Source organism: Trichomycterus rosablanca, chromosome 13 (assembly GCF_030014385.1).
Source record: "Trichomycterus rosablanca isolate fTriRos1 chromosome 13, fTriRos1.hap1, whole genome shotgun sequence".
NCBI classification, from domain to species: Eukaryota; Metazoa; Chordata; class Actinopteri; order Siluriformes; family Trichomycteridae; genus Trichomycterus; species Trichomycterus rosablanca.
The window spans coordinates 12,517,659-12,806,016 of record NC_086000.1 but is presented as its reverse complement, the minus strand read 5'-3'; the positions used below and the strand labels follow the sequence as shown (position 1 = coordinate 12,806,016).

Genomic DNA, 288,358 nt, shown 5'->3' with positions numbered 1-288,358 from the left:
AGTATTCAGCATATCAATAGCATTTAATATATTCAGCATATTAAAACGTCAATAACTTTTACAATTTGCATCCAATTGCTCCAAAACAAGCTGTATTGTATCAAGTGTAACCCACATTACACACTACAACTCCTAAACTGACATTTTTACACTGTATTACATTATAAAAAACAGATTTCAATTCATAACTTCAATAGCATTTAAAGTATTCAGCATATCAATAGCATTTAATATATTCAGCATATTAAAACTTCAATAACTTTTACAATTTGCATCCAATTGCTCCAAAACAAGCTTTATTGTATCAAGTGTAACCCACAGTACACACTACAACTCCTAAACTGACACTTTTACACTGTATTACATTATAAAAAAAGAGATTTCAATTCATAACTTCAATAGCATTTAATATATTCAGCATATTAAAACGTATAAAATTGGCATCCAATTGCTCCAAAACAAGCTGTATTGTATCAAGTGTAACCCACATTACACACTACAACTCCTAAACTGACATTTTTACACTGTATTACATTATAAAAAACAGATTTCAATTCATAACTTCAATAGCATTTAAAGTATTCAGCATATCAATAGCATTTAATATATTCAGCATATTAAAACGTATAAAATTGGCATCCAATTGCTCCAAAACAAGCTGTATTGTATCAAGTGTAACCCACATTACACACTACAACTCCTAAACTGACACTTTTACACTGTATTACATGATAAAAAAAACAGATTTCAATTCATAACTTCAATAGCATTTAAAGTATTCAGCATATCAATAGCATTTAATATATTCAGCATATTAAAACGTCAATAACTTTTACAATTTGCATCCAATTGCTCCAAAACAAGCTGTATTGTATCAAGTGTAACCCACATTACACACTACAACTCCTAAACTGACATTTTTACACTGTATTACATTATAAAAAACAGATTTCAATTCATAACTTCAATAGCATTTAAAGTATTCAGCATATCAATAGCATTTAATATATTCAGCATATTAAAACGTCAATAACTTTTACAATTTGCATCCAATTGCTCCAAAACAAGCTGTATTGTATCAAGTGTAACCCACATTACACACTACAACTCCTAAACTGACATTTTTACACTGTATTACATTATAAAAAACAGATTTCAATTCATAACTTCAATAGCATTTAAAGTATTCAGCATATCAATAGCATTTAATATATTCAGCATATTAAAACTTCAATAACTTTTACAATATGCATCTTATTGCTCCAAAACAAGCTGTATTGTATCATGTGTAACCCACGTTACACACTACAACTCATAAACTGACACTTTTACACTGTATTACATAATGAAAAAACAGATTTCAATTCATTACTTCAATAGCATTTAAAGTATTCAGCATATCAATAGCATTTAATATATTCAGCATATTAAAACTTCAATAACTTTAAAACATGCATCTAATTGCTCCAAAACAAGCAGTATTGTATCAAGTGTAACCCACATTACACAGTACAACTCCTAAACTGACACTTTTACACTGTATTACATTTTAAAAAACAGATTTCAATTCATAACTTCAATAGCATTTAAAGTATTCAGCATATCAATAGCATTTAATATATTCAGCATATTAAAACGTCAATAACTTTTACAATTTGCATCCAATTGCTCCAAAACAAGCTGTATTGTATCAAGTGTAACCCACATTACACACTACAACTCCTAAACTGACATTTTTACACTGTATTACATTATAAAAAACAGATTTCAATTCATAACTTCAATAGCATTTAAAGTATTCAGCATATCAATAGCATTTAATATATTCAGCATATTAAAACTTCAATAACTTTTACAATATGCATCTTATTGCTCCAAAACAAGCTGTATTGTATCATGTGTAACCCACGTTACACACTACAACTCATAAACTGACACTTTTACACTGTATTACATAATGAAAAAACAGATTTCAATTCATTACTTCAATAGCATTTAAAGTATTCAGCATATCAATAGCATTTAATATATTCAGCATATTAAAACTTCAATAACTTTAAAACATGCATCTAATTGCTCCAAAACAAGCAGTATTGTATCAAGTGTAACCCACATTACACAGTACAACTCCTAAACTGACACTTTTACACTGTATTACATTTTAAAAAACAGATTTCAATTCATAACTTCAATAGCATTTAAAGTATTCAGCATACCAATAGCATTTAATATATCCATCATATTAAAACTTCAATAACTTTTACAATATACATCCAGTTGCTCCAAAACAAGCTGTATTGTATCAAGTGTAACCCACATTACACACTACAACTCCTAAACTGACACTTTTACACTGTATTACATTTTAAAAAACAGATTTCAATTCATAACTTCAATAGCATTTAAAGTATTCAGCATACCAATAGCATTTAATATATCCATCATATTAAAACTTCAATAACTTTTACAATATACATCCAGTTGCTCCAAAACAAGCTGTATTGTATCAAGTGTAACCCACATTACACACTACAACTCCTAAACTGACACTTTTACACTGTATTACATTTTAAAAAACAGATTTCAATTCATAACTTCAATAGCATTTAAAGTATTCAGCATACCAATAGCATTTAATATATCCAGCATATTAAAACTTCAATAACTTTAAAACATGCATCTAATTGCTCCAAAACAAGCAGTATTGTATCAAGTGTAACCCACATTACACAGTACAACTCCTACACTGACACTTTTACACTATTTTACATAATAAAAAAAAAATGTTTTAATCCATAACTTCAATAGCATTTAAAGTATTCAGCATATCAATAGCAATTAATATTTTCAGCATATTAAAACTTTAGTAATTTTTTAAATATGCTTTCAATTGCTCCAAAATAAGCTGTATTGTATCAAGTGTAACCCACATTACACACTACAACTCATAAACTGACACTTTTACACTGTATTACATAATGAAAAAACAGATTTCAATTCATTACTTCAATAGCATTTAAAGTATTCAGCATATCAATAGCATTTAATATATTCAGCATATTAAAACTTCAATAACTTTTACAATATACATCCAGTTGCTCCAAAACAAGCTGTATTGTATCAAGTGTAACCCACATTACACACTACAACTCCTAAACTGACACTTTTACACTGTATTACATTTTAAAAAACAGATTTCAATTCATAACTTCAATAGCATTTAAAGTATTCAGCATACCAATAGCATTTAATATATCCAGCATATTAAAACTTCAATAACTTTTAAAATATGCATCCAATTGCTCCAAAACAAGCTGTATTGTTTCAAGTGTAACCCACTTTACACACTACAACTCCTAAACTGACACTTTTACACTGTATTACATAATGAAAAAACAGATTTCAATTCATTACTTCAATAGCATTTAAAGTATTCAGCATATCAATAGCATTTAATATATCCAGCATATTAAAACTTCAATAACTTTTAAAATATGCATCCAATTGCTCCAAAACAAGCTGTATTGTTTCAAGTGTAACCCACATTACACACTACAACTCCTAAACTGACACTTTTACACTGTATTACATAATGAAAAAACAGATTTCAATTCATTACTTCAATAGCATTTAAAGTATTCAGCATATCAATAGCATTTAATATATTCAGCATATCAATAGCATTTAATATATCCAGCATATTAAAACTTCAATAACTTTTAAAATATGCATCCAATTGCTCCAAAACAAGCTGTATTGTTTCAAGTGTAACCCACATTACACACTACAACTCCTAAACTGACACTTTTACACTGTATTACATAATGAAAAAACAGATTTCAATTCATTACTTCAATAGCATTTAAAGTATTCAGCATATCAATAGCATTTAAAGTATTCAGCATATCAATAGCATTTAATATATCCAGCATATTAAAACTTCAATAACTTTTAAAATATGCATTCAATTGCTCCAAAACAAGCTGTATTGTTTTAAGTGTAACCCACATTACACACTACAACTCCTAAACTGACACTTTTACACTGTATTACATTTTAAAAAACAGATTTCAATTCATAACTTCAAAAGCATTTAAAGTATTCAGCATATCAATAGCATTTAAAATTTTCAGCATATTAAAACGTCAATAACTTTTACAATATGCTCCAAAACAAGCTATATTGTATCAAGTGTAACCCACATTACACAGTACATCTCCTAAACTGACACTTTTACACTGTATTACATGATAAAAAAAAACAGATTTCTATTCATAACTTCAATACCATTTAAAGTATTCAGCATATTAAAACTTCAATAACTTTAAAACATGCATCTAATTGCTCCAAAACAAGCAGTATTGTATCAAGTGTAACCCACATTACACAGTACAACTCCTACACTGACACTTTTACACTATTTTACATGATAAAAAAAAAAATTTTAATCCATAACTTCAATAGCATTTAAAGTATTCAGCATATCAATAGCATTTAATATTTTCAGCATATTAAAACTTTAGTAATTTTTTTAATATGCTTTCAATTGCTCCAAAATAAGCTGTATTGTATCAAGTGTAACCCACATTACACACTACAACTCATAAACTGACACTTTTACACTGTATTACATAATGAAAAAACAGATTTCAATTCATTACTTCCATAGCATTTAAAGTATTCAGCATATCAATAGCATTTAATATATTCAGCATATTAAAACTTCAATAACTTTTAAAATATGCATCTAATTGCTCCAAAACAAGCTGTATTGTATCAAGTGTAACCCACATTACACAGTACAACTCCTAAACTGACACTTTTACACTGTTTTACATCATAAAAAAAAAAAAATTTAATCCATAACTTCAATGGCATTTAATATATTCAGCATATTAAAACGTCAATAACTTTTACAATATGCTCCAAAACAAGCTATATTGTATCAAGTGTAACCCACATTACACAGTACATCTCCTAAACTGACACTTTTACACTGTATTACATGATAAAAAAAAACAGATTTCTATTCATAACTTCAATACCATTTAAAGTATTCAGCATATTAAAACTTCAATAACTTTAAAACATGCATCTAATTGCTCCAAAACAAGCAGTATTGTATCAAGTGTAACCCACATTACACAGTACAACTCCTACACTGACACTTTTACACTATTTTACATGATAAAAAAAAAAATTTTAATCCATAACTTCAATAGCATTTAAAGTATTCAGCATATCAATAGCATTTAATATTTTCAGCATATTAAAACTTTAGTAATTTTTTTAATATGCTTTCAATTGCTCCAAAATAAGCTGTATTGTATCAAGTGTAACCCACATTACACACTACAACTCATAAACTGACACTTTTACACTGTATTACATAATGAAAAAACAGATTTCAATTCATTACTTCCATAGCATTTAAAGTATTCAGCATATCAATAGCATTTAATATATTCAGCATATTAAAACTTCAATAACTTTTAAAATATGCATCTAATTGCTCCAAAACAAGCTGTATTGTATCAAGTGTAACCCACATTACACAGTACAACTCCTAAACTGACACTTTTACACTGTTTTACATCATAAAAAAAAAAAAATTTAATCCATAACTTCAATGGCATTTAATATATTCAGCATATTAAAACTTCAATAACTTTTAAAATATGCATCCAATTGCTCCAAAACAAGCTGTATTGTTTCAAGTGTAACCCACATTACACACTACAACTCCTAAACTGACACTTTTACACTGTATTACATAATGAAAAAACAGATTTCAATTCATTACTTCAATAGCATTTAAAGTATTCAGCATATCAATAGCATTTAATATATCCAGCATATTAAAACTTCAATAACTTTTACAATATGCATCCAATTGCTCCAAAACAAGCTGTATTGTTTCAAGTGTAACCCACATTACACACTACAACTCCTAAACTGACACTTTTACACTGTATTACATAATGAAAAAACAGATTTCAATTCATTACTTCAATAGCATTTAAAGTATTCAGCATATCAATAGCATTTAATATATCCAGCATATTAAAACTTCAATAACTTTTACAATATGCATCCAATTGCTCCAAAACAAGCTGTATTGTTTCAAGTGTAACCCACATTACACACTACAACTCCTAAACTGACACTTTTACACTGTATTACATAATGAAAAAACAGATTTAAATTCATAACTTCAAAAGCATTTAAAGTATTCAGCATATCAATAGCATTTAAAATTTTCAGCATATTAAAACGTCAATAACTTTTACAATATGCTCCAAAACAAGCTATATTGTATCAAGTGTAACCCACATTACACAGTACATCTCCTAAACTGACACTTTTACACTGTATTACATGATAAAAAAAAACAGATTTCTATTCATAACTTCAATACCATTTAAAGTATTCAGCATATTAAAACTTCAATAACTTTAAAACATGCATCTAATTGCTCCAAAACAAGCAGTATTGTATCAAGTGTAACCCACATTACACAGTACAACTCCTACACTGACACTTTTACACTATTTTACATGATAAAAAAAAAAATTTTAATCCATAACTTCAATAGCATTTAAAGTATTCAGCATATCAATAGCATTTAATATTTTCAGCATATTAAAACTTTAGTAATTTTTTTAATATGCTTTCAATTGCTCCAAAATAAGCTGTATTGTATCAAGTGTAACCCACATTACACACTACAACTCATAAACTGACACTTTTACACTGTATTACATAATGAAAAAACAGATTTCAATTCATTACTTCCATAGCATTTAAAGTATTCAGCATATCAATAGCATTTAATATATTCAGCATATTAAAACTTCAATAACTTTTAAAATATGCATCCAATTGCTCCAAAACAAGCTGTATTGTTTCAAGTGTAACCCACATTACACACTACAACTCCTAAACAGACACTTTTACACTGTATTACATAATGAAAAAACAGATTTCAATTCATTACTTCAATAGCATTTAAAGTATTCAGCATATCAATAGCATTTAATATATCCAGCATATTAAAACTTCAATAACTTTTACAATATGCATCCAATACAAGCTATATTGTATCAAGTGTAACCCACATTACACACTACAACTCCTAAACTGACACTTTTACACTGTATTACATTTTAAAAAACAGATTTCAATTCATAACTTCAAAAGCATTTAAAGTATTCAGCATATCAATAGCATTTAAAATTTTCAGCATATTAAAACGTCAATAACTTTTACAATATGCTCCAAAACAAGCTATATTGTATCAAGTGTAACCCACATTACACAGTACATCTCCTAAACTGACACTTTTACACTGTATTACATGATAAAAAAAAACAGATTTCTATTCATAACTTCAATACCATTTAAAGTATTCAGCATATTAAAACTTCAATAACTTTAAAACATGCATCTAATTGCTCCAAAACAAGCAGTATTGTATCAAGTGTAACCCACATTACACAGTACAACTCCTACACTGACACTTTTACACTATTTTACATGATAAAAAAAAAAATTTTAATCCATAACTTCAATAGCATTTAAAGTATTCAGCATATCAATAGCATTTAATATTTTCAGCATATTAAAACTTTAGTAATTTTTTTAATATGCTTTCAATTGCTCCAAAATAAGCTGTATTGTATCAAGTGTAACCCACATTACACACTACAACTCATAAACTGACACTTTTACACTGTATTACATAATGAAAAAACAGATTTCAATTCATTACTTCCATAGCATTTAAAGTATTCAGCATATCAATAGCATTTAATATATTCAGCATATTAAAACGTCAATAACTTTTACAATATGCTCCAAAACAAGCTATATTGTATCAAGTGTAACCCACATTACACAGTACATCTCCTAAACTGACACTTTTACACTGTATTACATGATAAAAAAAAACAGATTTCTATTCATAACTTCAATACCATTTAAAGTATTCAGCATATTAAAACTTCAATAACTTTAAAACATGCATCTAATTGCTCCAAAACAAGCAGTATTGTATCAAGTGTAACCCACATTACACAGTACAACTCCTACACTGACACTTTTACACTATTTTACATGAGAAAAAAAAAAATTTTAATCCATAACTTCAATAGCATTTAAAGTATTCAGCATATCAATAGCATTTAATATTTTCAGCATATTAAAACTTTAGTAATTTTTTTAATATGCTTTCAATTGCTCCAAAATAAGCTGTATTGTATCAAGTGTAACCCACATTACACACTACAACTCATAAACTGACACTTTTACACTGTATTACATAATGAAAAAACAGATTTCAATTCATTACTTCCATAGCATTTAAAGTATTCAGCATATCAATAGCATTTAATATATTCAGCATATTAAAACTTCAATAACTTTTAAAATATGCATCTAATTGCTCCAAAACAAGCTGTATTGTATCAAGTGTAACCCACATTACACAGTACAACTCCTAAACTGACACTTTTACACTGTTTTACATCATAAAAAAAAAAAAATTTAATCCATAACTTCAATGGCATTTAATATATTCAGCATATTAAAACTTCAATAACTTTTAAAATATGCATCCAATTGCTCCAAAACAAGCTGTATTGTTTCAAGTGTAACCCACATTACACACTACAACTCCTAAACAGACACTTTTACACTGTATTACATAATGAAAAAACAGATTTCAATTCATTACTTCAATAGCATTTAAAGTATTCAGCATATCAATAGCATTTAATATATCCAGCATATTAAAACTTCAATAACTTTTACAATATGCATCCAATTGCTCCAAAACAAGCTGTATTGTTTCAAGTGTAACCCACATTACACACTACAACTCCTAAACTGACACTTTTACACTGTATTACATAATGAAAAAACAGATTTCAATTCATTACTTCAATAGCATTTAAAGTATTCAGCATATCAATAGCATTTAATATATCCAGCATATTAAAACGTCAATAACTTTTACAATATGCTCCAAAACAAGCTATATTGTATCAAGTGTAACCCACATTACACACTACAACTCCTAAACTGACACTTTTACACTGTATTACATTTTAAAAAACAGATTTCAATTCATAACTTCAAAAGCATTTAAAGTATTCAGCATATCAATAGCATTTAAAATTTTCAGCATATTAAAACGTCAATAACTTTTACAATATGCTCCAAAACAAGCTATATTGTATCAAGTGTAACCCACATTACACAGTACATCTCCTAAACTGACACTTTTACACTGTATTACATGATAAAAAAAAACAGATTTCTATTCATAACTTCAATACCATTTAAAGTATTCAGCATATTAAAACTTCAATAACTTTAAAACATGCATCTAATTGCTCCAAAACAAGCAGTATTGTATCAAGTGTAACCCACATTACACAGTACAACTCCTACACTGACACTTTTACACTATTTTACATGATAAAAAAAAAAATTTTAATCCATAACTTCAATAGCATTTAAAGTATTCAGCATATCAATAGCATTTAATATTTTCAGCATATTAAAACTTTAGTAATTTTTTTAATATGCTTTCAATTGCTCCAAAATAAGCTGTATTGTATCAAGTGTAACCCACATTACACACTACAACTCATAAACTGACACTTTTACACTGTATTACATAATGAAAAAACAGATTTCAATTCATTACTTCCATAGCATTTAAAGTATTCAGCATATCAATAGCATTTAATATATTCAGCATATTAAAACGTCAATAACTTTTACAATATGCTCCAAAACAAGCTATATTGTATCAAGTGTAACCCACATTACACAGTACATCTCCTAAACTGACACTTTTACACTGTATTACATGATAAAAAAAAACAGATTTCTATTCATAACTTCAATACCATTTAAAGTATTCAGCATATTAAAACTTCAATAACTTTAAAACATGCATCTAATTGCTCCAAAACAAGCAGTATTGTATCAAGTGTAACCCACATTACACAGTACAACTCCTACACTGACACTTTTACACTATTTTACATGATAAAAAAAAAAATTTTAATCCATAACTTCAATAGCATTTAAAGTATTCAGCATATCAATAGCATTTAATATTTTCAGCATATTAAAACTTTAGTAATTTTTTTAATATGCTTTCAATTGCTCCAAAATAAGCTGTATTGTATCAAGTGTAACCCACATTACACACTACAACTCATAAACTGACACTTTTACACTGTATTACATAATGAAAAAACAGATTTCAATTCATTACTTCCATAGCATTTAAAGTATTCAGCATATCAATAGCATTTAATATATTCAGCATATTAAAACTTCAATAACTTTTAAAATATGCATCTAATTGCTCCAAAACAAGCTGTATTGTATCAAGTGTAACCCACATTACACAGTACAACTCCTAAACTGACACTTTTACACTGTTTTACATCATAAAAAAAAAAAAATTTAATCCATAACTTCAATGGCATTTAATATATTCAGCATATTAAAACTTCAATAACTTTTAAAATATGCATCCAATTGCTCCAAAACAAGCTGTATTGTTTCAAGTGTAACCCACATTACACACTACAACTCCTAAACAGACACTTTTACACTGTATTACATAATGAAAAAACAGATTTCAATTCATTACTTCAATAGCATTTAAAGTATTCAGCATATCAATAGCATTTAATATATCCAGCATATTAAAACTTCAATAACTTTTACAATATGCATCCAATTGCTCCAAAACAAGCTATATTGTATCAAGTGTAACCCACATTACACAGTACATCTCCTAAACTGACACTTTTACACTGTATTACATGATAAAAAAAAACAGATTTCTATTCATAACTTCAATACCATTTAAAGTATTCAGCATATTAAAACTTCAATAACTTTAAAACATGCATCTAATTGCTCCAAAACAAGCAGTATTGTATCAAGTGTAACCCACATTACACAGTACAACTCCTACACTGACACTTTTACACTATTTTACATGATAAAAAAAAAAATTTTAATCCATAACTTCAATAGCATTTAAAGTATTCAGCATATCAATAGCATTTAATATTTTCAGCATATTAAAACTTTAGTAATTTTTTTAATATGCTTTCAATTGCTCCAAAATAAGCTGTATTGTATCAAGTGTAACCCACATTACACACTACAACTCATAAACTGACACTTTTACACTGTATTACATAATGAAAAAACAGATTTCAATTCATTACTTCCATAGCATTTAAAGTATTCAGCATATCAATAGCATTTAATATATTCAGCATATTAAAACGTCAATAACTTTTACAATATGCTCCAAAACAAGCTATATTGTATCAAGTGTAACCCACATTACACAGTACATCTCCTAAACTGACACTTTTACACTGTATTACATGATAAAAAAAAACAGATTTCTATTCATAACTTCAATACCATTTAAAGTATTCAGCATATTAAAACTTCAATAACTTTAAAACATGCATCTAATTGCTCCAAAACAAGCAGTATTGTATCAAGTGTAACCCACATTACACAGTACAACTCCTACACTGACACTTTTACACTATTTTACATGATAAAAAAAAAAATTTTAATCCATAACTTCAATAGCATTTAAAGTATTCAGCATATCAATAGCATTTAATATTTTCAGCATATTAAAACTTTAGTAATTTTTTTAATATGCTTTCAATTGCTCCAAAATAAGCTGTATTGTATCAAGTGTAACCCACATTACACACTACAACTCATAAACTGACACTTTTACACTGTATTACATAATGAAAAAACAGATTTCAATTCATTACTTCCATAGCATTTAAAGTATTCAGCATATCAATAGCATTTAATATATTCAGCATATTAAAACTTCAATAACTTTTAAAATATGCATCTAATTGCTCCAAAACAAGCTGTATTGTATCAAGTGTAACCCACATTACACAGTACAACTCCTAAACTGACACTTTTACACTGTTTTACATCATAAAAAAAAAAAAATTTAATCCATAACTTCAATGGCATTTAATATATTCAGCATATTAAAACTTCAATAACTTTTAAAATATGCATCCAATTGCTCCAAAACAAGCTGTATTGTTTCAAGTGTAACCCACATTACACACTACAACTCCTAAACAGACACTTTTACACTGTATTACATAATGAAAAAACAGATTTCAATTCATTACTTCAATAGCATTTAAAGTATTCAGCATATCAATAGCATTTAATATATCCAGCATATTAAAACTTCAATAACTTTTACAATATGCATCCAATTGCTCCAAAACAAGCTGTATTGTTTCAAGTGTAACCCACATTACACACTACAACTCCTAAACTGACACTTTTACACTGTATTACATAATGAAAAAACAGATTTCAATTCATTACTTCAATAGCATTTAAAGTATTCAGCATATCAATAGCATTTAATATATCCAGCATATTAAAACGTCAATTACTTTTACAATATGCTCCAAAACAAGCTATATTGTATCAAGTGTAACCCACATTACACACTACAACTCCTTTTAAAAAACAGATTTCAATTCATAACTTCAAAAGCATTTAAAGTATTCAGCATATCAATAGCATTTAAAATTTTCAGCATATTAAAACGTCAATAACTTTTACAATATGCTCCAAAACAAGCTATATTGTATCAAGTGTAACCCACATTACACAGTACATCTCCTAAACTGACACTTTTACACTGTATTACATGATAAAAAAAAACAGATTTCTATTCATAACTTCAATACCATTTAAAGTATTCAGCATATTAAAACTTCAATAACTTTAAAACATGCATCTAATTGCTCCAAAACAAGCAGTATTGTATCAAGTGTAACCCACATTACACAGTACAACTCCTACACTGACACTTTTACACTATTTTACATGATAAAAAAAAAAATTTTAATCCATAACTTCAATAGCATTTAAAGTATTCAGCATATCAATAGCATTTAATATTTTCAGCATATTAAAACTTTAGTAATTTTTTTTTTTAATATGCTTTCAATTGCTCCAAAATAAGCTGTATTGTATCAAGTGTAACCCACATTACACACTACAACTCATAAACTGACACTTTTACACTGTATTACATAATGAAAAAACAGATTTCAATTCATTACTTCCATAGCATTTAAAGTATTCAGCATATCAATAGCATTTAATATATTCAGCATATTAAAACTTCAATAACTTTTAAAATATGCATCTAATTGCTCCAAAACAAGCTGTATTGTATCAAGTGTAACCCACATTACACAGTACAACTCCTAAACTGACACTTTTACACTGTTTTACATCATAAAAAAAAAAAAATTTAATCCATAACTTCAATGGCATTTAATATATTCAGCATATTAAAACTTCAATAACTTTTAAAATATGCATCCAATTGCTCCAAAACAAGCTGTATTGTTTCAAGTGTAACCCACATTACACACTACAACTCCTAAACTGACACTTTTACACTGTATTACATAATGAAAAAACAGATTTCAATTCATTACTTCAATAGCATTTAAAGTATTCAGCATATCAATAGCATTTAATATATCCAGCATATTAAAACTTCAATAACTTTTACAATATGCATCCAATTGCTCCAAAACAAGCTGTATTGTTTCAAGTGTAACCCACATTACACACTACAACTCCTAAACTGACACTTTTACACTGTATTACATAATGAAAAAACAGATTTCAATTCATTACTTCAATAGCATTTAAAGTATTCAGCATATCAATAGCATTTAATATATCCAGCATATTAAAACGTCAATAACTTTTACAATATGCTCCAAAACAAGCTATATTGTATCAAGTGTAACCCACATTACACACTACAACTCCTTTTAAAAAACAGATTTCAATTCATAACTTCAAAAGCATTTAAAGTATTCAGCATATCAATAGCATTTAAAATTTTCAGCATATTAAAACGTCAATAACTTTTACAATATGCTCCAAAACAAGCTATATTGTATCAAGTGTAACCCACATTACACAGTACATCTCCTAAACTGACACTTTTACACTGTATTACATGATAAAAAAAAACAGATTTCTATTCATAACTTCAATACCATTTAAAGTATTCAGCATATTAAAACTTCAATAACTTTAAAACATGCATCTAATTGCTCCAAAACAAGCAGTATTGTATCAAGTGTAACCCACATTACACAGTACAACTCCTACACTGACACTTTTACACTATTTTACATGATAAAAAAAAAAATTTTAATCCATAACTTCAATAGCATTTAAAGTATTCAGCATATCAATAGCATTTAATATTTTCAGCATATTAAAACTTTAGTAATTTTTTTTTTTAATATGCTTTCAATTGCTCCAAAATAAGCTGTATTGTATCAAGTGTAACCCACATTACACACTACAACTCATAAACTGACACTTTTACACTGTATTACATAATGAAAAAACAGATTTCAATTCATTACTTCCATAGCATTTAAAGTATTCAGCATATCAATAGCATTTAATATATTCAGCATATTAAAACTTCAATAACTTTTAAAATATGCATCTAATTGCTCCAAAACAAGCTGTATTGTATCAAGTGTAACCCACATTACACAGTACAACTCCTAAACTGACACTTTTACACTGTTTTACATCATAAAAAAAAAAAAATTTAATCCATAACTTCAATGGCATTTAATATATTCAGCATATTAAAACTTCAATAACTTTTAAAATATGCATCCAATTGCTCCAAAACAAGCTGTATTGTTTCAAGTGTAACCCACATTACACACTACAACTCCTAAACTGACACTTTTACACTGTATTACATAATGAAAAAACAGATTTCAATTCATTACTTCAATAGCATTTAAAGTATTCAGCATATCAATAGCATTTAATATATCCAGCATATTAAAACTTCAATAACTTTTACAATATGCATCCAATTGCTCCAAAACAAGCTGTATTGTTTCAAGTGTAACCCACATTACACACTACAACTCCTAAACTGACACTTTTACACTGTATTACATAATGAAAAAACAGATTTCAATTCATTACTTCAATAGCATTTAAAGTATTCAGCATATCAATAGCATTTAATATATCCAGCATATTAAAACGTCAATAACTTTTACAATATGCTCCAAAACAAGCTATATTGTATCAAGTGTAACCCACATTACACACTACAACTCCTTTTAAAAAACAGATTTCAATTCATAACTTCAAAAGCATTTAAAGTATTCAGCATATCAATAGCATTTAAAATTTTCAGCATATTAAAACGTCAATAACTTTTACAATATGCTCCAAAACAAGCTATATTGTATCAAGTGTAACCCACATTACACAGTACATCTCCTAAACTGACACTTTTACACTGTATTACATGATAAAAAAAAACAGATTTCTATTCATAACTTCAATACCATTTAAAGTATTCAGCATATTAAAACTTCAATAACTTTAAAACATGCATCTAATTGCTCCAAAACAAGCAGTATTGTATCAAGTGTAACCCACATTACACAGTACAACTCCTACACTGACACTTTTACACTATTTTACATGATAAAAAAAAAAATTTTAATCCATAACTTCAATAGCATTTAAAGTATTCAGCATATCAATAGCATTTAATATTTTCAGCATATTAAAACTTTAGTAATTTTTTTAATATGCTTTCAATTGCTCCAAAATAAGCTGTATTGTATCAAGTGTAACCCACATTACACACTACAACTCATAAACTGACACTTTTACACTGTATTACATAATGAAAAAACAGATTTCAATTCATTACTTCCATAGCATTTAAAGTATTCAGCATATCAATAGCATTTAATATATTCAGCATATTAAAACTTCAATAACTTTTAAAATATGCATCTAATTGCTCCAAAACAAGCTGTATTGTATCAAGTGTAACCCACATTACACAGTACAACTCCTAAACTGACACTTTTACACTGTTTTACATCATAAAAAAAAAAAATTTAATCCATAACTTCAATGGCATTTAATATATTCAGCATATTAAAACTTCAATAACTTTTAAAATATGCATCCAATTGCTCCAAAACAAGCTGTATTGTTTCAAGTGTAACCCACATTACACACTACAACTCCTAAACTGACACTTTTACACTGTATTACATAATGAAAAAACAGATTTCAATTCATTACTTCCATAGCATTTAAAGTATTCAGCATATCAATAGCATTTAATATATTCAGCATATTAAAACTTCAATAACTTTTAAAATATGCATCTAATTGCTCCAAAACAAGCTGTATTGTATCAAGTGTAACCCACATTACACAGTACAACTCCTAAACTGACACTTTTACACTGTTTTACATCATAAAAAAAAAAAAATTTAATCCATAACTTCAATGGCATTTAATATATTCAGCATATTAAAACTTCAATAACTTTTAAAATATGCATCCAATTGCTCCAAAACAAGCTGTATTGTTTCAAGTGTAACCCACATTACACACTACAACTCCTAAACAGACACTTTTACACTGTATTACATAATGAAAAAACAGATTTCAATTCATTACTTCAATAGCATTTAAAGTATTCAGCATATCAATAGCATTTAATATATCCAGCATATTAAAACTTCAATAACTTTTACAATATGCATCCAATTGCTCCAAAACAAGCTGTATTGTTTCAAGTGTAACCCACATTACACACTACAACTCCTAAACTGACACTTTTACACTGTATTACATAATGAAAAAACAGATTTCAATTCATTACTTCAATAGCATTTAAAGTATTCAGCATATCAATAGCATTTAATATATCCAGCATATTAAAACGTCAATAACTTTTACAATATGCTCCAAAACAAGCTATATTGTATCAAGTGTAACCCACATTACACACTACAACTCCTAAACTGACACTTTTACACTGTATTACATAATGAAAAAACAGATTTCAATTCATTACTTCCATAGCATTTAAAGTATTCAGCATATCAATAGCATTTAATATATTCAGCATATTAAAACGTCAATAACTTTTACAATATGCTCCAAAACAAGCTATATTGTATCAAGTGTAACCCACATTACACAGTACATCTCCTAAACTGACACTTTTACACTGTATTACATGATAAAAAAAAACAGATTTCTATTCATAACTTCAATACCATTTAAAGTATTCAGCATATTAAAACTTCAATAACTTTAAAACATGCATCTAATTGCTCCAAAACAAGCAGTATTGTATCAAGTGTAACCCACATTACACAGTACAACTCCTACACTGACACTTTTACACTATTTTACATGATAAAAAAAAAAATTTTAATCCATAACTTCAATAGCATTTAAAGTATTCAGCATATCAATAGCATTTAATATTTTCAGCATATTAAAACTTTAGTAATTTTTTTAATATGCTTTCAATTGCTCCAAAATAAGCTGTATTGTATCAAGTGTAACCCACATTACACACTACAACTCATAAACTGACACTTTTACACTGTATTACATAATGAAAAAACAGATTTCAATTCATTACTTCCATAGCATTTAAAGTATTCAGCATATCAATAGCATTTAATATATTCAGCATATTAAAACTTCAATAACTTTTAAAATATGCATCTAATTGCTCCAAAACAAGCTGTATTGTATCAAGTGTAACCCACATTACACAGTACAACTCCTAAACTGACACTTTTACACTGTTTTACATCATAAAAAAAAAAAAATTTAATCCATAACTTCAATGGCATTTAATATATTCAGCATATTAAAACTTCAATAACTTTTAAAATATGCATCCAATTGCTCCAAAACAAGCTGTATTGTTTCAAGTGTAACCCACATTACACACTACAACTCCTAAACTGACACTTTTACACTGTATTACATAATGAAAAAACAGATTTCAATTCATTACTTCAATAGCATTTAAAGTATTCAGCATATCAATAGCATTTAATATATCCAGCATATTAAAACTTCAATAACTTTTACAATATGCATCCAATTGCTCCAAAACAAGCTGTATTGTTTCAAGTGTAACCCACATTACACAGTACATCTCCTAAACTGACACTTTTACACTGTATTACATGATAAAAAAAAACAGATTTCTATTCATAACTTCAATACCATTTAAAGTATTCAGCATATTAAAACTTCAATAACTTTAAAACATGCATCTAATTGCTCCAAAACAAGCAGTATTGTATCAAGTGTAACCCACATTACACAGTACAACTCCTACACTGACACTTTTACACTATTTTACATGATAAAAAAAAAAATTTTAATCCATAACTTCAATAGCATTTAAAGTATTCAGCATATCAATAGCATTTAATATATTCAGCATATTAAAACTTCAATAACTTTTAAAATATGCATCTAATTGCTCCAAAACAAGCTGTATTGTATCAAGTGTAACCCACATTACACAGTACAACTCCTAAACTGACACTTTTACACTGTTTTACATCATAAAAAAAAAAAAATTTAATCCATAACTTCAATGGCATTTAATATATCCAGCATATTAAAACTTCAATAACTTTTACAATATGCATCCAATTGCTCCAAAACAAGCTGTATTGTTTCAAGTGTAACCCACATTACACACTACAACTCCTAAACTGACACTTTTACACTGTATTACATAATGAAAAAACAGATTTCAATTCATTACTTCAATAGCATTTAAAGTATTCAGCATATCAATAGCATTTAATATATCCAGCATATTAAAACTTCAATAACTTTTAAAATATGCATCCAATTGCTCCAAAACAAGCTGTATTGTTTCAAGTGTAACCCACATTACACACTACAACTCCTAAACTGACACTTTTACACTGTATTACATAATGAAAAAACAGATTTCAATTCATTACTTCAATAGCATTTAAAGTATTCAGCATATCAATAGCATTTAATATATCCAGCATATTAAAACGTCAATAACTTTTACAATATGCTCCAAAACAAGCTATATTGTATCAAGTGTAACCCACATTACACACTACAACTCCTAAACTGACACTTTTACACTGTATTACATTTTAAAAAACAGATTTCAATTCATAACTTCAAAAGCATTTAAAGTATTCAGCATATCAATAGCATTTAAAATTTTCAGCATATTAAAACGTCAATAACTTTTACAATATGCTCCAAAACAAGCTATATTGTATCAAGTGTAACCCACATTACACAGTACATCTCCTAAACTGACACTTTTACACTGTATTACATGATAAAAAAAAACAGATTTCTATTCATAACTTCAATACCATTTAAAGTATTCAGCATATTAAAACTTCAATAACTTTAAAACATGCATCTAATTGCTCCAAAACAAGCAGTATTGTATCAAGTGTAACCCACATTACACAGTACAACTCCTACACTGACACTTTTACACTATTTTACATGATAAAAAAAAAAATTTTAATCCATAACTTCAATAGCATTTAAAGTATTCAGCATATCAATAGCATTTAATATTTTCAGCATATTAAAACTTTAGTAATTTTTTTAATATGCTTTCAATTGCTCCAAAATAAGCTGTATTGTATCAAGTGTAACCCACATTACACACTACAACTCATAAACTGACACTTTTACACTGTATTACATAATGAAAAAACAGATTTCAATTCATTACTTCCATAGCATTTAAAGTATTCAGCATATCAATAGCATTTAATATATTCAGCATATTAAAACGTCAATAACTTTTACAATATGCTCCAAAACAAGCTATATTGTATCAAGTGTAACCCACATTACACAGTACATCTCCTAAACTGACACTTTTACACTGTATTACATGATAAAAAAAAACAGATTTCTATTCATAACTTCAATACCATTTAAAGTATTCAGCATATTAAAACTTCAATAACTTTAAAACATGCATCTAATTGCTCCAAAACAAGCAGTATTGTATCAAGTGTAACCCACATTACACAGTACAACTCCTACACTGACACTTTTACACTATTTTACATGATAAAAAAAAAAATTTTAATCCATAACTTCAATAGCATTTAAAGTATTCAGCATATCAATAGCATTTAATATTTTCAGCATATTAAAACTTTAGTAATTTTTTTAATATGCTTTCAATTGCTCCAAAATAAGCTGTATTGTATCAAGTGTAACCCACATTACACACTACAACTCATAAACTGACACTTTTACACTGTATTACATAATGAAAAAACAGATTTCAATTCATTACTTCCATAGCATTTAAAGTATTCAGCATATCAATAGCATTTAATATATTCAGCATATTAAAACGTCAATAACTTTTACAATATGCTCCAAAACAAGCTATATTGTATCAAGTGTAACCCACATTACACACTACAACTCCTAAACTGACACTTTTACACTGTATTACATTTTAAAAAACAGATTTCAATTCATAACTTCAAAAGCATTTAAAGTATTCAGCATATCAATAGCATTTAAAATTTTCAGCATATTAAAACGTCAATAACTTTTACAATATGCTCCAAAACAAGCTATATTGTATCAAGTGTAACCCACATTACACAGTACATCTCCTAAACTGACACTTTTACACTGTATTACATGATAAAAAAAAACAGATTTCTATTCATAACTTCAATACCATTTAAAGTATTCAGCATATTAAAACTTCAATAACTTTAAAACATGCATCTAATTGCTCCAAAACAAGCAGTATTGTATCAAGTGTAACCCACATTACACAGTACAACTCCTACACTGACACTTTTACACTATTTTACATGATAAAAAAAAAAATTTTAATCCATAACTTCAATAGCATTTAAAGTATTCAGCATATCAATAGCATTTAATATTTTCAGCATATTAAAACTTTAGTAATTTTTTTAATATGCTTTCAATTGCTCCAAAATAAGCTGTATTGTATCAAGTGTAACCCACATTACACACTACAACTCATAAACTGACACTTTTACACTGTATTACATAATGAAAAAACAGATTTCAATTCATTACTTCCATAGCATTTAAAGTATTCAGCATATCAATAGCATTTAATATATTCAGCATATTAAAACTTCAATAACTTTTAAAATATGCATCCAATTGCTCCAAAACAAGCTGTATTGTTTCAAGTGTAACCCACATTACACACTACAACTCCTAAACTGACACTTTTACACTGTATTACATAATGAAAAAATAGATTTCAATTCATTACTTCAATAGCATTTAAAGTATTCAGCATATCAATAGCATTTAATATATCCAGCATATTAAAACGTCAATAACTTTTACAATATGCTCCAAAACAAGCTATATTGTATCAAGTGTAACCCACATTACACACTACAACTCCTAAACTGACACTTTTACACTGTATTACATTTTAAAAAACAGATTTCAATTCATAACTTCAAAAGCATTTAAAGTATTCAGCATATCAATAGCATTTAAAATTTTCAGCATATTAAAACGTCAATAACTTTTACAATATGCTCCAAAACAAGCTATATTGTATCAAGTGTAACCCACATTACACAGTACATCTCCTAAACTGACACTTTTACACTGTATTACATGATAAAAAAAAACAGATTTCTATTCATAACTTCAATACCATTTAAAGTATTCAGCATATTAAAACTTCAATAACTTTAAAACATGCATCTAATTGCTCCAAAACAAGCAGTATTGTATCAAGTGTAACCCACATTACACAGTACAACTCCTACACTGACACTTTTACACTATTTTACATGATAAAAAAAAAAAATTTTAATCCATAACTTCAATAGCATTTAAAGTATTCAGCATATCAATAGCATTTAATATTTTCAGCATATTAAAACTTTAGTAATTTTTTTAATATGCTTTCAATTGCTCCAAAATAAGCTGTATTGTATCAAGTGTAACCCACATTACACACTACAACTCATAAACTGACACTTTTACACTGTATTACATAATGAAAAAACAGATTTCAATTCATTACTTCCATAGCATTTAAAGTATTCAGCATATCAATAGCATTTAATATATTCAGCATATTAAAACTTCAATAACTTTTAAAATATGCATCTAATTGCTCCAAAACAAGCTGTATTGTATCAAGTGTAACCCACATTACACAGTACAACTCCTAAACTGACACTTTTACACTGTTTTACATCATAAAAAAAAAAAAATTTAATCCATAACTTCAATGGCATTTAATATATTCAGCATATTAAAACTTCAATAACTTTTAAAATATGCATCCAATTGCTCCAAAACAAGCTGTATTGTTTCAAGTGTAACCCACATTACACACTACAACTCCTAAACTGACACTTTTACACTGTATTACATAATGAAAAAACAGATTTCAATTCATTACTTCAATAGCATTTAAAGTATTCAGCATATCAATAGCATTTAATATATCCAGCATATTAAAACGTCAATAACTTTTACAATATGCTCCAAAACAAGCTATATTGTATCAAGTGTAACCCACATTACACACTACAACTCCTAAACTGACACTTTTACACTGTATTACATTTTAAAAAACAGATTTCAATTCATAACTTCAAAAGCATTTAAAGTATTCAGCATATCAATAGCATTTAAAATTTTCAGCATATTAAAACGTCAATAACTTTTACAATATGCTCCAAAACAAGCTATATTGTATCAAGTGTAACCCACATTACACAGTACATCTCCTAAACTGACACTTTTACACTGTATTACATGATAAAAAAAAACAGATTTCTATTCATAACTTCAATACCATTTAAAGTATTCAGCATATTAAAACTTCAATAACTTTAAAACATGCATCTAATTGCTCCAAAACAAGCAGTATTGTATCAAGTGTAACCCACATTACACAGTACAACTCCTACACTGACACTTTTACACTATTTTACATGATAAAAAAAAAAAATTTTAATCCATAACTTCAATAGCATTTAAAGTATTCAGCATATCAATAGCATTTAATATTTTCAGCATATTAAAACTTTAGTAATTTTTTTAATATGCTTTCAATTGCTCCAAAATAAGCTGTATTGTATCAAGTGTAACCCACATTACACACTACAACTCATAAACTGACACTTTTACACTGTATTACATAATGAAAAAACTGATTTCAATTCATTACTTCCATAGCATTTAAAGTATTCAGCATATCAATAGCATTTAATATATTCAGCATATTAAAACTTCAATAACTTTTAAAATATGCATCTAATTGCTCCAAAACAAGCTGTATTGTATCAAGTGTAACCCACATTACACAGTACAACTCCTAAACTGACACTTTTACACTGTTTTACATCATAAAAAAAAAAAAATTTAATCCATAACTTCAATGGCATTTAATATATCCAGCATATTAAAACTTCAATAACTTTTACAATATGCATCCAATTGCTCCAAAACAAGCTGTATTGTTTCAAGTGTAACCCACATTACACACTACAACTCCTAAACTGACACTTTTACACTGTATTACATAATGAAAAAACAGATTTCAATTCATTACTTCAATAGCATTTAAAGTATTCAGCATATCAATAGCATTTAATATATCCAGCATATTAAAACTTCAATAACTTTTAAAATATGCATCCAATTGCTCCAAAACAAGCTGTATTGTTTCAAGTGTAACCCACATTACACACTACAACTCCTAAACTGACACTTTTACACTGTATTACATAATGAAAAAACAGATTTCAATTCATTACTTCAATAGCATTTAAAGTATTCAGCATATCAATAGCATTTAATATATCCAGCATATTAAAACGTCAATAACTTTTACAATATGCTCCAAAACAAGCTATATTGTATCAAGTGTAACCCACATTACACACTACAACTCCTAAACTGACACTTTTACACTGTATTACATTTTAAAAAACAGATTTCAATTCATAACTTCAAAAGCATTTAAAGTATTCAGCATATCAATAGCATTTAAAATTTTCAGCATATTAAAACGTCAATAACTTTTACAATATGCTCCAAAACAAGCTATATTGTATCAAGTGTAACCCACATTACACAGTACATCTCCTAAACTGACACTTTTACACTGTATTACATGATAAAAAAAAACAGATTTCTATTCATAACTTCAATACCATTTAAAGTATTCAGCATATTAAAACTTCAATAACTTTAAAACATGCATCTAATTGCTCCAAAACAAGCAGTATTGTATCAAGTGTAACCCACATTACACAGTACAACTCCTACACTGACACTTTTACACTATTTTACATGATAAAAAAAAAAATTTTAATCCATAACTTCAATAGCATTTAAAGTATTCAGCATATCAATAGCATTTAATATTTTCAGCATATTAAAACTTTAGTAATTTTTTTAATATGCTTTCAATTGCTCCAAAATAAGCTGTATTGTATCAAGTGTAACCCACATTACACACTACAACTCATAAACTGACACTTTTACACTGTATTACATAATGAAAAAACAGATTTCAATTCATTACTTCCATAGCATTTAAAGTATTCAGCATATCAATAGCATTTAATATATTCAGCATATTAAAACGTCAATAACTTTTACAATATGCTCCAAAACAAGCTATATTGTATCAAGTGTAACCCACATTACACAGTACATCTCCTAAACTGACACTTTTACACTGTATTACATGATAAAAAAAAACAGATTTCTATTCATAACTTCAATACCATTTAAAGTATTCAGCATATTAAAACTTCAATAACTTTAAAACATGCATCTAATTGCTCCAAAACAAGCAGTATTGTATCAAGTGTAACCCACATTACACAGTACAACTCCTACACTGACACTTTTACACTATTTTACATGATAAAAAAAAAAAATTTAATCCATAACTTCAATAGCATTTAAAGTATTCAGCATATCAATAGCATTTAATATTTTCAGCATATTAAAACTTTAGTAATTTTTTTAATATGCTTTCAATTGCTCCAAAATAAGCTGTATTGTATCAAGTGTAACCCACATTACACACTACAACTCATAAACTGACACTTTTACACTGTATTACATAATGAAAAAACAGATTTCAATTCATTACTTCCATAGCATTTAAAGTATTCAGCATATCAATAGCATTTAATATATTCAGCATATTAAAACTTCAATAACTTTTAAAATATGCATCTAATTGCTCCAAAACAAGCTGTATTGTATCAAGTGTAACCCACATTACACAGTACAACTCCTAAACTGACACTTTTACACTGTTTTACATCATAAAAAAAAAAAAATTTAATCCATAACTTCAATGGCATTTAATATATTCAGCATATTAAAACTTCAATAACTTTTAAAATATGCATCCAATTGCTCCAAAACAAGCTGTATTGTTTCAAGTGTAACCCACATTACACACTACAACTCCTAAACTGACACTTTTACACTGTATTACATAATGAAAAAACAGATTTCAATTCATTACTTCAATAGCATTTAAAGTATTCAGCATATCAATAGCATTTAATATATCCAGCATATTAAAACGTCAATAACTTTTACAATATGCTCCAAAACAAGCTATATTGTATCAAGTGTAACCCACATTACACACTACAACTCCTAAACTGACACTTTTACACTGTATTACATTTTAAAAAACAGATTTCAATTCATAACTTCAAAAGCATTTAAAGTATTCAGCATATCAATAGCATTTAAAATTTTCAGCATATTAAAACGTCAATAACTTTTACAATATGCTCCAAAACAAGCTATATTGTATCAAGTGTAACCCACATTACACAGTACATCTCCTAAACTGACACTTTTACACTGTATTACATGATAAAAAAAAACAGATTTCTATTCATAACTTCAATACCATTTAAAGTATTCAGCATATTAAAACTTCAATAACTTTAAAACATGCATCTAATTGCTCCAAAACAAGCAGTATTGTATCAAGTGTAACCCACATTACACAGTACAACTCCTACACTGACACTTTTACACTATTTTACATGATAAAAAAAAAAATTTTAATCCATAACTTCAATAGCATTTAAAGTATTCAGCATATCAATAGCATTTAATATTTTCAGCATATTAAAACTTTAGTAATTTTTTTAATATGCTTTCAATTGCTCCAAAATAAGCTGTATTGTATCAAGTGTAACCCACATTACACACTACAACTCATAAACTGACACTTTTACACTGTATTACATAATGAAAAAACAGATTTCAATTCATTACTTCCATAGCATTTAAAGTATTCAGCATATCAATAGCATTTAATATATTCAGCATATTAAAACTTTAGTAATTTTTTTAATATGCTTTCAATTGCTCCAAAATAAGCTGTATTGTATCAAGTGTAACCCACATTACACAGTACATCTCCTAAACTGACACTTTTACACTGTATTACATGATAAAAAAAAACAGATTTCTATTCATAACTTCAATACCATTTAAAGTATTCAGCATATTAAAACTTCAATAACTTTAAAACATGCATCTAATTGCTCCAAAACAAGCAGTATTGTATCAAGTGTAACCCACATTACACAGTACAACTCCTACACTGACACTTTTACACTATTTTACATGATAAAAAAAAAAATTTTAATCCATAACTTCAATAGCATTTAAAGTATTCAGCATATCAATAGCATTTAATATTTTCAGCATATTAAAACTTTAGTAATTTTTTTAATATGCTTTCAATTGCTCCAAAATAAGCTGTATTGTATCAAGTGTAACCCACATTACACACTACAACTCATAAACTGACACTTTTACACTGTATTACATAATGAAAAAACAGATTTCAATTCATTACTTCCATAGCATTTAAAGTATTCAGCATATCAATAGCATTTAATATATTCAGCATATTAAAACTTCAATAACTTTTAAAATATGCATCCAATTGCTCCAAAACAAGCTGTATTGTTTCAAGTGTAACCCACATTACACACTACAACTCCTAAACAGACACTTTTACACTGTATTACATAATGAAAAAACAGATTTCAATTCATTACTTCAATAGCATTTAAAGTATTCAGCATATCAATAGCATTTAATATATCCAGCATATTAAAACTTCAATAACTTTTACAATATGCATCCAATTGCTCCAAAACAAGCTGTATTGTTTCAAGTGTAACCCACATTACACACTACAACTCCTAAACTGACACTTTTACACTGTATTACATAATGAAAAAACAGATTTCAATTCATTCCTTCAATAGCATTTAAAGTATTCAGCATATCAATAGCATTTAATATATCCAGCATATTAAAACGTCAATAACTTTTACAATATGCTCCAAAACAAGCTATATTGTATCAAGTGTAACCCACATTACACACTACAACTCCTAAACTGACACTTTTACACTGTATTACATTTTAAAAAACAGATTTCAATTCATAACTTCAAAAGCATTTAAAGTATTCAGCATATCAATAGCATTTAAAATTTTCAGCATATTAAAACGTCAATAACTTTTACAATATGCTCCAAAACAAGCTATATTGTATCAAGTGTAACCCACATTACACAGTACATCTCCTAAACTGACACTTTTACACTGTATTACATGATAAAAAAAAACAGATTTCTATTCATAACTTCAATACCATTTAAAGTATTCAGCATATTAAAACTTCAATAACTTTAAAACATGCATCTAATTGCTCCAAAACAAGCAGTATTGTATCAAGTGTAACCCACATTACACAGTACAACTCCTACACTGACACTTTTACACTATTTTACATGATAAAAAAAAAAATTTTAATCCATAACTTCAATAGCATTTAAAGTATTCAGCATATCAATAGCATTTAATATTTTCAGCATATTAAAACTTTAGTAATTTTTTTAATATGCTTTCAATTGCTCCAAAATAAGCTGTATTGTATCAAGTGTAACCCACATTACACACTACAACTCATAAACTGACACTTTTACACTGTATTACATAATGAAAAAACAGATTTCAATTCATTACTTCCATAGCATTTAAAGTATTCAGCATATCAATAGCATTTAATATATTCAGCATATTAAAACTTCAATAACTTTTAAAATATGCATCTAATTGCTCCAAAACAAGCTGTATTGTATCAAGTGTAACCCACATTACACAGTACAACTCCTAAACTGACACTTTTACACTGTTTTACATCATAAAAAAAAAAAAATTTAATCCATAACTTCAATGGCATTTAATATATCCAGCATATTAAAACTTCAATAACTTTTACAATATGCATCCAATTGCTCCAAAACAAGCTGTATTGTTTCAAGTGTAACCCACATTACACACTACAACTCCTAAACTGACACTTTTACACTGTATTACATAATGAAAAAACAGATTTCAATTCATTACTTCAATAGCATTTAAAGTATTCAGCATATCAATAGCATTTAATATATCCAGCATATTAAAACTTCAATAACTTTTAAAATATGCATCCAATTGCTCCAAAACAAGCTGTATTGTTTCAAGTGTAACCCACATTACACACTACAACTCCTAAACTGACACTTTTACACTGTATTACATAATGAAAAAACAGATTTCAATTCATTACTTCAATAGCATTTAAAGTATTCAGCATATCAATAGCATTTAATATATCCAGCATATTAAAACGTCAATAACTTTTACAATATGCTCCAAAACAAGCTATATTGTATCAAGTGTAACCCACATTACACACTACAACTCCTAAACTGACACTTTTACACTGTATTACATAATGAAAAAACAGATTTCAATTCATTACTTCAATAGCATTTAAAGTATTCAGCATATCAATAGCATTTAATATATCCAGCATATTAAAACGTCAATAACTTTTACAATATGCTCCAAAACAAGCTATATTGTATCAAGTGTAACCCACATTACACACTACAACTCCTAAACTGACACTTTTACACTGTATTACATTTTAAAAAACAGATTTCAATTCATAACTTCAAAAGCATTTAAAGTATTCAGCATATCAATAGCATTTAAAATTTTCAGCATATTAAAACGTCAATAACTTTTACAATATGCTCCAAAACAAGCTATATTGTATCAAGTGTAACCCACATTACACAGTACATCTCCTAAACTGACACTTTTACACTGTATTACATGATAAAAAAAAACAGATTTCTATTCATAACTTCAATACCATTTAAAGTATTCAGCATATTAAAACTTCAATAACTTTAAAACATGCATCTAATTGCTCCAAAACAAGCAGTATTGTATCAAGTGTAACCCACATTACACAGTACAACTCCTACACTGACACTTTTACACTATTTTACATGATAAAAAAAAAAATTTTAATCCATAACTTCAATAGCATTTAAAGTATTCAGCATATCAATAGCATTTAATATTTTCAGCATATTAAAACTTTAGTAATTTTTTTAATATGCTTTCAATTGCTCCAAAATAAGCTGTATTGTATCAAGTGTAACCCACATTACACACTACAACTCATAAACTGACACTTTTACACTGTATTACATAATGAAAAAACAGATTTCAATTCATTACTTCCATAGCATTTAAAGTATTCAGCATATCAATAGCATTTAATATATTCAGCATATTAAAACTTTAGTAATTTTTTTAATATGCTTTCAATTGCTCCAAAATAAGCTGTATTGTATCAAGTGTAACCCACATTACACAGTACATCTCCTAAACTGACACTTTTACACTGTATTACATGATAAAAAAAAACAGATTTCTATTCATAACTTCAATACCATTTAAAGTATTCAGCATATTAAAACTTCAATAACTTTAAAACATGCATCTAATTGCTCCAAAACAAGCAGTATTGTATCAAGTGTAACCCACATTACACAGTACAACTCCTACACTGACACTTTTACACTATTTTACATGATAAAAAAAAAAATTTTAATCCATAACTTCAATAGCATTTAAAGTATTCAGCATATCAATAGCATTTAATATTTTCAGCATATTAAAACTTTAGTAATTTTTTTAATATGCTTTCAATTGCTCCAAAATAAGCTGTATTGTATCAAGTGTAACCCACATTACACACTACAACTCATAAACTGACACTTTTACACTGTATTACATAATGAAAAAACAGATTTCAATTCATTACTTCCATAGCATTTAAAGTATTCAGCATATCAATAGCATTTAATATATTCAGCATATTAAAACTTCAATAACTTTTAAAATATGCATCTAATTGCTCCAAAACAAGCTGTATTGTATCAAGTGTAACCCACATTACACAGTACAACTCCTAAACTGACACTTTTACACTGTTTTACATCATAAAAAAAAAAAAATTTAATCCATAACTTCAATGGCATTTAATATATTCAGCATATTAAAACTTCAATAACTTTTAAAATATGCATCCAATTGCTCCAAAACAAGCTGTATTGTTTCAAGTGTAACCCACATTACACACTACAACTCCTAAACAGACACTTTTACACTGTATTACATAATGAAAAAACAGATTTCAATTCATTACTTCAATAGCATTTAAAGTATTCAGCATATCAATAGCATTTAATATATCCAGCATATTAAAACTTCAATAACTTTTACAATATGCATCCAATTGCTCCAAAACAAGCTGTATTGTTTCAAGTGTAACCCACATTACACACTACAACTCCTAAACTGACACTTTTACACTGTATTACATAATGAAAAAACAGATTTCAATTCATTCCTTCAATAGCATTTAAAGTATTCAGCATATCAATAGCATTTAATATATCCAGCATATTAAAACGTCAATAACTTTTACAATATGCTCCAAAACAAGCTATATTGTATCAAGTGTAACCCACATTACACACTACAACTCCTAAACTGACACTTTTACACTGTATTACATTTTAAAAAACAGATTTCAATTCATAACTTCAAAAGCATTTAAAGTATTCAGCATATCAATAGCATTTAAAATTTTCAGCATATTAAAACGTCAATAACTTTTACAATATGCTCCAAAACAAGCTATATTGTATCAAGTGTAACCCACATTACACAGTACATCTCCTAAACTGACACTTTTACACTGTATTACATGATAAAAAAAAACAGATTTCTATTCATAACTTCAATACCATTTAAAGTATTCAGCATATTAAAACTTCAATAACTTTAAAACATGCATCTAATTGCTCCAAAACAAGCAGTATTGTATCAAGTGTAACCCACATTACACAGTACAACTCCTACACTGACACTTTTACACTATTTTACATGATAAAAAAAAAAATTTTAATCCATAACTTCAATAGCATTTAAAGTATTCAGCATATCAATAGCATTTAATATTTTCAGCATATTAAAACTTTAGTAATTTTTTTAATATGCTTTCAATTGCTCCAAAATAAGCTGTATTGTATCAAGTGTAACCCACATTACACACTACAACTCATAAACTGACACTTTTACACTGTATTACATAATGAAAAAACAGATTTCAATTCATTACTTCCATAGCATTTAAAGTATTCAGCATATCAATAGCATTTAATATATTCAGCATATTAAAACTTCAATAACTTTTAAAATATGCATCTAATTGCTCCAAAACAAGCTGTATTGTATCAAGTGTAACCCACATTACACAGTACAACTCCTAAACTGACACTTTTACACTGTTTTACATCATAAAAAAAAAAAAATTTAATCCATAACTTCAATGGCATTTAATATATCCAGCATATTAAAACTTCAATAACTTTTACAATATGCATCCAATTGCTCCAAAACAAGCTGTATTGTTTCAAGTGTAACCCACATTACACACTACAACTCCTAAACAGACACTTTTACACTGTATTACATAATGAAAAAACAGATTTCAATTCATTACTTCAATAGCATTTAAAGTATTCAGCATATCAATAGCATTTAATATATCCAGCATATTAAAACTTCAATAACTTTTACAATATGCATCCAATTGCTCCAAAACAAGCTGTATTGTTTCAAGTGTAACCCACATTACACACTACAACTCCTAAACTGACACTTTTACACTGTATTACATAATGAAAAAACAGATTTCAATTCATTCCTTCAATAGCATTTAAAGTATTCAGCATATCAATAGCATTTAATATATCCAGCATATTAAAACGTCAATAACTTTTACAATATGCTCCAAAACAAGCTATATTGTATCAAGTGTAACCCACATTACACACTACAACTCCTAAACTGACACTTTTACACTGTATTACATTTTAAAAAACAGATTTCAATTCATAACTTCAAAAGCATTTAAAGTATTCAGCATATCAATAGCATTTAAAATTTTCAGCATATTAAAACGTCAATAACTTTTACAATATGCTCCAAAACAAGCTATATTGTATCAAGTGTAACCCACATTACACAGTACATCTCCTAAACTGACACTTTTACACTGTATTACATGATAAAAAAAAACAGATTTCTATTCATAACTTCAATACCATTTAAAGTATTCAGCATATTAAAACTTCAATAACTTTAAAACATGCATCTAATTGCTCCAAAACAAGCAGTATTGTATCAAGTGTAACCCACATTACACAGTACAACTCCTACACTGACACTTTTACACTATTTTACATGATAAAAAAAAAAATTTTAATCCATAACTTCAATAGCATTTAAAGTATTCAGCATATCAATAGCATTTAATATTTTCAGCATATTAAAACTTTAGTAATTTTTTTAATATGCTTTCAATTGCTCCAAAATAAGCTGTATTGTATCAAGTGTAACCCACATTACACACTACAACTCATAAACTGACACTTTTACACTGTATTACATAATGAAAAAACAGATTTCAATTCATTACTTCCATAGCATTTAAAGTATTCAGCATATCAATAGCATTTAATATATTCAGCATATTAAAACTTCAATAACTTTTAAAATATGCATCTAATTGCTCCAAAACAAGCTGTATTGTATCAAGTGTAACCCACATTACACAGTACAACTCCTAAACTGACACTTTTACACTGTTTTACATCATAAAAAAAAAAAAATTTAATCCATAACTTCAATGGCATTTAATATATCCAGCATATTAAAACTTCAATAACTTTTACAATATGCATCCAATTGCTCCAAAACAAGCTGTATTGTTTCAAGTGTAACCCACATTACACACTACAACTCCTAAACTGACACTTTTACACTGTATTACATAATGAAAAAACAGATTTCAATTCATTACTTCAATAGCATTTAAAGTATTCAGCATATCAATAGCATTTAATATATCCAGCATATTAAAACTTCAATAACTTTTAAAATATGCATCCAATTGCTCCAAAACAAGCTGTATTGTTTCAAGTGTAACCCACATTACACACTACAACTCCTAAACTGACACTTTTACACTGTATTACATAATGAAAAAACAGATTTCAATTCATTACTTCAATAGCATTTAAAGTATTCAGCATATCAATAGCATTTAATATATCCAGCATATTAAAACGTCAATAACTTTTACAATATGCTCCAAAACAAGCTATATTGTATCAAGTGTAACCCACATTACACACTACAACTCCTAAACTGACACTTTTACACTGTATTACATTTTAAAAAACAGATTTCAATTCATAACTTCAAAAGCATTTAAAGTATTCAGCATATCAATAGCATTTAAAATTTTCAGCATATTAAAACGTCAATAACTTTTACAATATGCTCCAAAACAAGCTATATTGTATCAAGTGTAACCCACATTACACAGTACATCTCCTAAACTGACACTTTTACACTGTATTACATGATAAAAAAAAACAGATTTCTATTCATAACTTCAATACCATTTAAAGTATTCAGCATATTAAAACTTCAATAACTTTAAAACATGCATCTAATTGCTCCAAAACAAGCAGTATTGTATCAAGTGTAACCCACATTACACAGTACAACTCCTACACTGACACTTTTACACTATTTTACATGATAAAAAAAAAAATTTTAATCCATAACTTCAATAGCATTTAAAGTATTCAGCATATCAATAGCATTTAATATTTTCAGCATATTAAAACTTTAGTAATTTTTTTAATATGCTTTCAATTGCTCCAAAATAAGCTGTATTGTATCAAGTGTAACCCACATTACACACTACAACTCATAAACTGACACTTTTACACTGTATTACATAATGAAAAAACAGATTTCAATTCATTACTTCCATAGCATTTAAAGTATTCAGCATATCAATAGCATTTAATATATTCAGCATATTAAAACTTCAATAACTTTTAAAATATGCATCTAATTGCTCCAAAACAAGCTGTATTGTATCAAGTGTAACCCACATTACACAGTACAACTCCTAAACTGACACTTTTACACTGTTTTACGTCATAAAAAAAAAAAAATTTAATCCATAACTTCAATGGCATTTAATATATTCAGCATATTAAAACTTCAATAACTTTTAAAATATGCATCCAATTGCTCCAAAACAAGCTGTATTGTTTCAAGTGTAACCCACATTACACACTACAACTCCTAAACTGACACTTTTACACTGTATTACATAATGAAAAAACAGATTTCAATTCATTACTTCAATAGCATTTAAAGTATTCAGCATATCAATAGCATTTAATATATCCAGCATATTAAAACTTCAATAACTTTTAAAATATGCATCCAATTGCTCCAAAACAAGCTGTATTGTTTCAAGTGTAACCCACATTACACACTACAACTCCTAAACTGACACTTTTACACTGTATTACATTTTAAAAAACAGATTTCAATTCATAACTTCAAAAGCATTTAAAGTATTCAGCATATCAATAGCATTTAAAATTTTCAGCATATTAAAACGTCAATAACTTTTACAATATGCTCCAAAACAAGCTATATTGTATCAAGTGTAACCCACATTACACAGTACATCTCCTAAACTGACACTTTTACACTGTATTACATGATAAAAAAAAACAGATTTCTATTCATAACTTCAATACCATTTAAAGTATTCAGCATATTAAAACTTCAATAACTTTAAAACATGCATCTAATTGCTCCAAAACAAGCTGTATTGTATCAAGTGTAACCCACATTACACAGTACAACTCCTACACTGACACTTTTACACTATTTTACATGATAAAAAAAAAAAATTTAATCCATAACTTCAATAGCATTTAAAGTATTCAGCATATCAATAGCATTTAATATTTTCAGCATATTAAAACTTTAGTAATTTTTTTAATATGCTTTCAATTGCTCCAAAATAAGCTGTATTGTATCAAGTGTAACCCACATTACACACTACAACTCATAAACTGACACTTTTACACTGTATTACATAATGAAAAAACAGATTTCAATTCATTACTTCCATAGCATTTAAAGTATTCAGCATATCAATAGCATTTAATATATTCAGCATATTAAAACTTCAATAACTTTTAAAATATGCATCTAATTGCTCCAAAACAAGCTGTATTGTATCAAGTGTAACCCACATTACACAGTACAACTCCTAAACTGACACTTTTACACTGTTTTACATCATAAAAAAAAAAAAATTTAATCCATAACTTCAATGGCATTTAATATATTCAGCATATTAAAACTTCAATAACTTTTACAATATGCATCCAATTGCTCCAAAACAAGCTGTATTGTTTCAAGTGTAACCCACATTACACACTACAACTCCTAAACTGACACTTTTACACTGTATTACATAATGAAAAAACAGATTTCAATTCATTACTTCAATAGCATTTAAAGTATTCAGCATATCAATAGCATTTAATATATCCAGCATATTAAAACTTCAATAACTTTTAAAATATGCATCCAATTGCTCCAAAACAAGCTGTATTGTTTCAAGTGTAACCCACATTACACACTACAACTCCTAAACTGACACTTTTACACTGTATTACATAATGAAAAAACAGATTTCAATTCATTACTTCAATAGCATTTAAAGTATTCAGCATATCAATAGCATTTAATATATCCAGCATATTAAAACGTCAATAACTTTTACAATATGCTCCAAAACAAGCTATATTGTATCAAGTGTAACCCACATTACACACTACAACTCCTAAACTGACACTTTTACACTGTATTACATTTTAAAAAACAGATTTCAATTCATAACTTCAAAAGCATTTAAAGTATTCAGCATATCAATAGCATTTAAAATTTTCAGCATATTAAAACGTCAATAACTTTTACAATATGCTCCAAAACAAGCTATATTGTATCAAGTGTAACCCACATTACACAGTACATCTCCTAAACTGACACTTTTACACTGTATTACATGATAAAAAAAAACAGATTTCTATTCATAACTTCAATACCATTTAAAGTATTCAGCATATTAAAACTTCAATAACTTTAAAACATGCATCTAATTGCTCCAAAACAAGCAGTATTGTATCAAGTGTAACCCACATTACACAGTACAACTCCTACACTGACACTTTTACACTATTTTACATGATAAAAAAAAAAATTTTAATCCATAACTTCAATAGCATTTAAAGTATTCAGCATATCAATAGCATTTAATATTTTCAGCATATTAAAACTTTAGTAATTTTTTTAATATGCTTTCAATTGCTCCAAAATAAGCTGTATTGTATCAAGTGTAACCCACATTACACACTACAACTCATAAACTGACACTTTTACACTGTATTACATAATGAAAAAACAGATTTCAATTCATTACTTCCATAGCATTTAAAGTATTCAGCATATCAATAGCATTTAATATATTCAGCATATTAAAACTTCAATAACTTTTAAAATATGCATCTAATTGCTCCAAAACAAGCTGTATTGTATCAAGTGTAACCCACATTACACAGTACAACTCCTAAACTGACACTTTTACACTGTTTTACGTCATAAAAAAAAAAAAATTTAATCCATAACTTCAATGGCATTTAATATATTCAGCATATTAAAACTTCAATAACTTTTAAAATATGCATCCAATTGCTCCAAAACAAGCTGTATTGTTTCAAGTGTAACCCACATTACACACTACAACTCCTAAACTGACACTTTTACACTGTATTACATAATGAAAAAACAGATTTCAATTCATTACTTCAATAGCATTTAAAGTATTCAGCATATCAATAGCATTTAATATATCCAGCATATTAAAACTTCAATAACTTTTAAAATATGCATCCAATTGCTCCAAAACAAGCTGTATTGTTTCAAGTGTAACCCACATTACACACTACAACTCCTAAACTGACACTTTTACACTGTATTACATTTTAAAAAACAGATTTCAATTCATAACTTCAAAAGCATTTAAAGTATTCAGCATATCAATAGCATTTAAAATTTTCAGCATATTAAAACGTCAATAACTTTTACAATATGCTCCAAAACAAGCTATATTGTATCAAGTGTAACCCACATTACACAGTACATCTCCTAAACTGACACTTTTACACTGTATTACATGATAAAAAAAAACAGATTTCTATTCATAACTTCAATACCATTTAAAGTATTCAGCATATTAAAACTTCAATAACTTTAAAACATGCATCTAATTGCTCCAAAACAAGCTGTATTGTATCAAGTGTAACCCACATTACACAGTACAACTCCTAAACTGACACTTTTACACTGTTTTACATCATAAAAAAAAAAAAATTTAATCCATAACTTCAATGGCATTTAATATATCCAGCATATTAAAACTTCAATAACTTTTACAATATGCATCCAATTGCTCCAAAACAAGCTGTATTGTTTCAAGTGTAACCCACATTACACACTACAACTCCTAAACTGACACTTTTACACTGTATTACATAATGAAAAAACAGATTTCAATTCATTACTTCAATAGCATTTAAAGTATTCAGCATATCAATAGCATTTAATATATCCAGCATATTAAAACTTCAATAACTTTTAAAATATGCATCCAATTGCTCCAAAACAAGCTGTATTGTTTCAAGTGTAACCCACATTACACACTACAACTCCTAAACTGACACTTTTACACTGTATTACATAATGAAAAAACAGATTTCAATTCATTACTTCAATAGCATTTAAAGTATTCAGCATATCAATAGCATTTAATATATCCAGCATATTAAAACGTCAATAACTTTTACAATATGCTCCAAAACAAGCTATATTGTATCAAGTGTAACCCACATTACACACTACAACTCCTAAACTGACACTTTTACACTGTATTACATTTTAAAAAACAGATTTCAATTCATAACTTCAAAAGCATTTAAAGTATTCAGCATATCAATAGCATTTAAAATTTTCAGCATATTAAAACGTCAATAACTTTTACAATATGCTCCAAAACAAGCTATATTGTATCAAGTGTAACCCACATTACACAGTACATCTCCTAAACTGACACTTTTACACTGTATTACATGATAAAAAAAAACAGATTTCTATTCATAACTTCAATACCATTTAAAGTATTCAGCATATTAAAACTTCAATAACTTTAAAACATGCATCTAATTGCTCCAAAACAAGCTGTATTGTATCAAGTGTAACCCACATTACACAGTACAACTCCTAAACTGACACTTTTACACTGTTTTACATCATAAAAAAAAAAAAATTTAATCCATAACTTCAATGGCATTTAATATATCCAGCATATTAAAACTTCAATAACTTTTAAAATATGCATCCAATTGCTCCAAAACAAGCTGTATTGTTTCAAGTGTAACCCACATTACACACTACAACTCCTAAACTGACACTTTTACACTGTATTACATAATGAAAAAACAGATTTCAATTCATTACTTCAATAGCATTTAAAGTATTCAGCATATCAATAGCATTTAATATATCCAGCATATTAAAACTTCAATAACTTTTACAATATGCTCCAAAACAAGCTATATTGTATCAAGTGTAACCCACATTACACACTACAACTCCTAAACTGACACTTTTACACTGTATTACATTTTAAAAAACAGATTTCAATTCATAACTTCAATACCATTTAAAGTATTCAGCATATTAAAACTTCAATAACTTTAAAACATGCATCTAATTGCTCCAAAACAAGCTGTATTGTATCAAGTGTAACCCACATTACACAGTACAACTCCTAAACTGACACTTTTACACTGTTTTACATCATAAAAAAAAAAAAATTTAATCCATAACTTCAATGGCATTTAATATATCCAGCATATTAAAACTTCAATAACTTTTAAAATATGCATCCAATTGCTCCAAAACAAGCTGTATTGTTTCAAGTGTAACCCACATTACACACTACAACTCCTAAACTGACACTTTTACACTGTATTACATAATGAAAAAACAGATTTCAATTCATTACTTCAATAGCATTTAAAGTATTCAGCATATCAATAGCATTTAATATATCCAGCATATTAAAACTTCAATAACTTTTAAAATATGCATCCAATTGCTCCAAAACAAGCTGTATTGTTTCAAGTGTAACCCACATTACACACTACAACTCCTAAACTGACACTTTTACACTGTATTACATTTTAAAAAACAGATTTCAATTCATAACTTCAAAAGCATTTAAAGTATTCAGCATATCAATAGCATTTAAAATTTTCAGCATATTAAAACGTCAATAACTTTTACAATATGCTCCAAAACAAGCTATATTGTATCAAGTGTAACCCACATTACACAGTACATCTCCTAAACTGACACTTTTACACTGTATTACATGATAAAAAAAAACAGATTTCTATTCATAACTTCAATACCATTTAAAGTATTCAGCATATTAAAACTTCAATAACTTTAAAACATGCATCTAATTGCTCCAAAACAAGCTGTATTGTATCAAGTGTAACCCACATTACACAGTACAACTCCTAAACTGACACTTTTACACTGTTTTACATCATAAAAAAAAAAAAATTTAATCCATAACTTCAATGGCATTTAATATATCCAGCATATTAAAACTTCAATAACTTTTACAATATGCATCCAATTGCTCCAAAACAAGCTGTATTGTTTCAAGTGTAACCCACATTACACACTACAACTCCTAAACTGACACTTTTACACTGTATTACATAATGAAAAAACAGATTTCAATTCATTACTTCAATAGCATTTAAAGTATTCAGCATATCAATAGCATTTAATATATCCAGCATATTAAAACTTCAATAACTTTTAAAATATGCATCCAATTGCTCCAAAACAAGCTGTATTGTTTCAAGTGTAACCCACATTACACACTACAACTCCTAAACTGACACTTTTACACTGTATTACATAATGAAAAAACAGATTTCAATTCATTACTTCAATAGCATTTAAAGTATTCAGCATATCAATAGCATTTAATATATCCAGCATATTAAAACGTCAATAACTTTTACAATATGCTCCAAAACAAGCTATATTGTATCAAGTGTAACCCACATTACACACTACAACTCCTAAACTGACACTTTTACACTGTATTACATTTTAAAAAACAGATTTCAATTCATAACTTCAAAAGCATTTAAAGTATTCAGCATATCAATAGCATTTAAAATTTTCAGCATATTAAAACGTCAATAACTTTTACAATATGCTCCAAAACAAGCTATATTGTATCAAGTGTAACCCACATTACACAGTACATCTCCTAAACTGACACTTTTACACTGTATTACATGATAAAAAAAAACAGATTTCTATTCATAACTTCAATACCATTTAAAGTATTCAGCATATTAAAACTTCAATAACTTTAAAACATGCATCTAATTGCTCCAAAACAAGCTGTATTGTATCAAGTGTAACCCACATTACACAGTACAACTCCTAAACTGACACTTTTACACTGTTTTACATCATAAAAAAAAAAAAATTTAATCCATAACTTCAATGGCATTTAATATATCCAGCATATTAAAACTTCAATAACTTTTAAAATATGCATCCAATTGCTCCAAAACAAGCTGTATTGTTTCAAGTGTAACCCACATTACACACTACAACTCCTAAACTGACACTTTTACACTGTATTACATAATGAAAAAACAGATTTCAATTCATTACTTCAATAGCATTTAAAGTATTCAGCATATCAATAGCATTTAATATATCCAGCATATTAAAACGTCAATAACTTTTACAATATGCTCCAAAACAAGCTATATTGTATCAAGTGTAACCCACATTACACACTACAACTCCTAAACTGACACTTTTACACTGTATTACATTTTAAAAAACAGATTTCAATTCATAACTTCAAAAGCATTTAAAGTATTCAGCATATCAATAGCATTTAATATATCCAGCATATTAAAACTTCAATAACTTTTAAAATATGCATCCAATTGCTCCAAAACAAGCTGTATTGTTTCAAGTGTAACCCACATTACACACTACAACTCCTAAACTGACACTTTTACACTGTATTACATAATGAAAAAACAGATTTCAATTCATTACTTCAATAGCATTTAAAGTATTCAGCATATCAATAGCATTTAATATATTCAGCATATTAAAACTTCAATAACTTTTAAAATATGCATTCAATTGCTCCAAAACAAGCTGTATTGTTTTAAGTGTAACCCACATTACACACTACAACTCCTAAACTGACACTTTTACACTGTATTACATTTTAAAAAACAGATTTCAATTCATAACTTCAAAAGCATTTAAAGTATTCAGCATATCAATAGCATTTAATATATCCAGCATATTAAAACTTCAATAACTTTTAAAATATGCATCCAATTGCTCCAAAACAAGCTGTATTGTTTCAAGTGTAACCCACATTACACACTACAACTCCTAAACTGACACTTTTACACTGTATTACATAATGAAAAAACAGATTTCAATTCATTACTTCAATAGCATTTAAAGTATTCAGCATATCAATAGCATTTAATATATCCAGCATATTAAAACTTCAATAACTTCAATGTATTACACACTACAACTCATAAACTGACACTTTTACACTGTATTAATAATTAAAAAAAACAGATTTCTATTCATAACTTCAATAGCATTTAAAGTATTCAGCATATCAATAGCATTTAATATATTCAGCATTGTAAAACTTCAGTAATTTTTAAAATATGCTTTCAATTGCTCCAAAATAAGCTGTTTTGTATTACACACTACAACTCCTAAACTGACACTTTTACACTGTTTAAAAACTATTTGTTCATCCATAACTTCAATAGCATTTAAAGTGATCAGCATATCAATAGCATTTAATATTTTTAGCATCTTAAAACTAAAAATAAGCTGTATTGTATCAAGTGTAACCCACATCAGTCTGAAGAAGTCATTTGGATTGAGTGACGAAATGTATCTCTACAACAAACTTGTGTCCAGATTAACTGATTCAACTTTGTGGATTTGTGTACCTGGATTATTGAGCATGCATCAACAGAAGCATTTAATATATTCAGCATATTAAAACTTCAATAACTTTTAAAATATCTAATTGCTCCAAAACAAGCTTTATTGTATCAAGTGTAACCCACATTACACAGTACAACTCCTAAACTGACACTTTTATCCTGTATTACATGATAAAAAAACAGATTTCCATTCATAACTTCAATAGCATTTAAAGTATTCAGCATATCAATAGCTTTTAATATATTTAACTTATTAAAACTTCAATAACTTGGGCAGTCTCTTTCTGAACGTAGATTCATGAACCTTGACAGCGACCTGTAGGTCCTGTGATGACATTGTAGGATTATTGTAGCTTCTTTACGCACCTTGCACACTGCTCTTGTGTTGAACTTATTAGGACGGCCTGACCTGACCTGACCTGGTAGTTGTTTTAAATGTTCTTCACTTGTAAATGAGGTTTTGAGATCGTTTTAAATCCCTTCCCAGACTCATATGCATCTACAACCTTCTTTCTGGAGGCCATAGACAGATCTTTAGATCTCATCATGGTGAATACACTCACTTCAACAATCAAGAGCAAACCAAACTAATGTCTGAGGTTTAAATAATACTCCAATGTCCTCTAACGATGGTCTAATCATTACAGCGGATGTGGTGCATCGGATTTAAATTTTAGGTGGCAAGTGTTCTAACTTTTTCCTCACAATAAATTTCCATTTTTGTTTATTACATTTTGCAACTTGTGTTTAAAAGTCTTTTTTTTCAGTTTTTTGTTTAATTATATATTCATATATATGCTCCATCTCGCAGTACTGTTCAAAAAAGTCAGTCAATGTATTTTATTTGCATTTTCCATGCTGTCCCAACTTTTTCTGATTTGGGGTTGTAGGTCACATTAAATGAGAGAGTTCTGAAATGATGGTCTAATATTTTTACATCCCAAAAACTTGCCATTATATGTATGTTTGTAGATGCTTTCCACTGTATGTCCCATAAATTGCTTGGTTGGCCCAATAAGCCACCATGTCAAAGGCAAATTATTTTGCCATTTTTTCACTAGTGGATTTAAAATATGAAATATTTTGAAGTTCATATCTTCATGTATTGCATTTGGGTTTTTTTTTATCTGGGACTCAACAGGTGCCAGATGAAATCTTTGCTGGTGACCAGTATGATATGCATGAATCACAAGTGGAAATGAGCACTTTTCAGGTTAGATCAATTGTCATTTTTCTGAATATAAATTTACTGTAGTGATCCTTTACATTCAAGTGTTTACATTTAAAATATTTTGTCTTTTATAGCTTGATAAGGTACGCAGCCTTGATGTCTGCTCCATCAGTAGTGTGGAATGCAGTGAAGACGAGAATGTTCCTGAGTCTTCATGTAGTATGAGGGTATCCAAAGGCAATCGGATCTCCTTAGGTGTGATAGTGCTGCAGGACGTGCAAACATGTAAATGTTTTCAGATGGAATTGTACACGCTTCTCTTCTTTGAGTTTTCCAAAAGGTTCAACAGAGAAAAATCTTGCTAGAGCACCTTAGGAATAAAACGGAGTAAAGGACATCCTTTCACCATTGTCTAGGCTGTTCCTTTAACAAAAATGCCTTAAGCATCATTTACCAACGGAAACTCAGATGACTTGCATGAAGATGTTGCTCTTGCACTTTCAAAGCTTGAAAAGAAACTGCCATTATTTTACTCGACTGGAAATACGTGGGAAAAAAAAGTTCTTTTAACACCCACGATGCAGAAAAATATGGATCTTCTTGTGGAAAAAAGAGAAGCGTGTACAATTCCATCTGAAAACATTTACATGTTTGCACGTCCTGCAGCACTATCACACTAGGGAGATCCGATTGCCTTCGTGAATTTGCAACAGAATGTGAAGCATAGAATCCAAAGGCACTTTCATCGACAAAACTTCACAAACACATAGCAACATTGTTCAAGTTCTGAACCTCAATTATACAGAATTGGATCAGCTGGCTGACTTTTTAGGGTATGATGTTCGGGTACATAGAGAATATTACCGACTTCCTGAGGGCACTCTCCAGCTGGCTAAGATGAGAGATAAGATAAGACTTTATTGATCCCCTTAGGGAAATTAACTTGTTACAGCAGAATGAAGACAAGAATACAAGAAATACAACTAAGTAAAAAATATTGCACACATAGTGTGTAGTTATTTACTCTATAAAATATCTAAAAAATAATATATACATTAAAAATATGCAAAATATATTAAGTTATTGCACTTATTGTGAATAGGTTACATATTGCACTTGTTATTACACCCAACATGAAAGATAAGGAATGAGTGATATTATTATATATTATTATTGTTGTAAGCTCTGATGGCTGCAGGAATAAAGGACCTGCGGTAGTGCTCCTTCTTACACAGGGGGTGGAGGAGTCTGGTACTGAAGGAGCTTGTTAGGTCTCCTACAGACTCATGTAGTGGATGTGTGGTGATGTCCAGGATGGATGACAGCTTGGCTATCATCCTCCTTTCTCCCACCTCCTCTACAGGTTCGAGAGGACAGTTCAAGACAGAGCTCGCTTTCTTGATCAGCTTGTTCAGTCTTTTTCTGTCTCTCTCTGATATTGCACCACCCCAGTACACCACTCCGTAGAAGATGGCTGATGCTACCACAGTGTCATAAAAGGATCTAAGCAGTGGTCGGCACACGCCAAAAGACCTCAGTCTCCTCAGAAGGTGGAGGCGACTTTGGCCCTTTCTATATAGGGCATCCGAGTTGCTAGACCAGTCCAGTTTATTATTGAGGTGAACACCCAGGAATTTGTACTCCTTCACCATCTCAATGTCCAAACCCTGAATGCTCACAGGTGTGGTGTGATGCAACTTTTTCCTGAAGTCGATCACCAGTTCTTTAGTTTTGCTGGTGTTAATATGAAGCACATTCAGTTCACACCAGGAAACAAAGTCCTTGACGATACTCCTGTAATCCTGTTCATTCCCGTCAGATAAACATCCAACAATGGCTGTGTCGTCCGAGAATTTTTGCAGGAAACAGTCTTGTGTGTTATGTTGAAAGTCTGAGGTGTATAGGGAAAAAAGAAATGGAGAGAGGACAGTCCCTTGTGGTGCCCCTGTACTGCTAACCACTACGTTGGACACACAGTCCTGAAGCCTCACGTACTGTGGTCTGTTGGAGAGGTAATCAATCATTCACGCAGCTACCTCCAGCTTCTTTGTCGAGGTGTGAGAGGGATCTGTGTAACAGGTGGATGACTGCGTCCTCTACACCAATGCCAGTTTTGTAGGCAAACTGCAGGGGGTCCAGCGTTGTGTCCACTATCGGTCGAAGGTGGCTGAGTATAATCTGCTCTAGAGTCTTCATTAGATGTGAAGTAAGGGACACTGGTCTGAAGTCATTCAGCTCCCTGGGGTGCGCAGTCTTAGGCACTGGAACCAAGCAGGAAGTTTTCCATAGGACTGGCACCCTCTTCGAACTCAGGCTTAGATTGAAAGATTTTGATGGCATTAGAGACTGAAAGACTTGGGGAGTTCAGCTGAAAAAACCTGGATGGAATTGACATTGACCCAAATGGTAAGTTGAGTAAAGTTCCTCTGTTACTTGTAGGCAACTAGAAATGTATGTATGATGAATGTATATGTTTACAGTTATTCTCTGTTGTTTTAACAGAAGCAGTACTTGTTCCGATTTGTCAAAGGATTTGTCCAGAACAGAGAGTGAATCTGATGGTGAGCTTTACTACTTAATGGTACATACCTAATGGGCACGGAGGCTAAGTGGGTGGCACTGTCGCCTCACAGCAAGAAGGTCCTGGGTTTGATCCCCAGGTGGGGCGGTCCGGGTTCTTTCTGTGTGGAGTTTGCATGTTCTTCCAGTGTCTGTGTGGGTTTACTCCGGGTGCTCCGGTTTCCTCCCACAGTCCAAAGTGTTAGGAGTTCCTCCTATGCTGGTTAAATCTGTATGCACCACTCTGGGTGGTTTTGGCGACACCTGGGGGAGCTGAAGAGAAAGTCACCCCTAATTATCCAGCCAATGGATCTCCTGCAGTGCTGATTAGGCACACCTGTGCTCAATCAGCTCCTCAGCCCTCAGCCTTTATAAGCCCCTGGTTTTCCACCACTTCTTACCAGATCGTCCGTTGATGCTTCTGTGAGTTACTACCTGCTAACCGTTTCTTAGTATTCTTGTTACAGTGCCTTGTTGTTTTCCCTGGACTTCCTGCCTCTTCCTGCTCCTGGACGCCTTCCATTCTATTGGATTCCCCTGGCTCTTCGACACCTTCCTTCTCCCAAGCTCCTCCGGTCCTCCGCTGTATCCTCTGGCCTTCTTCCCGACCTCCTGGTTCCCTGGCTGCCACTCCCAAGCTCCTCCGGTCCTCCGCTGTATCCTCTGGCCTTCTTCCCGACCTCCTGGTTCCCTGGCTGCCACTCCCAAGCTCCTCCGGTCCTCCACTGTATCCTCTGGCCTTCTTCCCGACCTCCTGGTTCCCTGGCTGCCACTCCCAAGCTCCTCCGGTCCTCCGCTGTATCCTCTGGCCTTCTTCCCGACCTCCTGGTTCCCTAGCTTTCCATTCCGAGCTCCTCCGATCCTGTGTAGCCTGATCTTTTGTGCCATTAATAAACCAGTTAATACTGATCTCTGTGTCTGTGGCGTGGTGTTTGCCTTGTGGTTCCTTAAAAACCTTTATTGGCCTCGTGCCAACATAACAGTACGATCTGGTCACTATGGAACCCGCAAACCCACCCTCAGAAGATCAAAGGTCCCTGGAGGCCCTTCTTTGTCACCAAGCCTCCCAGTTGGACCAGCATGATCAGCTGCTCAAATCCCTTATTGAGAGTAACCGCCAACTGATCCAGCAGTTGGGGAACATCTCCAGGCAGGTTGCCGCCCTCACCTCTTCCCAACCTATCTCCGCCTCAAACCCGAGCCTCGTTCCTAGTCAGGCGCACTCCGATGCCGGATTCACCCCTCCGGCCCCGGCGCCATTTGCTCCATCACAGCCCTTGGCGGAAGGGCTCACCACCCATCCTGAACCTTATCATGGAGAATTAGATAAATGCCGGGGCTTTCTTTATCAGTGTGGCCTGGTTTTCGACAAATCACTTTTGCTGCTGATAGCAGTAAGATTGCTTATGTCATAGGCCTCCTGAGGGGAAGAGCCCTGACTTGGGCTGAGGCCGCTCAGTCCGTTGTTGGCCCCCAGGTGGGTTCATATGAGGACTTCCTCTGCAGGTTCCGGGCAGTGTTTGACCACCCGAACCATGCAGGGGATGCAGGCAGCCGGCTATTAGGGCTACGCCAAGGCTCCCGCACAGTCGCCGATTATGCTGTGGAGTTCTGGACCCTGGCTGCGGACTCCGGCTGGAATGACGCCGCCCTTAGAGGGGTGTTTCGTTGAGGCTTGGAGGAGCGCCTAAAGGATGAGTTGGCTGCCCGCGATGAGCCCTTAGAGCTCAAGGGGCTTATGGATTTGGCCATTCGATTGGACGGATGTCTTCGGGAGCGCCGCCTGGAGAGGTTGACGCGCCCCGTCCAGACTCCGAGACCCCTTGTTACCCGATCCACTCAACTTGAAACCCCTGGCAGCTCACTACCAGCCCATCCTGCGGCCGATGCCCCGGAACTCATGCAGCTTGGTCGGGCCCGACTTACCCAGGAGGAACGTTCGAGAAGGCTCCACTCGGGCGAATGCCTGTATTGTGGCCAGGCAGGTCACCTTCTTATTTCTTGCCCGTTACGTCCAAAAGGGGGAGCTCGTCAGTAGGAGTGGGGACTCTGATGAGCTCCAGTATGGTTCCCCCACCGCTACGACCACGGCTACTGGTCCCTGTCAACCTCTGCATTCCAGATAACTCCATATCCCTCTCCTCTCATTGATTCTGGGTCTGAGGACAACCTGATTGATGAGAATCTTGCCACCCAAGCTGGCTGCACCTTTGAGGTCCTCGACACTCCCATCACTGCTTATGCCCTAGATGGACGGGTGCTTGCTCACATTACCCACCGCACCGCTCCTATAACCTTGGTCCTTTCTGGGAACCACCGTGAGACCCTGACTTTCTCTGTAGTGAAGATTCCCAAATCTCCTCTTGTCCTAGGATATCCTTGGCTCGCTGTCCATAACCCCTGTCTTGACTGGTAACATGGAAAGGTCACTGCTTGGAGCGACTTTTGCCACTATCATTGCTTGCAGTCTGCTATCCATCCCTCTGGCCCTCGACCAAACACTCCTTCCAACGACACTATAGACCTTTCCAAGGTGCCCCTCGAGTATCACGACCTTCGGGAGGTTTTTAGTAAGGACCGTGCTCAGACTTTACCTCCCCACCGACCGTACGACTGCCCCATCGACCTCCTCCCAGGGGCCCCACTTCCCACCAGCCGCCTGTACCATCTGTCATGCCCAGAGGCCTCATCCGTCCTTCCTCCTCTCCTCTCGGTGCAGGGTTCTTCTTTGTTGAGAAGAAAGACAAGACACTGAGGCCTTGCATTGATTATAGGGGTCTTAACCAAATAACAGTTCGCAATAAATACCCCCTTCCATTAACCTTCTCAGTTTTTGGTTTCCTTGCATGGAGCCACCCTTTTCAGTAAGTTAGACCTTCGCAATGCTTACCACCTGGTGCGGATTCGTAAGGGGGACGAGTGGAAGACGGCATTTAACACCCCCCTGGGACACTTTGAATACCTTGTCATGCCGTTCGGCCTTACTAACGCCCCCGCTGTGTTCCAGGCCCTCGTCAACGATGTTTTACGTGACTTCCGTTTCGATTTGTTTTCGTGTACCTGGATGACATCTTGATTTTTTCCCGTACCCCTGAAGAGCATGTCACCCATGTCTGTCAGGTCCTGTCCCGCTTATTAGAGAACCGACTATTTGTTAAAGCTGAAAAATGCGAATTCCATGTGGACACTATAACCTTTCTTGGCTTTGTGCTCCAGCCAGGCCAAATCAAGGCGGATCCAGAAAAGGTCCGTGCCGTGGTGGAGTGGCCGAGCCCCTCATGTCGTAAGTCACTGCAGCGCTTCCTGGGCTTTGCTAACTTTTATAGAAGGTTTATTCGGGACTACAGCAAGGTAGCCGCTCCTCTTACCCGCTTGACATCTACCAAGATCCCTTTCACATGGACCCCAGAGGCCCAGTCGGCATTCGACCACCTAAAGAATCTATTCACCTCCTCGCCCGTCCTCATCCAGCCAGACCCTTCTAAACAATTTGTTGTGGAGGTTGATGCTTCTGACTGTGGAGTAGGAGCAATTCTCTCCCAGCGTGTCAGCCCGGGCAATAGGCTCCATCCTTGCGCCTTTTTTTCTCGACGGCTCTCCCCTGCTGAAGCTAATTATGATGTCGGAAATCGTGAGCTCTTGACTGTAAAACTAGCCCTTGAAGAGTGGAGACACTGGCTGGAAGGTGCTGAACAGCCCTTTGTGGTCTGGACCGATCACAAGAACCTATCATATGTACAGACAGCAAAGCGGCTGACTTCCCGGCAGGCTAGGTGGGCACTGTTCTTTAGCCGGTTGAATTTCACACTAACCTACCGCCCTGGCTCACGTAACACCAAGCCGGACGCGCTCTCTCGCCTTTTCTCCTCAGATGAATTCTCCTCTTCCTCTGAACTGATTCTGCCCTCTGAACGCATCCTTGCCAGCGTTACCTGGGAGATTAAAAGGGCCATCCAAGAGGCCCAGGAAGAAGAACCAGACCCTGGGAATGGACCTCCAAACCGCCTCTTTGTACCCGCAGTGGTAAGATCTTCAGTCCTTAAATGGGCTCACAGCTCAAAGTTTTCCTGCCACCCTGGGGCCAACCGTACCGAGTCCCTCCTGAGGAGATATTTCTGGTGGCCCTCTTTGGAAGCGGATACAAGGGATTTTGTGGCCGCATGCTCCACGTGTGCTCGGAGCAAGGCCTCCCATCAATCTTTTGCGGGCCTGCTGCAGCCCCTGCCCATCCCTGGGCGCCCCTGGTCCCACATTGCTCTAGATTTTGTCACTGGCCTTCCCGAATCCCAGGGCATGACCGTCATTCTGACTGTGGTGGACCGGTTCTCCAAGGCAGTACGCCTATTAGCCCTTCCTAAACTCCCTTCTGCCCTAGAGACAGCGCATCTGTTATTCGACCAGGTGTTTAAGATACATGGCATCCCCCTGGAGATCGTTTCAGATCGTGGCCCCCAGTTTGTGTCCCAGGTTTGGCACGCCTTCTGTAAGGCCCTGGGAGCGACAGTCAACCTCTCATCCGGATTTCACCCCCAGTTCAACGGACAGGCCGAGAGGGCTAATCAAGAACTGGAGGCCGCACTGCGCTGCGTGACTGCCAGCACCCCTTCACACTGGAGCACTCATCTCGCCTGGGTGGAATACGCCCACAATTATCTTACCTGTTCAGCTACTGGGCGATCCCCATTCGAAGCCTCCCTAGGCTATCAACCTCCCTTACTCTCTGAACAGGAACTTGACCTGGCAGTCCCCTCAGTAGAACACCACACCCTTCGCTGCAGGAAAGTCTGGAAAGCTATCAAGTCAGCCCTGGTAAAGTCCCAGACCTCCACCCAGCGAACAGCCAACCGCCACCGAAGACCTAGCCCCCAGTACCTCCCCGGTCAGTCAGTTTGGCTATCCTCTCGTAACATCCCACTGCGTACGGACTCCAAAAAACTGGCCCCCCGTTTCATTGGCCCCTACACAGTTCAAAAGGTCATCAGCCCCACTGCAGTCCGCCTTAACCTCCCCAAACATATGCGTATTCACCCCACCTTCCATGTGTCACATCTTAAAACAGTCCACCATTCCAACCTGTGCCCTCCCTCCGAACCCCCTCCACCTGCCCGGCTTATTGAAGGACATCCAGCCTATACAGTCCGCCGCCTTCTGGATTCTAGACGCCGGGGCCGGGGCCTCCAATACCTGGTTGACTGGGAGGGCTATGGTCCAGAGGAACGCTCCTGGGTTCCACGCTCAGCCATTCTGGACCCCAACCTCATCAAGCAGTTTCACAGAGACTACCCTGACAAAACAGGTAGGCTGCCTAGAGGCACCCATTGAGAAGGGGGTACTGTTAGGAGTTCCTCCTATGCTGGTTAAATCTGTATGCACCACTCTGGGAGGTTTTGGCGACACCTGGGGGAGCTGAAGAGAAAGTCACCCCTAATTATCCGGCCAATGGATCTCCTGCAGTGCTGATTAGGCACACCTGTGCTCAATCAGCTCCTCAGCCCTCAGCCTTTATAAGCCCCTGGTTTTCCACCACTTCTTACCAGATCGTCCGTTGATGCTTCTGTGAGTTACTACCTGCTAACCGTTTCTTAGTATTCTTGTTACAGTGCCTTGTTGTTTTCCCTGGACTTCCTGCCTCTTCCTGCTCCTGGACGCCTTCCATTCTATTGGATTCCCCTGGCTCTTCGACACCTTCCTTCTCCCAAGCTCCTCCGGTCCTCCGCTGTATCCTCTGGCCTTCTTCCCGACCTCCTGGTTCCCTGGCTGCCACTCCCAAGCTCCTCCGGTCCTCCGCTGTATCCTCTGGCCTTCTTCCCGACCTCCTGGTTCCCTGGCTGCCACTCCCAAGCTCCTCCGGTCCTCCGCTGTATCCTCTGGCCTTCTTCCCGACCTCCTGGTTCCCTAGCTTTCCATTCCGAGCTCCTCCGATCCTGCGTAGCCTGATCTTTTGTGCCATTAATAAACCAGTTAATACTGATCTCTGTGTCTGTGGCGTGGTGTTTGCCTTGTGGTTCCTTAAAAACCTTTATTGGCCTCGTGCCAACATAACACAAAGACATGCAAGTGAGGTGAATCAGAGACACTGAATTGTCCATGTGTTTGATATAACCTTGTGAACTGATAAATCTTGTGTAATGAGTAACTACCGTTCCTGTCATGAATGTAACCAAAGTGTAAAACATGACATTATAATTTTAATGCACAAACAAACCTAATGAGTCTTTGCAAAGCACTTACCCCCAGCTGTCAGTTTCCATCGTGACTGACAGTTTCAACTTTTACATTGATGTAAGATTGATTGTGTTGTTATGATACAAAAACACATAAATGTCATTTCCAAAACCATGCTCCACATTCTGTTGCAAATTTATCCTAGGTGTGATATAGTGCTGCAGGACGTGCAAACATGTAAATGTTTTTGAATGGAATTGTACACTTTTCTTTTTTTTCCACAACAATATCTATATTTGTCTGCATCATAAAAGAACTGGATCATTTAGTCCTTGCTTTTCATATATTTCTAGTAGAGTAAAATGATGGCATAAATGGAGAAAAATGTTTAAGATTTCTCATGTATTTATTGGTGGGTGTATATTTGCACCTAATGTACCAACTTTGCCAACCTTCTCCTTTATAGTCCAAAATCACACCACAGCAACCACTTATTAATACTCTAGTAACCCTCTGAAACAACACTGGACCAGTTAATTACAACCTAGCACCTACCAACCACTCGCATAACCACCTGGCATACCACTGCAACCACCAGCAATATCTGAGTAACCCCATGGTTATACAAGGTTTTATTATTATTATTATTATTATTATTATTAATATTATTATTATTATACCACAGCTGAGCAAGCAATGGAACCAACAAGCACCACATCACTTTCCAAAAGTATTGTCTGATTTATAAAAATGATGGCAACACATTAAAATACTTTGTATGTTTTAACTAATGTTGTCCTGTATTTATTCAGGTGTTAAGAAAAAAAGGAGGTTAAGAAAAAAAAATAGGGAGACCAGTGAAGTAAACGAAGTTGAAAAGCATCTGTCCAGGTTCATCAAAACTTGCACAGTACCAGGATAAAGCCATTGTGAGGCTTGCATACATGCTGAACCTGTTGCATTGAAAGACTGGGATTGGTTGTCTAAGTTCTTTATAAACAACTGCTCACAAAAGGAAGATGTAATTCAGAAAACATTTGCATGGTTTTATTTTGTTTTATACACACATATCGCAATTTTTTTTGTGTAAAATGACCATTAATAATTAAATTTTATTGTACCACTATAATGTACATTTACTTTTAACATTTAACATTTTTTAAGTTTTAATAATTGCACTAAAACTGAAGTACTTATGATCTTAATGGCAACAACTGTTAAAAATAAGAATTAAATAAGGACTGTTGTTGTTCATGTGAGTTAATAATTTATCTTATCATTTAAATACAAATTTTTTGAGCTTCCCAATTGTTTGTGAAATGAGTCCCCAGATTGTTCACAAGTACCCACAATGTAGAAAAACCAAAACGTTGTGTGTGTGTGTATCTGCTGGTCCTTACAAGTTTGGTCTACCAGAAATTGTCCCCAGAATGTGGAAAAATGTCACATTGCTTTATTAACATATTTCCTGTAATTTGAAGTGCCCGCCGTTATTACAGGTACCGTTAGAACATGAATCATGAATTAGTTTGCTCCTAAAGCCTTTAGAAAGGTGGGTCCCCAGATTGCAGGATCCAGCATGTAGTCCCCGGACTAGACTTAGACAAGTATGTGTGTGTGTGTTTGACTGAACTGTCTGCATTCCAGATCTGTCTCCAGCTGAAAATGTATGGAATATCATGAGAGCAGAATCAGACAAAGAAAGAGGCAGCTGAAGTCTTGTATCAAGCAAGAATAGGTAAAAAATCCAATTGCAAAACTGCAACAATTGTATCATCCCAAACCATTAAATGTGTAATTAATAGAAAGGGTGATGTAACACATTAGTAAACCTGCCTCTATCTCAGGCTTTTCAAACTGAGCAAAAATCCTAACAGAGAGTCATTTAGCATATGGAACACAATATGCCCTTCTAATTTTACAGGAGCACAAACCAAGTGTTATGTGTTCTGGAGCAGATGAAACTTGGTTTGTCCCAATCAAAAAAACAATGTACTTTTCTGTATTAATGCTACCACAGTTGTTTTTAGCCAATAATAGATATTAAACTTGGTGCTAGGTCCAATGCTGGCTAGGTCAGAGGCAGGGCAAAACTATTGTGTCAGTTTACAAATCAAAATTATTCGTCAGAATAAGAAACATTCTGTGCAATAATCATACACAACATGCAAAAAAACACATACAAGTTGTTTAATAAGTAAACAAGTAGTTGCAACTATTACAATAAGAATTCAATACAAAATAAATCATGAAGGTGAACAGATGTCAGAGCTTTTGCACAGCACGTCACCTAATTTGTCCCAGCTTAATCATAACAGATGAACATCTTTATGCAACTCAAAAAACTGCGTCTCAGCATTATTTACTCTAGATTACAACATTATTATAACCACATTTACAAAAAAAAATACATTTTGTTTTTATATCCAGTTTGTAGCACTGCTCTGAGGTTGACTATTGTCTTTTGTTGACTTATCACTGATCAGTTGCCAAGACGCACAGGAAGATCTTTTGCTAAGAGAACGCTGTCAACTGAATATAAACGTGTCAAATGTAACTGTCCTAATTTTCATGTTGTTGTTGCAGAGAAAGGTATTTGTAGCAAGAGAATCCACTTCTGGAGAGGCACAGTGGTGGAAGGTATTGTAGTTTTAGACATCAATGTTTGCCAATCTAAGTGAGGTGCTGGCATTGTCAGTGTCACTGCTTGTGATGCTGGGAAAATGTGCTGCTGGCAGATGATGCCACTGTCAGGTGATGCTCAGACAGTTGTTTAAAAAGGCCCAAAAGTGCTGGATTAATCTTTGATCCTCAGCCAGTTCTCTTGTGAGCAAAACAGCCATTCCATTTTGGAGGCAGAGGGCATGTTATCATTATTTACCCTCATTTTAGGGCCTTTATTTGGCTGTATGTCAGCTGATGGTGGGACTTGGTCTGGCATCTTCCGTTGGCCTTTTTGCTATTCTTTTGTTCTAGTTTTCCGTGCTGCAGGGCATCGTTCCTGTTCTCTTTGGTTTCTTCTTCGAGGCTTTCCCTGTATTTTTTGTGTTTTCTGTTCTCTCTATTCTCATATGTTGCAGTGATATTATTGGGATCTCACGGCCCAGTGCCTGATTAATAGACTGCTGTCTCTGTCTTGCTCTCTGTCACAAACTCTTTCTCTAATTGTTTTCTCTTTTGCAGTGTGTAACTTTGTCTGTTTATAGTTTTAACTATTTTTTTCTTTACAGATTCATTTTTGCTTGATTCACATGCAAATGCTGTCTCTAGTGTTTTTGTTTTCATCTGTCTCTAATAGGAGTGTTTTGTTCTCATCTGCCTAAAAGAGTATACCCTCCCATGTAGAAGGATGTTTAGAGAGATTTATTTCCAATTAGAAAAGATGGTGGCATTTTGGAAACAAGAAGTATCCTAATCTACAAGTAGATACCTCCTCCATACCAACAAACTATCAGAAGAAAATCTGTAACCGTAACTGATAATATCTGTATACAGTCAGAGCCTAAAACAGTATATACATATACTATACACTCACACAAGCTAGACATACCACACAGATGAAGTTTCTGTGTATACAGTTAATGATTGTCGCCCATATGTTACTCTGTACACTTTGTCACACACACCCCCCCCCCCCCCCCCCATACTATATGGGCAAAAGTATTGGTACACCCATTCTAATTATTGAATTTATGTGTTTTAGCCACAACCATTGTTAGCAGGTATAATAAATCAATTCTGTAAATTATTTATGTGAAATTATATGGTTCCAAATTTGCAGCAACAGTTTAGGGGTGGCATCTTGTTCCTGTTCCAGTGTAACTGTGTCATGTCAAGACATGAATAAAAGCTTGGTTTAAAGAAACTCCAGTAGACTGAACAATGGCCTCAGCCTTATGAACAGCTTTGAAATGAACTGGAACATCATCCTTCTTGACCAACATCAGTGCCCAGCCATACAAATGCTCTTTTGACTAAATGGGCATAACTTCCCATAGACATACTTCAAAGTCTTGTGAGAAGCCATTTCAGAAGAATGGCTGTTGTTATAGCTGAAAATATCACATAAAGGTCACTCAATTCTAAAACCATTTGTTTTTTTTAATGAGATCCAAAGTCAGGTGTCCAAATACTTTAGGCCAGATAGTGTATCAACTGAAAGAAATCCCATAGGACCCTTCCTGACCACATCTTGTTTGGGAAGTAAACCATTCTCAGCAATGCAATAACACTTACATTGTAATTGCATGGTAGTGTGCATTGTTCTGATATAATTGTTGCAGGTGCAACAGTGTTGTTGGGATTTTCAAACACTTGTCTATGCTGGAAGGAGAATAGTGCTCCAAACAAAAGTATAAAGCCGAAATCATCCTGTGGTCAAAAAGTGGCCATTGATAAAAGACCAAAGAAATAGTAACACATTTTGCATGAAAAAAGAAAATAGATCAGTACACACCCTGCCCTGAGTGCTAACAGGGTGTGTATTGAGACCAGTAAATTTGAACAATATTTAAAAAATCCTAACACAAATTTTGCATCTGACACACTTACACCAGCACAAACACATGTACATGTCATTACTATGTTATTGTCATTGCAACACTTAGAATGGTCTGCTGTACGAGAGATTTTCAATAAGTTTACGCACTTTCATATTTTGGTTGAAAACGGTGAGGGCAGGAGGGGTAAAAATTGGTCGTGTCTGAGAGACTTGAGAGAGAGCTTATAGTCCGGATTTAGCGCCATCTGATTTCCACCTATTTTGGACCGCTCAAAGAAGCTTTAAGGGGAAGAACATTTTCATGTGACAATGATTGTGAAAGCAGAGGTGCATCAGTGGCTACATGCACAACCAAAAAAATTTTTTGCTGATAGCATTAAAAAGTTGGTACACTGCTGGAAATTCATGAAAACACACCAGATATGTACACTTAATAAAGTGTTTGTGTATATTACAATATGCAGTGTATCATCTTGCTTAAACATACTTTTAGTGTGCTTTTACAATTATTCTTTGGAGACCCCTCTTTGTAATGATGTTATGGAGTCCTTCCTTTCATGTGTGAGTAACGAACAGATGATTGATGATGAATGAAATTGCTTATTTTCATTTTTATTTGGCAAACTCACTCTGCTCCTCAACATTTCACTGGATTTAATTAGTTTCCCATGGTGGCAAAAAAAAAACAAATTTACATTTTTATAGATTTTCATGTTAATTAGTTTACTCATTCATCCAGGCCTGTTTCATTTTATTAGTCCTGCCTTATCACATACGCTTTGGCATACGTCTGTTTCCACATCAACTTTAAATTCCTCTTCACAATTAAGCCACATAATACATAAAACATTTTAATTACATTAAATCTTGAATTACATGTCGACATTTGATTTTGATGATGGGTATGTTTCAGATCTGACCTTTATATTGTATATTGAAGATTCAATTTTTGATTTCTCTCTTTTCGCTGATGGAAATGTAGGTGTTTCGGCTGAGTGGTGAGGAGACAAGTAGAGATTAGCGTGACTCTCTATGCACAATAAAGCTTTGTGTATCGTGCCACCACTGTGGCCAGAATAAAATGATGCAAGTGGTAGAGGATTGCCATACCCAACAGAAAATTGGAAATCATTCAATTAAGGAGAAATAGGGGGGAAACTACCCAAGAAATCTCTTATTCAAAAATGTTCTGACTCTTTGCCGTGGCATTTCAAATTGTGGTCAGGTGCATCCTGTTTGCTTTCATTATCCACCTGTTGTGATTTCAATTGACTAAACACAGCTTGGGAAGGCACACACATGGGTTAATAAGGGCCCACAATCTATACTACATTATAAGAAATAAACCAGGTCAGGAAATCAAAGTAAAAAGATTTCAATTTTAGATTTGTAATTAATTTCATTAAACATTGTTGAAAGATGTTGTTATAATACATAATTAAGTGTATTTTGATGGGTAGTCCAACACCACATAATTGGTACTGCTGTTTGGATGGGAGGTAGGTGAAGATATGTTGAGGGGACAAGGGATCTCCAGTCTTCTGTTGGCCCCATTAAAGCAATTTGGTATCCAGCTGTTTAAAATTACTTTTTAGAGCAGATAATGTTAGGGGGTCTGCGGCGTCTGATGGACTTACCACCTGTTCTCAGCGTCGCAGATCTTACAGAACAAAGAGCAGCGTGGCTTCTAATAGAGAAGCCCGCTGATTAGTGCGAATGACCGGCACCTGCGCGTCCACTATATAAGTGGGCGTCGCCCGCTTACCGGCGTCGCACCGTTTGTTCTCTTACCTGGTTAATGGCTGCCTCGCACCAGCCTCTTTCTTTTTATAGCTTAGGTGGTTCTCCTGGCGCCGTATGGTGGCAGGATGGGTAGGTCGTAAGGCCGAGGTAACTAGACCTAGCATTTTCAGTCTGGTGCGACTGTCGTGCAGCCCTCGCGCTGCTGTTCATTTAACCAGCGTCCTCTCTTTGTCAGCCGGTTAGCTGCCGGCTAAGTGCTAGCGCCGCAGCACTCGCCCAGCAGCGCTTTGAGCGCTATCTACTCCCCGGGGTATTCAGTAGCGTTATTGGCTCCCGTCTAGCGAGCCGCGCTCTCCCCGGAGCGACCCAGGTTCGATACCGGGCTCCGCTATTTTTCTCTATTACTCTTGTTACCGGCCGCTTCCCAGCCTTACGCTGGTGACAGTGCCGTTCGGGCTCCCTGCTAGCCCGTCTTTTGTTTTCGCCCTTTTTCCAAGTCTCGGTGGTTTTTCCCGAGCGCGTTCACGCTCGGCGCCCCTTCATAGACGCCTGAGTCCCCGCCTCCTCTAAGCCTCGCTGTAGCGAGCTGTGTCGGTGCGGCTCCCGCGAGTGAGCGACCAGGGTTCGCGACTCGCGTTTTCCGTTTTGTGTGTTTTTGTTTTCTCTGTTTATTTTTCAGTTAGCCAAGACGATTTCGGCTTTATTCGGGATCCCCGGATTGTTTTTGGTTTATTGCCCTTTGTTCTCTGTTCGTTTCGGTTTACCTTGTGTACCTTTTGTTAAATAAAATCTATTATTTTTGAATTCTCTGCATCTTGGGTCCTCTCTCTCTGCATACACATAACAGTACGGTGCGACCACCATGGACCCAGCAGAGATTCCGCCCATGGCCGATGCCCTCCGGCATCAGGGGGTCGCTTTGGGGAGGCACGAACAGGCCCTCACTGAGCTGACGCAGCAGGTTGCTGAGATCGCCCGGCTGCTGTCAAACCTGGCGGCCAGCCCGGCGCTCCCCGGCCCCCCCCCCCGTTTCTTTACCCCCTCCGGCTCCTCCTGTAGGAGTGGAAACCTCCATTCCGCCCCCCGAACGTTTTTCAGGGGAGGCGAAGAAATGTCGAGGCTTCCTCCTACAGTGCTCCCTCACGTTCGAGCTCCAGCCCTCCCGCTTCCCTTCGGAGCGCTCCAAGGTGGCCTTTATAACATCCCTGCTAACCGGCAAGGCCCTAGAATGGGCGACAGCTCTTTGGGAGCAGGGGGCCCCTGAGTGCGCTTCCGAGGCCGCCTTCAGGGAGGCCCTGAAGGATACCTTCTTTCACCCCACCGAGGGGAGGGAAGCGGGTCCGCGACTGCTCGAACTGTCCCAGGGGGGACGCTCAGTCGCCGAATACGTCATCGAGTTCCGCACTCTGGCGGCTGAGTGCGGATGGGACGAGGGAGCATTAGTCGCCATTTTCCACCGCGGGCTAGGAGAAAGAATTAAAGACGAGCTGGCTGCTCGAGATCTTCCCACATCTCTCAAAGCCTTCTATCTCCTAGCAACCTCAATTGACACCCGACTCCGACAACGCGTCCGGGAGCGAGGGTCCCACCAACCCTTTTTCCGGCCTCAAGGTCCGCCCCGGGCCGTTTCGGGAGATCAGGGCCCGGAGCCCATGCAACTAGGGTCAACCCGGGGGGGCGCCCAACATCCATCCGGCCCCTTCACGAGAGCTCGCCCTCGGTTAAACGAGTAGGCCGCTCTCGTGGTAGGGAGTCGAGGGCGTGCCACTCCGCCATCCCTGGGCAAGGCCTATTTCTCAGCGCATTGCTACGCTGGGAGTCCGGGTCCACCGATCTCAAAGTCTGTGTCGATTCAGGCGCAGTGGAAAACTTTATTGACCACAACCTGGTACACAGGTGGGGGATTGAGCTTCGGCCATTACGGGTCCCCATTGCGGTTCACGCCGTGGACGACCGGGCGGTGGCCGGGAGTCCAATCACGCATCAAACGTGTCCTCTCACGATGCGTTTGGGGAGTCATGAGGAACGGGTCACCTTTTTAGTGACCCAGGTTCCCCAGCTTTTAGTGGTACTGGGGCACTCATGGCTTAAGAAGCACAACCCCCAGATCGACTGGCAGACCGGGTCAATCTTTGCGTGGGGTACTAGGTGCCAAGATGCTTGCCTGTTGCCAGCAAGCTTGTCATCGGCCCCAACAGCGTCCTTAGAGGCGGCCCCTGATCTGACCCGGGTGCCCCCTGTGTACCATGACCTACAGGAGGTATTTAGTAAGTCCCGGGCGCGGGACTTACCCCCACACAGACCTTTTGATTGCGCCATCAATCTGCTTACTGGCACTTCTCCTCCTAGGGGGCGCCTCTTCTCCCTCTCGGGACCGGAGAGGATCGCCATGGAGGAGTATGTCAGGGGGGCGCTCGATCAGGGGTTCATCCGACCCTCGACCTCCCCAGCTGGGGCGGGATTCTTCTTTGTGGGAAAGAAGGATGGGACCCTGCGCCCCTGTATCGATTATCGAGGTCTTAACGCTATAACGGTTAAGGATCGTTATCCGCTGCCGCTGATGGCCACAGCTTTTGAAGCTCTTCAGCGGGCTTCCATTTTTACGAAACTGGATCTACGCAGCGCGTATAACTTGATCCGTATCCGGCGAGGGGATGAGTGGAAGACTGCGTTCATTACGCCCACGGGACACTATGAATATCTGGTGATGCCCTTTGGGTTAATGAATGCCCCTGCGGTCTTCCAACGCTTTATCAATGAGGCCTTACGGGAGGCCCTTGACCGATACGTCTATGTCTACCTAGACGATATCCTGATTTTTAGCCGATCCATCAAAGAACATGTCAGGCACGTCCGTCGGGTTCTTCAGCTTCTGCTCGACCACCATTTGTTCGTCAAGCTGGAGAAATCCGTGTTTCACGCCCCATCAGTCTCCTTTTTGGGGTTCGTAATCTCTCAGGGCGCCCTGCAGATGGACCCGGCTAAAACTAAAGCAGTGGAGGCTTGGCCGACTCCCAGTTCCGTACGCCAAGTGCAAAGATTTCTGGGCTTTGCTAACTTTTTTAGGCGGTTCATTCGGAACTTTAGCACGGTCGCCGCTCCTTTGACGGTCCTGACGGGCAAGGGTCCGTTCAAGTGGACGGTGCAGGCCCAACAAGCCTTTAACAGGCTTAAATCTCTCTTAACGACTGCTCCGGTCTTGCAGTTATCTGACCCCGAGGAACCCTTCATAGTTGAAGTGGACGCCTCGGACGTCGGAGTAGGGGCAGTATTGTCCCAGAGAGTGGGCCCAGAAAAGAAGCTCCACCCCTGCGCCTTCTTTTCCCACCGTTTGACTCCTGCCGAGCGTAATTACCCGGTAGGAGACAAGGAGCTTTTGGCCATCAAGTTGGCACTTGATGAATGGCGACACTGGCTCGAGGGGGCTAAACATCCCTTCCTTGTTTGGACAGACCACAAAAACCTGTCGTTTATCCAGCAAGCGAAGCGGATGAACTCTCGTCAGGCCCGCTGGTCTCTTTTTTTCAGTCGGTTCCACTTCACCCTGTCCTACAGGCCAGGGTCGAAGAACACTAAGCCGGATGCTTTGTCCAGGCAGTGGGACCTGACTAGACCCGAAGCGGAGCCTGTTCCCATTATTCCCCCGAGCCAAATAGCAGCCCCTGTAACTTGGGGCATATTCAAGACTGTTCGGGACGCCCAAGCAGCTGAGCCCGACCCAGGAGGGGGTCCGCCTGACCGACTGTTCGTACCATCGACAGTTCGCCGTCAGGTGTTTGAGTGGGCTCATGCGTCATCATTTGCGGCACATCCAGGAGTCTCTAAGACCCTGATCCTACTGCGCCGAAAATTCTGGTGGCCGCGGATGGAGGGGCAGGTCAAGGACCTAGTCCGAACCTGCGCAGTCTGTGCTACTAACAAGAGCACAAGAGAGCGTCCTCGCGGGCTCCTCCGTCCATTGCCAGTCCCTTCGAGACCGTGGTCCCACCTGGCACTGGACTTTGTCACAGGGTTGCCAAGATCCAGGGGATTTACGGTGGTACTGGTAATCGTAGACCGGTTCACCAAATCTTGCCTCTTCGTTCCGTTGCCCAAGCTCCCGTCTGCCATGGCCACAGCACAGGCTGTTCTGCAACATGTGGTGAGAGCACATGGGGTCCCATCCGACATTGTCTCGGATCGGGGTCCGCAGTTCATCAGCCAGTGTTGGCGAGCCTTTTGCCAACTCCTGGGCGCGACGGCCAGCTTATCCTCGGGGTATCACCCCGAGTCCAACGGGCAATCAGAGCGGGTTATCCAAGACCTAGGCAAGATGCTTCGGTGCCTAACAGCAGGGAATCCAGCCACTTGGGCGGATAAATTATTGTGGGCCGAATTCGCCCACAATACCCTGCACCATGCCGCATTGGGTATGTCACCATTTGAGGCACAGTACGGCTACCCGCCTCCACTGTTTCCTGATCAGGAACAAGAGGTTGCGGTGCCGTCTGTGCAGCAACATGTCCGTCGCTGCCGCGCCGCCTGGCGGAAAGCAAGACAGGCCCTCTTGGTCTCTCAGCGCTCCATGAAGCGCAATGCCGACCGCAGGCGACAGCCGGCTCTGACGTTTCGGCCAGGCCAACGTGTCCTCTTATCGACGAGGGATCTCCCCGTCAAAGGTACCACACACAAGTTGGCACCGAGGTACATTGGCCCGTTTAAGGTAGTCAGACGGATCAACCCGGTGACATATAGGTTGGAGTTGCCTCCCAGGATGAAGGCACACCCAACCTTTCATGTCTCCCAACTGCGCCCGTTCGCGAGCGGGGGAGCTTTACCCCTCCCACAACCTCCCGCCCCTCGTATCATCCAGGGTGCCCCTGCATTTACGGTCCGCCGCCTCCTGGATAGCAGGAGAGTGCAGGGTAGCACCCAATACCTGGTGGATTGGGAAGGTTACGGCCCCGAGGAACGTTCGTGGGTACCGGCTCGACAAATCCTGGACCCCGAACTAATCCGTGAGTTCCGTAGGAACCGGTCTGCGGGTCTTGGGACCTCGGGTGCTGTCCCTAGAGGGGGGGGTCCTGTTAGGCGGTCTGCGGCGTCTGATGGACTTACCACCTGTTCTCAGCGTCGCAGATCTTACAGAACAAAGAGCAGCGTGGCTTCTAATAGAGAAGCCCGCTGATTAGTGCGAATGACCGGCACCTGCGCGTCCACTATATAAGTGGGCGTCGCCCGCTTACCGGCGTCGCACCGTTTGTTCTCTTACCTGGTTAATGGCTGCCTCGCACCAGCCTCTTTCTTTTTATAGCTTAGGTGGTTCTCCTGGCGCCGTATGGTGGCAGGATGGGTAGGTCGTAAGGCCGAGGTAACTAGACCTAGCATTTTCAGTCTGGTGCGACTGTCGTGCAGCCCTCGCGCTGCTGTTCATTTAACCAGCGTCCTCTCTTTGTCAGCCGGTTAGCTGCCGGCTAAGTGCTAGCGCCGCAGCACTCGCCCAGCAGCGCTTTGAGCGCTATCTACTCCCCGGGGTATTCAGTAGCGTTATTGGCTCCCGTCTAGCGAGCCGCGCTCTCCCCGGAGCGACCCAGGTTCGATACCGGGCTCCGCTATTTTTCTCTATTACTCTTGTTACCGGCCGCTTCCCAGCCTTACGCTGGTGACAGTGCCGTTCGGGCTCCCTGCTAGCCCGTCTTTTGTTTTCGCCCTTTTTCCAAGTCTCGGTGGTTTTTCCCGAGCGCGTTCACGCTCGGCGCCCCTTCATAGACGCCTGAGTCCCCGCCTCCTCTAAGCCTCGCTGTAGCGAGCTGTGTCGGTGCGGCTCCCGCGAGTGAGCGACCAGAGTTCGCGACTCGCGTTTTCCGTTTTGTGTGTTTTTGTTTTCTCTGTTTATTTTTCAGTTAGCCAAGACGATTTCGGCTTTATTCGGGATCCCCGGATTGTTTTTGGTTTATTGCCCTTTGTTCTCTGTTCGTTTCGGTTTACCTTGTGTACCTTTTGTTAAATAAAATCTATTATTTTTGAATTCTCTGCATCTTGGGTCCTCTCTCTCTGCATACACATAACAGATAAAAGAGCAGATATCATAGCACATTGTTTGAAACAAGGGGAAAGTACACCCAGCAGTCTAAAAAGCTCAATAATGAATTGAGAACATAGACAGTGACAGAGAAAGAAAAAAAGTTCTCTATTATTATGTCATTTTTTGAAAAGGTCTGACTGCTTCTTGTCATTTTCCTGTCATGATTAGAGCTCATTTGTTATCCTTTGCTGTGCTTATCATTCTTGTCCTGTTTCCCTTTGTGTCTCTTTCACCATCCTGCCTTTAATTCACTTTCTGAGGGGTGGCTGATGGCGCTGATGGGACATCCCCAGGACAAGAAGGGGGCAGCTTGAACAAGCTTGTCTTCAGTTGTGGGTTGGCACCATGCCTTCTATTTCATTTTAGGTAGTTGCAGGGACAGTAAGACATGGCATTATTCAGTCACCAGACAGCAGTGAGTAGTAAGGAGGGGGAGGAGAGCACAACAGCGTTGGAGAGACAGTGGATGTTAATTAGCACTCACAGCCATTTAAAAGCCCTCATTATGGAAAAACACATGGCACCTTTTTAGCTGAGAGCTATTTAGCTGGTGTTAGAAATGCTGGCAGTAAGGTCATGGCCGCAACTGAACACTTTTTTTCTACTGTAATGCAGAAAGTATACACTATATGGTCAATAGTATTTGGACACCTGACAGTGACCTTGTTGGACATATGATTTCAAAAACAAATGGTATTAAAATAGTGACCTCTATGAGCTTTTCAGCTATAACAGTAGTCACTCTTCTGATAAGGCTTCTCACAAGACTTTGAGCTATGTCTGTGGGAACATTCATTCAGTCAAATAAGCATTTGTGTGGCTGAGCACTGATGTTGGTCAAGAAAGCCTTAATCGATGTTCTAGACCCTCTGTTGACTACCTATCAATGACTATCAGTGCTCTGTGCGGGCCACAGAAGTTTCTTTAAACCAAGGTTTTCTTCATGTCTTTATAGACCTTGGTTTGGGCACAGGGCCACAGTCATGATTAAACAGGAAAGGGCTTTCCCTAAACTGTTGCTGCAAAGTTGGAAGCATATGATTTTGATTTATTGCATATTAGCAACTGTTGTGGATGTGCCAGCTGATGTCCTAATACTTTTGTTCATATAGTGTAGTAAATGCCCCTTCCAATCAATGCACATACACTGATCAGCCAAAATATTATTTCAAGTGTTGGGCTGATAGCAGTACATGTGTTGAATGCAGTAGATATGGGCAGGTATAAAGACCCGGGTAAGTTTGATAAGGGCCAAATCAGCATGGCCAGACTACTGGGTTAAAGTATCTCTATAAACAGCAAAGGGTGCTCAAAGGCAGCAGTGGTAAGTATAGATCAACAGTGGTGTAAAGAAGGACAAGCCATGAACTATTTGGTGGCCAAGACTCATTGAGAGAATGTAAATGTGTCAAAACAAATTCTCCAAAATTATGTTAAAAGCATGGGTGCATTTTTTTTACCCACAGAGGAGATTGCATCAGGATGCACTTTACAGCAGTCGAAGAAGCTACTGGTAATATTGTTGTACATGATATCATGTGTTTTGACAGCATATTCTGTGGGTGGTTCTAATGCGTTGTCTCATTAGAATATACACTCAATTTGATTAAACATTTTTGTAGACTATCACTGGCAAACTAAGTTTCTGAACTGTAACTAGCATTAGGGCTTGATGTTAATATTGCTTTCCGATGTATACTTGACATTCATTTCACAGTTCCACATTTAATTTTCAAACAGCAAATACCCATAATTGAAAATTTTAAATTCCTTTGTAATCTGATACAAAAAATTTTTTTTATTAATGCCCTTCCGTATTTTAACTGTAGCATTGTGTACAAAAGAGCAAACAACCCGAGATCTCCATAGAGAAACAGTGCCATCAAAATGAGTGATATGGACAAGCTCAGTGTCTTTCAAGCTGACATTGTTTTAGAATGACTTGTTTTGACAAACTAGATAATGCATAAAAACATTTGTTTATTTTACTAGCACAAATCCTGTATAATAAAAAAAAAAATTGAGGAGTGGAGGTTCACACACAATGCAAGAGTAATAGAACTCTAATAGTGCGAGAGTGGACAGATGCAGTATACAATTTTACAGTGCAGGTAGGCCACAGGATTAATAAAGATGGTCTAGTGCAGGAGCAGAGTGCTGCAGGAAAATAAATACAGTGTAGGCAGGACATATGATAAATTAAGCTGGTTTAGTGCAGAAACAGACGGCGCAGGATAAAATTTAACATTGATGACGGTGCCGAATTAATAAAGCTGGAATAATGCAGGATTGAATGGGCACAAGATGAAATTTCACAGTGAAGGCAAGACACAGAATTAACAATGCTGGTATATTGCAGAAACAAACAGGCACAAGATGAAGTTTAACAGTGTGAACAAGATGTTGGATTAATAAAGCTGGTGCAGGCTAAAATGTTATACTGCATGCAGGTTGCAGATTTAATAAATCTGGTATAGTGCAGTAGTGAATGTGAGAAAAATTAAATTTTACGTGGTTAGAAAATGCAGTATGAATATAGTTGGAATAGTGCAAGAGCAGAGAGGAAGGGGATAAGTTTTTATGATGTAAACAGAATACAGAATTAATTAAGCTGGTATAGTGCAGGAGCAAGTTTAAATTTAGTGTGAGCAAGATGCAGGAATAATAAAACTGGTATATAGTGGAGAAGCAGATGGGAGCAAGATGTAATTTTATGATGTAAGCAAAATGCAGTACAAATATAGCTGTTACAGTAAAGGAGCAGACAGGATAGGAATTCATTTTTACAATGTGATCAAAATACAGAATACATTAATCTGGTTTAGTGTGTTCAGTGTGAATAGAATGCAGGGTGATTAAAGCTGGAATAATGCAGAGGTGGACTGGATTGTGGGCACATTGCAGGATTACTAGAGTTGAGTATAGTGGAAATGTGAAAAGAAAGTATACTGTGAGCAAAATGCAGGAGCAATTAAAATAGTATAGTGCAGAAACATGTGGGGGCAAGATGATATCTTGCAAGCATTAGTATACACCTATAATGAGCAGTGGTTGGGCCCCTAAGCAAGGCCCCTAACTCTCATTAGCTCAAATTGTATTCAGCGATAATTGTAAGTCATGTTTCTGCAGGTGTCTGCAGAATTTTGCAAATGGTAATGCATCTAATTGAGTGGACATTTATTTACAAAAAACACAGGGATAATAATGGAAAAATAAATAAGCACAATAAAATGATAATCTAAAGAAATACAAGAGAAAGAGAATCAGAACTTAGACGCAGCTGGCAAAACTTTGCCAGTAGCATAACAAAACAAAGTTTTACAGGGTAGTGTACAGGAAATGAGGCACATTTGTTTAACTTAATTGATGTAAAAAAAAAGAAAGAAAAAAAAAAGAAAGAGAATGAAAATTACACGTTTTTGTGTAGACCGTATATCAATTTTCATCTGTCAAAACAATCCAAATAGCACCACAGGATCCACTAGTATCGTGTTAGACCTTTTTTCTATAAAACACAGACATGCATTTGCCATAACTAATAAATCATTTTAAAATTCCCTACAGAGACTTTGGAGCATCATAAATACAGACATTGAATATTCTCTGTTAATAACATTGCTTTCTATCTCACACCATTCACTGCAACACAAATGGAAGCAATTTAATTACAGTGATTGAAGAATTAACCAATACTTAAGGGCCTGTCAAATAAAACTGACAGTACTGCAGTAGTAATGCAGACTACACACACACAGATACAGTAAAGCCATATGTGGTCAGTATTCATATCCGCTCTGGTGTGTGCATGTAAAAAGGAGTAAGGTAGGTTGGGCCAAGTGTGGGAGATTTGCAAGAAGGACAGAAGCTCAACAGTCCAAGTTCCAGTACTTTTGTTTTATTTGCACACACAAGAAATATTTACACATGCGTTGAAGGTTAAAAACCACAGCTGATTGACCTAAGTAATCCTATCGACTTCAGCCAACTAAAAGGCAGTTTCCAGGTTAAAAGCTTTTGATACTAGCCAAAACTACATAAGGCCTTCCGCTATCTTTCTTTTCCTTCCCGCCTCATTTCCTCCTACTTTAACAAAAAGGCCCCTCCCCTCTAGGACCTGGCGGCCAATCCTAAAACAGGAGAAATTAGAGGGAACATTTAAACACAAACAACACAACACAAACATATGGCCATATCATTCAGTATACTCATTCATTCATAACACACAATGCCTAACATAAATCAATAATTCAGCTAGCTTTATTTATTCTGTTCTTTTCTTTCTCCAGGTATCTTCTACCCATCAAAGTCCGGGACCAGCACCAACCCCCGGATCATCTCCATCGTCTTGATGATGAAAGAACAGCTTACACATCACCAAGTCTGGCTGTATGGACTATGAGGGGACTAGACTAATTTATTATTGTAAATAGTGTAAATAAATAAATAAGTACTTACCTGTCTTAGACACACACACTCACACATACAGGACATGGAAAAATCAACATAAGATACCAATACAGCTTTAGTATATTTGATATTTAAGATGTACATTTCCTTAGTTGAAGTTAGTTATCCATGTGTCAACATTTTCATCTGTAGCAGAGGCGATTTAACCTGCCTGTGGGCCCAGGGGCTACGGCTGGTTGTGGGCCCCCACGTATAGTTTTCATAAAATCTAAAATCGCATTTTATTTTGAACTATTGCAAGTTTGGAAAAAGACTGCTCCCCGCTGGCATTTGTGACTGGCAGAGTGGAGTATAACCAGTGTTGCCAACTCCTTAGTGAGGAAAAAAGTCCTAAAAGTCGCTAGAAGTCGCTAAATGACGTAATCGCCTAATTTGCATAAGGAATAACGTTTGTTTTTCTTTTTTAAGACAACACTGAGCTACGCTGAGCAGGGTTGCCAGATTGTGACAGCAATTTTCAGCCAAAATGCATGAAAAAACGCCCAAAGCACAGGATAAGCAGATGATGTTTAGCATTTCACAAATAATAAACCAGTTAAACCATCATGACCTACAAATTAATATCTTAAAATGTACAGATCAGTAATTATACATTATAAAGGACAAATTATTTTTGCTTGCATGTCTTTGAAGTAGCCTACCAAGTTTGTAAAATGCATTATTTATGATAGAACACACAACCCTTTGCTAGTAAATAAATATAAACTTGCAAGCAATGAAAGTTTAACCTAGACAAGAGATTTGAGTTGAATATGAAGGTAAACAAGTCTCGTACATATAACCTCTCATATGTACGAGACTTGTTTACCTTCATATTCAACTCAAATCTCTTGTCTAATAAATGAATCACTGTATTGATGGGCGTGGCAACAGTGTCTTGGACTGGAAAGAATAACCTGTCAATCAAACATTTGACAACGGGTTGGATGTGGTGGGAGAAGGTAGACCTATTTATATTCCACCTGCTTTAGAAAGCAATAGGTTTTTTTTATTTACATTTTAAGCCGCCAAAATGATTACAAACCAGCCCAAATTTTGTCCACCTGCCAAAGTGTGTTTTTTTCCTGCCAATTTCCAACAAAATCCTCCCATTTTGGGGGAAAATCGCCCAATCTGGCAACACTGACTGTGCTCCTGACTGCCTATGTGCTTTGGGACGGCGGAGGGGCTCACGACAGTAACTGCAGAACAATGTGTTTTCATGTTCGAGTCTCCAGAAGTCTCCAATAACACTAGAAAAAGTTGCTAGATTTGTCGCTAGTCGCTTTTTTGAAAAAAAGTCGCTAGAGGGGTCTGAAAACTCGCTAAATATAAGTCGGCAACACTGAGTATAACACGCTAGCTCTAACATTCACGTTGCTTAACTGAAATCAGAATTACAGCAGCTCGTTAGAGTTTATCTGGCCAACCAAAAGTCAGAAATATGAATAACGTGTAAATGATTTACAAAATCATTGGTTTGTAAGCTTCCCCATTCTTATTAACCAAAATAACTAACAAAATAAATAAAAAATACAGCCAATCTGGGGCCCTCAATTATTCGGGGCCCCTGGGCTGAAGCCCAGGTAAGCCCGTGCCTTAAATCGCCCCTGATCTGTAGGTGAAAATTAAAGCCTGTGACATGACAGTTTATCACAGGCCTTGCACTAAGTGACTGATGTGCGTTGTTTGATTCCTATCTCCCAGTTCCTTCCTTTTTTGTCCCTGTCCCTACCCCCTCTATAAATCACAAGTACACTGTTGTCCCCCTGAAACTAATTAAATAGAGAATAGAGTTTTCCTTTTCTTATTGAAATGACTGATGGCTAGAAGTCATTAGAGATAATGTTGAGAGAGAGAGAAAGACCGAGAGAAAGATTAAGAATGACATATGAGGATAAACCTGTAAAACAACACAAAAGAAAATATGGATGAGACAAACTTTCAGTCCTGACTGCTTCCAGGTATGTTTTCAGATCGAGTGTCTCAGACGTAGTACCTTATTAATTCATACTGTACATGTACCCATTTGGCCAACATGTACAGCTGCATGTACAGTCCTTCATCTGTTTAAGAAATGTTTAAGAACACATTGCCAATTTGTGTACAAAATAAATCAGTGCTAGCTATGTAATAGTTGCATTAGTCTAATTATTAATACATTTAATTAAATCTTCAAATATTTAATATAAGACCACTGTAACGGGTCCACCCTCCATGAAGAGGCGCAGGGGACAGGAATTGCAGTTTTAAACTCACCTGCCATCAGTTGGGACTGGCAGGGGACATGTACTGATACGCTTCAGCCGAAAATGTCGGCTTTGTGGAACAGCTGGCTGCTGGTGCGTTGTGCTGTGTACTTTCCTGCACAGACTAAAAGGCCGCTATACTGGGCTGCCCTAGGCTTAGTTTTCATTTCTGCCAGTTCTTATGCCAACATTTTTGAACTTTTTGTCTTGGAAACTCAGTGATGTTGGAGTGGACCTTTGTTAATTGTTTAGCCAAAACTGTGATAGAGTTCTATGGTTTTGGTCTTTTCTGAGTCACTAAAGTGGTGGATTGAGCGTGTGGTATTGGTGGCTTTTGTTATTTTCCTTTTTCCTATGCTATATGCCTTTCATCTTTTCATATTGGTCTTGCGTTGCGCTGGTGGTTATTACAGATACCCGTTTGTGGGGCGAGTACAAGGCTACCTGCCTCTTCTTACATTTGCTGGGGGAAGTTTAGGGTTATATCCCTGTGGGGTAAACATACTTCTTTTCTGTGTGAGCATGTGAAGTGTGAGATTTTTAATTTGGTTTCTTTTTGGCCTTATTTTTCATTAGCTCTAATTTGATTTCTTTTTGTTTGTGGCTTTTAGCCGCAGTATGTTCTACCTTAGTTAAGTGTACTGCAATTGGGTTCATATCTTCCCACCTTGCAGGTACAGGGCAACACACACCGTTAAACTGTCAAGTTGTTTTAACCAGAGAGATTCAATCTTTAATGAGCAATAGATATTATAAGGTTGCCAGAGACTCTAAACAGTAAAAAAAAATTGTACTAGTAAAATTTGTATTTGTAAAATTTGTAGTCATGAAATAATTGTAAATGAGATAAAGCCAACATACTGTACATGTGAAGTCATAATATATGGACCCAATATGCAGGACAGTTAACCAAGGTAGAACAATAAAGTAAACTATTAACAAAATGTGAGTGGCCAAAATAACAGAAACTGAAAGCAAAGGAAAAACAAATCAAAAAGCCACAGCCGAAAGTGGAGAAGTGATAGAACAGAAAATCAGAGTAGGGGGCATCACATTTAAAGCGCTTGCCCAGAAAAGATGATAAGCCCCCAGCGAACTGCACGAGCACAGAGGAAAGTAGAATTAGATAAAGGAGAAGTTACAAACATACTAGCTTTTCAGCCCACAGCCATGTGTTCTCTGGGAAGAAAAAAAAACATTAAGGGTGTGAAATTCCTGCATCTGGTGTTGATCCATCTGTGGGGCTTCACTTAAAAGGCATAGCAGTGGCTGAATTTTCCTGCGAAATCAAAGAACAAAAAGTTCTGGCCCAGCAAATCGTGCAGGCATTGAATAAGCACAAACACCATATTAACCAGAATTAACACTGATGAAGCATGTCACTGTCAGTCATGTTGTGTGTCCCTCTATGTCCTATGGTGTGTCCCTCCTGCTGACTGTTTATATTGTTAAAATTATCTAGGCCCTCTAGGACAGACGCAAAGCATAGGAGGAGTTCATGGTCATAGAGGTCTACGGTGATTAAAGAAGTTGGGTTGCTGTCGTTCTGCCTCTCACATATGATCACTCAGGTTGGTTGATGATAGGCGAGGTGGGCACTGATGTCCTGAGAGAGCCCTCATGACTGTGGTACCTCCTAATTCTTCTTTTTATTCTATAACATTTGGGGATGCTGGAGGCAAATAGAGAGAAATGCTGGAAGCATAAAGTCACCCAACAGCATTAAAAAATACAAATCAGGGTTAGTTTACCAAATACTAATTTCTGAACAGTTCATAAGTTAAAACATTAGTAATTAAATCTTTCAAATAAATATTAACTTTCTTTCCTTGCATATCACAAAGAAAAATTGTGCCCCACCACTAAAGAACTTAAAAATAATTCCAATTTGAGGTGTGGTGGGGTCTACTCTGACAACGCCACCCCACTTTTTTTTATAAAGGGTAGGGGGTCCTTGCGAGGTTTCTTAAATAAATGAGAGATAAGGCAGTTTAACACGAAAATGTACTTTATTTAGTCAATACTTGCAACAATCATGGAAGTTATTAATAGACTACTAAAGTGCAACGGTGCTTTATAAAGGTTCTGACCCCAAGAGCAAAATAAAAACAAAATAATGAAAGAGTGTAGTACATAAACACCTCTATAATTTAACCTTAAATAAGCAACCCAATCAGAAAGAATATACACAATCAATATCAACCAAAATACAAACCAAAGAAATAAAAATAACCACTACCCAAAAGCAACCCTAAGTCAAACAGAGGTGATAAGTGCTCACTCAAACAAAAGAAACAATACAATAGGAAAGCCCTGGGTCAGTACACTGAGACTTCACAAAATTATTTAAAGCCTGTAAAGCCAATTAATAATATTGCACTAGGAATAGCATTAAAAATGTGAAATACCTATAGGGTGGTCAGTTATACAATCACTTAAAACTATGCAATTAGCAATGGTGGTCAATTATACAATCACTTAAAACCATGCAGCTAGCATTGGTAGCTCAGTAAGTTTACACATAATAAAACAAATTTTCAGGGGAAAAACAGTGGCCTACAGGCAACCAGGCCCGGCTCCTTTGCAACAGATAAAACAGTACAAAAACACACTTTAATTTTCACAGTACATTCCTGTTACTTAAAACGTAACCATTAACAAGCCTCCATTTAAGAAAGCATAACGTTTATAAATAATACTATAACCTCATTTACTACTCGTAACAAACAAACTCAAATATACATAAATACTTAAACACAGGAATACTATAAAGTAAGACCTACACACGTAACCAAGTATATTTATATAAATATCTACTTACCTAAATACTTATATGCAAACAATGGTTACTCTAACAAACAAACAAGTCATATTAAAACAGGATGTACAGATATAAAACACCCACCTAATTGCTGCACAGGCGTACTCAACCACGCGCGGACAGTGACGTCAGGGAAAACTGCGGTCAAACTCTATACTAAAATTACAAACACATAACTTACCATTAACCGCCTTATCCACATATAACCATCACTAAACCATGTCTAATGCCAGCGTGAACTCTTCCGAGCCAGCCGCTATTGACTCAAACAGTCCACATAAAACATAAGTTCACTTACCCAAGCCGTGATGGCAAAACCGGTTAGTCAGTGGCATCCAAAGACCAACAAATAAGTGAGGCTGGAGACCTGCTTATACAGTGTATCACAAAAGTGAGTACACCCCTCACATTTCTGCAGATATTTAAGTATATCTTTTCATGGGACAACACTGACAAAATGACACTTTGACACAATGAAAAGTACTCTGTGTGCAGCTTATATAACAGTGTAAATTTATTCTTCCCTCAAAATAACTCAATATACAGCCATTAATGTCTAAACCACCGGCAACAAAAGTGAGTACACCCCTAAGAGACTACACCCCTAAATGTCCAAATTGAGCACTGCTTGTCATTTTCCCTCCAAAATGTCATGTGATTTGTTAGTGTTACTAGGTCTCAGGTGTGCATAGGGAGCAGGTGTGTTCAATTTAGTAGTACAGCTCTCACACTCTCTCATACTGGTCACTGAAAGTTCCAACATGGCACCTCATGGCAAAGAACTCTCTGAGGATCTTAAAAGACGAATTGTTGCACTACATGAAGATGGCCAAGGCTACAAGAAGATGCCAACACCCTGAAACTGAGCTGCAGCACAGTGGCCAAGATCATCCAGCGTTTTAAAAGAGCAGGGTCCACTCAGAACAGACCTCGCGTTTGTCGTCCAAAGAAGCTGAGTGCACGTGCTCAGCGTCACATCCAACTGCTGTCTTTGAAAGATAGGCGCAGGAATGCTGTCAGCATTGCTGCAGAGATTGAAAAGGTGGGGGGTCAGCCTGTCAGTGCTCAGACCATACGCCGCACACTACATCAAATTGGTCTGCATGGCTGTCACCCCAGAAGGAAGCCTCTTCTGAAGTCTCTACACAAGAAAGCCCACAAACAGTTTGCTGAAGACATGTCAACAAAGGACATGGATTACTGGAACCATGTCCTATGGTCTGATGAGACCAAGATTAATTTGTTTGGTTCAGATGGTCTCAAGCATGTGTGGCGGCAATCAGGTGAGGAGTACAAAGATAAGTGTGTCATGCCTACAGTCAAGCATGGTGGTGGGAATGCCATGGTCTGGGGCTGCATGAGTGCAGCAGGTGTTGGGGAGTTACATTTCATTGAGGGACACACGAACTCCAATATGTACTGTGAAATACTGAAGCAGAGAATGATCCCCTCCCTCCGTAAACTGGGTCGCAGGGCAGTGTTCCAGCATGATAATGACCCCAAACACGCCTCTAAGACGACCACTGCTTTATTGAAGAGGCTGAGGGTAAAGGTGATGGACTGGCCAAGCATGTCTCCAGACCTAAACCCAATAGAACATCTTTGGGGCATCCTCAAGCGGAAGGTGGAGGAGCGCAAAGTCTCGAATATCCGCCAGCTCCGTGATGTCGTCATGGAGGAGTGGAAAAGCATTCCAGTGGCAACCTGTGAAGCTCTGGTAAACTCCATGCCCAGGAGAGTTAAGGCAGTTCTAAGAAATAATGGTGGCCACACAAAATATTGACACTTCAGGAACTTTCACTAAGGGGTGTACTCACTTTTGTTGCCGGTGGTTTAGACATTAATGGCTGTATATTGAGTTATTTTGAGGGAAGAATAAATTTACACTGTTATATAAGCTGCACACAGACTACTTTTCATTGTGTCAAAGTGTCATTTTGTCAGTGTTGTCCCATGAAAAGATATACTTAAATATCTGCAGAAATGTGAGGGGTGTACTCACTTTTGTGATACACTGTATCTCCTGAAGAGATTCACTTCGAATTTACTCGTAAAACACCGAACTCCGCTCCCACAGCCATAATGGCGAAACCAGTTAGTCAGTGGCATCCACAGACCAAAAAATAAGCGACTCTGGAGACCTGCTTATATCTCCTGAAGAAATTCTCTTTGAATTTACTCGTAAAACACCGAACTCAGCTCCCATGGCAGCGACAGTCATGCATGCCAAACAAGCCAGCTTCCCTTTGTTTGCCGAAAGCGGAAGTCCGTGGAACAGATGACCCCGGGGCTTTTATCATCCCAATCAATGTCCAGTATTAATTACCACAATTCTCCATACCTGCGCACAATTTATGCAAACACCACAAAATGCAAACAAACCATGCAAGAACAGGAGGACTAATAAAAGAACAAATAACTTTGCACCCAGATTTCCAATAAATCGCCTGTCCCACCAAATGGCTCACTTTTCCTGGCGTCCCTTGTCAGCCATACCACAGAGGTATAACTGCAAGTCGGCTTATAGTAAGACTTTACTCTCAATGCCGCTGCGCAAAATGCCTGTTACAGTGGGGTCAAAAAGTATTTAGTCAGCCACTGATTGTGCAAGTTCTCCTACTTAGAAAGATGAGAGAGGTCTGTAATTTTCATCATAGGTACACTTCAACTATGAGAGACAAAATGAGAAAAAAAAATCCAGGAAATCACATTGTAGGATTTTTAAAGAATTTATTTGTAAATTATGGTGGAAAATAAGTATTTGGTCAATAACAAAAGTTCAACTCAATACTTTGTAACATAACCTTTGTTGGCAATGACAGAGGTCAAACGTTTCCTGTAAGCTGTAGCTGGTATTTTGGCCCATTCCTCCTTGCAGATCTCCTCTAGAGCAGTGATGTTTTGGGGCTGTCGCTGGGCAACACAAATTTTCTATGGGGTTGAGGTCTGGAGACTGGCTAGGCCACTCCAGGACCTTGAAATGCTTTTTACGGAGCCACTCCTTCGTTGCCCGAGCGGTGTGTTTGGGATCATTGTCATGCTGGAAGACCCAGCCACGTTCCATCTTCAATGCTCTCACTGATGGAAGGAGGTTTTGGCTTAAAATCTCACGATACATGGCCCCGTTCATTCTTCCCTTAACACGGATCAGTCGTCCTGTCCCCTTTGCAGAAAAACAGCCCCAAAGCATGATGTTTCCACCCCCATGCTTCACAGTAGGTATGGTGTTCTTGGGATGCAACTCAGCCTCCAAACACGACGAGTTGAGTTTTTACCAAAAAGTTCCATTTTGGTTTCATCTGACCACATGATATTCTCCCAATCCTCTTCTGGATCATCCATATGCTCTCTGACAAACTTCAGACGGGCCTGGACATGTACTGGCTTAAGCAGGGGGACACGCCTGGCACTGCAGGATTTGAGTCCCTCTCGGCGTAGTGTGTTACTGATGGTAGCCTTTGTACTTTGGTCCCAGCTCTCTGCAGGTCATTCATCAGGTCCCTCTGTGTAGTTCTGGGATATTTTGCTCTCCGTTCTCATGATCATTTTGACCCCACGGGATGAGATCTTGACCCCAAGGAAGATTATCAATGGTCTTGTATGTCTTCCATTTTCTTACAATTGCTCCCACAGTTGATTTATATTTACAACAACCTGCTTGCCTATTGTAGATTCACTCTTCCCAGCCTGGTGCAGGTCTACAATTTTCTTCCTGGTGTCCTTTGACAGCTCTTTGGTCTTGGCCATGGTTGAGTTTGGAGTCTGACTGTTTGAGGCTGTGGACAGGTGTCTTTTATACAGATAACGAGGTCAAACAGGTGCCATTAATACAGGTAACGAGTGGAGGACAGAAGAGCTTCTTAAAGAAGAAGTTACAGGTCTGTGAGAGCCAGAGATCTTGCTTGTTTGTTATTGACCAAATACTTATTTTCCACCATAATTTACAAATAAATTCTTTAAAAATCCTACAATGTGATTTCCTGGATTTTTTTTTCACATTTTGTCTCTCATAGTTGAAGTGTACCTATGATGAAAATTACAGACCTCTCTCATCTTTCTAAGTAGGAGTACTTGCACAATCAGTGGCTGACTAAATACTTTTTGGCCCCACTGTATGTGTGGGAGGGCCTAAGAGCAAATAAAATAACTGCAGGTCCCGCAATTTAGAGGAAAATAAGGAGAGCAAACCGAATTAGTACTAGTCCTAGGCTTAAGTCTCATACCACTAACCACAACATTGCGTACATATGGATAAACTCCTGATATAAACATGCAACAAATAACAGGAAATAAGCAATGTACATATAAACAGTTTTAAGGCACATAAACATGTTGGCTGACATGCAACCTAGCATGTGCGCTCGGTCCAGGACTGGTCATATAGGAACCAAAAACCTTAAAAAGAAGACCAGTCTTACAGTTTACAGGACCCCCTCCTCCCTATTTTTCCTTCTATAACACGTAGGTTTACCACACATCTGTTTCAGCTCCAACATAACCCAGACGTCCATTATATGCTTATTCTTGTTACTGATTCTTTGAAAGGGTAGTAGAAAAATATCCTGTTATAGACCTATTTGTTTTGTTATGTTTGTGTGTGAGCAAATTCCCTAAATCACTTTTTGTAATCATGTCTTAAGGTTTAAATGATACAAATGGATAGTGTCGTCCCTTGTTTGCCCCCAGATGTACAGTGTGTGTGTGTGTGTGTGTGTGTTTTAGTTATCAGCCCCCAGGAACTCATGCAGAGTCTCTCTGCTACATCATTACAAAAGCAGCAATTACACATCATGTCGACTTATATAACATAGCCCAAGCATAACTTCAGCTCACAGTCCAATTTAGCTGGATACTACTGACCTACAGCAGGTCTGATTACTTACTTTATCTATGTTGTAGGTAATTATGTGACTCCTTGATTTAAAGCAAATTTAAAATTGTTTACCAAATCTTCCAAAAGGCTGAACAATATTGCTGATATTTAGTACAGTATCAGTTTGGACAACAGAAAATCTATTTGAGTACACAGGACTGTGTAGGATCTATGGGTTAACATAAAAAATTTTATTTACTAATCCATGAGCATTCATTTGCTTTAAGTTTTACAACCATCTTGTCTTAAGAATGTCCTGCCACAGAGACAAAGTTCTTAGCACCAGAAGAAGCTAAGCAGCTGTGCCTTTGTGGAAAAGCCAAGCAAATGTTTTAAGAGAGAACTTCTTAAAGACTAAAGTAACATTAAAAACATGATGCATCGATAGACAACAAATTCTGGCAGTGTGTCTGAGGAATCTTAGTTTATTCCAGTTCACTGATATTGTTGTGTTTTGAGTGCTGTAACCACCTGCTTCAAATTCCACCAAAGATTTTCTTTAGGGTTCAAGTCAGGTGATTCACCGAGCCACCGCCATGCTTCATTGTACACAGATGTACACACAGATGAAATCTTTGGTGCATACTGTCTGCAATGAAATAAAATTAAAAGCATTGCATTTTATTTGCATGTTCTATACTGCCCAAATCCAAATAAATTAAAACTGTATTAAAACTTGTTTATGTGTTATGAGAAAATTTATTTTTTCAACAGTAGATTGGTCAAATAAGGACATTTGCACTTATATTACTTGCATTTTTAACTTGAGAAAAACCATGGTCCAAGATGTTGTCACACTTCGCTGTAATGCAAGTGCACCATATACATTCTGCACATGACATCCTTTTTTGGAAACTTTATAAGCAACACAACAGGTCGTTGAAACACCTGGTAGAACATGCAGAGAGGGTTCCATTAATCAGCATCTGTAACAGAAGGTAAGGTAAAGTTAATGGTGTTTTGGGTAACATTGTTTTTACACAGTTACTGTTTGTTTAGGCTATTGTATTTGTTGCAGTGTGTGTGTGTGTGTGCATTCAGTTGGCAGCTCCCCTTACCTGTGCGCCTAATCAACAACTATCATATACTTTAAAATAGAAATTTCTATTAATCTTGTATTTCTTATTTTTTCCTTACTTTTTTCTTTTTTTCCTTTTTTTTCTCACACTCATTGATACTGGTTCTCTTTTAAAATTATTTTTTTTTTTTTTCTCTGTATCTGTATTCTGTATCTAGCTAGAGCTTTAAGTTCTCCTCAGGGTGTCGTCTCTGTTGGCCGCTCCTTCTAATTAAGACATATCTGCCTGCCTCTTGTGCTCATCTTGGGCCCTGATGCGTCACACTACTGACTACAGTCAATGCTGCTTTCTGTTTAGGTACCCGCATGGACAGCTTATCTGACGACTTATCTGTTGACACTGACCACAACATACAATGCATACTACTCAGATGAGTGCAAAGTACAAGTACAACCCCCATTTCCAGAAAAAATTTGGACATGTTCTATAAATGCAATAAAAACTGAAACCTGTAATTTGTTAATTCACTTGAACCTTTAACAAATAGACAAAGATTTGTTAAATATAAACACATTTAGAAATTGATGCCTGCAACAGATTCAACAACTCATGCAAAATGAGGCCAGGTATTTTCCTGTTGAAATAGACATGAAGTTCCTGGGAAAAGACATAATCTTGACCATGGTTTGAATGATGGGTTTATTTTTGTAATTTAACAAAATGCTAAGTAAATGAACAAAAGGGAAATTTAAATTAAATCAATATTTGGTGTGCTCACCCTTTGCCTTTAAAACAGCATTCATTCTTCTAGGTACACGTGCACACAGTTTTTAAACTCAGCAGGGAGGTTGTTCCAAACATCTTGGAGAACTAACCACAGATCTTTTGTGAATGTAGCCTTGCTCAAATTCTTCTGTCTCTTCATGTAATCCCAAACAGACTCGATGATCTGGAGATCAGAGCATTGTGGGGGGGCATATCATCACTTTCATGACTACTTGTTCTTCTTTATGCTAAAAATAGTTATTGATGACATTGGCTGTATGTTTGGGGCGCCTCCCTGATGGTGTTACATGATGGATAAGTATCTGCCTGTATTACTCAGAATTGAGAAAACCATTAATCCTGACCAAATCCCCAACTCCATTTGCAGAAAGGCAGCCCAAACCTGCAAAAAACCTCCACCATGCTTCACAGTTGCCTGCAGACAGTCATTATTGTATCTCTAGCCCTCTGTTACAGCCAAACATTTAAAATTTTAAATCATATGATATTATGAACTGATGGTGAAAGTGCTCCTTTCATACTCAATCTTGATGTCCTCACTTGTTACCAGTTAAACTGCAAATTGTGGAATCTTTTAGAACAGTGTTAGGTGTATAACCACAATCTTTTTTGCCACTGTCCAGACTTGACAAATCTAAATAAATAGATTTGTACTAAAACGTGTTTGTGTTAAAACTTTGTTCTCTTATGAGAAATTCTAATCAAACGGTTGAATGATTCTGAGACTGCAGTAGTCATTAAAAGTGACATTTTGTGTTGAATTTGGGGAAGCCACTTGTTACTTGCTGAGCTATTTAAATTGTTGTTGTTTAATTGATGTATTGTAAACAGCTGAAAGTTTGTAAACTTAATTTGCAACATGGCACATGAGCATGTTACAGTACCCCCTTATGAACTAATGGCTCCCAACATTCTAAATCCAGTGAAATACCTTATGCTGCAGTCTCAGCATTCAAAGACAGACAAGGAGTGGGGAAATGCTTACTACTTACTTAATAAATACATTTGTTTATGTGTTAAGAATTTTTATAGGAAATGTATTTTTGAACAGTATTTTTAGGCTAAATATTATTTAAAGTAAAGTTTGCAGAACTGAGGCCTTTAAAAAGTCATCATTCAGCAAGATGAAGGTGATCACGTTGTGACAGCAATGACTCTGTCTCTATAGATCACAATTACCAAAAACTGGCCTGGGTTCACCCCGGGCGGCCAGAGTGTGTGGAGTTTCTGTGTGAAGTTTGCATGTTTTACTAAAAATGTACTATAAATATCAAGGGGCGTGTGTGTGCGTGTGTGCGTGTGTGCGTGTGTGCGTGCGTGTGTGCGTGTGTGTGTGTTACCACAAGGATGAATTAATTAATTATAACGTGACCAGTTGAAGATTACTGCATCCATCAAAAAATTTAAATGTCTAAATACAACCGTCTAGTATAACAAATGAAAATTGTCATATAGTGTACTAAATAATACAGTATTACAAACATCCTATTAAATAACACAGGACATTTTTTTAATCAGTTTACAGTTTAATAATGCCAATCCCGAATGTTGTGTGTGTGTGCATGCCTTTGTGCTTGTAAACTACTACACACCAAAACAAATATCAGCTATACATTTTGAGCATTTAAAATTTGTATTCCATTGAAAGTCAGTAATAAGATACACTGACAGCCTATTTTTAGGCTCTCTGCAGCTAATTTTCCATAAACAGTCCAATTAGGAGCTGTTTTGATGGTGCTGGTGTGAAAAGATGCTTGCAAAATGAGATCAAAGTGCGCTAAAGAACGTAGCCATGTTTTAGGAGGTTAATATTTAATTTTCGGCCTCATTTGCGTCACATCAAAAATGCAGGCATAAGCCTCTGAGCTCTGACCGACCATTAATATGCGACTCACATGGCAGTACAAATCACATTTGTTGTCTATTTGTCTGGAAAATGATAGCAACCGCCCTTAAAGTGTGTGTGTGTGTGTGTGTGTGTGTGTGTGTGTGTGTGTGTGTGTGTGTGTGTGTGTGTGTGTGTGTGTGTGTGTCAAAGAAAATCGAAAAGCAGTCAAGTGTGAAGTGGTGGGCTTTGTTGAGCACATTTGCCTGATTTAGCTTAGATGAAAAGCTAGATATATGCTGTTGACAGACTGAGGTCATTTCTGGTGTGGCTCAGTTCTAATGCATCAATTTTCTTTCATCAGAAACTAGTGTGAGTGATGCTGCTGAGCTTGCACATGTCTCACAGTGTGCATGTATCATGCCTAAAACATAAAAATAGCAGCACTACAGAAGCTCTGGCTTCATTAAGTTTAACTATCCAGACAACTTTTCAGTATGGTGCCACTCACTGTGAAATGTAAAATCTAGAAATGTAGTGGGTCAGAACTTACATACATTTACATCCAGAGTGACTTACCAAAATGTTTCACAAAAAAATTCCTTACTCTAGTTCAAGTAGACAACAGTCCAAGTATACAAATCTGCTGAAACCATGTAAGAACAAGGGTAAATATTTTTTTGACAAATAGTATAGATTAGTAGGTGTTAGTTATCGACTTAAGTGTTTAGTAAAGGGGTTGGTCTTTATTCATCTTTTCAAAAATGCTGAAAGAAAGTTTATTCCACCACTTTTCCGCTATTACAGAAAATAGCTTGATGTGTGTCTTCCTTGAGTTCTGAGTAGCGGATCAAGATGAGCATGCTGTTGAGTGGTACAGAGCGCTTTTTTAAGTTCTGTAAAGTAGCTTGGAGCTTGTCCATTTTTGGCTTTGTAGGCAAGCATCATTGTTTTAAACTGAATGCAAGCAGCTACAGGCAGCCATTAAAGAAAACACAGCAGTGGGGTGATATGACAGTGTTTGGGCTGGAAAACCAGACGGGCAGCTGCATTTTGAATCAGTTGCAGGGGTTTAATAGTGGACATGGGAGCACCCGCCAGGAGGGAGTTGCAGTAGTTCAGCTTCGAGAGTGGCTTTCATAGAGAGAAATGAACAAACTAGCTATCCAGTACAACACAGAGGTTGCGTACATTGTAAGACGAGTTGATCTGCGAGAGAGATGACTAGGTCTTGGGTTAAAGACTGATCTTCAGTAATATATATCAGCTCTGTCTTACACATACACTAGTATCATTATAATTTCTGTTTTTTGTTTTGTTTTTTGTTGAAACACATGACAAAATCTACTGGGTCAGACATACACACAGCAAAGATAATTAATTATTTATTGTCATTTAACTTTGTAGTAAGACCTAATTATTTTGACTACAGTTTATAACAGCTGTTATATAAAGCTTATTATTTACATTTACATTTGCAGCATGTAGTTGGTGAAACTTACAGAGATGCTCTTTATTACCCTCACCAAATAATTTCTTTACATTAATACATTCAGGCAGCAGCCAGAGAACACCTTTCTGCCGAAACCCAGTTAGATACCAATTTAGGAAAGAATAATTATGTATATACTATAATTCTGTATATACTGTTTGAAGACAGCAAGAGACTCAGCTAGGAGACTCGGCTTGTTTCTGTAATAGTTTCTTTCTCACAGAGTTGCCAGCTCTTAACAACATGCTTTCTCTTGGGACCAAGATTTTTTAAATAATATTTTTTTTTTAATGTAATATTAAAAATATATAACAATTCTAAAATACACTTTTTTAGATAGAAACAAGCAATTCTGATAATATAGATTGACAGAGGTTTTTGTTGTATTTTTTTTTTTGTTTGTTTATGCATTTTCCCCCCAGTTCTCTCCCAATCTAGTCGTATTCAATTACCTGATAGTAATTCGCCTTTACCAAGTAGGGGCACAACTGTCACACACAGTCTCTAATGTGTGCAGCACCGACCACATCTTTTCACCTGCATGCGGGTTCATATGTGGATCTGTTTTGCACAAATCATACACCAATCCCCATTATCTAATCTCATTGTGCAGGTGCCGCTGATCAGCCTACGGAGGCCAGAATAGCAGCAGTTATGAGAAAACCATGTTCAGCCATTGTTCCACTCCTTACAGACACACAGCCACATCGGGTGTCTGTGTAAGCCCAGCCAGCTGATAGCAAAGCTGAGATTCGAACTAGAAAGCTTGAAATCTCAGCACTGGTGCACTAGCATATTTTACTTCTGCGGCACTTTAAATTGACAGAATTTTGAGCTTAAATAAAAACATCTGGCCAACCCATGGCTGTAACATACCTTAAACACGTCTCTGGTGGCATTTATATAACACATACCATCTGAAGCAAACGAAGGGCATAATTCCTAGTTCCTAATGGTAAAATCATGTAACCCTACTTTAGGTCATACAGACCAGCAGTATTTTTTAAGATCAGCAATTTTATTGTGACACTGGGTAAACAGAGAAGGCAGAACACAATTGCATAATATCAGCAATCATTTTATTTAGGTAAAATCCATAAAACAGGCAAGGGTCAAGACCTGAAAAGCAATATATACAGACACCAGATAAAACATGGGTAACAGGAACAAGAATCAATGACAGGAGCTAAAAACTACAAAACAATAAACAGGATAACAGGACTTAACAGGACTACAAGACATGAATGTAAAACAGGTACAATAATCAAGAATACATAAAAATGCTTTGTAATGCTAGCAGTGGCAAAACTCAGACCGTAACAAAGAACAAACAGAGGTACATATACAGTATGTATTTACACATTGATCACAAAGTCAATTGGAAACATGGGATTGCAATGGTCAAACAACAAATAAACAAGTGGCATATTTAGAAAATTCCTTAATTTTTGTTTGGGATCAATAAAGTATTTATCTGTCTGTCTGGCTGTATGTCTGGCTGTCTTTATAGCTGTCTGTCTTGGGTCTGGACCACAGATATGTAAACTAAACAAGGCGCACGTGGAGGAAAGACTGGGAAGGACATTACAGTTATGCAAGGGTTAAATAATTGTGACAGTCAGTATTTTTAGAATAACACAATATCCTAAAATACTACATTATTCCGTTTCTTTGGATATTTGCTGTATTATTCAACTGAGAACTTCATTTGAAGCAAAATCTAGCTCTGCAGAAAAAATTTAGTGTTATAAATACTTTTTTTTTTGGGGGGGGGGGGGGGGTTAAATATTTCTGATTGCAACTGTAACTGTAGAAATTGTCTCCCAGGATATGGTGACAGTTTGTCTTTTTGTCTTGACCCTAGTAAAGAAACAACTTGTACCTTGTACTTTCAATTATGAAAAGTAGTTTTGGACAGATGATCTTGGGACCCAGTTTTGCTTAGAAATGACCCACTGTAAACCCACTGTAATGCCTGTGGCTAAGTCTGATGGGTGTAATTAACCTAGCTCAATTTATTTGGTCATAGAGTGTTCACCATCTAAAGTTAAAATTAAAATGCCATGTCATAAAGTTTAACTGTCTATGCCACCAAATTATATTGCTGTACATTTTGACCTAGCAGATTTGGTTATATTGTCAAAAATCCCACAATAAACATATGAAAGAACTCAAGTTTTGCTTTATTATGACAAAAAGTCTGTTTAAAATGTGGTTTAATCATTTAGCCTTAGAAGAAAGAATAATTGCAAAAAATCAACAAAATTCCAAGACTACCATGACCCTTACAAGTCTAAATAAAAATGGTCAATTATATAGTGTATTGCTGTTTTTTCCCATCAATTTATATTTAACAATCTATAATAATGACATATCGACATAATTACATAATTATTTGTTTAGTTATATACGCTCCATCTCTCAATACTGTTCAAATGAGATTCAAATGTCCATATGTTTAAATATGTTCAAAAAGACAAAGGTTCTCATGGGATGTCCTAACTTTTTCACATGCCTGTATAATACAATATTTACGTTATGGAGTGTTACCTAGACCACAAATGCCTTATAAAATTTTAAATGGAAGATGCCAGGCACAATCTTAACCTTTCTTGAGTTGGCTGTACAGGCAGATTGGGCATCCAGGCATTTGTCAGAAAGTTAAGAAAGAACCTAAAGTGCCCCAAAAGTCCTGTACAAAGATAGGAGAACTTGTAATCCTGAAACAACCATTTTATTAAAATGCATATGATAGTCCACTTATAGTTTGCTAACTGCATGTAAAGGACTCTGACAATATGATTAAAAAGATTCTCTGGTTTGACGAGACAAGAAGTTAACTCCATCAGGCATAACAGCAAGATCTGTGTCTGATGAGAAACAGTCACTAGATGCCGCATGGATTAAACCATCCCCACAAGGAACATGGTGGTGGAAGCATCACGCTATAGGGTGCTTCTCGGTGGCCTGGACAGGGAGACAGGTAGGAATTGAGCACTGGATCAATGCAGCCACGTATAAGAGCATCCTTGAAAACAACACATCCAGAGCACAAGTAAACTAAACAACAATGACCTGAAACACACTAAAGGCCTCCTCCATATTTGACAACTGGTGTAAGCTACCACAGCCTATTTGGTTGCTGTGAAATACCTTCTGCTGCACGTGTAGTTGGGCAGTGGTTAATCATATAGCATTTTCTAGTGGAGTTTGCATGTTCTCCCCGTGTCTGCGTGGGTTTTCTCCAGGTGCTCCGGTTTCTCCCACAATCCAAAGACTTGCAAGGGAGGTGAATTGGAGACACTAAATTGTCCATGACTATGTTCGATATAATCTTGTGAACTGATTAACCTTGTGTAATGAGTAACTACCGTTCCTGTCATGAATGTAACCAAAAGTGTAAAACATGATGTTTAAAATCCTAATAAACAAACAAACATTTTTAAGTGAAACTGCTTAGTGGTTTTATTCTGAACATTAGGTAACAAGTTATTTAGCAACAGCATATCTCTTGCTGCCATTATTGTATTACATAAGTACAGTACAGTGGTATTGCTCAAATTTGACACACTACTTAGTATGTTGGCATGTTTCTGTGCAAACAGCCACGATGATTCAAGAGAACTACAGTCTTGATTTTCTATTTTCACTTTTTTACAGTGAAAAAATATAGTAAGATCCAGCATTGCTAGCTTTACCAAAGTCTTAATGAAATGAATATCTATTTACTATCTATTTGCAACTATATTTGCTGTTAATTTGTGTCATACATTATCAAGTTCCTATTTAATTATATATTTATAGGTATATATTTATTTAGTCTATCTCCAGTTAAATTCTGCTTATGATATATACATAGAGAGAGAGAGAGAGAGAGAGAGAGAGAGAGAGAGAGAGAGAGAGAGAGAGAGAGAGAGAGAGAGATTCATACTAAATGCATATTACTTAGGGTTAGTAGATGAATGGAGTGTGGCTGCCACCCAGTGACCAACATGACCAACTGCAGGTGGCCTCAACCTTATCTAATGTTTCTCGACTATCATGCACTGTAATGAATATCACAGACATATTTGGACAATAAAACAATGACAACAGTTAAGATTATATTATAAATTATAACCTATATTTACATTTGTGTTAAATACTGTAAAGTTATTAATGTAACATTACTAGAGATAATTAAAAAACAAATATGTTTATAATTGCATTAAGACATCTGCTGTACCTGGTGGCATTTAATTTTAGTTGTCACATGTTTCTTTTCCCCAGGATTAGAAAGGTCTATCTAACGCATTGACAATTATAAAACCTACATCACTCTATGTTTTTTTTTTATAATAATAATAATAAAATAAGCTGCCCCATATCATTATGGTCTAACCTGCATGTTGTAATGTTTCTATAGTGTTCAAATGATACAAATCACATTCCTTATTTCCCAAAAGAGCTTAATTTCAGTCATTTCTAAATCACCAGTAATGCCAGTTACTTGCCAAAGATGAATTTAAGTACAAATTAAAGGATCATTGACTGCAATGACCACACATGGAATTTCCATAGCAAGATGGGTATAATAAAGAAAACTTTACACACTTCAACAAGCCAAGGCCATGACAAAATATAGACTGGTTCCACATAAACAAAGGAGTTAAAGGAGTTAGTTCCTATTAAATCTGTAAGTTAAACATGTAAATAAAAGTAGCAGGTCTGGAGAAAGATGATTCACTTGTACATCTGCAATGATAATTCTTGTTCTTTCACTCATCTGTGCCTTGTTAGTGTTAATCAGTTTCTCTTTGACAGATTTGCCAGCTCTTCTGCATTAATTAGAGTAGTTAACGAGTTGTTAATGTCTTCTGATAATGAATGTGTCTCTTTTCTTGTTCTATTAGATCTTAGTGCAGCGTTTGATACCATCGATCATAACATTTTACCGGATAGGCTAGAAAATACAGTAGGTGTTGAAGGACTCACACTCTCTTGGTTTAAATCCTATTTGACCGACCACTCTCAATTTGTTTATGTAAATAATAAATGCTCAGAAACTACAAGAGTAAAGTGTGGTGTTCCACAGGGGTCAGTACTGGGACTGCTATTATTTACACTGTATATGCTTCCACTAGGAGAAATTATTCATAAACATAGCATAAATTTTCATTGCTATGCAGATGACACACAACTATATATATCAGCCAAACCAAATGATACTGACACAATCAGTAAGATAGAAGATTGTGTAAACGACATAAAAAAATGGATTTCATGTAATTTTCTTTTACTTAATTCAGATAAAACAGAGGTTTTACTTGTTGGATCTAAAGCTGCAAGAGACAAGTTGTCTAACCTGGTGCTAAACTTAAACACTTTCTCTGTTACCCCCAGCTCAGATGTAAAAAACTTGGGTGTTACAATAGATTCAGATCTTTCCTTTGATACACACGTCAATAATATTACTAGAGTTGCTTTCTTTCATCTGTGTAATATTTCTAAAATAAGAAATATACTATCTGTTAATGACGCTGTAAAACTGATCCATGCGTTCATAACTTCTCGGTTAGGTTATTGTAATGCTCTTCTAACTGGATGCTCTGGTAGATCCATAAACAAACTTCAGTTGGTTCAAAATGCTCGAGTGCTAACTAGAACTAAAAAATTTGATCATATTACTCCTGTTCTATCATCTCTACACTGGCTGCCAGTTAAATTCCGCATTGATTACAAAATACTTTTACTAACCAATAAAACGCTACATGGTCTGGCTCCACAGTATCTGAGTGAACTTATTAATCACTACAACCCAGCGCGTCCACTTCGTTCACAAGATGCAGGGTTACTTATAGTTCCAAGAATTAAAAAGATCAAGGCTGGTGGAAGAGCATTTTCTTACAAAGCTCCACAACTTTGGAATAATCTTTCTGCCTCTGTTCGGGATTCGGACAGTCTCAATGTTTAAGTCTAGACTAAAAACATATTTATTTTCTCAGGCTTTTGATTAGACAAAGGGTCAGAGCTTGGGGGTTCTTGGTCATGGAAACTTGTGGTGATCAGGGATGTTGGGTTGCTGTCGTTCTGCCTCTCTTATCCGATCACTCAGGTTTGATGACGGTGGGGAGATGGGTGCTGATGTCCTGTGAAAACCTTCATGACCTTATAACCTGCTCGCTCTCCCTTTTAGTTATGCTGTAATAATTAGGGCTGCCGGAGTCTAAAACTGTCTGTAAAACTTATATTTTTTCAACTAGCACTGTACATTTTTAACTACATTTTCTGTTGTTTTACCCCGAGGTGGTTCTGATGGAAACCTGTTTAACTGCCCGAGGTTAAGGATTGAAGTTGAGACGACCGTGCAAACGATGCTGCTCCTGCCGGATGTGACAAACCTGGAGTATTTGCACCAAGAATGACAAGAACTCTCTACAGACTTCATTACATTCTGAACTGACTAATAACTCTATTATTATTAATAACTTTATTATTATTTATTTACTTATTGCCAGTTATAACTTTTAGTTCATTTAATTGTGTTTGTATGATTTGTGTAAATCCTATTTATTTAAAGTATCCTCCAGGCCACCCAAGAAGGATGGGCCCCGCTGAGTCTGGTTTCTCTCAAGGTTTCTTCCTGTAAATTTCAGGGAGTTTTTCCTTGCCACAGTCGCCCTCGGCTTGCTCAACAGGGGGTTTTTGTATCTGTTGGTCCTGGATTTTGTAAAGTTGCTCTGACAATGTCTATTGTAAAAAGCACTATATAAATAAAGTTGACTTGACTTCTGTTTGCTTTTCTCTGGAACCATGCCAGGCTTGATTCGGACCGGTTGTCAGGTAGCATATGAGACCAGCACATTTAGCACTTTTTGGGGACTCACCTGGTGTCATGTAATTTTACAGCATTTAAAAGAGTATTTGAATGTTTTTGAACTTTGTTTTGGCTGACCACTTTACATTTTTTAAGTGTATATGCACTTTATTGTGTTGTGAATTTGATGTTTAAATGAATAATATTGATACTTATCAACCTACACATAAAAAACACTTTCAAAAACAAATTAAAGGTCAGAAACGGGCCACTCTTATTTACAAAAGTATTCATAACAATAGTCTGTGCTTTGTAAAAGCCCTTTTGGCAGCTGCTGGTTTTCTTGGATACATCTCTACTGTTTTTGCACAACTTGATGTTCAAAGATTTCTCCATTAGTAGATAATTACTCTCATTGTGGTTTGCTGGGAGACCCAAAGCATCTGCCAATCATTTTAAAGTTCACCATTTCTTACAGATTCTATTCGATTTCTTGGTAATAGTAAAAATAATTACATTAACATTTCTGCAAGGTCTATGGTTTAACTAAAGAAACGTGAATATTACACCATAGTATTTAAATTATAATTTTGCTCAAATACAGCAACAAATACATCTTTATTCTTTGTTAAAGTAAAACTGTACAAAACTTAAAGTAAAATTGATACAACAGACTGCAGATATCAGCACACTGAAGAAAAAACATTATTTTGGCAACTCAACCTGACACACAAAAAGCACACATTTATACTGACTTATAGGTTCTTATCTTTGATGGGTGACCCTTTAAATGTTTCCAATGTTTACAAAAAGACTCACAAAAACATGTAATGTTTTATTGCATATCAATAATTTAAAATAATAAAAAAACAAAATTGCGTTTTTACGAGCTCAAAAATCTATTCAGCGTCACCTCCAATTTTTTCACCTTAATGTAATTGTGATCTTTAGGGTTACACTTAAATTTAAAACTGCTGTTATAAGCAGTCTCACAATTACTGTTTAGTAAATGTAAGTCATGTTTAATGGACTTCTGATTTTACATTCAAGTTGCTTCATCACAAACGAGAGATAAAGCCCTTTGGACAAGTGGCAAAAAAAAATCAAATGTCCAATTTAACTTATTATTAGTAAGGTGAAGGGTTTGGTTGCAAAACAACCAAAGTTGAAAAAACAAAGTAAGCGCCGCACTAAACGTATTATTTCCAGTCTACAGATAAGCTATTTGCATTTCTCAAACAGCTTATTTGATACCCAAATTAAAAAGAAATTATGCTGGAGATTCCAAACAGTGTCCAGTCCGAGGTTAAATGCTGCATCTGCTCTTCTTCAGTGGTCAGGTGCTTACAGACACAAAAAACCTCACTGTGGCATCAGATGTCTTACATTATATTTTGAGGTGTCATTATACTGAGTCATAGGTTTATCTGCTATTCCACATGTACCTACACCAACTTTTCCATTTACACTTTCTGGTGAGGCAAATATACTGCGTTTTACCTTTAAGAAAAAGGAAGAAAGACAGAAGGAGTTCACTTCACTGTACAAAAGCACAATGTGTATAATTATGTGTTATAGGTCACAATGTCCATATCTTACTTGTCCCTTCTTGTTCTTGGAGTAAGCTTTATTGTTAAACTGCTGCCATTTGGATTTTTGATCCTCCCTGTCCTGCTCCAGCTCCTTCATTCTCTGCACTTTCTTCTGTGCCTTTTTCTTTTTATATTCCCTTTGTTCTGCCTGACGCTCCTTCCTGGGAAACATCAAAACAAATCAGCCAAGACATCAGAAAAACAACTGGTACATACTTGGTAGCAATTTCCAAATAACTAAAAGGTACCACGTTCATCATCATACCATTCAGGAAGGCGACGTATACATTCTCTTAGAGATGAATGTACTTAAAAAAAATACATATCAATCCAAGCACAGCAGCCACAACCTTGTGCAGAAGCTGGAGGAAATAGGTACAAATGTATTCATATCGACAGTAAAAAAGTGTCCTATGATCAATTTGACCTTAAAGGCCATTCAGCAAGAAAAAGACCACTGTTCCAAAACTGCCATTAAAAAGCCAGGTTACAGTTTGCAAGTGCACATGCAGAAAAAGACCTTAATTTGTTCTCTGATCTTATTAAAAAAACTACAAGCAAGCCAAAGAATACAATGTTAACAGTAAAGCATGGGGTTGGCATCATGGTGTGGGGGTCTTTGCAGCAAGAGGGACATGTGCACTTCACAAAATAGTTTGCATTATAATAAAGGAAATTTGTTTGGCAATTTTGAAGCAACATCTCAACACATTAGCCAGAAAGTTAAAGCTTGGGCTTCACTGCATTTTATTTTTTATTCATGTTATTTTAAAAAGGCTTTAGGAAAAACAGTTCACTGTTAGTGATGCAGAACAATAAAAATTCAAAAACAGCATGACCAGGCCTAGTTTAGCATTTAGTTTAGTTTAGAATGTACTTTTAATACCAAGTTTTCATGCAGTTTGCATACTAGTGACTATATAGCAATGCATACTAAATTCCTCTTTGTTAAAATTCATTAAATACATTAATTGTTAATCAGAATAAGTCAGCCATGACACTGACTGTCATCACATTTCAGTCATATTTCAGCAACAGCAACTTTTTGTGCTGTTAAAGCGTGAGATATCTGCATCTCCATTCCTGATATCAACCGTAAGACATTAGAAATGAATGTAAATTACCCATTTAACTGTCAGCAATAACTGAAAAATTAATTCACAGTTATCAGTTAATCATTATCCAACCCATTGAACTAAGTGAATTATGTCAGGCGGTGAAGTGAACGCAGAAGTTGCATTTGAAAAATTGAAAATCGTACACAGACTTACTTGGATTTGGGTTTGCTTCCCTCTGTGCTGATACTGCCAAGCTCTGGTGCTTTCAGCGCATGCAGTGGAACCACCTCAGCATTTCCATAGCCTGTAAAAGTAATGGCAGCCGTGCCATTCTCACTGTCGATCTCTTCAATCTCTGCCTCGTACAGTCTGGAAATGACAAAGCACTGTAAGCCGATGAGTACAGGCTTGTACAGTTCTCACACACTGTGTATGAACTGACCGTTACTTTTCAATCATTCCTGTTTTTAAATAAGCAATGCATATTTCTTCTACTGTATATGCAATTATTTTCTGTTCAAGCTCCTGAAACATGGTGCTTTACAAATAATATAGAACTAAACTAAATGGTTAACCCTTTATTGGCAAAACAAAAAGCCCCTGACTAATGATCTTATTTAATGGTATTGCAAACCCCATGTTTAACATAAAATAAGTAGTGATATAGTTCAAACATTTACCAGTTAATTTCAAACTTTGGTACAAATGAAATAATTAATACATAAATAAATCAAGCAAATAAAAATGCTAATTACTTTTGGGGATTTTATAACATTGCCTGATTAGGATGATTTAGAATGCAATCTTGGTAAGGAAGCTTCTGAGGCTACACGTCAATAAGGAAAGCATGACTGAAGAAATTTACCAGAACATTTTAGATGTTAGAAGTAAATCTAACTGGCCAAAGTGCTAAACCTGGAAGCATCTACAAGACAAAAATTATTGAAGGCTGGTTAAAAAAAAAAAAAGTTGGCACAGGCCAACTACTGGATAGTGGTGTGGAAAATCTTTATTTGCAGAATTTGGCTAAATCACATTTGTAAAGAGTGGTTAATTTCAATAATAACATTTTATTTATAAGCACCTTTCAGGGTAACCAAAGACACTTTTCCGATAAATCACAGCATTATAAATACAGTATATCTGAATAAGTAATAAAAACAAATTTCCATAGATAAAAATTATAAAAGAAAAATGTAGAATTCTGTATAAATATAACTGTGAAAGAGACACATAAAAAAAAATATTATCAAATATAAAAAGCAGATAAGACAGTATCAGTCCAATGGTGTAAAATCAAGATGTTTTGAATTACAGTGAAGAGGTAAATGCACACACATGGAGAGGAATAGTATTCCATATGCTTAATATGATTGCAGGTGACTGGAAAGCTAGGCGGGGGCCAGGGCATGAGTTTTGGTGTGGATGTGTAGAATGGGAGTGATGTGTTTTCTCCGTCTAGTGTGGATAAAAACCCTAGCAGCTGAGTTATGCACATACTGTGACCTGTTCAGACTGTCCCTGAAGCATACAATTTCCTTTATATAAATTATTAGACTTGGTAGCAATAGCTGTGGATAAAACAAATGAATTTAAAATTTAAACTGTGTGTCCCAATACTTTTGTCTATATACACAGAACGATAACAGTCCTACGTCATACCAAGAGAATGGTCCCCAGACCATCACACCACCACCAGCAGCCTGTAGCACTCCAATGCTGCAAGCGGGAGATGCGGCTTCATGCGGTTTACATCACGTGGACCCGTCCATTGGCGTGTATTCACAGGTAACGGGACTCGTCACTCCAAACAACCATCTTTCCAAGGTCCATTGACAGCTGTCTTTGGCCCAGTTGAGGCACTGGTTGCGATGAGATCATTATTGCTGCGATACCAGTAAGCCCCAAGTGTGGATTAACCACACGTGGCCAGCCGTTGTGTGACATTCAGCTGGATGTTTGTTGATGGTCTCTCCACTCTTGGTACATTTATGATATTTACTTTTTTCACTTTTACTATTTTTGCATTTTGCAGACGCTTTTATTCAAAGCGACTTACAGTACTGTGACAGTATATTGTCTAAGCAATCGAAGGTTAAGGGCCTTGCTCAAGGGCCCAACAGTGGCAACCTGGCAGTGGTGAGGCTTGAACCAGCAACCTTTCGACTAGTCCAGTACGTTAACCACTAAGCTACAACTGTCCTGATATCATGCTACAGGAACAGCCCACAAGTGCAGCTGTTGCTAAAACACCACACTAGGGCTGGGCGATTTTCTCGATTAATTCGGTTAATTCGCATGAACGTTTTCAGCCGATGTTAGAAATGTGACAATCGCGATTGTTTACATACTTTATATTTTAATTAAAATACCAACATGTCACGAAGCAGAAACTGACCAGACGCTCGCGGAATATATATCAAGGAAAGTATAATATTAAAAGCAAAAACAGTGTACAAAATCAGGTCGAGTCCAAAACCAGAGGATAAACTAAAACAGTAAACGGAAGACAACACGGATCATACACGGTAACGGATAGATTCAGAACTAAGAAGCGCAAACACGATCGGCAAAACGAGACACAAACAGAGTTCAAATAAGATTCACTGAATCAAACACCGCCGAACTGAATCAAAACTCCGGCGCGTGAGGACCGATCAGGATTGGCTGACCGGGACATGTGATAGTCACGTAAGAGTCCGTGGGAGCATGGGAATTGTAGTCCATATTGTTAGAAGCAGAACTTGCCCCCTCCATCCACCCCCCCAGCTGAGTAGAGTGATTACTTGATGCCCCCCCAGTGTAGATACTGATACAGACAGACTCAGTGGTGGAAACAGCACAGTACAGGCTCGTGTTCCTTTTAAGAAACCTGTAAAGAACTTTTTGTAGTTCTATTCCTAATGTAAGGAGGTTCTGCTGCACATTATTTAAAATAAGAGTTGTTTGTGAGCTATTCTTATAAAGGATATAGATAATTCAGATTTCTATTTTGTTTTAATTATTGTGATATCGTTACTGTTATAAAGTTTGAGTGCCTTAAAAGGATAATTATAGGTGGTGGTGTTGCTATTTTTGCACTTCTGCAGTCTTTTAAATTACAATGCAAAAAAAAGAAATTTGAGTCTTATTTCAATTGCATTATACAAGAACAAAAAAATCGAATCGGTTATAATTTTAAAATAATCAAGATTTTATTTTTTGCAAAATCGCCCAGCCCTACACCACACCTCCAGGCTAACTATTTGTCCACGTTCAAAGTCGCTCAGTTTACCCATAGCTGGTAAATGTTGCCATCTCCTGCGCAGTGGACACCAATTGGGGGCAATTTATCAGTGATCAGATGCCACCTGCCAGGTGTTGCTAATCCAGGGATCATTCAGTGTATTGTATATCCATTGAAAAATAAAATCCACAACACAAAGTGTGCACAAAGTCAAGGGAGCCTGAATACTTCATGCTAGTCAAAAGTATAAATTTAAATTAGTTAATGCCTGTCTGTGTATTATACTTACTGTCCATCCTGGCTCCACACAGCCATGCAATTATCTCCTACTTTCCAACATTGTTTGGGCAGAGGGGTATCTGTACTGCTCTCATTTGCTACTTCCTCTGTTGGCTGTGACGTCAACAAGTCTTTCGTCAACTCAATCACCTCCTAAAAAAGGTCACAAATTAAAAAATAATTACAGTTAATATAAACGAATAATTAAAATGTATTTTGTTTATTAATTATTTAAGCTCATTAAATAAAACACAACTCCCCTAAAAGTAATAGTGCCCAGGTTAAATCTTTAAATGAAATGTTCCGGGGGGGGGGGGTGGGGGTGGGCTCTTCAGATTTCTTCTGCAGCATGCAGATCGTGGAGTCAGAAATTAGTGTACACAACATGAATTCATGGACCCAACCCACCTTGTGTCAACCATTTGGGTTGACAGAGGTAAAGTAATAATGTGAAAGTGTTTGTCACTATATGCTTCTCTTCTACCTTTATCATCATTAGTCTAAAAGCAGTTGTAAAATTGTGTGTGGAGCATGTCACACGGCTCAGTATGGTTCTGTAGCTTTTTTACAAGGATTGTTTAATAATTCTGTCCCAGAGCTTTAGGAAGCACAAAAAGAATTGCCCTTACTCATCAAATCTGTGTACTGTAAAAGTTTGACAAAAAACCAACAGTGCAGTACACACTAGGGTTGGGCGGTATGACGGTATAACGCGGTATTTAAAAATGGTGACGGTATTCAAAAATGGTGACGGTATTTTTTAAATGTGAAGCGCCAAATTTCTGCTTCAGGTTTACCTTGAAAACTGAGACTTTAGGACATGCGCGCATCCACAGTAAGGGAGGGGTGGGAGTGGTAGGCGGTTGGAGCTCGCTGATTGGCTGTGGGGTGCTAACTGTGTGATAACACAGAGAGACGAGTGAAGAGCCACACTGGCTAGCGTTAGCTGTGTGCTTAGAAGCAGAAACTGAATAACGGCTCGTCTTTTAATTTTTCAAAATCAAAATTTTTTATCAGTTCAAGCGGAAATGAACACAAGCGCGTGCATGCGCAGACTTGTACTTATTTACTAAATATATCTTCAGTGTAAATCGAGCACAAGTGTTGAGAAAAAGGAGCAAACAGTAATAATAACGTTACGCCCAATCCGCTGTTCTGACTTGTCTGCCATAGATTTTCCTGCCTATGTAAGAACTATTTTTTCCTAAATAAAAGCGCTATATTAAGAAAAAAGAACGTCTCACCTGTCGTGTAATGTGAATTATAAAATATATAGTCTGGCCCTTTAAGAATGTTAAGTGCTTTATAGGGCGTAAGGAGCGAGTGTGTAGGGAAGAGAGCAGATTTGTACCGTTTCCGTGCTCGTGTTTTGCATGGCGCTTGTGTGACATTTAAAGTAGCGTTCTCGTTAACCACTCAAATGTTTGGACTTTGAACTATTTTAACATTACTTTACATCACAGTTATCGCAACATGAACATTTATTCATATTTTTTGTTACGGTATAGAACTTAATTCTGGATTACAGGCATAACTAATCGTACACGTTCATACACTTTTAAGAAATATCTGTAACTATAAACTAAGCAGTTAACTTTTGAAATATATTGAAGTGTGTAGCTGCTATTATTCTGTTTTGTGTGGGCAGAGAGAGATTACAATGCCAAAATGTTGTGTTAATGTTTGTGTTAAAGTGTAATTGATACACATGCATTTATACTTATTCGTTTTTATTATAGATCAGACAAGATAAGCAATGTTTGACATTCAGATTGTTAAATCTTTTTATAATGAAACATTGAAATTAAACTCAAGTGTGTACAGTGTAAAGTTTGTCCGCGATACCCCGACCCAAACAACCCCCCCCCCCGGTAATGCCGTATACCGCTGTATTTCCTGAAGACGGTATGACGGTATGAAAATCGGCAATACCGACCCTAATACACACTACATACACAACCCTAATACACACTAAATTGCTTGGTTTTTACAACTTCAATAAATAAGGGTTATTATGTGTATAAATTAGTGACTACGCACTGGAAATACACGAGAACAAAAACAAATGATCATTTTACTAAGGTTGTTATTAGGGATGCACCGATCCAACTTTTTCAGTTCCAGTACCTTTGTTGAATTAATAAACCGTATACTTTATTATGTGGGAAAGACTTAAGGCATCAGGATTGACTTAAACATTACTAAGTTTGCAAAACAAAATATAATTAACACAGATATAAATGTACTGAACTGCTATTTATTTGTCAATAAAATAATAAACAGGCATCTTAATATTTCAGTGTTATTTTCACTCAACGAGTAAGCATCCGACGCTGCCTTGGTGACCAAAGCAATCCCAGCATTCATTGCGGGTCGGGTGCGCTTTTCTTACAGAAAAATGAACATAGCTGACGGGGTGGAGAAATGAATGGAGTTATTATCAAACGTAAATAAAATATTACTGATTTTTAACTTGTATAAATTTATACCGAGTGTTTTTATTTGCAAGTTCGAGCTTGTCAGGAAATGTAACCGTTATCGGTACATGAAGGGAAATGTTATATTGACGTTAGCGTTAGCGCTGTGCTACCTCAGTTCATTGTTTTTAATGGCAAGATGCTAAATGCTAAACCTGATGGAATCGCTGTGTAAGTAGCGCGTTCGAATAACCTGACTTATAAGTTGATGACTTATTAGAATCCTCTCTACTGAGGCAGCCGCTTATGTAGACAGTAAGACAGCAAGGCAGCTCCTTAGGTTTTCGAACACACCCAAAATGTGGCTGCTGACAAGGAGAAAAACAGTAGTAGCTTAAATAACTTTTTCAAATAAACGTATCCGTAAATATTTAGTGCAAACAGTATTTCAAAAAAATATATAGCAGCTAAACATGAGTAATAAACATGTTGCCATCGAACTTGTTAGCATAGCAAGCGTGAAATACCTCCATGCAGCTGACTCTTTGGCTCGCTCCATGTTGCTCTTTTTGTTTGTGTTACATGCCATACGTCAGCAGCGCGTCCTGTATGGGCTTAGCATGCGTTGCAAACGAACTGAAGTGAACGTATCGGACCCATGGATCGGCCTGATTATCCGATATCCGATCCATCTCATTTTGGTAATATCGGGACCGATATCCGATCTTAATATCGGATCGTTGCATCCCTAGTTGTTATCAAAGTCTATTGTTCACTGTCAATCAAAAAAATAATTGATCTACTTTATCTAACAACATAAGTTGTGGACACATAACTTTTTTGTTTAGTTTTGCAAATCTGACAGCAAACAAATATACTTTTCCTTAAAACAATTTCACTACATAGTAACTATGAGGTAAGACAGAAGCACCTGCAGATCCTTCTGTAACTTTTGCAGATCTTCATTCTCTGGGTCTGTAGAAAGTGCGGCTTCCACCTGCTGAAGTTGAGCTCTGTAGCTACTCAGCTGCTTTACCAAGTCTTCAGACATCTAAAACATAAACCTCAAATATTAAACCTATTTCAAATTAAAAACAGAAAGCAATCATTTGTAACCTGTTTTTCATATGTATGCATGTAATACAACGCAAAAAAAGAGATAGAGGAGACTTACAATTTGACTCAACACAAATGCCTATCAGATGCCCACTGTCCCTTCAAAAAAGTTTGCACAGAAAAAACAAAACTGGAAAGTTTGCAAAAAAACTGTAAGAAAACAGTCCAACAGTTAAAAAATATGTTGCTGAATCGCCAAAGGATTAACAGCATTAAGAAATTCCAAATTCCTTTTGGAAATAATAAATGCTTTTAATAATAATTATTATTATGATATTATAATATTAATTATTATAATTTTTTTTTTGGGCTGAACAGTATAAGACTTCACACAATTGTTAACAGCTCAAGTAAAAGCATTTCATTGTTACCGAGTTAGTGACTTTGGGATACATTCTAAAACTGCACATCAAATCAAAGTATGCAAAGAAAATGAAAGCATCTTATCAAGTACATTAAGACTTTGCTACTGAATAGCTAAATTATTTATTTTGTAAACTGTCAACTGCTATTCATGTCATACAAAAATGTACATGATAAAAAAAGATAAAAAAGATTTTATAGACAACAGCCCTGTAAATAGATAAAAACAAATAGAACAAATTATATGGCAAAATACATAGCCCAGATTAAAAAACACTATCGAAAAGTAATCAAATTAAAATAACTAATCTACAAAATTAATAGGTCAACAATATAAATTAAGCAATATATTTTTTATTTATCAATTATATGGTTTACAGTACAACAAAGAATTTAAAAAGCACCATCTTTGTGTCTTGGCCACTATGATCTATTTTTCATTCACATTAATGCCAAAACGACAAAATCATGACGTCATGACAAGTAATTAAACAATTTTGTTTGTTTTCAGTGGTCAGACTAAATCCATAAGGTTTGTGACTTTCTACTTGTGTGCAATAAATAAGGTACAATAATACTGGTTTCCAAACACAGTAGTATTTTAGTACTTGTCCTTCCAGTCAACAGTGTTAACAGATCCTACAAATGTAGATGGAGTGTTTAATGGCGGTCCGTGTACCTTTGGTAATTCGTTTTTCACTTTAAATCCCAAAGTTGAAAAACAAGAAAACGGGTCGTTTTTCGTTTCAAAAACCAATAATGAAAAACGGGGCGTTATTCGTTTTTCGTTTTAAGATCAAAAATCTAATAACAAATAAGCAGAAATTGAAAAACGGGTCGTATTTTAATTTTCCAAAATTAACATTTTTTATCAGTTCAACCAGAAATAAAAGTGCGAGCGCGTGCTCGCGCTGACGTGCGTATACATGCTTCATCTAAACTGTAAATCAGGTACAAGTGTTAAGAAGACGGAGCAAAAAGTCATAATAACGTTACGCCGCGTCCCCTGTTCTGTCTTTTGTGTCTGCCGTACTTTTTCCTGCCCTTGTAATTCACACAAGTACTATTTATCCTAAAAAAAAAATAGGGGGCTATTCTAAGAAAAAAGAATGCTGCATTATTTTTTACATTATTATTATTATTATTACCGTATAGGACTCAATTCTGTAATACCGGCATAACTAATCGTACATGTCACATAGTGGTGGTAAATTCGGTTCATTTTATGGACTCGGGTTAGTCCGAGTCACTCAGTGATGTGATTCGGTTCACTTGAGTCACTTGTACTGACATCTTGATTGCGATTGATTTACTGCATGAAAATGCATCCAAATATCACTTATCTTCCGTGCACTCAGAGCCAGTGCCAATCAGAGGACTCCTAGGATCCGGGTTAATTGAGATCTCGGACTCGTGATTCCTGATTCAGTACGAAGATTCGAATCCTTAACCGAGGCGATTCAATATTTCTTGTTCTCGGCCAATAAACATCCAAAAATTAATAAAATTGCACGAACTAACTCTGCAGTAAACAAGGAGCAACAACAATCAAATATATTTCAAAAGTTATTTGGTAAATAATAAGCCGAACACTGATTAAAAAGAAGCATTAGATGTTGATATAGTTTCACCGTGACATGTACGATTAGTTATGCCTGTATTACAATATTGAGTTCTATAGGGTAATATAACAGGGGACGCGGCGTAACGTTATTATGACTTTTTGCTCCGTCTTCTCAACACTTGTACCTGATTTACAGTTTATATGAAGCATGTATACGCACGTCAGCTCGCACTTTTATTTCTGGTTGAACTGATAAAAAATGTTGATTTTGGAAAATTAAAATACGACCCGTTTTTCAATTTCTGCTTATTTGTTATTTGATTTTTGATCTTAAAACGAAAAACTAATAACGGCCCTTTTTCCCATTTTTCAATATTGGTTTTTGAAACGAAAAACGACTCGTTTTGTTGTATTTACTTTGGGATTTAAAGTAGAGATGGGACGATCGGGGTTTTTGGCACCGATTCCGATCTCCGATCTCCTTTCGGAGTGTTTAGCAGTAAACAAAATAAATAAACTTAAAAAGAGCCTCACAGTGAAGATAAACCGGAGCAGCGCGCGCGCGTGTTTGTGTGTGCGCCTTTAGAAGAGACGCTTTGTTCACTGTATCGCTATAAGTGATTCATTGATTCACGAGTCATTTTTCGCGAAGCGTAAGTTTCTCTTCTCAGTTATCTCTCCGTGTTTACTGTTATTAATTAAATGTCGTGGTTTTAAATAAACACCAACTACTACAGAACATTTTGTGTGACTCTCTTACATTAAAAAGCTTCATTAAAAAGCTTAATTAAACTGCTATTACCACAGATCTGTAACCGACCGTCAGACTCGTTCCGTCTAAGGAGCTAAAAGTTCAGCAGATGATCCTGAACTAACGAATTTGGTAATGAATAAACTTTTGCCTCTGATTGGCTCTGTAACGTTTTCTGTTCTCATCTACATCACAAGTAAGAACCGCTCACGATTTACCAAAGTGAACCAGGAGTTTATATAACGTGCTGATAGAATCGACTCAGATGTGACCGGGTTGAATTATCTTTTTAAAGTTAATATTACAATCAGCAAAATTACATCGTATGTATGATGCACAACGTTAATGATGTTATTTTAGGTCATGAAGAGCTTTCACGATGGTTTCTGTACGATGGTTGATGAATGGTGATGTGATGGTTGGCGCGTCGTAGCTCAAAGTCTGGATCAATCCACTGAGCTGTTAACTTAACATGATCTTTATATATCACACGATCGGATCGGCTACTTTTAGGAAATATCGCCGATAGCATATTTTGATTAAAAATCGGCCGATACCGATTCATAGCCGATCGATCGTCCCATCTCTAATTTAAAGTGAAAAACGAATTACCAAAGGTACACGGACCAATGGCCAATGCAATAACATTTTATATTTTTACCAAACCAATTGACAAAAATTGTTTAAATCATGAAACTGATTTGAGGGGAACACTGTAAATACTTTGCTGAACACTATAAAAAACGAAATAAATGCAGAAAAACAAATAGCAATGCTGTGTATTTTCAATTACTTCTTATCCAATATATTAATCTCACCGCGCTTATTTAACAACCTTAGTGTAGTGTAATTATGTGTTTTTAAAATATTTAAACTTCCCACGATGCCTTACGTAACACATGCAGTTAGATGTAAACAAAATGTGCCTTCAATTACATTACCTATTTAATGTGAGGAATATGAGCAAGCAATGTAGTCCCTTTATGTTGTTGAAATGCATGTTTAAGTACTAGTGAATTTATGTTGAAAATGATCAACTTCAGAAATAATCTAAATGGCTCTGTTACGACACATCCGTAGCTTTTGATTAGCGCTTTTGCTAACTACAGAATGCTAAATCATAAATTTTACATAAACGGCAGATACGTCCCCCAAATTTTTATATGTTTAAAATGCCCCCCCCCCCCCCCCCCCTTCCCCCCTTCCCCCTTCCCCCTTCCCCACACACCCCATACTGATGTAAAAAAAATATATTCCACTGATTAGCTTTGCATTTTTTTGGGATACAACAGTTGTTGTTATAGCACAGATTAGCACAGATGTATTACACTTGCAGGAACCCATGCCCCAGTATATTTGGTTCCTCTAATATTCAATTCATGATTCCGGCCTTGCTTTTATTAACAGCATTATTAACAGCACTGGAACTGTTTAGCTAAACACTAACAATCGCTGCGTGGTTGATACACAGAAAGGCCTTCAACAACATTAGCTTTGGTATTGTTTTACTAATTAAATAATAATTAAATATAAATTATAATGTCATAAAGTTCTTACCTTTACGTTAAAACAACAGGTTTTTATTTAGAAGAACTGCGTGTTTAATGATCCTGTATAAACCAAAATTTTAACAAAATGGACCGCTCCGTCCGCTGTGCCGACAACACTACGCACGCGGATGTGACGATAAAATCAGTGAGACCGTTCTCGCGAGATGAAACAGAAGTCGCTTGTATTTTGAACAGCAGCGCGAGTTGCCAGGTTCGCGTCTCCCTGTCAAATTGGGAATATTTGAAAATGCTGTCAAGCGGTGCGATTTTTTGGTCTACTTTTAAAAGTGTTCATCACAAACAGTACAAAATAAATAAAAAACATCTACTCAGCACTTACTGATGAAAAGAGCACAAACTTTTATAAGAAAAAAAGCTCTAAGACAGTAATGAAAACAGTTATGAAAACGGATTAAAAGCAAGCTGCAAAAATGACCCGGATTCGGAATAAGATTATCAAGTCATGAAGGCATTTGGTAGTTGTCTTGTTAAAGAGTAGCTGTATGTGTATTAACGTTCAATAACATAGTTGCATGGTTATTGATGCATTTGTTGCAAACCCCATACGGATTGCTATCGTGTCACTATTTAGAAAGCAAGATGAAATAGAAAGCAGATAGGAAGGACTGTCCCAAAGTTCAAAATAGAAAAACTGGTAACAATCAAAGAGGACCAGAGGAAAGAACAGAAAAGTGATCAAGTCAAATTAAATGTTCTTCAGTGGGATGTGAAATAATTATAATTCTGGGTCCTTTCTGTGTAGAGTTTGCATGCTCTACTTGTGTCCATGTGGGTTATCTCCAGGAGTTCGTTTTCCTCCCACATGCAGTCAGGTTAACTGGAGTTACTAAAATTGCCCTGGGTGTAAATGTGTGTTTGCCCTATGGTGGACTAGTGACTTGTCTGGTTTCCTTTCGTCTAGTGAATTGTACCCACTGGGACCCTGAGTAGGATAAAGCGGGGGTCACAGACAGTGAATGAATTCATCAAATTAGTATAAAATTACAATACCTATAATAAAACCATTGTAAACAAAAAGCTTTACAAAAATTATGAATCATAATATAATAAAATATATAATATAATAAAAAATCTTGTTGTAAATCTTCCAGCATGGATAGGTGGCTTATTAAAAAAGTGGCATCATCAATCCCAGGGCATGGTGCCTCCACTGAGCAAAGCGTTAATGCCTCGGTGTCAGGGGCAGAAAACATTCATCTTCCACAAAATCCGGGCACACCATCTACCAGCTCTGTCACGCCCACTCCTGGTTTCAATATGGATAGTTCATCCCAGTCCATTTTAAGTAGTTATACCAAAAAAGAAAGAAAAAAAAAATGTAAAAATGTTTCATTGCATCTGCTACCCATATTAAGCCTACAGTAGATCTATTCTATTCATAACTATCCAGGTTTATCATACAAATGTTTATCATATAGGCATTGCTGCCTGGCCCTGTGTTTTTTGTTCTATTATACACTACTGAAGATCTGAAACAAAATTTGTTTACTTTAGTTTAATTTTTTTTTCTTTTCCACATGGTAAAGGCCCTGGAACCCCTAAATCTGGATGGTGTAACTGTTTTCCCTTTTCAAAATTAAATTACACCCTTTTTTTTTTTTTTTTACATATCCTAAATAGGAAAAGCAACATTTTAGTTGTTGCCCACACACAATCTATTCAGTACCTACACAAAATAGATTGTGGTGTCAGTGAAGTCAAGGACAAAGTGTTATAAAAACAACTGGCCCAGTAGAAATAGTCTTGTAGATAGGAGTTTCGGTCACCACAAAGTGTCTCACACCCTCAGTGCTGTGCACAGAGAGCAACACACGTTTTTTTCAAGCTACGAGGCACCAGCAACTGCCAAACTTTAGTGTCCAAGACTGGGCTTGGATAATTCCTGTTGCCACCATTTCTCGAATTTTGTCGCAGGCATTCCGTTGCTTCACTAATGACAAGTGGTGAGGCTGTAAACGAACCAGTGCCATGGACTGGTTTATTTTTTTAAGGGGTAAAGACCCCAGACCCCTTAAAAAACTGCATGCTGTGCCTCTGCCAGCTGTCTACCAGCATCCCTGGTCTCTGGCACCATCTGGCAAGATTGGGAAGGCGTAATGCCCAACCCTGCTGAGTGCAATCGTCGATTCAGTTCCAATGTCTTTCTTCATCTCGGAGTCAAGTACCCCCGTCGTCTCTAAATTTAAATAAACTATATAAAAAAACATCCAAATAATTTGAGTCAGACTACAAATTACTCCTTAAAAATTGTATGCCTAAATACCTACTGTGTACTGGCATGTTTTAGCAGGGTATTATAATTATTGTGACACATGTCACATCTTTGAAAATCCTAGAAGGGGAATTTGTTTCTTCAGTATTTTAAAAGTCTTATGACTGCATTATTTGTCATTAGTAGGATTCTTAGACTGATGGGTTCTGCAGAGCAAGGGGGAAAAAAAAGTAATTCAGCTTCCAAAGTGCACTTTATTAATGGTGAATCATGTCGTCTCTCAGCCTTTTTAAACTCCAAAGCATAGAACATTTATTTACAGTCTACACTTAAATTACATATAAAACACAAGTATAGGAAAATGACAGACAGACAGACAGAGAGAGAAAAAAATCTAACGGCATCATCAGATTGTAAAGTCTGAATCATGTATAAACTGTTGCTTTCCAGTGCAACACGTCTAGAAATCATTAACAAGAAATCTTGTTTTGTCTCAGCATGAGTGCGCATGTCATCCTTACTGAAGAGTAGAAACGCTGTTTGGGCTGAGCTCTTGTCAATAGTGTTTGTGTTTAGTTCTTGAGGTTACTAGCAGGCAAAGTGGTCTTATCCAAATCATCAAAGTAAGGGTGAGTCATTGCCTGTCTTGCAGAAATCCTTTTTAGAGGGTCATAGGTCAGCATTTTCTAAATGAAAGTGGGAAAAACAGACGTTACAATTTGCTTATCAGTGTCATAGTTGTCCAAAAAGGAAGCTTAGCTCACCCCAAGCAAGTCGATGCCGTTCTTGTCAAGATTTTTAACCTGACCTCCCAGATTGCCAGATTTCCACTTTGGAAATGTGTTCTTATAATCCGGCAGTGACTCCACATCTGGCCACACATCATTATTGGGGGTACCCAAAATCCTACAAACAACATGTATTATTATTGGCAAAGTATATCCTATCAAAAAGTCATTTCTAACTTCGAGAACTTTAACTACAAAGAGTTATTCGTGAAAATTCTATCGCTGTGTACCTAAAGATACGGAACAGCTGGTCAATCTCGGAGTCTCCATGGAACAGTGGCTTCTTGGTAGCGAGTTCAGCAAAGATTGTGCCAATACTCCAGACATCTACAGGAGTAGAGTATCTAGAAGCTCCCAGTAACACCTCTGGAGCCCTGTACCACAAGGTCACAACCTACACACACAGTATTGAGTAAGTCCATCATGCTACTCTACAGAATGTTTACTAAATGTTTTGATGAAACACTGTCACTGTTGACAGGCGTACCTCATGTGTGTAGACTCTAACAGGGACCCCAAAAGCACGGGCCAACCCAAAATCAGCAAGTTTAATAACGCCTTTGTTATCAATTAACAGGTTCTGTGGCTTTAGGTCACGATGTAGAACACGGCGACAGTGGCAGAATAGAATTCCTTCCAGAATCTGATATAGATAACTCTACAAAAGAAAATAACACAGCTATGTTACTGATTCAGGTACCACTTCAGGGAGAATACTGTCACGTTACTGACACAAGGTGGCAAAGTTGCATCACATTACCATACAGGAGCTCTCTATTATCAATGGTGTTCTGGTTTGACATTTTAACAATAACCTTGTTTCTCAAAAAAAAAAAAAAAAAAAAAAAAATATTATATATATGATGTATTATTTATTAAACAAACATATGCTGGCATTCTGCATTTAAAAAATAAACAATCAAAATTTTATTTTTTTTATTCTTACGTTGGGAAAGGTCAGGTTTTGTGGAGCAGTTTGTGTATTAAAAAAGCAAGAAAAAGCAGAAGTCCCCACATTAACACTTCTGCACTCTGTCTAGCACACATAGTGGATTCAAAAAGTATTTAGACCATTCAGTGCATTTTTGTGTTGTGTATTTGATTTTGAATGGATATATTTGCCATTTTACCCTTCAATCTACACTTAATTACCAATAATGATAACATGTAATAACATTCAGAGTTTTTCATACAGAAATCTAACTTTTAATATCCACAAAGGTAATTAAAGCCTTTGCTTTGGTCAGGTGCATCCTGTTTTGCTTTACCTATGATTGAGATGTCTCTAGAACTTAACCTGCTGCTATTTACATTCACTGAACATTATAGTTTGGAAAGACACACACCTGTGTCTAAAGGCCCACAGTTTACACTGCCTTGTCAGGGAAAAAAAAAAACAAGCCATAAAGTCCCATGAATTAGCTGTCAATCTCCACGATCAAACTGTGGCAAAAGATATAAAACAATGTCTAAAGCAAGAGTTTACAGGACGACAGTGGTTAATAATTCACGTAGAAATTTTAAAATGAAAAAAGACTTGCACAACATTGAACCTTCCAGAAGAGCCTTGGTCAGGGAAGTAATTAAGAATCTAAACAACCATGGAAAGTCCTGTGCATAGATGGGAGAACCTTTTGGATGGACAACCATCTATACAACACTCCATAAATCAGGCCTTTATGGTGAAGTGGCAAGTAAGAAACCACTGTTAAGTAAAAGCCATATGACAGATACAATAATTATAGATAAATAATCCAGTAGGAGCACTTAAACTAGATTCATGGAAAACCAAATTACAACACAAAAAAACACTGCAAAGTACAAACCCAGAAAGGTTGTGACATTTTTGTCAAATTTAATAAAAACGAATCAGTGGTTTGTTAACTGTTAAAGAAAATGTTTTTACTTTCCAACCTAACTGTACTTTGTTATAGGCACCAACTTTTAAATTTGTTTAAATTTACACTCAGAGAAGCATGTTTACCACTGCATTACATCATGTTTCCGATTAAGTACACTTTTCAATCATTTGGAAACTGAGGACACTAATCATTGCGGTTGTGCAAGTGAAATTTGTGTCCATTTGTGTTTGATACAAGATTGTGGCTACTCAACAGTCCATGGTCATCATCAGGTTTTTACTGATGCACCACACATTTTCATAAGAAGACACATTTGGACTGCAGGCCAGTCAAGCACAACTGTCTACAAAGCCAGGCTGTTGTAGCATATGGTTTCATCTTGCTGAAAAATATATGGAAGAAAAGAGCATCACTTCTGTGTCAATGGCACCTTCACACATATGCAAGTGACCCATGCTGTGGGTTCTGATACAATGGCAGATGTTGGCTTTTGCCCCTTTAGCTAATAAAACATGGACTTCTTTGACTACAGCATGTATTTTCGCTGTCTTTTGGCCAATCTGAGACTAGCTCAAGCCCAGTAAACTCGGCAGCATTTCTGCATAGAATGTATCTATGGCTTTATTTTGCATAATTGAGTTTCAAGTTGCACTTTTTGATGCTACAGCAGAATGTGTTAATTACAAGTTTCCAAAGTACTCCCAAGCCCATGTGGCTATATTTATCATGCTGTCCAAGTGTTTGAAGGTCAAGCACATTTCAGCAGTGGTTTCTAGACTTGCCCTACACAGATTGAGATCACAGTTATGCAAAGATCAATGTTTTCTTTTTTAGTTGATTTTGAAAGCAATGATTGTTTGATAGTTCGATTTCGAACTAATGCCTTTGGTGAATCCTCCTTTTAAACTCTCTCATGTTACCCTCACCTGTTACAATTTACCTATTTAAACATTCTATAAAATGAGCCATGTTTTGTGTTACAAGCATCACAAGTTTGTTACCCAAAATGTTAAGTAATTTCTTTGTACTTTTATCAATAATGTGTTAGTGTGTTTGACAAACCTTTACCAGAAATAGGTTTTGTAGACAACATAGACAAAAATAAGATCTGCAACTGATCAAGATTTAGGCAAAGGGTTCACAAAACAATTAAGTAATAATATACATGACCCCAAAAATTTTTTATATTGGTTTATGTCTATTCTCTTAAATTTCCATTGTGAAATACAGCTAATATAATTTCTGCCTGCTTTCCAGGCAAAAAAAAAGAAAACAAAAACAAGAAAAATCAAGCTGTTTTTATAGTGTCAAAAGTACAGGACATGGGATGTGTATGGCTGTGCTTTACCTTCACAAGCATGGGATCCATGTATTGGCCTGAGGGAATAGAGTCCAGGTATTTTTTCAAATCCATTGACAGAAACTCAAACACCAAATACAATTTGGACTCCTGCATCAGGACATCCAGCAGCCTGACAGGAAAGAAGACAGACTGAGTGAGTATGTGCTGCCCTGAAAAGACTTGGTGTCTTCCTGCCCTGTGCCCAGGTGGTACCAGGCCCACTTTGAATAGAATATTATAAGTGTTCATTTCCAGGTCTTGTGCAATGAGATAGCCTTTAAGTATCTTTGTCCCAGGACATTACTTAAAAGCATAAGTGATCACCTAACAACATTTGGGTGCTGTAGTTCTTTGAGTAGGGAGATCTCTCGGACAGCTGTGCTTGGCACTCCTTCCTCCTCACTCTCCAGGCGAATCTTCTTTAGAGCCACCACCTGCCCTGTGGACTTGTGCCGACCCTTATATACCACTCCATATGTACCTAATAAATGACAACAGAAGAGAAAAGTATGCTACATATCAAGAAAACACTAAAGCATTTTGATGACCAAACAAAACATTGACTCACCTTCCCCAATTTTCTCAATCTTTAGGTAGTCTTCCATTTTTATTAGGTTTTATCTATGAAAATAAATAACTTGCGGTTAATGTCTACAGATAATAAATTACTTAAAGTTAGAGAAACCAGTCAGAGTGCACCAGTTATTTATATTTATTGCAGTAACAACAGAAACTCAGAAATGTCCTGAAATCCCATAACAAACACTTTCACAGGTCTTTTTCCATAATCATTCTTTTTTGGCAAATTAACAATTTCTCCATGATACTGTAAATGTAAAATGTTTGTTTAATTTATGGCAGATTTGGCCTTTAAACCAGAAATTAACAAAGCTGGCGACATGTTCTTAGGTACTTTGAAATCCATCCAGGAGACTAAAATACTGGAGATGTTCACTGTAATCCATTGTGGTTTTAATTAAAACTCCAACAGAAACAGACAGTTTGCAGTGGTGCTGTTCGTTTTATTAGGATTGACTGTACAATGAGGATGAATACTACTCAGAATAACGTGACCTTGCCTTGTGCCAGACAACATGCAACTGTATGAAGTGTGTGACAGTGAATAAGAAGAACATGTAATCTGATACTGATCCAGCCAGGTTAGTATTAGAACTCACATTATAAATGATTACTGAATAGATATTATCATATAAAGTATTCAAAACCCAACGGACAGTGAATTATTTTTAAAACTTTTCTAGCTCCGGAAATTAAAACTGTAATGGTCTATTACATTTCTGGAAGTGTGGGAAACCTGAAATAGCAAATCTTTGATACAAAGTAAATCAATGTTTTAAACAAACAGTGCGGACGAAATAATGTAATTTCTTTAAGGTTAACTTAGATTACCGAAGAAAGATTATAATACGGCAGTAATGTTCGTTATTATCTATGTTTCTACTAACGACACATCGTTTATTTTCCAGATGCTGACAAATTGTCTATTTAATAACTAATCCCTGTTAAATCTCAAACGGTTTTATTAATAGTACTTCACTCAGCTAACAAACTACTAGTAAACTATAGTTCATTTCACGAATTCCCAAGTTAGCTAATAGAACACAGGCTAGCTGTGAATTAGCCAGTTAGATGTCTGCTAATACTTCAACAGTCTTAATCAAAAACGTAACTGTCAATGCCTGAAAGTAAAAGTAATAAATTATAATAAAAACTCACCAAAAATCCAATGGCTATGAATAATCGACTTCAACTGTTTTAGAGCTGCTACCAAGACGTGAAAAGTATGATTACTGTAGAAATTTCTTTCGTTCAAACTGACCGCGCTGACGCAATTCAAAACTAACCAATCAAAGCACGCTGAGGTTTTCAAAAGAGCCAATGACAAGCAAGGCAAGCTTCAAGGGAAGGCTTAATTACAACGCACAATACACAATATCAGGAACTTTATTCGGCACAATATAGCAAGAAACCTTACCAGAAATAAGCTAAGACCGTTTATAAAGTCATGTTTGGGAATGCTAAAACACCAGCAGATTGGGGCTTCTCACTACACCATATACACACATTTGATGTGTTCAAAATAGTCTACTACATACTATTCTCGCGTACTGAAGAAGCCGCAAAGCAATATTTAGGATACAGTGGGTGTGACCAAAATGATTTTTCCCAGTACGCGAAAGATACCCGGATAACGTACTACTCCAGCCAAAGTTTTCAGTACGCAACCAAAACTATACTGTGTGGGGTACTGCATCCCGTCATGCAGCGCGGCTATTAAAAAACCGAGACCAGTACTCAGTATACAGTATACACTAAATGCAGTATACAGTATGCAATAGGCGATATGGAACACAGGCATAGTATCAACAAATCGAAGTCGATGTTTTAATTCCATGCAATTACTTTTAGTTAAAAGTTTTAATGAAAAAAGAAAAATAAAGTAAAAAGTTTTAGAGGTAGAATTTTTTTTTTTATTCCGAAATTTGTTTAGATAGAATTAGTAGTCCCAAATTCACTCCAATGGGAACACCCCTATGCCAAGTGGCCGGTTCTGGTGATGCCCCAGGACGAATTATTGAACAAACAAATCGGTACCCAGATTTTTACAGATAGCAGACCAGCATGAAGGGGGTCTTTAGCCTAGAGATGAAGCTGTGGCCTAAAGAAACAGAAAGGTAAGCAAATCAAAGTGTGTACAAGCACAGTTATTTCTGCTACTGTCTACTCGCCTTGTACATTAACATACTTTTTAATATTATTAATAAAATTAATTTTTGCATTGTGTTCATGAGAATCACTGTTAAAATGTTTTACCCTCAGCAATTGCAAAGAGATGGCACCCAGGGGAGGTAAAACTGGTTAAAAGACACCTCATGAAATTTATAGATTACAAATTACCTGATTGACTGTCTAATGTGTCTGCAAGCTGAACCCTATGCTCTTCAAAAAGGAATGTGGAAAAAAACGAATAAAGCGACAAAGAACAATACGGAGCCCCTGAGGTGACATGGTGATTTTTTTTTTTTAAGTAAAAAAAAATAATTTAAGTAAAAAAAGTGGTGAGCACCAGATACTAAGTGGTGCGCACCAGATCCTAAGTGGTGCGCACCAGATCCTAAGTGGTGCGCACCAGATCCTAAGTGGTGCGCACCAGATACTAAGTGGTGCGCACCAGATACTAAGTGGTGAGCACCAGATACTAAGTGGTGCGCACCAGATCCTAAGTGGTGCGCACCAGATCCTAAGTGGTGCGCACCAGATACTAAGTGGTGCGCACCAGATACTAAGTGGTGAGCACCAGATACTAAGTGGTGCGCACCAGATACTAAGTGGTGCGCACCAGATACTAAGTGGTGCGCACCAGATACTAAGTGGTGCGCACCAGATACTAAGTGGTGAGCACCAGATACTAAGTGGTGAGCACCAGATACTAAGTGGTGCGCACCAGATACTAAGTGGTGAGCACCAGATACTAAGTGGTGAGCACCAGGTACTAAGTGGTGCGCACCAGGTACTAAGTGGTGCGCACCAGATACTATGTGGTGAGCACCAGATACTAAGTGGTGCGCACCAGGTACTAAGTGGTGAGCACCAGGTACTAAGTGGTGCGCACCAGGTACTAAGTGGTGCGCACCAGATACTATGTGGTGAGCACCAGATACTAAGTGGTGAGCACCAGATACTAAGTGGTGAGCACCAGATACTAAGTGGTGCGCACCAGATACTAAGTGGTGAGCACCAGATACTAAGTGGTGAGCACCAGGTACTAAGTGGTGCGCACCAGGTACTAAGTGGTGCGCACCAGATACTATGTGGTGAGCACCAGATACTAAGTGGTGCGCACCAGATACTAAGTGGTGAGCACCAGATACTAAGTGGTGAGCACCAGATACTAAGTGGTGCGCACCAGATACTAAGTGGTGCGCACCAGATACTAAGTGGTGCGCACCAGATACTAAGTGGTGAGCAAGAGATACTGTCTTGCAGCGAGTACCATCTTGCAGTTATACTCTATGGATATTGACAAGTTTATTGAGCTGTATTTTTGGCTAGGTCTCACATATAAAGACATAACATTTATTCTTGCCAGTCGTCATAGATATATTATCACTGAGAGACATTTAAAACGCATTTTAAAAACAAAGGGTTTATTTCGTCGAAAGAACTACAGCAACATAGATGACATTATCATGTTTATTCAACAACAATTGCAAAGTTCAGGTCAGCTCCATGGTTACAGGTGGATGCAAACCAAATGTCAAGAAAATGGTTTGCATGTGAAGAAGGAAGACGTTCGGTTAATTCTAAAGGCCCTGGATCCAAGAGGAGTTCAGCTCAGGAAAGCACGGAGACTCCATCGCCGTAACTACTTTGCAAGAGGACCAAACTACATTTGGCATTTTGATTCTTATGATAAACTAAAGCCTTTTGGTATTTGTATCAATGGGTGCATTGATGGATTTTCTAGAAATATAATTTGGTTGAATGCATTCACTACAAACAGCAATCCAGAAATTGTAGGAGGCTACTACATAGAAGCTGTGGAGAAACTCAGAGGTTGCCCGAGAATAGCTAGAGGAGATTGTGGTACAGAAAATGTACACATCAGGGATTTTCAAAGGTTTCTCCGCCGCAACAGAGATGATGGAAACACCATAGACAGCTACTTGAATGGGGCAAGCACGGCTAATCAACGAATAGAAAGTTGGTGGGGAATCCTAAGAAGAGAGTCAATGGAATTCTTTATCTCTTTGTTCACCGATCTTAAGGACAATGGCATGTTTGATGGATGTTTTCTGGATAAAAGTGTTCTTCAGTTTTGTTTCATGGGAATTATCCAGGTAATAATTACAATTTAGATATTTATTTGTTCAATGTAAAAAGCTCATTGTTAACGAGATAAAATAATGACCTAGTAAAATGAATTGCTCCTATCCTACTGGTCATAAACAAGTACAGATTTATGATAAACATTGTAATTTAACCATGATCTATGATCAAATCTTACCAACCTTGTTGGTAAAGCACTGTCTGCTACCAAAATGATTTCATATTATAATTAGCATTTAGTTTCCCATTTCCCCCCATTAGTAACACCAGTTATAAAGTTTGAGTTATAAACATTATAGATATATTTTATTGTTGTTTTATTACATGAAGCCATGTACACTTTTTGTTATAATGGCCTTTAATGGTGAGAAAAAATGCTCAACCTTTCAAATATTACTTTTTGTCTGAATTAATTATGTTGGTATGGGTATGGGTAATGTGAAAGAAAAAAAGTTATCCCAGGTCATTGTTTTAGTACATTTTAGTACACAAACCTTTAAGCTAAGGTTTAGCCAATACACGTATTGGTCTCTTCTCTTCTTTTAGCATCTTTTTAATAAAAATATGATCAATCTCTCAGTGTCCAAGAGCTTTTTGAATAGTATCTTTTTGTTATTTTGCTTTTATATCTATCTATTTATATCTATTGCAGGATGAACTCGATGAGACAATGAAAGTATGGAATTCACATGTTATCAGACCATCCAAAAACGACAACGTTCCAAGTGGGCGCCCAAATATCATGTACTTGATGCCAGAGCTGTACAGCACTGAAAACTGTCTGTCTCCAGCAGATGAAGCTGACCTTCAGCTTTGCAAAAGTGCATGTACATTTCGATCAACAGTACCGTGTGACCCTGATGTTTACGAGCTCTGCAATATTACTATGGCAGAATCTCAGATGGCTTTCCCAAATGATTCCATTCAAGCACTGGATTTATACATACACTTGAGGAACGAAATAAAAGCCTCCCTGTGAGTTTGGTTTTAACATTGACACATGGACAGTGACTGCAAAACAAAACTTTTTAATATCATGTATATAAAACTGACATGAAAACATTACATAGTCATACATATTTCCAGGAATAAACTGAATCTGTTTTTGAATTAAATGAAATGTTTAAAACATAAAACTTAAAGTCACACTAAAAACAGTATGTGTTTATTCTTGAATATATAATTAAATAAAATGCAGTTGGCCTAACAAAAATCATTTGACTTGACATCCATCACTACATAAAATACATTCAAAACCTTGTGTAGAAATTGCAAGCATACAAACCCATTACAAAAAGTTGGGACAGTATGGAAAACACAAATCCATTTCAGAAATGGATGTATATTAACAAATAAAATTAAGTTGACCAGACAAAAGAAAAAAAAATATCTTGGGTTCACACTGTCTGAAAAGCACAGCATTTTCCATATAGGCCCAACTTTTTGTAATTTGGGGTTGTTCTTGCAATTGAACAATTAACTTTATCTTAAACTTTAGGCTTAGGAATATGAATTGCCTCTAAAACATTACGTTTAGCAATACTCAACATACAGTTGAGGTTATTTTTCCAAGTAAACAAAAAGAAAGTGCTAAACAGTAATTTTTTTCTTATGAATACAAAGCATAAACACTGATCAGCCATAACATTAAAACCACCTCCTTGTTTCTACACTCACTGTTCATTTTATCAGCTCCACTTACCATATAGAAGCACTTTGTAGTTCTACAATTACTGACTGTAGTCCATCTGTTTCTCTACATTTTTAACCTGCTTTCACCCTGTTCTTTAATGGTCAGGACCCCCACAGAGCAGGTATTATTTAGGTGGTGGATGACTCTCAGCACTGCAGTGACACTGACATGGTGGTGGTGTGTTAGTGTGTGTTGTGCTGGTTTGAGTGGATCAGACACAGCAGCGCTGCTGGAGTTTTTAAACACCGTGTCCACTCACTGTCCACTCTATTAGACACTCCTACCTAGTTGGTCCACCTTGTAGATGTAAAGTAAGAGACGATCGCTCATCTATTGCTGCTGTTTGAGTCGGTCATCTTCTAGACCTTCATCAGTGGGCACAGGACGCTGCCCACGGGGCGCTGTTGGCTGGATATTTTTGGTTGGTGTATGATTCTCAGTCCAGCAGTGACAGTGAGGTGTTTAAAAACTCCAGCAGCACTGCTGTGTCTTATCCACTCATACCAGCACAACACACACTAACACACCACCACCATGTCAGTGTCACTGCAGTGCTGAGAATGAACCACCACCTAAATAATACCTGCTCTGTGGAGGTCCTGTGGGGGTCCTGAGCATTGAAGAACGGGGTGAAAGGGGGCTAACAAAGCATGCAGAGAAACAGATGGACTACAGTCAGTACATGTAGAACTACAAAATGCTTCTATATGGTAAGTGGAGCTGATAACATGGACAATGTATGTAGAAACAAGGTGGTTTTTATGTTATTGCTGATTGGTGTATAACCAAGCAGAAAGAAGCATTTAGTATTTTGTATGAACATTTTTAAACTTTACTTGGACGAGAGTATCAAAAACATTAAGATATGCTTAAAATATGACCAATTAAAACAACTGCTTGCACATCTTTATAGGGAGGGTGGATTAAGTTATAGGATATAATGTAAAAAATTCAACTACTGATTTGCAGTATAAACAATATCATATAAATAAACAACAAAATACTTCAAATGGTCAAATTAGCAATTTTAGTGAGAAATTTTACAAACCTATGCTTTTTCAATTCAAGGCCTACAGCCGGTCCAAAATTACCAAGTAATTTTCCATATTACTAGGTGTCCTGTAGCACTTCAATCCACCAAACTCCCTTCCAGTCATTACCTGCAAGAATTGTATGCCATGTGTATATCTACAATATATCCATTGCAAAGCAATTAGCTGAGAGAATGTTGTCAAATTCCACACGGAATTCAGGATATGAATTATATGTGCATGGTACCTCAAGAACAGCACCACATGTATGTGCTACAGGCCTGCGACTAAGACCTGACAAATTGTTGAAAGTTACTTCAATTTTGTCTTTGCACATTACATTGGAGCCTGTGCAAAATCGCAGAAAGGTTTCAAGTCTCCGCTGGTCTACACTGCTCACATAGCGCAGCAAGTGATTTAGGACCAATTGCTCATGCTGGTTCAGAAACTCTTTGGATGGTTTTAGAATCTGTGCTACTTTCCTGTTTGTGGCCTGCTTTGTCTCATACAGTTTCAGTATGCTTTCTTTATTTGTCAGATCACAATGCATGGCTCTCATAACACTGCTGAAGCAATCAATTACAAATTTGGGCTCTTGTAATAAAACTTTGTGTGCCATTGTCAGAATGGCAATTTGCAAGTTGTCCTCTGGAGGTAGGATATGAGATCCCATTCTTGTGAAGAGGTCTAGTAAGTCTTCTTTTTCAGTTTCATCTATTTGGCCCTGTAATGCCTTCTCAACACATGCTCGCTCTGCAAATGATAAGTATTTCACAAATGATGACATCAAAAGGGCTTCATCCACTGAGTCAATTCCCTGAGTACATGCTAGGACAAACACTGGTGACAGTCTGACTGGAATAATGCCATGGTCCACATAACCTTTAGCCCATAGTCTACCAACAGCTTGCCATTCTTTCTCTGAATAGTCTGGTCGGAGTCTGGGCACTCGTTCCTCCTCTCCTTCACACTGTTCCAGAAACTCCTCCCAAAACGCTGTGTATGCCTCCCTTGACACACCGTCATCATCTAATGCCCTCTCACAGACAAACTCAAATCGTAGGGTTACATCTAAAACCTTAGCATTACTAAAAATATTTAACATATCCTGAATTATATTTACTCGTCTTATCTTAACTTTCTGGACCTCTCTCACATGTGCATATTCGTATGTGGCTGCCACTGGATGTGCTGACGATGCTACAGCAAGAGGTTGGTGATTCTGGACTGCCTCCTGCAAGACAAATGGTATATCAGACTTAATGTAAAATTACAAAAAATGTCAGTGCATATACAGTACCAGTCAAAAGTTTGGACACACTTTCTCATTCTTGTGGTTTGTCTTGATTTTTATTTATTTTTTTTCTACATTGTAAATTAATACTGAAGACATCCAAACTATAAAGAAACACATATGGAATTATGCAGTAAACAAAAAAGTGTTAAACAAACCAGAATATGTTTTATATTTTAGATTCTTTAAAGTAGCCATATTTTGCTCTGATGACAGCTTTGCACACTCTTTGGCATTTTTTCAATCAGCTTCATGAGGTAGTTACCTGGAATGGTTTTCAATTAACATGTGTGCCTTGTCAAGAGCTAATTTCTGGAATTTATTGCTTTTTTAATGTGTTTGAGAACATCAGTTGTGCTGTGCAGAGGTAGAGTTGGTAAAATATAAAACATATTCTGGTTTATTTAACATTTTTTTTGTTCACTACATAATTCCATACGTGTTCCTTTATAGTTTGGACGTCTTCAGTATTAATCTAGAATGTAGAAAATAAAAATAATCAAGAAAAACCATTGAAGGGAAGGTGTGTCCAAACTTTTGACTGGTACTGTATGTGGCAAAACAAAACCAGTTTGCCCATGCAAATTTTGCAAACTGTTCTCCAACCATTTGTTATTCTTATTTACTCTTAATATTTTGCAAAGACCACTATGTCAATGGTGAAAGACAGAGACATCTTTTAGGATGTAAGTAAATTATCTTCTATTGTCATAATATGTTCATCCGTATAATGTTGATTTTGAATTTAAGATCTAAACATCAAGGTGGACCTTCTTTTTGAGCATGTGCATGTTACGATAATACTGGTATTGGAATAGGCAGTGTCACTGTGCAAAGTGTGCATTACAACAGGTGTGTCAGTTTGTCAATTGTAAATCCATGGCATAACTCACAAATGACTAAAATACTTTGGAAGCTTATTTTTAGTACCTAATAAAGTACCTAATAAACTGGCATTAAGGAAAATAAATCAAAATTCAAACACAGACTGCTTTAATACCAACATTATAAATTAAAACACTTCACAGAATTTGTCTGAGATGCAAGATGACAAGATACATACATCATTTTGTGAATACCATAAGATTGTAGAAAGATCACTTCTGTTGTCTTCACATACATCACTTCTGTTGTCTTCACATACATTGCCAAACTGGATCTCTGGGTCTTCAAATGATGTGTGAAGATCCAGAGTTACTGTGCCAGTATTCCCAACAGGTGAGCTAGTTAAAAACTGCACAGATAAATAGGGAAAAAAGGAAAGGAAAAAAAACTTTGATTATGCAAATCTTAAGTCTAAAATGACATTAAACTATCCTCAGTAGGCAAAGTACTGAGGGACAAAATAACTGTAAAAGAAAGTATAATACTGCAATGACCCTGGCTGCAGTCATAGCAAATGCTGCTACTGCACATGCTACTGTAAACACTAAACAAAACAGCTAAGTGGGTAGCAAGAAGCTCACAGCAACAAGGTCCTGGGTTTGATCCCCAGGTGGGGCGGTCCGGGTCCTTTCTGTTTGGAGTTTGCATGTTCTCCCCATGTCCACGTGGGTTTACTCCGAGGTAAATTGGAGACACTAAATTGTCTGTGACTGTGTTCGATAAAACCTTGCGTGAACTGATGAACCTTGTGTAATGAGTGACTGCCTGTCCTGAGTGAGGGCCAGTGATAGCTCAGTGGTTAAGGTACTGGACTAGTAAACAGAAGGTTGCCGGTTCAAGCCCCGCCACCACCAAGTTGCCACTGTTGGGTCCCTGAGCAAGGCCCTTAACCCTCAATTGCTCATTGTGTAAGTCGCTTTGGATAAAAGCGTCTGCTAAATGCTGAAAATGAAAATGTAAATGTCCTGTCATGAATGTGAGCAAGGTGTAGAACATGATGTTAAAATCCTAATAAACAAACAAAAAGAGCTTAAATAAAGGTAAAAAAATAAAAAATAACTCCATAACATCCAAACTTGAGTAAAGGTAATAATAGGTAATAATAAAAAAAAAAAAAGGTTTTGCTATCTACTACACAACTCTGCCTGCTAGAAATTGTACTGCAGTTACTACAGTTAATTAGCAGATAGTAAGGTCATTCAGTTCACATCTTACCATACTCATCTCTTCAGGTGCAAATTCACCAGTCACAAGATCTGAAGACATACTTCCAGTATTGCTGTCATCATGGTTTTCTTGCGTTGTCTTATCTGTCTTCTTTTTCCTTCTTGATTTTCGCTGTGCTGTAGAAAGCTATTTAAGAATGCAAATGACTAAGCCTCTAAATAAATTGTATTCCATAACTTATAGTAACCAAGCAAATGCTTAAACACCAAACACCTTATGTCCAAAAATAGTGAATAGTCAGTGAATTCTACTACTTTAAGATGAACACATTGCTGACATACACACAGCTTGGATAGTTTACACACACACACACAAAGGGCAGTGTTTCTTACATTTACTCTTACTTTTATTTGATTGCAGACAGTATATTTTAAGTTTTGTCTGGTCACCTTTTCATTTATCCACAAAAAGCTGAGTCCTTGAGGAGCAAATATGAACAGAGGATCTTCAGTTTGTCAACAAATGTGTGAAAAAAATAATGAAATGTTTAAAAACAATGAACCTCAAAGAAAGCTTGGAAGGCATTTGCATATCTCTCCCTCTACAGTGCATCATATCATTAAATGCATCAAGGAATCTGGGGGAGTTTCATAGCATAAGCATCAAGAATCGCCACTCAACAATAGCTGATATAACCACATGGGTGAGGGATTACTTTGTCAAACCTTTGTCAAGCACTACAATACAGAGTTACATGCACAAATGATATTTAAAACTTTACTGTGCAAAAAAGTATGTTAACCATGTCCAGAAGCGGCTATGAGTTGTCTGAGCTCTGAGGCATCTAGGATGGACCATCACACAGTGGAAACATGTATTGTGGTCAGACAAACCAGTATTCCAGATATTTTTTTAAAAATGTAGTGAGCTTCAGACCGAAGTTAAAAAGACCATTCAAACTGTTATCATCAAAAAGTCCAAGTCTATCATGGTATGGGGTCGTGTCAGTGCAACTGGCAAAGATAATTTACACATTTACATTTAATTTTGTGTGTTGGCAGCATTGATGCTGTTGTGAGAAGGGATGGCAACATTTTTGGAATGTGTTGCAGGTCTGAAATGCTGGATATTAATATTTATATAAATATATAGTATATTAAATAAAATACAGTTGAAAAAACAAAACATGAAATACCTTGATTTCATACTGTCTGCAATGAAATAAAACTCAAAGTACATGTAATAAACACTGCAGTTTTTTTTTTCGTTTTTTTTCATACTGTGACTGAGTTGGAGTGACCCATAACTGCTCATCCAACATCAGTATCTAAACCCACTAATGCTCACACTAATGCTCAATCAAATCCTCATAGCAATGTTCCAACATCTAACGTAAAGCCTTCCCAGAAAAGTAGAGGGTGTTACTGCAGCAAATAGGGGACAAACTCTCAATGAATAACCCTTGAATTAAGAAGAAACACTGGATAAGCTGGTAAATAAAACTTTTGAACATACAGTGTAAAATAATAAAACATATACTATTCTATATCCATGGTAAAATAGAGTTATGTAAACATTAAGATATAATTAAACAATGCAGTGCTTACCTCATTCTGTTCTTTAAGTTGCGATTCATCTACTTCAGGATCTGAAGATAAGCCTTCATGACCATCAAGCTTTTCATTTTCTTGAACACAAGGCTCCCTCTCTGGTTTTGATTTTCTTTTGATTGGACAGGCCTTTTTAAAAAATACATCAATTTTAAGTCTTTAGCAGTTTCAACCCAGTCTTTTAAAATGTGTACTATATTATTTCTCATTATTTTCCACAAAAGATTTTAAAATAATTTCTGCCCTGATATTGTACCAAAAGGGCCACCTGCATACCTTTCTTTTCTTCTTCTCTGTAGATTCATCAGGTTGAAAGTCAGAATCTGTATCTGAAGAAATGACAAGGGATGACCTCTCTTCTGCATCTACTTCTTTTGAACAAAGGTATAGGCGTACCATTCGTAGTTTGCTATCTTCATATATCTGACACAATGTGGTTTCTGGTGGTATAATACCTTGACTGAAATCACGCATTTCAAAAACAAATTTTTCTGCAGGGCCTTTTGATGAGATACCTTTGGGGAAAAACAAGTTTTTGCCAACACCAAGTAATTCTTCAACCGAAATGTTTTTCTGACAGCTTAGGTGTCTTGTTCCTCCACCGTTTTTTGTCCGCACCTGCCGATACTGTTCATCCTGGAAATGCAGCCACCCCATTTCCAAACGCCTGTTATCCTTAGATGCATATTTGTTCCCACGGGCAGATGATCTGTCCGATACACACTGGTCATACCCTTTTCCACCTTTCATGAGCTTTGCTTTCAATTTTTGCAGAATTGAAGACTTTGCACTTGATTCTCCCCCCATGAAACTGCAAGCAGCCATTTTTTGGCGACAAAAAGCTTTCACTGCAATACGATCTCCATATCCAGGGAAGTATTCTACAAGCTCTTCATCCGTCATGACAGAAATCACATTCATGTCAATCTGCAGTAAATAATATTGAGACATTTAAAAACAATTTATGTTCAACAGAATGTGTGCAACAGACAAATTACAGTACTTAAATAACACAAGAAAAAAAGGCAAAACCTAAAAGCTAAATTTCCATGACTAGATATATTGCTATGCGTTTTCTTGAATGCAAAAAATATTATTTTAAACAGCAATCCAAAAGAACAATAAGTACTATACTGCACTGTATTATCAGTGTGGCAAAAGTAAATGCTAAGCAAATCAATGTATTTCTTATATTTCTTCATAGCTGAGTAATACCTCTATAACATCCTAGAACAGGGGTCACCAACCTTTTCAAGACCGAGAGCTACTTTAAGGGTACTGAATAATACAAAGGGCTACTTGTTTGATGCAACCTTCCAGAATAACATAACGTTGCACGGTTCACCTTTAATGATATTATTATTATTATCAATATATATATATATATATATATAAATATATATATAAAGAGACTGTCTGATCATATGTTAATGAAATTTTGCAGCGGTTGTGTATAGTTTTGATGCAAAAAACCAAATCCATACAAGGAAACTATGTAGTATAAGCAACAGTTGTTTGGCTAGTTAGCTCGCTGGATAATAAACTAGAAAAAAAATACCACTGTTAACAAACTGTGGGACAGATCTGGTAGCTAAATATCCTTAACTTAAACTGTAAAATACGCCGTAACGTAAACAAAGGTTTAATTTAGCGACTTACTGTAACTTATCTCGCTGAGTAGCTACTTACATTCCCGTTTACAGTAGAGTTTTATAACTAATGTTAGCTATCAGAGCAACATAGCAACGCAAGCCATCTAATTTAGTTAGCTAACGATATCAAGAAAAGGCAGCCTTCATTTATATGACTGAAACAAATTGGTAAATTATTAAAGTATGTATAGCTGACAAACTTACCTTGTCATCTTTAAGTCGCTTTATTTGTTCCTTTGACACCTGTCGCGACTCTAAAAAGTCATAAATATCTTCTTCCATTATGGGAAAAATTGAGGATACCGATTACAGCCAGGAGCACAGCAAAATAGCGGTCAGTGTCACCTGATGCTATCAGATGCGCAGGTGATAGTATGTCGTAGTATCTGGTGCGCACCACTTAGTATCTGGTGCGCACCACTTAGTATCTGGTGCTCACCACTTAGTATCTGGTGCGCACCACTTAGTATCTGGTGCGCACCACTTAGTATCTGGTGCTCACCACTTAGTATCTGGTGCGCACCACTTAGTATCTGGTGCGCACCACTTAGTATCTGGTGCGCACCACTTAGTATCTGGTGCTCACCACTTAGTATCTGGTGCGCACCACTTAGTATCTGGTGCGCACCACTTAGTATCTGGTGCTCACCACTTAGTATCTGGTGCGCACCACTTAGTATCTGGTGCGCACCACTTAGTATCTGGTGCTCACCACTTAGTATCTGGTGCGCACCACTTAGTATCTGGTGCGCACCACTTAGTATCTGGTGCGCACCACTTAGTATCTGGTGCGCACCACTTAGTATCTGGTGCTCACCACTTAGTATCTGGTGCGCACCACTTAGTATCTGGTGCGCACCACTTAGTATCTGGTGCTCACCACTTAGTATCTGGTGCGCACCACTTAGTATCTGGTGCGCACCACTTAGTATCTGGTGCGCACCACTTAGTATCTGGTGCTCACCACTTAGTATCTGGTGCGCACCACTTTTTTTACTTAATTGTTTTTTTTTTACTTAAAAAAAAAAAAATCACCATGTCACCTCAGGGGCTCCGTAGAACAAGCTGTCAGTGATGATAATCATGTATGATAACTGTGGTTTTAATGTCCTTATCCATAGTTTTTATTCTTATCTTATTTTTAAAACACTTTCCAGTCAAATGCCTGCATATTTTACTTCAATGATGACGTTAAATAATGGTAATGACTTGCTCCAGTGTTTGGAACTGGAAAAATCATTCATAGGAAGCAAAACAAAATCTTGCTGATTGGTTGTTTTAAAATTATTTAGTTAACTTATAATTCTGTAAAAGCTGACTTATATTTTCATAATCTTTCTTATTTTACCTTTTCTATATTTTTATCTCCTATTGCTATTTCATTTAAATAAATAAATAAAAATAAAATTGTTGTCAAAACATACTGTACATACTGTACTGTACAATATTGTGCAAGGGAAAGGAAAAGGGGACTTGATTGTTAAACTAACTGGCACTGAACACATTGTGAAACAGGAGGTTGAACAGGCTGAGCGCTTAATGAACCCATTAGTAACCATGGCAACCTGTTTTTGTAACAGAGACCTCTAGTAGGCATGTTAGGAATTACAGTGGACCACTGTTAAAACTCCCTCAGCAGTTTTTTTTTATTCTGGGACCCTTTTGACTAAGGGTGTACTGGTTTGACTAAGGGTGTATTGCTTAAACATTACTACATCAAACGCATCAAACTTTCCAGAGTTTCCTTTCTACACCAGATCCTATTCAGTACTAGACTTGGACTGCACTTGATTAGTAAGGAAAGAATGTTCATCTTGATGTAAGATCTGAATGATTCAGATTCAACTTGGTCTCAAGGAAGTGAGACACAGCAGTGCCATCAGATCAGAACTAGCAGAAAACAGTGGGACCCAGGTACACTCATCTACTGTTTGAAGATGTCTGACCAGAAGTGGTCTTCATGAAAGAACTGTGACCAAAAGACATACATTTGATGTGGAAAAAAGGCCAAACAACTTAACTATGCACGAAAAAATAGAAACTGGGGTGCAGAAAACTGCAGTAAATGTAAATTATAAAATAATCTCAGAATATTGCTTACAGTAATTACACAAATTGAGACATGAAACTTTTGCTCAGTCAGCTGTAAAATTGATGTAAAAATAGTTATATGTCTAAAAATACATACTGGTGCTGGTCATAAAATTAGAATATCATGAAAAAGTTGATTTATTTCAGTAATTCCATTCAAAAAGTGAAACTTGTATATTATATTCATTCATTACACACAGACTGTTATATTTCAAATGTTTATTTCTTTTAATGTTGATGATTATAACTGACAACTAATGAAAACCCCAAATTCAGTATCTCAGAAAATTAGAATATTACTTAAGACCAATACAAAAAAAGGATTTTTAGAAATGTTGGCCAACTGAAAAGTATGAACATGAAAAGTATGAGCATGTACAGCACTCAATACTTAGTTGGGGCTCCTTTTGCCTGGATTACTGCAGCAATGCGGCGTGGCATGGAGTCCATCAGTCTGTGGCACTGCTCAGGTGTTATGAGAGCCCAGGTTGCTCTGATAGTGGCCTTCAGCTCTTCTGAATTGTTGGGTCTGGCGTATCGCATCTTCCTCTTCACAATACCCCATAGATTTTCTATGGGGTTAAGGTCAGGCGAGTTTGCTGGCCAATTAAGAACAGGGATACCATGGTCCTTAAACCAGGTACTGGTAGCTTTGGCACTGTGTGCAGGTGCCAAGTCCTGTTGGAAAATGAAATCTGCATTTCCATAAAGTTGGTCAGCAGCAGGAAGCATGAAGTGCTCTAAAACTTCCTGGTAGACAGCTGCGTTGACCTTGGACCTCAGAAAACACAGTGGACCAACACCAGCAGATGACATGGCACTCCAAACCATCACTGACTGTGGAAACTTTACACTGGACCTCAAGCAACGTGGATTCTGTGCCACTCCTCTCTTCCTCCAGACTCTGGGACCTTGATTTCCAAAGGTAATGCAAAATTTACTTTCATCAGAGAACATAACTTTGGACCACTCAGCAGTGCTTTTTGTCTTTAGCCCAGGCGAGACGCTTCTGACGCCGTCTCTTGTTCAAGAGTGGCTTGACACAAGGAATGTGACAGCTGAAACCCATGTCTTGCATACGTCTGTGCGTGGTGGTTCTTGAAGCACTGACTTTAGCTGCAGTCCACTCTTTGTGAATCTCCCCCACATTTTTGAATGGGTTTTGTTTCACAATCCTCTCCAGGGTGCGGTTATCCCTATTGCTTGTACACTTTTTTCTACCACATCTTTTCCTTCCCTTCGCCTCTCTATTAATGTGCTTGGACACAGAGCTCTGTGAACAGCCAGCCTCTTTAGCAATGACCTTTTGTGTCTTGCCCTCCTTGTGCAAGGTGTCAATGGTCGTCTTTTGGACAACTGTCAAGTCAGCAGTCTTCCCCATGATTGTGTAGCCTACAGAACTAGACTGAGAGACCATTTAAAGGCCTTTGCAGGTGTTTGGAGTTAATGAGCTGATTAGAGTGTGGCACCAGGTGTGTTCAATATTGTTCCTTGTCACAATATTCTAATTTTCTGAGATACTGAATTTGGGGTTTTCATTAGTTGTCAGTTATAATCATCAACATTAAAAGAAATAAACATTTGAAATATAACAGTCTGTGTGTAATGAATGAATATAATATACAAGTTTCACTTTTTGAATGGAATTACTGAAATAAATCAACTTTTTCATGATATTCTAATTTTATGACCAGCGCCAGTATATCCACTGTTAGGGCAAGAGGTTTAGAACAACTGCAGCTGTAATGAACCTCTGCATGTGTTTATTATAAAGTGGGGAAGATGGCAAGAGAAGCACCAATTTCTCCAAGGACATATATGGCGGCATTTTGGCGTCACCATGTATCTAACTCTACAAACCAAGTTTCCAAACATTTGGGACAGTTAAAAATATAAAGAAAAACAAACAGGAATTATTTGCATATTCCTTTTAATTTGTAATTAATTAAAAACAGTATAAAATGAATTATATAAGAATTGTGTAAGAATATTTACACTTTGCTTCAATCCATCTCAGATAAGCTTAAGCACAGAATAATCAGCAGTGTTTCTGGATGTTGTTTAATGTTGCTTATATATGTTTTTTTCTAGCATAACTTGCATTTATTGATTTATCAAACTGTGTTGCTTATATGTGTTTCTAAAGTATTCTAGAGACCATGTGGTTATATTTATTACAGAAGCATGTCAGGTTTTAATGCAGTTCTGTCTGAGGAATCGAAGGTTACTGGAATTTAGCAATGGTTTTTAGCTTTCCATTTATGCACAGACATTTCTCTATGTATTTTATAGAATATTTTATTGGCTGTTCCCATATAGATTCCTTGCAATTGACAAACGTTGTTCTAAAACACTTTAACTATTCACAAAGTAAAATAATTAATATTTTATTTTAAAGACTTACAAATAAATAAAACCTCACCTATTTCAGCTTTGTAAATAATGAGCATTTTAGTTAATGCCACTTTATAACCAATAGTTACAGTATATTATCACTTGCTACATGTTTACCTGTGGAAAGTTCTAAAACAGTTCCATTACATAAGGACTTTACATAAGAAAGTTTACATATACAAAAATCAATAAAGTTGATAATGTACAAGAATATTTTTTTTTTACTAAATAACCTTAAATGCCAGTTTACAAGTTACTTAGTTTGTATTTGTATTCTAACAACACTTTTGTTGTTAGAATACCAACAAACTTTTAATTTGCACAATTGTATGCCAACATTTAATAGTAAAAGAAAAATGCTGAAAAAAAGGTGACAGATCATTTTCCACAGTTGTAATGTTTGGATTCATGTTTAAATAAGATTTTATATGAACATCTGTCTGCCTCCTCCAAATAGTTAAGACTGGTTTGTGTTTAAATACTAAACAATAGTGCAAAAAATTGTATTTAGATTTTTACTTTCAAGTGAAAGGATTTTAATTATTTTCTCATTTCCCCCTCTCTGATTTTTTACCATTATTACCTGTTTCAGGCCTCTCCCTAAATTCCTCTCCTCTCTCTTTCTTACATGTATTTACTCGTGGCCTTTCACGGTCATCTTTACCACTCCAGCGTCATTATCATCATGCCCCACCCCCACCCTTCTTTTAGATGGTGTAAGCATTTGAACAGCAGACTATAATTTGCAACTGTAACCATGGTGACGGAGCAGGAAATGCACATATTACAGTATGTTTTTGGCAGATGGAGTTGCTTGATTGAGCTTTGTGAGCAATTTCTGTGTCTGTGGATCAAATGCATAGTTGAGTTTTGTTACTGTTTTTCACTCCCTGAACTTCATTCATTAATTTATTGTGTAATTTACTATATATTTACATTTTCATTTTCAGCATTTAGCAGACGCTTTTATCCAAAGCGACTTACACAATGAGCTGAACACAATGAGCAATTGAGGATTAAGGGCCTTGCTCAGGGACCCAACAGTGGCAACTTGGTGGTGGCGGGACTTGAACCGGCAACCTTCCGTTTACTAGTCCAGTACCTTAACCACTGAGCCATCACTGGCCCTACTATCACACATACACACATTCACACACACTCACACCTAGGTGGACTTTAGTATCTCCAATTAACCTGACTGCATGTTATTAGACTGTGAAAAATAAAAACAGAGCACCCAGAGGAAGCCCACGCAAAAACGTGGAGAACATACTCCACACAGAAAGGACCTGTGCTATGCAACAGTGCTACCCACTGAGCCACTGTGTTGCCCCTTCTCGGACCAATTGCTGTGTTCAGTCTAATACTTTAATAAGAATCTATTTAACCATGCACCAGATTAATTAATGTGCCTGTCTGTAATATCTTGTTGCTTGGGTCAAACATTTTTTAGAAATGTTTTACTAGTGTTTTTGCTATTATCTTGTTTGATAAATAGTTGTATAGTTGTTACATTTTTGTATGCCTATAATACAGCTTTCTTTCCCAATAACAAGCAGTAATCCTAGCAGTCATCTCTTTCATACCAGAGAACATAAGAGAGGCCAAGACTGCATTTCTAGGTCGCATATCTTAATACAGACAATGCTGCTAAAATGATTGCCTGTGCATCCTTCACAGATATGTTATGTGCCTTGTTTTGCTCACACACACTGGGTGAAGAAAAAGGCCATATAACAAAGTTACATTCACAGTCTTGAAACATTGTTACTACTTTATGTCTAGCACCACTGCAAAAGAGAAACTTCCAGTACCAGATGGGCAAACCTTAAATGAAATATATCAGACCAGATGGAACAGCACCTTTTTAATGTTTGAGCAGCATTGGGCAGTGACACCAGTCTTGGCCTCCCTCAACACCAGTGGGACTCCTTTAAATAGTGGGCATCATAAATTAGTCAGTGTCTTCAAGTTCTTGTCCCTTTTAATCAAGTCACTGTTGAACTGGCAGCAGAAAAGAGAATTTCCACTTCTAAAATGATTCCAATAGTTTGGATGCTAAATCACACACAGTCCACAAGAAAAGCCCAAAGTTAACAAAACCAACAGATTTACAGTTATGCCATAACCTTTAAAATATTTTGAGGGTACACTGTGGGGTGGAATGTGAGAATCATTGCAATGGCAACTACTGGATCCTATATTCAAGGTTTTGGGTTTTCGATGTACTGAATATGAAAACAAAGCAGTGAAGAATTTGACTTTTGAGTGCTGTGCTATCAGTTGTTCAACATCTTATACAAAAAGCAGGCATTGTCAACATCAGCAGGTTCAGCAGCTCTGGTCAGTCAGGAGAATCAAGACAACCTGTGGGATTTATTTAACAGCAAAATTGGTGAAACAAACCAGAGTCAGAGTGTTACTACTGATGCCACTGTTAAGGTTCAACAATATCTCTCATCGTCATATCTGCCAGAGGAGAGAACTCTATGGATTACTGGCCCAGACACTCTGCAGTATTTCCTCACTTGTTTCAGTTAACAAAAACATATCTCAATTCCAGCAACATCAGTGTGTTGTGAGAAAGTATTCTTCAAAGCCAGAGACATTTTGAACAAGAGGAGAAACTATCTCAGTCAAAGCACATTGGAACAGAATGCTTCTTAATAAAAACAGATTAATTGTAATGTTTAATAAAATATTGCCTAGCCCAGTTGCACAAGCACATTCCATACTTTAATTGTAAAGTAAATGAAGGTCCTAAATATTAACACAGAATAATGCATGAATTATATGAGAAGTAATATAAATACAGTACAGTGCATCCGGAAAGTATTCATAGCGCTTCACTTTTTCCACATTTTGTTATGTTACAGCCTTATTCCAAAATGGATTAAATTCATTTTGTCCCATTTTGTCCAACATTCTACACACAATACCCCATGATGACAAAGTGAAAAAAGTTTGTTTGAAATTTTTGCAAATTTATCAAAAATAAAACACAGAAATATAACATAAGTATTCACAGCCTTTGCTCAATACTTTGTTGAAGCACCTTTGGCAGCAATTACAGCCTCAAGTCTTATTGAGTATGATGCTACAAGCTTGGCACACTTTTTTTTGGGCAGTTTCTCCCATTCTTCTTTGCAGAACTTCTCAAGCTCCATCAGGTTGGATGGGGAGTATCGGTGCACAGCCATTTACAAATCTCTCCAGAGATGTTCATTCAGGCTCTGGCTGGGCCACTCAAGGACATTCACAGAGTTGTCCCGAAGCCACTCCTTTGTTATCTTGGCTGTGTACTTTGGGTCGTTGTCATGTTGGAAGATGAACCTTCGCCCCAGTCTGAGGTCCAGAGTGCTCTGGAGCAGGTTTTCTTCAAGGATCTTGGTGTACTTAGCTGCATTCATCTTTCCCTCTATCAGGGCTAGTTGCCCCAGTTCCTCTGCTGAAAAACAGTCCTACATCATGATTGCTGCCACCGCCATGCTTCACTGTAAGGAGTGCTGCCTAGATGGTTGATCTTCCCATCTTCACAAGGATACGCTGGAGCTCTGTCAGAATGACCCTCGGGTTCCTGCTCAACTCCTTGGCCAAGGCCCGTCTTCCCCGATTGCTCAGTTCTAGGACTCTAGGTCTAGGAAGATTTTTGGTGGTTCCAAACTTCTTTCATTTACGGATGATGGAGGCCACTGTGTTCACTGGGACCTTCAATGCTGCAGAAATTTTTCTGTACCTTTCTCCAGATCTGTGCCTCGATACAATCCTGTGTCGGAGGTCTACAGACAATTCCTTGGACTTGGCTTGGTTTGTGCTCTGACATGCACTGACATGCATCTACTGTCTACTTATATAAACAGGTGTGTGCCTTTCCAAATCATGTCCAATCAACTGAATTTACCACAGGTGGACTGTGTTGTAGAAACATCTGAAGGATGATCAGTGGAAACAGGATTCACTCGAGTGTCATGGCAAAGGCTGTAAATACTTATGTGCATGTTATATTTTTATGTTATATTTTTGTGTTTTATTTTGAATAAATTTGCAAACATTTTAAACAAACTTTTTTCACTTTGTCATCATGGGGTATTGTGTGTAGAATTTTTGAGGGAAAAAATTAATTTAGTCCATTTTGAAATAAGGCTGTAACAACAAAATGTGGAAAAAGTGAAGCGCTGTGAATACTTTCCGGATGCACTGTATAATGGAATTTAAATTAATTAATTTTAAATAATCTTGCACACTCTGCACACTTGTCTGTTTTTCACAAGTTTAATAAGGGATGAAACTTGAAAGTAAATAAGATTTTACATTTTACATTCAAGGAGTACAAACAAGGGAACTAAATACATGGATTAGTAATCAGCTACAGAGGAGAAGCTGGGAGTTATTAACATCAGGACGAGGGAGAAGGAGACACAGAGGGTGTTTATACAAAACAAATACAAAGCGCTATGCTGTACAGCACATGACTGTGCTGTACACATGACTGTGCCCATGACTGTGACTGTGCCCATGACTGTGCCCCCCCCCCCCCTGATCACATGGCTCTCAGGAGAGCATACAGAAGCCAGCCTAGGGCCCTGGGAGCCAGCAGAACCTGGCAGAGTCTGGATACATTCTAAAACAGACATAGGAAACAGAGGATCAGCTGGTACTAAATGGGTAGTTAGGAGGTCAGCTGTAACAGGCAGAAGAGAGCTGGCTGGTAATGACTAGAGGAATGGTATGAACCAGCTGAGACACATGACAGGCTTGAGCGGATAGACTACGGCCAGTGGAAATTGGCTGAATCAAAGGACAGACTTGGACAGAGGACAAGGTACAGTAGAAACTGACAGATAAATGAAAGGTTTTGGCAGATCAACTTGGATCAATGGAAACTGGCTGAGGCACATGACAGACTTGGACGGACTGATACGCTATGGGACCCCAGGGGACCAGGATGTTGGAAAACTGCAGTGAGAAAGAAGAGCCCTCCCCAGTGGAGACTGGGCATAGGGCAACATCCACAGTGGGTATTGGGTGGCAGATGGGGATTGACAATTTCTACATTGTGCACTGGGTGACAAGGAGCATCCCCTGACTAGAGACCAATTTTCTACAGTGGGTGCTGGATGATGAGGAGTGTCCCCAGCAGACACTGGAAGCAGGGCCAATCTCACAGTGGGCACTGGCCAGCAGGCAACAGTACTGAAAGCTTAGTGGGCACTTGGTGACAGGGATTGTCCACAGTGTCCATTAAAAGCAGGGCCTTCCTCACAGTTGGTGCTAAAGTTTTGGCAACAGGCCTTAGAAAATGCTTGTAGGGATTTTCTTCTGGAAATTGGCTTTTCACGAGGTCCTCAAACACCTGAACAGAATTTAACACAGTTCCCCTATCAGACCAGAGCTGCTGAGCCCATCTGCAAGCAGCACCAGTCAACCTTGACATCATGCACAGAACCTTATCGGTCTTAGCTGGCTGAGGGTCACAAAGGGTCTGAAAGGTAAAACTGACTTTGGAGAAGGATGCTTTCAACAAACAGGTGACTTTCATTATAAGGAGCTGGCCTACCGAGCAGGGCGGTCTGGGAAAACCACATGAAACCAAATTCCAGAAACAATAAGGTGTTCAGCACTGTATCTGCTGGAAAACATCTCGCTGCATTCTGGTTAGGTTGTCATTCAAGAACACAGGGCTGAGAAATTGCATTCAGGGACACTCGCAGAGACATTTTGTACATGTTTATTGATAGAAGACAAGACAAAGACAGAACATGATCAATGGATGAACAGTGACTAGGCTAATGTTATGCTATGTTAATGCTAATGGATAATCTAATGCTAAACATACACTAACAGCTAACTAACAGCTAAGCTAAGCTAACCCTATCTAATGAACATAAACAGTACAAGAGAAGAATATCACCAAGACACGATGTAAGACGGTAAAAAAAAGACAGAAGCCAAAACAAACCAATATACACAGTAACAAGGGTATCAAGAGAACAGGATAACAGACTAAATAACCATATGCCAGAGTACCAAGACAGCAATATAACATACCATTAAAGTAACCAAATAACAATGGCCAACAAAAAGGAGTACAAACAACTATTATACACTATATACACTAATTACTATTTAGCTCTTAATAAGCAGGAAGTCATTACACCAGGACGAATCAGGGAGAGGAGGTGGAGACAAGGAGGGTGTGTATACAAAACAAACACAAAGATACCATGTGTTGTACACAGTGTTGCGACTTTGTCGCTATATTTAGCGACTTTTCAGACCCCTCTAGCGACTTTTTTTTCAAAAAAGCGACTAGCGACAAATCTAGCGACTTTTTCTGGTGTTATTGGAGACTTTTGGAGACTCGAACGTGAAAACACATTGTTCTGCAGTTACTGTCCTCAAGCACGGGCGGTCAGTATCACAGTCAGTGTTGCCAGATTGGGCGGGTTTCCACCAAAATGAGCGGATTTTGTTGGAAATTGGCAGGGAAAAACACACTTTGGCAGGTGGACAAAATTTGGGCTGGTTTGTAATTATTTTGGCAGCTTAAAATATAAATATAAAAAGCTATTGCTAAAGCAGGTGGAATATAAATAGGTCTCCCTTCTCCCTACCTTCTCCCACCACATCCAACCCGTTGTCAAAAGTTTGATTGACAGGTTATTCTTTCCAGTCCAAGACACTGTTGCCACGCCCATCAATACAGTGATTCATATGTTAGACAAGTGATTTGAGTTGAATATGAAGGTAAGCAAGTCTCATATGTACGAGAGGTTGAACTTTCATTGCTTGCAAGTTTATTTGTATTTACATGCAAAGGGTTGTGTGTCCTAACAAATAATGCATTTTACAAACTTGGCAGGCTACTTTAAAGACATGCAAGCAAAAAAAATTTGTCCTTTATAATGTATAATTACTGATCTGTACATTTTAAGATATTAATTTGTAGGTCATGATGGTTTAACTGGTTTATTATTTGTGAAATGCTAAACACCATCTGCTTATCCTGTGTTTTTTCATGCATTTTGGCTGAAAATTACTGTCGCAATCTGGCAACCCTGCCCAGAGTAGCTCAGTATTTTCTTAAAAAACAAAAACAAACCACGAATTAACAGAAGAATGTTCATTTGTAGTTCTAACCATATTTAGGGTGTTTTTTTACCCACTTTTTGTCTTTCCCACGATGTTATTCCTCTTCTACAGCGTCAATTACATGCAAATGGATCATATGCAAATTAGGCAATGACGTTATTTAGCGACTTCCAGAGCCGTAGATAGAGAGAGTTGCGACACTCCTTGATCTCGCCGCCACGCGGTCACGTGGTTCATGTAACACTCCGATAGTTCCAAACAAACCCAGCACTGTCATGTTCTCATATGGGACAGGCAGCAGTAAATGAAATATTAAACAGTAAATAATAAACATTTGTACAATTTCTGGGTATTTTCACCTGCCTTTACATTTACTGCATCTGCTTTAATGTCAATTTGGTATATGAAGTGGAAGATTGATGTTTATAATGACTTAATAGGTCGTTCTTGTTAACACACAGTACATTATATTAGCATACATTACATAATGCGATATCATTAAGTAGTTTAAACAGTTTTTTATGTTTTGTTTTTTACATAAACTAATCTCCCTTCACTTTCCTGAGGATTCATAATAATAATCATTTTGGTTAAACACTAAGCCATGTGGCTGGATTCATAAGGTTTACCTGCACTAAATGAACAGGTTCATAAACACACTACCGCACCTTTAACATTATAGTGCATGTACATGACATAGCATTCATTCATCTATTTCATGAGTAAGTAATAATTTATTTCTACATGTAATACATGAATTAATTCATAATTAATATGCACTAGTTCATTTTGTCTAATGTATGTGGTGGACAAGGTACACAAACCATGTAGCTGAGTTGAAGTAGAGATATCCAAGGTAAAATATTACTCCAGTAAAAGTAGTAGTAAAAGTAAAAATACCTCCACTAAAGTACTAAACTAAATTTACCTTCAAATGTACTTAAGTATGAAAGTAAAAGTATAATGATTTATTATGGCTCTGATGTTTTATTATCATTTCTGTAACAAGACTCTTGATTAATCAACTTTTAATTAATCAATTTTAGGTGAAAAGACTCGTGTCAATAATTTAGCTTAGCTGACTAAGCTAAATTCAGTTATATCTATTAATTAAGATAAACATGTAACATTTAGTGCTGAGCAAATGCTAAACAATAACAGTATTAAGTATATTAATGACATTAAATTCATTATTTTTTTTAAAACAAAGCAACAAACAGCTAAAAATGCTGGATAAGTAGTGGAAATGAATGAGGCTCTATGGGTTGTTTGGAACTATACAGAGCTCCACAACCCGGAAGCTGCACAGAAAAAATGTCCCGCCCCCTTTCCAACGGTTCCCTATGAGAGTGTCGCCACTCTGTTCTCTCTACCGCTCTGGCGACTTCTAGCGACTTTTAGGACAGCCAATAGCTACTTTCCTTACTGAGGAGTTGGCAACACTGGTTGTACAGCACCCGGCTGTGATAATGACAGCTTGATAAGATAAGATAAGATAAGATAGCCTTTTATTATCCCACAGGGGGAAATTTGTAGTGTTACAGCAGCTTTCAAGAATACAAAAAATTGAAAATTACAAAATGTTTACATGTATGTACACATATACTAAATAGTAAGAATATATAAAAATTACAAAAATATAAACAGTTAAACCAAATATTGCAGTTATTAGAAATATTGCACAAAGTACAGCAGTAAAGTGCAAAGTTACAAAAAATTACAAAAGTAAAAATTACAAAAATATAAAATATATATATTGAGTGCATGCTGTCATTACAGCATCTGGTTTTTGCTGCCAAATACTGGTCTACTGGTTTAAGATGGGCAGTACTGGTTTTATGCTTTGTTATATGATGAAACATTTAAACATTTAAAACAAAAACAAAGACTGCCTGAGTATTTCAGTTAGATCTTGCTGTTTAATTAGAGTCTGTAATTTAGTATTAAAACTAGGGAAGCATCGATACCATTTTTTCCCAACCGAGTACGAGTACAAGTACATGTATTTTTGTACTCGCCGATACCGATACCTATTTAGAATAATGCAATCTGGAGCATTATGGAATAGTGTAGTTTTTAGTGTAAAATAGTGCAGTGGAACAGTTGCTTGGGTTGCCATCACTAATTGTAAAAAAAAAAAACACCGCACAGCCATCATTGAGAAAGCTTCTGACAAGCTAACGTAAACGTTCATTAATAAACGCACGTAATTAACGTTGTGCACATCATACATGCGATGCGATTCTGCTGATTTAAATATTTACTTTAAAAAGATAATACAGTCCGATCCCATCTGAGCCGATTCTATCAGCACATACAGTACATTCGTGGTTCACCTCGGTAAATCGTAAACGACTCTGAGTCGGCTCCCGCTCTGTATTAATAACCAGTATAATTAAGCCTGAGCTTTATAAGGTAAGCGAGTCGCACAGAATGTTCTGTAGTAGTTGGTGTTTATTTACAACCGCATCATTCATTATAACAGTAAACACGGAGAGATGACTGAGAAAAGAAACTTACGCTGCGCTGAGAATGAGTCGACTCCTGAATCACTTGTATCGACACTGTGAACAGAGTATTGAACACAAACACGTCCTATAACAGCGGTCGCTGCTTTTGTAACCGGTTATCTTCGCTGTTAGCTCTATTTTAAGGGTTTTTTTTGTCAAACGGAACTGAATAACATTAAACGTGCGTGTGAGCGTGGTCAGTGAGAATAATTCAATCTGTCTCCCGTGGGTGAAAAATTAATTGCTTTAGTTTTAGAAGTAAAAAAATCTCGTAATGACCTCAGAAAACACAGTGGACCAACACCAGCAGATGACATGGCACTCCAAACCATCACTGACTGTGGAAACTTTACACTGGACCTCAAGCAACGTGGATTCTGTGCCTCTCCTCTCTTCCTCCAGACTCTGGGACCTTGATTTCCAAAGGAAATGCAAAATTTACTTTCATCAGAGAACATAACTTTGGACCACTCAGTAGTCCTTTTTGTCTTTAGCCCAGGCGAGACGCTTCTGACGCTGTCTCTTGTTCAAGAGTGGCTTGACACAAGGAATGCGACAGCTGAAACCCATGTCTTGCATACGTCTGTGCGTGGTGGTTCTTGAAGCACTGACTCCAGCTGCAGTCCACTCTTTGTGAATCTCCCCCACATTTTTGAATGGGTTTTGTTTCACAATCCTCTCCACGGTGCGGTTATCCATATTGCTTGTACACTTTTTCTACCACATCTTTTCCTTCCCTTCGCCTCTCTATTAATGTGCTTGGACACAGAGCTCTGTGAACAGCCAGCCTCTTTAGCAATGACCTTTTGTGTCTTGCCCTCCTTGTGCAAGGTGTCAATGGTCGTCTTTTGGACAACTGTCAAGTCAGCAGAACAGAGTTCTGTGTAGCCTACAGAACTAAACTGAGAGACCATTTAAAGGTCTTTGCAGGTGTTTTGAGTTAATTAGCTGATTAGAGTGTGGCACTAGGTGTCTTCAATATTGTACTTTGTCACAATATTCTAATTTTCTGAGATACTGACTTTGGGGTTTTCATTAGTTGTCAGTTATAATCATCAACATTAAAAGAAATAAACATTTGAAATATATCAGTCTGTGTGTAATGAATGAATATAATATACAAGTGTCAATTTTGAATGGAATTACTAAAATTTTTCATGATATTCTAATTTTATGACCAGCACCAGTATATATACTCACTGTCCATTTTACCATATAGAAGCACTTTGTAGTTTTACAATTACTGACTGTAGTCCATCTGTTTCTCTGCATACTTTTTTAGCCTGCTTTCACCCTATTCTTCAATGGTCAGGACCCCCACAGAGTAGGTATTATTTAGGTGGTGGATCATTCTCAGCCCTGCAGTGACACTGACATGGTGGTGGTGTGTTAGTGTTTGTTGTGCTGGTATGAGCGGATCAGACACAGCAGCGCTGCTGGAGTTTTTAAATACTGTGTCCACTCACTGTCCACTCTATTAGACAATCCTGCCTGGTTGGTCCACCTTGTAGATGTAAAGTCAGAGACGATGGCTCATCTATTGCTGCTGTTTGAGTTGGTCATCTTCTAGACCTTCATCAGTGGTCACAGGATGCTGCCCACAGGGCGCTGTTGGCTAGATATTTTTGGTTGGTGGACTATTCTCAGTCCAGCAGTGACAGTGAGGTGTTTAAAAACTCCATCAGCGCTGCTGTGTCTTTTTCTCTCATACCAGCACAACACACACTAACACACCACCACCATGTCAGTGTCACTGCAGTGCTGAGAATGATCCACCACCCAAATAATACCTACTCTGTAGTGGTACTGGGAGATTCCTGACCATTGAAGAACAGCATGAAAGGGGGCTAACAAAGCATGCAAAGAAACAGATGGACTACAATAAGTAATTGTAGAACTACAAAGTGCTTCTATATGGTAAATGTAGCTGATAAAATGGACAATGAGTGAGGAAACAAGGAGGTGGTTTTAATGTTATGGCTGATCAGGATGTCTCTTTGTCTTATTATGCAAGTCTAAATTTACCAGTAAGTAAATGATTAGTCATGTCGTCAAACAGTTACCATGACAACAGTCTTGGAAGCCTGGTCTGCTATATTTGTTGTTTTAGAGTTGTTTTAATCTGATCTACTGTAACAGAGATTTGTCTTATTTCCATTCCCCCGTTTTTGTTCATTCTCTGTCCGTGTGGCTGAATGTTTTGCTTGGTTGTGGTATGTTTACTTAGGCTTTTGACACCTAATTTCGTAATTCTTAAATAAAAAAAAATTATTTGTTAATAGTAATTGCAAAGAAAGTATTATTAAGCTCCTCTAGTTGTTTTCCCTTACACACATACATACACACACACGCATACATAATACATATGAACATACATGATAACACACTCGTTGCTAAGCTGGTTTCAGCTCAACTCTTTCTCCATGGCAACAGCATCTCCACTGAAAAGCAGCTGTAGCTGCACCAAACACACATGAACAGAAGCTGCAAATATTCACACATTCTTTTAACAACAGCAATTATTTGAATAGTTAGAGGTTTTAACACTAGATTATAATTACAGTTGTGAATAAAATGGAAAGGTTAAACTAATAATGTTTGGGGTCCAGTGTTGATTGGGAACTGGTATTTACACTATAAGATACTGAACTCATACACCAGCGAACTGCACTGAGCCTGGTATTACGACAGCGAGACAAAAGTCAGGTTGCTAGACAGAGGAGCTGGCAAGGTGTATACAGTTTATATATAGGGTATATAGAGTATATACAATTTGGAATGCAGTTGAAATTTTCAGAGCCATAATTGACTAGCATTCATGCATTTAATAGTGAATGCTATAATTTCATTTGGCCAAATCAAAATTCAGTTCCCTCACACAATTATTGGTTTTTTTCCCTAAATAAACTATTATTTATAAAAAAGTAATTGGAAAATCCACAGCAAGATTCTTTATTCTGGATTTATCAGTACAGGTTTGAGAACTGCTGTAGCCGCAGAAGCCCATATATGTAAACAATTATGATAATAAAATTATTTTAACAAGTTTTATCAGTTAGGCTATTTATATTTTAATATAATAGAAACAAATTAAAATGCAAAGAACATCAGACACCAATTATTTGTAAACTGTTTTACAGGTATTTCATTATCAGATTTCTTATGTTCTACCTTATTTCCTTCATTATTTTTGTAAATATTTGCTAGTTTCTAAATAGAGGGTTGTAATATGATCCAAAAACACAGGAGCAATGTAATAACATTGGCTAAGGAACACCTCGGAAAACCTTTGTCAGTAAACACAATTTGTTGCTGGATTTACAAATACAAGTTAAGACTATAATGCAAAGCAAAATACATATAAACTACACCCTACTTCACCTACCCTAAATCACCTACTTCACTAGGCTTAAGCTCATCTATAATGGACTAATGCAAAGTTTTTAAAGCCAGTTTCTGTAATGGGATAGAAGGTGTGCCACTGACATGCCTAACTTGCACATCTGTGAAGGCACCATTAGTTATGAGTGGAAATATATGCAATTTATCTCAGCTTATGCTGCCATCTAGACTACATCTGTTCCAGGGACATCATTGTCAGGACAAAAGCCAGGCCATGAAGTAAAAAAATTGAATATCTGTACTATTTCACAATAAAATTGTGGCAATGCATAGATAAGGCCAGCGGCAATATTTTGAGTGGTCTTTGGGTTTTCCCAGGACCACAGTACCCTCAATCATTTTTAAGTGAAATATGAAAAACCTTCTACATAGCACATGCAAAATTAAACTGGGGCAACAGTTTTTAAAACAACAATGACCTAAAACATACAGCTAAAACAAGACTAGAGTGGCTTCAGGGCAAGTTTCTGGTTGAACTTAAGTGGCCACTCAAATCCAGGACTCACACCGAATCAAACATCTGTGGAGAGATTTGAAGGTGGCAGTTCACAACCGTTTACTATTCAATCTGATAAAGCTTGAGAAAATTGTACAAACTGCCCAAATCCAGGTGTTCAAAGCTTGTAAAGAAGAAATTTTCATAGCAATGGAAAAAAGAAAGAATTTGTGAAGGAATATGTTGTGTCTTTTGGAGCGATGCATATATGTGTCATCTTACACAGTAAGGTGATCTGTTGGAAGAGGGCTTAAGGAGGTTTCCTTTTTTGGAAGGACCCCATGCATGCTTGTCCAACACAAACACACACACACACACTTTCCTTTACACACACACACACTTTTTCTTTCTTTCTTTTGAACACATTTCCTTATTCCTATATCTCTCGTCTATCATTTTACAAGGGTGGCATTAGCAAACTGCAACTGCCCACCAGTATTTTCAGTATATTTTTAGAATAAATGCGTAACTGATACCGTTTTTTTATTTTCCAAATTCTTTAATTACCAAATAATTATATTGTTTTTATTATCTGCCAGCTCCCTCTCTCATTCTTGCTATTGCTGACTGTCTATCGTATTCCTACCACACCCTCCCTGGGAGGGAGTAATGGTAAAAGCAGGCATTGAGTAAAGTGAGAGTATATGTGCTTTCTAGCATCTCTCTCTCTCTCTCTCTCTCTCTCTCTCTCTCTCTCTCTCTCTCTCTCTTTCTCTCGCTCTCTCTCTTGCTCTCTTTCTTTCTCTTTCTCTCTCTCTTTCTTACACACACACATGCACACACACATGTAAAGGAACTATGAGAGAAGCATGTGCCTGTGAGCTTCAGGCAGGATTGTGATTAGTGATCAGGGTGGATTATGTTCCTTCATGGACTAAGCAGAGTTTGGGAATGAGCAGCTCTCGGCCATCAAAATGAGTGAGGAAGCCAAAGATAAAAGCATCTCAAAAACAGCACATCGTAAAAAGAAAGGCAAGAAGGTAGATACCAAGTATCTAGTTGTTTTATCTGCTGTTTTTATTTTTTATTTATTAAAAAACTCGTAATGATTTCTTTCATCATATATTGATTAAGCTGGTAGAACTGTGCACATGTTTTTATAAATTTTTTATGATGATATAATAATTAAGTATTGAATATTAATTAGGTCATACTGAGCAAGTAAACATACAAAGTTACCTGTAACATGGCTGTGAGAAAATGTTTGAACTGGAAAACAATCAGACAAAACCAAATAAAAATAGAAAAGCACAGAGATCTGCATTGTATCTATCTATCCTGACAGATAATTGTATGATTATAATTTGTTGGGTCAGTTACTGGTATTGCTTTTTTTTGTGTTTGTAGCTGGTCCAGGAAAGGGGTAGGCTAGGTAATTGTTGTTTACTGGTTACTGATGTTTTACTCATTTAGATATGATTTTAGGTTACACTGTTTTATTATGTGTGAATATGCCAACTAGAAGTGTGTATATATCTCCATAGTAACATTCTTATGGTCTTTAGCATTTGAACATTAGTGAGGCATTCCAAAACCTCCTAAGCACATGTGTGCAAGCACAAACATGTACATGGGTGCAATCCAGACATACAGAAAAATAAAGTTTTTTCAGGTATTATGCAAATGCTTTTCCCTTTATAATGCACACACACTATCCACAAATTTACAAAACTGACCAGCTTCGGTGCCCACAGAGCATGTTTACTACTGCTTTTAATGTTGTGTTTTTTTCTATTTAAAACACTGTTAATACATTTTATGACTTTTTTTTAAAGACAATTGCACAAAAAAGAATGTATAGCTTTATAATTAAGAGCTTTTACCTTAGTTTACCACTGGTTCCTTTAATTTCAGCTTGTGCGTGGGTTTATGTGAGTGGGTGTCTTTTGGAGAATTGTGTGGAGCTTACTAAGCTGGGGTGAATCAGTAAATGTCATTTATTGAAATGTGTTTGTTTGAAAGTTTGCAGTGGATTCAGACACTTTATTATAAGAAATGTTAACGTGAAATGATGTTAAGGTTTTAGATCCAACAAATAAATGATCAAAAACTATAATAAATGATCAGGTGCATTATGTTTGCTGTAGTTATCCTCTAGATGTGTCCAGAATTAAGTAGAGAGTTCATCTGCTGTAATCTGAAATGACAAGACATAGTTTGAAGCACACACCTGGATCTATAATGACTATAATGTACTACCTTGGTCATCGGTGAAAGGAGTGACAGCCCATTTAAAGTTTGATAAATAGCATGTAAAGTACTCTAGCAACATCAGTAAAAAATCTCTGGTCAAAAAAGAAATTAAAATTGAACTCTTTGGACATATCAGACTAGGCTAAAAGTTCACTACTCAGAATGTTGTTTTGGCCCAGACAAAGCCCAGACTTGAACTCCATAGAACACCAGTGGAGAGACCCGGAGAAGGCAGTTTAGAGAGGTTTACTATATAATTCGATTAAGCTGGAGTGGAACAGATGTACAAAGCTGGTAGAAAAAATGTGTGTGTATATAGGTATAAGGCAGTCTTTTTTTTTCTATTTTATTTATGCATTTTCTCCCAATTTAGCATAGTCAATTTGTCTTCCACTGCTGGGGGATCCCTGATTGTAGTATATTGCTGCTCACACCTCCGACCCGCGTGCAGCCCTTTGTGGAACCCTTTTTCACCTATGCATTTTGCACAGGTGCCTCTCTATCTGCCAATCAGGGTCCTTACACAGCGTTTGAAGACCCCACCCACATAGTCCATTCATCCCGCCCTAGCAGAACCATGTCTGCTGCAGGCACTGCCAATTATGCCCGCTAAATGGCACCCAGTTGGCCGGTGGCAGCGCCGAGTTTGGAACCCAAAGAGTTCAGAATCTCAGCGCTGGTGTGCTAGCGGAATATCCCGCTGCGCCACCTGGGTGCAGTCAGTCTCTTTTTAATACCCACTCATCATACAGACATTAACCTCATAACACAGACCTCCAGCTTAGTTTTACAGATAAAAAGTAGGATTATGTGCTGACACTCAAGCTGAAAATGCTGTGTGACAGCACAAAGCATTAAATTGGGGATGGGTGTGGGATGGAGGGGTTACACAACACAAAAGATAAGGCTTATTCTGAATTAGTATACACTATTTAAATACATTTTTATAAGACAGATTTTCTCTTTTAGACAAAACATTCAGCTACACTTTATGGTCATTTGTTTGTTTCTACACCCATTGTTGCTTGTACACATGCATGTGTTCATATCTACACATACTTACACATATTTCACTCAGGCTGCAAGAAATAACCATGACAGATGTGTTAATGACTGTAACCATGGAAACAGGATGAGAGAGGGAGAAAGAGGAGATAGGAAAAACACCCAAAGACACAGACAGAAAAAACATTTCATATTTCTTAATAAAATATTTAAAACATGCAGCATTACTTCAGATCCTACATGAAGGATGTTTCTGAGATCAGCCTGTACTTTTTTTAGATTTGTTTTTGTAGATCTCCTTAATTTGACTGGCTAGCCAGTCCTGTTACCAATGGTTACAGAAGAGACGTAGCCAATCCACGGCATCTGTGTCTCAGTCAACACTCTAAACAGCCCTGGTGCTGCCGCCATGATTAACCTTATTGTGACCCTGATTTTGTCACTTCAGCAAAGCTTTTTCTAAGTCAAATATCCAGTAAAGTGTCAACAAAGACAAATCAATATTGTCTGAGGATTTCACTCATTTCTATCTCTCTTTCTCTCTCTCTTCCGCTTGTGTGTGTGTGTTAATGACAATGCTGCTGTGACAAAATAGAGCAAATAGATTTTAAAGACAGGCAATGACAGAAAAAGAAAATAGAAAATCATGGATGAAAATAATGGTGTGTTTTGTTGAGGTAGATCTATGTTGTAAACAAGGTATGCATTGTATAGTTTGTAAGAAATCACTGGTGCTTGTGTACACCTACTTAAAATGCACAATAATATGAATATACATTTACTCACATAATTATATAATTAATGTCTGATGTAATTTATTTAAAATAGCATTTATTGTAGCATTATTCAGCGATTCCAGCCAATCAGTTTTGATGTGTTTTTGGGTTACTGTCTTTTTAAAACACTAAATTGCATTAATTTGCACTAGTTTTTTTTGCAATACATCAGATCCACTGGCATTGAAACAGGCCCAGAGAATAATAGTGGCCCACCACTATGAAGTCACTATGAAGCACTATTCACTAGAAGAAAATATAGGTAGAGAAAGACTTTGTTTTTTGTTCTTTTTAGTAAGATGACATTAAGTTCAAGTTTTCATTTAAAAACTTTATTTGAGATAAACTTCATCTGTCAGAGAGAAAAAGATTGAGCAAAGACTCAGCATTGTATTGATTATTCCATAGAGGTAAGCTCAAGTTTAGTGCATCATTTAGAATGAGTGTGCTGACCTGCACTTTTGTTGGTGGGAGCACTAGGTGCAGGTTTGCCTGTTACAAGTACAGCCTCATATGATAAAATAGTGGACAAGAAAGTGGCTTTGATATAGAAACATGCCAAAAAAAAGAAAAAGCTGACATTGTCAGTTAAAAACTGAGTATATTAAGCTTGGGGTTATAGAGGTAGTTAGAAGGTAGTACAGAGCATATTTGCATATTCATTCAGTATTAGAAAAAAGGATGAGAATCTGGTGGGTAATGTGGTTGGAGGGCTGAATGGATGAGCCTGCTGGAGACATTGCTGGTGGGATGAGATGGTGTGAGTGTTATCTTGTAAAATGCTCTTTGATAGGAGGCATTTCATGCGGTAAGAAATAATGGAGTTGGTTCCATCTGCACCAGATGTGGTTTAGGATAAGTAATACTAATATTAGCATGTTCATATTTGAAAATTTCAGTATGACTGAAAAGGCTTGTGTTTATGAGTATGCACATAAACACAAGCCAGTGAAGTAATGGAAATGAATGGGAGTTTTTGTTTAATGTCATGTTAGCATTTATGGCTATTTATTTAACAGATCCTTGGTTCCCTAAAATTCTACTTTTTCTACTCCTAGGCATATGTATCTCAGGTCATGTATCAGTTTAGTTTTGGAAAGTACCATTCTGGTGTCAAAGTTCTGTATATGAATGCTTTGAAGATTGCTGGGTGGTGGCTTTTCATGTTGTTGGAAAAAGCGGTGATGTAATTGCTAGAGGTGTCTGTAGGTGGGAGTTTGCCAAGGTGTAGATGTGGTGTCTGCATGGGGACATCATTGCATTGACTCGCCATTGCATTGGTCAGAAACAATGCTGGTTTATTATTATTTAGGAGTCCAAGCACCAAAGGTACTGGAAGCCTATATGTTTAGGATTTTTGTTTTTATATTTATTATTCTTTTTCTCTTACATAAATAAATAAATAAAACACACAGGTCAAACCTGTAGTACAAAGGATTAGTAGTCCTCCCTGCTACTCAGGCGCTTAAGCTCAGCTCGACTGGCCTGATAGTGGCACTGTATGGCATATGACATAGTGGTATCGTATGACATAAGGACAGATTTCTTGTTCCCCCAGATCATGCCCTAAAAAAAGCCTCAAGAACCATATTGCTTCACCCACTTAAATTTCGAACTAATTTGCATAAAATTACAAACTAGTTCCTGGATTTTCATCCCACATACACAATGCTGGAATTTTTTACAGTGTCATTGCCAGATGCCAATCGAATGCAGGGGCACATAGCATAGGAGGTTCATAGGCTATTGCAAAAAATATGCAGTGTTAGGTGTCGCTGTAACATGCAAGATAATGTTAAGCAAACAAAGATTATTTGATTGACATGAAATTTATAATGCTTTTGTGTCCCAGACTTCCAGAGTTGCTATTACAGCATAAATGAGGAGAAACCTTATCCATCCTCCCCTCCATCAGTCATGGTCAACTGTGTCTAGTCTCCGAGACACAAGCTTGACAGTCTCTGCAATGTTGGGCCAGCAAATTCAAAACAAAATCATCTACTTCTTATAGCCGTCATCAAGCTCCAGACATCATTTGTGTTTGATTTTTGACCACTCCACTTGGCCAAATTTTAGTTAAATTCATTGCACATTCTTGATAGGTTAGGCTTTGGAAAGTCAAAATCTAAAGCTTTTAGCCTAATTTAGACATTCCAAAACCAGTTTTGACATGTAATTTTAACCATTCCTAAAACACCCATCTGCGTCAAAGAAATGTTAGGAATGTTAAGTTTATCGTCCTTCTTTAGTACAGCTGTTTCCAGAAGATTTTTAGTCCATCTGATCTGCAACAAACAGTTTAATTTTAGGTTTAGCTGAGCTTTAGGGTGCTGATTTTATTGTTCCCTCACTGTGCCTTAATGCTGACACTTGCCAAATATATGTTACCATATAACTTGTATCCACTTTAACATTTTTAAGCAAAAAACATGCACAAATGGGAGTTTTAGTGTTTATCTGTGCATACATGTGTATGTGCGTATTTATGTAGGTTAAATGTCAACGTGTAAATGATACACCTTTACCCATGCATACTCAGTATGATCATGTGACCTCCTAACCTGACTCGTGTGAATCGTGCAGAGATTTTCCCTGCCTCTTCAATGTCTGTTTAAGAATTTCTCACTATGTCTCACACACACACACACACACACACACACACACACACACACACACACACAGCTGGGAGTTCAAATTAACAGGACAGGCAATGCAAAAATTGAATGAGAGCAATAACATCTATTTCCACCTTATAACCTACATGTGAGATTTTGCTTCGTGGACCATCTACTGTACAGTGCAGTAAAACTATTAGTTTGTCCTTTTTAACTTCTGTTATTTATTTGTCACAGTGTCTGATTTAAGACTTTCAAAAAACTAAAGGGCATTGGTAATAAAATTGCCAATTTTATTTATTTAGTTAGGGAACAAAGTTATCCAACCATTATATAAGAGGCTGGTTGAATGTAAAGGGATTTAATTTGTAACATTTTTTACTTGATACCTGACGTTACTAGAAGCTAATGAAGCTTTCTGAAGTTCCATTTAAAATCTGCTTGTAAGTAGGATTGACCTAAAATTGTGCTTTAAAATGTTTAACACTTTAAGACTTATTACAAGTTTTGTTTAAAGCAGTTAGTTACATGTAGTACATTCATTATTAGTAGTATAGCATAATTTTTTTTTTTTTCTAAAAACAGTAAGCAAAGATTTGCAAGTTCTTTCTTACCTATATTCATTTGAAAACAGTACAGAGACAAGATGTTCAATGATTTCAGTAATTATATTTTTTTCTGTGCTGTCCATTGTTGCATAGTGAACAGTGGTTGCTTTTTTATTTGCTAGGGTGACCCTACATCCCTCTAATTCCCGGACTGTCCTCTTTTTTGGACCTAAAAAATGTGTCCACCCAGGATTTCTAAATCACCAAAAATGTCCGGGATTCGGCTTTTGTAGTCTGTGTGCGCTATTCTTTTTGTGTTTTGCACCGATTTTACCTTGTTTTTTTTTGCCTTTTTGCAAAATCCTTGGAAGGCAAAATGCATGACCTGCAAAAATTACATGTACGTGTCAGTGGTAAATAAAGGTGCTAGCTTAAAACTGCAGCTAAAGGAGAGAGTTCGTCAGGTAAATTAACTATTTTGTGAGATCGGGTAAAACAGAAGATGTTGTTACTGCTGCAGAGGGAGTTTTTGCATTTCACACCACAAAGCATCACAACAGCTACAGATCAATGGACTGCACATCTGCCTTGTTAAAAAAAGTCTTTCCTGATTCTGACACAGCATAAACATTTCCAAATACGCATATTAATACAGTTTATTGTCAATGCTATAGCAATAGCACCACATTCTGTTGAAATAGCTTAATTAATTATTTTATTTGTTGTTATTATTGTTTAGGGCTAAACACTGAATTAAAAATGATAATAAGATTATCTGACCATAAATGCATTTGTAGTTGTCTTGTTAAAAGTAGTTGTTTATTTAGTTGCATGGTTACTGATGCATTTGTCAAATATTTAAACCCTTACCCCATAAACATTACCATGGTGCCACCAATTACATTAAATCACTTTAGCCAACTCCCAACCCTAACCAAACTTTCAGGTGTCTGTCTGGCCCATGCTGCCACCCTAGTGTCCTCTTTTTTGAAAACCAAACTATGGTCCCCCTACTATTTGGCAAATACTGTTGTTGCTGATTTATACTGCTCAACGATGTTTTATGTTGTATTTTTTAGTACATAAGTAATTGAGTTGTGCTTTTTACACAAAATAAGCAATGTATAGTAAAATAAATAAGTATTGACAGTTATAACCAGTAACCAGCTAATGCTAGACTGTGGTGTTTCTTTCCAACAAAGTGAAGTAAATAAAAAGTGCATAAAATTAAAGGTGGTAAATGATGCTCTTTTGTATTAATAATGCTTAATCATTATAAAAAGCTCAGTGCAAGAAGATAGAGTAAATGATGCTCTTCTGGCCCCTTGTTTTTTTAATAGCGTCAAGCTTTCCTTACCATTAACTCTGACAGGCCTACTTTAATACAACGTTGCCACCTTCTGGTCATATTTTAAAGTACATAAATGAAATGTATACGGCTATTGTTATTGTTATTGTTTAGTAGTGTTGTTTGTATGCCAATTAGAATGCCTTTTTAATATATAAATTAATATAATATAATATACAATATATAATATAATATAATATAATATAATAATTGACTTCTAACAAGGTTTTTTAACAGCCTACATTATTACAATGACTGCATTTAACAGCATGGCACAAAATAGAAATAACTAGAATAAACTAAAAAATATTAGTCCCTACACACATAAAAATCCAACATACTTACTATTGTTTATTTCTATTTTGTTTAATTTTTTTATGTTTTACCACCGCTTTATCCCAGCCATGGAAATAGCGAAATCACTCAGTAACCTACCATGGATAGAATCCCAATCCATTCTGGTGCCTCGGCCATCTCCTCCCTCAGACATTGCCAACAATGTCTGTGTATGTACAACCCCAAATCAGAAAAAGTCAGGACAGTATGAAAAATGCAAATGAAATAAAAATGCAGTGTTTCTTACATTTACTTTGACTTTTATTTGATTGCAGACAGTCTGAACCCAAGATATTTTATGTTTTATCTGTTCAACCTCCATTTCTGCATTTCAGGCTTGCAAAACATTCCAAAAAAAGTTGGGACAGGGGCAATTTAGGGCTAGTAATGAAGTGAAAAAACTAAATAATGATGTGAGTCCAAACAGGTGATGTCAACAGGTGATTGTAATCATGGTTTGGTACAAAAGCAGCATCCAGGAAAAGCTGAGTCTTTGATAAGCAAAGATAGCCAGATGATCTCCAGTTTGTCAACAAATGTGTGAGAAAATTATTGAAATGTTTAAAAACAATGTACTTTAAAGAAAGATTGGAAAGAATTTGCATATTTCTCCCTCTACAGTACATAATATCATTAAATGATTCAAGAAATCGGTAGGAATTTTAGTGCGTAAAGGCCAAGGGCGCAAGCTTAAGCTGAATGCCCGTGATCTTTAATCCCTCAGACGGCACTGCATCAAGAACTGCCACTCAACAATAGCTGATATAACCACATGGGCAAGGGATTACTTTGGCAAACCTTTGTCAAGCACTACAATACACAGTTACATGCACAAATGCTACTTAAAACTTTACTGTGCAAAAAAGAAGCCTTATATTAACCATGTCCAGAAGCGGCATCGACTTCTCTGTGCTTCAACTTCTCAAAGGCACCTAGGATGGACCATCACACAGTGGAAACGTCTATTGTGGTCCGATGAATCAGCATTCCAGGTCCTTTTTTAGAAAAAAAATGGATGCTGTGTCCTCTGGACCAAAAATAAAAAGGACCATCCAGACTGCTATCAGCAACAAGTCCAAAAGCCAGGGTCTGTCATGGTATGGGGCTGTGTCAGTGCCCTTGGCAAAGGTAATTTACACTTCTGTGATGGCAGCATTAATGCAGAAAAGTACATTGAGATCTTAGAGCAACATATGCTGCCTTCAAGACTTTTCCTGGGACGCCCATGCATTTTTCAACAAGACAATGCAAAACCACATGCTGCACACATTACAAAAGCATGGCTGCGGAAGAAGAGGGTACGGGTACTGGACTGGCCTGCCTGCAGTCCTGACCTGTCCCCAACCATTAAGTGTGGTAAAAAGGAATGGCAACATTACAAAGTGGTAAATGCTTTACTGTCCCAACTTTTTTTGGAATGTGTCGCTGGCCTGAAATGCAGGAATTAATGTTTATTAATTAATGAATTAATGTTATTCTTTATAGTAGCTAATTACACCTAATGACTAAAATGCCACTAACCCAACAAATGGACAATCACAAATAAACAGTACAAATAAACAGAGAAAGTGGATAGTTCAGACCAACTCTTTCTTGCTGCTGTCTGTCGTTACTATTTAGTGACTTCTGATCATCATCCCCTAAACCCCCAACCCAAAACACATATGCACCCACACACATGCTCACGTAAATGGTCTTTGTATGTGTACCTTCTTATTTTACACAGTATTTACAATAATTACTACTTTATTAAAAACTGTTTTCATTTATGCAGAAGACATATATTTACATTGCTGTACTCCATAGCGATTTGTATAACCCAGTACAACCAATGTCTTTCTTGCTGTCTGGCTTTCGTTCTTATTCAATGGCCTCTAAACATCAACCCCTCCTCCATGAGCACCATAATTTGCTTTCTTCTGTCTGTTGAACACCCCCCCTCCCCCCCAACACATACACACTTTTGATGCTAATAAAGGTTCACATTCTATAGAAGAACATAAACGCAGGCAAAGTGTTCAGGAAAAAAAAATCAGGATGGTGCATCATTTTATCTGTCCTGTTACATTTCCCACATCTCAACAGTGCAGGCTCTTTCACTTTCTCCTAGCACAATGAGATTGATGGGCTAATAATAGACCCAGTAATTTCAACATCTTACATGACCAGTAAAACATGACTAATGTGTGTATGGATAATTGTGAATGTGTACCTGTGCAATACCTCACTCTTCTTTGTCCTGCATAGCCCCACAAAAACAGGTTTGCAGGTTTTATATGCAGTTCCCCTCTCCATCTGTCCCTCCTTTGATTTTCTTGATTGTTCTTCCATTACCTTTAACTTAATGCAACTACATATATTTATATATTATGTTCAAATACACACACACACACACACACACACACACACACACACACACACACACTACTCAGGTAGGCTTGAGAGGGGATGGCCGAGAAGAGGATGGTGGTTTCCGTAGTAACCCTCCCAGCTCCCCTCCTCCGCTGTCTTTTTCTCCCTCCTTCATTCGTGCTTGCTGATGCTAGTGTCCCCATCCTTTCTCTCTTTTTGTACAATCCACCTTGTGTGGGAGAAAAAATATAGGGCAGCATAATTTTTTCCTGTTTTGTCCTCTCTTTTGATTAAATTTATTACTGAATTGACTTTTTTTTTTTGAAATTATGGTTCTCTTTAAAGAAGGACTTTTTCACAAGGGGTTTTTGTAGAGGGTTCTATGTAAATGTGCATGTGGCTGCCGAAAGGACTTGATGGATGGTAAAACATGGCTCATGCAGCATCTCAGATAAAGAAGAATAAAGATCTTGAAAATGCTCTGGAGGATGAAAAGGAACACAAAAAAAAGGGGAGAAAGCACTCACGTGATCAAAAGAAGAAGGTACACCGACCTACACATAAGAAAACACTGTGTGTAAATGGGAATGTGACAGGCATATTTCTCTCTGTGTGTGTGTGTGTGTGTGTGTGTGTGTGTGTGTGAGTGTGAGTGTGTGTGAGTGAGAGAAAAAGCATGTGAGCAAGCATGTGCTGGTATAAAATAACAGTGATATGTGTGCCAGTTTAAAATGGCATTTTTGTGTACTGGATTTCATGTGTAAATGAGTGTACAATTCCGATTGTCTATTTAAGATTGCAGGTGTGTGTGTGTTCAAGATGACATTTGTGTGTTTAAGATGGCAGCTATGTGTGTAAGATGGCAGCATTCTAATGTTGAACCTCTACTGCAGTAGCAAGGTTACACGTTTTATTTCCACCCTGCACCACATGCACACTCCCATGTTGCATTAACCAGTCCTGTCTCATGTTTGTGTGTGTGAAATATCTAGCAATGCTTTTTTGTTTTATAAAGAACCAAGTTATTTAAGAGCAGCAGAGTGAGATTTCATGTGTGTCGTGCTATGATGTGTGTGTGTGTGTGTGTGTGCTGACAGTCATTCATTGAACATAATGTAATTTATTAATGCTGTGTACAAACTAAAAATTAAGCTCTATAGTCATTTCTGGGTTTACATACTTTACATATCTTTGTTTCACTTACTGCAGACAAACATGTCAGGCTGAAATAAGTACATTCATACATGAAATCATGTAAAGATCTTTATCTTTAGGTAGGTATGCTGATAGCACATTGTTGATTAGTGTAAGTAATGTTGGTGTGAGGAATTGGTATGTCTTAATCTAAAATCTTTATCAAACATGTCTGCATCTTTGACTGCATGTATGTCAAGGAGAAAGAGAGAGAGATAAAAATAGAAATCAAGCTTTCGGTCCCTTTATTCTTAACATATGTAGTAAAAGGGTCAGTGTAGATAAAAAGATAAAAATCAAAAGATGGCATGCATTGTTCTTATCATGTTCTCTGCTATTAAAGAAAAGAACAGAGAATGGGACAGATGTGAAGTAGCACGTGAACAAAAAGGATAGCTGGATTGTTACTGTTGGAAAGGGACATTTATTTATTTTTTTACTCATTGCTTAATTTTGGTTATGGTCATGGTTGGTCCAGAACCACCCTGAAACATCCAATTCATTACATGACATTACACATTTACTGATTATCTTACAGCAAGGGTAAATTTTGATTGGCCAGTCCATTTGCAAGTCAAGAGAAGGAACAGCGTCAATCTATGGACCTGTGATTTGTTAATTGTTTTAAACCTATTTTATTTATTTATTCATTGCTCTAACCACCGATTTCTCGCACCAAGATGTCAGCAGCAGATCCCTTAACTCCTGTAAGTTGTGAGTTGGGGCCTCCATGGATCGGACTTGTTTGTCCAGCACATCCCACAGATGCTCGATTGGATGGAGATCTGGGGAATTTGGAGGCCAAGTCAACATTTCCTGAAACATTTTTGCTTTGTGGCAGGGCACATTATCCTGCTGAAAGAGGCCACAGCCATTAGGGAATACCATTTCCATGAAAGGGTGTACATGGTCTGCAACAATGCTTAGGTAGGTGGTATGTGTCAAAGTAACATCCACATGGATGGCAGGACCCAAGGTTTCCAAGCAGAACATTGCTCAAAGCATCACAGGCTTGCCTTCTTCCCATAGTGCATCCTGGTGCCATGTGTTCCCCAGGTAAACGACGCACGCGGACTCGTTGATGTAAAAGAAAACGTGATTAATCAGACCAGGCCACCTTCTTCAATTGCTCCGTGGTCCAGTTCTGATGCTCACGTGCCCATTGTTGGTGCTTTTGACGGTGGACAGGGGTCAGCATGGGCACCCTGACTGGTCTGCGGCTATGCAGCCCCATACGCAACAAACTGTGATGCACTGTGTATTCTGACACCTTTCTATCAGAACCAGCATTAACTTCCTCAGCAATTTAAGCTACAGTAGCCCGTCTGTTGGATCAGACCACACAGGCCAGCCTTCGCTCCCCACGTGCATCAATGAGCCTTGGCCGCCAATGACCCTGTCGCCAGTTTACCACTGTTCCTTCCTTGGACCACTTTTGATAGATACTGACCACTGCAGACTGGGAACACCCCACAAGAGCTGCAGTTTTGGAGATACAATTTTCCTGCTTCTAACATATCATCTTTGAGGATAAAATGTTCACTTGCTGCCTAACATATCCCACCCACTAACAGGTGCCATGATGAAGAGATAATCAGTGTTATTCACTTCACTTGTCAGTGGTCATAATGTTATGCCTAGTCGGTTATATATATATATACTGTAGAAGACCTTGTGTTATTTGTGTACCATGTCAATAAATAGCAATGTATTTACGTTGAAGGATAATTCTAAGTTAAAATAAGATTTAAGTAAGAATTTAAAAATGGATTTTGCAATTGCTCATAATTGTTTGTCATAGTATACCTGACATAATATAGCTGTATGATATTATATGTATCCTAATCTACAACTTAATAAAAAAAAAAAGTTACAGTAGGTAAAATGCAAATAAAAAGTCTTTTTATTGTATTCAGCCAAAAAAAGAAATAGAGGTAGATTTACCTTTTTTCAAATTTATATAGTTCTATATTTATTTTTAGAGGTTTCATCATTTACAATGCATAACATTATAAAAAGGTTTATCAGAAAGAAGTAAAAGGCAACAGCAATATTAAATGCTCTATCCTTTGTGATGGTTAAACCTGGCACTGCATTAATGACCAGCACGCTTTTTTAAATTAATATAACCACATGGGCTGGCAAAAACTTTTAAAAAACTTTGTCAGTAAAACAGTTTGCACTGCATGTACAAATGCAGGTTAAGACTCCTCTGCAAAGCAAAAGTCATTTATTCTATACCCCATTGTCTGTGGTTTGGTAACGTTCATTGTATACACCTGTGCCCTATAGTTTTCCTTGTAATTACTATATGTATATGTACCTCAGTTTGTCCTTTGTTCCAGACTGAGTATTGACATTGCTAGTATTACAAAACTTTTTTAGGTGTCCTTGATTCATATACAGTACATGTTCCTGTCCTGTATTCCTCTTTGTTGTTTCCTGTTTCCCATGCTCCATCCTGTTTGTGTGTATGCATTGCTCTCTCAGTCCCTTAACTTTTTATAGAGTATACATGTGGTCTATTCCCAAATAAAATGATCGCCAATATTCTTCACTTGTGTAATGCCTCCTCTGTCCATCCAGAGTTCCACTTTATAAAATTCTTTGTGCTCAATCTCATCTGAGATGGGCTGATACAATGAGGAAATGGGTACTGTGGTTTGTTCATTTTCAGTTGTGTTCTCCGGGACAAATAGGAAAACTATCATCATCATTGTTACTAATGCAAAATTCAAAGCCAGCATCTGTCATGATGTGGGGGTGTGTTATTGCCCATGTCATCTGCATCTGTGCAGAGGCCAATATGCATTTGTCATTGTTTTAGTACAATAATCCACATTACACTTTATTTTTCGCGTTAAGCGGTGTTCGTACTGTCCGGGTCACTTTTATCACGTCATATCACACAATTAATCTCTTTTAAGAAAATATGAAAATATTAGCGGCAAACTGGATCAAAATGTAATCAGTTGAACTTAAAAAGATAAAAAATGCAGCGACGAGCTCCATACGAGACACCAGCACAGTGGTTTAGCAAAGCACCCAAACCTCTACACTCTGACACGCCCACCGATTACGTCAGGGTTCGCTCTGAAAAACCAAGTTTTCTGTGGTGCCAGATTGGCCCACTAGTTCGCTGGAACCGGTTCAAAATCAAGTTCGCGAACCAGAACCAGAACTGTTCCGCGTAGGAAACTAGAAAATTTAATTCAAAATTAGGAAAAAAAAACTGAGAGAGGAAGCATAAATTGGTTAACTAAAAAGAAGAGAGAAAACTGGTAAGAGGAGGAGTTTAGGAGATTATAGGGAGGTGCTGGGGAATAAAGCCTTATTTTTTTCCCTTTTCTGTTTGTATGAGTGTGTGTGTGGGGAGGGGTGGGACCTCGCAAGAGGCCCCTGTTCAGATTCTTAATCCAAGAAAGAATAATACTGTGGCTAAAAGGGCAAACACTAAATGGGGAGAATTTTATATAATGAAGGAGCCAATTGAAAAGAAAGAAAGAAAGAAAGAAAGAAAGAAAGAAAGAAAGAAAGAAAGAAAGAAAGAAAGAAAGAAAGAAAGAAAGAAAGAAAGAAAGAAAGAAAGAAAGAAAGAAAGAAAGAAAGAAAGAAAGAAAGAAAGAAAGAAAGAAAGAAAGAAAGAAAGAAAGAAAGAAAAAGAAAGAAAGAAAGAAAGAAAAAGAAAATACAATGTCTGCAACCCACATCGTAGAACAAGTAAAAGGGGGTAATGCAGAAATAAGAACTGGGTGTTTGTACATTGCAGGGAAAAAAACTGTGAGTAAACAAAAGGAAATAACTACCTAGTTGAAATGCTTTGTCCACTTATTGATCTGTAATTACTTTCACTAATTTCCACTTTACCTAGATTTAGAGCAGGTTTGGGCTTTAGGAATAGGGTTACAGTTAGTCATGTTACTAAGTGGACTATAAGTGACCCACCTTTGGAAATCTTAGTGAGTTGGAATTTAAAGCTAAATAATGGAAGAAAGGACTATATAAGTAGGAACAACAGCTAAACAACAGCTAGACTATAAGCAAAACAATAAATACTAGGCTGTAGCTTAGACTGAATACTAAATAGTGTACCAGATTAGTACACAAGCAGTTGTTACTTTTTTTGTAGAATGCACTTTGGGATGTAGGTACTGTCACCTGTGGCAGGAACATCACTGCTGCCATTTTCATATACACTTCATTACATTTAAAATGATACACAGTCATTAAAAAATAAAGAAGTGTGGAGTTACAAAGACATTGGAAGCCTTTTTTGCAAGTAGGAAAGAGAAGTAAGAAAGAAAGAAAGAAAGAAAGAAAGAAAGAAAGAAAGAAAGAAAGAAAGAAAGAAAGAAAGAAAGAAAGAAAGAAAGAAAGAAAGAAAGATGAAACATCTATTAGCTAACAGACAAAGGCGTGGTCATAATCAACACTAGGGTAGACAGTAATTCTAAAAGGGTCCTTGGGGGCAACATGAACATGCATGGGCTTGGCTACAGTATGAGCATGTGTGAAGAAGTCGTCACAATAATGCACAACATCTGGCAGAATTTCACCTGGCAGAATTGTTTTTAAGATGCCCTTGACTGTCATGGGTGCTACGTGGTGGAGACTGATGTGGAGAGTGTGGGAGGATGAGAGATTTGTGCAAGATAAGGGTGCAGGCAGAATCTTAGGAGAGGGTTGTAAGATCAGTGAAGACACAGCTGTATATTTCTAGATCTATGTGTAACATGCAAATGATGATTAAAAGGATTTAAAGGAGAGCAGCAGCATGGACAGTGCAGGCATTTAGTTGTCCAGCTCCTGCTATTGGTGGGTAAAAAAAGAACAGATTACTTTTGTGTATATAAAAAAATGGCAAAGCAAATTCTGGTGTGCAAAAAAACTGTTAGGATGTTAAGCTGGACTGAATTAGACTCAGATGGCGAAAGGTTGGGTTGCAGCGTGGATGGTTAAGAGGTGCAGACACCAGAGGAAAATAATTATTTCAAAAGCAGAGGTGTGAAACTTTATCACAGAAAATATAAGGTGGTGATGGGTGAATGTAAGCTGTTGTTATGTTTGTGCGAGGACAATCATTAAATATTTCTCTCAAATGTCAATACTTTCATTTGTTTTATACATCTTAGCAGTAAATGATGCGCGATTGCTACCAATGCTGCTCACCATTTACCATTGTTCCTCCATCTTCCACTTCCATCTTCCACTTCTGCCAACATCTCCTCACAAACCTGCTGTAACCACCACACCACAGCACAAAACGCCAGCATCTCAACCAAAACCATGCTGCCCTGACCAACAAACAGCAGCCCAACAGCACACCATCTGCACATATCTGCTTTCAAAATGTACATACCCACCTCCTGCTCTGCATGATCTTACTTGGTGACTTTAACATACCTGTCAATCATGGATGCTCACTCACTACTGAGTTTGGATTGCTTTAATCTTACTCAGCTTATTGCATATAACATGGTCATACTTTGTTATATGTCGTTCTTCCATCCCCCCTCATCCAAGCACTTTTTTATCAGTGTCAAGCCTTACAAAACTGTTGTAAAACATATGAACATTTTCCTACAGTTCCCCAACCATCCTCTTTTTCCTGGTACCTTGTGATATGTTTAAGAGTTTTGGTATGAATTTTCCCCACTTCTGTTTCTTAAATAATAATTAAGTCTACCTTCTCCTACTGTCAGCTTGACCCTGCCCTGATTACCCTTCTACAAGCGTGTACATCTCTAATTTTTCCTTCTATATCTCATTTATTAAATTATATGTTTGTCATCTGGCTCTGTCCCGGCTGCCCTCAAAATACTTGCTGTCACACCTACTCTTTAGAAACCGAGCCTTGATCTAACATCTGAAAAATTACAGGCCAATCTCTCCTTCTTAGCCAAAGTGATAAAAAAGAAGTAGTGGCACAACTCCAAGCTTTTTTCGTGAAACATCTACATTTTGTCACCCAAAATGACCAAGCCTTTTGAAGACCAAGGTACTGTCTGTGGCAAGGATATAAAACCATTTCTAATGCTTTGCATGTTTCCAGGACCACAATGACCTTATTAATCTTAAACTGGACGAAGTTTGGCACAATCTCAAACCTTCCTAGAGCTGGCCGTCTGGCCAAGTTGGGCATCCAGGCATGAAGGGTCTTAGCCAGGAGATAATATAGAAATACGAGCCTTTTCAGTCGTTCTCACCACAGCACTGAATATGCACTGTTAGGAGTTGCAAAAGATCTACTGCTTGCTGCAGCTGGTGGCACCATTAACATTCTTCTTGTCCTTGATCTGAGTGGCGCTTTTGATACTATAAATTATAAAGTACTTCTCACCCAACTCTTCTCATACAGCGTTTCAAGAACAGCCTTAGCTTGGTTTCGTTTATATCCTGCAGACAGACAGCAACTCATTACAGCTGATAAACATAGATCATCCATCACATCTGTTTCTCAAGGCCAAATTATCCAGAGCCATAATCTAAATTTTTATTGCTATGCTAATGATTCAGATATATGTCAGTACAAAATTTACCCCTAACTTTCCACCTCAGTATTTGGCAGTCTGCATCATAAATTAAAATCTTGAATAAATAAGAACCATCTAAAATTAAATACAGACAAAACTGAGCTTATGTTAGGTGGGCCTAAAAACCTTATTAATCACAACATCACTATTGACATTGATGTTTCAAGGAAAACTTTGCCTCCTGTGAGAAACTTTAGAGTTCTGTTTGATATCTTTGAGACTCATATTAACTCACTCACAAATCTGCATTTTTTCTATCTTTGTAACTGCCTGTCTGCAGCCATTATTCACAATCAGCGATGCCAAAACATTGGTTCATCCCTCATAGTCTCCCATATTGATTATTGTAATGCTTGTGTCTTTGGTCTACCGGTTAAACCAACAAAAAAACCTTAGTTCATCCAAAACACTGCAGCAAGAGTTTTCACGTAGACCAAAAATCTGCCCACATCACCCCTAAACCATCACCCCCTTAACCCTATTATGTAGATTTAAAGCAGATCTCATTGTGTGTGTGTGTGTGTGTGTGTGTGTGTGTGTGTGTGTGTGTGTGTAGCTTGTATGTGTGATGGCACAGGAGGGAGGAATAAAGGCAGATGGCCTTTTCCTATTTTCTCATCTGCCACTGTCCTCTTTGCCAGACAAATTCACAAACAGTAAACAATTAAACCCTTTTGCTAAACCACAATTACAACAAAATATTTCGACCTAAATTCTGTTAAAACAGAATTATTAGAATATACATTACATATATTTTTTGTGCTGCCTCATAGAAAATCACATACAGATCATCTCTCTTTCTTTCTCCCTCTCTCTCTCACTCTCAATCTCTGAGTGTAAATGAGTGAGTGATGGTGTCTTGAGTAAGTGATGGTGTGTGAGTGGGAGTGTGTGAGTGATTTTTTTTGTTCTTTCTATTTTCACTGCACTGTCACTGTAAGTTAATATTACTGCAATACAGTTTTAGCAGTTATCTGTGATAGTAGAAGATCATTTTGTAGAAACTGGCATTTTGTACAAGCTGGCATTTTGTAGAAACTGGCTTTTTGCTGGTCGCCATGCCGTCATCAGACAAACATCTTATAAATTTTTTTTTTTTAATGCATTTTCTCCCCATTTTCCTCCCGATTTAGTGCACTTAATTTTTGTCTTCCGCTGCTGAGAGATACCAGATTGCAATCAAGGAGAGCACGTTGCTGTACACGCCTCTTCTGACACAAGTACAGCCTCCCTCTTCTCACTGTGGCACTCTGCACAGGCGTCTTTTCTGCCAATCAGGGTCCTTACACAGCGTATGAAGACCCACCCACCCACACATAGTCCAGCCCCCACCCTGCAGATACAGTGGCCAATTAGTATCTGCTGCAGACACTGACAATTATGCCCGCCAGATGGCGCCCAGCCGACTGGTGGCAACACCGAGTTTCGAACCGAGGAGTTCAGAAACTCTGTGCTGGTGTGCAAGTGGAATATCCCGCTGTGCCACCTGGGCACCTGTATCCTATCTAATCTTAACATTATAAAAGAGTGTACAATTTCACAGACACAATTTCACAGTTTTCTGATCATTGTCTAGTTATGTGTACATTTCTTGTTGTTTTTTTTATAATAGTTTAATATAAGAAAACATTTATTTAAGAACCTATAGGAATGGTGAGTCAATGGCAGATCTGAGACCAAACAATTGTCAATGTACATGTATAATGTCTCTTGACACAACTTCCAGTCCATTAAAAAATTAGAAATTAAAATGCTTGATAGATTCCTTAGGCGAACAAGGCCAATCTGAAAAGTCTAAAAAAGCTGCTTTTACAGACATAATTAGTTACCAGGCACATGGGGCTCTGATCAGAACATGGATTGTGGAATACCTTCTGGAATAAATGGTATTCCAGCTGAGGTTTATAAAGCTGGTCAGTCTTGGATCGTTCAGCTGTACTCAGTGAGAGTCTGGCTAAAGAGTCCTAGCCCTCCAGCTGTAGAAGAGCTGTTCTCACTCTACTCTCTACTGCCTAAGAAAGAAAGCTTTCAGAAAATGAATAACATGAGACCATTAAGTCTTCTATGTACAGATATTCATACTAACCACATCTACTGTGTGCCTGGCAGATCAATTACAGTCACTAATGTTTGTCCAATTAGAGACATTTTGAAAGTCTCCAAGATTATGAGGATTGAAAAATTGGGAAGCTATTGCGGGAAAAATGGAGGGCCGACTGGCAAGTGAAAGCATCCAACCAACAACCTTGTGACTTAAAATATACCTTGTGACATAAATAACCAACAACCTTGTGACTTTACTGCGGTGGCACCGAACATTTTGAGTAAACCCCATTACTGGGCTTGTTTTCAGACTTCTCTGGTGAACTTCTTTGAGTTCCACAAAGAGTTCTTTATCTGCCTAAATAAAAAGAAGGACAAGGTCAGGTGCACATGGCAAGTAAACTGGCAACCTTTCGTGTCCAGTTCATTTAGAAATTTCTGACTAGACCAGAAGCCCTAGTGTGTAAGAATGTCACTAAAATAATCTTACATAAAGCTAGTGATTTAGAGCTGGACACCATTTTACTTGCCATGTGTACCAGGCCTTGTTCTCTTTCCTCTTAAGCCAGAAAGAGTATTCTTTGTAAAACCCAATGTTTACCAAAGTTGTTTGTAAGCAAGGCAGATGTCCATTAAGGGTGGAGGGGGGGTATTTACACAAAATGAAGCAACACTGTTGTTGGTTATTAGGACCCTTTCTCTAAATGACATTTTGGTGGGTATCCAAACAACTGAATTGAAGTAGAATACCTGTTTTTTGTTATGGTCTGTTTAAAGTCTGGGGCATGTTTAAATGTTTTAAACCTGCAATTTCTGATAACGGGTGACACAGTGGCGCTGTGGGAGGATCTGCTGCCTCACAGCAAGAAGGGTCTGGGTTCAACCCTTTTCCTGATATTAAAACCACTCCAGACTTGAGAGGCATGTCTGGTCCACTTTTAAATCTTAATGGACTAAAATACCTGAACATCCATGCTAGATCCAGTAAATCATCATCTAAATGTTATGTTAAAGTGTTAAATAATACATTAAATGGTAAAGGAGACACTGTGTGGAGAAACAAACTTGGGTTGGAAGCTGATAAAAGGCCAGTATTGAGAGTTCTGTACAAATCACCATTGAAAAAAACTTATTGGTGATCTCCAGTGGAGAATTTTACATGGGGTTGTGGCTGTAAATACCATTATCAAACCAATGTAAGTGACTTATGTTTGTGTGGGCCTAGAGGCCCTTTTTATCATTGTTTATTGGAATGTGGCAGACTCTAGTGTAATAAACACTTTACAGATTGTTTGTTTATCTTGGGGGATGCATACAATCAGAATGTTTATTGGCAGCACTTGAACTTCATTGTTGGTAAGGCAAAGCTAGCTGTTTACATCTCTGGATGCAACAGATAAGAGAACAAATTTGAACAGAATGTTGTGACATTTTTCACAGTTTTTTTTTAATCCAGGATTATATTTAAATATAAATTTTACAAAGAAATGGAAAAATTGGCTTTGGTTTACAGTGGTGCTATCAAGATATACTTTATACTTTAGTAGGAGGGGAGTTGCTCTTCATTTTTTTTTTGAAAATTGTGTGTACTATTTGATATATTGAGTATTGATTGTGATGTGTATACATGGAACTAAATACTGCTGGAGACTATGCTCTCTCTCTCTCTCTCTCATTTGCTCTCTCTTTTTTTTGGTTCATCTGACATCATGTCTTAAGTGCTGCAAAGTCTTTAAAGCACCCCCTTCACACACAAACATTTACAGAAACCATTTTGCACAGTCATGTTGGGATTTATCAGGGCGTGGTGTGTCTATGCAGTAAAAGATTTCACATTAGGGGTGTGTGTATCTCTTACTTTACAGATATGATTTCCATCTACAGTACTCTACATTACTTTACAGTGCTATAAAGTGTTTGCCCCCTTGCTAATTACTTCTATTTTTGCATACAAAGTAAAGTCAAAACATTATAAACGCTTACCTAGTATGTTGTCAAAGCTGATCTGACTTGCTGAGACATTTGATAAAGTCTTGTGTATCTTCTACCAGAACATTATTAGCAGAAATTTAGCATGGGCCCTTTGACTGGCCTGCATTTATGCAGCCCCATACACAAAGGATTTGATGCATTGTGTGTCATGACTATTTAAATTATCTGAGTATTTAAATTATCTGTAATTTGATTAATGAAATCCCTTCTAATAGCTTTTTTATGTCTTCTGGCATCAGTGAGTATTGGACACCTAACAACTTGTTGGCAATTTGTGGCTTGTCCCTTCTCTGACCAATTTTGGTGTACCGCGGGTGCCTGTGAGCACCCCTTACTGTTTTGGATATATGTAATCCAGTTATCTTGCCATCACGATTTGGCCCACATGAAAGTCAATTAGGTCTTTAAGCCTGCCTGCCTTGTGTATTTACCTCATGTATCACGAGTAACAGCCCAAGAATTAGTATAGTCCTGACTGTGACGTGCATAACTGTTATGAAATAGACATGGCCATGTTTAATTTTGGGGGTTGTCCTAATGTTTTGTCTTATTAGTGTATGTCAGTAATTTCAGATCTTTAAACACAGTTTTATAAGAGACAAAGACAATCTATAGTTAACACAAAATCCAGCTTTTATACAATCTTTATATTTATTAAAGCATCCAACACTAACTGGCCCTGTATAAAAAAGTATTTACGCCACAGTAATTCAGTCAGTAAACGTGTTTTAAAAAATTCTAGGCAAGTCTACAAGTGATCAATGTGATAATTTTTAGAGCCCAAAACTTAATTATTTTCATAGTGGTCCACCTGTATAGAAAATAAAATAAAAAATATTTGGCCAAAAAAAATTAAAGCTTTAGTGATGAATTGATGTATCAATTTGTGATGGCTCTATTAGATATTAACATTTTGAGAAAACATTTAATTACTGTTACGTTTATAGATTCATGCATTAAAATTATAGATATTGTTATCAGGCATAGTTTGGAACCAGGAGATCAGTACAAAAGGAAACATAGAAACATGGCATAGGTTAGGAACACGAAAGAGACAGGATAACAGAATCTTTATAGCACGAAAACAAGAAAGAAAAACCAAATAGGAAATGCTTTGTATGCATCTACAAAGTGCAATACTTGTCCCAGAACAAAGGACAGACAGGTGTATTCGTAGATGCACTAATTACAAAGAGAATGGAAACTAGAGCATATTACACAGTGGACAGAGCAACGCAAGAGGGGAGACCAGGGAGGATGTTATAATTGTTGGATTACTTTTTATGTTCAAATCAGTTTACATTGTTATTAGCAAAATACATCGTTTTTTGCATTTGGGAGCACTTTTATCTGCAAGTGATTTTTGGACAAAACCCCCGTTTTGGAACTTTTGACTTTGGTGTTCTGATCAGTTGTCTAGCTAAACCAGTGGTGGGCAAACTACGGCCTGCAAGCATGTTTGATCTGGCCCGTTGAGCATTTACAAAGTTGTCTTGAGTAGGGCTTGCAAAATGAATCACTGAGTCAACAAGTAAGAAACGACTCTTTTCAAACAAATTATTAATTGGAATCGAATCAGAGAGCTGTGCTCTCATCTATGGTAAAGACTCATTTGTTTTGCTCACTCTTTTGCTGTGTAATACCGGCAGAGTTTAAAGGTGTTGATTACAAAAAATAAGATACAAAAAGTACAGATGTGTTTAGGATGCATCAACACACACACAAACTGTATGCTACTGTGTATGGGTGTCCTGCTGGTAAGGCATTTTTGAGACATATGATCTGGTGGCACCAAGCAAGTCTGTTACAAAAGGAAGAGAGACAAAAGATTATAGTGAGACAGAGAAGTAAATACAGAGAGAACAGAAGTGATTGGGATTGTACTGGACTGAGGGGATCATTGCTGTGGAAGATGCTGTAGACTTTATGTCTCCTGTAAGTGCATTTGGAATAAGAAAGGCTGGAAAAATTGATTTTATTGCAGACTCTGATAAGAATTTGTGGATTTACATGTTTTGGTGGATGGACTAGAGATGAACAGAAAAAGGATAGATGGAAGGTTTAAGGTTGTGTGTACTACAGTAAGGTTGGGCTGTTAATTTAAAAGTGGATTGAATCATGAAGTTATTGTTGTATTTTGAAAGGGTTTTCATTATTGGTCTTATGTTTTACAGAAGAAATATACATGAATATTCTGGATTTAATTACGGTGTCGTGCACAAACAACTTAAAGAATCAGATTCCAAGGTCAGGCCTTGATAAACAGATGTATAAACCAATCAGAGCTTCGAATTCAGATTTTGGGCGGAATTTTAATCTCTCTCTTCGTTGGTTGTTGTATAAATGACAGTTTGGGAAACGAATGACCAGTTTCAGCTTTTTAACAGGAAAGCCGAGAGAATAAATTATGTAAGACGGTTTTCAGTAGTTACGTGGATAAAAACAGTTGGGTATGGATTTTATATATTCTGGAAATATTCTGGAAACATACAAGATGGTCGCCAAGAAGAAAAAAAGTGGATTTTATCCCTAATGGAACAACACATGGATATAGATCAGGTAAGCAGTTATGATTTTCTGCTGCTGTGCGATTGACCTGCGTCGCAGTGCTGCTGTTTACCATGCACTTTCATTTTGCAATGATAGCAAACCATCATCAAATACTGTGTTTTTTTTAATGCTCATTTATTTGAAGTAAAACGGACAGCATAAATGTGATTGTGAGATTCTACTGGTTTGTTTAATATTGTCAAAATGTATATATAATATAGATATAATATTAATATTGTCAAAATTCATACAAATACAACCTTATATACAGTGTATCACAAAAGTGAGTACACCCCTCACATTTCTGCAAATATTTCATTATATCTTTTCATGGGACAACACTATAGACATGAAACTTGGATATAACTTAGAGTAGTCAGTGTACAGCTTGTATAGCAGTGTAGATTTACTGTCTTCTGAAAATAACTCAACACACAGCCATTAATGTCTAAATAGCTGGCAACATAAGTGAGTACACCCCACAGTGAACATGTCCAAATTGTGCCCAAATGTGTCTTTGTGCCTCCCTGGTGTCATGTGTCAAGGTCCCAGGTGTAAATGGGGAGCAGGGCTGTTAAATTTGGTGTTTTGGGTACAATTCTCTCATACTGGCCACTGGATATTCAACATGGCACCTCATGGCAAAGAACTCTCTGAGGATGTGAGAAATAGAATTGTTGCTCTCCACAAAGATGGCCTGGGCTATAAGAAGATTGCTAACACCCTGAAACTGAGCTACAGCATGGTGGCCAAGGTCATACAGCGGTTTTCCAGGACAGGTTCCACTCGGAACAGGCTTCGCCAGGGTCGACCAAAGAAGTTGAGTCCACGTGTTCGGCGTCATATCCAGAGGTTGGCTTTAAAAAATAGACACATGAGTGCTGCCAGCATTGCTGCAGAGGTTGAAGACGTGGGAGGTCAGCCTGTCAGTGCTCAGACCATACGCCGCACACTGCATCAACTCGGTCTGCATGGTCGTCATCCCAGAAGGTAGCTGACGCACAAGAAAGCCCGCAAACAGTTTGCTGAAGACAAGCAGTCCAAGAACATGGATTACTGGAATGCCCTGTGGTCTGACGAGACCAAGATAAACTTGTTTGGCTCAGATGGTGTCCAGCATGTGTGGCGGCACCCTGGTGAGAAGTACCAAGACAACTGTATCTTGCCTACAGTCAAGCATGGTGGTGGTAGCATCATGGTCTTGGGCTGCATGAGTGTTGCTGGCATTGGGGAGCTGCAGTTCATTGAGGGAAACATGAATTCCAACATGTACTTTGACATTCTGAAACAGAGCATGATCCCCTGCCTTCGAAAACTTTTTTCCCACAGGATAACGACCCCAAACACAACCTCCAAGATGACAACTGCCTTGCTGAGGAAGCTGAAGGTAAAGGTGATGGACTAAACCCAATTGAGCACCTGTGGCGCATCCTCAAGTGGAAGGTGGAGGAGTTCAAGGTGTCTAACATCCACCAGCTCTGTGATGTCATCATGGAGGAGTGGAAGAGGATTCCAGTAGCAACCTGTGCAGCTCTGGCGAATTCCATGCCCAGGAGGGTTAAGGCAGTGATGGATAATAATGGTGGTCACACAAAATATTGACTCTTTGGGCACAATTTGGACATGTTCACTGTGGGGTGTACTCACTTATGTTGCCAGCCATTTAGACATTAATGGCTGTGTGTTGAGTTATTTTCAGAAGACAGTAAATCTACACTGCTATACAAGTTGTACACTGACTACTCTAAGTTATATCCAAGTTTTATTTCTATAGTGTTGTCCCATGAAAAGATATAATAAAATATTTGCAGAAATGTGAGGGGTGTACTCACTTTTGTGATACACTGTAAACAGTATATTTCTGTCAGAATGTATCAGAACTAGAGTATTTTGTGTTTTTAAGATTATATTAGTTCACCTCCCAACTGCTACTGGCTGTCTGTCAAATTTTTAAACTTGAGCCAAAAAGTTTGCCCATCCCTGTTCTATATGGTAAGTGGAGCTGATAACATGGACAGTGAGTGTAGAAACAAGGAGGTGGTTTTAATGTTAAGCCTGATTGGTATATATATATACAGTATATATATATATATATATATTTGTGTGTGTGTGTGTGTGTGTGTGTGTGTGTGTGTGTGTTTGAGTGAGCATGTGAAAAAGAGAGATAGAAAGGGATTTACTAAAATGGAAAGTCATTTGTAGTATGTGAGGCACTAAAGGAAAGGCGATTAATACCGGCAGAGTTTAAAGGTGTTGATTACAAAAAATAAGATACAAAAAGTACAGATGTGTTTAGTCACATCAGTAACCTGCAGTCCTAGGATGCATCAACACACACACAAACTGTATGCTACTGTGTATGGGTGTCCTGCTGGTAAGGCATTTTTGAGTCATATGATCTGGTGGCACCAAGCAAGTCTGTGACAAAAGGAAGAGAGACAAAAGATTATAGTGAGACAGAGAAGGAAATACAGAGAGAACAGAAGTGATTGGGATTGTACTGGACTGAGGGGATCATGGCTGTGGAAGATGCTGTAGACTTTATGTCTCCTGTAAGTGCATTTGGAATAAGAAAGACTGGAAAAATTGATGTTATTGCTGACTCTGATATTTTGGTGGATGGACTAGAGATGAACAGAAAAAGGATAGATGGAAGGTTTAAGGTTGTGTGTACTACAGTAAGGTTGGGCTGTTAATTTAAAAGTGGATTGAATCATGAAGTTATTGTTGTATTTTGAAAGGGTTTTCATTATTGGTCTTAGGTTTTACAGAATAAATATACATGAATATACTGGATAGTGATTGCACACTTGTGGTATCATTTAGTGTTTGATAACTAAAGGTTATTGTTATGCATGTATTTTGTTTGAGAGGTAGTTTGTGTGTTGTGTCATATATATACAGTATATAAATATATATATATATATATATATACATCACTGTTACATAAAATGTAAAAGTAGATAATATAATATGTCTATTTTGTTTGTGAGGTTTGTGTGTTGTGTTTAATATGAACACTTTCACTCTGATATTGTTCCAGAGCTTGTCCCCGACCTTGGGCTGTGTAACATTAGTGGGGTGTTTGACTCTTTCTCTCTCCCTCTGTCTGTGTGTGTGTGTGTGTGTGTGTGTGTGTGTGTGTGTGTGTGTGTGCGCACTTCCGCCCTGGTTGCTAAAGAGTTTTCTTGGTTTAATGCCATGCTGGCCCCTTAGTTTATTGCAAAAAAAAAAGGCTCTATATATTGTTGTGTGTCCCAAAAAGAAGAGTTTTTTAAGAAACTCTTTAAATTGTATTGGAAAGATTTCCTCCTACTTAATTTTAGAATATATTATAAAATAAGATTTAAAAAATATGACACTGTTCAATTTGTCAATCATATATCATATATTTGTCTAAAGGGGGGGGGGGGGGTACTAGCATAGTTTAAATAGTATGTAGGCACTAAATAGTTTGTTTAGACGCTGTATAAAAGTAAAGAGAAATTGACAAACTATAGTTTAAGAAATTTGGTGACTTTGGTGAAAAGGAAAAAATTACTGACCAAATGGAAAGGTGGCCAAAAATAAAACAAAAACTAAAAGAAAAAGAGAACTGAAACATCATACAGTCAGCTTGTCAGATTGGTGTCAAAGCAAAACAATCATCAGAATCAGAATCAGAATCAGAATACTTTATTGATCCCAGAGGGAAATCATGCGCCCTGTCTGCCCATAATGGCACGATAGGTGGGCATGATACTGTAATTTGTGTCCTCTGTTGGTTTTTATCACAGGTGGGCATGTTACTACATTGTTGTTGTGCATATGTCAGTAAAATTTTATTAAAAATGGATAATGGAAATATGGGTAATTACAACAATTGAATAAGAATAAATAGTTATTAATCATCATAGAAAATGATTTGTCTAACATTGTCACAAAGCAGTGTCATCAGTCTAGACCAGTGATTCTCAAACTGTGGTACGCGTACCACTGGTGGTACGTGAAGCAGCACGAGGTGGTACGCCAGATAATCTTGGAAAAGTAATTACATGCACCGAAAAAATAAATAATTTAATAATTATAAATTAAAAAAATATGAAACAAAATGTGTAAATTACTAATAAAATCTGTTTCAAAGTTCTTATAATTCTGTTTTATTAAAATCAGTTGAATTAAAACGAATGTGTTTTTAAAAATATTCGGGGCTACGCAGACACCGTACTTCATTACGTCTATACTTCAAGTTCGCGGTTTCCATCTCGAAATTTCCGAAACGCATTTGTCAGAGCAGATCTGCGTTTGAACCCCACTGATCTCGTTCCTGACATCACAAGGCTGCTCCGCTAAACAGGCGCACTCACTGAAATGGTCAGTGGTAACTGCATATATACTAGTGATGAGTCGTTTGTGAACGATCCGATTCTATTGAACGGATCTTTGAAATGAACGAAAGGAACCGAGTCTTTTATTTCTGCACAGTTCTTATCGACTGTAATCCACCCATTCAGCTTCCATCAGTAGAGGGAATTAATCATAACTCGTAATAAGAGCTGCACTTTCAGTATCACGGAGAGCGAGCGAGACACACACACACACACACTCACATACACTAACAACACACACATAAACACACACTCGCACGCATGCATACTCATACACACATACACACACACACACACACACCTAATTAATGTGTGCCATATGTGGTTCTGTGATGAGAAACATAGGTGGTACTTGGAACTTTTGGTTTAATAATGGGTGGTACTTGGTCTAAAAAGTTTGAGAACCACTGGTCTAGACCAAGAGAAGAGCCAGGTATGTAAGAAGACCATACCCTGCTCTGAGCAGCACCAATGATGAGGTTTTGATATTTATTATGTAATAAGTCCTAGCAAAAGTAACTTTTACTTACATCATCACTTATGTTGCACAAAGCTATAAGGCAGCAGAAAGATCAAATTAGTCATATTGGAATTAGCAGGAGGAGTCAGAGCGGTTGAAGTGTATCATGATAATGAACTACTGGCCATTCAATTAGAGAGGAGTAAAGGGTGATTGGACCCACAATTAAAGTGCACCAGGATACTGCAGAAATTAAATAGAAAGACGAAATTGTACAGTACCCCTAAAATTGTAAATATGTAAAGAATGTAAATAAAGATCACAGGTAAAAAAAAAAAAAAGGTATGGTAAACGATATCTCTGGTATAACAGGTTATTTAGGAATAAGTAGAAGAAAAAAAGAGTGTGTCATAGTCATGAAGGATGCCTTATTAATTACCTACTGTTATACTGTCAAGAAACCAGAGTAATAACATGAGTATTGCAAGGCAACAGCAACAAATATGACATTTTACCAAAATTATTAAGGTCTGTGGACCTCACAGTTTTTAGCAAAATACCTAAATTAACCCTGCAGCCTTTAAGATTTTAAGACTCTTTTAGTCTTAAACACAGAAAAGCTGTTATCAAAGCTGTGAAATAGAAAAAAATAAAATGAAAATATAATGGTTTTCCCTAGACAAGTACGTTATACTGATTTACTCAGTCATGAAATCTTATCCTCTTTTTCCGCAGTAGATAAAATGTCTAGTTGGTAAAAGAAACTTTACACAGAATATTAAGTATAATGCTCAGCTCAGATGATTTAGTCATAATGATAAAGGCATTCTGCCTTTTTTCTATGCTGGAAAAAAGTATGTTAACATCTGGGCTCACAACTTCCCCAAAATGCCCCAATCAAAAATATTTTAAAGGATCTTAGAGAAATGAGTAAAAAGAAGAAGTTTTTGTTGTGTATTAGATTTTAAAGAAATGTGATTGCCATTTTCACACTTAATCACACGTAACCATAAAATAAAACACATTTTTAGAGTTTTTTAAAAATCAGTTCAAAATTAAAAATTAAAATCTCTCAGTGGGTAGCACTGTCGCCTCACAGCAAGAAGGTCCTGGATTTGATTCCTAGGTAGGGCGGTCTGGGTCCTTTCCATGTGCATAATCTCCCCATGTCCAGGGTATTTGCTACCTATCGGCCAGTAAATTAGAGCCACCAGATAGGATGAACCGGGGGTAAAAAATGTCAGCTTTGTGTTTATTTTTCTGGGAACTCTAATTTTGGTGGTTTAGGCCATATGCCATGCTTGTCTTGGAGGAGCAGAATGCCCCAAGCCAAGGCACAATGTTCCAGTTTTCAAAGGTGAGAACATAATGCACCACAGTGGTTGAGGAAAACAGTAAGTGGTCAGAGAAGTCACCTAAATCCTACTTTCTAAGAGTTTGGTTTGGGTTTGTTGACGGCAACAGACTGTACGCCTGTCACAAAATCACCATTCAGCCATCAGCTTTTTGCTATCCCTGTGCTATCCCATCTATCTCTACAGAGGGTTATGGACCTTATATTTTGTATTGTTATTTTCTTTGTTACTTTGTGTACATACACTGGTTGTTTTACTTTACAATTTATCTCTATTTTAGTTTGTGGTAATTCACAGAGTTTTATTCTACCTTGGCTTAAGATTCTGCATTATGGGCTCAATTTAGAAATGTAACCTGGAACTCTACTACACAAGGATACAGCCAGACATCAATTCAATGCAGAATTCTTAATTTTATTGCATTTCACAAAATGTCCCATTTTTTGGAAATGGGATATGTAGTAATATTCTCACATCAAGCATTTTGTTGTTTATAACTTAGCTTGGATATTTACAGGACATATGCTGTGCAGTGATGGTGGTTCAGAAAAAGTAGGTCTGTTCCTATTTTAGGCTGTGTGAATGTGGGTTTATCCAAGATGGGTGTGCTTACAGTGAGGTGTACAATTGCTGCATGCATGTATTTTAGGCATAAACAAGGCTATGTTAAACAAAAGAACAAGTTTAGGTATTTAGTTATTAAAACATGCTTATGTAAACATGCTTATATATTATTTCAATGTTAATGCTGTAAAAATGGCTTCATTATAAAAATGTAATGCTGGTTGGAAGGATTTTATGCAGCAGCAATTAAGTTAAAGTTTGTGGGTGGTTCAGCGGTTTATTGCGCAAGCCCAGGTTCGAATCTCAGAGGTGCTATCCGTCGGCTGGGCATCTACATAGACCTGATTAGTTAGGGTTGAAGGCTGAAGCCCTGAAACCAAATTCACCACAAACCCTGACCAGGATAAAGCGGTTGATAAAAATAAGGTGAACTGACCAATTAGATTAAAAGTACATGAGCTTCTCATAGTTTTCATGAAGCCATTGCAAACATTCCTGTCTGCACAGTTGCAACTCATGTTTTCTTAAGTGAGAAGTTAATGAAACCAGAACAGGTAAGCCACAACTTTTCAATAAGCACCCAGTCTAATGATAAGAAAAGAGAGAACGTCTCTTCTTCATGATGCACCTTTTATTTTCAATTGGAGATATAGAAAGGCCAGTCAAAAACCTGCACTCTTGCTGTTGTAGTGCATGCAGAATGAGGCCTGGCATTGTCTTGCAAAAATAACCATGGACTTTTATGAAAATATATCATCTTATACTATTATATACTGTAATACATGAGTAATGGTACTTTCACACATATACACACATGCTGTAGGCACTGATACACCCCCACACCATGAATGCTTTAGCACCTTTCAATGATAACAGTCTTGACAGTCCTTTTTATATTTGGCATGGAGAACTCACCATTTGTTTTACCCAAATTTTCAGAGAATGAAAAAGTTAATTTTTCCAATTTTAAAATAAACTAAAACTTAATTTCTATAAGTAAAAAAATAAAGTGCTGTAAATTTACATGTTTAGATCTACCAATTAATTTTATTATAACATGAAAATAACATGCATAAACACAAAATGCATTATTCCATTTATTGAAAATAAAGATTTAGCTTAACAGCATTTTTCATTCAATAAATGAAATAATACCTTGTCACAACACTGTATGTGTAATTTGACTTGTTTTTCATGTATAGATTTGATGCTTTAACTGGATTGCAATATTTACTTTGTCATGTATCTGGTATGGTTTCAGTTTCCCGGCTTGAGGCACAGAACTTTATCTTACCTTTGCGCTAACATTTATGTCTAAGTACAGTATCATGCATTGCTTTCATAGCTGGCAACCTAAGATGATTTATGATGTGCGACATTTTAATCTTATGTTTTATGACTTCTTAACTGAGGTATCCATCTCTCTCTCTCTTTTTAATTTTTCCTCCCAGTTGGACAGTAATGCTAGTTACCTCCGGGCAGCAAGGGGAGGTAATCTGGAAAAGACTCTAGATTACTTGAAAAGTGGAGTTGACATTAACATCTGCAACCAGGTAAGAGCCAGTTTTTTTTTTACTGTAACTGTTGGCACTAAAGCTGACACTGCTAGTGAAATTGTTGTTCATGTTCTGGTCAGAGACTGATAGACATTTTATCTTACAAAAAACATCTTTATGGTTTTGTCAGTTGTTGCAGGTAACATTAGACCCTAAACCATACCCACACCATTTTACTACCACCACCATGTTTGACTGCTAGTATCATGTTTTATTGTGTAATTCTGTGTTATTTTAAAGGAATTTTAACATGATCCACAAAACACTAGTCCAAAAGACCTGGGTTAAAGAGGTGTTTCTGACTAATGTTAGTACAGAATCATACACTTACCTTACCAGAGGTAAGTAAGGTCTGCAGTTCTGCAGTTAGTTTAACAGACATATATTTTGTTTATTCTCTTTTCAGTAATGTTTAGATTCAACTGAGCTGTCTATGAAATCTAATTGCACCAAAAAGTCAATCAAATTTGATGGAAGCGTTGATTACGTTACAAAGAAAGCATTTATTTTTTCTTTTAAAAATAAAATAATACTATAAAATGGCATTTTGTGTTTAATTATGTTGTGTTTGTCTTATATGTATATGCACTAAACAGCATAAAATGTGTAATTAATAGGAAAAGTTATAGTAACAGTGGAAAACATGCCTAACCATGCCTCTGTTGCAAGCTTTTCTGAGTTGGTTCTAGGCTCAACCAGATGTTGTCAGGAGTGCATACAGGCTGGTGTGGGTTAAATCTGTAATTTGTTAATTCACTCTGTGGCACTTCAAATTGTTTTCAGGTCATTCGCTGCTATTCTACCTGCCTACCTATCAATTTGAATTAATTAGATATAGTTTTAAAAGACATGGTCTACAATGACCATCATTTATACATGGCACTGGACAAAAATCAAGCCTGTGTATTTTTGCTATCAAAGGCATGGATCAGGGTAAGGATATGAGACTTTTTGTGTTCCCACCATCCTAATAGCTTTTATAAAAGTGAAACATGGTGGTGGTAGCATCTTTTTATGGGGGTGCTTCTCAGCAACACTGACAGGTAGAGTAGTAAGAATTTATGGACAGATGAATGCAGTCAAATACAGGAACATCATTGAAGAAAACCTCCTTGAGAATACACACAGTGCAACAGTTTACCTTTCAACATGAAAATCCAGCTGTGCAAAGCTTGTTAAGACATATCCAAAAAGACTTGCAGCTTTTATTAATGCCAAGGGGTATAACTAAATAATTTTGTGTAAAATTTTTGTTAATTTTTAAAAAACTTAAGTGTAGATTAATGGCGAGGGACGCGGTGGGTCCAGTTTCACTCGGAAACACTTGTCACCATACCCAGGACAAAGGGCCAATCCACTGCAGGGCTTCGGCCACCAGTCATAGCAAATTATGCTTGTGCTGCCTTGGCACAGCTAGATAGCACCACTGAGATTTAAACTGATTTCATGTATAATTTATATTTCTTTTAAAATTACCATTGAATATTTTCATACAAAACTAAGGATTTATAAGAACTTATAAGATGTATTCATGTCTGGTTTTGTTTAGTTTTAAAGTCAACAATTAGAGGTATGAATGATAATAGCTAAAAAAGTAATAGCTAAAATGGCTGATATGGTTAAAACATAAACATGTAAATGCTGACTGTAAATGTGCAAATGTGTGTTGTTTCAGAATGGTCTGAATGCACTGCATTTGGCATCTAAAGAGGGACACGTGGAGGTGGTTGAAGAGCTGCTCAAACTCGGGGCCAGTGTTGATGCTTCTACCAAGGTTAACATCTCTTTCCCCCTCTCTATTTATAGAAGGGACATTTACTTTGGTTTTGGACAGAATTGCAGTTGACAATTGTCCAACAATATCTCAAACACTTGCTCTTGCCACTCTGTACTCCACAATTCAGGGGAGTCTGCCCATCATACACACACACATACACTCACCTTTACCCTCTCTCTCTCCTTCCTCATCATGATCTGATGTTTTAGTTTCTACAGTTTTCTATGCAATACACTGGTGGAACATTGACATATTCATGCAAACCATGTGGAATTAGAAGAAAAAGTGTGAATTCATTAATGTCAGGGCTTACATAAAGCTATTGGAATAAAAACACACAAACAAACAGAGAAAGGTGTCATACTGCATTCTGTGGTTATAAAAAGACTTCTGCTGTCATTACTGTGCTGGAATGAGCACTGTGTTTTTGCATTAAGGTTACATACAGGCTAACGGAAACAACACCTCATATCCAGAGTTTATGATTGGGAAATACCTAATAGGTCAAAGTAAGTGACATGAACAGGTGTAGAATTAGTGATTGTAATTCCTGCCCTTAACTTCTGATCACTTTTATTTCTGTGTGCCAGAAAGGAAACACGGCTTTACACATTGCTTCGTTGGCGGGCCAGACAGAAGTGGTGCGGAAATTAGTGAACAGTGGGGCCAATGTTAATGCTCAAAGCCAGGTACACACACAAACACACACACACACACACATTATACTTTGTTTAAACGAACACTACAGTGGCACAGTAACCCAGAGGTGAATGATGTCCAAAATGAAGTGCTACTGATCCTTCTCAGCTGTTCACCACCTGTAGGCAGCTATAGCTTGAGTACAGTAATAAAATATAAGATGTCTGCAGCAAAACTAGCTATATTTATATGCAAAAAGTCACCATCTGTTCTCAATTCCAATCACTACAGAGGAACAGAGAAATTATGTCACAAAGTTAGATTACAGGTTAGAATTTTCAAGACCACATACAGTAATTGACCTAGTGGATTTTTTATATAAATGTGATTTTTTTTATGTAATTAAAAAAAAACATTTACATTTATAAAGGACTATTTTTATTTTATTTAGAAATTACTATTTGAAACTACTGAATCCCTGAAATTGAACTTTTGAGTTAACTTTATAAATGCTTTAGGACACTGTTGATCATGTAAGGAAGTAGTAAATCTGTATCAAGTTGCTTGTTTGTATTATTTAATTTAGTAGCCAAACATACCACTATATAAAACTATAATAGCCATTTTATGTTGGTTAACATAGAACCTTGCTAAAAGGTTTTACTACCAAATACCAATTTTTTTAAACCGGAACAAATACTCTACAAAGTATGGTATTTGTTGTTTAAATTGTTACAATGCAATGTAAGGAAATTGGAACTTTGTATGATGTGTGCCAATTTTTGTTTCAGAATGGCTTTACACCACTCTATATGGCTGCCCAGGAAAATCACCTAGATGTGGTGCGGTTCCTACTGGAACGTGGGGCCAGTCAAAGCATTGCCACAGAGGTGTGTGTGTGTGTGTGCGTGTGTGTGTGTGTGTGTGTGTGTGTGTGTGTGTGTTTATGTGGCTATTAATGCAGTTAGTGCATGGCATGAATCATGTTCAATTATTTGTAAAAATTAAAGTTTTATGTTTCTGCAGCCTAAACAATAACACAATTTTACTTTTAATAGTAGAGGCAAAATAGAACACTAAGTTGTGTTTTATTGCTTATCTATATGTTGTAAAACACAATACACCTCAGCTATGAATGGTGCCGGGGTACTATAAATTAAATCATTATTACCAGACCAGAGATTTTTTTAAAAAGAATTTGTTTTAAGGTACCAAGTATTGTTGTACTTTGGGCAGTGGGAAAATGAGGGGGGATTAATGATAATGATGTTTTGTATTATAAACAGAAATAAATCATACAGTGCCTATCGAAAATCTTAATACTCCATTGAAATAGTCACTGCCTGAAATTAAAACTCTTTAAAATATTGTACTCTAGCTGTATTACACATTTTGTCTTACAGTGTTCAAGTAATAAGAAAAAAAGCAAACAGTTTTGAAAATTAATTTTACAAAATGAAAAACTAGAAAACCAGGGTTGGAAAAGTGATTAGTCCCTTGTGGTTAGGACTTTGTAGAGCCACCATTTGCTTTAATTACAGCCATCGGTCTGTTTGGATAGAAAACTACCAGCTTTGTACACAGAGTTTAGTGAAGTTTTCTGGTGACTGGCAATGCATCGCACTCTATCCACAGATGGAGATCGAATTTAGGTCAGGGCTCTGACTTGGTCACTGAAGAACATTCACCTTCCAATCCATAAGCCAATCCTTTGTTTTCTGGCAGTGTGTTTAAGATCATTGTTGAGCTAGAAAGTGTAACTCCTGCCCATCTTCAGCTGTCTAGCAGAGGGTCACATGTTTTTTTCTTAAGAATTTGGATGTACTTGGCAGCATCTTTTTTCCCTTCAATACTGACCAAATACATCCACATAACATAATTTTGCCACAACAGTGATTCATTCACAGTATGGTATATTTTAGTGGCATGTTGTGTTGGCTTTCTCCAGACATACTATTTGAAGTTCAGCCCAAAATTTCAATCTGAAATTGGCATTACAGTCTTCTTCTAGAACTGTACTTTTTTAAGAGTGACTTTTTTTAAGAGTTTAAAACATGTCACAAGCACAGACTGACCAAACTCACCGATAAAGACTTGTACATGGAATTATTTCAAAGTTGTTCTTGGCCTCTAGTAGCTTCCCTTATAAATATTATCTTGGCACAGTCATCCATTTGAAGGGATGCCCAGTCTAGGCAAGTTGATGCTGGTGCCACTTCTTGACAATACTCTGAACAGTACTCAGAGAAATAGTTAATGCTGTTAGTTATATTGTTCCACTTTTCTCTGCTTAGCTTTACCTCTGACTTTAGCCCTTTTGAAAGCACCTTTCCAAGCATGGTGAATATCAATACAGCTTTTAATTGTCATTTTCATGGTATAAAGGCAACGGTTTCGACTGGGTATGGTGATTTTTATAGGCACTGTAAATTTAATGTCTATGTAATGTCTAAAAGGGATTAGTCTCCTGTGATTAGTACTTTGTAGAGCCACCATTTGCTTTAATTCCCGCCATCAGTCTGTTTGAATAGGAAACTACCAGCTTCGCACATAAAGTTGTTGGAGTTCAGTCAAGTTTTGTGGTGAATTATGTATAATGGTTACTTTTAGGTGCTGGTCACTTATTCAAACCAAGTATTTTACTAAATAAATGATAGTAATTTATCAGCTTTTTAAAGGATGAATTGCATGTATAATAACCATGTGATGTTCTTATAGTTTAATTAGTAAAATATCTGGTTTGGATAAGGAACAAGCACCCAAGAGTTGAAATGTTTTAATACAGCACTTCATTGTCATTTACATAGTATAATGAACAAATGGCAAGGATTTCCACTGTGTATGATGATTTGTTATAGGCACTGTAAACGTAACGTCTAAATAATTTTGATTGGATTCAATATTTTCTGTGTTTGCTTGGCTCCTTTACATCCTGTTTATTCTGTATTTATGTGCAGGATGGATTTACTCCACTAGCAGTGGCTCTGCAGCAAGGTCACGACCAGGTGGTATCTTTACTACTAGAGAATGACACTAAGGGAAAGGTGCGACTTCCTGCACTCCATATCGCTGCTCGCAAGGATGATACCAAATCTGCTGCACTGCTGCTGCAGAATGACCACAACGCTGATGTTGAGTCAAAGGTCTGTCCCTATATTTTACTCTTTCTCTTTAGCCTTGCTTTCATGTACTGCTTTTAGTACTTCGGTAATAAACCCTGTTAACAAATACAGTGGAGTGTTTTGTCTATTTGAACACCTTTATTATGTCTTACTTTGTCCCTGCTTTAGCATGTGTGCTTTTGTGTTTATGTGTTCATTCTAATGCCTGGTTTTCTCCTCTTCTCACATCTCACTGTAGATGATGGTGAATAGAACAACAGAGGTATTACTTTTTATGCACCAAATAGAACCCCTTATCCTTTTTTTTAAAAGAAACTAAACTCCTTTTCCTGTACGGCTGCTGCCTCTCCCAACCCTTGCTGTGTCTCTGTCCCAAATAGTTGTAGCAATATAATGCATATTCTTTTTGTCTTTGTCAGTCTCCTGTCACCATTCTTTTTTTGGCACTTGCTTTTTGCTTTGCGCTCTAGCTTTCTCTGATTCTCTCTCACTTCTATTTTGTTCATCCCTCGGTTGTTTTGGGTGGACAGACGAATTGTTAAATTGTTGTATTGATAACAGAATGCTTTGGCTTTGGATGGAGACTCACGTATAAAGCCATAAGTTGAGAAGCTATGTATATATGTATATATATATATATATATATATATATATATATATATATAGTATATATATATATATGGAGCTATTATCTTAAGTTTAATTCACTGCCAATATATTCATTCTTCTTGATGAATCCTTGCAAGCATCCATGTTTCAAATCAAGTCCGTGCAGTTTCACATGATCAATTACAATATCCAAACTTTATATCAAGCAATTATACAATGGGATTCTAACATCTAAGTTTCACATCAGAGACTGTACAGTTTTACAGCATTTTTCATACAGCAAAGCTGCAAATGATGACAACTTGCTACCAAACAGTATAACTGTATTTACCATTCGCAGCTCCATTATCTACTCACCACTTCGGCCTACGCCTTTTCAAAAACCTATTGTAACCACCACATTGCAAAACACCAGCATTCTTTTCCAGCCCACATCTGCAAACAAGAAACTCCTGCTTCATTCACACTTCAGAACTTTCTACATTTCCAGAATTCAAGTCTCTTCTCTACCCTTTCAACATCTCAGCCCAGACAACCACAAGGATTTGCCAAGGATACCAAGGACTCCACTCCACTCCCAGAGCAAAGTCATTGTTCATGCATACAAAACAATAATAAGCCACAATTTTTCAGACAACTTGATGAAGTGGCATTGCATGATGTCCCCACACAGACACCACATCTTCACTTCAGCAAAAGCTCACCCACAAACGCCTCTAGCAATGACGTCACCCCTTTTACAACAGCATGAAAAGCTTCCACCCAGCAATTTTCACTGCATTTAATATTGTCCAGGGGAGAGAAAAAATGCCATTCTTGACTACAACCACACAACATGCGCTAATTAGTACTTTAAAAATGGCAAATAATCACCATTCTCCCATAATCCTCCATTTATCCAGCCTTCAACCCTATTAATCCCATCACCTTTCAATTATTTATCCCACCCCTAACCATATTCATCTCACCTCATCTATCCCAACCTCCTCCGTTATTTATATTGTTTTTTACTCTCAATATAAAAGAGGAAGAAGATGACCAGCATCAAGAAAGATTGATACAATTGGTGAATGAATTATTTATTTAGAAGCCAGAAGAACGTAAAAAGGGAAGTCCTGGATAAACACTATCCATATGGTCACCAGGAGTCAGAAACAACTTGGTGGCACTTAATTATAATAATTCCCCCATTCATTACACCCCTACACCTCTTTCAGCCTACCCCTATTTATCGCAACCCCTTTATCCACCCCCTAGCTCTTTACATTTTCAAATTTCAAATTTACATCCCCAAGCCCCATTTTTGTCTCGTCCCCCAGACTCGTTTCCATCCCATTCCCCAGCGGCCGTTTTATCCTAACCCCATTAATCAAACCTTAAAGAGTATACTGAACTTGAAAATCTTAATGATGCTCCCAAAACAGAACAAACACATTATAGCATATGCATATCCATTTCCAAAAAAAAAAAAAAACACTGGTTCTAACAGGTTTCAGCAGATTTGTATTCTTCGACTGTTGTTTACTTAAACTAGAGAAATGAAATGTTTACTATGGAAGCACTTCTGTAAGTCGCTCTGGATAAGAGCGTCTGCTAAATGCAGAAAATGTAAAATGTAAATATGCATTACAGCCCGAGTTACATACACTCAGACCTATAAAAGAAAGAAGACTTTTATAGAATCAGATGCCTGTCATGCCAAAAATCCTAACATGATGTTAAACTAACTCCTAAATAAATTTCCCAGCCCCATGTCTCTAATACACCCCTCAGGTTTGACCTGCTCCTCCTGCGTCTTGACATCATATCACAATATATCAATCGGGGACACTTCAAATCCAAAAAACGCACACTGTTACTTCACTATATTTTGCGGATACTCATAAACACCAGCCTATTCTTACCAAATCATACCGCAATCCTTAATTACTAAAATCCTAAACCTCATTAGGTTAGGCCGATGGATGGATGGATGGATGGATAGATGGATGGATGGATGGATTAGTTTAGTGGCTGCATGGCAGAGCCAAGATTTGAACCCACAACCTTCTAGTGGGTAACCCACAGCTCCACCTACTAGACCAGCACTGTCACAAAAAAGCTTAAAAAATGGTCTCAGATTAAACGCTACCAGGCTACTGCTGCTATTTAAAAGCTACCTGCATTAATGGGGAGAGTGCATGGACATGCTACACTGTCTGCTGCTCAGAGATGGCCTTTGCTTTTATGAGCTTAACAGAACATGTGCAGTATCTAAAATAATCTCATGCAATTTGTCTCGTTGTTTGATGTGTCCAATTACCATGTAATCAAAATGCTAAGTACATCTTCTCACTTCTGAATATGTACTGTTAATCCTCTGTTTCTGATTTAAGTTTAAATTGTCATTTTGGTCTGTACATCTCCACTATATGCACCAGTGATTCTGAGTTGTAGTTAACTTCCAATGGAAACAGTGGATCTGGCAAAGAAATAAGAGACCTTTAACAACACTTGTATCTTGGTGGATTATTTTGTAATACTTTTTCGAAACTCAGATCACTTGACTGTAATTAACCAGAAATTATAATTTTAATTTTTGCCTACATAATAAGCATAACACATGATGAGGTGTACAGCAAATACAGTGTAAACTTGAAGAACATTGCAGTGTGTCACAGTGTGTCTCTGATGTGCCAATAATTTGGTAACAGAATTTCCCCCTTGGCATTAATGGCCAACAGTTTAACTTGTGAATCACTACAATTTGCATAACTTGTTTATCTTTGTTGTTGACATTAACCACTCCTCCTGTCATTCCACTGTGTTAATGTTCAAAATATGTGCATCTAAAAGTGTCAGTGCATGCTAAGCAGCAATTTATTACTGTTCCAAAATCTGCTTTAGAACCTGCTCCTGCTGGCCGAGGATGGCAACTTACTTACTCTGTCCAACTCTGCCCATACCTAGCTGAGACAGTAACAGTGCAGTGTAACAGTGCAGTGGTGAAAAAGCAGTCATTGTCTATACAACTTCATGTCAATACATATACTGTATGTCAGTCACCTATACCAGGGGCACTAATGCACCCCCATGATAATGGTTACCTTTCACTGAGATTTTTCCAGACTTTCTGATTCTTTAACATGAATATGTACTATAGATGGCACAGTACAGTACAGTACAGGCTGGCAATGAGAAATAGTCTTTTTAATTGACAATAATCTCACAAAGTTTGGCATATAGTGGTGAGCCAAAACCCATCTTGCAAAGACTGAGCCTTTGGTGGATCATTTATATCTGATCATGATATTCTCAGTTGTGACCAGTTCACCTGCTTTATGTGGAATGTTTAGAACTGTGTAACTTTTTACTCCTATTTTGCCACTGTCCAAACTGTGTTGCAGATATCAAATTTAAAATTTATTTTTATTTACTAATGACAAAGCGCAGCTTGTATAAATAACTCTTATAACTCTTGAACCTTTATTTAACAGACAACAGCACAAATAAATTATTTGCATTATTTGGCTGACCAATTTGATTGCCTTTAGTCATGAAGCCCTACTGTTGACATCTTGTTTAAATAAAAATACTGTGGTCACATGGTAGTAATGTTTGGAAATGAGATCCTAATGTATGGCTACAACTCAGTAAAGCCTGGGAGTGAGATAATTAAGCCTTGACCACAGCATAATGCATGATCATCTGTTATGTCCACGAGGGAGGAAATACGCTATAATATTTTTGTACTTTCGTCCATTTAAAGGCTCAAAAAAAAAAAAAAAAAAAAAAAAAAAAAAAAAAAAAAAACATTCTTGTTTTTATTGCATTTTATCACAAGTTTTTTTAAATTTTTCTTTTTTCATGCTGTAGTTATGTGAGGGTTTCATTTTAATAAAATTTGCCCTGGATTGAAATGCTTGCAATTAAATGACTTATGTGTGTTTTTCCATTAGAGTGGCTTTACTCCTCTCCACATTGCGGCTCACTATGGGAACATAAATGTGGCCACATTGCTGCTAAACAGAGGAGCCGCAGTGGACTTCATGGCTCGGGTAAGAACACAATGTCACCTGCTGGCATGAAGTTGGCACTGTTTTTGTAAAGATAATTATAAAGAAATGCAGGTAAAAATGACAGTTCTGTGTGTGTACATTTCATCTGAAAGTGTAGCTCTGCTGTACAATTTGTTAAAAACTAATTTAGTCATATGCCCAATGCATACAAAATGGAGGTACTGTACACTGTTCTGCTGCTTTATCACACATACACACACACACACACACACACACACACACACACACACACCTACACACATAATATTATGTTTGTTGGACAATACATTTTATTTTCAGCTTGTTTAATCTAATTATGTACATTTGTTTACTTGTATCCCTCTGTCTGTGAGAACAGAATGACATCACTCCGCTTCATGTAGCTGCTAAGAGAGGAAACGGGAACATGCTGAAGCTACTCTTGGACAGAGGAGCAAAAATTGATGCCAAGACCAAGGTACACACACACATCACACACACATACACACATACACCATCTTACACATGAACACTTGAACAGTAAGAATATTGTTGGTATTAATATGTTTATTGCAGAGATGTTTTGTTAAAAAGTAAAAGACAGTAGATTTATACATAAAAGGCAGTTCTGCTGTAACGATAGTAAGGTAAGGTTAAACCACACACTGTGTAATGTGCACCCACTGTATAACCATGGTAACAGCCAATAACCAATAATCAAATTGTGAACAAACTTAACTCCACATCTTTTGCACAACTGTGTCAATATGTGTGTGTGTGTGTGTGTGTGTGTGTAGGACGGGCTGACTCCTCTGCACTGTGGAGCACGGAGTGGGCATGAGCAAGTGGTTGAGATGCTGTTGGACAGAGGTGCACCAATCCTATCCAAAACAAAAGTAAGTAGCACTGAAAAGTCCTTTTTATTTACTGGACTACCAGCACAGTTTTACTCTGGTACCCTATTATAGTAAAACATTTCCTTATTATAGTTAAACACATTGTCTGTGTGTGTGTGTGTGTGTGTGTGTGTGTGTGTGTGCGTGTGTGTGTGTAGAATGGTCTATCTCCCCTGCACATGGCTACACAAGGGGATCATCTGAATTGTGTTCAGCTTCTTCTCCAGCATAATGTGCCTGTGGACGATGTCACCAATGACTACCTAACAGCTCTGCATGTAGCTGCTCACTGTGGCCATTACAAAGTGGCCAAGTTAATTGTGGACAAGAAGGCTAACCCTAATGCCAAAGCACTGGTGAGAGGACAGTACACAAACACACACACACATACACACACCAGATCGAACACACAGAGAAAGTCATTATGTCAAAGTTGTGATTTTATGGTTGTCACAATAAAAATAGTATACCTTTTATTCAATATTAAATTCATTCAAAATTTACCTATTGATTACTTGATTTAAATGGTTGAGAATTATATTTTATTATTGATTACCATTATTGACCTTATGGTAAAAATCTCTTTTTTTTTTCATTTTCAAATTATTTAGAATATGATAACTTATCACTAAAGTTGTACACTTTGTGCAATACACTTTGTGTATCATTATTACCAGTACCAGTATTTTTAAAGCAGGGTTATTACAAATCAAATCAAATCAAATCAAGGTTTATTTGTCACCTACACCTACAACTGGCAGTGAAATGCTTTAGTGACTGGCTCGGCCACATTAGCTACAAAATAAACAAAGTAGACAAAAATATATATTTATACAAAAAATAGAAATGTTTTTAAAATCTAAGTGTAGAAAAATACAATTTTTTTTTATATAAAATTAAAAAGAAACTTAAATATAATTTAAAAATAGAAGCAGTCAGTAAAACTAAAATTAGTTATAGATCAGTAAAATAAGTATTTTTGTTTTACACATCCAATCAGGCATAACATTATAACCACCTTCCTAATATTGTGTTGGTCCCCCTTTTGCTGCCAAAACAAAAAAATCATCAGACCAGGCCACCTTCTTCCATTGTTCCATGTTCCAGTTCTGATGCTCATGTGGCCATTGTTGGTGCTTTTGGCGGAGGACAGGGGTCAGCATGGGCACCCTGACTGGTCTGCGGCTATGCAGCCCCATACGCAACAAAGTGCAATGCACTGTGTATTCTGACACCTTTCTATCAGAACCAGCATTAACTTCCTCAGCAGTTTGAGCTACAGTAGCTCGTCTGTTGGATCGGACCACACGGGCCAGCCTTCGCTCCACACTGGCATCAATGACCCTGTTGCCAGTTCACCACTGTTCCTTCATTGGACCACTTTTAATAGATACTGACAATTGCAGACTGGGAACACCCCACAAAAGCTGTAGTTTTGGAGATGCTCTGACTCCATTGTTTAGCCATCACAATTTGGCCCTTGTCAAACTCACTCAAATCCTTACGCTCGCCCATTTTTTCTGCTTCAAACACATCAACATTGAGGATAAAATGTTCACTTGCTGTCTAATATATCCCACCCACTAACAGTGCCATGATGAAGAGATAATCAGTGTTATTCACTTCCCCTGTTAGTGGTCATAATGTTATGCCTCGTTATGTAGTCACTTTGCATTTTTAAAAATTGGATAACAGTGGATTAAGAAAGTATTGGTACATTTTTGTGCACTTTAATGTGTTGTAGATTCGTATTTTCCCCATGAATCTACATTTACCCATAATGACACAATGAAACTTTTCATGAAAGTTATTTTAAAAATAATTAAAAATTAAAAAAATGTCAAATCTTTTTTCAAACAAAAGTATATATTTACATTTAGAGGCTTATTGCCAGCAATTACAGGTGCAAGTCTTCTTGAATATGCATTTACAAGCTTCACACATCTAGATTTGGGCAGTTTATCCCATTGCCCATGGCAGATCCTTTAAAGCTCCACCGAATGTCAAGTTTCTGTGTGATGAAATCTTCAAGTTTATTAACAGATGTTTTATGTGAACAAATCTGTTTTGGGCCTGGGTTTGATTCCTTTTTGTGTGAAGTTTGCATGTTCTAAACATAGTTTTGTAATGTTGTGGCTTATATAGACTTAAATAGAGTTAGAAAGTATAAACTAGTATAAACTGCTTACCATAAAGTAACATTAAATAATTGTGTCTAAAATTGTATATTTATGTGTATGGATGTACCCATGGACATTTTTCCAATAATTTGTTTGAGTCTGTGCCCTTGTCTGAGTTGTACATGTATGCATGTGTTGCAGAATGGTTTTACTCCACTACATATTGCCTGCAAGAAGAACAGGGCAAAAGTGATGGAGTTGCTGCTGAAACATGGAGCTTCATTACAGGCTGTAACTGAGGTATGGATACTGCCTACGATTTATGTTTTGTTTTCACTACAAGTTGGTGTAAAGTATAAGCTTTTACTGACAGTTACTGGGTCCTGGGATTATTGTTACCAAGGTACAGGTTACTGTTACTAAAGTATGTCACTGAGGTATCATTACAAGTTAAAGCTTACAAGTGGTGTGTGTGCTGATGGAGAAAATTTAATACTTTCTCGAAAAGCAGCAGAATCATCCCTTTATGTAAATTGTCATTTATCAGTATTTTAATGGCTTTATTAAGTATTAACTGGTATTAAGTATTCATTGTTTCATAACCCTTTTAAACTGCCTAGATGAGGATTTTCGAGTGTATTCACCATAAATTGTGGAAATGGAGGCTTTATTCACAAGTGGTTGAGCAGTCTCAGGGTCTATTTATGTCACTTATCTATATGGAACCATGATGCATATTTTTTGTCCTTTCTATATACATTTCCGGGTGAAACGGATGATATAGCACTCCCTTGCAAGTTAAGACTTGATAAGTGAAATCCCTAAAATTCTATGTTCAATTATGTTTGTAATGTATGCTTCCTCACACATAACAGAACACAAAGCAGTAAATTTATAGGTTAATGTTATGTATAGGTTTATTGTTACTACAACGTGTTACTGGTCCTGGATACACTTTACCCTTCCTGATGTACAGTGGTGTTCAAAAAAAGCACAAAATCATTATAATAACTTTTATTTCCATAAATGCAAATGCACTGAAAATACTACACTTTCAATTCTAAATCAAAACATTAACAAAATTTAGCTAGTTTGTGTTAATCCTTTACAGAAAGTAAAGAAAAATGAAAACTAGGCTGTTCAAAAAAATAGCAGTGCCAGCATTTTTCTTTAAAAACTCAAAAAAATTATGTATAACATAAAAAATGTTTGAGGTTTCACTTTACTGTGAATTACTGAACTAATATTTAGTGGCATAACAAGTCCAGGATGATTAGGCTACATTACACAGTTCTTCAGCAGTTTTGGGTTTTGCCTCAAAAAACTCACTTCAGATGTCAGCCCACAAGTTCTCTATGGGATTGAAGTCAGGGGATTGGGCTGGCCACTCAATTACCTCAATCTTGTTTGTCTGTAACCAAGATGTTTTGGGTCATTGTCATGTTAAAACACCCATTTTAAGTTCATTTCTTCTTCGACATAGGGCAACATGATCTCCTCAAGTATTTTGATATATTTAAACTGATCCATGATCCCTCGTATGTGATAAATAGGCATAACACCATGGTATGAGAAACATCCCCATATCATCATTTTGTACCACCATGCTTTACTGTCTTCACAGTGAACTTTGGCTTGAATTCAGTGCTCGGGGGTTGTCTGACATACTGTCTACGGCCACTAGACCCAAAAAGAACAATTTTGCTTTCACCAGTCCACAAAATGTTCAGCCATTTCTCATTGGACCAGTCAATGTGTTCTTTGGCAAATGTTAACCCATTCAGGACACGTGTTTTTCTTAACAACGGGACTTTGCAAGGAGTTCTTGCTGGTAAATTGGCTTCACTTAATCATCTTCTGTACTCACTGGTAACTTCAGATGTTCATTGATCTTTCTGGAGGTGATTATTGGCTGAGCCTTTGCCATTTTGGCTATTCTTCCATCCAGTCGAACAGTAGTTCCACGCTTCCTTCTGCGTCTGTCAGGTTTTGGTTGTCATTTCAAGGCATTTGAGTTCATTTTAGCTGAGCAGCCTATAATTCGCTGCACTTCTCTGTATGTTTTTTCCCTCTACAATCAACTTTTTTATCGAAGTACGCTGTTCATCAGAACAATGTCTGGAACAACCCATTTTACCCAGTATTTCAGAAGAAAATGTGCTATGACCAACCTGTGCAACATTTGCCACCCTCCTACATTAAATAAGGGCCAAAATTGACACCCGTTCTTCTGCAGAATGAATGTCTTCACCAATTGAACTCCTCACTGCTATTATTTTGAACAACCCCCTTTCAATCAATGCTTCGATTACTCAGAATGATTGGCATGCATGTCGTAATTGTTGGGTTTGTTTTGTTTTCAATACTCTACTACACTTTCAAGTACATTTTTTGCTATGTAGAAAAATCACTTCTACTAAAAACAGTGATTTATCAGGTTAATGGTGTTGGACTGCTATTTTTTTGAACACCACTGTATGTGTTACTCCAGGCTGTAAATAAGAAATATGAAGCATTTGTGAGAAAAATGGTTTCATGCACTTTTTAACATAAAGTGATAATTAATTTGTGATTAACCTTTTTTCTTCTGTAGTCTGGGTTAACCCCAATCCATGTGGCAGCATTTATGGGCCATGAAAATATAGTGAAGCAACTCACGAACCATGGAGCGTCGCCTAATACAACTAATGTGGTACAATAAAAACACACACAAAGACATCAAAACCACATATGTATATCTTGTATACAGGCCTTGAATCTTGCTTTTAGCTATATGCAATAGCAAATAGCTCATGGCATCAGAAGAATTTATTAATTGCTATGGGAGGTGTAGTATTTCTAAGAAAAATATGGCATTGCTAATGAAACAAACTTACAGCACTAGATAATCTGTCACTCACTCCCTCTCTCTCTTTCTCTCTCTCTCTCTTCTCCAATGTGTGTTTCTGTATAGAGGGGAGAAACAGCATTACACATGGCAGCAAGGGCTGGGCAGGCTGATGTGGTTGCGTACCTCTTACAGAATGGAGCTAAAGTGAACCTCAGGTCCAAGGTCTCTATTTTCAACATTGGTTTACAATGTATAATAATAAAAAAAAAACACACACACACAAAGCAAGCAAAGTGCTTGTCAGCGTTTTGTCAGTCACTACACTCAGCTCACATTTATGTGTTTCCTACTAGCTTATTTAGCAGTTGTCTTGCTAATTGGGTAATCATGTTTAGATTTGTTGTTTTGTTTCAGGACAAATGCTTCAAACCAAGAGCCTGCTCAATGTAACATGGAAATTTGATGTTTACAGGTGTAACAGGCCCACCTGTGTAGACTGGTAGGGGGTGTGGACTACAGTATGAGGCACAGCCTTTAATTGGCACTTCAGTTGTGGTCTCTTCACCTGGTTAAGTGTTAATTAAGTTGCAACTTGATTCATTTCTTTTTGTCAACTTATTGCTTTCTTCTCTGATGACTTGCTTTTTTTTTGTTTTTGAGGCCTTCATGTCGGACTTGCTTTTTTCCGCTTGCACTTATGTCTACATTCTTGATGTTTTTTGGCGGGAATTCAGCCAGTGAGATGGTACCCTTTTTCTGCACTGCTTGTTGCTTTCACGAGGCTACCGCCTTGAGTGCAGTTTTCTATTTTGTGTTAGTTTTACCTTTGTCTTAGTTTTTGGCAGGTATAGGCCCACTTCTGCAAGAATTGAAAATTAACCCGTGTATATTGGAGTTGGGTTTTTTTCTTACATCCTCACAGGTGCTGGACTTCACCTGGCACCCCTGTGGAACAAGAATGAATAATAAAATAGTGAATACAGAAAATATAAATTAGATTGTTATTGTATTTTTTTTGTGCGGGTCTCTGTAGTTGGGAATAAGGTGGTATCTACAGTGCATGGTAGGTATTGAAAAAAGCCAATATAGTGCAGAAGCAAGGACGCATGGAATTAAATTTTAAGGGAGGGGAAGTAGACCCTTACTTCTGGGCCCTTATGTATTAATGCTTTAAATTCACAAACTAATTAATAAAACTCTATTACATGTTTGTGTGTCACGATGGTCCTGTGTATAAGGTGCCACTCTTTCTTTGCTCATGTTGTGGGATGTTGATGTAGAAGTAAGAGAGATGCCTAATAATGTTGCATGGTATTTAAGATTAATGGTCCTTGTTCTAGCCTAGTCATTGTTTAGCCTTAGTCATTGTTAAAGCCATAGCCTAGCCTTTGCCATAGTGTCATAGTGACATCTTTGTTTAGTCCTAGTCATAATTTTGTCTTTGTTTATATTCTTGTCTAAGTTCATGTTTCCTTATAGTGTCTGGTCCCTTGTGTCTCTATTAACATAGCCTTTATCATTAGTGTAGGAATTAACGTTGCTGATTTCTTCTAGTTTAGGAATTAGAATAGTTTAGGGGGTGGTTCATAGATGGTATTAAGAGCAAGGAAACTAATATGGAAAATTGTCAATACCGCTTAAGGACAACAGGTGAATGTAAGTGAGTGGCCATCACAAAGCCCAGAGCTCAATCTTATAGAGAACGTATGGGCAAAATTGAAAAAGCAGGCGTGAGCAAGGATGCCTACAAACCTGACTCAGTTACACCAGTTCTGTTAGGAGGAATGGGCCAAAATTCCAGCAACTTGGCAATGCTACCAAATACTAACTACATGTATGTAAACAGCTGAACCACTGGGAATGCTATACAAGTAATAAAGTAATAAGTGTATCTAGTATTATGACATTTTAGATTCTTCAAATACAGTAGTTATCCTAACTTACATAAAAGAGGGATACATAAGTGTATCTCGTATTATGACATTTCACATTCTTAAAACACAGTAGTTATTCTAACTTAACTAAAAGAGAGATTGTCTACTAGGGTTAAATGTTGGGAATTGTGAAAAACTGAGTTTATGTGAATGTGGCTAAGTTTTTTTTTTCAAGGATCATGGTTTATTTAAAAACACAATATGACCTTGTATTACTTGGCAAAGCAAATATTATTAAATTATATTAGGAACACAGACTCATTCTATTTTATTCTATTTTTACTTTTGGCATCAGCATATTTAAAATAAATAATAAATCAGTATGCACTTTTCGAGCTCTGCCCAAATAGTGTTTGCATCCTATCATTTTGCCTGCCCTAAGAGTCACGGTTTTCCAATACTAATAAACAACTAATATTAAATACAACCCTAATGCACCACTTATTGGTGCAGTTTATTTTAATTAGGCTTCATTTCTTACAGATGTTTATATAAGCTGTCCAAATTTTAGAAAACCTCGTTTTAAGTGCAAAAACAGTTTTATGCATTTTAACTTTCGCTATTAAGGGTTTACAAATAAATGTTCTGGTCCTTTTAGGTGGTTGTAGATGCATTTTTATTCTTTGATTCTTTGGGTTAGGGTTGTTAGTTTGGGTCATACATAAAAGATACCAGTGTGTATTAGTGCCAGGGCACATTCACATATTTCTGCATATTATGCACAATGGTGCAAAATGTCGTGTTGATTCCACAAAGATTAAGCAACCGAGGTTTAATTAGCTCCTTTGGTTATTGTCTGTGAGAAATTTAGCATGCCCCTCCTGCCTCTAAGCTGTGTGGTTTACCTCTGGGTACTCAGGGTAGTTGAACTGACTATTTCTTCTCAGAAATAAGTTTTAGTTAGTATGTGATGCCATAGATTAAATAACACACAGAATCAATTGGTTACATAAATAAATTAAACAATGAATGCGTTTAAAACAGTGGGCCTTAGAGACAGGCCCTTAGACACATACATTAAACACAGTATCTTTCTGTGTCTTTGTCCTCTTCCACTGTATACCACAATTCCCTGGCTTTAGGATGAGCAGACAGCATTGCATATTTCCAGTCGTCTGGGAAAGGTCAACATAGTACAGCAACTGCTGCAAAAAGGGGCATTGCCCAATGTGGCCACAACCTCTGGGTACACACCACTTCATTTAGCAGCTCGGGAGGGTCATCATGATGTTGCCACCCTTCTTTTGGAACAGGGAGCATCACTGTCTGCAGCCACCAAGGTGTGTGTATGTGCGTGGCTTTAGAGTTAATCTGGGTATTGTACACATGTCTTGTAACATGTCATTTTTGTTATGTTAAGGCTGTGCTTGTCTGTTTAACAGAAAGGTTTCACCCCACTCCATGTTGCTGCTAAGTATGGCCAGATAGAGGTGACCAAACTTCTGCTGCAGAAAGGAGCAGCACCAGACACATCAGCGAAGGTGGGCATCACACAGACTAAAAAACACATTAGCCAGCACCTTGCAGGATTTGTGCCCTTAAATTTTGGTCAGAGCTTGAGCACAAACAAGTGTGAATTTTAAGTAAGGTTTTTATCTTCTCTCACTGCTTGTCATGCATCATGTGCATTTGTAGACTGGGTTAACCCCGCTGCATATAGCTGAGCACTATGATAATCAAAGAGTGGCACTGCTGCTGCTTGACAGTGGGGCATCACCACATGCTGCAGCCAAGGTAGCCCATGTCCACACACTATCATTTTTGCACCTAAATAAGTAACAGTTTCTCAACACTTATGAATTGTCCTGTTCTTTGTTTTGTTTTGCATAAAAAATTAAGGTTATTATAAACACTTTTTTACTGGCATTTTCCATACTTATCTGATTAAAGGTTATAATATTTTTATTAGAAAGTAACTACAAAGAAAACACACTTTACTTTTAACAACTACAAACTTATTTTAATTTAATTAAAATGTCATGATTTCTCGAATTTATCACTTGACTAATATAGCAAATAATCAAGTGTGGCGAGACGGTAAAAGGGTACATCGACAACGCCACCCCAGGTATTCACACCCAGAGAACAAAAACCATTGCTTAACCCAAATAGGGCACACAGATTCGTTATACAGAAAAAAGAAAGGACAGATACTTGTCTCCAATTAAAATAACAATACATTTTTATTCAACTAAGAATTTGCGATGACAATAAACAAACAATTTCAAATTAATAATAAGAAAAAAACAAAGGAACTTATCTCTAGGCACTGGATCAATTAACCAGAATCAAGAGACAAAAATAAAAATGAATAAATAAAAAAGAAGTAGTAAGGAAAAACCAAATGACAACCAAGGACTTACCAGTCAGGAGGCAGACTCACCCACCTGTAAGGAGACGCTAGCCAGAAAGCAAAAGTAGCACAAGCCACACACATGTGCTCCACATACACACACACACACACACACACACACACACACAAAGGACAGCAACAAACAAGCAATTAACACGCACACTGTGAAAACCCCCACACTACACACCTATGCATCTCCAGCTGAATGGTGGTCTTACCTTCCCCAGTAAGCCCTCTAACTCACAATACCGACAAAAATAAAATAAGATAACCTTATATACTAAGGCGCAACTAATGCAATACAAAGTATAGCTCACATTTACACTGCTGCCACACTGAACAAAGCAACATGAAACAAAACGAAGAATGAAAATAACAAAAAGAAGCAGTAATTTACAATAATAGCAAACAGAAGAAAAAGGCGAAAAGCAAAACCATCAAAGCAAAATGAAGCAATTTAGACAGCAAAGCAAAACAATCAAAGAAACAAAACAATACAAAACTATTAGAGAAACAAAACAGCAGGAGCCAGCCAATTATTGTTACTCCGTTTATCCAAACAGAAAACAGCAGGAAGCATGACAGTAGTTCAGCTAATGCTAAAAAAAAGAGAAAACATGAATATCATTTAATCTGTTAAAATCACGAATTTTAATAAACTATTTAAAAATCAACCATACCTGACAAACATCCGACCTCGTGTCGTAGTGTGAATAATGGCAAAAACCCACCTAAAAGGCACAGACACCATAATGGTTACAAAAGTTTAATTATCTTGGTCTAAGCTTTCTATAGCAAAGCAATTTATCTATACATATTTTGTTAATACTGCTATGTCCAGTTATTAACCCTTAAATAATAGCTGATCTTGAAACTTACTGCTAGTCTTTATGACCTTAAGATGGGTTACAACATAATTAAACCATTGAAAAACTCAATAACTTAATTTGCTTCAGCTAAGAGATTTGCTTCAGAGATTCAGGTGTTAAAAGGTGCATTGCAATCATGATTAAAATTAAGGAGCTGTCACAAGAGCCAAGAAATGAGATAATTTCATTGCACCAAAAGGGCAATGGGTATAAGAAGACCTTAGCCATGACTAGAGACACAACTAGGGAGTATTGTCTGGAATTTACAAACTTATGGTGAAGGTTAACTCTATGGATGTAGGCCTAAAAGTTCACCCAGAGGCCTTAGCAATCACATCAAAACAAAAAAAATCTTCTTCTGTGTAACTGCAACACTTATGAACTGTTAAAGGCTGGAACAAATGTGTCAAGTGGCAACCATCAGATTACCTAACCACAAATGACTTAATGGCTGGACTCCCACCTCACACTACTCTTCAATATGCCAGAAGGAATTTTGTTAGACCTGCAGGGTTCTGGGACACAGTTTCATAAAGTGACGATTGGCATCATGAATTTGACCATGGCGTTTTGAAGAGGAATGTTATGGCTTCTGTGATAAAATTAAACCTGGGTGATCATTGGACTTTTAAGCAAGTCAGTGATTCTAATAACACTTCCAAGCCAAGCAAGGCTTGGTTAAGGAAGCAGTCCTGGAATATTCTAGAATGACCTTCTATTACCCAGATTTAAAGCCCATAGACAATCTGTGTTGTCCCTTAAGAGAAGCAGTTTTGTGCACGAAAACCTTTAAACCTTAATGACCTGGAACCTTCCTGTTTTAAGTTATCAAAACAAAAGGATGTTCTACCAAGTACTGAGCCCGGGATTGAATAATAGTGCACATGCACATTTGTCAGGAGAACTAGATGGATTTAATTTAAACTTAAAATGGTGTCTAATAACTTACTTTATTACAATTGCATGTATGTATCATTATATATTCATTCTCTTCACTAAGACTTGTTTATATATATAAATTTTAGCTTACATCTTCCTTTCTAGAATGGATACACTCCTCTCCACATTTCTGCTAAGAAGAACCAGCTAGAAATTGCAACAAAGTTGTTAGAGTTTGGAACAAACGTCAATCATTTGACCCCTCAGGGCATCAGCCCTCTACACCTTGCAGCTGAGGAGGGCAGCATGGATCTGGTGTCTCTTTTACTCACGAAAAATGCCAGTGTTAACATGGCCAACAAGGTACATTCACACATACATTTACATAAACCAAACTGCAAACTGCACCATAAGATTATAACTAGTTAGTTTATGAGGCTGCATTGGCCTGCAAATCTGGTAAAACATTGAAATTATTAGAGCACAACTGCATGTTTAAATATTTTAAATGATATATACTTAAATGTACAAAGATAAATGTTACTTGCTTATGTAATGAATAATCTAATCACCATAATTAAGATTTGGGCACTGATTTGAAAGCTTACATACATATTAACAATGTGATAATAAAAATGAAGCTGAAAACTAAAAGGACCACTCCAGAAATGAATTTTTGAAAATGACACCTGGAAGTGTGCCTGCAGTTCCTGCAGCAGAAAAATATTACCACATCCTCACTGAATAATGGGCGTAAATTTAATTTCATTGTTTTTAATAAACAGTAAAATGTTTCAGGAGCATTTCCTGAGGGCCAGATGTTCTACCAAAAGTACTGTTGTTTCAAATTGGTCGCAGGTTTCAACCAGTAATACAAAGGATAGCCTGTAGTTGGCACACTATGGTCCAAGCTATGGACAATTACGTCACCAAATGCAGGGGCAACAAAAATAAAATGCTTTTTTGATCAGCACAAACCTGTATTTGTGGTTTGTTGTGTTACAGAGTGGGCTGACACCACTTCATCTTGCTGCTCAGGAGGACCAAATAGGTGTAGCTGAATTGCTACTAAAACATGGGGCAGATGTTGACATCCAGACAAAGGTTGGGTTGCATTTTCTCAATTTTTACAATATTATAACCTGAACATGTGTATGTGCATGTGCGTATGAGAGAGAAGGAGAGACAATAAGTTGCTGTGTAACATTAATGTTTTTATTTTACTTATTTTTTTAACATATTTCCCTTTTACTAAGTACCTTGTTTCTCTACCCAATCAGACATGTTACACACCATTGCATGTGGCCTGTCACTATGGAAACATTAAGATGGTAAACTTTCTGCTTAAGAATCAGGCTAAGGTGAATGCGAAAACAAAGGTAAGTTTGTACACAACTGCAATCATCTATTTTTAGCTGTAGTATAGTAGTATATATATTAGGGCTGTCACGCGATTAAAATTTTTAATTGAGATTAATCGTGATTAAAGAACAAAATTAATCGCGATTAATCTAAATTAATTGCAAACTAATAATTAAGCAAAATTTTTACAGTTATGCACATTTTTATTGCAAGAACATGTTTACCAATAAAAACATTCATAAAATATGATAAAATTATTAAATTTTAGAAAGCACATTATCTGACAAAAATGAGGATCTTTTCCTGTTGCACCAACCATACCCCCCCCCCCCCCCCCCACACACACACACACACGCCCCTGTGCATCTCGTATAACATCATGTAGACCCACATCGTTAACTGTGTTAAAGCGTTTATACCAGTGGTGTCCAAACTTTTTTCGAGGAGGGCCAGATTTGATAATGTGAAAGTGCCTGAGAGCCAGCTGTCCCTGATGACATTATTTTAAACAATAAAATATGCATGGCTACCTTTGGAGTATTTCCTGGCATACAGAACCATAAGACAAAAGAGAAAAAAGAAATTCATATTAAACAATACTTGACATTTTGCTTTAGTTTTCTGGCTAACTCAGAAATCATGCTTTTCAAAATATTTTGATCTAATAAAGCATCAAAACACAGATATGATTATTTCATAGATCTATTAAGAAAACCCTTTAATACTACGTTGTGCAGAAACATGACTGGGAAATACTGTTCTACATTACCATTTAAACACCTAGAAATACCTAAAACAGTCAAGTTACCAGACATTATATATAAGTTATTTACTGTAGCTATAAAAAAAGTGTTAATTAATACAGTCCATGTAAACGCTTAGTCCATATAAATATCAGATACAAATGTGTTTTTAAAAAACTACAAACATCACAAATCTAAATCATGTATATAACCATGTGATTGAATAAGAGGCGGAGATACGCGGTGAGGAGCCAATGGAGATACTCGTTACAAAGAAGATTGCGTGATTTCATTCTTTTCAGCAACACGTAAAAAAAGTGAAAACCGCTAAAAGTAGTTTTTCTTCGGACAGCGACGATAATTAATTACTTTTTCTGTTTGAACAATTCAAGACGGAAGATGCGGGTTGTATAAAACCCGATCGCGGACCTGCCTGCTTTATACAGTCCATTGTGATCTAACAGCAGTGTTTGTAAAGTTCCGTGTACAGGTTATGCGCTTTACATCCTAATTCATCTGAAATACAGTTAATTACCACAGAGACACATATTTACGTGGCACAAACAGCCAAAAAAAAAAAGTTAGATAAAATTTTTTAATCTCGATTAATTTTTTTAATCGCGATTAAAATTTTAACGCGTTAATCGCGTTAATTAACGCATTAAACGACAGCCCAAATATATATTCTGACATTTTTGCTGCGCATTCTCTTTTTCAACAGAGTGGGTACACACCTCTTCACCAAGCGGCACAGCAAGGTCATACTCATATTATTAATATGCTTCTTCACCATGGTGCATCAGCCAATGCTCTAACAGTGGTAAGGCATCCTTGATTACTGTTCCCAGTTCAGCACTTTAGAAGCCTCACTTATAATCAATTATATTCTTAAAATTTGAAAAATAAAAGTAGTATGTCTATGCAAATGTATTTTTCTGTGAATATGATATATTTCAGAATGGGAATACTGCTCTCTCTATTGCACGCCGTCTTGGTTATATTTCTGTAGTTGACATGCTAAGAGGGGTCTCTGATGAAAACATGACTGCTAAGGTAACACATATCCATACATACACTTCATAATTGCATGCTTACATCATACACACAGACATCAGAAATTAAAGTAAGAGGTACAACAAGCACGTCTAACTGAAAACAGTAATGACATTTCATTGGTTGCTTTGATTAAGGCTTACAAATGTATTGATTGGCAGTTTTTTCCTTAAAATTGGCTGACTGATTTAAATTGAGAACTAAGCTGCGGATATCACACTTACATTCACACACACACACACACACACACACACACACACTACAGCATGAAAGCGCAGAAGTTCTGCTGATATCTAACACCCTCAGTGAGCATGTGCATGTTACTCTGGCATTAAATAAAACGATGTAGGCCTACCCTGCCCACATATTACCCCCGTTCTAAAAAAAGAACAAATAAATTATTAGTACATGCATCTAGACTTCTCTCTTTAGCTCATGCCACTGGTGTTCTATAGGGTTTAAGACAGAACTGGGAAGTCCATGTCAAAAACTTGATTGTGTGGTCAGTGAACCATTTATGTGTTCTCTGGTTCGTTGTACTGCTGAAAGATCCAACCATAACCCATTTTAAGTTTCCTGGCTAAGGCAGTGAGGTTTTGATTGAATGTTTTCTAGTACTTGACTGAGTCCCTGATACCTTGTATCTAAACACATTGTCCCGGAACTTTCAAATGAAAACCGCCACACAACCATCACAGACCCACTACCATGCTTTAACAGTGGGGATAATGTACATTTTAGAATAACTAACTTGTGCTTGCAACAGGTTCAAGGCCAAGCAACTTCCATTTCCAAATCATTAGATCTTAGACATTGTTTTATATTCTTGCCATGGTGTCAATGTCAAATGTATTTGTATAGTGCTTTTTACTGGATATTGTCTTCAGGCAACTTTGCTTATTCCAGGACCAAGAACCCTGGTTTGTAAAGACTAATCAAAAGCCTGAGTAAATAAGTATGTGCCTTTAATCTGGTCTTGAAGGTTGACAGCAAGTCTGAATCACAAAGATGGGGAGATGATTCCATAGTTGTGGGGCTGTATGTGAGAATGCTCTGATCTATGCCTTGCCACAATTTAATAGCAGGAAAAACAGACAGTTCCTTTGACTTTGACCACTGTACATAAGCGGTCCGCATCCTTTCTGTGTGGAGTTCTCGTGTCCATGTCCAAAGACATGCAGTCAGGTTAATTAGTGATACAGCATTGCCCTAGTTATATGTATGTGAGAGTGTGTTTGCTCTGTAATGGACTGCAACCTGTCCAGGGTGTTTCCTACCTTTCACTCAGTGAATCGGACCCTCCCCAACCTAAATAGGATGAAGCGATAGTAAATGAATAAAATAAATTAAAGATTATTAAATGAGGAAGAGGAACCAGATTGCTGATCCATTTTAGAATAAATATTGGATCAAAAAGGGTTTATTCAGAATAGAGATCTCTCAACATATAAATAATCATTTAACATCCACCATCTACCTTACCAAACGTGCCTGGCTAAAACAAAAACCCAGCACCTCTCTAAGCTCCAACCTCCCTTATATAACCCTGGAGTCAGCTGCAGTGTATTAGCACTACTGACCTCTGAAAGCAGTGGGATGTGTAGTTCATTTGGGACTACAATGCGATGATTCAGGCTTCCTGTTGTGGGAGGAGGCAGTCAAGGGCAGTCAAACCGGTAAACTAGTTTAGCTAAAAATCTTAGTGTTGTGCAAGTGTGCAATTATGACATGAAAAAGAGCACAGTTATTGCAATTTCTGAAGTGATAACTGCATGGTAACTGGAACCAATCTATTTCTTTTTAACTGCAAATGTATGAAGGGACTAGTAAAATCCTTCCCAGCCTAGGGCAAGAATCATAATCAGAAAAAATCTGAGATACCAGGCTCACCACTGGAAAGACTAGAATGGCTGAAACTAAGACTTGAACTAAGGCGTGCCCATAATGACAACATTTAGCAAAAAACTAAGACACACTGAAGATATACATACAAACTAAACAGGGTGGGCAAATGAAGACAAAACAAGACAAACTGACATGTAAAACATTGCTATGGAAAGTGTGATGTCAAGAAAAGAGACTGAAACGTGACAGGGCCTGGTAGGGATACACATTGTAACATGGGTGTTGGCTGTGCGTTGCAAGTATTTGCCTCCAGTGTAGCATCCTTTATTAAGTGTGGATTGTACCAATTCATGTTAATTGCATCTAAATGACCTACTGAATGGATTTGTGTGTGAGCTACCCAGACCTGTTACTAGCCCCAGCCAGTTCTCCAAATCCATTGCTGTCCCCTCCTGGTCCTCCTGACCTGCTCTCTGATCTGCTGCTAAATCATCTTGTAACCGCCCTGAGCAGCAAAGCATTTGTTCCTCAGGGTCCATGACCTCCCCATTTGATTCTGTTGGTGTTCTTCTGCAGCCACGAGTTGTGGAAGGGAGGGTTGGGGGGCCAAACTGATATGCATAATAATATGTATTATGAGCAAAGAAGTAAAAAGAGATAATGTTTCCAAATTACTTGTCCCAGGTGCCCTTTATAAAATAGCCCAGAGTAAACCCTTGTTAATTATCATATTGCACTCTTAGGCTCAAAATACAGTATATCTTGACACTAACAAATTGCTAAAAGTCCATGTTATGCTGTTAAGTTAATTTGTATTATTTTCTTCTCTCCTTAATAGCCACCGGTCACAGAGAAACACAAGCTAAATGTTCCAGAAACCATCAATGAGTTTCTTGACATGTCAGATGATGAGGGTAAGATTCTTCTAGTGCTTTTTCAACTCCTGGTTCTGTAAATGTAACTTGCTTTAGCCAATTTAATCTTAAATGTGACCGTAAAATGTTGTTAAAATGTTTTCAGAAAACAGAAATTATTTAAAAGCATTATTAACCACTTTATCCTGGTCAAGGTCACGGTGGGTCTGGTTTCACTGGAAAACACTGGGCATTAATACCCTGGACAGAGTGGCAATCCAAAGCAGGGCTATGGCCATCACTCTTCCTTAAGATATCCAGGCATATCTGAGTAGACACCCAGCTGGCCAATAGCTCTGCTGAGATTCAAATTTGGATCTCAACAGGGATAGGCTACCATAAGAGACCACTGCGCCACCTAAGTAACCAGTTTTAAAGCATATTTCATTTTTTTAAATTTTTTTTTTTTTAAAGTACTTTACAAAATGCTTAAAAATAAAAAATCACTGTTAAAACCACTTCTAAATAGTTAATCCTACCAAACACAAAATACAGTTTTAAAATCATAATTGTATTTGTTTATCATACAAAAATACGAACTGGCCCTCTATAAAAAAATAAATAGCGCTTCCTAACTGTTTGTTACCTAAATACTTTTAATAATTAGTGATCAGTATTTTAAATCACTCTGGAGGTATTTTGGTCCACTTCTCTTTGGAAAATTGCTTTAATTCAGCCACGCTAAAGAGCTTACAGACATGAAACGTATTATAGGTCCTGTCTTAGCATCCAATGTGGATCAAGTCAGGACTTTCTCTTTCACAAATTTCTTCAAATTTCCTTCAAAACAAAAATCATTAAGTTTATATCCAGAGGTGGTAGGTAACTACTTCCTTACTGTACTTTTTTGTTGTATTTGTACTTCACTTGATTAATACTGTAACTTAAAACTTTTTTTACTTTTACTTACTACATTTTAAAAGAAAAATCTGTATATTTCACTGTACTTTTACTACATTTACAGGTTTGTTACTTTAACTTACTTTTATTAATCTAATGACGTGCATATTAAAATCTTACTGGATGTGAAACGGGAGGGGAACAGGAAGTGAAGTAAACCTGTGACTGGCTGCTTTCATGGCTTACAGGCCCCAGCTGTGATCAGGGGGAAAGGAAAACAGCCATACAGATGAAACTATGGAATCCATGTACAGTCAATGGAAGTGCATCAGAAAAAACTCCATTGTCTTTCTTAAAAAATTATTTAATGTAGCTGGATCAACAAATACATTTTGGTGAATGCAATGCATTGTGTGTCTCCCAAAGAAACTCATGGCATTTAATACTTTTTGATTGGCCCTCAAGTTACTGTCCACTCTTTTAGACCAGGCTATGGTCTGTTAAATTATTTGTTATATATAATTACATAATTATCTGAGGCCTACGACATCACTTTGGGGGGAGAACATCAGTGGGAATTGACAAAAATGTACAACAAATCGTAAAATAAATAAACAGAAACCCAGAATCCATTGCAAAATCCCACCCAACATTACATTATTCCCTTATGAAAACAACAAAAGCTAAACATAACCCTGACTATAACAACAATGAAACATGAAAGGACTTTTCTGAACTTTCTAAAAGGCACCAAATACCAAAAAATTGAGTTAGAAAGGCTTTCTAAAGAAATACCTTTACTTTTTTAACTTTGACCCTACTTCTACTTTTTTTACAATTAGTAGCATGTACTTTTATATTTCTACTTGAGTAAAATATATATTTTTTTATCAGTACTTTTGCTTAAGTAAAGAATTTGCATACTTCTGCCACCTCTGTATATATCAAACATTTAAAGACAAATATGGCATCTTGCTTACCAAATAAGATTCATCATAATAAAAACCTGTGGGGGTTACATTGTACAAGTTTTTTACAGCTGCAATATCAACATTTTATGCCCCATATCTTAGAGCCCCTTTTCAGCCCCTTCTCACCCTATAAACAATATTCACTTCATATCATAGTTTAAGGTACTGCACAGTTGAATTTTAGCAATTGTATTAGTCTATTTCTTTTTTTTCTTATTTCTGCTGTTTCATTTAAGCTTTTACTACATTCTTAGGAAAAATAAGGTCAGTATAAATAAAAACCCAAAGCTTAAGCTGTTATAGCAGTCAATGGCCGGTTACAGGAGCAGATACATGTAACAATAGATTATCTGTCACAACAATTAGGATTCAGATTTGGCAGGAATCTGCCCTGCCCTGCCCTGGTAGGAAAAGATAAATTAAATGGCCTGAGACAGAACTGAATATATTGCTGTAAAGCATCAAAAACGAAATGCTGTACAACATGAGCTAACCGGCAGCTTGGCAGAAAAGGACATGAAAAAGGGCTTAAAGCCGAGAAGGTGGAAAGTTAAACACGATCGTAAGAACCTGATCAGTTTGCAAGAAAAATAACAAACTTTCTGAATCTGAGAGGTGAATACACTACAAGAAACTGTGGTTGAGAATCACACAAGCTAGCTACTCAGTCCACCAATGTGTCATCACACAATGACAGTTCGATGCTTCTCCTCAACAAACAAATTTAGAAGTTGATGCCTGCAACACACTCAAACAAAAAAGTTCAGAGGCATGTTTATCACTTTGTTACATTGTTCCACTGTAAATGTCCAATGTATGACTTTATCTTTGCATCACACAGTTTCAAGTTGCATTTTTGATAACCATATGACAGATTCTTTTAATTGTATTTTACAAAATAATTATCGTAGTTGTGAAAGTGGAAATGTTAATTTTACTTGTTTGATGTTACATTCAACAGTCCAGGGCCTAACTTGATGAAGTATATTGTGCTTCATAATGTTCCACATGTTTTCGATGGCAGACATATCTGGACTACATTGCAGTTTAGCACCTGCTCTCTTCTACTACAGAGAAAGGATGTTGTAACATGCAGAATGTGGCTTGGCATTGTTTTGCTGAAATTAGCAGGGATGTCCTTGAAACAGATGTTGTCTAAATGGACATACAGTATATGTGTATGTACCCCCTAACATATGTATAGAATACCATTACATGCTTTTTTTTTTTTTTACTTTGCATTGCTATTAGTTGAGATTACTTTTTTTGGCTTAGAAACATGGTGTCCATAATTTCCCAAAACAATTTAAAAGGTGGGCTCGTCAGTTCATGAGCTTGAGTTCAGATAAATTGATGGCATTTCTGTTTGCATGCATGAAATCATACATTATTTTGTTTAAATGTATTTATGATTGGGCGGTTACCATTCAGCAAATTTGCATGCAGCGACACCTGCTGTCTAGTGACAGTGACTGAACGAGTGAAAAATTTCAAAAGTGAGAGCATGTTTATGCCATGTTCGTGACACACTACCAGTTTTAAAGGGGACTGTTTATATAATAAATAAACGAAAAAAAATAATGAACTAAATGTATCACTTGAAATTATGCAGAGATTTACAGTGTTATGTAGGGCTGAAACACTGGAGGGCTTTTACTCTAGTTTTTCTGAAGCAGTTGTGAAGCTCACGTTTTCCTTTCAATAGGGATGTCTGTTAATAAGCATACTTAACTAAGGACTTTAAAAGCATAACGGAATTGATTTATTTTTAGACACATTACAATGACTGTACTTGTTTTGTGTGAGTTCCTCTGCGTTTGTTCAGAGAGTTTATACGTTGTCGGACTGCAGTGTTGTGTAGAACGCGCTCAGGCTGAACTGCACTACAAACACATGACTGGAACAGATCTGTGCGAAATACGGTCTGTTTATGTTGACTGCATGTGTTATAAAAGCTATGCAAGTGTTCCTAGCCATATCAATCCGTAATGTAATTCATGGATTACATGTGTATTGTGGTAGCATATACCTTGCAGTAAAGCAGGAGAAATCGGAGAGAAACGGGGAGGGGAGTGCGGCAGAGAGAGAGAGAGAGAGAGAGAGAGAGAGAGAGAGTGGCGGGGGTGGGCTGCTGTGGTGCATTAGACATTTCTGTAATGTTTTCATTGCGGGTGTAGGGCATAGCTCAATCTAACTAAATATTTCACTAACTTAAACACATGTCATGTACAGCTAGCACGGAGTGTCAATGAAAACAGTCAATCTAAAAACAATTTTTTTAAAATGACTGGAAATGACTTTATTACTACGTACAGCAACCCCGACTTTGCGTAATAGAGTAGCGCTAACCAAGCTGTTCTTAGGAGAAATATCGAATGTTCCTGGGCTGTATTAAATGTCACCGATAAATAACCTAGTGACTACGAACGGAACGCCGGTATGACCCGAATTGCGCAGGTGTGAGTTGATGTTAATGCCGGTTTGGCTATCGCTTTACTCGAGTCTGGTTCCTCAGGTGAAGATGCGATGACCGGAGAGACGGAGAAATATCTGCGGCCACAGGACCTGAAGGAGCTTGGGGACGACTCGCTGCCGCAGGAGGGCTACATGGGCTTCAGCATAGGAGCGCGATCGGCCAGGTAATAACTGCTCTTCTCACCTCTCGCTTATTTCTTACCTGTCCTTTCTTTCTTTTTTTATATCGACTTAACTTGTGTTTATTTACTGTTTCTTTCCACCAGCTACCCCGTTTAAAATGATTTAATACTGATCTCGGCATTTAAGACTGAAGATTTGGGAGGGGGTTGGGTAAATATTGTTTAAGAATGATGTTGGGAGTTGCACAATAATTATGAACAGAAATATAAAAAGGTATAGATGAACCATAAATATCTAGGACTTACAGTTTTTTTTTTTAAACTTCATTTCATTTTCTACAATTATTTTATCTGGATCAGGGTCACAGTGGGTCCAGTTCCACTTGAAAACACTGGATGCAAGGCAGGAATACCTTGGACCCCTCCCAGACATAGCCCATCATGTTTGTATAGATGCCCGGCCGGCTATTAACCCTGGGTTTGAATCTCAAAAGCCATGTGCTAGCATAATAGATTTCTGTGCCACTCAAGCGCCATAAGTAACAATAAAACAAACAATTTAAGTCACACTTACATTTACAGAATGATCTGAAAACTGCAAGCCTAAACATTTGGCAGTAATTGAGATGGGAAAACAGAGTATACATTTTTAATAGCATACAGTTGAAGTCACAAATTTACATACACCTTGGCCACTTTCTTCTAAACTTAGTTTTTCACCTTTCATAATTCTCTTTTAGGTCAGTTAAAATCACTACCATATTTAAGATTTAAGAATGTGTAATGTAAAAATAATACAAGAGACATTTTTATCACATGTGGTTAGTATTTTTGATGCTATTGCCTTTAATTTGTTTACATTTTGGGTAGCATTCCATAAGTTACAGTAATTTTGTCCACACACTTTTTCAGTTCTGCCCCTAAATTTTCTTTGGGATTAAGGTCTAGCCTTTTCCTTGGCCTCTTCATTATCTTCACTTTGTTGGCCTTAAACCATTTTGCCACAAATTTGGAAGTATACTTGGGTCATTGTCCATTTGGAAGACCAATTTACACTCAAGCATCCTGGCTGATATTTTAAGGTGTTGCTTTAATATCTATCTACATAATTTTCCTTTCTCATAATGCCATCTATTATGTGAAGTGCACCAGTCAGCAAAGCACAACCCACAACATGATGCTGCCATGGTGCTTCACGGTTGGTTAGTAGATAGTGTTCTTTGGCTTGCAAGCCTCCCCTTTTTTTTTCATACATAACGATGGTTGTTATGGCCAAACAGTAAAAAATGTTTCATCAGACTCTTTGTCCGAAAAGTAAGATATTTGTACCCATGTTCAGTTGCAAACTGTAACCTGGCTTTTTATGATGGTTTTGGAGCAGTGGCTTCTTCTTCGCTGAGTAGCCTTTCAGGTCATGGGATATAGCACACATTTAATTTTTTACATAGATACTTTTGTACCTGTTTTCTCAAGCATCTTAACAAGGTCATTTGCTGTTGTTCCTGGATTGATTTTTATTTTTTCCCAAAGTACGTTAATCATAGGAGAAAAAATTTCTTCTTTCTGAATGGTATGATGGTTGTATAGTCCCATGGTGCATATTATTATTTGAACAGATAAATGTGGTACCTTCAGGCAATTGGAAATTGTTCCCAAGGATGTACCAAATTTTGGAGGTCCACAATTCTTTTTCTGATGTCTTGGCTATTTCTTTTGATTTTCCCATGATGTCAAGCAAAGAGGCCAGTAGGCCTTGAAGGCAGGCCTTAAAATACTGCCACAAATACACTCCAATTAACTCAAATAATGTCAATTAGCCAGACAGTTTCCAAAGCCATGATATAGTTTTCTGGAAATTTACAAGCTAGTTATAGGCACAGTGTATGTAAACATATGGTAGACTAGAAGTTTGATATAGCTGTTTTTATGCTGTTTTTAAACATTTGTTGGGAAAATTGCTTCGTCATGTACAAAGTACATTTCATAAACAACTTGCTATAACTTTGGTTTGTTGATATGGAACCTGTGGAGGAAATACATTTAAATAAAAATATATATTTTATAGTTTATAGTTTTAATGATCCTTAGTGTATAATGTTATGACTTCAACTGTACAATTCTTTAGGATATTAGTGTAATTACATTTTGCAGTACAGAGTCTGTAGTAGGGCTGGGCGATATATCGAGTTTTAAAGATATATCGATATATTTTCATACGCGATATAAGATAAGACAATATCGCTTATATCGATATAGATGTTGCGTTCCAGTTAGATCCGACAGGTTCGGAGTTTTATATCGGGCGCAGAACGCTGAGACGAGCGAGCGAGCGCAGCTACTATGGGGAGCGAGATGCGGGTTTTACCCCGAAAAAATAATGAAAAAACACACAAGAAAAGCAAAAGAGAACTTAATATTTTCACAATGATTGGGAGGAAAAGTGTGTGTTTCATTCGCGGGACGACGACAGAGAGCGGCACAATGTGGAGAGAGGCTTCAGTACGTGTCACAGAAACGTCTATTTAAATCATAGCTTTAAAAAAAAATCTTACTTAACTGATCATTTGTACAAACATGGGACAGAGTTCATGATTTGTTCTAAAACTAAAGTAGTGATCAGTACAAACGGGATCAGAACAAACGGGACATTATTTGAAGATGGGACTGTTAATGATTTCCTAAAAAAATGCTACAGAAGTCATAATTTGTAAAAATAAATAAATAAATAAATAAATTTAAAAAAATGTGATTTTGATCAAAATGCTACAAATGTGCTCATTCATACAAAACCGTCAGGAACAATATTTACAAAAATATCAGAGATATGATCGCTCTGACTTACTTTACATATTTTACATGTTTAAATATGTTTCCTGCCATGGTAAATCATTGTTAATAATTATTGCAAGAAATAATTAACATGTGATCAGACAGTCTCTTCACATATATGAAAATTTATTATTATTATTAATTATAGTATTATCATTAAAGGTGAACCATGCAACCTTATGTTATTCAGGAAGTTTGTATCCTACAAGTAGCCCTTTGGCTTACTCAGTACCCTTAAAGTAGCCCTCTGTTTCAAAAAGGTTGGTGACCCCTGATTTAATGCCAATAGTTTATTTTTGAGGAATTTCTCATGTTTATCTACAGCTGAATGTTAATAAAAGTGCCTGTATAACATTTGGAACATGTAGCTTTGTCTCAGAAGCGTCTTTTTGTTATTACCGTATGGGATGAAAAAATATCGAGATATATATCGTATATCGCCATTCAGCTAAAAAATATCGAGATATTATTTTTGATCCATATCGCCCAGCCCTAGTCTGTAGTATTGTTACTTTTTAAATTAATTGCTGGCAAAAGCACATATTAAAATTAATTAAGCCTTATTCTGTAACATAACAGTTCTAACAAAAACATAGTTTACAAATTAATGTATGTATTTCGGTGCACATGCTGTTTACATGTACAAGTGTAAATGACTATTTTCCTAAACGACAATTAGAAACACCATTAAGCTTTTAATTTACACTAAGAAGCAATTTTAAATTAAAACATCTGTGAGGTTCTTGTAGACAGAAATTAAAAGGACAGGAGCAATTAAGTGGCCAATTATATTTGGGGTCAACATCCCTATAACCCAACTCCAAAACTTGAAGGACATTACTATAAACATTTAAACCTCAACATACACATCTGACATGCTATTCAGATTATAAGCGTACTGATAAATCCATCATTTTTTAATGTACACTATATATTTTTAATTCATCAAGCAATGTATACAGTTTTTTATGATTGCAAAAAAGACATAATGCTGTCTTCCTTTGGATTAGATTGAATTATGTGCATGTAAACACACTGAGTGCTTTATAAATATTGTGTTGTATGCAGTGGCGGCTGCTGGTCTTTCAAAGAGGGGAAGCTCATTGTCGGCTTACATCATAAAATTTGTCAATTTATTTATACATAAATTCTGCCCTCCGTTCCTTTTCAAGAAAATGGCCTGTGATCCTATCGTACCAAGTAGGCGTCTTTTCCAGGAACTTGACCAGTGTCCTCTCAATGGCCAGCAGAGCTAGGCTGCTTAGACGGCATTGGCCCATTGCAATTACTTTTTGCACCAAATCAATCTTAGGTGTTGATCTGCCCTGCTGTTTAATTCTAACTTTCTCCTCGTAAGGAAGACTATCAAATGGCTTTGCCAAAATCAGGTCGACAATATTAGCATTGTCTGCCATCGTGTGCACCTTGCTAGCTGGCTAGTTCATTCCGACCTAACCAACAGTATGAATGATTGATTGAACGAACTAACGAAACGATATTAAACTCGAACAAGGAAATGTTGAAATTATGTTAAACTGAAACAAATACTATGAGTGTGTTTTATTTACACAATGAACAACGGAAATGGTCAAGTAATTTCACCAAGCAAATACCAAGAAATGGGTTGCAGTTTGTCTTTCGACTTCACTCACAAAATCCTGTCAATCAAAACGGGATTCAGCCTTTCGACTGATCCTCCAATCATCTTGCAGAAGCTCCGCGTCCAGACCCGCCCACAGCTCCATTCACCCCCAGAGACACTCAGCGTCCGGGGGCGGGACAAAATCATGGCATTTATCCAATGACCGGCGAGTTTCGAAGCAATGAAAAAAACCGTTCCATGCAGTCCCGTTGAAGTGAATAAACGCTCAGCTTCTACGGGCAAATGCATTGACGCTATGGGACTGTATGAGAAGTTAACAAAATCGAGTCAGTCAGTTTATGATAACTAGCTGATTCTGAACAGACTCGTCCTCGAGATGAACGTGTTCTAACGCATTTGTAGTCAATGAAATGTTAACACAACTGTACATATTTGACCATTTAATTTTTGACATTTTAGGGGAAGCTGAGCTTCCCTTGCAGTCTTAGAGAAATCGCCACTGGTTGTATGTACCTGAGTGTTTATTCATATTTAACACCAGATGGTATGTATAAAGGCAATATGAGGTGGTGTTAAGAGAAGAACAAAGGAGCTCTGCTGTAGTTTTCATCACATACATATCAATCAACATTCATCTGCCTAAAGAGTTTTTCATAGCTTGGCTCATTCCATTTGTCTACTTAGTATGTATTTTAGTCTTAAATGAAACAATCTGCAGTGAAAATTGGTGATTGTTTATGGTTAATTGATTATAGTAAATATATAACTAATGAATACATACTTATTTGAGCAGTGAGGAATTTTATTTGAGGGATTGTATTTTATTTATAGCAGCTACCAAGTGCTATGTAAATTAAGAGCAGGGCTAAGCATCTTGGTGTGAATAACAACCATTAGCTGCAGAGAAAGAAGGTGTGCTAAACTTTGGCTTCCTGGTAAAGTTAGACTTTTTGTCATGTTTATGCGTGTGTCAGTACGGGTCAGTACGGAGCTGCAGGTCTTATCATAATTCCATAATAAAATCAACAAACATTTAATTATTTGAATGAAAGAGACAAATATTTTATAAATTCAATTTTTTTTAGTAATTAAGGTTAAGCTTAGCTGGTGTGGACATAAGTCCAGAAAATGTAGTTCAAACCACTGCAAGGCTGCTGTTTTTCATGCTAATTTTATCATCTACAGTCACAAATACCCATGTAAACCTGTCAAAGAGCATCAGATACATGCTTGAGCTCAGTGCCTTTCCACTCAGCAGTGCTTTGCTATTCACTCATCTTTTGTCTTCCCTCGCTTTCTTTTTATGTTTTATCTCTTCAGCCCAAGAATCAGGTAAGTGCTCCAAGTCTCTTATACAGATTCCTCTCCCTCTTTCTTTCTGTCTCTGTCTGTTTGTCTCTTTCTATTTATCTCTCTCTTAACCTTTCTTTTATTTCTCCTTCTATATCACTCAATGTTTTGTCACGTTCTGTTTTTTTTTTTTCTGGGCTCTTGTGATTTCTTCGAGCGTGAATTCTATTGTTGTTCCTTTCTTCTTTCACTACAACTCCCATGATGCACAACTCTTTTATATAGTTTTGTCTGTTTTATAGACATTTTTCCTACTATTTATATAGTTGTACCTAAAAGTTTACATACACTTGTGAAGGGCATGTATGTCATGGCAGCCTTGGAATTTTAATAGCTTCTACAAGAATTGAAACAAATGCTTTTATGCTTCTTGTGTTTTTTTTTTTTAACTTCTATATGTTTACTGATGATCTTTAAAAATACTATATGGCCAAAATATGTGGACACCCCTCCAAATGATTGATTTTAGAATACGATATATAAAATAAACAATGTGCTTCCAAATGTGAGCTCTAAAACAAACATGGTCTCAAGTTAAAAAGCGACCTGCACAAAGTCTAGACCCCAGTCCCATTAAACATCCTTAGGAGGAATTAGAACGTTGATTGTGAGTCAGGTCAAAGTCTTTAAAATTGACCAGTCTGAAAAGGGTTACAAAGTCGTTGCTAAGGCTTTAGGACTTCAAACCAACCATTAGATATAAATGCCAGAGGAATTTCCTGTAATGCATGAGCAGCTTATCCAGGAGGTCAAAAAAGAACTCAGACTAACATCTAAGTAACTGCAGGGTCCACTTGCCTTAGTTAAGGTCAATGTACACGATTCCACAATAAGAAAGACACAAATACAAGAAAAGCACACATGGGAGAGATGGAAGGCACAAACCTCTGCTGACCAAATAGAACACAAATGCTTCTTGCATGCAAATAATTTTTGGGGGATTTTTGAAATAATATTCTGAGGACTGATGTAAAACATTTTGGAAGACATGGATCCCATTACCTTATAGTTCACCTCTAATGGTGTGACAAGACCTTAAACAGGCAGTTTATTGTCAAAAAGTAGGGATGTCCCGATCCGATCTCAAAGATCGGGATCGGGACCGATCAAGGCATTTTTTAATTGATCGGAATCGGCTTTACTAATGCCGATCGTAATCCCGATCTTTTGTTCTACGTCAGCATGTCCGCTGTGTGGAAATAGTTTCCAGTGGAAAGTAAAACAAGTTCAATGTGAGCGTTTCACGAGGCGGAAGGAGCAGAGCTGCGTTCATTACTGTAGAATTTTAGTATTTATGTGGTGTGTGAGTCAAGGATCACTCCGGTTTACAAAGCAACCTAGTGATGCACTCGTTTAATAAAGAAATAAAAACACGGTATATTTCAGAATAGTCGGGAGCAGAACACTTTATTAACTTCTCCTGTTACGTACCGAATAGCGGAGAGCTAGAGTGAATTGCGCTATTTCACGTTCTATGGAAGGCCTAAAGGGTCACAACACACTCACTTAGTGTACAAACGTCCCTTGTCACAATACAAGCACTTTAAGAACTGGCTTTCCTTCATAACAAAAGAGCCTTTCCATTTTACTGTAATGCTTTTAAGTAACTTTTTTCTTATATTCAAGTTAAGCTGCTACACAGATTTCTGTTCATTTTTAGTGTATCACTGCATTAAACAGATTTTTTTTCTTTGAATGTAAAGTTTAAAGTAAACCTGTAATTATCTCACTTATTTTGATTGATTTTGTAAAAATACAAAAACATTAAGCCAATAGCTTGGATGCAGCATTTTTCCCTTCAACACTGCAGAGCTTTTTAGTTGTTAAACATGTACATTGAATTAATTTGAATAACTGTAATGTACTTGAAGTGTGCACTGTGTGAACAGTATTATCCAGTTGTTATCTAGACAATATCTAGAAAATACAAGTATCGGTTTGAGTATCGGTATCGGATCGGGATCCAAATTAATAATCGGGATCGGTATCGGAAACAAAAAAACGTGATCGGGACATCCCTATCAAAAAGCCTCTTTTTATCCCAATTAAAATAATTCTACAAAGAAAATTGGGCCAATATTTCTCCACAGCAATGTAAAAGACTCATCACAAGTTACTGAAAATGTTTGTAGTTGTTACTGTAAACTTTCCTATTATAGTGCTTATGTCTCAGCCTTGTTGGTACAGTTAAATTAGCACTATTTTAATGGGCACAGAAAAGTCACCAGTAGGGCTGTCAATTTTGAAATACCACGGTATAGATCAGCCAACCGCAGGGCATGCCAAGCAACCGCAACACCGCGATGTTCACGTTTTTTCTTTTCTTTTTTTTTTTCTTCTTTTTTTTGTTGCAGGGTCCATCTTGTTTTACGCTTACATTCGGGCGTAATAAATGTTAAATAAGTTCATAATGAACATGAGCTAAGAGCGTCATTTTCCCGCAACCTGTTCGCATCCGTTGCTGCTGAATGTCAGAGTTTGTGTTTTAAAATGGAAACAATGGCAACATTAATTGTAGGCAAGTTTATTAATGATCAAATTGAGTTCACACTCAATAAAATACTTGTAATTTAGACTATATTCAAACAGCCTTGGCGTACTACAGCATTTAATGACGGTTAATATGGCATTGCAGCCTGCAAATATTCTCTTGCTGGCTTGCTGGAATGATTTAAATGTATTTTTTGTTGAATAAAAATGTATTGAAACGAATAATAACTTGAAATGTAGTATATATTGTAATGTTAGTTATACCTACTAAATAGATGATTAATAGTGGCGCGACAGCCAGGCTAGATTTCCTCTGCTCGCTAAAGTCGCATGCAGGTACAGTACACATGTATTAGTGTAACGAGCACCATCAGAAGAGAGTTTTAGTGCCGTCGGGAACATCGCTACCTCAATCAGATCATCTCTGAAACCACATCAGGTGAACATGTTGGTTTTTCTAGTGCGCATGATAATGCAGGTCTAAGGTCTTACAGACTTTATTCTTTATTCTATTTTTTTTATCATATTTTGATTAGATGTGCATTTAAAATATTTAGCCTAAACACTTTTTTTCGTTTCACAGTGTATATCTAGCCTAGGCTAGAAGCTAAATTTAAACCTTTTTTTAATAGAGACAAGACACGCATCTTAGCTCTGTTCTGTATTTAACAATAAACACGCATTTGATTTGTCTTAAAGCTGTCTCATCTTTGTCATTATAAAGCAATAATATACTGAATCGTAGCCTAACAATAAAGCTTGTTTATATAGCTCTAAAATCCAGATAAATTAAGTAATTAAAAAAAAAAAAAAAAAAAAAAAAAAAAAAAATTGGCGATATTACCGCATACCGCGGTGTTGAGCCACGCTGAATACCGCAAGGGGAAATTCTTTCACTGCGACAGCCCTAGTCACCAGCCACTATAATTCAGACACTCAAACTGCTGGATGTCATGAATGGCTTCACACAGGTAGTTGGAATCAAGTGCAAGTTTATTAGAACGCAAACTTGGGTAAAAATACAAACACCAGTCCAGCAAAATACAAAGTCCAAGAAATACCAGAAGCGAACAAAGCCAAAACACAAATCCAGTAATCGTAGTCGTAGTTTGAAATAAGTCCAAAAAACACAGAGATCAAAACAAGAGATAATACCTCATAGAATTGCAGAGGATATCGTACAAGACTTCGCAACGTTTTACCTGTACACAGGGTTTATATACTCTAAAAATGGCTGTGATTACAGACAGGTGAGCACCGAAAAACAAGTCAGGGGACAGCGACCTCTGGAGACGTGGCGGTGAATTTATTTTATATCCTTATTTGCAGTTGGTGTGGCTAAAACATAAATAAATAGGTGTTCATATATCTTTGGCCATATTTACCTTTATATTCATGGCATTTAAGTCATTTAAAGTCACTTTTACATCTGTGACCGAATACAATCCAAGCAATTGAGGGTCAATGGCCTTGCACAAGGGGCAATGGAAACCTGGCCGTGTTTGGGCTTGGATCAGCAACCTTCCAATCAATATTCTAGTGTTTTAGCCACTGGGCTACTACTGCTCCTGCCATATATTGTACATGGACCCTTACAAGTATTTGTAAAGTGTTAACTTTAACTGTAGCTAGTGCTAGACTATGGAACATTGCAACCACATGCAGTACAACTCCAAACACTGTGCTGAGATCTGCAGTTTAATAGAATTCAATATTCAAATTTAATGTTTTGGACTTTTTCTACCAAATGTCATTGCTTTAAGCCATCAACTAAACAAATAAGACAAAATTCAGAAGAAACAGAATTAACGAGTTAAGTCCAGTGTGTTTTGCTGTAACACATTTAGCATGACTCCACGATAATTTCTTAAAGTGTCTCTTCAGGGTGGGGAGTTGGAGATGAGAGTAAGAGGGAGATTTACTGTCTTCTCGATATACTATTGGCTGAAAATAGCCTTTTTGTAGTGTTGATCTGTAGTGGTTTGTGGTTAAGTTGGCATGGGCTGTTTTGTTCCTTTTTGTTGTTTTTTGTGTCATGTTATTCTTTAATCATGCTATGTAACTTCCAGGGACAAAATCATTAGTAAGTTCATCACCTGGCCCTTTTGCTAGTCGTTTGTCATTATAATTAAATTATAATATTTACATATTAGTTGTAGTACTACAGAACTTTCTGTACAGGTATGTTGTAATTAATTTCTTGGTCATGCTTTAGTATCTATAGGATACATGAATCTGTTCTAAAGTGACTCAAATCATCGCCAAAAATCGGTCTATAAACAAAACCAGAAGTACCTTTAAAACAGTTTGTGCAGTTTTTATTAGTATTCATTTACTTATATATATATATATATATATATATATATATATATATATATATATATATATATATATATATAGACATATAGACATATATAGACATCCAATTCCATACCTATTAGCGTAACAATGAACACCATTAATTAATTATGTAACCCCACCAACTGGCACACCTTATGCATAACAAGGACAGGATTCGGTTCCAAAAAGGGATGTCACGCCACCTCTGGGGAAATCCCAGATGCATATACATATGTACGTATGTACTGTATATATATGCATGTATATACAGTATGTATATATGTGTGTGTGTGTGTGTGTGTGTATATATATATATATATATATATATATATATATATATATATATATATATATACAGTACAGGCCAAAAGTTTGGACACACCTTCTCATTCCTGTGGTTTTTCTTAATTTTTTTTTAAATTTTCTACATTGTAGATTAATACTAAAGACGTCCAAACTATGAAGGAACACATATGGAATTATGTAGTAAACAAAAAAGTGTTAAACAAACCAGAATATGTTTTATATTTTAGATTCTTTAAAGTAGCCATCTTTTGCTTTAATGACAGATTTGCACACTCTTTGAAATTTTCTCAACCAGCTTTATTAGGTTTCCACCTGGAATGGTTTTCAATGAATGTTTGTGCCTTGTCTAGAGTGAATTTTTGGAATTTGTTGCTTTTTTAATGTGTTTGAGACCATCAGTTGGGTTGTGCAGAGGTAGAGTTGGTAAAATATAAAACATATTCTGTTTTGTTTAACACTTTTTGGTTCACTACATAATTCTTCATAGTTTGTATGTCTTCAGTATTAATCTATAATGTAGAAAATAAAAATAATCAAGAAAAAACATTGAAGAGAAGGTGTGTCCAAACTTTTGGCTGGTGTGTGCAAACTTTTGGCCTGTACTGTATATACACAGTGTATCACAAAAGTGAGTACACCCCTCACATTTCTGCAAATATTTCATTATATCTTTTCATGGGACAACACTATAGACATGAAACTTGGATATAACTTAGAGTAGTCAGTGTACAACTTGTATAGCAGTGTAGATTTACTGTCTTCTGAAAATAACTCAACACACAGCCATTAATGTCTAAATAGCTGGCAACATAAGTGAGTACACCCCACAGTGAACATGTCCAAATTGTGCCCAAATGTGTCGTTGTCCCTCCCTGGGGTCAAGTGTGAAGGTCCCAGGTGTAAATGGGGAGCAGCGCTGTTAAATTTGGTGTTTTGGGTACAATTCTCTCATACTGGCCACTGGATATTCAACATGGCACCTCATGGCAAAGAACTCTCTGAGGATGTGAGAAATAGAATTGTTGCTCTCCACAAAGATGGCCTGGGCTATAAGAAGATTGCTAACACCCTGAAACTGAGCTACAGCATGGTGGCCAAGGTCATACAGCGGTTTTCCAGGACAGGTTCCACTCGGAACAGGCTTCGACAGGGTCGACCAAAGAAGTTGAGTCCACGTGTTCGGCGTCATATCCAGAGGTTGGCTTTAAAAAATAGACACATGAGTGCTGCCAGCATTGCTGCAGAGGTTGAAGACGTGGGAGGTCAGCCTGTCAGTGCTCAGACCATACGCCGCTCACTGCATCAACTCGGTCTGCATGGTCGTCATCCCAGAAGGAAGCTGACGCACAAGAAAGCCAGCAAACAGTTTGCTGAAGACAAGCAGTCCAAGAACATGGATTACTGGAATGCCCTGTGGTCTGACGAGACCAAGATAAACTTGTTTGGCTCAGATGGTGTCCAGCATGTGTGGCGGCGCCCTGGTGAGAAGTACCAAGACAACTGTATCTTGCCTACAGTCAAGCATGGTGGTGGTAGCATCATGGTCTTGGGCTGCATGAGTGTTGCTGGCACTGGGGAGCTGCAGTTCATTGAGGGAAACATGAATTCCAACATGTACTGTGACATTCTGAAACAGAGCATGATCCCCTCCCTTCGAAAACTGGGCCTCATGGCAGTTTTCCAACAGGATAACGACCCCAAACACAACCTCCAAGATGACAACTGCCTTGCTGAGGAAGCTGAAGGTAAAGGTGATGGACTAAACCCAATTGAGCACCTGTGGCGCATCCTCAAGTGGAAGGTGGAGGAGTTCAAGGTGTCTAACATCCACCAGCTCCGTGATGTCATCATGGAGGAGTGGAAGAGGATTCCAGTAGCAACCTGTGCAGCTCTGGTGAATTCCATGCCCAGGAGGGTTAAGGCAGTGCTGGATAATAATGGTGGTCACACAAAATATTGACACTTTGGGCACAATTTGGACATGTTCACTGTGGGGTGTACTCACTTATGTTGCCAACCATTTAGACATTAATGGCTGTGTGTTGAGTTATTTTCAGAAGACAGTAAATCTACACTGCTATACAAGCTGTACACTGACTACTCTAAGTTATATCCAAGTTTCATGTCTATAGTGTTGTCCCATGAAAAGATATAATGAAATATTTGCAAAAATGTGAGGGGTGTACTCACCTCCTTGTTTCTATACTCACTATTTTATCAGCTCCACTTACCATATAGAAGCTCTTTGAAGTTCTACAGTTATTGACTGGAGTCCATCTGTTTTTCTACATATCCTGCTTTCACCCTGTTCTACAATGGTCAGGACCCCCACAGGACCACCACAGAGCAGGTATTATTTAGGTGGTGGATATAGAAGATATATCCATCAGCGCTGCTGTGTCTTATCCACCCATACCAGCACAACACACACTTAACACACCACCACCATGTCAGTGTCACTGCAGTGCTGAGAATGACCCACCACCCAAATAATTCCTACTCTGTAGTGGTCCTGGGAGAGTTCTGACCATTGAAGAACAGCATGAAAATCATGCAAAGCATGCAGAGAAACAGATGGACTACAGTTAGTAATTGTAGAACTTCAAAGTGCTTCTCTATGGTAAGTGGAGCTGATAAAATGGACAGTGAGTGTAGAAACAAAGAGGTAGTTTTAATGTTATGATCGGTGTATTCTGTAATGTAAGTTACTTTGGATAAAGGTGTCTGCTAAATGCCAAAAATGTAAATGTAAATAGGGACAGATATGTGGTATAACCTAGTATTTTATGTCACTCTGCTTTAGTTACCAGTGCTCATAACCCAAGTATAAACATTTCTATCCCTGAGCGCATGCTGTGATCCACTGGTGAGAACAAAGGACATGGGTGGTTTTTTTTTGTTTTTTTTTTAAATAGGACAAGTTCAGTGTCTGCCCTGCCAAACTTAGATAGATGCTAAATTTAACAAAGTGAGAACCAAAATAGAGACAGTGGTTACAGGAGGCATATAGGTTACATGCTATTCCTAGTCCATCACGTTGTAATAATATAGTGTATACTGTAGTTCTCTCTATCTCTCTTGCTCTCTCTATCTCTGACACACATTCAATACACATACGTAGTTACTTTTTATAAATTATCTATTATTCTATAAATTATCTAAGGGTGTGATCTGTCAGTCAGGAAAGATGGAGACATGGTTGTGCTGCAGTGTGTTGTTGCAAACACAATAGAGAAACAGCATCATAAAAGGTACCCTTACAGTATGTTACATGTAAAAAAGTGAAGAAATATATTGTTTGCATTTTATGTAAGATTTAAACCTGGGCTGCTCAGTAAAAAAAAGCACACAGACACAAACATGGCATCGCTCTGTAGCTTTAGTGCTGTAAAACTCAGCAGCTTTTAATACTGCTGATTACTGCAGAACACACGCGCATGCACACACAGGCACGCACACACACACACACACACACACACACACACAATCTCTCTGAATATATGTGTAGTGAGGTACCACTATTAGTAAAAGCTCTATAGGTTTAGAAACATTCAACATACTTTATAGCACTGCAGTAATACAACACATGCACAGACACCCATACACATTGTTGTACATCTGAATGTATAACAAGACAGAGGAATATTAAAATTCCTTTAACCTTTTACTTCCTTCATCTCTGCTCTTTTTAAACCCATCTCTTCTGTGGCCTGCTTACCCTTTCAGTCTCTCTGGCATGTAGAAGTATTACTGTTCACCCCTGGAGGTTGCATGCAGTAATATTTGTGTTTTTGTTTTGTTTGTCCCTCCTTGTGTCTTTTTGGTTTCTCTGTGTGTGTATGTGCGTATGTGTTTGTGTGTGCGTATGTAGCTCTCTTACACACCCCAGTATGCGCTCCTTTAGCTCAGAGAGATCCAACACCCTGAACCGAACATCTTTTGTGAAGGACAGCATGATGATCGAGGAGATGTTGGCTCCAAACAAAGACACAGTAAGATAATATCTCTTTTTTACATCTGTATGTTCCTCTTTAGCACGTTTAACACTCCTTTTGTCAATGAGCTGAATTATGTTTGCTGCATGATGATACCTACATTGAATTTAGAAAGTATTTATACCCCTTGACATTTTGCAAACTTGGAAATAATGGAAATAGAAATAATTGCTGTTTTATTTATCAGTCTGCACCTAATCACCCAAACAGGTTTCTAGAGTTTTTGGAAAATGAATTAAAGCTGAAATCTCTTTTTCACAAAATTACTTATTAATCCCAATTAACAACTGCAAGTTTGTGTATATAAGTCTCTACAGCTTCGCTCACCTACATTTAGCAGCGTATCTAATTTTTAATTGCAGATTATATCAGGCCCTAATTGACTGGATGGCAAGCAACTTTGAACTGTTTGCAGTCTTGATGAAGTTTTTTTGTTTCTGATTGCATTCATCTGTCACTTAATTCTTACCGGTCTCTCTGTCCCTGCTGCTAAAAAGCACCTCGACAGTATGATGCCGTCAGCATGTTTTACTATACAGTGTATCACAAAAGTGAGTACACCCCTCACATTTCTGCAAATATTTTATTATATCTTTTCATGGGACAACACTATAGAAATAAAACTTGGATATAACTTAGAGTAGTCAGTGTACAACTTGTATAGCAGTGTAGATTTACTGTCTTCTGAAAATAACTCAACACACAGCCATTAATGTCTAAATGGCTGGCAACATAAGTGAGTACACCCCACAGTGAACATGTCCAAATTGTGCCCAAAGTGTCAATATTTTGTGTGACCACCATTATTATCCAGCACTGCCTTAACCCTCCTGGGCATGGAATTCACCAGAGCTGCACAGGTTGCTACTGGAATCCTCTTCCACTCCTCCATGATGACATCACGGAGCTGGTGGATGTTAGACACCTTGAACTCCTCCACCTTCCACTTGAGGATGCGCCACAGGTGCTCAATTGGGTTTAGTCCATCACCTTTACCTTCAGCTTCCTCAGCAAGGCAGTTGTCATCTTGGAGGTTGTGTTTGGGGTCGTTATCCTGTTGGAAAACTGCCATGAGGCCCAGTTTTCGAAGGGAGGGGATCATGCTCTGTTTCAGAATGTCACAGTACATGTTGGAATTCATGTTTCCCTCAGTGAACTGCAGCTCCCCAGTGCCAGCAACACTCATGCAGCCCAAGACCATGATGCTACCACCACCATGCTTGACTGTAGGCAAGATACAGTTGTCTTGGTACTTCTCACCAGGGCGCCGCCACACATGCTGGACACCATCTGAGCCAAACAAGTTTATCTTTGTCTCGTCAGACCACAGGGCATTCCAGTAATCCATGTTCTTGGACTGCTTGTTTTCAGCAAACTGTTTGCTGGCTTTCTTGTGCGTCAGCTTCCTTCTGGGATGACGACCATGCAGACTGAGTTGATGCAGTGTGCGGTGTATGGTCTGAGCACTGACAGGCTGACCTCCCACATCTTCAACCTCTGCAGCAATGCTGGCAGCACTCATGTGTCTATTTTTTAAAGCCAACCTCTGGATATGACGCCGAACACGTGGACTCAACTTCTTTGGTCGACCCTGGCGAAGCCTGTTCCGAGTGGAACCTGTCCTGGAAAACCGCTGTATGACCTTGGCCACCATGCTGTAGCTCAGTTTCAGGGTGTTAGCAATCTTCTTATAGCCTAGGCCATCTTTGTGGAGAGCAACAATTCTATTTCTCACATCCTCAGAGAGTTCTTTGCCATGAGGTGCCATGTTGAATATCCAGTGGCCAGTATGAGAGAATTGTACCCAAAACACCAAATTTAACAGCCCTGCTCCCCATTTACACTTGGGACCTTGACACATGACACCAGGGAGGGACAACGACACATTTGGGCACAATTTGGACATGTTCACTGTGGGGTGTACTCACTTATGTTGCCAGCTATTTAGACATTAATGGCTGTGTGTTGAGTTATTTTCAGAAGACAGTAAATCTACACTGCTATACAAGCTGTACACTGACTACTCTAAGTTATATCCAAGTTTCATGTCTATAGTGTTGTCCCATGAAAAGATATAATGAAATATTTGCAGAAATGTGAGGGGTGTACTCACTTTTGTGATACACTGTATATTGTTCAGGTGATGTGTAGTACCTGCTTTTTGCCAGACATAGTGCTTGCTGTTCTGTCTAAAGAGTTTACTTTTCATCCCTTCATGCCATTTAGCAAACTTTAACTCAACAGTGGCTTCCATGGCTTGCCACTCTGCCATGAAAGCCTGGTTTATGAAGTGCTGCACTGATGATCTTTGCTCTAAAAGCTGTTTTCATTTTGTCATTGTGGGTGATTAAGTGTGGATTGTGGGGTAAAAATGGCATTTATATCCATTCAGGTGGCTACTTAAATTTTAAGATACTGAATGATTAAAAGCAATAGAAAAGAAAGAAAAAAGTATGCTTTTAATGCATCTGCATCATTTACATTTGATTGCTTAAAAATGTGGAGCAGTTTGTTGGCAACTAAAAATAAAATTACATATTTTAGCTGTAGACTGAGCACATTCCTTTAAAAAAATGCTTGTCAATGGGGATAAATTAGTGTACACAATCTGCAGCAAAGTGCTAACCTTGAAGGAAAATTTTAATTGTAATAAGAATGGTGTTGGTCAAAACGGTGTTGAAGCTTTGTTTTGTTTTGTTTTTTTTGTTTGTTTACATCATTTAATTTTAATGCAATTCCAGTAACTGACAATCTTAGTGTTTTATTTTATTCTAGTCTAAAACAAAGATATTGCAGACATGCAGTATTTTACATACAATTATAATTTCTTAATTATGTACTAATACATTCTAATCTTATTCTAATATTCTAATAAGTTCTAATCTTTGTCGTTCTTAAATTATTTATGCACAATTTAATAGCGCACAATTTTAATTGCGTCACGCTTCCTCTCCATTTATGCCAACCCCCGCTCTGATTTGAGGAGAACAAAGCTAACCCGCGCCCCCTCCGACCCGTGGGCAGCAGCCGTATTAATTTTTTTTACCCACACTAGGCGAGTGCATATATGCAAATTAGCCTTGTGTACGGAGAGACACCCTGATCTGCACTCTTTCCCCTCCTCAGTGCAGACCCCATCAATCAGCCAGCAGAGGTCGTAATGCATCAGTTACGAGAAGTCTCTATCTGGCTTAATACCCCACCCCTATATGAACAACAGGCCAGTCATTGTTCATGTGGCCGCTCAGCCCAGCCAGATGGCAGAGCTGAGACTCGATACGATGTATTCAAAATCCCAGCTCTGGTGCACTAGCGTGTGTTTTTACCGCTGCACCACTTGAGCAGCCATCTTATTTTCTTTTTTAAACTGGTGCATTTTTATTTACTTGTGCAAATAGCTTCACCACACTTTAAATCTCCACCATGCTTTACAGTTAAAATTTGACTCTTGTGTTTATGTGTCATTTTGTCTTTGTAAAAATGCCAAACAGTTTTGTGTGATTAGTTTTTGTTAATGGACACATACAAAAGAAGAGAGTTCTACTTTTTATGAAAGTCTTTGCTTGTTAACCTTGGGGTTTTCCACTTTCTTTAGCATTAGCATTTTTTGTTTTTATTCACTCAGTTACAACAGTTAAATTTCCTTCATTTTTGTGTTGTTGTGGATTAATAATCAAGCAGGTTAAAATAAATGCATATACACTGATCAGCCATAACATTAAAATCACCTCCTTGTTTCTACACTCACTGTCCATTTTATCAGCTCCACTTACCATATAGAAGAACTTTATAGTTCTATAATTACTGACTGTAGTCCATCTGTTTCTCTGCATACTTTGTTAGGCCTGTTAGAAATTCAGCAATATTCAGGAGCCAGGAGACTTCCGGGTCTTCAGGAGTAGAGTAGTTTATTGACACATACAGACGTATGGGCACAGCTTGTAAGACCGACAGAAAATCTAACTAGGCATATTCTGGGGAGACTTTATATACACTAGAAATGAGGGGAGGATTCACAAGGAAGATAAAGAGGGGTGATCGGGGGGGTACTGGGAGGTTGTTGGTTTGGGTAATACAGGAGACAAGGATCAAAGAAGGGCGATGAGGGAGGGGGGTACTGGAAGGGTGTTGGTTTTATTGTGGGTAATACAGGAGACAAGGATCAAGTGTGAACAAAAGGGTTTTGGGCTTTATGACACAATTAGGTGTGGGTAGACAGGATTGGGTGTGTGTGTAGGATAGAGGGAGTGGGGGTAATGCAGGATGGGGGATCAAACAGTAGGGCCCACTCAATATACAAAATGTAAGAAAAGAGGGAGATAATTTCTCTTAATCCTCCTTCTGATTCTCCCTAATGGAGAATCACAAAACCAAAATACAAATACAAAACATACAGACAATGAGAGAAAGACAAAAACAAACATTTAAAGGGGTTATAACTATACAGAATAGGACAATGCCTATTTCTGTAAAGTTATGCAGAGATTGTCCAAGAAGTTCACACAGCCAAGTTCTGGAGCTGTTTATGGCTGTTACTTGGATGTAAGTTGACAAAGATGTTGGATATGTCCTTAGAGAGATGTATTTTCTCAGTCGAAGAGTGCCAGAAACATGTGGTGTCTTCAGGTGTGTCCACGATGGATGCAGTCCAGGAGCTTGGATGGTTGATTGCATGGCGATATGTCACACCTCCATTGTTCATCCATGTGCAATCCCATGCGTTGACACCACAGCCCATTGCTACGATGAGACACAGCGTTTGAATAGGTGAGGTGAGCATATTGTTCCAGTTGGTTTCCACAATGGCAGTCAATTAGGCGGGTCGTTGTGCAGACACTCAGCTCTCTCACCATCTGACTTCTGGGTGGCTCTGTGTGATACATAAAAGGAACGTAGGCAGTGAACTGTTCATCGTTGAGTTAAGTCTAATCAGTTAATTTAATTAATTAATTTACTTGTCATGTAAGGTTACTTGCTGCTCCTCACTATCTGTCCCTTAGGAGGTAATATACAGTGTGTGGAAAAGTCTTCACCACAGAGTTTGGCCCCCATAGTTCTAGACACTATAGTTCTTCTCTTGTGGCTCTGTATATTACCCACCCCTCCTCTTTCTGACCCTAACACTCAATTCAGAGGAGCAGACACAACCTTACAGTGAGAAACATGAATCCATGTTTTCTTTCCCTTAAACTTCACTGTCGAGTCAGTAATTAGCAGAAACTGATATGGGCCATCCCATCCTGGGTCTTCTAAATGTCCACAGTTCTCAGCTTGGAGAATCAGACTTTGACTTTAAAGAAATGGAAGATATGTTATTACTGTTACACTCAGTGTTAGTAAGTGATGCAATGCTTGCTGGTGGTAAAAACTTGTCCTTTTTGCTACTTCATCAGCAAATCTGTTGCCTTGTGCTTCAAATGAAATGCCCCCAGTGTGTGATTTGACTTTAACAATAGCTAAATCTGTAGGTAAGTTAACTGCCTCCAAAAGATTCTGTACCAAATCAGCATTTTTTTAACAGGGGTACCTGCAGCCGTCAGGAAACCTCTATGTTTCCGCAATGTCCAAAATCATGGACCACCTTAAATGCACAACAAGAATCTGTATAAACCGTAGCCCTCTTGCCTGATGCAAGTGTGACGGAGTGGACATTTGGTTTAGTTAAGTTTAGTGGTGGTTTAGTTTAAAGTTACTCGACAACGCCACCTAGGGGAATTTCACCCCTAGGAAATATTTATATAACAGGCACTTAAGGCCCTGAAAGAAAGACACCCAGGTTCGAACACACTTGGAGACCAGAGACGTACTTCCAACACTTAGTCAATTTTATTAACAATTGTTTACAAAAGTTTCCACATGGAACAAGCCTCATTCTGAGACAGACACGATTAGTATAAAATGATTAGCCACATCACATTTAATACTCTATGGGTCCATTTATAATTTATAAAGACAACCACGGCAGGAAGGAACAGGGCTGAGGGCTTACCACGGCAGCAGGAAATATGGAAGTAAAGGAATCTCCTACACTACACACCACACATGATCACACCGCACACCTCAATAACACCCAATGTGCTCTAGACTGCAGGGCAAGTGAAAGGGTTCCACCACCAAAATCCGTCTGCCTCCCGCTTTGGCCCACAGCTCCTGTCCGGCCAGAAGAAAAGAAAGAAAACAAATAATTATAAACACAACAGGTGGTGAAGGGGGGGCAACCAATAATAATTAATAACTCAAGAGGCAAAGGACACTCTCTCTTGCTTCTCACACAATGAGGTAAACACAGGGTCCTAGTCTCTTACAGCCCCCTTACACCACACGAACAAAAGAGAAAAATAGAAAATACACAAACCACAATGCTCCAATAAAATAAACCACAAATCAAAATAAACATGAAAACAGAAACATGAATATGGAAACAATCATATAGACAAAACATATTTATACAAAACAATAACTCAAATGCGATTCAGACAAAACAATGATGTAAACAAAAATGACAAAGTCTGACCAAACAGTAGTTTAGCAAGACCCAATGCAGGCAAAACAGTCTCTATAGGCAAAACCGTTCTTTAGGCAAAACAATAGTTCCAGCAGAACACCGATGAAGGCAAAACACCAATGAAGGCAAAACAGCAGCACTCAGGAAACTGGAACCAAGCCAGCACGATCCAGGCTAAAAGACCTATAACACATAATACACAACACTTAAAATGATCGACTCACACGATGACCAATTTAAAATAGATCGTATACCTACCAGGATACAGCAATGCAGTTTTCAGCGCAGTGGATGTCAGAGTACAGACCAGCGGGTACCACAGCTACCGTAGTCACAGTAGTGTAATGTAGCCACTATTTCCACTCGACTGAAGGCAAAACGCAGAGAAAACCCGCAACATAGCACCGGTCCTACACACACAAGCCCACATGGCTTTTAATCGTTAAGAAGCGATTCACCGGGAGACACGAAGCCAAATTCGTCCATGCCAGCACGGACGTCAGATGCCCCGGAAGAGAAAACAGTAGGAAGTGCACCACAGGTAGTCAACCAATGCCCATACTTATAGCATGGGAAAGGACCACCCAGCAATTTAAAGGTACCTACAAATCATCCTCAGCTGGAGAGCAATTTAGATGAAATCAACACCCCATCCTGCTACAATCCACCCTGCTACACAAGTTTACATGCTTCAGTTAGGGCCACCAACTCAGCCTGCTGTGCTGAGTAAGAAGGAGGAAGACTACCGCTGGCTAAAGTTTGGTAGCTGTCAGTTACTGCCCATCCAGATCTACGCTGACCATCACTATGGGTTGATCCGTCGGTAAAAAGAATCAAATCAGGGTTATCAAGAGGGCAATGGGGCATCTTTAAAAACATAATGAGGATTAGATCATTCAATGCAATCATGGTCGTCTCCTTCCTCAGTGGCATCAATCAGTGAAGACATCATAAGAGAGGAAGGATTGTTCATGGGTGCATTCTAAATTACCACATTAGGAGCTGTCAAAACTGCACCAAGGTTCCAAACACAAGAATCAGCAGAAATGAACAAAGAGCAGTTCAGCTCCCTCAGAAAATCCATGCCAAAAATATTTTCAACTTTTCCTATCCAAAATTGCCATGAAATGGTTTTAGGCCCTAGTTTAACAGATATGGGTAAAGATAAAGTTAAGGGAATACCAACATTACCCTTTCCCTCAGCTGTGACGTGTTTGTCTGTTAAAGGTAATTCTAAGGATATGCAAACTGTTTCTGACAGAGTTGTTACTTGAGCCCTTGTGTCTACAAGAAACGAAACATTCTGTTCTCCGATTTGAACATCAACGCGTTTCTCAGACACTTCACTGATAGCACACAAAAGGGCTGAAACAGATGTGCAATTTGCATGTTGCTGCTCGAGATCGATTAGTGAATGCCTAAGTTTCACACATGTTCTCTGTGCATTAATAGCAGCTGATTTTTGCTTTTTACATTTACTGGTTAGTTCTACAATCTTTGCCTCAGCTTCTTTTAACCTTTCATCCATTGATTTCAACTTGTATTCCTAGTATTGCTTATTAACAAAAAGACATTCCTTCACTGAGTCATGCTTTAGGCCAAAGCCTAAAGCTGTTTTACACTCAGCAGGAGTCCATATTTTATTAAAAGTGAAACCCTTGGATGAAAAGTACTGACGTCTCTTTTGTTTATTAATGTGGTTCTTCATTACATCATTAATTAACTTTTCAAAATCTAAATCAGTCCACTCAGGCATTTCAGTCCCTCCCTTAACTAAGGTGCTGGATTTATAGTTAAGAGGCTTCCAGAAGTCTTTACCAATATCCTGGGCAATTTGACCTTTACTAAACATGGTGAGGAAGCAGAAAAAACAAACAAACAAAACAAAACTTTCCCTACTGACCGGGATTGCAGCAGAACAAGGGCACTACAGCAGTAACAAAGATTTCACTTCTTTTAAGGAAGGTGATAGTTATAAGCACCAGTAACCAACAGAAACAGCTGTAAAACAGATTACACTAACAGCAACCAACAGCAAATACAGATTACGACAAAATAATCAACAGAATTTTTAAACAGCTGTAAAACAGATTACACTAACAGTAACCAACAGCAAACACAGATTACGACAAAAGTAATCAACAGAATTCTTAAACAGCTGTAAAACAGATTACACTAACAGTAACCAACAGCAAACACAGATTACGTTCAGATGCAGTAACAATCAAACTTCCTTTCTTTCAGAGAAAATACCTGCTACAATCAGTAATAATGCATTACAATTTTCTCTTTTGCAAAGAGGATAACCTTTACTGACTCCGTTTTATCTTATTCAGCCAAAATTTCTCTTAGGTTCGAAATGGCGTTTACTCACCGGATAGGTTTCAGTTTGCCATCCGGGTCACGGCACCAACTGTTAGAAATTCAGCAATATTCAGGAGCCAGGAGACTTCCGGATCTTCAGGAGTAGAGTAGTTTATTGACACATACAGACGTATGGGCACAGCTTCTAAGACCAACAGAAAATCTAACTAGGCATATTCTGGGGAGACTTTATATACACCAGAAATGAGGGGAGGATTCACAAGGAAGATAAAGAGGGGTGATCAAGTGGGGTCCTGGGAGGTTGTTGGTTTGGGTAATACAGGAGACAAGGATCAAAGAAGGGCGATCAGGGAGGGGGGTACTGGAAGGGTGTTGGTTTTATAGTGGGTATAGTGGGTAGACAGGATTGGGTGTGTGTGTAGGATACAGGGAGTGGGGGTAATGCAGGATGGGGGATCAAACAGTAGGGCCCACTCAATATACAAAATGTAAGAAAAGAGGGAGATAATTTCTCTTAGGCCCCTTTCATGCTGTTCTTCAATGGTCCTGTGGGGGTCCTGATCATTAAAGAACAGGGTGAAAGCAGGCTAAAAAAGTATGTAGAGAAACAGATGGACTACAATCAGTAAATGTAGAACTACAAAGTGCTTTTATATGGTAAGTGAAACTAAAGAAGATAAAAGAAGATAAAATGGACAGTGAGTGTAGAAACAAGGAGGTGGTTTTAATGTCATCGGTGTATATCTTTCTCCAGCTTTTCCATTTGTAAAATTCTTCTTTAAAAGTCCAACATTTTAATTGAGTGAAGAGTTCTTTTTTTGAGAAAAGCAGACTATCTCAGTAATTCGCCTCTACTTAACTGCTTTGCATTACACCTGTATACATGTTTTTTTACTGTTTCAAGTAAAACTACAATTATATAATTGTGGAAACATTGTGCTTGTTTGCAGTCAACTGTTACCAATATGACAATGCAAAAACATAGTTATGCAGGTTTATCCATGGCTTATCCTTATTTCTCCCTCACCTACACATACAGCTTCTCATTCAATGACCTAGCTTTTTTAATTTTCTTTAAATAGACAATCCCAGGGACCTTTTGCTAAAAATAGCCAAGGTCTCTGACAATGGTAACCTCTTACTAGAACAAGGTTGGAATGTGCCTTGCTACAGAGAGTGTGAGATGGATCCCCACACACCTGCCAGAATAGAATCCATGGCAGTAGAGCCCATTTGCAGATATGTAATAAAGGTAGAATAATACTGTGGCTAAAAAGCCACTAACACAAAAGCAGACAATTGCAAATTAAAGAGGTGGGCAGTTTAATAAAAACAAAGTAACAGATGAAAGACACAAAACATCCACAACCTGCAACTAAGAAAATGAAAGACTCATTTACAACAAACCAGCTCAGTGAACTGTCCAAAACTGAAACAGAACCAAGGCCAATTTGCACTCTCTAGGAAAGGGATGTCACCTTGCCTCTGGGGCAATCACGTTGGGCGAGTACCTTCATCCTTAATTTCCTTCAGAATTAATAAAGAATGGCGAGAGCCCTCATCAGGGGAAAACTGGACTGGATCGAATGGTCGGGTGTTACGGCCTTAGAGAAATGCAAGTGTGCCTATAAAGGAGTTGCCAAACAACACAGAGAAAAGCCACGTTATGTAGAAAACCTTCCACCTGATGCGACTTAACACTTATGAGGGACAGATGAATGTCAATCAGAATAGACTGATAGATCACACACAAATAAGCCTCTGTGTCCCATCTACCAGGCAGACTAGGCAGTGTACAGGGATAGAAGGCACAAGTGGTTGTAAACTGATAGAGGTTGACAGATCAACATGAAACCCAACATGTCCCCAACTGCCCCCTAACTTGGCGCAGCTCATGGATGGTTGCCACCACATTACACTTGCACTTTCTTTCTCCCCTTTCAGTTTCTGTTCCTCTTTGTATGCATATGAGAGTGAGTGAGTGCCGCCTCACCCACAAGCAGTAGTTTTTGTATGCTTTGTTCTGTCTTGGTTAAGCTAAAATGGTTCACACATTGCAGGTGTGGGGTAACACCTGGCGCCTCTGTCACAAGGTGTTCACCATTCTGTGAACTACATTTTTAGATTTTAGAATTAATCCTTTTACAGAATTTTTTGCTGCTATAACACAGAATTTGCTTTGATGTAATTCTAATAAAATGAATATTGTGGGTAAACTTTGTTATTTAGAATTAGTGTACCCTAAAGAGACAGTATTATGTGGATTGGTAAGGTAAAATTGAGCTAAATTGCAGTAAGGATTCCTCTAAAAATCTAAAACATTACATTTTATTAAAAATGCAGAATATTTGCTTTTAGTAGGCTTTTAGTATTACTGGATGCTCTGTGCTGCACTCTATTTGAAAAGGAAATTCCACTGTTACTATATGTCTTGGTGTCCTGACAAGAAATGTAAGCAAATTAATTATAAAACATGAAAAGGATAGGTGAGTTGGCAATAGAAATATTTTTAACAAATGTTAGAACCCAGGTTTGTAAGCATATCTGTTTATTAGTCAGTAACAATTTTAGTTAGCATCACAAATAAAGCAGTTTAAACAAATCTGACATAAACAGAGAACTTTTTCATGCGCCAATTTCATACTACTGCCAGGTGGATCAGCATTGTCATAGTAGACTTTAATAAGCTGAAAATAAACTGAATATTTTATGTCACATTTATGTCATGTCTTCTTTCTAAAGCTGCAGAAAGTTTTTAAAGATATCTTCTTTATGGTGGACTCTCAAAATAAGGTACTACCATAAAGTGAACGTATATACCTATCATTTATCTAGCCATCCAATCATTTATCATTTAAAAACATGCCAAAGCCTCTTTGTTGGCCTGGTCACTAATTAGATTGGTTGGTCCCATGTATAATAACCATTGCTATGCTAAATGCAGTGCATTGCTATGCCATATGCAGTTTGTAGTTTCTATTTAGGTCTTTTTGCCTACATCCCTGTCATCTGCATACATTTTTGTAGATTGAGTACCACAGATAATTTAGTTTTAACTTACCAAACTGTACCTTTTTTGCATGTGTGTGCATCTGTTAACAGCACCTGACAGTTTCTCACGAAAAGAATGACAGTTTTAGACGTTCCAGCTGGACTCCAGACACTGTGGATCATGCTCACAACACAGTGTCTAGCCCCATCCACTCAGGGTAAGAAAGTGTTTTAAGAGAAATGCATATTAACTCAAATAGAAAGACACCTCTTTACACATTACACATCTTGATTATCTCTTAACTGCATATGTTAGTCCATTAGCTTTTCTGTAAGGTAAGTTTCACCAAATTGTGAGCAATCTTATTTTCAGTTGATCATAGGTGACACTTACATTTACTGTAACACAACAGTGGTGAAGCAGAATGCAGAAGGCTCACTACCGAAATTATTCTAGACTCAAGTGGAGTGGCTTAACAGAATTTTAAAAAGATAGGGAAACTACTGATGAAACACTATGTTTCACCATGTGTGAAACAAAAGAGAAACAAATACACTATAACCACTTCAGATTCAAAGTGACTGCACATGCACTTCTAAGTGAGCTAGCTGGCTGAGCAAGTGGAGTATTACTGCAAGCTTAAAAACCTCCAAATGGGAGGTTGGTTGGTTGTTGAGAAGTTCAGTGGGTTTTGGGGGATGGTGGGTTTGGTATCTCTGGTATTGGGCTAAAAATGAGAAGTTTGCCAGTTTAAACCCCACCTTTGCCAAATTGTTACTGTTGCGCGCTCCTGATCAAGGCCATTAACCCTCAATTGCTTGATTTGTATCCAGTCACAATTATAAGTCACTCTGGATAAAAAAACATCTGCTAAATGCTGGGAGTGTAAATGACGACTGTAATAATGGGGTACATCCTACACTTCTTTCTTCTTTTTCCTTTTTTTGTTTTCTTCTTTTACAACCCTTCCTTCCTGCTCTCTCCGTATGACTCCAGGTGAAAAATATCTGAGCAGACATTAACGACCTGATTTTCATGTACATGTGCAAACTTAGTAACACTATCAAAATGCCAACAAGAATATATTAAGTACAAAATATAGGATGAAACAAATTAAAAACTGGTAAGCAAATATCCACTGTTTCCATTTGTCACTAGCAATGGGGTTTTCCATGGTTGTTATTAAATGGCTATAAAAAAGGTGCTTACATGAGTACAGTAGATTCACAATTTGCACAATGACTGCAATTATTAATGGACATCATGGAAAAAGAGGATACATTACAAAGGCTATACAATGTAGATTCCTTTTCTTTAAAGTCTTATCTTTTATTTGTTATTTATTTTTTAACAATGTGCTAAACTGGTTGTTAAAGATACCAAAAAATTAGATGAGAGAAAGCACATTTTAAATTCTGTTACACTGCTTTTAAAAAGAACTTCCAAAGCAAATGAGTATTGCTTATTTGGAATTGTATTAAATCAAGACTTCAGTGTTTTAATTGCTTTTGTGTTTGTTGATTTACTAATAATTCATAGGGTTTTCATATGTGAAGTTGTAGCTATTAGCACTACTGATCACTTATTACACTTCAAGATAATACATCCTTTGTTTTTTTCTGCAGGTTCTTGGTCAGTTTTATGGTGGATGCCAGGGGTGGATCTATGAGAGGAAGTCGTCATGATGGCATGCGTATTATCATCCCTCCCAGAAAGTGCCCAGCACCAACACGAATCACTTGTCGTCTGTCAAAGCGCCACCGCCTGGCATACCCACCACCGATGGTAGAGGGGGAGGGGCTCGTTAGTAGGCTGGTGGAAGTGGGGCCAGCTGGAGCACAGTTTCTGGGGTAAAAGTTATTTTGGCAGTAATCACATACATAATGTTTTGGATAAATAATTTGTTCTGTTTGTTAACTACTTAGCAATTGATGTACCATTTACAAGGGCCCTTTTATTTTCTAACAATACATTTCAAAATATTTTTGTATTTTAATCTTTATTAATGAAGTGGTTTAGCAATATACACTGATAAGTCAAAACATAAGGACCACCACTGAAAAATGTGCATGGCTATGCTTATTTTTTAACAATTTTGTGCCAATGCCTGTTTTGTGCATGGCCCATTCAAGGATATATTAAATGATGTGCTGATGGTAGTTACTTGCAGTACACATTGAATGCAGCAGATATGATCAGGTATAAAGACCGGATTGACTTTGGTTGAGGAATTGCAGGAACAGCAAGGGGTAAACGCTGACAGTTGTCAGAGGAATGACATGCTACAAACTGCTGACAAGTTGTTGTTTGGCCAAGCCTTGCTGGGATACGCAAGGGATACGAAGGCTATGTCATCTGATAAAGATCAACAGATGGTGTATTGTAGCTTTTAATTGCATTTTAATTCTGGTGATGAGGTAAATGTGTAACAACACACAGTGTATCAAACACTTCTGTGTTCAGGGTTGCATAGTAGCAGGCCAGGAAAAGTGCCCATGCTAATTTCTGTCCTACAGGACTGCTCAAACAAATCCTGTTTTGTCCAAGATTATGTGAACAGCTGGACATGTTTGTATTCTTTACCTGTGGAAGAGATCACAGTAAGCAATGTAGGAATTACCTTCTGGTAATGTCCTGGTACCAGATTGCACAGGCTTTGGATGTCTTTTGGAGTCCATGTCCTGGCAGGTCACAGCTTTTTTAACAGCATATTAGGCAAGTGGTACTAATGTTTTGACCCATCTATGTTTCATTTTTAATTCTTAATTTTAATTCTTAATTTCCATCATCCACTTTATCCTGGTCATTATGGGTCTGATTTCCCTTTGAACCACTGGGAATACCCTAGACAGGGTGCCAGTGCGTTGCAGTGCTTTGGCCTGTAATTGACTATGTGTATTACCTGACATGTCCATTACCAACATTAAAACACCAGATGAAGAATATATTTTAGAGAACAATCACTACAGTACACCTCTAGAGAGTTTTTTTTATTAGTTTACTCTTGTCATGAATCCAGCCTCTCTGTCCTCTTGGAGCTCATGTTTCGTGTATTTGCCACAACCCCCAGGAGACAAGGGTACACACATGCAGAGATGTTACATAACGTTTATTCATTAATACACTTAACAAGACAAGACACAAACCTAATCTATGCTAAACGCTACAGTAACTGCTATGCTTATTGCTAATGCTAAATTTAACACACATAAAACTTGATGCTAAACTATCCTAAACCCTAAGTTTAGCTACACCCTGCAAGCCAACACAATGCTAATATCCGAAATAAACTAGATGCTAATGCTAAACCTTAACTAGAGCACAAAACAGGACATGATTATCTAACAAGATTTTTAACCAATATACTTGAACAATACATGAGTCTCAGTCCAAGATTCATAACAATCACCAAACAACGAAACCATCAAAATAGCCTCCACTGACTGATCCACAGCATATTTCTTGTATACAATAAGCGTACAACTGGCAATGAGGTTCAGCTGTGGATCATTATCTCTCTTGTCCAGGGGCGTCAACTTGAAACTATATAAAAACACCCCAACCATGTGCTTCTGGAGACAGGGGTATGGCACATACACATAAGGGCATGAGCTCCAGGAGATGCTGAATTCGAACTCTTAGTAGCCTAAAATCTTATTTGACATGTCTTTCTTAATTTTTAATTCCTCAGTATGTAAAATTTTTTTTGTTTTATATTGAAGGCTAGTAATTGTATATATATTTTTTTATTTTTGGTGGCATTTAGCACCATATTTTTTATCTGGATTTCAGACCAGTCATCGTAGAGATTCCCCATTTTGGCTCAATGCGTGGAAATGAGCGTGAGCTAATAGTATTGCGCAGTGATAATGGCGACACATGGAAAGAGCATAACTATGATTGCAGTGGAGAAGAACTTCTTGCTTTGCTCAGTGGTATGGATGAAGGTAAACAACATTACATAGACAGTCAAAATTATTTGGATCTGACAAACTGGTCTAAAAGGAGTTTTGTGTGTATATGATATGATCTGCAAATCTTTACCACTGTCTTACTACTGTAGTCAGCCACATGTGCCTTCCTACCATAAGCAGTAACTACACAGTTCAAAAGTAACAGCATGCAAGTGTTCAAAATATGCATTTTAAAAAAATACTTAAAAAATACTTTTTGTATATATAACACATGTAACTGTGGATTACAGAGAGAAAACCTTTCTTGTCATAGTTTCTAATGTACAGTACACTTAAATCTCAGCTTGTTAGTTGGGGTCAAAATGCATGGTCAGCCATTGTACGGAGCCACTGGAGCCCAACTGTGGCTGCTAGGTGGAGCTAGAATTTGAGAAACCCTCAAATCTCTGATTAATATACCAGATCCCTAAACAGTGTTCGAAGGAAATTCCAATGTGTAAATTTTTTTTCAAAACCACTAAAAGGTCTCTTCTTTTTAATACATATTTTTTAAATGTTCTAAAGGGATTAGTCTTGTGTAATAAAAAAATACATTACTAAATACATTTGTGAGAATAAATTTTCTATATTCTCCTATAAATACTCTTTTAGAGTACACATTTTATTTCATCTACTGTATTTCTTTCTCATTCTAGAGCTGGACAGCCCTGCTGAGTTAAAGCAGAAACGCATTTGCCGCATTGTCACTAAAAACTTTCCACAGTACTTTGCAGTTGTGTCTCGCATTAAGCAAGAAAGTGACCACATAGGTCCAGAGGGTGGAGTGCTGACCAGTGAGTCAGTTCCAATGGTGAGGGCTGCCTTTCCTCCTGGAGCACTTACCAAGAAGATACGTGTTGGCTTACAGGTACATCTTTTGCATACACAAAGATCTAAAAACGGGGGGTACGATACAGGTACAAGCATTGCTGGTTTTAGTATTTTATAGTAACCGCTAAAACGTAGCAATTACGATACACTTTGACATCGTGAGATGTACTTTTGCTGCCACTTAAGGTGCAGTTTGGTCACATTTAGCATAAAATTTCATGTAATGTTAAACACTGGAATAGAAGTCTAAGCCTGCATTTAACATGCCATATGTATTACAGAAAAAAGGCAGATGATTTTGTTTACTACTTCAAACTCCCAAAACCAGCTGTAAATTATCTCAGCTGGGAGCTATTGCCATGGTGGTTTGGCCTTTTTACAAACTATTTTTTCAAACATTAACTAGCAGCCATTAGAGGTGGTCTCCTCTTACACACTACATTACTTTTAATATCATTGTACATTAGCTGTATACTGTATGTCCCGATTTAAATATTCAAACTCTTATTTTACAGAGGAAACTGGAGCTAAATAAATAAATATAAAAATGTTTTGGATTGTTTGTATGCCCCAAACACATTGGGGCAGGTGCAATAAAAGCTTTATAGACTAAAAAAGTAAACTTTATAGAATATTTAAAATGCACATTCCATTTCGTTACCTTGATAAAAATAGTCAGGGGCTCAGGAGTACTTCAGCCAACTGTTAACACAGTCCACTTCTGCATCTAGAAATGCAACATGACAGCTCATTTTAGACTGAAAGACAGTGGAAATGTTACTCTCATAGATTTATTTAATTTATAAGAATGTATATTATAATTGACTGTATTTTAGATTGCCTGATTGCAATTTACTCCTTTTCCTTCTCCTGTCTCATAGGCCCAGCCAGTGCCAGAGGAGATGGTGCGCAGTGTGATTGGTAACCGAGCCTCATTCAGCCCCATTGTTACTGTGGAACCCAGGAGGAGAAAATTTCATAAGCCAATCACAATGACAATCCCTGTCCCTCCCAGAGCTAAGGAGGTGGCAGCCAACAGACATAAGGCAGAACCTGTTCCATGCTTGAGACTGCTCTGCAGTATTACAGGTATTTTGAAAAAGAAAAGACAATGAGGAGAAACAAGCTATCATATGACAGTTTTTTCAGTATAAGATATTTATAATTGTTAAATGCTTTTTGTGTGGGTTTAGGTGGGACCTCTCCAGCTCAGTGGGAAGATATCACTGGTACTACTCCACTGTCCTATGTCACTGACTGTGTTTCATTTACAACAAATGTCTCAGCTAGGTAATATGACATACAAAAACACACAAAGAGGGGCCTAAGTAAAAACACAACATATTTGTTAAAATGTGAAATCATTAATTAGGATACAACATTATATACACTGCCTGGCCAGAAAAAAGGTCACCACCTGGATTTAACTAAGCAAAAAGGTAAGAGCCTCCCATTGGATAATTACTGCATGGGTGATTATGTTTCAGCTGGCAACAAGTTATTTAACCCTAACTGATGCAGTGAGTAGCTTCTCATTTGTTAAACAACCATGTCGAAAGACATCCTGTGGTCATGGAGAAGATGTTAATCTGTTTCAGAAGGGTTAAATTATTGGCATGCATCAAGCAGAAAAAACATCTAAGGAGATTGCTGAAACTACTAAAATCGGGTTAAGAATTGTCCAACACATTATTAAAAAGTGGAAGGACAGTGGGGAAACATCATCTTCAAGGAAGGAATGTGGTCGGAAAAAAATCTTGAATGATCGTGATCGGCGATCACTTAAACGTTTGGTGAAATCAAATTGTAGAAAAACTACAGTAGAACTCAGGGATATGTTTAATAGTGAAAGTAAGAGCATTTCCACACCTACAATGCGAAGGGAACTCAAGAGATTGGGACTAAACAGCTGTGTAGCCTTAAGAAAATCACTTGTCAGTGAGGCTAAACGGCAAAAACGGCTTCAATTTGCTAGGGAGCATAAAGATTGGACTCTGGAGCAATGGAAGAAGGTCATGTGGTCTGATGAGTCCAGATTTACCCTGTTCCAGAGTGATGGGTGCATCAGGGTAAGAAGAGAGGTGGCTGAAGTGATGCACCCATCATGCCTAGTGCCTACCGTACAAGTCTGTGGGGGCAGTGCTATGATCTGGGGTTGCTGCAGTTGGTCAGGTCTAGGTTCAGCAACGTTATTTGCCAAAAGAATGAGGTCAGCTGACTACCTGAATATACTGAATGACCAGGTTATTCCATCAATAAATTTTTTTTTCCCTGATGGCACAGGCATATTCCAAGATGACAATGCCAGGATTCATCGGGCTCAAATTGTGAAAGAGTGGTTCAGGGAGCATGAGACATCATTTTCACACATGGATTGGCCACCACAGAGTCCAGACCTGAACCCCATTGAGAATCTTTGGGATGTGCTGGAGAAGACTTTGCGCAGTGGTCCAAATCTCCCATCATCAATACAAGATCTTGGGGTAAAATTAATGCAACTCTGGACAGAAATAAATGTTGTGACATTGCAGAAGCTTGTGGAAACAATGCCACAGTGAATGCGTGTTGTAATCAAAGCTAAAGGCGGTCCAACGAAATATTAGAGTGTGTGACCTTTTTTTTTAACCAGGCAGTGTATATACACAAACAACACGGGAAGGTGCTAAGAGACAAGCATTTACGCTTACAAACATTTTGGGACATTCACAGAACTATTTGTTGAACTTTTTAGGAGAAAGTAGTTTGTTTGATTTTTAGTTGATAAGTTATTGCCTTTCTTCTTCTCCCTCATATACTTTTTATTTTTCTTCACAGGTTCTGGCTGGCAGACTGCCAGCAGGTTAGTGAGACAGTCGCTCTGGCAACTCCAGTTTACAGGGAACTTATTTGTGTGCCGTACCTTGCTAAATTTGTGGTGTTTGCAAAGCCCTTTGACCAGATGGAGGCACAGTTACGTTGCTTTTGTGTGACTGATGATAAGGTGGACAAAACACTTGAGCAGCAGGAGAACTTCGAGGAAGTGGCCAGAAGCAAAGATATTGAGGTGTGCACACAATCTTTATTCTGATATACTACATCTTTAGACATTCTTTCACAGAGTGCTAGAGACACATAAAGATAAATAATTACAAATATGTTCAAGTGTAAACACATACAGATGTGCAATAAATGTACTGTACATGGGAATTGGGACACCCTCTCTCATTATTAAATGCAAGTGTTTGAGCCACAACAATAGCTAACAGATGTAAAAAATCAATTATATAAAGGAAATTACATGCTTCCAACTTTGCAACAACAGTTTAGATAAAGCTCTTTCCTGTTCCAGCATGGCTGTGTCCCTGTGCAGAAAGCAAGGTCTATAAAGACATAAAGAAAAGTTTATTAAAAAAAACTCCAGTGGTCTGGACTCAAGCCCCACTGCTTTGGAATGCACTGAAACCTTAATTGAGACTTCCTTGACCAACATCAGTGTCCAGCCACACAAGTGCTCTTTTAACTAAATAGGCACATTTAGGGGCATCCCACAGACATACTTCAAAGTTTTGTGAGAAGCCTTCTCACAAAGAAATGGGATGTCCGACCAGCTTATAGTTATGTATCCAAATATTTTTGACCACATAGTTTATCTAAACACGGTCATGCCAGTTCTTTACATATAGCATATTACACATATTATAATTGAATCAGTTGAAATAATAAAGAAATTTGTTTTCCTTCTTTAACTGACAGATTCTCGAGGGCAAGCCCATATACGTGGATTGTTATGGCAATTTATCTCCTGTTAGCAAGACCAGTCAGCAGCTCCTTTTTAACTTCTATGCCTTTAAGGAGAATCGTCTTGCTTTCACACTTAAGGTATGTTTGAGAAGAGAATGATTGAGAATGCCTCTCCTCACATCTCCCAACATTACAGGATTTCAAGAAATGTTACAAAATGCTGTGAAGCTGAACAGTGACCTCTTATTTTTTTTAGGAACTTTGCTTCGCTAAAACGTGTGTGTGTGTGTGTTTGATTAGGTGCGAGACATGGGTCAGGAGGCATGTGGAAGACTGTCGTTCCTCAAAGAGCCAAAGACCACAAAATGTCTTTCACAGAGTGCTATCTGCAACCTTAATTTCACTCTACCAGCACATAGGAAGGTGCAAACAAGAAACACACGCATTATCTCTTTCTCTCTCCCACTTTCTCTTACTCTCTCTCTCTCACACACACACAAACACACACACTACCCCAGTGGTGTAGATGTGCTGTATATGTGTTGTTATTTAGAATTTTTAAATACAAAGTAAACAACCTCATACTACACTGCACAAAACTTGTTGAAAACAAAATGATATTTTACATTTACAGCATTTAGCAGACACTTTCATCCAAAGTGATTTACAATTCTGATTGAATACAATTCAAGCAATTTAGGGTTAAGGACCTTGCTCAGGGGCCCAACAGTGGCTCCTTGGTAACGGCAGGGCTCAAACCGGCAACCTTCTGATTACTAGTCTAGTACTTTAATTGCTGAGCTACCACTGCCTTTACAGTCAGGCCGGAAAATCTGCACATCCCTTTCACCTTCTCCACATTTTATTACATTACAGACTCATTCTATAAACAACTGAGTTTATTTTTTGTCACAAAATTCTACACAAAATAGCCACAATGACAAAGTGAAAGCAGGTTTTTAAACATTTGTGCTGTTACTAAAAATCAAAATGTAAAATATCATATGTACACGAGTGTGCACACCCTTTGATATGACACCCAAGAGTGAGCTAAGGTGCATTTTGTATTCACTGATACTGTTTGAGATGTTTCTACAATTTAATTGTAGTCCACCTGTGGTAAATTCTATTGATTGGACATAATTCGGTATTGCCAACACCTGCCTATATACAGTTAACAGTGCATATCAGAGCAAACTCCAAGCCATGGGGTCATAAGAATTCTGCAGACCTCAGAAACAGGATTGTGTCAAGGCATAGATCTGGAGAAGGGTACAGAATAATTGCTGCAGCTTCAAAGAGCACAGTGGCCACCATCATTCGTAAATGGAAGCAGTTTGGAACCACCAAAAATCTTCCTAGATCTGGCCGCCTAGCCAAATTGAGCGATCGGGTAAGACAGGCCTTGGCCAGGGAGGTGAGCAGGAACCCGAGGGTCACTCTGACAGAGCTCCAGCATATCCTTGTGGAGATAGGAGAACCTGTCAGAAGATCAACCATCCAGGCAGCACGCCACAAATCACGCTTTTATGGTAGAGTGGCCAGACGGAAGCCACTCCTTAGTAAAAGGCACATGATAGCCCGCTTGGAGTTTGCCAAAAGGCACCTAGAGGACTCTCAAACCATGAGAAACAGCATTCTCTCGTCTGATAAAACCAAAATTGAACTTTTTGGCCTGAATACCAAGCGTCACATCTGGAGGAAACCAGGCAACCAGGCATCGCTCCTCACCTGGCTAATGCCATCCCTACATTGAAGCATGGTGGTGGCAGCATCATGATGTGGGGATGTTTTTTAGCAGTGGGACCGGGGGGACTAGTCCTAATAGAGGAAGTGATGAATGCAGCTAAGTACACCAAGATCCTTGAAGAAAGCCTGCTCTAAAGAGCTCTGAACCTCAGACTGGGGCGAAGGTTTATCTTCCAACATAACAATGACCCGAAGCACACAGCCAAGAGGACAAAAGAGTGGCTTCAGAGAAAGTCTGTGAATGTCCTTGAGCCCAGACCTGAATCCAATCGTATATCTGTGGAAGGAGCTGAAAATGGCTGTGTACCATCGCTCCCCATACAACCTGACAGAGTTTGCAAGGGTATACCAAGAAGAATGAACAAAAATTTCCAGAAACAAGTGTGCCAAGCTCATAGCTTCCTTACCAAGATGCCTTGAAGCTGTAATTGCTGCCAAAGTTGCATCAACCAGGTATTAGGCTAAGGGTGTGTACAGATATTTAACCCCTAAATAAAAGATTTTTGTCAGTAAAATAAAATAGCATATTTTCTAAACCCTGTTTTCAGTTTGTAATTATTGGAGATTGTGTGTAGATGTTTGAGGGGAAAAAAGAACTCAATATATTATAGAATGAGTCTAACGTAATAAAACGTGGAGAAGGTGAAAGGGGTGTGTAGACTTTCCGGCTTGACTGTATAGCAAAGATATAACATGGTATAGAGAAAACCAAAATTATCAACCCATTGAGGCCTGGATTTAAAATTAGACAAAAAATCTAAGTAAAAATAGAAATCACAGGCTGATCTATTTTAATGTAAATTTAATCACAGCATCTCATTATGTGACAAAGTAGTGTGTATGGCCCCACATGCCTGTATGCACTCCCATCAATGTCTGGGCATAATCCTGTTGAGATGGCAGGTGGTGTCCTGGGGAATCTCCTTACCAGAAACAGGGAATAGGTGAGTCACAGGACAGTTTGTGGTGGTACTTAGCAGCATTAGATGCACTAATACATAATACGTCCCAGAGGTTTTTAATTGGATTCAGGTCTGGTGAACAACAGGGCCAGTCAATGTTTTAATTATCCAGGAACTGACTACACACATTGGCCACAGAGGCCAGGCATTGTCCCAGGGGCCCATTGCACCAGCATAAGGTCTGTAAATAACAGCCGCTCAGCTGGCGCAGCGGTAAAGTACGCTAGCTCACCAGAGTTGACAAGGATATGCCTCCCCAGACCATCTTTAACCCACTGCCTAAACGGTCATGCTAGATGATGTTGCAGGCAGCATAACATTCACCATGGTGTCTCCAGATTCTTTCACATCTGTTACATGTGCTCAGTGTGAACCTGCTCTTATCTGTGAATAGAACAGGGCACCCATGGCTGACCTGCCAATTCTGGAGTTCTCTGGTCAATGCCAATCGAGCTACATGGTGCTGGGCTGTAAGCACAGGTCCCACTAGAGGACGTCAGGCCCTCATGCCACCCTTATGAAGTTTGTTTCTGACACTTTGGTCAGAAACATAAGCACCAGTAGCCCACTGAAGGTTATTTTGTGTGGCTTTGGCAATGCTTCTCCTGTTCTTCCCCAAACAAAGTTCTGCTTTGCAGGAGCTGGACTACCTGTGCAACCTGCATGGGCTGCAGGTACCGCCTCATGCTAGCAATAGTGACAAGGACACTAACAAATTGCAAAACTAGAAAATAATTAGTCAGGAAGGATATGGAAAGAGTAATTGTTTGTGGCCACAACTTGCAGAACCATTCACTTACTGTTGTTTCTCCAGTGCATCTGTTGTCACTTTCATTTGCACCAAAGCAGGTGAAACTGATTCATAATTGATTTTGCTTTCCAACTAGACTGATTAAATTCCTGAAGTTAAATTGACTTTGTGTTATAATGTGATGATTAAGTGATGAAACTGCACTGTTACTTTGTTTTTAGTTTAAAAAAAAAAGATATACAGTGTATCACAAAAGTGAGTACACCCCTCACATTTCTGCAAATATTTTGTTATATCTTTTCATGGGACAACACTATAGAAATAAAACTTGGATATAAGTTAGAGTAGTCAGTGTACAACTTGTATAGCAGTGTAGATTTACTGTCTTCTGAAAATAACTCAACACACAGCCATTAATGTCTAAATGGCTGGCAACATAAGTGAGTACACCCCACAGTGAACATGTCCAAATTGTGCCCAAAGTGTCAATATTTTGTGTGACCACCATTATTATCCAGCACTGCCTTAACCCTCCTGGGCATGGAATTCACCAGAGCTGCACAGGTTGCTACTGGAATCCTCTTCCACTCCTCCATGATGACATCACGGAGCTGGTGGATGTTAGACACCTTGAACTCCTCCACCTTCCACTTGAGGATGCGCCACAGGTGCTCAATTGGGTTTAGTCCATCACCTTTACCTTCAGCTTCCTCAGCAAGGCAGTTGTCATCTTGGAGGTTGTGTTTGGGGTCGTTATCCTTTTGGAAAACTGCCATGAGGCCCAGTTTTCGAAGGGAGGGGATCATGCTCTGTTTTAGAATATCACAGTACATGTTGGAATTCATGTTTCCCTCAATGAACTGCAGCTCCCCAGTGCCAGCAACACTCATGCAGCCCAAGACCATGATGCTACCACCACCATGCTTGACTGTAGGCAAGATACAGTTGTCTTGGTACTTCTCACCAGGGCGCCGCCACACATGCTGGACACCATCTGAGCCAAACAAGTTTGTCTTGGTCTCGTCAGACCACAGGGCATTCCAGTAATCCATGTTCTTGGACTGCTTGTTTTCAGCAAACTGTTTGCTGGCTTTCTTGTGCGTCAGCTTCCTTCTGGGATGACGACCATGCAGACCGAGTTGATGCAGTGTGCGGCGTATGGTCTGAGCACTGACAGGCTGACCTCCCACGTTTTCAAACTCTCGCAGCAATGCTGGCAGCACTCATGTGTCTATTTTTTAAAGCCAACCTCTGGATATGACGCCGAACACGTGGACTCAACTTCTTTGGTCGACCCTGGTGAAGCCTGTTCCGAGTGGAACCTGTCCTGGAAAACCGCTGTATGACCTTGGCCACCAAGCTGTAGCTCAGTTTCAGGGTGTTAGCAATCTTCTTATGGCCCAGGCCATCTTTGTGGAGAGCAACAATTCTATTTCTCACATCCTCAGAGAGTTATTTGCCATGAGGTGCCATGTTGAATATCCAGTGGCCAGTATGAGAGAATTGTACCCAAAACACCAAATTTAACAGCCCTGCTCCCCATTTACACCTGGGACCTTGACACATGACACCAGGGAGGGACAACGACACATTTGGGCACAATTTGGACATGTTCACTGTGGGGTGTATTCACTTATGTTGCCAGCTATTTAGACATTAATGGCTGTGTGTTGAGTTATTTTCAGAAGACAGTAAATCTACACTGCTATACAAGTTGTACACTGACTACTCTAAGTTATATCCAAGTTTCATGTCTATAGTGTTGTCCCATGAAAAGATATAATGAAATATTTGCAGAAATGTGAGGGGTGTACTCACTTTTGTGATACACTGTATATTAATTGGGTTATGTGCAAACATTTAGACATCGTAGTCTACTACTTAGTAACAACCCTTTAACAGATATCACAGTTTGCAAATACTTTTTGTAGCTGTTTCTAGTATTTTTTTTCTTTTTTGCTGTTAAATATTATTGCCTTATTATAATTTATTTTTTTATTTGTTTTCTTCTCTTCTTTTTTCCTGCTGTGTTCTTCACCCTCACACATGGTGAAATTATAGGAAATGGAATCTGATCCAGATGATGAGGTAATAGGCCATCTTTGTTGTGTATGTGGGTAGTGTGTGTGTACTATATTGCTAGTAAGTAATTTTGGCATTTCAAACATGATACTCCCTTTTGTGATTGGTCATAGCATTTATTTCAAAATCAAGTATTGGTTGACAATATGAAATTGACTGCCTTACCTTTGTATCAAGCAGTTGTTTAAATTATGTGAGTTGGTTAATTGATAACCTTCATGTGTTTTTTTTTGTCTGTCACACAAATATCTTTTTATAAAATGTATTGTAATATTCCATTCATTCCATTTACACTGAAATACAGAAAAGCACATTCATGCAATTATTTCATTTATTTCACTACAAAAAAAAACTGAGTGCGAAGCAGAAGGACATCTTGGACAGTACATCATTCAGTTACAGGGCACAACAACAAACTCACTCACTCACATTTGTAAATTAGAATATTCAATGCACCTTCTATATGTTTGGGATCAAAAACTGAAGTACCCAAAGAAAACAAATGTGGACACCACTAAATTATCCCTAAGTCCTCGCAGGTTTTAACTGTGTGGCATTCACACTACCAGCTGCACCATTGTGACTTTCAGAAAGTAATTTACCAAAGAAAATAATAATTTAATTTAATAAATAAATAAAAAATCATCTTTAAACTTGCTTTTGTCTAACATCTGATTCAATTTTCTTGTTAATATAAACTGATACACAACAGCAACTTACAGTAGATTCCAAAACACAGGACAAGATGTTACTATCCTTTGTGCAAGCACATGCAAGATTACATCATTAAGTGAACAATGAACTGATGCTACGGGTTGGAAAATGTGGGATGCATCATCAGTAGTGTTCCTTTGGTTCATGGGGTGTTTCGGCCTTGAGCTTGCATCCCATGCCCAATTGGTGAGGTTATGATGTTATTTTGGGGCCCAGCAGGGATCCTTCCTCTTCATCCAGAGCCACTGGCTGCTCCTCTCTGCTACCTCGGAAGCTGCTTTGATGGCTGAGCGCTGATTCTGGCCCCTGATTCCCACAAACCCTCTGCACCCGACCTCGACTGGGCGGACGTCTGTGCTCCAGCCACGATTTTGGGCTTCAGCAGCTAATTCAGCATAGCGCAGGTGTTTTTGCTCATGTGCCTCTTCCATTGAATTCTTCCAGGGTACAGTGAGCTCGATGATATACACCTTCTTGAGAGAGGGGGACCAGTGCACCATGTCATGTCTAAGTGTGGTGGTGGCAATCTCTAGAGGAAACACAAGCTGTTGGCCAATATCCACCAGCAATTTCCAGTGGCAGGCTAAAGAGAGCTGGCCTCTCTCCAAAGTTGTAGTACTGTTCCTGGTTACTTTAGCCCCCTCACGGAAAAAACAAGTCCATGGGCAGTTGGAAATTAGCGGTGGTAAGAAATTCATGGCAACACGCTTGTTCTCCAATGAGGACGCAAGGCTCTCCAGTGAGGACGCAAGGCTCTTTAAAACTTGGTTATGGGTGAGGCTGGTTTTACACCCTGTGAGTATGTGCTGGAGGGAGGCTGGCATGGAACAGAGGGCACACTCTGGATCTTTACCAAACCACTGATGGAGATTAGTTGGTGTTGAGAGGACATCATAAGTAGCTCTGATTATGAAGCATAGGTGTCTAGTTTCCATTGCCCATAACTCCTCCAGCTGTACTTCCTCTTCTCCACACTTTTCCACCGTGTCCACTGTCCCTGTTTGCCAATGGAAACTGCCTTGGCACACCTTGCAGCTTCCTCCTGACGGCGCACCTCCTCCACTATCATCTTCCTCCGTTCTGGTGCAGTTGCCTTACCCCAAGCTGGATGGCTTTGTGTAAGTTCAAGGCCTCCTCTTCCTTGCTGAACATGCCCCACGATGTCAGCAAGTCTGAGAGCTGATGCTGCCTTTTCCACTGCTGTTGCTGGTCTCCATTTTTGCCCTGATGCCCAAATTGGTGCGTTGTTCCTCACTACCAAGTCTTTAGATTCGTTCAGTGTCATTTGAAGTCATGTTTTTGCACACTTGAACTCCTCCGTGAGACTGGTGAGGGGCAGCTTGAGGACACCATCCCCATATAGGCCTATGTTGATAAGGCATCGTGGAACTCCAAGCCACTTCTTGATGTATGCAGTGATTTCTCTCTCCAGCCTTTCCACTGTCGAGATGGGCAGACCTCATACACTGCAAGGGGCCACAACACCTGAGGCAACAGCCAAAACTGTACGCACCACGTCTTTAAGTTCCCAGGCAGTTGGGTTCTGTCAATGGATTGTAGGCCACTTACAATGTCCTTTTGCAGTTGTTTCACCTGGTCTTTGTCCTTCAGGCTTGCATCATACCACCTTCCAAGGCTTTTTACAGGCTGCACTGCTACTGTGGGGATTGGGACATCTCCGATGAAGAATCTCAGGTCAGTGAGTACTCCCTTTACCACTGAGATGCTGCGTGACTTAGATGGTTTAATTTTCATGCAGGCCCAACTAATGTTCTCCTCAAGCTTTCTGAGCAGTCTGGTGGTCAGGGTTGTAATGTCATCCATGTAAGCTCTGATAGGTGGGAGACGCAGACCAGAGCCAGCTCGCTGTCCACCCACAACCCATTTTGAGGCTCGAATAATAACCTTCATTGCCATGGTGAAGGCCAAGGGAGAGATGATACATCCAGCCATAATACCTACTTCCCGGTACTGCCAAGAGGTGGTAAACTCAGGTGTTACAAAGCAGAACTGCAGGTCCTGGAAGTAAGATTTGACTAGGGTTGTGATGTTGTTCGGAATGTGGAAGAAGTTGAAAACAGCCCACAGGAGACCATGGGGCCCTGTGCCAAAGGCATTGGCAAGATCCAAAAAGATTTTCTCCAGCTTTGCCAGTTGGATCTGATGCCAGATCATGCTAGAGTGCTCTAGGCACCCAGAGAATCCAGATAGTCCTGCCTTCTGTATAGAAGTATCAATGTACTGCTTTCTTTTTAGGTACTCAGTCATCCTCTGAGCAATGATGCTAAAGAAGATTTTACCCTCCACATTCAGCAGGGTAATTGGGCGAAAATGGCTGATGTTCACCGAGTCCTTCCTCTTTGGGATCAGGACCCCTCCTGCCCTACGCCATGCTTTGGGTATGATCTTCTTCTCCCATGCTGTTCTCATGAGCTTCCAGAGAACCCTCAGGACATCTGGTGCATTCTTGTACACTTTGTATGGGAATCTGTTTGGCCCCGGGGCTGCTGCTGTCCTTGCTGTCTTTTCCACCTCTTTCCAGCTTGGAGGGCCGATCTCAAATTGATATTCTGTCGGGTCAATTGGTGGCATGTCTGATGGGATGATCAGATATTCATTGCGCCTTTGGTCAGAGTGTGTTGCTCTTAACTGCTCCTCCAGGTCTTTCTTTGTTGATTTTAGAGCTCCACTTTTTTCCTTGGTGAAGAGAGTTTTCAGGAACCTGAATGGATCTTTGTAGAACCATGTTCGTGTTTGTTCCTTCTTTGTTTCTGCAAACTCCCTGCCCTATGGAGTGATGCCAGACGGATTTTAATGTCGGCTTAAAGAGCATTTATGCCCTCCTATTCCCCTTCAGAGGCTTTTTTCCACTGTTTCCTGAGCTGTTTTCTTTCCTGAATAAGGCGCTTGATCTCATGTTGCCTCCTGGAAATTGGAAAGATTGGGGCCTTTTTTACAGTCTTCACCTCTTGAACCCCAAACCGTTCTGCCCCATACTGGTAGATGATCTCATTCTTTCTCTCCAGCTTCTTATCCATTGTCCCTCGAAGTTGCTCAAGGGCCAGTGTCAGGTCAGTATTCACCATTTGCCACAGTTTTTTCTCTGCAGCGCCGGGCCACTTCACGTGCGGTCTGCGTCCGGGAAGTCTCCTTTCGACCACGGATCTAGGAGGTTGGGTGGGTTCCACAAATGATGTTTGCTCCTCCATCCGTTGTTTCCCTCCTCCACTGCAGTGGTGCTGATGTACTGCAAACTATGGTTTGTGTCCAGTTGCTGTGCTTCACTCGACTGACTTGATTTCCTTTTGCAAAAGGTAATCAATGCAGGGCCTCTGCCTCTTCTCACTCATACACCTTTTCTTCCCCTGGTGAACCCTCAACCTATGGTGAGATGTAACTTTCCTCCAACCGCAGACACATACTTGCAGTTTGTGGCCTTTTCCTACAGCGGTTGCTGAGGTGTTCTCTTGCACTGTACTGTCTTTACTCGTAGTTGTGTCCAGTCCAGTCGTTACCATGTTATCAGCTGATGAGTCTTCTTCCACCCCCGCTCTCGCAGACTCTGGGGGTATTCTCTATTGTCGTCTTCTAGTAGCTACGGTGGGTGTCTCCAACATGCTACCGGCATGAGAGACTACAGCCATGGGAAGCTAGCCCATTACTGTTTCTGTGGGGTCTATTCCCTTTTGCTATTTTTATGGGGGTTTAATCTTGAATGAATAAAATTGCCATTTTTTATCTTCAATTAATCACCATAATGAGGAGTGAAAACATTAAAAAATCATAAACAAAAGTAAATTCTTCATAGAAGCATTTATACCTTTTTATTTAGTATTTTGTAAAAGCGCATTTGGATGTAATAATAATATTTTGTTTTTAAGTTCCTTTGAGAATAGTCAAGTTCTGTGAAAAGACATATAGAGACATTAACAGCACGTTAATGCCTATATTTAACATCTTTACAAACTTTACACACCTAGATTTGTCCTATGTCTACATCACAGATTCTCTTAAGCACTGTCAGATTGAAGGTTTTTATTTCTTACCCTCTTGACCATTGTTGAATGGTCAACTCTAGGAGTGTTTAAGGTTATGCCTTCCACTATTTCATAATTATCAAGATCCTGGAAACACTCATAGACTAGCATATTGTTAATATCCATGCTCTGATCTATGCCTTGCCACATTTTAATGATGGTGATCTTTCTTGAACTTTATGTTTTTTGTTCTGACAATGCCATGCAAACTTTATGCCCTTACAAAGTTTTTAAAGGTGTGTCTTTAAAAACTATGTCCAATCAATTTAAATTACAATGGGTGGCCAAATAAGTTGTATACAGGATTAATAAAGGCTATCTCAGAAATAAATAAAACAAATGGAATGGACCTGATCACAATTTAGATTATTCTAGATTATTTAGATTAAAATATTTTTCACTTTACCATAATGGGTGATTAACTGTAGATTAATGTGTCGCAGTTATATCTATTAAAATCAAATCCATAACACAATGAAGTGCCCAACAACCAAGGGGTCTGAACACTTTCTGAATTGATTGTAACAGGACAACTGATTAATCCAATATGATATTTTAGTTTTACTCTCAGTTATATTAAATGACATTTTGCATCTGACATAGACTGCAACAATTTATATTATTTAAAAATCAACATTTGCAATAACTTTTTACAAATATGTTTGTTTTCTAATAACTTTTTTCTTCTTATGTGATTACAGAATGATAAAGATCGACGCCATGAATTTGCATCATTAGCATTAAGAAAGCGCTTTAGCTATCTGGCTGGACCTGAGTCTAGTAAGTCTCTTTTTTTTGGGATAGTTTTTGACTTCCTGTGTAGATAAAGATTTGACTGAATTACAATTACAAATAATTTAAGGAACTAATCATTTTTAATATTAAAGTGCCAGTTTGTACTACACAATATTTAAGATTATCATTTGCAATTATTGTCATCATATTTAGCTGTTTTTTTTATTATTATAATTTTTTCATCTATGATGTTTGGTTTCAGTTTTTAAAAATTGTTTTGTTCATAATAGACTTTTGTTGCTCTTTCTTTATTATTTAAAAGTTGCCCTGTTGCGGTTATACGCATATGTACACCATACACTTACTTTATTATAGACTTCTTGTGTAATCCTGGCATATGGTGATATTTTCCCACTTATTGTCATCCGTGGAATTTAAGTGGATACTGCCAGCTCTGTTTGTAACTAGTAGGTGGCTTCTCAAAACACATGCTACTATACAGCGTTAGAATGTAAACAACTGAGAGTGTACTAAGTTAGCATCGAGTTAAATTCAAAAACCTTACAGTTGTAAGGACATGTATGTCATGGCACTCTTGTTATTTTTATTTTTCTGAGACTAAATCTTTGAAATTTGCAGTGACAAAAAATGCATAAAGCTAACATTGCATTCCACCATGGAAACATACCGACAGTCAAACATGGTGGTGATAATGTGATGGTTTGGGGCCACATTGCTTCTGCAGGCCAAGCCATTTCCTACACAACTACATAAAGGACTCCTTAGAAGTTATTGCAAACGTTTGATTGCATTTGCCATTGTTCAATTAAAATGTTCAATTAAAAGCTGCATATTACTTTCACTCGTGTTGTATTTATATTAGAATTACTTGAAAAATCCAAAGCCGGACATGGCCCATAGTGAGACACCAAAACAAATGCTTAAAGGAGAGCACATTTTATACAGCACATGTTCAAAGCAGCACTGAAAAAGGCATGAAGAATCAAACATTATACAGCATATCTGAAACTAACAACTTAAAGTATGACTGTTACAGCATTTTTTAAACATGAACTATTTGAGTATAATATCCAAAACTTGCTATATCAGGCTGTAAACGGAACAAAGGAGAGACACAGCTTTAGCCAGTAAGCTGAAGTCTCTCCATTTCCTCAGTTAGAATCATTATTCAGTAGGGTGACTAGAAGTCACAGCATAACCCCATTTAGGACAAGACTACTCTGCTGGTAGTTAAGGTGTTGCTTATTTTCCTCTTTGAAACTTTGGTACTGCAAGTGTTTGCATGTGTGAGGTTTATTTTTTTATGTTATTTTTTATTTTTATTATTCTGTATTTTATAACCCATTTCCAGAAAAGTTAAGACATTTTGTAAAATGCAACATAAACAAGAATCTGTCATTACTAATTCTCTTGAAGCTTCATATAAGTGACAAAAGTGCAAAAAAAACTGATTGTATTTTATAACTATAAACAAATTTTGAATTTGATGCCTGTAACACTAAATAAAAGTTAGGATGGGGCGAAATAAGAGTAAAAAATTCGAGTTAAGAACTCAAGGACCATCCAGAGTGTAATTAGCGAAAGGTGCAAAAGCCAACATACACTATATTTCCAAAAGTATTCACTCACCTATCCAAATCACTGAATTCAGGTGTTCCAATCACTTTCATGGCCACAGGTGTATAAAACCAAGCACCTAGGCATGCAGACTTCTTCTACAAACATTAGTGAAAGAATGGGTCGCTCTCAGTAGCTCAGTAAATTCCAGCGTGGTACCGTGATAGGATGCCACCTGTGCAACAAGTCTAGTCGTGAAATTTCCTTGCTACTAAATATTCCACAGTCGACTGTCAGTGGTATTATAACAAAGTGGAAGTGATTGGGAAGCAACTCGGTCATGACGTGGTAGGCCAGCGGATGCTGAGGCGCACAGTGCACAAAGGTCACCAACTTTCTGCAGAGTCAATCGCTACAGACCTCCAAACTTCATGTGGCCTTCAGATTAGCTCAAGAACAGTGCATAGAGAGCTTCATGGAATGGGTTTCCATGGCCGAGCAGCTGCATCCAAGCTTTACATCACAAAGCACAATGCAAACTGTTGGATGCAGTGATGTAAAGTACACCGCCACTGGACTCTAAAGCAGTGGAGACGTGTTCACTGGAGTGATGAATCAGTTTGGTGTGGAAGAACTTGACTGGCCTGCACAGAGTCCTGACCTCAACCCGATAGAACACCTTTGGGATGAATTAGAGCAGAGACTGTGAGCCAGGCCTTCTCGTCCAACATTAGTGTCTGACCTCACAAATGCACTTTTGGAAGAATAGTCAAAAATTCCCATAAACACACTCCTAATCCTTGTGGAAAGCCTTCTCAGAAGAGTTGAAGCTTTTATAGCTGCAAATATTAAACCCTATGGGTTAAGAATGGGATGTCACTCAAATTCATATGCATGTGAAGGCAGACGAGCGAATACTTTTGGCAGTATAGTGTATATCATTGTATAGGGGTGTATAGTGCCACTGACATGGAGGTGTTTATTGGGATTTCACAGAGATGACTGCCGCCATCAAGGTAACATCTTTTGCATGTCCATGGTTATTTTAGCAAGACGACACCAGGCCTCATTCTGCACATGGTCAACAGCAAGGCATGTATGGTGCATCATGAGAATTCAACAACAGTGACCAACCATGGACTGTTGAGCAGCTAAAGTCTTGTATCAAATGAGAATGACCAAATATTTCATCTGCAAAACTGCTGTTAAAGAGTATAATTAATTAGAAAGGTGGTTCTAAATTAGTTTTTTATTAAAAAATATATATAATTGTATATAATATAATATATAATTAAATTGGTCAGTAAAAACATTGAAAATCTTTTATTTGTATTTTTGTCAGTTAAAAGAAAAATGTTATTGCATTGTACAAAATGTCCCACTTTTTATATGCATTTTGCTTTGTTTTTGTTTAACATGCAATATTATTATTTTTTTCATTAACATTTACCTAACATTTGTCAATATTTTGTACAAGCACTGACAACTATTTTTCTATTACACATAAAAGCATCTTTAAATTCCCTGCTTTTTGATGCCAGATTTAACCTGACTAAACATCTTTCTCTCTGTTCTCTTTTTTAACTATTTTTGTTGATTTTTTTGTTATTGTTGTTAATTTACTTATATTAGAAATGCCTGAAAGAGGCCACACCACCACTATGAAAACCGCATTGCAGCCCACTGGCTATGCTTACAAACCTGTCTTTACGACACGTTCCTATCAGGCATGGGCAACCAGCCCACCCATCGGCGCCCACAAATCAGGATTTGGCTCGCTCTCCAGTTCATCTTCCAACACTCCATGTGCCTCCCCAATGAGGTCTGCCTGGTCTGTAAACTCTGCATCCCCTATCAGATCAGCCATTGGAGGCTCACATACACCCTCCAACAAATCTACTGATGGTGCATCGCCAGTACGCTCCTATAAAATCCCCTCCCCCAGAAAGACAGTTGTGCAACAAGCCCAGTGTTCAGTCCAACTATCTCCAAGCAAAAATTCCCCCGATTCAGTCTCTGTAAAAGGTCCGGCATCCCTTTCTGCCAGAACGTCTTCAACTCCCACTGGTGGCTCACTTCTGGAAAGATCCTCCATCACTATGACTCCACCTGCTTCACCAAAATCTTCTTTAAGCACATATAGCCACAGTCTGCCATATAAATCTGTCATAGTCTCAAATGATCCATCAGCTGCTTCCCCTGTTAAAAAAGTCACATGCCTCTCCTCAATCAGAACAAACACAGATTCTTCCAGCTCTCACAGAGGATTTCTCAGTTCACTGTCTTCACCACTAAAATACAATCCCAGTGCCTCAACCATCATTAATGGGACAGTTGGCCAAACTCAATATAACTCTTTCCAGTCTGGCAGCTTACAAGAAAGGATACAGGCTACAACTAAGGCTGCCACAACCACTGTTAATGCTGCTTTTGATGAAGTGGAGAAGACAATAAACTCTTCTTCTGCTGGCTATGGCACCCTTAAGTCTGCATCATCCTCTCCATCTTCTTCCTATAAGTCAATACAATCTTCAGGTTCCAATTCTATGTATGCGTCCATTCAGTCCTTCCCCAACTCCACAGCCCCTCTTACCTGTACCACAGTTACAGTGCCTGTTTATTCAGTTACAAATGTTTTACCAGCACATCAGTTTAAAAAGCTTCCTGACATCTCCAAATCAACAGCAGCACTCTTGTCACCCAGACGGACTAAACCATCAGAGCCCAATGTCCAAACTCAGTCTTCCTTTGTCAGGACACTTTCCCCAGGCAAAACCCCCCTGTTAATGTCTCCTGCCACACTAAGGTCAACCTCCTCATCCCCTCTGTCCAACAGCCAGGATATACTGAAGGATGTGCATGAAATGAAGGAGGATTTAATCAAAATGTCAGCTATTTTGCAAACTGATGCAAGCTCTGGTACTAAATTCCATTCTGAATTCCCCAAAGAGAATAAAATGGAAGATGATGAACCATACAAGATAGTGGAGAAGGTTAAAAAAGACTTGGTTAAAGTTAGTGAGATACTATCAAAGGATGTTTTGAAGGACAGTAAAGAATACATCATAAGTAACAAGGTTGAAGATGATCTGGAGTATGATATTGATGACAAGCAACAAAATAGATGGAGGTCTCCCCCTCGATATGAGACAGTAGCTTCTCAGGTCAAAACAAGAGAAATGCCTGAAAGAGATTTTAACTTAGCAAAAGTGGTTGACTATTTAACCAGTGACACTTGCACTAGTTCATTGAACAGAATTATAGAAGCAAAACAGAGAAAAGAAGAGGTGAAGAGAGAGGGAGAGGAGAAACAAAAACGTGTCTTAAAACCTGCTATGGCAGTTCAGGAAAATAAGCTTAAAATGCCTTCATCAAACATGCGTCCTTCACCCTCTGAAAAAGAGCTATCTAAGTTAGCAGATACAATTTTTGGCACAGAGTGTGTTCTAGATTCCCCAGATGATATCTCACATGACCCAGATAAGAGTCCACTGTCAGACAGTGGATTTGAGACTCGCAGTGAGAGGACTCCCTCTGCTCCCCAGAGTGCTGAAGGAATGGGGCCCAAAGCTCTGTTTCAGGAAATTCCACCAGTAATCACTGAAACAAGGACAGAAGTTGTACATGTAATAAGAAGTTATGAACCTCCAGAGGACAGCAAGGAGTCTGTAATGGATGAGGCTAAAATCGTAACATCTCCTGTCCGATACACTGACACAGAGCCTAGATCACCTGGTGGTTTCTTTAAGGATCGAGTAAAAACATACCAAGCCAGAACCAGTCCGGAGGAGGACATGGCGAATAAAGGGATGCGACTCAAAGAGGAAACTCACATAACAACCACAACCCGAATGGTATACCACAAACCGTCAAATACCGAAGGTCCCTCAGAAAGGTTTGATGAGACCATGTCAGTGCAAGACATAATGAAAGCCTTTCATTCTGGCCGAAATCCATCCAGAGAACTAACTGGTTTATTTGAAATCAAAGGCAGCAGTGAGGGACTGAAACAATCAAACAATGGGCCTCTGGACAGAGACTCAATGCCCAAAGTTGAACGCATCATTGAGGTTCACATTGAGAAAGGAAACAAAACTGAACCTACAGAGGTTATTATTAGGGAGACTAAAAATCACCCTGATAAAGAAATGTACATTTATCAAACAAACAGTGGAATAAATGTGCTTCAGAATCAAGAAGAAGTGGAACAACAGGAAATCACCCCTTTTTTGCAGAGGGATGAAAGCCAGATAACTTCTTTCCAGCTAATTTCTGATGACACATGCAAAACACTGAAACTACAGAGCCCACACTCAGGAAAGTACTATGAGGAACATTCATCAAATATAAAAGAAGAGTCAAAAAAAAAACTTTTTCCTGAAAAATTCGACTCTTCCCATTCTGACTCAGATGAGTCTGTGATTGATAGATCTCGTTACTATGAAGAGAGGACACTGGGTGGCTCAGCAAGGGAGTCTATGTTGAAACAAGATAAACCAGACAAGGCTTTAAATGCTGATAAAAACTGTGACAAGCTAACCCTGCTGCAGTATTCCCCTGAACCTGGCAGTCCCAAAAAATCTGTTTGGATGAGAGCATCCGAAAATGGACAAGGAAAAGTTAAAGAGAAATTTATATATGAGGACAGGGTAGATAGAACTGTCAAAGAAGCAGAGGAGAAACTGAATGAAGTCTCACAGTTTTTTCGGGATAAAACTGAAAAACTAAATGATGAGCTTCACTCCCCTGAGAAAAAGCAGTGTAGGCCAAACACTCAGGGGAATCGATCTGGGCCCAGTTCCACTTGCAGCAGCCCAGAAAGAACAATGTTTAGAAATAATGGTAATGGAGAAGAATGGAGCAGAGATAGATTCAGAGACCGATATGGTGCTCATGAAAGGAAGTGTGCCAGCCTTCCTAGCAGTCCAGAAAGGCGTATTTTGCTTCAGTACAGTGATGACAATAGAAAACAAGGTGATTGCTTGAGTGGTGCAAGTGAATCCTTTAAATGTTTACAACCCTCAACATCTAAGGTTAGCTCAGTGAGACTGAAATTTGAAACTGAGGCTCAAAAACAAGATAATGTCCCTCAGTGTAGTGAAACCACTGCATCACCAGTTAGAAAGCTGCAGGAAACTAAATTGCCTATTTTTCAAGTTTTTGCTGGAGGGAATCTTCCAAAATCAACAAACTCTTTAAAATGTGAGCATGGTTTAAAGGAAGTTGTAGACAGTAACTCAGGGCATTGCTGTAATGACAGGATAACCCCAACACTTCCTCAAAAGCAACAAAGAAATGAAAGTAGAAATATGTCAGATGACACTGCTCCTAAACATGATAATAGTGTCTACAGCAATGTGCAAGATGTAGATGAAGAGAAAAAGATTATCCAAACTTGGAAGAGCCATGCTAAAAACCCAAAGGCAAAAACGGCCCACGCATTTGATCATAGAACTTTGATTGACGGTAAAGAGAATGGTAATTCCAACAAGGAAGACACAACCAAAAATATTATGTATAGAGAGCAAGTGATTCAAGAAGATCCCAACAGCAGTGAAAGTAACCTGTCCCTAAAAAAAAACTCGGAATCACAAATTCCTGTGAGGGTTTCATCAAGTTTTATAGACCATTACCAGAGTAGTTCCTTACAACTTGATTCTTTAGTTAAATCTGATGGAGCAGGGTCTCACTTACCACCTACAATTAAAATCAAGCATAAGTATAAAGATGTAGATAAATCACACAATGATGTCTCATTAGTAGAAAGTGCTAGCATAATCTGCAATGGAGTTAATAGTGGACAAATTGAATATATCGAACAAGTAACTCCAAGTGTCAAGGTGGACATTAAACCTTTACCAGTTTATGTCAGCATTCAGGTAGACAAGCAGTATGAAAAAGAGACAGCAGCTAATGGACAACTTAGCACCTATAAAAAAGTAGTTAGCCATGAGAGCCGAACAATGCATGATGCAAGGGGAGTATTTTACCCTGTAAAACAGAAACAGCCTTCCCCTCAGGGCAGCCCAGAGGATGACACACTTGAGCAAATGACTTTCATGGACAGTTTTGGAAAAAGTCACATTACTTCTAAAACACCCACCTCAGTGGAAGTTAGCTATGACCTGAGTTCTAGGGCACTGGAGTCTGATATTGGTTCAGGAAAGCCCAGCCTAGTTCCAGAGGAATCAGAAGAAGAGAAACACCCCAAAACTATTATTTTTAGGCAACTATCAGCAGAGAAGGCCAAGCACACCACTATATCTGAATCCTCAAAAGAGAACTGTGATTCACTTGGGAAAACAGTTAAAGACAAACGGGTAGCTTACATTGAGTTCCCCCCTCCCCCACCCCTAGAGACTCAACAATCTGAGAGGGTCGTATTAAAGAAGGGGTCGTGTCCATCTTCTGAGACAGAACCTGAAATGATAGAGGTAAATCTTCAAGAGGAGCATGACAGACATTTTCTTGCAGAGCCTGTTATACGTGTCCAACCACCGTCTCCTCTTCCAAGTGGAGCTGACAATACTGATTCCAGTGATGATGAGTCTATCTTTCAGCCTGTTCCTCTCAAGACATACACTTTTAAAATGACCACGGACGCTGACAAACGAGTCAAGCATCGGAAGCCAGAAAAAAATGGCTCCCAGCACAGAGAGTCAAGTGTACATGTAGTCATTAAGGGAGATGAGGTGGATGAGCAAAATGGTAATGATCAGTCTATCACTGATTGCTCAATAGCAACAACAGCTGAATTTTCCCATGACACAGATGCTACAGAGATAGACTCACTAGATGGATACGATCTGCAAGATGAGGATGATGGGCTAAATGATGCAAAAACCTCAAACCTTTCCAACACAGAAAAAACAAGTAATCAGTCTTTTAGTCAGAGCAAACTGGAGGTAATTGAAGAGGAGAGCTTCCCAAATGACAGTTCCAAAGAAAATGCCGAATCCAAAAGTAATTCATGCAAAAAAACAGAAAATGGTAAAGATCAAGAAAAGATATACTCTCTGGAGGGAAGACACCCTGATAGGCAAGGTTTTGCAGATAGCTACTTCAGCTACAAGCTTGAGGAGGAATTAAATACCACTTTCAAAACTGTTGCCACAAAAGGCTTAGACTTTGACCCTTGGTCATGCAAAGGAGAAGAGGAAGAAGTGTTTGATGCTGAAGGCAAAGATGAAGATCCAAAACCTTTCGGCTTATCTGTGGAGGACAAGTCACAAGCTACCACACCAGACACAACTCCAGCTAGAACCCCAACAGATGAAAGCACCCCAACAAGCGAGCCCAACCCATTTCCCTTCCATGAGGGCAAGATGTTTGAGATGACCCGCAGTGGTGCTATTGACATGAGCAAGCGGGACTTTGTTGAGGAGAGGCTTCAGTTTTTCCAGATTGGTGAGCATACTGCAAATGGGAAGTCAGGGGACAAGGGATTTGGGGGCAGGAGTGTGGTGGTAAGTGCCTCCCAATCAAAGGCAGGGGAGAGAACTGTAGAGGGGATGGTAGAGGCCACGGCAGACATTACACCTTCCAGAGGCAGTCCTATTCAGGTCAATGCTGGCTGCCTGGATGCACCTCCATGCACTGACATTGTAGGTGAAACCACTTCTTGCACTGTCACAGCCTCCAAGGTTGACCCTAAATTGCGCACTCCTGTAAAGATGGGAATTGCTGCCTCCATAACCATAAAGAAAGACTCTGGTTCTGCTGACCTAAGTGACTTTAGGGCAGATGCCTCTGCAAGTCAGATGCCTGAGTATGTAAGTTTAGAGGCCCAATTAAATGACAGTCAGAACAGTGGCAGGTGCTGTGATTCTCCAAATGACAAGAAATATTATCTCTTAGAGAACTGCAACAACAACAATAACCTAGAGGCCTCCAGCATACAGTCTGACTACATCCAATGTGGTAGTGTAGTGTTTAACCTTCAGTCTTCCTCTGAACCTACCCTGCAGAAGGCAAGTAGGATAGAAGCTAATTTTTGTAGGGCTTCTATTGAGACAATAGAGAACAAACTGAACACTCAGGCAGCTCAGGGGAAAGAAATATTTTACAAAAAAGTTGAGGGCAAATGTCAACTTAAATCTAGGCTCCCAGTCAAGGCAGCAGGGTTTAATTTTAACACAGAGAGTTCAGGCAAACAAAAACCTAAACAAGCTGTCAAACCTGAGGCCAGGAAACTGGATTCTACATCGAATACCATAGAGCCCAGATCTAGAATTCCAGTCAAAGATGTAAAAAGAAATGGCATTGTCAGCTTAAATAAGCTTGGGGAGACTTGGGGAGAAAAAAGAGATGTTATTCCCCCACAATTCCCAAGTTGCAACAGCTCAGTAGAGACCGAAAGAAATTGTTTAGTTGAGACAAACAGAACCAAAATGAATGAGCTCAGCAGGCAGTCAATTAAGTTTCTTCAGAGTGTTAGCGGGAAAGCATCAAAGGTGGCGGAGCAACTTTCAGACGAAGAAAAACAGACGCAGGCAGAGCAGTCGGAGGAGGACAGCAGCACATCACGAAGCACCTCTCTGTCGGACCCCTCCCAGTCCCAGCCCTCCTTCTCTGCCGGGTCCTCCCGAGGGGTCATACCCTCAAGGTCAAAGATCGTGAGGTCTGCAGGCAGTGAGAGGAGAAGGACTAGGAGGACAGGAGGAGGGAAGGAGGGAAGTAGGGGCACAGGGGCTCGAGGGTCGCCCCCCATCGCGGAGATCAAGCCTAGTTTGTAAAACTTTATTGACAACTTTACTTGATTCGTAGTTGCATGAGCCATTGTGATTGACCAGATTGCCTGTGATGTCAATAGCTGTCATTTTGTCATTCTGTCATTTCTGTATAGTTTGAGTGTACCTTACCTGTTCTTGTCAGATCCCCTTTTCTCTCCCCCACCTTTAACGGATCTAGAATGTTAGGGAGGAAGAGGCCACTCTACACTTTTTTTTTGTTTGTTTGTTTTTTTGCAAAAATCTGTCACAGAAACGTGTTGTTTCAGTGTCTATTTTCACATTTAGAAAAGTGTGTTTTTAGGTGTACAAGTTGCCTGCATGTTTTCTTCTCATCTTAAAAGTCCACCCCTAAGTTCTGGAAAAATACTGAACTTTAGTTTTTACTTTATTGTGTTTCTATATATGGTCTAAGCGATTGGCTACAAAGATGATATAAACTGTTTCTACACTAAACAAGTATCCCAAACACCATGTTTTTAGACACCACAGTTAACCATTTTTGTTCGTGCTGTTCCTTTTCTTGCCACTGTAAGCATGGTATTGATTAGCTACATTAGCCTAATTTGTTTAGTATGATGCCACCACTTTCCCTGTTTGGAGTGATGACAGTTAAATCATATTTAACTGTTCTCCCAAAAGACCAACATCTGGCCAGAAAATGACACATTTTGTGTTTCTGTGGGTTGAATCGTTTGATCACGGCAAATAAATTATTGGATGTTTAATTTGCCCAGGTCCACAGAGTCCATGTGAAAGGACAGACCTTCGTATGGCCATTGTGGCTGATCATCTGGGACTGAGCTGGACAGGTGGGACTTTTATTTTACAAATGAAACAAATAACTTGTAGTAATTTAGCAATTATGCTACTATTTGGTGATGTGATGTGGAGAGCATGCAATACAGTTGAAGTCAGTTGAAGTGTACATACAATTAGTTTAAATTAATTAAAACTCATATTGATCCCTCCACAGATTCCATGTCAAAAAGAATATTTTAGTAAGTTGTTTAGAATATTAACTTTGTATATGACATAGGCATTTTTTCCAACAAATGTTTACAAACAGATCTTTCACCATTATAATTTACTATAATAAAATTCAAGTAGGTCAGAAATTTACATACATCAAGTTGACTGTGCCTTTAAATAACTTAAGGCTATGAACCTGCTCGCTTCTGTAAAGAGAACATGGCAACTATGGCAGACCTGCCAATTCTGGTGTTTACTGGTGAATGCCAATCATGCTGCACAGCTCCCACTTCATGCCACCCTCATGGAATATGTTACTGGCAGTTTGGTCAGAAACATGCACACTAGTAGCTTGCTGGAGGTCATTTTGTAGGGCTCTGGCAGTGCTCCTCCTGTTTCTCCCTGTGGATAACAGTCCTGTTGCTAGCTTGATGCCCTTCCACGGCCCTGCCCTGCTCTCCTTGTGTGATGACCTGTGTCCTGGTATCTCCTCCATGCTCTTGAGACAGTGAACCTTTTTGCGATTGCACATATAATTGAGCCATCCTGAAGGAGCTGGACTACCTGTTTAACCTGCAGGTAGCAGCACTGTCTTTTGGTTAATCTGAAATGAGATCTTCTTGACGTTTTTGCATACAAATAAGCTCAGACCCAGTGAGTCCCTTGATGTGTTTTCATACAATTGATGATTGGCTTTTTGTTTGCAAAATACAGTTTCAGGTTGCATTTCTTAATGCAGAAGCAGAATGTTTTATGACAACAGTTTGCAAAGTATTCCTGAACATATGTAACTATTTTTCACAGTAACATTTCTAAATTATTAATCAAATATAGGTTAAATCATTGGTCACTGGTAATTAATTTAAAATGGTACAAAGGCAAGATACTTAATGTTTCAACTACAAACTTATTTTAATATACACTACATGATATGGGGAATGTAACAAAAGTTCTGTAATGTGCAATTGTTGTTTTAAAAATGCAGTTGTTTTTGTCCAGGGTTCTTGTTGTGTATTGTTCTTCAGCAATTATTGTTGGCTGATAATGATTAATTTATTGCAGAGTTGGCTCGAGAGATGAATTTTTCAGTGGATGAGATCAATCACATCCGTATGGAGAACCCAAATTCCCTCACTGCTCAGAGTTTTATGCTACTAAAGAAGTGGGTGAGCAGAGATGGAAAACAAGCCACCAGTGAGTCACTCTTGTCTCTTACACTGCTTCACAGACACATTTAGATTGCCTTTTTCGCGCACACTAATTTCTCTAGCTGACACACTGCATACTGTACAGTTACATTACAGTAACAATCTCTTTTGAAGACAATATTTACATTTTATATTTCGTTTACTAACCCAAATGTCTCTGTGATCTGTTTCTCCAGCGGATGCCCTGACTGCAGTGCTGACCAAAGTGAACCGGATGGATATTGTGACTCTGCTGGAAGGGCCCATATTTGACTATGGTAACATTACAGGCACCAGAAGTTTTGCAGATGATAGCGCTGTGGAGAAAGCGGATGGTAAAGTTTAGACCCACATCCATTCTTCTTTTATCCTTTTTTTCAACCCTCATGTTGGCTTTTTGCACTGTCACATGTTTCCAGAGAAGAGGACATCTTAAAGTATTCACTTTTATGATTGTGAGATACTCAGTTTTTCCCACACCTGCCTCTTGCGTTCTGAACCTGTTGCTTTCATAAAAAAGAGCATTATTAAACACAGATAATAAAAAAATTTATGTGTTCAGAATTTAAAAGGCAAGTAAAAATATTTGTTTAAAAGCCCTATTTTGTACTGTCTTGTATTGGCTCAATCTTATTTTATAACCACCAAATTACTATTTGTTTTATTTTGTATTCACCCCTACTCCACTTCTTCATGCATGGGTCTAGATCTGAACATGCATGCCGAAGAGTAACGTAGGAAGAAGCAGCCTTTGCATGATGCTTTTGTACCATGCCAGTATATACTTACTTCTCACAGAAGTCTGAACTTTACTTTAGTTCACTTTGACAGTTCACAAATAGTTACATTATATGTGTTGTATACCATGCTGTGGAAAAAGTTTGTCGCTTTTCAGTTTGCCTCAGTTTTTGCATATTTGTCACACTGTGTTATTTAAACTTGAGAAATCTGAGTTATAAAACAATTAACTATATTATTATTATTGTGCTTGGGTGGTGCAGAGTTCTAGTATGCTAGCTCACCACTGCAGAGTGTTCAAACTCACTAGTTCGTATCAGCTCTACTGACCTGGCCAGGTGTCTAACCTGCCATGTCTGAGAAAGGGAAGGTCAGATTGGGTTTCTCCTAGCTGCTGTTGAGAAATGTTGTTTCCGGGACTGCTACAGGCACTGGCATAGGTGGCAGGGGAATTATATAGGTCATAGTTTATCTCTCCTAACAGGGTACAGCTCTGTGTGGGAACCCTTTTACTGGCAGGCAATATAAAGTGGTCGGCGAATACACACATGTGAAGAGGGGTATGCAGCTCCCCTAGGCCAGAAAGAGGGTGGTGCAAGCAGCAGTGAATCTACAATAGGAAATTGCAAATTAAGGCGAAAAATTGTAAAATGCAAAAATAAATTAGAAAAAATCACTCACATCGGCCTTGTAAAAAGTATTTACCCTCCTTAATATTTGGTGTAAAGCTTTTATAAACAATGACTATGTCTATGTTTTATTGTTAGTCTTGCACATTAATGTTGGGAATTTTAATCCACACTTTCTTGCAAAACTTTTTTAAATTAAACACAATGCACTGGGATCTGCTTATTATATTTCTCATTTCTAATTTTGGCCAAAATGTAATTATTTGTCTTTTCAGCCATTTAGCTGTTTTAAACGAGCCATTTACCTTGTTTTTGTATTGTATTATTGCTCCTTTGCATAATTACAGTTTCAGCTCACAGACAGATTACCTCCTAGCTTTTCTGAAAGAGAGATAAATTCAAGTCCATTAACCCCATTTTTGCTAGTCTATTGTGAATTGTCATATGCACTTAGGCACTGGTAAAAAATAAAAAATATGGTAGGTGGTATGGTACATGATGAACATAATACTTTGCAATCTTGTTAGAAAATTTCTTATTGAATCAATCCACAATTGTTTTATGAAGTTTGGCACAAAGTGGTGAGACACAACCTATCTTTGCTTGCCTTTAATGGATCCCTCATTCCCTGTTACCAATTTACCTGGGTATTTTGGAATGTTTTTATAATATTATTTTTCAATATACTGTATACTTGTAACAGTTGTTTTGCTGTTCTTCAAACTTGTTATTGCAGGCATCAAATTCCAAACTGGAAACAGATTTTTGTTTTACAATATGTTTTAACTTTTCCAGAATATATTTAGATTAGAGTTATAAATCTATATATTAGTCAGTGGAAATTGAGCCATGTGCTGTTTAAATAGCTAAACCAGATTATAAATTATATTTCTTTAACTATATCATTGAGTAACCAAAGGGGGAAATTACTTTTTTCAAGTGATGTGTGTTGGATAACTTATCTTTAAATAAGAAAATGATCTAAGTTTTCTACGTGTAAAATCATGTCTTGTTTAATGATCTGAAATCATATCATCCAGTGTGCCAAATATGCAATGAGACAAAGAGTTTATTACTTTTTTACAGCACTGTATAAACTATATATCCTGGTGTATTAAAAGGAGATAATGTATTTACATTGTACGTTTTGAATTTATGTGTAGAATAAAAATAAATACATTTGTAGCTACTGTCCATGATTTATTTATAAATAATGAAACTGTTTTTATTAACAGTTTTAATGCATGTCGTATTAGAATCTACCTTTGCCTGTCTTTGCTGTGGCATTCTTCCTTTTTTAGCTCCTTCTCTTAATATGAGTTTAGAGAAAAGGGTGTGACAAAGCAGTTCCCTCAGCTGATTTACAGCCTTTATATCTACTGCAAATATCTCTTCTTCTCCCCTTCAGTGAACAGACTTCCTCTTTTTTATATTTATCCAAACATCCAGCTTGCATTAATTTGTCATTTTTTTTCTGCCAACCTATCCACTTTCTTTCCCCCAGTATGTCCCCACATACATTGTCATTCATGATTTTATACAGTATGTCTTACTCTGGATGTTTTCCCTGATAGTTTGTGTGTGTGTGTGTGTGTGTGATTTTTTAAAATATTTTTAGGATAATATTTATTAATACTACTTTTATTTTTACTTGTAAGAGATGACATACTTACACATCTAGTGATTTTTAATTATGTGGGCATTATTTAAAACTAAATTTCTGGCTGCGACCCAACCCTACATAGTGTGTAACTAACTTTTGTGCTCATTAGGCATAGTTTGCAATTTTAAGATTTTTTAAACTGTGTTGTTACCCCAAGCTTTGCCTTTGTATTATATTTATATATAATGTCTTAGTCTCTTTCTGCTGGCCTAAAGGGCCCTGATGGTTCCCCTCTGTGTTGTAGTAATACAATCTTTAGGTAATAAAATCATGTCATTTTTCAAGGGTATTCCTGCCTTGTACCTAGTGTTTCCAGACCCGAAACCTGTGGTTGATAAAAGTGGTTGTTAAAAATGAAATTACATGAACGTATTGCTCAAGGAATTTGTGACTGTAAAACTTAATTTACACATAGCTAGATTATTTGTTATTTTAGTATCTCTATTAAATAAGAAGATATATTGTTTATATAGTTTGTGATTGTGATGGAAAGATTCATATTGTGCTGTCAGGAAGACCTTTTATTAACTAATTTTAATACATCTTAATACCAAAGGTTGTGGTGAGAACTGCAAACAGAGCTAATCACCACAGAGATGACTTTGGACCCAAGTGAAGGGTCTAAATAGAATAAAAACTGATTGAAAAATCAAAGAATTGTCATACAAAAAACGTGTCAAAAACAGGAAGAATAATATCACAATGCGAGACAAGATTCAATACTGAGTGCTGAGGACAAGCGCTCTACAATGTGAACTAGTCAATAAAAATTGGGCTAGCCAGCAAACGTAGAGATTCAGTGGCTTGAAGCCAGAAAGAGAACCAAAACAAACCTAATCAACTCCTGAACAAATTCCTTTGGCAAAACAAAAGAACTAAAAGAGAACGCTAGGTGGACTGGCATGCCAGCTACTTGATTCACTAACATACTGACACACAACCACAGTCCAATGCTTCTCCCTCAAGCCTAACTGAAAAATCAAACGAGAAATAGGAAGAAAATCAAACGAATCAAATGGATGATGAAATAGTGGAAAAACCTTGCGCCACTCTAAACTCAACAACTACCCTGGTGACTCCCAAGCCTTTTGGAATAATGTTTTGTGGCATGAACTTTTTGGCAGAATAAGCTTTCCACAATAAAAACATTTTGCCAACATTTAAATGTGGTGGTTATAATGTGATGGTGTGTGGATACAGTCATCTGTCTGTGATCTGAAATAAAGCACAATTGGGTTATGCAACAAGGCAACAATCACAAGAACAGGTCGACCTCTAGATGGGTCTAGTCAAGAAAATGGCCTAGTCAATTGTGTCATGACTTGTACCCTGCTGTGACAGGATCACTTGCTATGACAAGTTCATGTTTGAAAGGCCACCATTGTGGCTGAATGATCAATTTGTTAAGGAATTTTCCCCAGAGTTTTATTGATTGTAAATAATTGCAAAAAGTAAATTTTGTATGTAAGCCTGCAGGGTTTGCTTTGTTATTTACTGGGTGCTAAACTGACAATTAAATTTCCTCTGAGATGTGTGTGTGTGTGTGTGTGTGTGTGTGTGTGTGTGTGTGTGTGCGTGTGTGCGTGCGTGCGTGTGTGTGTGTTAGGTTCTGTCATATACATTTGTAAACTTATGTGTAATCTATCACAGGTTATCTACTATGTCATCTTGACCCCCCCCCCCCCCCCCCCCCCCAACACAAACACACACACACACACACACACACACACAAATAGAATCTAATTCTAATGTGTTGACTGCTCCAGTATATTGTCCGTGTTTCATGAAATCACAAGAGGGTAATTTGAGCAAAAGGGAAGGGAAAAGAAAAAAATTATACAATAAAAAACTACACCCCATCGTTAAAAAAGAGATTAAGAATTAATTCTTTTTTTTTTTCATAATCATCATCATCATCATCTGCAACGCATTTCTCCATCCTTGTTTTAAAGTTATAAAGGAGTTTTATTGTGAAGAAGAGAAAGATAGAGATGCTGCAAAAGAGGCTGACCATGTCATTTACTAGTAACTGGCTGCAGCAGAGAGAGGGAGGAAAGATTAAAGCAAAAAAAGTAACAGACCAAAGGGATGATGATGGAGGGATGGAGTTTGAGGTGTGTTCATTTTTCACAGGCTGGCTCGATGAGACCTCCACTGTCAATGCTAATGTGCCCACTGCAGGGCAGAATCCCAGCTCCGACCATATCAACAGGCTGGACAACAGGTATGAACACAGCATGCAATCATTATACTACCAATAAGGTTTAGTAAAGTGCATCACACTACAAGGGTTTCTAAAACATTTCCATGTACCACCCACACTATACACTCAGTCTTGAAAGCATGTTTTATTAATTAAATTTTTTGGATATAATTTCCAAAACTGTTGTCTCAACGTCCAGAGATTGAAGTGTTCAAGGGTATGTAGCAACCATGGTGAAAATTGTCACAATGGAACTGTCACAAAAGCTGAGAGAGGTGATGATTTTATTTTACCAAAGGGGCAATAAGTATAATATGATTTTGTAGACCTTAAACATTTCTATAGAGACACCATTGGGAGTATCGTCCAGAAGTTGTAAACTTGCCACAGCAGCAAATTTGCCTTGCCTTAAAAGGACTCCATGATGCGACTGGGGTTTGCACAATAGCGCACAAGGACATTTGTTGAGAGAACTAGATGTTTTTAATTTAAATGCAAAATAATGTCAGCTTTTGTTTTTGAAAAAAGGTTTTATGTATCGGTTAATTGATGTGAGGGGGAGTAAATACAGTGTATCACAAAAGTGAGTACACCCCTCACATTTCTGCAGATATTTAAGTATATCTTTTCATGGGACAACACTGACAAAATGACACTTTGACACAATGAAAAGTAGTCTGTGTGCAGCTTATATAACAGTGTAAATTTATTCTTCCCTCAAAATAACTCAATATACAGCCATTAATGTCTAAACCACCGGCAACAAAAGTGAGTACACCCCTTAGTGAAAGTTCCTGAAGTGTCAATATTTTGTGTGGCCACCATTATTTCCCAGAACTGCCTTAACTCTCCTGGGCATGGAGTTTACCAGAGCTTCACAGGTTGCCACTGGAATGCTTTTCCACTCCTCCATGACGACATCACGGAGCTGGCGGATATTCGAGACTTTGCGCTCCTGCACCTTCCGCTTGAGGATGCCCCAAAGATGTTCTATTGGGTTTAGGTCTGGAGACATGCTTGGCCAGTCCATCACCTTTACCCTCAGCCTCTTCAATAAAGCAGTGGTCGTGTTAGAGGTGTGTTTGGGGTCATTATCATGCTGGAACACTGCCCTGCGACCCAGTTTCCAGAGGGAGGGGATCATGCTCTGCTTCAGTATTTCACAGTGCATATTGGAGTTCATGTGTCCCTCAATGAAATGTAACTCCCCAACACCTGCTGCACTCATGCAGCCCCAGACCATGGCATTCCCACCACCATGCTTGACTGTAGGCATGACACACTTATCTTTGTACTCCTCACCTGATTGCCGCCACACATGCTTGAGACCATCTGAACCAAACAAATTAATCTTGGTCTCATCAGACCATAGGACATGGTTCCAGTAATCCATGTCCTTTGTTGACATGTCTTCAGCAAACTGTTTGCGGGCTTTCTTGTGTAGAGACTTCAGAAGAGGCTTCCTTCTGGGGTGACAGCCATGCAGACCAATTTGATGTAGTGTGCGGCGTATGGTCTGAGCACTGACAGGCTGACCCCCTACCTTTTCAATCTCTGCAGCAATGCTGACAGCACTCCTGCGCCTATCTTTCAAAGACAGCAGTTGGATGTGACGCTGAGCACGTGCACTCAGCTTCTTTGGACGACCAATGCGAGGTCTGTTCTGAGTGGACCCTGCTCTTTTAAAATGCTGGATGATCTTGGCCACTGTGCTGCAGCTCAGTTTCAGGGTGTTGGCAATCTTCTTGTAGCCTTGGCCATCTTCATGTAGCGCAACAATTCGTCTTTTAAGATCCTTAGAGAGTTCTTTGCCATGAGGTGCCATGTTGGAACTTTCAGTGACCAGTATGAGAGAGTGTGAGAGCTGTACTACTAAATTGAACACACCTGCTCCCTATGCACACCTGAGACCTAGTAACACTAACGAGTCACATGACATTTTGGAGGGAAAATGACAAGCAGTGCTCAATTTGGACATTTAGGGGTGTAGTCTCTTAGGGGTGTACTCACTTTTGTTGCCGGTGGTTTAGACATTAATGGCTGTATATTGAGTTATTTTGAGGGAAGAATAAATTTACACTGTTATATAAGCTGCACACAGAGTACTTTTCATTGTGTCAAAGTGTCATTTTGTCAGTGTTGTCCCATGAAAAGATATACTTAAATATCTGCAGAAATGTGAGGGGTGTACTCACTTTTGTGATACACTGTATATCTGACTGCAACTATATATCGTGGATATATTTCATAACATTTTTTTTTACATTGGAGTGGATGGGGTTTTGTTCCATTTTTTTTACAACTGCTTTAATTTAGCCACATTAGAATTCAGAAAGTAAGTTTTTTTGTTGCACAATCAAACTCGAGTTTATATCATAGACTGATGAACAGACATCTGCTTCAGGATTTACTGCTAAAGAAAATTCATTGTTTCATCAGTTATGACATCACCCAGACACACCATTACACAACCACTGTTTGTAGGTATTGATTAGGTAACAAACGCCATATTCAATGAGACCCATGTCTTTGAAAAAGTTTCTATTTTGAGTCTTAGTGTCTCTTTTTGATAGTGGAATAATGAATCATGACCTTTTGGGTGTTCGCACATACTGCATTTCCTTAGATGTTTGGTTTCTTTTGTGACTTTCTAGGTAAGTCATTGATGCAGTCTTGGTTGTCTGACAATTGTTTTTTGTTTGTCTGGCAACGTCTGGGAAGATTCACTATTTTGAAGTTTTTTTTTCTATTTGGAGATAATGGCTATCACTGAGGATTACTAGAGTCCTAGAGCCTTGGGGTGGGTTATAACCCTTTCATGACTTACTTTCTGTCTTTCTTTAAATTGAAGCAAAATCTGTGCTGCTTATGCCTAGTTCACACTACACGGTTTTTGCCCTGATTTTGCACTCGCCGACTGGTCGCCGCTAGATTTGCCAGATCAGAGGCAACTAGGCATTCGCTCGAAGAGAGGTATCTAGCATGCTAAATATCTGGATATCAGTCAGGCGACTGGCAGGGGAGGAGCTGTAAAATGTGGGACAGAGGTATAATAAAGTTTGTATCAGAATACATCAGCACACACACGTTTTACAGTACTTCTGCATTGCAAAAAATATTTATTAACCACCAACTCACTACAGAACAATACATGCTGTTCAGGTAGCCAAGTCAACTCAGATTAATTTATTTTTCCTCTTTGCTTTTACGCTGCACATCAGCGCACAAACAACTTTGATCACTCGCTTATTGTTGACATGCGTTTTTGGACGTAGTATACTCATCACTTTTCGCGTTTGTTTTTGTGACAAAACGTAGTTTGGGAGACCAGACAGACTCATCTGTGATTCCTCCTGATGGTAGATCGTGTAGTGTGAAACCCCCTATCGCCGATCAGTCGTGTAGTGTGAAGACTACAACGACTGAAAAGACTCCCAAGGGCAAGAGAACCAGTTGTGTAGTGTGAACTGTACAGCAATCTGAACAACTTGAAAGTTGTGTAGTGTGAACTTGGCATTATAGAGACTTTTTAGCCCATTTTACATTTTTTCTATTTATGTTTTAGACTCGGGTTGATGTGAGACTACTGCTTTCACCAGCAGAAGAAGTGCACAGTAGTTCTAAATGAATTACACATCCCAGCAACTGCCACATTCATTAGTGCTTATGCTACACAACTGAGCTTAGCACTATAAAGCTGTGCTTTAGCTCAGTGTGGCACTTAGTCACTGCATCATGCTAGACAATGCCAGGAAAGTAAACAGCCAGTGTTGTGTTTGCCTTTCTAATTCTAGAGATCTCTCCATAAATAAGTAAATTATTTTCCCTAAAAGTTTTAAACCCTCTAAGAGGATCTGTCATCCCCACCACCTTTCTCACTTCTGTTGTTAGGGCTTGAAGGAGAAGCATTTGACTGTGATCGTGTTGTGGCACATTGATAGATTGAGTAGCTGGCTTGTCATTCCCGATCACAGTTCCACCTAGCATTCTCCCTATGTAGCACTTAGTTAGTTTATCTGTTTCTCTTTTTTTCCCAGCAGACCGATCAGCGTTTTTAATGATCATGTTTGCCTTTTCCCTTTCAGACTCCCTTTGTTTTCTTTTTCTCCCATGTTTGTGCTTTTTCTTAGTTCTTATTCTTTCCTCACCGTCTGGCATTAATTAAGCCCGGGTGTGTCTGTGTTATTTAACCTAAATAAGTAATGTAAATATTAATTGACCACAAAGATCACATATTATTTATATATTATGCTGTTAGGAAACATCAATGCCTCTTACCTGCTATGTACACACTTAATTTTAGGTATTATACTCTGATGTTCATGCTTAAGTGTAACATTGATTGATTGATTTACTTTATTGATCCCCAAAGGGAAATTGTGGATCAATATCAACATTAAGATCAATAAAGTATTTATTTATGGTACTACCCAGAACACAACTGCAAACAATACAATATACATAGTGCAAATATACACATGCTACCTGTGACTGTTTTAATTTTTTTTTTTAAACAAATAGAACAATTTAGAAAAAAGTTTAATGTTTATTAACCAACATTATGACCACATTTTTGTTCATTTTAGTCAAGAAAACTCTACTGACTCTGTCACATCATCATCCCGAGGGGATTCTGGGAAACCTCGGCAGAATGGTGAGCACTGTAATACCCTGCAGCAAAGCATAGCCACATGGGATTCAGTCAGTGGGGCAAAGAAAGAGAGAGGAAGAGAAGAGACAACACTACTGGTTGAACACAAAGTAAAGGTAAGATTATAACTGGTGATTGTATTAGGTATTATTTGTTTGTATAATACTGAAGTACATTGTGACTTTCCCTAACCCAAGAGTAATGACATGTTCTTGTAAGCTCATATTTTGTTTTGCCCAGACAAACTTCAACATAATTTTGGATAGTCAGTATACACAACACTTACACACACGTATTTACAAACACGTTTACAAACTGGCTTGTCATTATGGCTTTAGTAATAGTGTTTTTCTTCTTAGATCTAAACTCGTCTTAACAGTCTACACAAATTACAAACTTGATTTACTGAGAAATTGGGAAAGTAAAAAAGTAAAATGCTAAGTGAAATGGGAAAAAAAGAATTTGTGATTTGTTACTTCTCTTGAACCTTTACTGTATTTACCTGACAAAACAACAAAGAAATAACATGGCTGCTCAACTTGACTGTATTTTGAAAAGATGATTTTAAATTTGATGTCTGCAAAACTCAAAAAAAGTCACCTAATTCATTGCTACATCAAGAAAGATGCAAAATAAAATCAGACATAAGTTCTCTGTAGAAACAAGTTATTTGGGCATGAGTTAACCTCTGATGGACTAAAAGACAATGGAAGTGGTCACAAGTCAATGTTTCAGCTTGTTTTTGGAAAAATGGGATGTCAGGTTTGGATGTCCGAAAGAGGGGCCTGGGTTTGATTCCCTGGCCAGGGTTCTTTCTGTGAGCTTTCTGTTGTCCCTGTGTTTGTGTGGGTTTCCTCTGGGTGATCTGGTTTTCTCTTACTAAAGACATGCAGTCAGGCTAATTTAAGCTACTAAAAATTGATCTGTGTGTGTGTGCGTGTGTGGCTTTCACCCAATGAATCAGATCTGATTAAAATAAAGCAGTAGTAAAACAATTAGACAACACCATGATCTGTTTACCAGCTGTATCAAGTCTAGCTTAGTTGCTTATTTACACTTAATTTCTTACATTGCCATTTTTATGTACTAAACTACTTTTCCTGCACATATGGCATTTCCTCTTATATTTTTCTATGTAGAAAAAAAGTTAACAAATAAGCGGTAGCACAAGGTTTAGCAAAGTTCTAATTATATGCAGTTAGAAATAGGTGGTGTGAAATCTTACTTAGGGCCTAGCTTTGGTAATCAATCCAACTTGGCAGCAAACTGTAGATAAAACACTGTGTGCAGTGTTAAACTTCATTTGTAAAAACAAAGCAAGACCATTTTATTAAATTTCATGTTAGCCATCTGATGTTGCCAAGCTGATGTTTTGACTGTGACTTCCTTCTTGTTTTTGATAGACACATTAAACTTCTTCTCAGTGTTTGTAATAACTTGATGCTTGTGGCTGTTGTGACAAAACTGATTCTCATTTTTTAAATAATGAAAATCTGAAAAAAGTCTTTTTTCATATTTTTTTACAGGGGAAAGTTTCTAAGGTAAAGAGAAAAGAGGAACAGAGATCATCAGAATTTTAATTCAGCTTTTAGAAACATCTCAGAATGAGAAGGTAATTTTGATGAGTTTTTAGAGGATCGGCCCAATCAAGAATCCAAGGAGAAGTATTTGAAAAGAAACACAACAATATCTTCTCCATATCTGAACCACTCCTGCATGAGCATGATACTTAGCTGGTCTGCCATTTTTCTGTTCCTAAAGTGGTCTTGGGAAATTATGCTTCTGTTATTGAAAACTGTTTTTTTCTGATCTGGAACATCAAGACTCTACATTCTGTACTCATCAGGAAATGCTAAAATCAGCAACTTTTCTGTGACACCTGAAGCAGATGTGGATTTTTGCAACAGCTTTAAATGATTCCAACCCGAACACAAAGCTAACAAACTATTTGGTGACCAGAAATGACACAAGATTTCTTTAATTATTATGAAAACACAAGGACTCTTTTTTACTGGCTTCCTTTTCCTTCTTGCATTCTTTTTCAAATGCAAATGTACAGGAAGGAAATCAATGTGTTATTTATGTTGATTTATTTAATACAAAAATAATAACCTGGTAAAATTTTCACTGCTAATGTTAACGCTTAAACACTGATTGCAAGAAAAGACTTGCAAAAAAAGTGTGAATGATGATTCATGTGCTTTTAGATTTGTACATAAAAATGAATAAATTCAGTTTATTCAGTGGGCAGTTGTCTAAAGTCCTTTGCAATTTCCTGCACCTCCAAAAATGGAAATAAATAACTTACTAATATTTTGATGCATGCTGTTCAGCTTATTTGATGAAACTTCCCTTTTCAAAATACTGTATATTATTATGCAAAGCTGTTTACATGCACGTATAGTTCAGATACCTACACTTTTATATTCAGATATTCAAAAATATAGTGTATTATTTACAGACACATCAATTACACTGTAGTTACATTGTACATAGGACTGTGACTGCCCTGTTGCAAACAGCTTCAGTGCTATATTGAAGTAATAAATGTAATTTATTCATACTGTTCAGATGTAACTCTCACTTGTACTGGCTAAAACTGGTGCTAAAGTCAAATTTTATTTCATTAGGCTTTGCAAAATTATTAGAGCAGTCAATGTACTTATGTCGTTTTCTTCAAGATTACTGTGTCCATTTTTAAGGTTTTAGGGAATTTTAGTTTAGATGTTTAATGTCATACTTTTGTTGATTGTGGATTTGTTGTATTTCGCAAAAATAAACAGTGGACTCTCATACTTATCATTTTCAACATAATATAGTGTTTAAAATGTGTAATAAATGTAAGGGAAGAGTCTGTTTTGCTATGTGCACAAATAATGTTAATTAGTTTGATAAGGCTTTACTCTGGCTGAAATGGCTTTTTCAGTTTGTTAACGTGTTTCACCTAAACAATTTGTATAGTAAAATAATTGTTTTTAGTAAAGCCATTAAAACTGAACTATTCTAAGAAATAATGCCATCATTGTTTAACATACTTAAAACAGGCCCTGACCCAAAAAAAATGATACTATATGTTAGCAACAGCTTACCTTTAGAAATACACAAAACCTGTCCCAAATTTCTACAGTATTTTCCCAGCTGATGTTGATATTTACACAGTTAAACTCATCCAGTGAATAACCTAATAATGTACAAAGTTCTGCATTAGTTCTGCAGGAAGCGTTACAAAGACTGCATTATAACACCAGAAAGTGCAAATTGCAAAGAAAAATTTAATAAAGTACAGTTGTCTTCAGCAAAAGACACTTGGAAACTCTGACAGAAAGAGGTCTAGTAAGCCTAGCCACGACTGCATTATAAGAAACGTTTCTGAGGTTTAATGGCTTGTGTGTTAGGTGGCTAAAAAGACATCAAATTGGTCAGGTGTCCATCTTACAGCAGGACAATGACCCTAAACATTCCACTAGGTTTTGTGAGAACCGCATTAGCAGACATGAACAAGATGGTAGGCTGCAAATCATGAACAGCCAGCACAGTCTCCAGACTTAAACCACACCAAGCTGGTTTGGAATTAAATGGTCAAAGTAAAGCAATCTGTAAGTGTAACACATTTGTAAGAACACTTTGCAAAAGTGTTGGGGAAAAAAACTTTCTAAACAGTATTTGATTTAACAAACAATTGCTTGATTTCATGTTTATTTATTCTACACTGTAATTGCCGAGTACATTTTTGACATTTATCTGCATAAATGTTGAACATGGGCGCCAAACTGTGTATATGGCATTCTGGACAAAGTAAGAATGCTACCTAGAAGAACTGATGCTGTTTTGAAGGCAAAGGGTGGTCACACCAAAATTATTTAGATTTCTCTTTTGTTCAGACATATACTTAATCTTAAATTAGAAAAAGTAAAAAAAAACGGCAATATTTCTTACATTTACTTTGACCAGTGTTTACCACATTGCGATGTTGCCAATCTTTCTCAAAAAATTTAAAAAAAATATTTGGCACCCAGGAAATGCAGAAATACAGTCATGTCAAAAAGTTAGGACAACCCATGAAAACCTTTGTCTTTTTGAACATATTTAAACATACAGTGGGGTCAAAAAGTATTTAGTCAGCCACAGATTGTGCAAGTTCTCCTACTTAGAAAGATGAGAGAGGTCTGTAATTTTCATCATAGGTACACTTCAACTATGAGAGACAAAATGAAAAAAAAAATCCAGGAAATCACATTGTAGGATTTTTTAAGAATTTATTCGTAAATTATGGTGGAAAATAAGTATTTGGTCAATAACAAACAAGCAAGATTTCTGGCTCTCACAGACCTGTAACTTATTCTTTAAGAAGCTCTTCTGTCCTCCATTACCTGTATTAATGGCACCTGTTTGACCTCGTTATCTGTATAAAAGACACCTGTCCACAGCCTCAAACAGTCAGACTCCAAACTCAACCATGGCCAAGACCAAAGAGCTGTCGAAGGACACCAGGAAGAAAATTGTAGACCTGCACCAGGCTGGGAAGAGTGAATCTACAATAGGCAAGCAGGTTGGTGTGAATAAATCAACTGTGGGAACAATTTTAAGAAAATGGAAGACATACAAGACCATTGATAATCTCCCTTGGGGTCAAGATCTCATCCCGTGGGGTCAAAATTATCATGAGAACGGTGAGCAAAAATCCCAGAACTACACGGAGGGACCTGATGAATGACCTGCAGAGAGCTGGGACCAAAGTAACAAGGCTACCATCAGTAACACACTACGCCGAGAGGGACTCAAATCATGCAGTGCCAGCCGTGTCCCCCTGCTTAAGCCAGTACATGTCCAGGCCCGTCTGATGTTTGCCAGAGAGCATATGGATGATCCAGAAGAGGATTGGGAGAATATCATGTGGTCAGATGAAACCAAAATGGAACTTTTTGGTAAAAACTCAACGCGTCGTGTTTGGAGGCTGAGTTGCATCCCAAGAACACCATACCTACTGTGAAGCATGGGGGTGGAAACATCATGCTTTGGGGTTGTTTTTCTGCAAAGGGGACAGGACGACTGATCCGTGTTAAGGGAAGAATGAACGGGGCCATGTATCGTGAGATTTTAAGCCAAAACCTCCTTCCATCAGTGAGAGCATTGAAGATGGAACGTGGCTGGGTCTTCCAGCATGACAATGATCCCAAACACACCGCTCGGGCAACGAAGGAGTGGCTCCGTAAAAAGCATTTCAAGGTCCTGGAGTGGCCTAGCCAGTCTCCAGACCTCAACCCCATAGAAAATTTGTGGAGTCCGTGTTGCCCAGCGACAGCCCCAAAACCTCACTGCTCTAGAGGAGATCTGCATGGTGGAATGGGCCAAAATACCAGCTACAGTGTGTGCAAACCTGGTGAAGACTTACAGGAAACGTCTGACCTCTGTCATTGCCAACAAAGGTTGTTACAAAGTATTGAGTTGAACTTTTGTTATTGACCAAATACTTATTTTCCACCATAATTTACAAATAAATTCTTAAAAAATCCTACAATGTGATTTCCTGGATTTTTTTTTCTCATTTTGTCTCTCATAGTTGAAGTGTACCTATGATGAAAATTACAGACCTCTCTCATCTTTCTAAGTAGGAGAACTTGCACAATCAGTGGCTGACTAAATACTTTTTGGCCCCACTGTACAAACATTTGAGAGATAGAGCTTTTATAACTAAACAACAAAAATGATAAAAATTACTTTTAAACACAAGTTGTAAAATGTAATGAACAAAAATGGAAATTTATTGTGAAGAAAAGGTTAGGACGCCCCCACATTTATTACTACTTAAAATGTCCAAAATTAGAATCCAGTGCACCACATCCGCTGCAATGATTAGACCATCACTAGAGGACATTGGAGGACATTTTATTTAAACCTCAGACATTAGTTTGGTTTGCTCTTGCTTGTTGAAGTGAGTGGTATCACCATGGTGAGATCCAAAGAGCTCTCTGAAACTTCCTTCAGAAAGAAGGTTGTAGATGCATAAGAGTCTGGGAAAGGATATAAAAAAACAACTGCCAACATGGCCAAGTCAGGCCATCCTAGCAAGTTCAGCCTAGGAGCAGACCGCAAGATGCGTAAAGAAGTCTCTAATAATCCTACAATGTCATCACGGGACCTACAGGTAGCTCTTGCCACAGTTGATGTCGAGGTACATGCATGTACCATCAGAAAGAGACTGCACAAGTTTGATTTTCATGGAAGGTGTGCAAGGAGGAAATCCTTGCTGTCAAAAAAAAAAATCAAAGATCAGGACTTCTGGAACAATGTGCTTTGGACAGATGAATCCAAAGTTTAATTATTTGGGCACAGTAACAGAAGACATGTTTGGCACAAACCCAACACAGCATTTAAGCACAAGAACCTCATACCAAATGTGCATGGAGTAGCATAGAGGTGGAAATGTCATAGTTTGGAAATGTCATCAGCAGGGCCTGGCAAGCTCTCCATCAGTCAGTGGTGTATAAAGTACCTGAAGTCCATACTTGAGTAAAAGTACAAGTATCTTACCAGAAATTTACTTTAATAGAAGTAAAAGTCACCTTTCAGAATATTACTTGAGTAAAAGTCTAAAAGTATCTGATGTTTAATGTACTTAAGTATTAAAAGTAGAAGTAAAAGTAAATGCTGTTAGTATAAACTGAAGCAGTCGTTTATTAAAGTTGTTCTTTTAAGCCTGTAAACCTTAACCTTTTTTCTTCGTTCCATCTGAACATGATTTGTGCCAATTCATGATTATAATCAGCTGTTCACATCACCTATTTGAAATCACGTCATTATTATTATATATTTTTTTTACCTTATTACTAGCCCTAAATTGCCCTGTTCCAACCTTTTTAGAACGTGTTGTAGGCTTAAAATGCATGTATGTGTATGTTAAGAATTGTAATGAAGTTGACCAGACAAAACATGAAATATTTTGGGGTTCATGTAAGATAAAATAAGAGTCGATGTAAATGTAAGAAACACTGCATCTATTTTATTTGCATTTTCTATACTGTCCCATTTTTTTTTATCTGGGTTGTACATTTAAGTCATAGATACTGTATATACAGTGTATCACAAAAGTGAGTACACCCCTCACATTTCTGCAAATATTTCATTATATCTTTTCATGGGACAACACTATAGACATGAAACTTGGATATAACTTAGAGTAGTCAGTGTACAACTTGTATAGCAGTGTAGATTTACTGTCTTCTGAAAATAACTCAACACACAGCCATTAATGTCCAAATAGCTGGCAACATAAGTGAGTACACCCCACAGTGAACATGTCCAAATTGTGCCCAAATGTGTCGTTGTCCCTTTCTGGTGTCATGTGTCAAGGTCCCATGTGTAAATGGGGAGCAGGGCTGTTAAATTTGGTGTTTTGGGTACAATTCTCTCATACTGGCCACTGGATATTCAACATGGCACCTCATGGCAAAGAACTCTCTGAGGATGTGAGAAATAGAATTGTTGCTCTCCACAAAGATGGCCTGGGCTATAAGAAGATTGCTAACACCCTGAAACTGAGCTACAGCATGGTGGCCAAGGTCATACAGCGGTTTTCCAGGACAGGTTCCACTCGGAACAGGCTTCGCCAGGGTCAACCAAAGAAGTTGAGTCCACGTGTTCGGCGTCATATCCAGAGGTTGGCTTTAAAAAATAGACACATGAGTGCTGCCAGCATTGCTGCAGAGGTTGAAGACGTGGGAGGTCAGCCTGTCAGTGCTCAGACCATACGCCGCACACTGCATCAACTCGGTCTGCATGGTCGTCATCCCAGAAGGAAGCTGACGCACAAGAAAGCCCGCAAACAGTTTGCTGAAGACAAGCAGTCCAAGAACATGGATTACTGGAATGCCCTGTGGTCTGACGAGACCAAGATAAACTTGTTTGGCTCAGATGGTGTCCAGCATGTGTGGCGGCGCCCTGGTGAGAAGTACCAAGACAACTGTATCTTGCCTACAGTCAAGCATGGTGGTGGTAGCATCATGGTCTTGGGCTGCATGAGTGTTGCTGGCACTGGGGAGCTGCAGTTCATTGAGGGAAACATGAATTCCAACATGTACTGTGATATTCTAAAACAGAGCATGATCCCCTCCCTTCGAAAACTGGATAACGACCCCAAACACAACCTCCAAGATGACAACTGCCTTGCTGAGGAAGCTGAAGGTAAAGGTGATGGACTAAACCCAATTGAGCACCTGTGGCGCATCCTCAAGTGGAAGGTGGAGGAGTTCAAGGTGTCTAACATCCACCAGCTCCGTGATGTCATCATGGAGGAGTGGAAGAGGATTCCAGTAGCAACCTGTGCAGCTCTGGTGAATTCCATGCCCAGGAGGGTTAAGGCAGTGCTGGATAATAATGGTGGTCACACAAAATATTGACACTTTGGGCACAATTTGGACATGTTCACTGTGGGGTGTACTCACTTATGTTGCCAGCCATTTAGACATTAATGGCTGTGTGTTGAGTTATTTTCAGAAGACAGTAAATCTACACTGCTATACAAGTTGTACACAGACTACTCTAACTTATATCCAAGTTTTATTTCTATAGTGTTGTCCCATGAAAAGATATAATGAAATATTTGCAGAAATGTGAGGGGTGTACTCACTTTTGTGATACAATGTATCCCAATAACCAAAAACAACTGAATTTTGGCAGAATTAATTTGAAGCAAAACTCAAGAGAGTTTAACAAAACATGTGGCACTTTTAGCCCGTTAATGATCTGCTCAACCATTAGTTTAAATCGAAATATTTGGGTAAAATAAGCTGTATTTAAATAATCTTGTTTGGGCCAGATCTACTCCCTGATTGGCATGTGTATATTAGTATTCTTATTTGAAGTAAACACCATTTCTAACTTAAATGTCAACTTGAAGCAGCAGTTGAAAAATCATCCATGAAAAGTTGGATAAGTTGAGTTCTTGTTGAGAGCATTAAAGGGTTAAAGACGTGTATTTTCCTCAGCACCATGAATGTTTCCTCTGCCGGTGTAATACAGAAGTTATCTGAGAAAATATTTTTCTGTAGGTGAGTTTTTTAAAATAATGTACACGTCTTCATGAATTAATTACAAACACATTTAGTGAAACGTTTTATATTTGTGGTTCGAATGTAATCGAAAATGGTAGCTAGATATCTGAACAATGTTAATGCTAATACTAACAATAATAAAACACTGATGCTTTGGCTTTACTTTGTTAATCATTCTTAACTTACATCAGTGTGTTTGACGGGGAGATTCTGAAATGCTGATATTTCCGTATCTTTGATCGGCGTGAAAGACGCGCTTCAATCTGATCGCTTTTAGAAAACATGTTCGCATCTGCGCACTAATGTGTTTAACCACAGATCTAATTTACAAGCGCAGATTCGCCAAACCTGCGTTTGTTTATTTGTTTATTAGGATTTTAACTTCATGTTTTACACCTTGGTTACATTCATGACAGGAAACGGTAGTTACTCATTACACAAGATTCATCAGTTCACAAGGTTACATCGAACACAGTCGGAGCACCCGGAGGAAACCCACACAGACATGGGGAGAACATGCAAACTTCACACAGAAAGGACCCAGACTGCCCCACCTGGGGATCGAACCCAGGACCTTCTTGCTGTGAGGCGACAGTGCTACCCACTTAGCCACCGTACCGCCCCCAAACCTGCGTGCAGTCTGTCACACATCTCACATCATGTAGCTAAATCTAAATCTTGTCATTTTATTTTGTAGTAACGAGTAACTAATTTACATACGGTAAATGTATCGGAGTAAAAGTACACAATTTCTTTAGGAAATGTAGTAAAGTAAAAGTTAAAGTTAACGAAAATTTTTATACTCCAGTAAAGTGCAGATACTCCAAAAAACTACTTAAGTACTGTAACAAAGTATTATTACTTCTTTACTGTACACCACTGCCATCAGTGTAAAAATATATATATATAAAACATGCAAACTCCACAACAAGGGGATTGAACCCTGGACCTTCTTGCTGTGAGGCGACAGTGCTACCCACTTAGCCACTGTGCTACCCATGGGTGAGAAAGTGTATGTGTGTGTGTGATGGCTAAACTACATGAGAAAGTTTTAGAGAGAAGGAGAGTTTTGATCAACAACAACAAAACTAGCCAAAACAATGTTCAGAACTACATGCTCAGCTCATAAGCATTGAGAAGAGCAGAAATACTAGGCTTAATACCATAAGTATATGGACA

The 288,358-nt window shown here is 37.2% G+C and overlaps 4 protein-coding genes across 14 annotated transcripts; 2 read left to right on the top strand and 2 right to left on the bottom strand.

The window, feature by feature from the left end:
• Positions 1–91,644: 91,644 nt before the first annotated feature.
• Positions 91,645–105,079, bottom strand: smndc1 (survival motor neuron domain containing 1). Of its 3 annotated transcripts, none has more exons than XM_063007080.1 (7): positions 104,969–105,079; positions 100,792–100,883; positions 100,549–100,668; positions 97,211–97,353; positions 93,909–94,064; positions 92,645–92,798; positions 91,645–92,545 (listed from the first exon to the last, which is right to left on the bottom strand). In XM_063007080.1, exons 3-7 carry the CDS (start codon positions 100,666–100,668, stop codon positions 92,408–92,410), a joined length of 711 nt encoding a protein of 236 aa, XP_062863150.1. In that variant the 5' UTR covers positions 100,792–100,883; positions 104,969–105,079; the 3' UTR covers positions 91,645–92,407. The 3 variants fall into 3 exon arrangements, with proteins under 3 accessions (XP_062863150.1, XP_062863151.1, XP_062863149.1); XM_063007081.1 differs by having other exon boundaries at positions 100,792–100,832; XM_063007079.1 differs by lacking the exon at positions 100,792–100,883.
• A 2,349-nt stretch (positions 105,080–107,428) lies between these two features.
• Positions 107,429–113,028, bottom strand: cdk1 (cyclin dependent kinase 1). The gene is made up of 8 exons (XM_063006707.1): positions 112,924–113,028; positions 111,755–111,807; positions 111,511–111,667; positions 111,193–111,316; positions 108,470–108,640; positions 108,213–108,376; positions 107,959–108,100; positions 107,429–107,880 (listed from the first exon to the last, which is right to left on the bottom strand). Exons 2-8 carry the CDS (start codon positions 111,789–111,791, stop codon positions 107,767–107,769), a joined length of 909 nt encoding a protein of 302 aa, XP_062862777.1. The 5' UTR covers positions 111,792–111,807; positions 112,924–113,028; the 3' UTR covers positions 107,429–107,766.
• Positions 113,029–115,451: 2,423 nt separating this feature from the next.
• On the top strand, positions 115,452–117,180 carry LOC134325676 (uncharacterized). Its single transcript, XM_063007921.1, has 2 exons — positions 115,452–116,048; positions 116,690–117,180. Exons 1-2 carry the CDS (start codon positions 115,452–115,454, stop codon positions 117,014–117,016), a joined length of 924 nt encoding a protein of 307 aa, XP_062863991.1. The 3' UTR covers positions 117,017–117,180.
• A 26,980-nt stretch (positions 117,181–144,160) lies between these two features.
• LOC134324909 (ankyrin-3-like) lies at positions 144,161–281,033 on the top strand. Of its 9 annotated transcripts, none has more exons than XM_063006827.1 (44): positions 144,161–144,334; positions 177,037–177,138; positions 178,817–178,915; positions 179,509–179,607; positions 180,349–180,447; positions 182,515–182,700; positions 182,918–182,941; positions 187,227–187,325; positions 187,684–187,782; positions 188,102–188,200; positions 188,359–188,556; positions 190,522–190,620; positions 192,914–193,012; positions 193,274–193,372; positions 196,167–196,364; positions 196,467–196,565; positions 199,351–199,548; positions 200,191–200,289; positions 200,466–200,564; positions 202,012–202,110; positions 202,248–202,343; positions 205,027–205,102; positions 209,429–209,552; positions 215,263–215,274; positions 224,300–224,420; positions 235,996–236,046; positions 236,356–236,462; positions 237,871–238,095; positions 240,038–240,192; positions 240,855–241,066; positions 241,911–242,118; positions 242,223–242,319; positions 243,844–244,072; positions 244,762–244,887; positions 245,050–245,172; positions 250,273–250,299; positions 255,746–255,824; positions 258,990–266,084; positions 266,824–266,898; positions 268,121–268,252; positions 268,443–268,580; positions 273,409–273,499; positions 278,065–278,245; positions 279,656–281,033. In XM_063006827.1, the coding sequence occupies exons 1-44, from the start codon at positions 144,269–144,271 to the stop codon at positions 279,707–279,709; spliced, it is 12,093 nt and encodes a 4,030-aa protein (XP_062862897.1). In that variant the 5' UTR covers positions 144,161–144,268; the 3' UTR covers positions 279,710–281,033. The 9 variants fall into 9 exon arrangements, 8 of the variants coding, with proteins under 8 accessions (XP_062862897.1, XP_062862896.1, XP_062862900.1 ...); XM_063006826.1 differs by lacking the exon at positions 144,161–144,334 and adding an exon at positions 154,933–155,071 and having other exon boundaries at positions 224,333–224,420; XM_063006830.1 differs by lacking the exon at positions 144,161–144,334 and adding an exon at positions 154,933–155,071 and having other exon boundaries at positions 268,443–268,523.
• Positions 281,034–288,358: the final 7,325 nt, after the last annotated feature.

What these genes read in the sequence shown, in the direction of transcription:
- smndc1 (XM_063007080.1), bottom strand. Translation starts at nt 100,668, where the DNA reads ATGTCTGAAGACTTGGTAAAGCAGCTGAGTAGCTACAGAGCTCAACTT. An exon ending in GGAAGCAAACCCAAATCCAA is followed by an intron (nt 92,799 to 93,908) that starts GTAAGTCTGTGT and finishes GATGTTTCCCAG; the next exon opens with GAAGGAGCGTCAGGCAGAAC. An exon ending in CCAAGAACAAGAAGGGACAA is followed by an intron (nt 92,546 to 92,644) that starts GTAAGATATGGA and finishes TTTTTCTTAAAG; the next exon opens with GTAAAACGCAGTATATTTGC.
- cdk1 (XM_063006707.1), bottom strand. Translation starts at nt 111,791, where the DNA reads ATGGAAGACTACCTAAAGATTGAGAAAATTGGGGAAG. An exon ending in GATTGAGAAAATTGGGGAAG is followed by an intron (nt 111,668 to 111,754) that starts GTGAGTCAATGT and finishes GTCATTTATTAG; the next exon opens with GTACATATGGAGTGGTATAT. An exon ending in TTAGAGTCTACACACATGAG is followed by an intron (nt 108,377 to 108,469) that starts GTACGCCTGTCA and finishes CTGTGTGTGTAG; the next exon opens with GTTGTGACCTTGTGGTACAG.
- LOC134325676 (XM_063007921.1), top strand. Translation starts at nt 115,452, where the DNA reads ATGCAAACCAAATGTCAAGAAAATGGTTTGCATGTGAAGAAGGAAGAC. An exon ending in GTTTCATGGGAATTATCCAG is followed by an intron (nt 116,049 to 116,689) that starts GTAATAATTACA and finishes TATCTATTGCAG; the next exon opens with GATGAACTCGATGAGACAAT.
- LOC134324909 (XM_063006823.1), top strand. Translation starts at nt 154,958, where the DNA reads ATGGCTCATGCAGCATCTCAGATAAAGAAGAATAAAGATCTTGAAAAT. An exon ending in ACATTAACATCTGCAACCAG is followed by an intron (nt 177,139 to 178,816) that starts GTAAGAGCCAGT and finishes GTGTTGTTTCAG; the next exon opens with AATGGTCTGAATGCACTGCA. An exon ending in GTGTTGATGCTTCTACCAAG is followed by an intron (nt 178,916 to 179,508) that starts GTTAACATCTCT and finishes TCTGTGTGCCAG; the next exon opens with AAAGGAAACACGGCTTTACA.